General features: G+C 45.2%; 1 long non-coding RNA gene across 1 annotated transcript; it reads right to left on the reverse strand.

The window, feature by feature from the left end:
* Positions 1-24,408: 24,408 nt before the first annotated feature.
* Positions 24,409-223,341, reverse strand: LOC310697743. The gene is made up of 3 exons (XR_014521185.1): positions 223,332-223,341; positions 26,423-26,910; positions 24,409-24,895 (listed from the first exon to the last, which is right to left on the reverse strand). It is a non-coding gene; the product is annotated as an uncharacterized lncRNA (long non-coding RNA).
* Positions 223,342-288,358: the final 65,017 nt, after the last annotated feature.

Raw genomic sequence — 288,358 nt, forward strand, 5'->3', positions numbered from 1 at the left:
ACTTCCGGTCCCCCCACTGTGGTTCCTAAATTTCATTATGCTGCGCACTTAACTTTTTCTCTCCTAAATTCTTCTGTTATTTTAATTCTGTAATGATTTCTTAATTCATGCAGAAATCAATCCAGGCCTGCCAAAGAATTTATGTTATTACAATGTTTGTTTAAATATTCTATGTAGATATTCCACTCTTTATTAAATACTTGATCTGTATGGTCTCAGAATCTTGCTAGTTCTGCATATTCTAGCATTTTATTTTGCCAGTCTAATTTTGAGGGAATAGAATCTCCTTTCCATACTTTAGCAATTAGAATCCTAGCTGCTGTTACCGCATACATAAAGATTTTCCTTACCTGTTTAGGGATTTCATTGGTCATTATGTCTAGCAAGAAGGCTTCGGGCCTCTTTGGGAAGGAACATTTAAACAATTTTTAAAGTTCATTGTAGATTGTTTCCCAAAATCCCCTGATTTTTTTGCCGTTCCACCACACGTGGATCATGGTGCCTTCCGCCTCCTTGCATCTCCAACAGATGTTTGATCTAGATTTATACATTTTGGCCAGTTTTACAGGTGTTAAGCACCATCTGTAGAGCATCTTCATGAAATTCTCTTTCAAATCGTAGCACACTGTGAATTTTAGGTCCTCCTTCCACAACCTCTCCCATGATTCCATCTGGATGTTGTGCCCAAAATCTCTGGCCCATTGTACCATGACAGATTTTACTTCTTCCTCCCTGACCTCCCAGTCAAGGAGGCACCTGTACATGTTAGAGAGCGTTGTGTGTGTGTTTATTAAACAGTAATAATAAAAATTGTACCCCACCCTCCCTGGCCAGAGCCGGGCTCAGGGCAGCTAACACCAGTAAAATTACAATAAAAACATAATGGGGGGGACCGACCAATTTAAAATGCAGGTTAAAATGCAATTTAAAATGCAGCCTCATTTTAAAAGTAGCCCATAGATCAAAACCGTAAGGGGAGGGAAACGTAAGGGTCAGACTGAGACCAAACCAAAGGCCAGGCAAAACAACTCTGTCTTGCAGACCCTACGGAAAGATGTCAAGTCCCGCAGGGCCCTAGTTTCTTGTGACAGAGCGTTCCACCAAGTCGGGGCCAGTACTGAAAAGGCCCTGGCCCTAGTTGAGACCAATCTAACCACCTTGCGACTTGGGACCTCCAAAATGTTGTCATTTGTGGACCTTAAGGTCCTCCATGGTGCATACCAGGAGAGGCGGTCCCGTAGGTACGTGGAAATCTTGAAATTTCTGTGGAAAAGCCTTTCTGTTTGTCCTTTTGGAATGTTTCATTTAACTGAAAATACTGCAACCAATCAGTCAAATGTGTCCGAATTGCTTCAAATTTCTTTAATTTTAGCTTATTTTCTTTTTCTTCCAATAAGTCTTTATAAGTTGCCCAATTACTTCTCTCATGCTGTTTTTTTTAAACTGAGAACGCTTCTGCCAGGGACAGCTTTTGCCGAGTTTTCAAGAGCAGTGTGCACAGAGCAGGCACATTTTCAGGCAGGTGGGCGACAGCTTAAGAGGGATGTGCTTATCACTGCACCTTCACACCCATCTCTCTCATCCTCCTACCCCTTGTTCTTTGGCTGAGCTGCTTGAGGCACCTTGGATCATGGTTTCCATGTCAGCTGAGCCCTATTTTCACCTGGGAAGGCCAAACAGATTAAGCCCCAATCCCTCCAGCTGGTGTTTAGAGAGGAACACAACAGAGTGGCTTTGAAGTGAAGGTTTGTTTAGGGAACATCAGAAAGTAAGAAGAAGATCGCTTGTCAGATATGGTTTATTTATCTTGCATAGCCTTTACCAGCCTGATGCTCATCTGCAAAGCATAAGGCTGGCAAGGTCAGACCCTGTTCATCCAGGCAGATGGCCAGATGAATCTTATGAAGGTAGGAAGAGCCATTAGCTGGATCAGGCCAATGTGTTATCTAGTCCTGTTCTCACAGTGGCTGACTAGATGCTTGTGGGAAACCAGCAAGCAGGATCCTTGCACAAGAGCAGATCTCCCCTCCTGTGGTTTCCTGCATCTGGTATTCAGAAGCGTAGCTGCCTCTGACCATGGAGGCAGAGCGCAGTAATTGTGGCTCGTCTCCTCCTCCTCCATGGATTTGTCCAAACCTCCATCAAGGCTCTCCAAATTGGTGGCCATCATTGCCTGCTGTGGGAGGGAGTTCCATAGTTTAATGTTGCGCTGCTTGAAGAACTACTTCCTTTTCTCTGTCCTGAATCTTCCAACATTCAGCCTCATTGGATGCCCACGAGTTCTGGTGTCATCATGCGAGAGGGAGGGGGAAAACTCCGCTTTCTCCACACCACATGCAATTGTTTATGCTTCCGTCAGGTCGCCTCCGGTCCCCTTTTCTCTACACTAAAAAGCCCCGACCACTGCAGGCTCCCCTCACAGGGGAGCCTCTCCATCAACCTCAGTCGTTTTGCAGATATCAGCCAATGGCTTGTGCGAGCTTTGCAAGCGACACCTTCCATGTTTGCGGCCTGTGTGCCCAGGAGGACGTTCCTCCATTCAAGAGAGGTTACCCCATTCAATGCATCCCCCCCTTATTTCCCCTCCCCCTCCCCCCTGCTGCAGATGTGAAATTTGTGGAGAATTCAAGTGTGGTGAAGGAAGCCCAGGAAAAGGCCAACGCAGCCCTGATGGAGTACACCCTCTGCAACTACCCACACGCCACAGACAGGTTCCGCCAGCTTCTGATGCAGCTGGCCGACGTCCGGTCCCTGAGCATGCAAGTGGAGGAGTACCTGTACCACAAGCACCTGAGCGGGGACGTGCCCTGCAACAGCCTCCTGATTCAAATGCTCCACGCCAAGCGGACTTGAGAGCGCAAAGCAAGGCTCTCTGTCCCCCCTTCGTCTGGGGAAGAGACTCATGGCAGCAGAGGTGCAAGGGTGGTGGCAGATAGGTCAGGCCCCGGGATTGGGGGGGTGTAGGGTGACAGGGAAGGGTGAATGTCTTGTCATCCCCTCCCCACAGGCGACCTCTCCCAGTTCTGACTTTCATACATGCCATTGAGAAGCTCCAGGTCGCCTGGTTTCCCCACCAGGCAGCTGCGGGTGCAAACCCCAACCCTTGCCTGCATTTTGGTGTGATTCCTCCTGAGTTCCAGGCTCTCGCTCTCTAAAAGCCATGGGGCTAAGCTGTGTGGGGACTGCCCTTGGAGGCTGTTTAGGGGATGCTTTGGGTGGGGGTTGGCTTTCCTAACTGGGCGGGAGAGGAGTCTTCTCCCAGGGTGTGTGAGAGAGGAGGCATCTGCCCAAGCTCCGCACCTGCTCTCCAGGCATGGTCCTCTAGCTAGATGGCTGGGAAAAGATGGAGAGAAAAAGGCCCAGTACAGCTACCCATTGGAAGGCCCCCGCACCCCGTCTGTCCCTCTGCAGGTAGTGGCCAGGTTGGCCACAAGGATGATTTCTGTGGCCCATGGGCCACCATGAGAGCGAGTTTGTTGTGCCTCAGATACACTGAAACCACTCTCCCCCTTGGGGCTTCATTTTGGGAGACCTTTCTCTGAGCTAGGCAGCTTGCAGCTATGAGTTGAGCAAGTCCGGTGCTCCTTTTATAGTTTGTGTTGGTTATCTGTTAGTTGCATTCTCATATATATTTCCCTGTGGGTTTTGATTACACTTTGCAGCATTTTCTGCTCCACATATAATGTTTGGACTACTTTTGTGTGTCTCTTCTGGTTTGAAAGAGTTGGAGAAGACAGTTTGGAAGTGCCAGGCTCTGCCTGTACGTGTTTTTTTCCTTCTGAAATAAAAAGTGCTCTTAAGTGTCTCCCTTCTCAACATTTTACTCAGAAGGTCCTTCTGAGCATTGGTTAGTGGTGAACTATCTTACCAAATAAGACATTCCAATAAAGTTTTCAATTCAGTTATAGCTCTGTGTGTGCGTGTTTTCTTTTCCTCCCCTTCTCAAAAAAAGTCCGCATCTTTGGTTGGGTACCATTCAGTGCGGTATGGAGAAAGGCACTCTGCACCTGCTCAGAGACTCTGCTCAATTTATCACTACATTACAGGTTCAGGGCTGAGTCCTGCCATGAGAGCATGATATGGGTGGTCAACACCTTGGGTGCAAGAAGTTTCCAGCAGCAGGGCCACATCCCTGTCTCTGCACATTTCTCTCCCTCTCTGAAGGACATCTTTTTGCAGCAGATGGTAGGCAGGCTATTTACAGACCTCCCATGGCTGAAGCTGTTCGAATAGTGTCCTCACAAGTGAGCCTGGGAATAGCAGCAGTTTGGGGGAGTTTGCAATTCTTATGCATGGACAGTTGGCCGGCTCTGTACGGAAAGGCAGGGGCACACACGCATGCACACACACACCACCCTCCCCATAATCCTCAGCTAAAGACTCATTAGTCTCCTGCACTAATTGGCTTCAGTGGGCAAATGCTGGCCTTCTGCAACGGCATTTGTCTGGGCACCAGAATTAAAATACGAGCCACCATTTTTCCTTTTTTCCTTTATTCCCCAAATAATCTTTATTAGTTTTTCAATTAGATACTCCACATACACATATTGTATTACATTTTACATTTATACTTGCTCTTCAGAGCCCAGGTTTGGAAACAGCAGCAACTACCAACAGTAGAAGAATGGCGACAGAAGGTAATGGAATATGCAGAAATAGCCAAACTAACAGGGGAAATTCGACAACAGGGCGAGGAAACATTTCAAAAAGAATGGGGAAAATTTATGTTGTGTACAGGAAAGATAAGATGAAATAGTAAAACCAGTAGAATTGGAAACAGACCTCATAATAGGAAAGATTAAGAACAGTGATGGATAATGAAAATAAGAAGGGAAATGTATAAGGAAACTACCCGGTAATATAACTAACAGTAGTGGTAAATGAATACAGACAGACAACAAGAATTGTATAAACACAAGGATTTAATCTGCAAGTATTTGGTTCTTTGCTTGCAACTCTCTGAGTTCAGCAAAGCCAAACAGGATCTATTGTCTTGATACACCTGTATAGGACATTTCACAGAAGCTCTGATGTCCTGACGCAGTTGCACCAACCATTCACAATCCATGAGTGAAAATGACAGGGCATTGAGTTCTGCTTCACAGGAACTTAGGCTCACTGTTGTCTGCTTCTTGCACAACCAGTCAAACAGACAATGGTTGTACATGTAGCATACTCCAGAAGTGCTTGTACCATCCGTGGTATCACTTCCAAAGCAAGCATCTGCAAAGATTTCAAGACCTCCAGTCTTCTGACTAGTGAACCTCAGTCTGTAGTGCAAAGTCCCCTTCAAATAGTGGGCTATGCGCTTCAGAGCGTTCCAATCCTGAACAGTAGGATTGTTGGCATGTCTGCTAAGAAGGTTAGTGCTTACAGCTATGTCAGGTCTTGAACATCTAGCAATGAAATTCAGCTTGCCTAGAATGCATCTGTACAGTGTGGTGTCAGAAAATGCTTCAGCAGTACTATCTACCTGGTAACCTGTCACCATCGGTGTGTCTGCTGGGTTTGCATCAACCAAATTCAGCCTGGTCAATACATCAGCAATTTTCTGTGTCTGGTGTACCAGAAAATTACCTGTTTGGTCCTTCTCCACCTGCAAAGAAAGATAGTTGGATACCTCACCAAGATCCTTCATGTCAAAGTGCTCCTTCAGCTGAGCTAGGGTGCTTTCGTACAAAGCCTGATTCTTCCAAAACAAAAGAAGATTATCAACAAAACATAAACAATACAGTTAGTTTTGCCCCTCCTCCTTGACAAACACACATGGATCAGCTTTGCCTTGGTGAAAACCAAGAGAAAGCAATGTCTTGGTGAGTTTTGTGTTCCAACACCTGGCACTCTGCTTGAGACCATATAGGCATTTCCGTAGTTTACAGAGCATTCCCTTCTGTACCTGCACTCCATCAGGTGGAAGCATATACAGTTCCTCCCCCAAAACCCCGTACAAAAAAGCTGTGTTCACATCGTGATGAGAAACATGCAGTTTCTCTTCTGCAGCAATCTTGAGCATTAGCCTAATGCTCTCATACTTGACGGTGGGTGAGTAGGTCTCGTGGTAATCCTGTCCTGGTACCTGAGAAAAACCTCTGGCGACCAATCTGGCTTTGTGTCTGACAACCTTGCCAGTCTGGTCTGTCTTGGCCTTTTGCTGCCAACCAGCCTCATTCCTGGGACTACTGGCACTAGGTTTGGTTCCTATCCAAGGAATCAACTTCAGCCTTCATGGCATTAAGCCATGGTTCAGCATCTTTAGAGGTTAACACCCGAACCTCTTTGAAGCTTGCAGGTTCCCACACCTTCTCTGAGCTACCAAGAACCGCAGTTGCTGTCTTAGCAAACTCATCAGCAAATCTCTTTGGAGGTTTGCCTTTGGTGGCCCTTTCAGATCTGCGTACTAGACGCATGTCTTCTGCACTCATCTCCTCTTTCTTAGGAGAAAAGTGGCCAATGGTGAACAGTGGATCTTCCAGTTCAGTGTCAGATGTATCAGATGGTCTGACTGAGGCCTTTGCGCTCTTGTAGTCTGCTGTGTCATCACTGTCGCTGACATCAGCAGCAGCGCCGCCCACTGAGCTGGAATCTGAACTCTGATCATCATCCTCAGTTTCCGCTTCTTCCTCAGCCTCTTCATCCTCTTGTGAGTGACTCTGGAAAATTCCCACATTTTCAGGGGGTTCCGCTAGGGGCGCCACAGAAGATGGCCGACAATACCATTTCTCCAGCTCCCATGAGGTAATTTAGAGGCTGAGATGGGAGTAATCAGCATCCCAAATTCTTCCCGGTGGAAGGGAAGATGCAGTCTCATCCACGGTGCCCAACAAACCACCCCCAAGTTCGTAGAGAAGGAGGGGGTGGGGGCACTGGATGGAAAGCCCCCGAGGGAGTTCGGATCTCCTGGACGCTGTCTCCGCGAGCGCACCTAGTTCCATTTCTTAAGATAAAAATTTCGATTTAAGGTTTGGACATACTTCAAGCGAAGAAGGGGTAATTAATCTGTCAATTAAGCCAGCCACTGAGGTGCCAAGAGTGACAGAGAGGAAGAAAGATAACATCTAAGAATAACATCTAAGCCGGTATGTTGGAATGGAATTGTAATGTGTATGGGTTGCTCGTGCGTAAGTTGCCACCTCTCCAAGCTTTGTTGCCTTGCTAAACCTTTCAGTCTGGGCAGCCCTTCACTTCGTGGCTGCCTCAGTCGCTAGCAGAATCCGTCAGTGGGCGTTTCTTAAATCTTTTCCAACATAAAAGTTGTTTGACACCCAGTCTCCTCCTACTCTCTCTGCGCGGAAGTCTTCTGTGCAGGGTGAGCGTGGGTAGCGGAGGACCCGTGCTCTCCCCGCTGGTGTCCGGTGAAGAGTCCTGGAGCCCTCTCGCCGATTCCCCCATCAAATTTCACACAAAAGCACATTATTGCTTATTTCAACTTGCCTGTGGAAACATCTCAGAGGCCACAAAAAGAAGGAAGGATAACAACAGGAAGATTTAAAGAAGAAAATATTGGAAACTCAAGGCAGTAGAAACATAAGATGATTAGAGCCCCACTGAACTTGAAGCATGGGAAGCCCCAACAAAAATTTATAATTTGGCAGAATATTTGGACTATATGATATGTATTTGTATAATCTGGAGTACTTAATGTGGTTTGATTGGATTGGAGTGATCCTTAGCATGAATCTCACTTACATATTCTGTTGAAAAATATTGGGTATGTACCTTTTATTGTGTTTTGTATACTCTGCTTTATTTTACAATGTGTATGCAGGTAGCTCAGTTTTGTTATCATTCATCGGTTGTATGCCTTGTATCTTATTTCCAGCTGATGAAGACTATTACAAAACAGTAGTATCATTCTGGATACACTGTCCTTTTGAGGCTTTTGAGACATCTTCCGTTGAAATTTTTGAGCTCAGGGACTTGAGAGCAGGATGTTGTTTAAGTTGGGGGGGGGGGAGGGATGTACTAGAAAAACTCTTGGCCTGCAGTTGTGTTTCTGAAGTTTCATCAACTGAGACTTCTGAGGTGGCTTCCTCTCTCCGAATGCAAGAGGAAGAAATGGACCAAAGGAAGTGTCATTTCACACAACACACAGTTAATTCATTTGTATTGTATTTGTTTGAGACATCACTGAACCTCTCTTTGTTGCAAGTGCCAGCTCTAGAGCAGAAAACGCCAAATGTGCTGAGAGGAGAAAGAGGAAGGTTAGACTTCTGCATGCAGTGCCACTTTTATTTTGAAAAATGCCCAAAGGCCCTTTATTATGACCAAACAAAATGTCACAAAATAGTGAGGTAAGCTTCTGAATCCACCAGAGCTCTTCTTCTTCAGGATGTGGGCAGGGGTGGGGGGACTGAGGGAAACAAAAATTTGGCTAGGTATTGAGTCCATATTGGTCAAAAGTTAGGTTTTGCTGTACGCTGCCTTAAAAGGGGGCTGGTTTGGGGGCTCACATACACACACACTGGCATGTGACACATACCTCCAAAGTCGGAGGCAGTTTGTCTCAGTTACTAGGAATAAAAAATGGACGGGACCCTTTCTCTCACTTTGTCTACCAATCCCCACACTTTCTCTTTTCTCCCCCCCCCCCCATTTTGTCCTCCTTTCCCCCTGGATGAATTAAGCCAACGGTTGCATGAAATCAGGCCAAGGGCTGGCAATTGCCCATCTCTTTGCGAAAGGGGCAGTTCTGCCCCTTTGTTGGGAGAGAGACATCATTTGGCCTTGGTTGGGAGAGAGCCAGTGTGGTGTAGTGGTTAAGAGCGGTAGATTCGTAATCTGGGGAACCGGGTTCGCGTCTCCGCTCCTCCACATGCAGCTGCTGGGTGACCTTGGGCTAGTCACACTTCTTTGAAGTCTCTCAGCCCCACTCACCTCACAGAGTGTTTGTTGTGGGGGAGGAAGGGAAAGGAGGATGTTAGCCGCTTTGAGACTCCTTCGGGTAGTGATAAAGCGGGATATCAAATCCAAACTCCTCCTCCTCCTCTTCTTCTTCTTCTTCTTCTTCTTCTTCTTCTTCTTCTTCTTCAGGGGGCTACAAAGCAAGGATGCTGGCCCAGCGGCTGTTTCCAGGTCATTCTTTCCTCTGTCTTCCTACAGGGTCTCTACATATTCCTGGTCTATGCAATCTACAACAGCCAGGTGAGAGACAGCCACACTACGCAAGGGGGGGGGATTTGGCACCCTGTTTTCTCTGCAACAACTCTTCAGACTTTGAAAATGGGCTTGGAAGGATGTGATCAATGGCTTGTGAAACCAGCTAGGAAAGGACATCTACCCTCATGGTCACGGCCTTGGGGGTCCCTGAAATCTGCTGGATCCTCCCGTGTGTGTGTGTGTGGTGGCATTCTGACTACTTGTCATTCTGCTGGCGAGATCTCCTAGGGCAGGCTTGGCCAAACTTGGCACACCAGCTGTTTTGGGACTACAATTCCCACCATCCCTGACCACTGGTCCTGTTAGCTTGGGATGATGGGAGTTGTAGTCCCAAAACATCTGGAGAGCCAAGTTTGGCCATGCTTGTCCTAGGGTCATCCAAGTTCCCACTATATCTTGTGCAAGCAATGCTAGTTTTCTGCATATACGTGGAACCCTAGGAGTCAAACCCCCGTGTAAGACGCAGCCACACCACAGAGCAGGAGTGCGGAAACCTCCAGCCTGTGGGACAATCTCAGTCCTCCAGGCAGCCTGCAAAGCTAGCTGCAAAGTCTGTTGCATGTCAGACAACTTTGCTCCCCAACTGACTCCTCTGTGGACAGATGGCACCCAACGGAGGGTGGCAGTTGCTGCTGTTTTCCCCGCCTTTTCCTCTTCAGCTGAGGAAATAGCTACATACAACTAGCAGGTGCATTTTAAAATACCAGGATCCCTGCCCCCCACCATGGTGCCCCTCCCCCACAGGAATCAACCTGGACCCTGCAGTTGTCACCTGAGGCTTTTTTGTGTGTGCCCCCCGTGGGATATCTGGAGTGTGGCAACACAAGAACTGGCCTTTTCTGTGGTGACTCCCTGCTTGAGGAATGTTCTCCCCAGCGAGGCTTACCTGCCACCTGCTCATTGCACCTCTTTAGGCACTAGGCAAAAACCAGGCCTTTGGCTTTTAACTATCTCTACAGACTTTTAGAGTGGGTGGGATTGTTGTAAACAAAATCTGCCCTTTTCCCTTATGGGGTATCCAAGAGCCCATATAGAGTCCTTACATAGGTTCCCTATTGGTAGGAGAAAATAACAGAAGCCAACCAGAGAATATTGAGAAGCAAAGCACCTAGTAAGCCTGATCTTTATTGATCTGTTGCAGCAGGGTCCTCACTCATCACATCGCAGAAGGGAGGAGGAACCCAGAACAATGACGCGCAAGGCCTTATATAGACTTTTGAAATTGCCGCCCTGTAGATCAAGACCACCCCCAGGAACATCATACATACATCACAGAAGGGGTTAACCTAAGACCACCCCCCAGATACATCATACCTACATCACAGAAAAGGCGGTCTAAAACAGAAATTTGAATGTTGTTTTTCCTATTTGCCAGGTTATCTGATTGCCTTTCCTGATAGTGTGTCACCCATTAAAATGCTGATTACTCAATTCCTGAGACAATGGGAAGGTTCCCTGACGCCCCCTCCCTCCTTGCAGGGAAAATATTTGGTCAGTTTGGGAATCAAAATGGTTTCAGGTCGGTCTTCCTGTGCTGGTCTATGTGTGTGCTTGGTTGTTACACTTATGAACGTTACCATATATCAAGACCTCAAAATTCCTATCACAATATCCCCCCTTTGGGGCTAGAATTCTTCTTTAAAAATTTTGCCCCACAAATAATCACATGGTATGTTGTAAATGGATGCCTTTGTGTAAATATAGGATATCACATAAAAATAACACGTTGCATTGTTACTAAATTACTTGCGGCATTCTAACACTCTGGGAGAAACATTTACTCAATAGTGGTCTATGCTTTTCACTTAGCAGGAAGGTCCAGTAACAATTGAAAAATGCAGTTTGTTTTATTTATGCCTTTTGTGTGTGTGTGTGTTCTCAGGCGTCAAACTTAGCTCTCCTCCATCATACCACAGCAGCAACAATCCCTGGTGAATCCCTTTACGGCTTTCATAAAGACCATGTCACCTTGCCATAGATTTGGACAGGTTTGGACATGTCGTGAGAGAGATGTCCTTGCCTTGACCTTTCAATGGGATCTTTTTATTATAGGCTCTAGTCTTGTACTGTGGGGAAGTTGCTCACTTGCTCTTAAAGGACGAAAAAGCTAGTTGCAGCCTGGATACACTTGTCAAATACAAACTGAGTCCAATTAGAATTTAGATAGCGCCATGGTTCTCAACTTTTCAAACCAATCTGTAAATATATATATATATCTTAAAATGGGCACTTGTCCAAATTAATCAATTTAACTCTATAAGGGATCATTCCTGCTAAACCAAAGCATATACACCTTCATGCATCTGCTGTTGCATGGATCCTGAAGTTTGCTTTTTTATTTTTCGTGAAATGAATTAAAACAATTTAAAAATGGGTAGAGAAGGTTGGCACACTGCATAGAGTGCCAGGTGGAACATGATCTAATCTAAATACTGGATTACGCAATAGCCTGATCTATCAGAAGGCTCAAAATGCATGAGAATCCTCCACTGGTGTAAGCAATAAGACACCATACATTGAACATAAAAACAATTACAGTACACACAATAATTGGGTCCCCCCTTTGTGGAAATAACATACTGTCAGACCACATTTTAGCATTCCTACATAATATCACACAACAAACTAATTAAATATCAGTTGCATATCTTGAGGCAATTGTGATCTTTTACATATTTTTTCAATCCTGGAGCACAGAGTCTTGAGGTTTAAAAGTGAGAGAATGTCCTTGCAATTCAACTTTTCCCCCTTTGTCAGCCCCCCCCCCCCTGTCAGTCTATATCCTTTGGAAAGAGATTGCTGTAGCCACTTTGAAAACTCTGGTGTCTGTTGTTGTTGCAGGTAATAAATAGTCTTGTGGTCACAAGGAATTGGGCTGAGGGTTTTCCATCATTGGGTCTGCATTAACATCTGTAGAAGGGATATCCTGTAAAGGTTTTTTTTGCGGGGGGGGGGGGACGACGACAACGACTTAAAGACACAGTTAGAAAAGGGGCAAAAGCCCCTCCAAAAAATCTCCTTGAGTTATCTTGGGAAGTTGCAAATAATAACATCTTAGCTTGTTAAGCATTTTATTCATTTGAATATTATCATCACATTTCCATATAATTATTATTATCTGCTAAGTTTGTTTGCTTTCCTTCACTTAGTTACTCCACATATACAGGAAGAAAAGGGTAGAAATACAAGAAAGGTGAATATATATCTAAAAAAAGAAAATAAAAAATTAGATTACCAGTCAGATGAAAACGGACTTGACACAAAGACATCAGATTTAGAGAAGAATTATTATTATTTTTTAAAAGTTTTTTTATTGATTTTCATACATTAAACCAAACAAAAAAGACATACATAACACATTCACACTAAAAAGAATACATAAAAAATCAACATAGGACAACAACAGATTAACTACATTAACTACAAAACACATAACACTAACTGACTTCCCTTCGTCTCGGTATCGGAATGTGTTATGAAGTTTTTCTATCTGCAGTTTCTTCTCCTCAGACCATTCTCTGCATCACAAGTGTTATATCGCACCTACTGTAATTTTTAGATTTTTTACCTCTGTTTCCATGTATGCCATAAATTTATTCCAATCATTATTAAACTTTGTGTCTTTTTGATTTCTTATTTTCTGTGTCATTTTTGCCAATTCTAAATAATCAAATAGTTTGGATTGCCACTCATTTATAGTTGGGATTTTTGGTGTCTTCCAATTCTGCTCTATTAGTGTTCTGGCAGCCACTGTCGCGTACTGAAAAAGTGTTTGATCTTCCTTTTTGATTTCCTCTCCAGTTATCCCCAGCAAAAAGGCTTCGTTTTTTTTTTATAAAGGTATATTTTAAGATTTTTTTTAGTTCATTGTAAATGGATTCCCAGAATTTCTTGATAGGTTCACACAACCACCACATATGATAAAAATCACCCTCCTTGACCTTGCACTTCCAACATGATTTATCACCAATTTTATATATTTTATCCAGTTTTACGGGCGTTACATACCACCTGTACATCATTTTATACATATTTTCCCTGAGTGTTGTGCATGCCGAAAATCTCATACCTTTATTCCATAGTGCCTGCCATTTATCAAACTCTATATTATACCCAAAGTCCATTGCCCATCTCACCATTACCTCTTTTACTTCTTCATCCTTGGTGTCCCATTCAAGCAACAGGCTATACATTTTCGATAGGAGTTTTGTTTTACTTTCTAGTATTTCAATCTGGAATCTAGATTTTTTTCTCACTTATCCCATTTTTTTTGTCCTCGGTCCAGATGGAATTGATTTGGTGAAATTGGATCCAACCTGTCAATTTGTTCTTTATTTCTTCATATGGCCTAATCCTCCAACCAGTCTCTGTTTTTACTAGTAAATCTTCGTAGGTCCATCTTTCTCCTTCGATGTTTGTTTTTTTTATTGTCAAGATATCAATTGGCGATAGCCACCAAGGGGTATTCTGTTCCAGTAATTTTTTGTTCCTTTCCCACACCTCCAGCAGTGGCCCTCTAAAAATATGGTTGGAAAATCCTTTATGGATCTTTCCCTTATTACGCCATAGGTAAGCGTGCCAACCGAATCTTATATTAAATCCTTCTAAATCTAGCAGATCTTTATTTTTTATAACAATCCAATCCTTGACCCAACAAAGGCACGAGGCTTCATAATACAACTTTAAATTTGGAACTGCAAATCCTTCCCTATCTCTTTGATCTGTAAGTAATTTGAATCTAATTCTAGGCCTTTTTCCTTGCCAAATAAATTTAGAAAGTATTTTCTGCCAATCCTTGAATACTGAAGGTCCCCTAATTATTGGTATATTTTGAAATAGAAATAGCAGTTTCGGTAGTAGACTCATTTTTATTGCCGCCATTCTTCCCGACCAGGAGAGTTTTATTCTGTTCCAAGTATCTAAGTCCTTCCTTATTTCTTTCCATGTGGTTATATAATTATCTTCCATCAGATTAATGTTCTTTGTCGTTAACCAGATTCCAAGGTATTTTACTTTTTTGGTTACTTTAATTCCAGTCTGTGATTCAAGATGATTTTTAACCTCCTCTTTCACATTTTTAATCAACATTTTAGTTTTTGTTCTATTTAATTTAAAACCAGATAGTTTTCCAAATTCTTCTAACAGATCTAACACCTTACTGACACTCTCTTTTGGGTCCTCCAAAGACAACATAAGATCGTCAGCATAAGCTTTCAATTTGTATTCTTTCGCTCCAATTTTTATTCCGCGTATTTCTGAAGTTTTTCTTATCTTATTTGTAATTATCTCTAACATCATAATAAACAAAAGAGGTGACAGAGGGCACCCCTGCCTTGTACCCTTCGAGATTTCAAAGGATTCTGTTAAGTTACTATTGATAATTAATTTGGCACTTTGTTGTGAGTATATTGCTTTTATTCCTTCCAGGAATGTGCCCTCTATCCCTGTATTTTCCAAACATTTTATTAGAAAACGCCAGGATACGTTGTCGAATGCCTTTTCGGCATCAATAAATAATAAAGCTGCAGGAATTTCATTTTTGCATTCTAAATATTCAATGATATTTATTGTATGTCTTATGTTGTCTTTTATTTGCCTATTGGGTAAAAAACCAGCCTGATCGGTATGGATAAGGTTAACTAGGCATTTTTTAAGTCGAGTCGCCATTACGTCTGCAAAGATCTTATAATCATTATTCAATAATGAAATCGGTCTGTAATTCTTAATATTTAGCCTATCTGAGTCAGGTTTTGGTATCAGCGTGATATATGCCTCTCTCCAGGACGCAGGTGGTCTTCCTCCTCTTAAGATCTCATTCATTACTTCACATAGCGCTGGTGTTATAAGTTCTTCTAGGACTTTATAATATTTGGCAGACAAACCATCTGGGCCTGGGGCTTTCCCCAATTTCATCCTCTTTATCGCCTCTTGAATTTCCTCTGCTTTTATGGGTTTATTTAATAACCCTCTTTCCTCTTCCGATATACTGTTAATTCTGTTTTCTTCTAGATATTTTCCTATTTCTATTTCATCTTCTTCTTCTCTTTTATATAGGTTTTCATAGAATTTAAGAAAGCTCTTTTTTATTTCATTAGGGTCTTCCAAGATTTGTTCATCCACTTTTATTTTACTAATAAGATTTTGTTTCCTTCTTTTTCTCAGTTGCCACGCCAGAAACTTTCCAGTTTTATTTGCCGATTCGAAAATTTTTTGTTTCATTAACTTAATTCCCCATTCTACCTCTTGGTTTATTAATGTTGAATATTGTGCTTGTATCATCTTATACAATTGCTTGTTCCCTTCATCACTCGGTTTTTCTATCAAATTCTTTTCACATTCTCTCAATTGAGTGGTTAACTCTTCCTTTTTTTGTTCTCTCACCTTTCTTCTTTGACTATTTTGTTGTATCAGAAAACCTCTAAGCACTGCCTTACTGGCGTCCCAAACTATATCCATGTTAGTCTCCTTGTTGATGTTTAAATCAAAATAGTCTTTTAAGGTAGTTTTAGCCTTATCTATCACTTCTTCTTTTTCAAATAAATGATCGTTCATTCTCCATCTATACATGCCCTGAGTCTTCCAATTTAGATGTAATATTATTGGATTGTGATCGGATAGTGTTCTAGGTAGTATCTCACATTTCAACACTCTTATTGTTAATTCTCTTGATATCCATATCTGATCCAGCCTAAATAAAAATTTTTTTTCTTCCAGTAGCACCTTAAAGACCAACTAAGTTAGTTCTTGGTATGAGCTTTCGTGTGCATGCACACTTCTTCAGATAGTATCTGAAGAAGTGTGCATGCACACGAAAGCTCATACCAAGAACTAACTTAGTTGGTCTTTAAGGTGCTACTGGAAGAAAAAAATTTTTTTATTTTGACTATGGCAGACCAACACGGCTACCTATCTACTACTGATCCAGCCTACTCCAACTCTGATGCGGCTCTGAGAAGTGTGTAAATTGTTTTGTCACAGGATTTTTATATCTCCATATGTCTATTAAATCTAAATTTTCCTCGAGGTCATTAAACGATCTCGGAAGTTTCCCTTGATTTAAGTTCTTCCTTTTCGAGCTTCTATCTAATTCTGGTTTTGGCACTCCATTTAAGTCTCCAAGTAGGACCAATTTGTTATTCTCTAGATCTAATAAAACTCGTTCCAATTTTTTTTAAAACTCCATCCTATTTGTATTTGGCGCGTAGACCGTTACCACATTAAGTTTTTCTCCTTGGTAATTGATTTCTACTCCTAGAATTCTTCGTTCCACGTCCTTACATATTAATTTAGGTTCTAATTTCTCTTTCACATAGATTGCTACCCCTCTTTTTTTCTTTGAGTCTGAATTGATAAATTCTATTCCCAACTTTTTATTTATTAAAATATGTTCGTGTTTTCTGGCAACATGTGTTTCCTGGCAACAAATCACATCAATTTTTTTTTCTTTATAATTTTCTCAAATTTATTTCTCTTGGACTTTTCATTAAAGCCGTTCACATTCCACGGCAAAAACTTAAGGGTCATTTCAACTAACAACACTCTTTCCTAGTTTCTGATTTAAATTCTGGTACTTCTGTTTCCAATAATCTCCACCTCTTCCCCCTCCTCCCCTGATCCTGTATCCTCCGCCTCTTCCTCTGTCCCCTCTCCCCTCTCCCCTCTCCTCCAGTCCCTCGACCTCTTTCCCTCCTCTCCCCTCTCCCTCCCCCATTCTCCTCTCTCCTCTTCCAGATCTTTCTTCTTCCCTACCCAGATCCTTTTCATATCTTCTCAAAAACTTTCCGGCTTCTTGTGTGTCTGTCAGTTTGAACTTTTTATTCTTATAAAAAAAGGAGATCCCTTCTGGGAATTCCCATTTGTACTGTATTGTATTTCTCTTCAGGACACTTGTTAAATGTCTGTATCCTTCCCTTTTGCGAAGAATCCTGATTGGAATTTCTTTAAAGATAATAATTGGACAGACTCCAATCATTAGCTTTCTTTTATAGCTTGTTCTTAGTATAGTGTTCTTCATTTCCATTGAATTAAATATTACTAAGCAGTCACCAGGGATTTTTTTTATTTAATTTGTTGTGATTTCCCTCTTATTCTGAACACATTTTCTATCGTGTGTGCTATTTGTTCTTCTTTTATTTCCAACCATTTTGCAAGTTCTTTAACCATTTTTTCTCTTATAGCTTCATTTACTTCTTCTGCAACTCCTCTGAATTTTAAATTGTGTTGTTTCTGACGCATTTCTGTCATGGCTAAATTGTCCCAAAATTGATCTTGCATTTTATTTAAATCTTTTACTTCTTCCTTTATTTTTTCTGTTTCTTTTTTTTTTTTTGATCTCTCAAATCTTTTTGGGTTTTTTTTATTGGTTTCTTCAATTATTTTTGACTTGGCTGTCAAGTCTTGTACCTTTCTAGAGAGTTCTCCTACAACACTTTCTATTTTCTTATCTATCTGTTCCTGTATTTCTCCTAATTTGTTTTCCATATGTATTTTATTTTGCTTAAATTCCTCTTTAATCTTTAGCCATAAAATGTCTAAATCTCTAATTTCCTCTTGTCGGGATACCTTTCTCTCTCCTGGTGTCCCTCCTACTTTCCCCCCGTTTTTCCCAGCCATTTTATGGGTTAATTCTCAATAGTTGACTTTACTTTTTGCTCTCTCCCCTAGGGGGCTCACAATCTTTCCTTTACCCTTTCTGTAATTTCAACACCTTTATTTATATATTCTTATATCATTTTTGTTTCCCTTGTTGACATATCCTCTTTAATTTCCATCCAGCCTATATTCCCCAAAGGAAAAGAGAGATCTTTCAATGGCTTATTCAAAATTATCCAATCCCACTAGCTTTACCAATAACCTTTTGTTGTCATATATTTAAGTAGTGTTAGTATGTTAGTATAGCTGTTTCAACAACATAAGGGGAGAAAAACAGAACAAAAGGCAAGAATCAAAAATAATAATCTCTTTTGCAGTTCAGAAAAAATTGTTCAGTCTCTGCGCTCTTCAGCCACTTGTCGGCCTAATCCGTTTCACAGAAAATATGTCAGACTTTCATTGTTTTCTATTACCTCAAGTTTTAAGTTTGTTAGTTCACTTTACAGTCCTAAAAAAGATGTGAATATTTCAGGGAGTTCCCAGAGTCTGAAGTTATTCAACATGTCATTTACTTCTCTCAATTATTTAAGTTTAGTTGGTTATTCATCTCAAGATGTAAAAAGACGTCTTGGTTTAAATGCTAGTCCTGCTCAGGTTGGTGGAATCAGGTTAAATTTTCCTCAGGGCTGAGGGTAGGGAAGATAGGTTGTTAATTATGTTAATTAGAATGGAAAGCGAAGGAGAAAGGAGAATATAAGGCAGGGAAAGGAAACAGATAAATGGGGACTAGAAAAGAGAAAAGAGAGGGGCGAAATAACCAGATAATTCTCTAATTTAAAACAGGGTGTAAATATCATAGATAACATAAGGGGAACATGGGAGGAAAGAGAGAGAGTGGGAAGAGAAAAGAAGCCAGAGGTTTATGAGCAGGTCATAAATGCAGCCTCCGCGAGAAATTCCAGAGTTCAAAGGGTCCTAGGGTTCTTCGGATTAAAGTTCAAATAAGCAGTCGTAAAATAAATCCCAGAAACGTCAATAAGTTCCCAAAGTTAGGGGAAGTTAGAAAAAGTTCTTTTTCCAAATATTTCTTTAATTTCTTTGGGTCGTATTTCCAGCTGTCCTTTCAAGCAGCCGTCCTTTCAAGCCGTTCTAAGAGGCTCCGTTTTAAATGACTCTATGAAGTTTCCTTGCTTGTTCTTATTTTTTTTGTCTGCCTCCCCCAAAAAGAGCAGAGAGTGTTTCATAACGGTGGAATGTTACAAATTCTTTTAATTCCCCACAATAAATCCCGAGACGTTTACTTTGTGTTAACTCAGGCAAAGAGATACATTCCTTCTTCCACCTTGCGACTTTGTAGCCTGCGCCATTTATTAAATCGTCTAACATCCGACGTTCTCTTAGTGTATTTTAAAATTTTGTAGCATTAAATGAGTCTACTCACACTAAGGGTTCCGTTCTTACAGTTTTGGAGGTTCATCGCATTCTTCAGTGGGAGTCAGAGGCATCGTAATACAGGGTCATTGCTTTCCCTTTTGTGCTTGCGGTTTCGCTGCCTCAAGATCTTCCAGGAAAAAAACCCCCGAAAAAAACAGCTGACCGCTTCCACACGGCTGGGTATCTCTCCCCCAAGGGTCTCCCCCTTGCGATTTTTGGGGGGCGCAGTGCCTTTGCGACACCCCCAAGCCCCTGTATTACTCGGAAAACTCTTCCGGAGATTTTCCTCACTCCCTGTCTGTTCGCGACGGAAACCGGAAGCCGCCGAGAAGAATTATTATTAAATAATACAAAGATATAATCAAAACCACACAGATTACTACTGGACTGAAAAATGGGAAAACGTTGGGAAAAGGCTTAAAATTCACCATGTGCTATCTGATAAAAAGAACTTCATGGAAATGACTTACATATGGTACCTGATCCCATCCAAATCAGTCAGAATAAATAAATATCAGCAATAAGTTTCGGAGATGCAACAAAATCAAGGAACCTTATTCCACATATGATGGATATGTTCCCAAAGTAAAAAAACAAAACAAAACCCCCACAAAAAACAACAACAACATGACCTATGAGGAACCGAAAATAAATAAATGCTAGGACACACAATTTTTTAAGAAACCCGAAGCTTATCTATTTTGTCATTCTAACAATGAGTATCCCAAATGAAAATAAAAGAGTGTTTCTTGATGTGACAACATGGGCTAGAATGTTAATAGCTAAATACTGGGAAATGAGTTAATACCGAGAAAAAATGAATGGCAATTTAAAGTTGTGCAAGTATCGCGGTGATCATGGGCAGGAGGCGGAGTTACGCTAAGACCAGACCATGTCATTACCGAGGAGGCAGGTTTAGTCGTTGTTTGAAGACTATCCCTGCCTCCGGGTCTGGCCTTGACCAGATGGATACTGGAATCAACAGGGGAAACCCACATAACCTGAAGGTGTTGCTGTGTAATGCCAGGTCAATGGTGAATAAAACCACTGCCATCCACGACCTGATTGTGGATGGAGGATTTGACCTGGCTTGTGTGACAGAGACCTGGTTGAATGAGACAGATGGGCCCGTCCTTGCTGCCGCTTGCCCACCAGGTTTCTCTTACGCACAGCAACCCAGGTCATGTGGGCGGGGAGGGGGGGTTGCAGTGATTTTTAGGAAGTCATTAGTCTGCACCAGGCGTCCTACTGGGAAGACCCAGTTTTCTGAGTGCATGTTCTGGAAGTTGGGCAATAGGGGCAGTACAGGATTCCTTTTGGTGTACCGACCTCCCCGCTGCACCAAGGATTCCCTGTCCGAGCTGCTTCAGGTCGTGGCGGATGTTCTCCTGGAGACACCTAGTTTGGTTGTCCTAGGGGATTTTAACATCCACGCCGACACGACCTTACAAGGGGCCGCTCGTGACTTCGTGGAAAGCATGGCCTCCATGGGGCTGTCCCTGAATAAGTTGGGCCCAACTCATAGTCATGGACATGCCTTAGACCTGGTATTCACCTCTAGCGACGTGGGTGATCTGACACTAAGTAAAAATGAAACCAAAGAAGTGCCATGGTCAGATCACTTCCTGGTGCAACTGGACTTCTCCGCGACCCTTCCCCTCTGCAGGGAGGTGGGACCAATTCGGATGGTCCGCCCCCGCCACTTAATGGATCCAAATGGTTTCCAGAGAGTGGTAGGGGATGCTTTATCCCATGTTGATGGCCTTTCAGCTGATTCCCTGGTGGCCCGCTGGAATGCGGAGTTAACCAGGGCTATCGACTGTCTGGCTCCGAAGCACCCTCTCCGATTGCATGGAGCCCGGACAGCCCCGTGGTTTTCTTCGGAGCTGAGGGCGATGAAACAATCGCTGAGACGGCTAGAGCGTCAGTGGCAGAAAACTCACTCCGAATCTGACCCGACAGAGGTTAGAGCTCAACGTCGAGCCTACCAAGTGGCGATAGCGACGGCGAAGAAGACTTTCTTCGCCGCCTCTATTGCATCTGCAGAAAATAGTAGCAGGAGACTCTTTCAGGTGGTTCGCAATTTAACGGAACCACCTTTACCACCGGGGCCTTGTAAAGACCCCAAGATCTCCTGCAATGATTTTGCTAAGTTTTTTGCAGATAAAATCACTCATATTCGGAAGGAGCTAGACACCACCGTAGGAGCAGGGCCGGGGCGGGAGAGTGCTGGAGCTCTGTCTGGTCAAGTTGCATGGAATCAATTTCAATCCGTTACCCCCGAGGATGTGGACAGGCTGCTTGGACGCGTGAAACCAACCACCTGTCTCCTTGATCCTTGCCCATCCTGGCTTATAAAAGCTAGCCGGGAAGGGCTGGGCGATGGGCTCTGCGGGGTGGTGAATGCTTCCCTCTGTGAGGGAACATTCCCAGATCCGCTGAAAGAGGCGGTCATTAAACCGCTTCTTAAAAAACCATCTTTAGACCCGGCCAGTATGGCCAACTATCGCCCAGTCTCAAATCTTCCATTCTTGGGCAAGGTGATTGAGCGTGTGGTTGCTGAACAACTCCAGGCACGCCTGGAGGATGCGGACCATTTGGATCCCTTCCAATCAGGGTTCAGGCCTCATCATGGGACTGAAACTGCCTTGGTCGCACTGGTTGATGATCTCCGGCGAGCTAGGGACAAAGGTGAGAGTTGTTTCCTAGTTCTGCTGGATTTCTCAGCGGCCTTTGATACAATCGACCATAACATCCTTCTGGACCGTCTAGAGGGGTTGGGAGCTGGGGGCACTGTTATACAGTGGTTTCGCTCCTTTCTCCTGGGCCGTGTTCAGAAAGTGGTGGTGGGGGATTGTAGCACCCTGCTTGTGGTTAACGCTTAGCTGGAATGAAATATTCAACGCAGCAGCAGAGAAATTAAAAAAATAATTTATTTGTCAGACAAATAAATAAGAGGCACAGTGGTATATGATTACCAAGCTCTGGCCTGCCTCCTGCCATTATGGCCAGCACTTATATTTCCTTAATCCAGCCCCCTTTGCTCCTCCTATGGCTGCCTCTGTCCCATCAGCCTGGTTGAAATTCCTATTGGCTGATTGGTATAACCAATCACAAAAATACACTCATATCCTACTGTCCTTATATGGAACACAAAGAGCTATATATTGTTACATCTATAAATGACAAATAAGTAGTAATATATCTTACATGTGTCTCAACAAGGAATCTTAATTACCAGCTCACCTCTTGCCTTCCTTGCCCTCCAAAACAGATGGTTAATCTTAAATTTTTATCTTGAACAGATGTCAGAGACCTGGGTTCATATTCTCATGCATCATCAATGAAATATCTCCTTTTGGAGGTCTTTAAACAAAGGTCTGACAGCCATTTGTCATAAGTGCTCGATTGGCGTCTTCTTGTCTGACAGGGGGCTGGGCTGGCTGACTTAATTTCAGGATAAATCTAGCATTTCTTAAATCCTTTGCATAATTACATTTAAGCCAGCATATTTAAACTTCCTCAAAGTAAAAAGGAAGGAACAGTTTACAGCCTCAAAATAAAATAGGGAAAAAAACCTTTTCCCCTGTTTACACTTCCCCCCCTTCTCCAGCCGGTTTGTTTTCCATGTGCTCTTGGCCTTTTGACCTTAGGCTCAAGTTTAAGGCACACGGTTTTATTTTACTGTTTACCAAACTCTTAATTATGTAGGGTCTGTGTAACCTTGGTCTTCAGCCTGTAATTCCAGCTTTTACAACTTTGAGAAACTTGTCTCCTGCTACTGCTATAAATCAGGGAGGCCCTTGTTCAGGAGAGCAGGAAGATAAACAACTGCCAAAGTACTTAGCCAGCTGGTTTCTGCATGGCATGAAACTTTTGAAAGTCTAAGCCCATTTACCTGATCAAGATATAAGCCAATATATGCCTTGATTAAAAATGCAGTCTATATTCAGATGCCACAATCCCCCCTTTCAAGCTCAAGGACCTTGCTACCAAGCGTCCTTGATAGCTTGATCTTCCTGAGTTAAAGCTCTATATAGTGCCATGATATGAGGTAGAGTTTCATTTGAAACCATCTTGCTAATTGTACTCCTAAAACATGAGATGATACATGGCATCATACATAAAACCATCACTACTGTCAAGAAAAACAAGCAAGACAATAGTATCCCTTTGAGTCCTGTGACATTGGGTAACCATCCCATATCCCATCCTTCCCATGTTTGTACTGGGACATGTGCCATATTCTCCATCCTTGTGGCCAACACACGGATTGCCTCACCATTATCAGAAATGTTAAAGCAACAGGCATTCCCTGTCAAGTTCAAGACTCCACACAGGCCTCCCTGCCTGGCAAGTACATAATCCATTCCCATTTTCAGCTGCAAAATGGGGCTCTACTTTCATCCAACTGTTGTGCAATAAGTCTCAAACTCTGGGCCGTTGCATTGGTTACAAGTTCCACTACTGCTTGCAATCGAATTATTCTGTTTAGATTATAAATAGGATCCCGTGCCCCTTGTATGAGCTCACCAGGATTCCAGGAGGCAGGATCATAATAGGCTATAATGCGCTCTGGTGGCCAATCATCAGTATCGCTCCAACTTTGGGTACTTCCTCCTGCTATATGAGAAATATACTAGTGGGCAAAATCCACATTGGTGGTAATACCCATCCCAGGAAACAAGTCCCACTCCATTTGGAAGGGAGTTTCTTGTATGCCCATTCTCCACATATCCACCACAACCATCGGGTCTGAGGTTTTTGGTACGTGGAGTACAGAAGGCGAAATAGCAAAAGAGGTAGAGAGTTCACAGTGCAGTATGTTAGATTGCCTTTCTCTGTCACAGTTATGTTCCATACCACTTTCCATGCATGAATAAAAGGAGGTGCACAGGGCAAGGTATTCCGAGTTCGATAGGTAGTACCGTTTGCCCAGGTATTCTTAATATTATCCCAAGTATAGTGACAATGAGAAGAGCCTATCATGGTAGAATCAGCTGCATCTGATGATTTATGTACACAGAATTCCCCTTGTACAGGTATAACTCGTAATGGTTTAGTTGAGTTCCATCCGGGGAAATTCTGTACTTCTGTTTGGTGTAGCATTTCGCTTACCATACCAATGGCATTTAATGGTATTGGTAATAGTGATAGCATAAATATTAGTCCCAATATAATTCCCCCAGTGACAGGAATGGGGAACCACCAAGACCAAAACATATATCCCAAGGATCCCCAATGTGTAATATCTCTGATAATTGTTCCACAAGGGGGCAGTCAATCAATTGTATAAGAGAATCTTCCCTTTCACAGTCGCTGGTTCAGACGCTCCTCAAGCTTCAGGCGTGCGCAAGTCAGCCAGCTTCCAGGGTGTGGCTGCAGCAGGCCGGTCGTCTAATGTTGCCCGTGACCTAGCCCGTTCCCGGTAGGGCTAGATACAGGGGTTTTTGGAGAGAGTCAGTTTTAAAGGATTAGAGGGGTCACCTTTGCACGTCCAACTGCCTTCGGACTTCTTCAAACGGGAGTGATGAATCCAGGGGGTCACCTCAGCTACCTTCACCGCTGTTGGAGTAGAGAGCAAGACGGTGTAAGGTCCACGCCACTTAGGTGCAAGTGGATCACGTTTCCACTCTTTCACCCATATGCTATGCCAGCCTGGAGCTGATAAATCGGCTTGGCAATGCTGCACGGCGTGCGCTCGAGGGCCCACCTGTTAAGATAAAAAACAAAACAAAACAAACAAACACGGGAGAGAGACAAAAACACGGGAGAGAGATTGCACTTGTCCCTGTGTCACATGTTCTCCTATTTGTTTGAGGTCAGTTGGAATATCCTGAACAAAGGAGGGCGGCCTCCCATACAGGAGCTCAAAAGGTGACAACTTAAGTCTTTTTGTGGGTGTGCACCGAACACGAAACAGTGTTATGGGTAACACGTCTACCCTCCTGAGACTTTAGACATATTAGTGGGCTTCTGGCATGCCCTGCAGATACCTTGCACAAGCGTCTGGCGATAGGTGGTAAGCCTGGCCAGGTGAATTGCATTGTTTGGATCCCAATTAGGATCTTCCAAGGGAAAGTTTTCCTGGAGATGACGGTCAATATTATAAATATTTCCCACTCTGGCCTGCTCACGCAAATATATCTGTGCCTTTTCAATTATGTCTCTCCTTTCCTCAGTGGTGAAGAGAGTATTCAGGAGCTGGCGGCAATCTGTCCAAGTAGGACTATGAGTATTTATTATTGAAGTCACCAAGTCCATCATAGCCTGAGGTGGCTGTATTGCTTGCTGACCGATTAAGGTCTCCCTGTAACTTCTGTAATAATTCTCTAGGACTTGGATGTACAGGGGTTTGGGGTGGGCAATTAGTTGTTCCACTAAAGGAGACTGTAGATGGAGTTCTACTGGGACTCACAGGTGGAATAACCACTTCTGCTTGGGCTTCATTATAGAACTCCAATGCCTCCTGAAGATATTTATCATAATCTATCAAGGAATCAAGTTCTGTGACTCCACCCCCATTATTCATTCCACTTTCTTGCCTTGGGGTTACAACTGGTGGAGGGTTTGAATTTATTTGGCAAGATTCCTTTCCTAGCTTTGGCCTTTACAGCCAATAATTTGCATCGTTGGACTTTGCATTCCCTTATCCATGGAGGATTTTTATTTAATGTGCTCAGCCAGGAATCTATATATGAAAATTGTTCTGGGCACCCTCCAATTTCTTTGGCGATGTTAGACCAAAGTTTGCTTACTAAATTTATATCAAAGGTTCCTTGAGATGGCCATCCAATATTTTGTTTTGGCCATTCTAGTTCACATAACGTTCTCAAGCGTTCTGGCGTCATTTTGACTCCATATGCCCCTGAGAAGGCTTTCTTAAAATTATTTAACATACATTCAAAAGGTGTATTTCCCCCCTTTGAACCCCCAACTCCCATTGTATGGCCCTGTGAAGTATCCACTCAGTCACTCACACACACACCTTACTGGTAAATGAAGTAGTACTCACTCCACACTTAGGTCAGCTACACATTGTACTTTCTCACACATGCAATGCGCCAGATACTTCACCACACACTACCTCCCATTCTTCCCTTTTCCCTACACCAGATCACCATCTGATATACCCAGCCACCTAGCGTACTCAGTTCCCCTTTACTGAGACGCAGAAGTTTGATCAGGACTTCTCTTCCTCCCAATTAATTGGAGGGCCAAAACCCCTTAGTGCACTTACCCTTAGCTGGTTCCGTTTCCCCCCGGTCCGTCGCCGCCAGTGAGCAGGGTATCAGACAGACGAGACTTCTGCGTTCCCCCTGGAAAAATTTACCAGTGCGCGCTGGGAAGCAGTTTAGAGATCCTCTCTCTTGTACCCTGCTCAGTAGAGCGAAGGCGCTGCGTTCCAGCAGACCACTTATCCGAGTCGCAGGCACCATAAAATGTAGCACCCTGCTTGTGGTTAACGCTTAGCTGGAATGAAATATTCAACGCAGCAGCAGAGAAATTAAAAAAATAATTTATTTGTCAGACAAATAAATAAGAGGCACAGTGGTATATGATTACCAAGCTCTGGCCTGCCTCCTGCCATTATGGCCAGCACTTATATTTCCTTAATCCAGCCCCCTTTGCTCCTCCTATGGCTGCCTCTGTCCCATCAGCCTGGTTGAAATTCCTATTGGCTGATTGGTATAACCAATCACAAAAATACACTCATATCCTACTGTCCTTATATGGAACACAAAGAGCTATATATTGTTACATCTATAAATGACAAATAAGTAGTAATATATCTTACATGTGTCTCAACAAGGAATCTTAATTACCAGCTCACCTCTTGCCTTCCTTGCCCTCCAAAACAGATGGTTAATCTTAAATTTTTATCTTGAACAGATGTCAGAGACCTGGGTTCATATTCTCATGCATCATCAATGAAATATCTCCTTTTGGAGGTCTTTAAACAAAGGTCTGACAGCCATTTGTCATAAGTGCTCGATTGGCGTCTTCTTGTCTGACAGGGGGCTGGGCTGGCTGACTTAATTTCAGGATAAATCTAGCATTTCTTAAATCCTTTGCATAATTACATTTAAGCCAGCATATTTAAACTTCCTCAAAGTAAAAAGGAAGGAACAGTTTACAGCCTCAAAATAAAATAGGGAAAAAAACCTTTTCCCCTGTTTACACTTCCCCCCCTTCTCCAGCCGGTTTGTTTTCCATGTGCTCTTGGCCTTTTGACCTTAGGCTCAAGTTTAAGGCACACGGTTTTATTTTACTGTTTACCAAACTCTTAATTATGTAGGGTCTGTGTAACCTTGGTCTTCAGCCTGTAATTCCAGCTTTTACAACTTTGAGAAACTTGTCTCCTGCTACTGCTATAAATCAGGGAGGCCCTTGTTCAGGAGAGCAGGAAGATAAACAACTGCCAAAGTACTTAGCCAGCTGGTTTCTGCATGGCATGAAACTTTTGAAAGTCTAAGCCCATTTACCTGATCAAGATATAAGCCAATATATGCCTTGATTAAAAATGCAGTCTATATTCAGATGCCACAGGATGAGTGTTCAGACCCTTGGGCCCTCACTTGTGGGGTGCCTCAGGGTTCCGTCCTCTCCCCCATGCTTTTTAACATCTATATGAAGCCGCTGGGAGAGATCATCAGGGGGTTTGGACTGGGTGTCCATCAATATGCAGATGATACCCAGCTCTACCTTTCTTTCAAATCAGAACCAGTGAAGGCGGTGAAGGTCCTGTGTGAGTGCCTGGAGGCGGTTGGAGGATGGATGGCGGCTAATGGATTGAAGTTGAATCCTGACAAGACAGAAGTACTGTTTTTGGGGGACAGGGGGCGGGCTGGTGTGGAGGACTCCCTGGTCCTGAATGGGGTAACTGTGCCCCTGAAGGACCAGGTGCGTAGCCTGGGAGTCATTTTGGACTCACAGCTGTCCATGGAGGCACAGGTCAATTCTGTATCCAGGGCAGCTGTCTACCAACTCCACCTGGTACGCAGGCTGAGACCCTACCTGCCCGCTGACTGTCTGGCCAGAGTGGTGCATGCTCTAGTTATCTCCCGCTTGGACTACTGCAATGTGCTCTACGTGGGGCTACCTTTGAAGGTGACTCGGAAACTACAACTAATCCAGAATGCGGCAGCTAGACTGGTGACTGGGGGCGGCCGCCGAGACCACATAACACCGGTCTTGAAAGACCTACATTGGCTCCCAGTACGTTTCCGAGCACAATTCAAAGTGCTGGTGTTGACCTTTAAAGCCCTAAACGGCTTCGGCCCAGTATACCTGAAGGAGCGTCTCCACCCCCATCGTTCTGCCCGGACACTGAGGTCCAGCGCCGAGGGCCTTCTGGCGGTTCCCTCATTGCGAGAAGCGAAGCTACAGGGAACCAGGCAGAGGGCCTTTTCGGTGGTGGCGCCCGCCCTGTGGAATGCCCTCCCATCAGATGTCAAGGTGATGGACAACTACCTGACATTCAGAAAACATCTTAAGGCGGCCCTATTCAGGGAAGCTTTTAATGTATGATATTTTAGTGTTTTTTGGTTTCTGTGGAAGCCGCGCAGAGTGGCTGGGGAAACCCAGCCAGATGGGCGGGGTACAAATAATAAATTATTATTATTATTATTATTACCTTGAACTAGCCACAATGACACAATTAATAAGAAATACTCAGGCAAAAAGGTAAACAAATACCGTTCCACAAACAATGTTTGGTTGTGCTTAGATTAATAAATGAAAACAGATTATTTGTAACTTAAAAATTGTCAAAGCCACTAATACAAATGCAATTACTTTTCTGAGAACCTCGGATATAGAATATTTAAATTACTGTTTGAATCCCCTCATTATTATTTGTGCTGTTGGAGAAAAGAAGGGACAAACACTTTGTTAATGGGGTTGAGACTTCTTAGAGGTTCACGTATCCTGTTGAAAGGGGAAATTTTTTTCCCCCATGTGAAAATCTTTCAGGAAATGCTGTTCCTAAGATGCATAGGCACACAAACAAAACCGGTTATAAAATTCATTTAAATTCCTTTTGAGGGGGGGACTACTCAAGAGAGGAACTCACAGTGGCAGTGCTCTGATATTTACCTGTGAAAAGAATTTGCATGTTAAATTTGGAACTTGGCAACCTCTTGACTTTTGATGGTCCAGTACTTAACCCTTTTGTCTTAAGTAGCCCCTGGAGCAAAGGACACATAAGGGTGATTTCCCTCAATGGGTCCAAGTTTTACATAAAGAAATTTGAATAAATTTCTCCCTGCAGTCTGCTCTCTCTCCAAACCTCCTTTTTTTTCCCTTTTCCCTCTCTCCCCCTCCTCTATTTTAAGCTGACATAGCCTCTGTGCATGTGCAGAGTTCAAGTTTCAGCAAATCTTTTATACCATAGAGAGAGCCAGTGTGGTGTAGTGGTTAAGAGTGATAGACTCGTAATCTGGGGAACCGGGTTCGCGTCTCCGCTCCTCCACATGCAGCTGCTGGGTGACCTTGGGCTAGTCACACTTCTTTGAAGTCTCTCAGCCCCACTCACTTCACAGAGTGTTTGTTGTGGGGGATGAAGGGAAAGGAGAATGTTAGCCGCTTTGAGACTCCTTCGGGTAGTGATAAAGCGGGATATAAAATCCAAACTCTTCTTCTTCTACTACCATTAAAAGTGTTGCATCTTTTGGCTAAATTACCATTTGAATAAAGGAAGGGAAGGGTAAGGAATAGATTTAAAAAATAGGATTAGATTTAAAACAAAAAAGAGAAACTCAGGAATTCAAGTTTTCACCAAAACCAGCAATAGAAGTTGGTCAAATTGAATTTCTGTTAACTCAGTTCTAAGGGATCATGTCTCCTGCAGCCCAGGCAAAGGGAGTACTGTCTTCTTTATGTACAGGAAATTGGGGTGCAGGTCTCTATTAAAAAATGTGGGCTATCATTATTCTGTGTGCTCCCCCTCTGGTCATTTGTGGAACAATCACCTGCTCCCTTATGTATGGGTAAAAATGGCCAGAGAGTCAGATATTTAACATTCTCAGTCATTTCAGCCCTACCATTTGCAGACAAAATTTTCTGCCCTTTATTTACAGGGATCGGCAAGGCTCATTCTACTTGATTATAAATTTGTATGTGCTTAAACTTTGAAAACTTTGAAGTCTGATTTTTTAAAACTATAGACAAAATGGTAAAAACTGTTAATCACTCAAATGATTGATATCACTAGCTCTGCTTCAAAAACATCACGACTTTCAACTCTCACCTTTTAAAACTTTATTCTAAACTCTAAAAACCAATCTTTCCATCTTTCTGTATGAAATATACTCAGAGTCGAGAGTGGATTTCATGCTCTTTATTCAGCTCATAGTGGTGAGGAGGGAATGGATGTCCCCTCAAAGTATCTGCTTTATATACATTATTTACACAATGGGCTGCACGTGATTGGCTAATACCAGAATTCTCCTGTAGGCCAATCAGGTTGTGGATTCACTTCTATCTGGAGCCGGATTGGGTGGCTCCTGCCGACCAGTCATACTGCTGCATTGTTCTAGGACCAATCAGACTGCTGCATTCTGAATCCTATTGTTCTAGGACCAATCAGACTGCTGCATTTTGGATCCTATTGTTCTAGGACCAATCAGACTGCTGCAGTTTGGATCCTATTCAACTCAGTACATAACACTGTACCAAAAAGCAAAGCTGGGCTGAACTTCAACCCATCACCATACATCAGAATTTAAAAATTATCCTCCAATGCTTTCAGACTCATTGCCTTCCACATAGCCATAAAATTGGGAGAGTTGGAAGGGACCCTGGGGTCACCTAATCCAAGGATTTGTACTACCAGAGAGACACATACATACTTATGTACACAGACACAACTGGGGAAGGAAACACAAGCTATGCCCCTATCATGCAAGCACACACGTGTATACTAAGGAAGAGGAAAATAAAAGTACCCAACTTTATACAGAACCCTTTTAGTAGACCTTAAGATGGTTTGAGTGAGAGTTTAATTCCTTAGACTAAAGAGTGAAAGTTCCTAGAGAAATGATCTTTAAAGAAAGATATAAGTGAACAGTTTTCCTAAGAAAAAATAGGGAGAGAATCTTTTATAAAGAATAGGGTTAATTCAAGAGTTGATATAACCACTCACAAATAATAAAACAGCCATAGATTTGATTTAAAAGGAATACAAAAGTGAACATTTTTTCCTGAACTTGAATAGGAATACTAAGCCTATTTTAGGAAAGTGAGATGCGGGGTACCTTTAGTAAAGATTGCCCCCCCCCCCTTGCAGTTTCCTTGTTAAAGGAAGCTTACTCGGGAGTAAATTTACCTGGCACAGAAGTAAGGGGGGGGGGAGAAAGAGACTGAAATGAGGGGGTGGGGGCATTTTCCAAGAAAAGAGGCCAGGAAATTCTGGCTGATCTTACAGAGACTGATATCAGGAGCCTTACAATAACCCTTCTGTCCAACCGAATCAAAGTTAAAACTGGACTCAGATAGACAATTGCTGGCCATGGAAGCATCTATCTTTAATACCATTTTTCCTAGAAGGAACGCCATATTTTCATAGTCATATAGTCTGCGGGTTTATTTCTTTTGAATGAGTTGCACCCATTTTAAGAATTTAATAGTGCTAGCTTTTACTTTTATACTGCAGTCAGGGTTTTATCCCCACTTTTTCAGGAAACAGAATAAATAACCCACAGTAGACTCAATCTGGACAACTCCAAGGATTAGTACTGTGACACACCACCGTTCGTCTGGCCTGACTTACTAGGCTGGTACAGCTGCTGGCCTTCCTGGCTACTAAGCTAACAGTGCGGTCAGCGATCTCAACCCCCCACTTAGTGGTTATTAAATCAGCCGGGGAGCCCACAGCAACCTCCTGTCTCTTACAATCTAAAATCAGAGTTCCCTACTGGACGCTTGCACAGTGCAGGGCCAGATCGGGACTCAGAAATGAAAGGAAGGAAAGGAATCAGGTGCCCTTGCGTTCTCTGGCTCACAGGTCATCTCTAACAAAGATAGCCATGGCAGAGGTGTGCCTGCGCCTGGGAGTTATAGTTTGGTTCAGAAGTAAGTTCACAACCTTTTCTGGACACCCTGTGAGAGACTAGGTTGGCAAATAGAATTAAAGGGGAAGAGACTCACAAGACCCTCCTCTGGGCAACTCCGATGGATTTGGGTCTTGTGGTGAAAATTAGGTGATGGAATAAGGGAGGGAGAAAGTTTAGATTTGAAGGGAAAAGGAAGAGTTAAATAATTTTGGTTGCTGTGGTTTAGAGAACCCAACCCACTACCCGTGTTTCCTACTTATGCACACTTCTGCATGCGCTGTTCCTGGTGATCCCGGGATCTCTTGACTGATTGTTTAAGGTCAGCCTGATCAAGCTTTGCTTCCTCTGCTTGACCCCGCTGGACCTCCAGTTATTTCCAGACCCTGGGATCGTTGGAGGACTGGTTATGCCTCCTGGCAAACTGGCTGGTGCGCGCTAGATCACCAGTCCTTCCTCGCTCCCAGAATCCGGGTAACCAAACGTCCCTTCGAGCGTCGTCATCTGTTGTAAACAAAATCTGCCCTTTTCCCCTTATGGGATATCCAAGAGCCCGTATAGAGTCCTTACATAGGTTCCCTATTGGTAGGAGAAAATAACAGAGGCCAACCAGAGAATATTGAGAGGCAAAGCACCTAGTAAGCCTGAACTCTATTGATCTGTTGCAACAGGGTCCTCACTCACCACATCACAGGAGGGAGGAGGAACCCAGAACAATGGCGTGCAAGGCCTTATATAGACTTTTGAAATTGCCACCCTGTAGATCAAGACCACCCCCAGGAACATCATACATACATCACAGAAGGGGTTAACCTAAGACCACCCCCCAGATACTGTTAGGATATAGTTCTGTTCCACCTTAAGATGGAACAGGCTGTTGTGTGTCACATGCCTGTTTACTTCCAGCTTCTGCTGGGAACATCTGTTTTGTATATAGCTTTTGTTACTGCTGTTTTCGCTGAAGACGAAGGGATGCAGTCATATTTTTCTTTTATTCCTGACTACGCTGAATAAAACTGTAAATATGCTTGTACATCTCTTTCTGTCTGCATCTTCCATTGTGCATGATTCAAAACACTCTGCTGACAGGGTGTGTGTTAGGGTGTGAAACCTAAGACGCTGGCAAGTTAGCAATGTGATGTGACTTTAAGTAGTCAAGCTCGTTAAGTTGTTAAGTTGCTCAGTATATAAAGAGTGTTTGTTTTCTCTGCCTGTGGGGCGTGAAGCAAAAATGTCCGAAAGCTCCGGAGGTGTTTCTGTTATCTTTCTGCAATAAACCTGTCTTTGGAAAGACAGGCTTCCCTGTGTCGTTATTTCTTTGCTGCTGAGACTCTGAAGCTGGTACTGCAACAAGAATCTCTGCACTGGACTTAATTAATACTCTGCAAAGAGAGCTGTTCCTGGTGGCGCAGTGGAAGCGTTTACTGGACCAGTACACAAACTCTCTTAGGTTATGGATCCTTCTACGTTTCTACAGCTGTATTGTGTGCAGAGAAAGTGAAAGCAGCTTTCGGATGAGAGAAGACCGGCTTGGTCGTAAATCCAGCTCTTAAAGGAACTGAGAGGCTTCAGAGGAGGCTGGAGGCGTCTGAAAAGTGAGTAAGACAAATCCCAAGGGGAAAGAGAAGCAAGGGCACACAGAGGGAGTAGCAGCAGACCCCAAGAATGGCAAAGGAAAATTTCCAGGTTCCCTTTACAAAGTTGAACTCTGCTAATTACGTGCAGTGGTCTAAGAGGGCTCAAGTCTGGTTGGAAGCCAAAGAAGTGTGGGCTGACTATGTCCAGAGGCGAAAGCCGATTGTGGCTGTTGCAGCAGATGCCACAGCAGAGCAACAGGCTGCTGCACATGCTCAGAACAGGGAACATGATAAAATGGACACTAAAGCTAGATGCATGTTGATGGTATCGATAGACGATTCCCAATTACCTCATGTGGAAAATTTAAGGTCTGCATTTGAAATTTGGGAAGCTCTTAGGCGAATTCACCATAGAGCCACGCCCGGAGAGAAGGTGAACATTATACGTGCTTTGTATGAGTTGAAACTGAAGCCAGAGGATAGTGTGGTTGAACACACGTCACAGATGACTGAGTATTTCAACCGACTGTCATCTTTAGGTGTGAATTTTCCTGAAAATATTAAAGTTTATACTCTGCTTAGCAGCCTGCATGCAGGGTTTGAAAACTTAGTACTAACTTTACAAGTTTTGCCAGAGGACCAGCTGAATATGAATTATGTGACTGCTAGATTGTGTGAGCAAGAATATCAACATCATCGAAAACGTATTGATAATTCAAATACCCCAAGGGTTGGATGTTCAGATAATTCCCAGCATGGGGAAACTAGCAGGCAAAGCTGTAAGGAAGCCTCACAAGCGTCTGCTATGGCCAGCAAGTCATGTTTTCGATGTGGCAGCAGGTTTCATTTGATAGCAAAGTGTCCAGAAAAGCAACAGGAATTTCAACAGTCCAAGGCCAGTTCCCGGAGTTACAGGGGAAGACGATGTGAGAACTACAAGAATCAACGATCCAGAGGGGGAGCAGGTGCTGATAAGGGACTATCGGCAATGGCAGCACAAAAGAGTCCTAAAAGAAGCCAACAAACCTTGAAGTGGATAATTGACAGTGGAGCAAGTCACAGTTTAGTTCCAGTGACATCTAGTGGCCGCTTGATGAACTGCAAGACATTGCCAGTTGCAAAAACCGTGACTATAGCAGACAATAGTAAACGAGAAATGAACCTTAAAGGCACAATTTATGTTAACTGTTTGCAAACTAACCTTCCTGTTTTTGTTCTTCCAGGAATGAAGAATGGACTTTTGAGTGTGTCATGCCTGGTAAAAAGTGGTTTTAAGGTTGAGTTTGAAAAAGATGTGTGCACCATTTCGAAACAGGGGAAGGAGCTAGTTAAAATTCCCTGTGAGGATGGGCTTTTTGTTTTGGATGAAGAGCAGTTAGCAGCAGGTAGATGTTCAACAGGTGAAGCGCAAGCTAAGTGTGTAAATAAGGCTCCTCATACAGGTTGTGCACATCTACTACACAGAAGGTTAGCTCATATATGCTTTAAGTATGTAAGCAAGATGCCAGATTTAGCTGAGGAGTGTAACATTAAACCCTGTCCAAATTTTCTGGATTGTTGTGCTTGTAAACATGCTAAGGTTAAGACATGTAACTATCCTAGATCTGATAGAGTAAGCAAGAAACCCTTTGAACTTGTGCACACAGACGTGTGTGGCCCTATGCCAGTCAAATCGCTTGGAGGTGCGAGATTTATGCAAATTTTGGTGGATGACTTTTCAAGGGCTAGTTGGGTTTTCTTTCTGAAAGAAAAATCACAAGCAGCTTCCATCCTGATGGATTGGATTGAAGAAGTCGAATGTAAATTTGACACCAGGGTACGTAAAATACAATCAGATCGTGGTGGGGAATATGTGAACCACACGCTGGAGACGTGGTTAAAAAGGAAAGGTATAGTTCATAGACTTACCAATCCCTATTCACCACAGGAGAATGCAGTTGCCGAAAGAAAATTTCGAACATTACAGGAAGCCATTGCTGCTTTGCTGTTTGATTCTGGACTTCCACAGCGTTTTTGGGCTGAGGCTGCACTGTATGCGAATTATACTTTTAACAGAGTGTACAATAGCACAGTAGGCAACACTCCTTACTTCATGCTATTTGAAAAAAAACCAAAAATTGATCATCTAAGAGTTTTTGGATGTCGTGCTTATGTGCTGGTGCCTAGGGCACAACGTAGGAAAGGCGATCCTAGGTCTAAAGAAATGTTTTTCTGTGGTTACCAAGCAAACACAAAAGGTTGGAGATTTGTGAATGTAGAAGGCAATCAAACGAAAATCACAATCAGCAGAAGTGCAGAATTTTGTGAACAGGATGGTTGGAATAAAATTCATGGAAATCCTGACATACTATTTGATGTGGTGAACAGTAACAATGAAACTCAGGCCCCAGGGCAGGTATTAGTTCCAGAACAGACTGAGGAATTTGAGTCTGAGGACGAGGGTGAGAAATCGTCTAGTTCACACAAGTCTGTAAAGTCAGAATCTTCTAGCTCTAAAAGTTCACCTGTACAGCAAGAGAGACGTGTAAAGTCAGAATCAGAAAGTTCTTCAACTACTAGTGACAAACAGGTGACGACTAGTGATTCTGGGTCAGAGGGGGAAACTGAAGGAACATCTCAGGAACTGTTAAGGCGTTCTCAGCGTGCCAACAAAGGTAAACCTCCTGAAAGGTACCAAGCTATTAGTGTTTGGGCTGATTTGGCAAATTGCGAACCTGAAAGTTTTGAGGAGGTTGAACAATTACCCCAGGAGGAGGCCAATAGGTGGCGTGAGGCCATGCAAAAGGAGTTGAATTCTATGAAAGAACTGGGTGTGTTTTCCATCACCAAACTGCCAGAAGGTACCAAGGCAGTAAGTTGTAGGTGGGTGTACAGGATAAAGACAACAGCGATGGGGAAACCAGAGTACAAAGCAAGGCTTGTAGCTCGAGGTTTTACGCAAAGAAAGGGGTTACATTATTCCGAAGTCTATGCACCCACTTCAAGGAGTGAAACCCTACGGGCACTATTAGCAGTTGCTGCTCAGAAAGGGTTCAAAGTGAATCAATTTGATGTCTTTACAGCTTATCTTCATTCAGACTTGGCTGAAGAGATCTATATGGAGCTACCGCCAGGATTGAAAGTTGGTAAATCAAATCAGGTATGGAAACTACATAAATCTATTTATGGACTCAAGCAATCTGCTCATAATTGGAATGAGTGTTTGAATGACATTTTTGGTAGGCATTGGTTTTAGCAGGAGCAAGGCTGACAATTGCTTATATTTCAGAGGTTCAGGAGATGCTCAAGAATCTTTGCTTGTTTATGTAGATGACCTGATTTATACTTCAAAGACACAAGAACAAGTAAAAAAACTAGCCAAAGAGTTAAACAAACACTTCAAAGTTAAGAATCTTGGTGATGTGAAGGTCTATCTTGGTGTTCAAATAGATAGGACCAAAAATGGCAGTTTTCTACTGAATCAAAAAGGCAAGATATTGCAAATGTTGAAAAAGTTTAACATGACGGAGTGTGCAGGTGTTAGAACACCAATGGAAATGGGTTTTGTAAAAGACAATGAGTTCAAGGATAGTGCTGAATTCAAGCGTGCTGAAATATTTCAGTCAGCACTGGGAAGCTTACTTCATCTTTCGCAATGGAGTAGACCAGATATTGCTTACGCTGCTAACTTACTCAGCAGAGAAGCTTCGAAACCTAGTGTAAATGCATGGAAAGGAATTCAAAGAGTGTTAAGATATTTACAATACACCAAAGATTTTTGCCTTGAATTGTCTTCGGAAGGACAAGCACAGATTACTTGTTGGGCAGATAGTGATTGGGCAAATTTAAAGGATAGAAAATCAGTGTCTGGCTGTGTAATAAAATTTGGTAACTCTCTGATTGGATGGAGATCCAAGAAACAGAACCTGATTGCTTTGTCGTCAACAGAAGCTGAGTTCTGTGCCTTATCTGAGTTATGTAGAGATCTAGAATTTTACAAATGCTTGGCACAAGAGATGTATGAAAAGGCCATCACTCCAGTCACTGTATGGGGTGATAATCAACCGTGTCTTAAGTTAGCACAAAATGGGCAGTTTAAAGGTCGTACAAAACATTTGGATATCCGCTTTCAAAATGTTTGTCAAACGGTAAAAGCAGGAATTGTTAAATTAAATTACTGTCCCAGTCATGAAAATCAAGCTGATGGTTTTACAAAACCGCTTGGGTTTCAGCGGCATGAAAACTTTTGTGAAGAAATGGGTCTGAAGTAATTTTGTTTTTTGTATTGCCAGCGAGAGGGGGTGTTAGGGTGTGAAACCTAAGACGCTGGCAAGTTAGCAATGTGATGTGACTTTAAGTAGTCAAGCTCGTTAAGTTCTTAAGTTGCTCAGTATATAAAGAGTGTTTGTTTTCTCTGCCTGTGGGGCGTGAAGCAAAAATGTCCGAAAGCTCCGGAGGTGTTTCTGTTATCTTTCTGCAATAAACCTGTCTTTGGAAAGACAGGCTTCCCTGTGTCGTTATTTCTTTGCTGCTGAGACTCTGAAGCTGGTACTGCAACAAGAATCTCTGCACTGGACTTAATTAATACTCTGCAAAGAGAGCTGTTCCTGGTGGCGCAGTGGAAGCGTTTACTGGACCAGTACACAAACTCTCTTAGTGTGCACGGGTCTTGGAACGTATCTGAGGCTCGTGTCGCTAATTGACTGATGCTGTTCCACGAGAGACTGGTGATCGTCCGGAGCCAGCTGGGGGCCTGCCTGAAGCCCCCGTCTCCCTGGCAGTATCCCAACAACAGGGTTTCGGGCCCAGATTCACGGCGCTTACAGGAGAGTAAGACTGCTGAAGACTGCGAGATCCTGGCAGCAACAGAGGTATGTGGAAAAGTGAGGCTTTTCTGTGCCACGGCAGAGAGTCTTTGAAGTCTGAGCCAAGTAATTAGGCCAGAGTGAGAGGCAGGTCTCTTGATTTACGACTTGCCAGAGATAAGGAGCCTTTGAAGGGAATAAGGCTCATGGCGGAAGTAAAGAGCTGAAATGGAGCTTTTAAAAGCCTCAGATGGGGTTCTGTGCCCAAAGCTTAATGGCCACAATTATCAGACCTGGGCCAGATGAGAAGGCTTGGTGTGTGGCACATGGTTTATGAGGACCCCCCAGCGCCTCTGACGGATGCATGGGTGGCACAGTATTCAAAAGCCATGGGAGTAATTTTGCTCTCAGTCAACCCTGAAGAGTTAATCACCCTGGCTGGCAAGGCCAGCTCGCGTGAGATGTGGGAAGGGCTTCAGGCCTGTCACCTCTCTTTTACAAGCCTCAGATGGGGTTCCGTGTCCAAAGCTTAATGGCCGCAAGGTATTGCGAGGGTCAGGTGAGAAAGCTTGGTGTGTGGCACACTGTTTCTGAGGATCCCCCAGCTCCTATAACAGATGCATGGGTTGCAGCAGATTCGAAAGGCATGGGAATAATTCTGCTCTCGGTAGCTCCAGAAGAGTTGATTACCCTGGCTGGGAAAACCAGGTCGTGTGAGATGTGGCAGGGGCTGGAGGCCTCTCATCTCCGACAGGAAGCTGGGTCTGTGTTGCTTTACTTCAGAAAGCTGCACAAGTGTAGCCTTTTTAGACTTTACCGATTGGTAGGGTGAGCGTTGCTCCCAGAACAGGGAGGAAGGAGTTAAATGACACCAAGGTTTGGTTCAGAGAAAGAGTTTATTCTGCTCTCCAGATAGCAGAAAGTTCTGCGTGAATCGGTTCACAGCAAGCACAAAAGCAAGAGAAATTGCATACAGTCTATATATCCTCCAGGCACCCTCTCCCCCCTTCCCCAGGAATCCAGACATGTCAGCTTATACACGCAAGTTGACATCCATGACCATAAACAGATGTTCCTGTTCCTGTACTCTTGACCATGAAAGGATGTTCCTGTTCCTGTATTCCTTATCTTGGGGTAAGAAGCTCACCAACTCTAAGAGCACTCCTGGCGTCATTCCCGAGCACGGGGCTGTCTTGCAAGGTCTGTGCATCAGTGTGTCAGGATATTTACAACACACAAGATAAGATAAGCCCCAGCTCTGCCATCCTGTCTCCACTTTGGAACTGACAAGGCCATTCATTAAGCGTCACGTACTGATAAAGGAGAGAGCTTTGTTTATACAGCTGGGTTCTTGGCTCAAGTGCTCAAGTGCTCAAGTTAATGCATTTTAGCTAATGGAGAAGGAAAAATTGGGATTTGGGGGCCCATTTCAGACTGACTGCACAGTCAGATTTTAGATTTGGGAAACCCATTCCTTCACAAGAAGCGTTTGGGGCCAGAGAAAGACCTTAGAGCCCACGTTTTGCATTTGCAGCATCTCAGACAGGAATTGACTCAGAGAGGTTTTAATATGTCTGAGTCTCTGTTTGCAATCCTTATCCTGGATTCCCTAGACGATAGTTACCATGCTGTGGCAAGCCAGCTGGCAACTTTACCTGCGCAGGAGCTCACTGCTTCAAAGGATTTGGAGACCCTCCAAAATGAATATGATAGGAGGAACGCAGCGGAACCAGCTTGTGTGCTTCAGGGGGGAGCAGTGTGGGACAGCATTCCAGCCTCCAGGGGGAGCCAAGGTGTTGGCAGCTGTGAAGTGCTGGCACTGTGGAAACGAAGGCCACTTGCAGCGTCTTTGTCCAAAGGCTAAAGGGAAACAAAAGAAAAAGCCTGCAGATGGCTGGAAGCAGGGAGGGGGTGAGAAAACCAGGCCTGTGCAAAACAAGACTTTGTTTGCTAGCACTGCTGCTCCAAAGGCCAAAAGCCATTTTATTGTCAATTCTGGAGCCACGAGGCACATCTGTGGAAATTGACACCTGTTTATTTCCTTTAAGCCTCAGGATGGGGAATCCAACAGGCTGATGGTAAGACTTTGAGAATTGCAGGAGTCGGGACTTCCGGGTTGGTGCCTCCAGCAATGGCGGAGTTCCTCTGATCGGGAGGAACTTGCCCCGTGGGAATTTGAGTCTGTACCGCCACGGTGAAGGCAGAGTCCCATAAAAATCACAGGCGGGAGAAGCCTGTGAACGTGGGATTTGGCGGGCACCTTTTGCGCCTCCCCTACTCGCGGGGGAACCCGGAGCAACGTGGGGTGAGTGGCGCAGTGCTTCGAATTGTCTGCTTCTTCCACGGAGCGAAGCCGCATAGCTGTTGCCGGAGAGCACTGACTTTTTCCTGTGGACAATTTGACTCCAAAGTAATTACCCATGAGTAGAGCTGATACGGGAGAATCGGATTTTAAAAGTTTAATTTGGCATCGAAAGGGGGAGGATCAAAACAGGAAGTCCGCCTTCCCTATTTGTAAATAGACTGAGGCAAGGAGTCTGTAAGCTGAAGTCTTGGAAAGCCTTTTGTAAAAGATTAAATTTCCATCGGTAAAGAGTATCAAATTCCCCCTTGGAGGCAGGAGAAGAGGGGGGGGGGAGTTGTGGACTGAGTATGCCTGCAGGAGAGAGTAAAGAGAGTTAAAATACTGCCACTCTGACCCTGGAAATGGGCTGCTAGTAGGACTGACGTTTTGGAATGTCCATTGACAGCACTTAGAATGTTCCTTGACAGCTAGCAGAATAAGAGAGATATATTGTTTCTACTGTCTCCGGCTGCTTCTAAAAAGGAGTAATAAAGTAACTGAAAACTGAAACTAACTTTGGATTGTACGAGTTGTGCTTAAAGGTGACATTCTTGCTATTATAAATAGAAACTGTTTCCCCCTAGTGGAAGTTTCTGAAAATGGTTACTTTATAAGAGCTGGGCTAGGGGAGTTTCCAGCTGCAAATTAAAAACTGTGTGACTCTGGGATTTACCTTGAATCTCTTAAGTGTTATGGCAAATGCAAAGGAAAGAACAGTTGAAATGTCAACAGAAGAGGCCTTAGTGGTTGCATTTTTGAAAATAAATGACTTGTTGGAACAGCTTCACAAGAAAACAGAAATGATGAAAGTGAAAGCGGACGCTGCAAATAATAAAATTGATTTAATTGTAGAAAGTTTAAATAATCTGGGACAAAAGGTGAACACCAACACAGAAATCACCCAGAAATTGACACAGGAATCTACTTTAATACGGCAAACTGCAGATGAAGTCAGGGAGAAAACCTTTGCTGCTGAATGTAAAACAACACAATTACTTAAGGGCAACTGTGAAGGACGTCGGATTGAAGAGAAGGGGGATTGGGAAATATGGACAAATCTGAAGTTGTTATGGTTGGGCCGAGCTGTTGTGGTGGGGATGAGGGTTGTTGTGTTGCCGGGGATGTTGCTTTTGTGCCAAAAAGTGCAAGTTCTGGATGGGAGGGATTGTTTCAGGGGGTGGCAGAGGGGTGTTCCTGGATTGGTTTGGCAGGGCAGGAAGCCTCGAGTAAAACTTAAGATATTGACGGATGCTAAAGAAGGAGATGGACTTGCCCTGCCAGACACCTAAACTTTGTTGTGAATCATCTGCTTTTTGCTGGCTGAGAGAATGGTTGTTTTTTAAAAGCACTGAAGTGTTGGATAATGGCAGATGAAGTTGATGGACTAGACAGAATTCGCGGAAACGACTGGCAAGATCCGAGACCAGGGAGAAGAGTCGGTGGAAGAAGACTGGGAAAAGTTTAAAGACTATTTATAGAAATATTGTAAAATTAATGAATGTTAGAAGAATGTTGGAATGAAATTATATGGCTTCAGTAGAAATGTTATAAGGAATTAAGTATAAATAGATTAATAGAGTATTAAAGGAAAATAAGGTTAAAAGGTGTTAAGACAATTATAGGATAGAAAACAGGGGAAGATGGTAAGGAATTGCTGAAATAATTAATAGAAGTGAAATACAAAAAGGGAGGTGTGAGGAGGCAGTGGAAATATGGGAAAGAAAGATAAGATATTGGAAGTTTTTTCTTTTTTCTTTTTTTTCTTTTTTCTTCTTTCTTTTGATGTGATTTTAAAGTGTTTTTGTTTTGTTTTGTTAATTCTTATGTAGTGTTTTTGTATTATACTTTATTGTAGAAAACTAGCATTGCTTGCACAAGATCTAGTGGGAACTTGGATGACCCTAGGACAGGCATGGCCAAACTTGGCTCTCCAGATGTTTTGGGACTACAACTCCCATCATCCCAAGCTAACAGGACCAGTGGTCAGGGATGATGGGAATTGTAGTCCCAAAACAGCTGGTGTGCCAAGTTTGGCCAAGCCTGCCCTAGGAGATCTCGCCAGCAGAATGACAAGTAGTCAGAATGCCGCAACACACACACACGGGAGGATCCAGCAGATTTCAGGGACCCCCCAAGGCCGTGACCATGAGGGTAGATGTCCTTTCCTAGCTGGTTTCACAAGCCATTGATCACATACTTCCAAGCCCATATTTTCAAAGTCTGAAGAGTTGTTGCAGAGAAAACAGGGTGCCAAATCCCCCCCCTTGCGTAGTGTGGCTGTCTCTCACCTGGCTGTTGTAGATTGCATAGACCAGGAATATGTAGAGACCCTGTAGGAAGACAGAGGAAAGAATGAAAACTGAGCTACCTGCATACACATTGTAAAATAAAGCAGAGTATACAAAACACAATAAAAGGTACATACCCAATATTTTTCAACAGAATATGTAAGTGAGATTCATGCTAAGGATCACTCCAATCCAATCAAACCACATTAAGTACTCCAGATTATACAAATACATATCATATAGTCCAAATATTCTGCCAAATTATAAATTTTTGTTGGGGCTTCCCATGCTTCAAGTTCAGTGGGGCTCTAATCATCTTATGTTTCTACTGCCTTGAGTTTCCAATATTTTCTTCTTTAAATCTTCCTGTTGTTATCCTTCCTTCTTTTTGTGGCCTCTGAGATGTTTCCACAGGCAAGTTGAAATAAGCAATAATGTGCTTTTGTGTGAAATTTGATGGGGGAATCGGCGAGAGGGCTCCAGGACTCTTCACCGGACACCAGCGGGGAGAGCACAGGTCCTCCGCTACCCACGCTCACCCTGCACAGAAGACTTCCGCGCAGAGAGAGTAGGAGGAGACTGGGTGTCAAACAACTTTTATGTTGGAAAAGATTTAAGAAACGCCCACTGACGGATTCTGCTAGCGACTGAGGCAGCCACGAAGTGAAGGGCTGCCCAGACTGAAAGGTTTAGCAAGGCAACAAAGCTTGGAGAGGTGGCAACTTACGCACGAGCAACCCATACACATTACAATTCCATTCCAACATACCGGCTTAGATGTTATTCTTAGATGTTATCTTTCTTCCTCTCTGTCACTCTTGGCACCTCAGTGGCTGGCTTAATTGACAGATTAATTACCCCTTCTTCGCTTGAAGTATGTCCAAACCTTAAATCGAAATTTTTATCTTAAGAAATGGAACTAGGTGCGCTCGCGGAGACAGCGTCCAGGAGATCCGAACTCCCTCGGGGGCTTTCCATCCAGTGCCCCCACCCCCTCCTTCTCTACGAACTTGGGGGTGGTTTGTTGGGCACCGCGGATGAGACTGCATCTTCCCTTCCACCGGGAAGAATTTGGGATGCTGATTACTCCCATCTCAGCCTCTAAATTACCTCATGGGAGCTGGAGAAATGGTATTGTCGGCCATCTTCTGTGGCGCCCCTAGCGGAACCCCCTGAAAATGTGGGAATTTTCCAGAGTCACTCACAAGAGGATGAAGAGGCTGAGGAAGAAGCGGAAACTGAGGATGATGATCAGAGTTCAGATTCCAGCTCAGTGGGCGGCGCTGCTGCTGATGTCAGCGACAGTGATGACACAGCAGACTACAAGAGCGCAAAGGCCTCAGTCAGACCATCTGATACATCTGACACTGAACTGGAAGATCCACTGTTCACCATTGGCCACTTTTCTCCTAAGAAAGAGGAGATGAGTGCAGAAGACATGCGTCTAGTACGCAGATCTGAAAGGGCCACCAAAGGCAAACCTCCAAAGAGATTTGCTGATGAGTTTGCTAAGACAGCAACTGCGGTTCTTGGTAGCTCAGAGAAGGTGTGGGAACCTGCAAGCTTCAAAGAGGTTCGGGTGTTAACCTCTAAAGATGCTGAACCATGGCTTAATGCCATGAAGGCTGAAGTTGATTCCTTGGATAGGAACCAAACCTAGTGCCAGTAGTCCCAGGAATGAGGCTGGTTGGCAGCAAAAGGCCAAGACAGACCAGACTGGCAAGGTTGTCAGACACAAAGCCAGATTGGTCGCCAGAGGTTTTTCTCAGGTACCAGGACAGGATTACCACGAGACCTACTCACCCACCGTCAAGTATGAGAGCATTAGGCTAATGCTCAAGATTGCTGCAGAAGAGAAACTGCATGTTTCTCATCACGATGTGAACACAGCTTTTTTGTACGGGGTTTTGGGGGAGGAACTGTATATGCTTCCACCTGATGGAGTGCAGGTACAGAAGGGAATGCTCTGTAAACTACGGAAATGCCTATATGGTCTCAAGCAGAGTGCCAGGTGTTGGAACACAAAACTCACCAAGACATTGCTTTCTCTTGGTTTTCACCAAGGCAAAGCTGATCCATGTGTGTTTGTCAAGGAGGAGGGGCAAAACTAACTGTATTGTTTATGTTTTGTTGATAATCTTCTTTTGTTTTGGAAGAATCAGGCTTTGTACGAAAGCACCCTAGCTCAGCTGAAGGAGCACTTTGACATGAAGGATCTTGGTGAGGTATCCAACTATCTTTCTTTGCAGGTGGAGAAGGACCAAACAGGTAATTTTCTGGTACACCAGACACAGAAAATTGCTGATGTATTGACCAGGCTGAATTTGGTTGATGCAAACCCAGCAGACACACCGATGGTGACAGGTTACCAGGTAGATAGTACTGCTGAAGCATTTTCTGACACCACACTGTACAGATGCATTCTAGGCAAGCTGAATTTCATTGCTAGATGTTCAAGACCTGACATAGCTGTAAGCACTAACCTTCTTAGCAGACATGCCAACAATCCTACTGTTCAGGATTGGAACGCTCTGAAGCGCATAGCCCACTATTTGAAGGGGACTTTGCACTACAGACTGAGGTTCACTAGTCAGAAGACTGGAGGTCTTGAAATCTTTGCAGATGCTTGCTTTGGAAGTGATACCACGGATGGTACAAGCACTTCTGGAGTATGCTACATGTACAACCATTGTCTGTTTGACTGGTTGTGCAAGAAGCAGACAACAGTGAGCCTAAGTTCCTGTGAAGCAGAACTCAATGCCCTGTCATTTTCACTCATGGATTGTGAATGGTTGGTGCAACTGCGTCAGGACATCAGAGCTTCTGTGAAATGTCCTATACAGGTGTATCAAGACAATAGATCCTGTTTGGCTTTGCTGAACTCAGAGAGTTGCAAGCAAAGAACCAAATACTTGCAGATTAAATCCTTGTGTTTATACAATTCTTGTTGTCTGTCTGTATTCATTTACCACTACTGTTAGTTATATTACCGGGTAGTTTCCTTATACATTTCCCTTCTTATTTTCATTATCCATCACTGTTCTTAATCTTTCCTATTATGAGGTCTGTTTCCAATTCTACTGGTTTTACTATTTCATCTTATCTTTCCTGTACACAACATAAATTTTCCCCATTCTTTTTGAAATGTTTCCTCGCCCTGTTGTCGAATTTCCCCTGTTAGTTTGGCTATTTCTGCATATTCCATTACCTTCTGTCGCCATTCTTCTACTGTTGGTAGTTGCTGCTGTTTCCAAACCTGGGCTCTGAAGAGCAAGTATAAATGTAAAATGTAATACAATATGTGTATGTGGAGTATCTAATTGAAAAACTAATAAAGATTATTTGGGGAATAAAGGAAAAAAGGAAAAATGGTGGCTCGTATTTTAATTCTGGTGCCCAGACAAATGCCGTTGCAGAAGGCCAGCATTTGCCCACTGAAGCCAATTAGTGCAGGAGACTAATGAGTCTTTAGCTGAGGATTATGGGGAGGGTGGTGTGTGTGTGCATGCGTGTGTGCCCCTGCCTTTCCGTACAGAGCCGGCCAACTGTCCATGCATAAGAATTGCAAACTCCCCCAAACTGCTGCTATTCCCAGGCTCACTTGTGAGGACACTATTCGAACAGCTTCAGCCATGGGAGGTCTGTAAATAGCCTGCCTACCATCTGCTGCAAAAAGATGTCCTTCAGAGAGGGAGAGAAATGTGCAGAGACAGGGATGTGGCCCTGCTGCTGGAAACTTCTTGCACCCAAGGTGTTGACCACCCATATCATGCTCTCATGGCAGGACTCAGCCCTGAACCTGTAATGTAGTGATAAATTGAGCAGAGTCTCTGAGCAGGTGCAGAGTGCCTTTCTCCATACCGCACTGAATGGTACCCAACCAAAGATGCGGACTTTTTTTGAGAAGGGGAGGAAAAGAAAACACGCACACACAGAGCTATAACTGAATTGAAAACTTTATTGGAATGTCTTATTTGGTAAGATAGTTCACCACTAACCAATGCTCAGAAGGACCTTCTGAGTAAAATGTTGAGAAGGGAGACACTTAAGAGCACTTTTTATTTCAGAAGGAAAAAAACACGTACAGGCAGAGCCTGGCACTTCCAAACTGTCTTCTCCAACTCTTTCAAACCAGAAGAGACACACAAAAGTAGTCCAAACATTATATGTGGAGCAGAAAATGCTGCAAAGTGTAATCAAAACCCACAGGGAAATATATATGAGAATGCAACTAACAGATAACCAACACAAACTATAAAAGGAGCACCGGACTTGCTCAACTCATAGCTGCAAGCTGCCTAGCTCAGAGAAAGGTCTCCCAAAATGAAGCCCCAAGGGGGAGAGTGGTTTCAGTGTATCTGAGGCACAACAAACTCGCTCTCATGGTGGCCCATGGGCCACAGAAATCATCCTTGTGGCCAACCTGGCCACTACCTGCAGAGGGACAGACGGGGTGCGGGGGCCTTCCAATGGGTAGCTGTACTGGGCCTTTTTCTCTCCATCTTTTCCCAGCCATCTAGCTAGAGGACCATGCCTGGAGAGCAGGTGCGGAGCTTGGGCAGATGCCTCCTCTCTCACACACCCTGGGAGAAGACTCCTCTCCCGCCCAGTTAGGAAAGCCAACCCCCACCCAAAGCATCCCCTAAACAGCCTCCAAGGGCAGTCCCCACACAGCTTAGCCCCATGGCTTTTAGAGAGCAAGAGCCTGGAACTCAGGAGGAATCACACCAAAATGCAGGCAAGGGTTGGGGTTTGCACCCGCAGCTGCCTGGTGGGGAAACCAGGCGACCTGGAGCTTCTCAATGGCATGTATGAAAGTCAGAACTGGGAGAGGTCGCCTGTGGGGAGGGGATGACAAGACATTCACCCTTCCCTGTCACCCTACACCCCCCCAATCCCGGGGCCTGACCTATCTGCCACCACCCTTGCACCTCTGCTGCCATGAGTCTCTTCCCCAGACGAAGGGGGGACAGAGAGCCTTGCTTTGCGCTCTCAAGTCCGCTTGGCGTGGAGCATTTGAATCAGGAGGCTGTTGCAGGGCACGTCCCCGCTCAGGTGCTTGTGGTACAGGTACTCCTCCACTTGCATGCTCAGGGACCGGACGTCGGCCAGCTGCATCAGAAGCTGGCGGAACCTGTCTGTGGCGTGTGGGTAGTTGCAGAGGGTGTACTCCATCAGGGCTGCGTTGGCCTTTTCCTGGGCTTCCTTCACCACACTTGAATTCTCCACAAATTTCACATCTGCAGCAGGGGGGAGGGGGAGGGGAAATAAGGGGGGGATGCATTGAATGGGGTAACCTCTCTTGAATGGAGGAACGTCCTCCTGGGCACACAGGCCGCAAACATGGAAGGTGTCGCTTGCAAAGCTCGCACAAGCCATTGGCTGATATCTGCAAAACGACTGAGGTTGATGGAGAGGCTCCCCTGTGAGGGGAGCCTGCAGTGGTCGGGGCTTTTTAGTGTAGAGAAAAGGGGACCGGAGGCGACCTGACGGAAGCATAAACAATTGCATGTGGTGTGGAGAAAGCGGAGTTTTCCCCCTCCCTCTCGCATGATGACACCAGAACTCGTGGGCATCCAATGAGGCTGAATGTTGGAAGATTCAGGACAGAGAAAAGGAAGTAGTTCTTCAAGCAGCGCAACATTAAACTATGGAACTCCCTCCCACAGCAGGCAATGATGGCCACCAATTTGGAGAGCCTTGATGGAGGTTTGGACAAATCCATGGAGGAGGAGGAGACGAGCCACAATTACTGCGCTCTGCCTCCATGGTCAGAGGCAGCTACGCTTCTGAATACCAGATGCAGGAAACCACAGGAGGGGAGATCTGCTCTTGTGCAAGGATCCTGCTTGCTGGTTTCCCACAAGCATCTAGTCAGCCACTGTGAGAACAGGACTAGATAACACATTGGCCTGATCCAGCTAATGGCTCTTCCTACCTTCATAAGATTCATCTGGCCATCTGCCTGGATGAACAGGGTCTGACCTTGCCAGCCTTATGCTTTGCAGATGAGCATCAGGCTGGTAAAGGCTATGCAAGATAAATAAACCATATCTGACAAGCGATCTTCTTCTTACTTTCTGATGTTCCCTAAACAAACCTTCACTTCAAAGCCACTCTGTTGTGTTCCTCTCTAAACACCAGCTGGAGGGATTGGGGCTTAATCTGTTTGGCCTTCCCAGGTGAAAATAGGGCTCAGCTGACATGGAAACCATGATCCAAGGTGCCTCAAGCAGCTCAGCCAAAGAACAAGGGGTAGGAGGATGAGAGAGATGGGTGTGAAGGTGCAGTGATAAGCACATCCCTCTTAAGCTGTCGCCCACCTGCCTGAAAATGTGCCTGCTCTATGCACACTGCTCTTGAAAACTCGGCAAAAGCTGCCAATGCAAACTTCCTTCCTTGGGCCTGACTTCATCTGTGGGGTGTGGAGGGGGGCCACTGGGGGAGGGCAGGGGCCAAGCAACAGCAGTGGGAGGGGGCTTTAGCTCAATGGTGGGCGGCCACCTGTTCCTCCTATTCTTGCCATGCTCACAAGGGGGAGATGAGACAGGGCCTTTTCAAGGCTAACTGGGACGACACAGCGGGCCCTCTGGGGGTGCCGCCAAAATCTCTCCTCCCTCCCTCTCACTTCCAACACTCAGCCTAGAACCACAGAATTCTGGCCTCACCTCCAAAAGAGCATTGGAGGGGCTTTGAAAAAATGGCGGATCAGGTGGAGCAGCAACAAACCACAAATACTGTAGAAGAGCCCTTGGATCTCATCAAGCTTAGTCTTGATGAACGAATTGATGTAAAAATGAGAAATGACCGAAAACTTTGAGGCAGATTATTTTCTTGCTACCAGCACTTAAATAAGATTTTGGGTGATGTTGAGGAGAGTGTGACAACAATAGAAATGGATGAAGAAACCTATGAAGAGATTTATAAATCTACCAAAAGGAATACAGTGGTACCTCGGGTTAAGTACTTAATTCGTTCCGGAGGTTCGCTGTTAACCTGAAACTATTCTTAACCTGAAGCACCACTTTAGCTAATGTTGGGTGTAGTGAAGGGTTAACCTTCTGTGCCTCAAGCCTGAGAGGAGGCGCGTACAAGGGAAGTATGCCAGGACATGACGAAAGCAGCTTGGAATGCTGTGAGCTGAGTGGGAACCGAAAGCAGTTTGTTGCGTAGCTGCAAGCAGAGGGAGAAGATGCAGCTTGAATCAGATGAAAGTTGGAGTTTGTAAATACACTACTTTTGTTTCCAATAAAGAGATATTAGGATAGAAGAAACGTCTGGACTTATTTACTGCCCTTTCAACACAGACGCTGTGTAATTCTGCTAATTGCTTTACGGCCGCTCGAAAGCCACACTGCGTAAACAGAAGCTGCAGAGGCTCGCAGGGGAAGCGTGGCTGGGCACCGAACAATAAAGCAATAAATCTACCGAACAAGGTTATGGGTCAACGTGAAGCATGTGAGAAAGTGCTTGGAAGACTTTAAAAGGCTGAACATCGGCTTGATTGACTGCCAAGGCTTCAAAGAGAGCAGAGGGCAGATCGGAGGAGGCTGACGGAGTGGGAGCTGGGAGCCACATCGTCCGGAGTGCCCGGTTTGGCTGCGGAGTGAGTATTATCGGCTGCTCTTGCAAAAGGCCAACAGAAGGGCTCAGAATGGCTCAGCCCCAAGGACATGGCTTTGAGTTTAAACTGCCGTGTCAGAATCTGACTAGTCAAAATTGGCTGCAGTGGAGCTTTCAAGTGGAACTTTTGCTGGTGGGAGAGCAGCTTTGGGACGTAGTACAGCCTCCACAGAATGCAGCTGGGAAAGCAGAGGCTAAGAGGGCTGTAGAGCAAAGTGAAGTTGAGAAGCGTGTTGTCAGGGCTGCCGCAGGTCCTAGCTCACAAAGGACCAACGCCAGGTTTACTTTATATACAAAGAAGTTTATTGCAGTTCATTTTCCGCTCCACAGCCGAGGCACGCAGCCCTACGTCTGTTACGCTTAGACCGTTGAAGTCCCCTCTGAGTCAGTCCCTCCCCTGCACCAGTTTAAGAAGCTTGCGCTGCTCCACCTCTTCCTTTCTCTCCTTTTCCGCAGGGTCTTCCTGCCCGCTGCGGTTTCGCCCCTCCTGGATTCCCCTGACGCTGAATCCCCAGACTGCTCTCCCTCCCTCCTGCGGGCTTTGGGACCTGGCTCCTCCTCCGGGCTCCCTGTTCTTCCGCGCGCCTGCACATTTGAACTTGGCGCGCGCGCCCAACTTCTAACCTTCCTCTTGACAGTTACACTACTCCCTTCACTACTCCCCTCCCCTTCCGGGAGGATGGCTTGCTCTGACCTCCCCTCCTTTTCTGCTGCCGGAGCTGCTTCCCCTGTCACACTGGAACCTCCTCCCCCTTCGCTGCGCTCTGGTGGGGAAGCTGGTCCTGACTCCCAGCTGCCACTTTGGGATTCCCTGCTGGCCCCTTGCCCTCGCTGCGTCCCCCCTGGGACTCCCCTTGTCTTGACCACAGGCGCCCCCTTCTGGGAATCCTCAGATTCGCTGGAGAGGCTCATGGAATCCTCCGACCCACTGCCATCCTCTTCCTCGCTGTCCTGGGATTCTTCCCCATCGCTCTCCATCTCCTGCCTCCCCTGTGCCTCTGTCCCTGAACCCCTGACACGTGTGCTTGCTTTTTTGGCAGAAAATGTGGGTGCTCATCTAGTGTCAGTTGTCCTGGATGCAAGAAGGCCAGAGGCCACTTGGCTAGCACTCCGAGAGGCTTGTGGAGCTGGGGTGGGAAGCAAGGGCCGAGAAGTGGCTGCATCCGAAAGGGAGAGGCAAGATGGCGCTGGCCACATTCTTGAGAGCCGATACACAGCTGGGAGGAGCTGGGAGCCCCCACAGGGGGGCGAAGGGACTGTTGCTGTTGCTGGCAATGCTGCTGGTGCTTTTGCTGAGCCTGGGAGCTGTTTGGATGCTGCAACATGTCTGTGCGAGGAGCCTGGAGAGAGGCCAAGTGTTGGGAGCCCTTTACCCACCAGAGGGGGTGCAGGAAAACGTCCTGGGAGCCCCGTGAGTAGTGGGGGGGGCAGTGAGCAGTGAAAGCTCAGAGACGCCTCTTTCTCCAAAAGCTGCCAAGAGTTGTTTACGTCGTGAGTCGGAGCCTGGGAAGCTGAAAAGAGCTAGAGGCTCCAAGGCCAGCCACCTGCAGCAAAGACAGATAAGTCCGGAGCAAAGACAGATAAGAGAAGTCCGGTCTCCAAGGCAACTGAGAGAGTTGCATCTACAGAAGCTGTGAAGGTCGTGTTGGGAAACTGCCAGGGAGATAGTGTCCATCATGAGCCCCCAAGCCGGAGTTCTGGACGATCCATCGGCCTCCCGTAGACAGGCAGATCCAGCAGTTAGCGACACGAAGCCTCTGGAAATTCCTAGCCACATTCCAGGGCTGGGTGTACACTGTTTATCAGCAGAAACACAGCCAAAAGCTTGCACCGCAGAAGAGCATAATTTTCAGACTTTATTAGCGTTTAACAGAACAAAAGAAAACGTGACCGTTCTGTGTCAGCATCTTCGGCCAACTGAGAAAACGAAAGGAATATCAGAACAAAAACATCCTGTGATCAGGACATGCGCAGACTCTGTTGCTTACAAAGCCTGCTCCCTTTAAGGTGGAACGGAAATATCCTAACATCCTCCCCCTTTCCGTGTAACCTGTTGTACCTGTGGTTCACCCAATTGCAACTTTTGTACATAAACCTTTAGTTGTTCTCTGTTAACAACCTTAGACAACAGATCAGCAGGAATTTCATTTCCTGCCATGTAGGACACCTGAATCAGTCCTTTCTGAATACACTCTCTTGCACGATGTAGCTTAATCTGCAAGTACTTGGTTCTCTGCTTGCAACTCTCGGAGTTCAGCAAAGCCAAACACGATCTATTGTCTTGATACACTTGTATAGGACATTTCACAAAAACCCCGATGTCCTTAAACAGTTGCATCAACCATTCACAATCCATGAGTGAAAATGACAGAGCATTGAGTTCTGCTTCACAGGAACTTAGGCTCACTGTTGTCTGCTTCTTGCACAACCAGTCAAACAGGCAGTGGTTGTACATGTAGCATACTCCAGAAGTGCTTGTACCATCCGTGGTGTCACTTCCAAAACTAGCATCTGCAAAGATTTCAAGACCTCCAGTCTTCTGACTGGTGAACCTCAGCCTGTAGTGCATAGTCCCTTTCAAATAGCGGGCTATGCGCTTCAGAGCTTTCCAATCCTGAACCGTAGGATTGTTGGCATGTCTGCTAAGCAAATTACAGCTTACAGCTATGTCAGGTCTTGAACATCTGGCAATGAAATTCAGCTTGCCTAGAATGCATCTGTACAGCGTTGTGTCAGAAAACGCTTCAGCAGTACTGTCTACCTGGTAACCTGTCACCATCGGTGTGTCTGCTGGGTTTGCATCAACCAAATTCAACCTGGTTAATACATCAGCAATTTTCTGTGTTTGGTGTACCAGAAAATTACCTGCTTGGTCCTTCTCCACCTGCAGAGAAAGATAGTTGGATACCTCACCAAGATCCTTCATGTCAAAGTGCTCCTTCAGCTGAGCTAGGGTGCTTTGGTAAAAAGCCTGATTCTTCCAAAACATCAGAAGATCATCAACAAAACATAAACAATACAGTTTGTTTTGCCCCTCCTCCTTGACAAACACACATGGATCAGCTTTGCCCTGGTGAAAACCTAGAGAAAGCAATGTCTCAGTGAGTTTTGTGTTCCAACACCTGGCACTCTGCTTGAGACCATATAAGGATTTCCGCAGTTTACAGACCATACCCTTCTGTATCTCCATCCCATCAGGTGGAAGCATGAACAGCTGTTCATTCAAAATCCCATACAAAAAAGCTGTATTAATGTCGTGGTGGGAAACATGCAGTTTCTCCTCCGCAGCGACCTTGAGCATCAGCCGAATGCTCTCATATTTGACTGTGGGGGAGTAGGTCTCGTGGTAATCCTGTCCTGGTACCTGTGAAAAACCTCTGGCAACCAATCTGGCTTTGTGTCTGACTACCTTGCCATTCTGGTCTGTCTTGGCCTTGAAGACCCATTTGCTGCCAACCAGTCTCATTCCTGGGACTACCGGTACCAATTCCCAAGTTTGGTTCCTGTTCAAGGAATCAACTTCAGCCTTCATGGCATTAAGCCAAGGCTCAGCATCTTTAGAGGTCAACTCCTGAACCTCTTTGAAGCTTGAAGGTTCCCATACCTTCTCTGAGCTACTAAGAACAGCAGTTGCTGTCTTAGCAAACTCATCAGCATACCTCTTTGGAGGTCTGCCCTTGGTCGCCCTTTCAGATCTGCGTACTAGACGCAAGTCTTCTGGACTCATCTCCTCTTTCTTAGGAGAAAAGTGACCAATGGTGAACAGTGGTTCTTCCAGTTCATTGTCAGACGCATCAGATGGTCTGACTGAGGCTTTTGCGCTCTGGTAGTCTGCCGTGTCGTCACTGTCACTGACACCAGCAGCAGCAGCGCCGCCCACTGAACTGGAATCCGAACTCTGATCATCATCATCATCATCATCATCATCCTCATCATCATCCTCATCAGCAGCTTCCTCAGCTTTAGCTGTTTGCTTGACATCACCTTCTTCCTCCTCTGGGTAACTCTGGAAAATTCCCACATTTTCCCCCCACTTAGGATTGTACTCAACACTCCTTGTGAACTTTATGGACTTAGAGTCAGTCATCCACACCCTGTATGCACCTTTCTCGTACCCCATGAACAAACCATGTGCCCCACGCTTCCCAAGCTTGTTGGTTTGTTGTGTGCGTACCCACATGTCCGAACCAAAGATTCTCATGTGTTTGGTGTTGGGTTTCTTGCCAAACATCTTCTCATAGGGGGTACAACCAATGGGTGATGACAATCTGCGATTAAAGGAATAAACAAAATTCCCCAGAGCTTCCCCCCAAAACTTATCAGGGAGATTGGCATCATGCAACAAGGTTTTGATTCCTTGCAGCAATGTTTGATTTGCTCTCTCCGCAAGCCCATTCATCCATGGCGATCTGGGCGTTGACATGTCATGCTGGATTCCCTTCTCAGTCAGGAAAGCTTCAAACTGCTGAGAAGTAAACTCCCCGCCCCGATCAGTAAACAAACAAGAAATACGTTTACTGTGCACATTCTCCAACCAAGCACAGAATTCCTTAAACTTTGGAAACGCTTGCGATTTCTGTTCGAGCAAATACACATGAATGTACCTGGAAAAAGAATCAATCAGAATCATGAAGTACCTTGCTCCTCCTATAGAGGGCGCAAATGGACCAACCAGGTCCGCATGCACTAGCTGGTAGGGCTTGGAAGCCTGCCTGCTAGACTCCTTGCCTTTTGGAGCAACCTTCACCTTGTTCTCTGCACAAGATACACATTTCATGTGAAATTTACAAGGTTTGATGTTCAAACCTTCAACCACCTCTGGCATCTTGGCCAGTGCCTTCCAAGAGAGGTGACCAAACCTTCGATGCGCATCGTGAATGCAACCTGCATGAAGAACTTTGTTAGTTTGTGCAACACAACAAGAATCAGCATTATTCACAGCAACAGTGTCATCATAAGTTATATGGAACAAACCATCCATAAACTTTGCATGCAAATAGTCCTCTTTGCCTTTACTGATGACACAGACGCTCCTCTTGAAGGAAATCTGAAAACCACGCCCAGTAAGCTGTGGGACGCTCAACAAGTTGCTTGCAGCGCCTGGAACATATAGTACACCGCTGATGGTTGTGTGCAAACTTGCAAGTTTCACAGTCCCTTCTCCAGCAATTTGCAACGTCCTTCCATCAGCCAGGTGGATCTCACCTTCTTGGGGCTTGAAGGAGATAAAGAGATGCCTGTCCTTGGAAACGTGGCGGCTGGCACCTGAGTCCACAATAAACCTGCCTTTGGCTGTTGGAGCAGTCCTTACAGCAAGCAAACCCTTGTTTTGCACTGGTGTGGGCTTTTGCAGCTTGCCCCCCTGCTGCTCCTGGCCAGCAGACGTGCCTTTAGCCTTTGGTGAAGCTGTGCCAGCAAACATCGCTTTGTTTTTCCCTGGCGCCGCGGGCTTTCCACCCCCCTTCTGCTTCGGGCCATCTGTAGACATCTGTTTACCTTTGCCTTTCCGGCCTCTGCAAAGGCGATGACCTTGGTTCTCACGAGAACCAGAGCTCTCAGCTGCCGACTCCTTGGCTCCCCCTGGAGGCTGGAATGCTGCCTGGGATGACGTGACGGTCAGCTCCCCCTGCAGCTTGCAACCGGTGCCCTCAGCATCCCTGCACTCAATCACATTCTGGGAAACAGCTAGGACCTCCGATGCAGTCAAACTCTGGGCTGGGATTTTTGCTTTGTGAGCTTTTTTTAAAGCAGACCACATTGCACGTGCAGTGGTGTTGCCAGCCAGCGTCTTAATTTCCTCAAGAGATACAGATAGGACTATTACGTCCATCGCTCTCGAATCAGCTGATCTCCATCTCTCTGTCAGAGGAACTGGGGGGGCTTGAGAAACAACATGCCAGACCCCAAACTGACGCAGCAAAGATTCACACCATTTTGCCCAAGTTTCATAATTCTGCCCATCCAACTTAGGGCACTGAGTGGCCTCTGAAGCTTCAAAAGCGTGGAAATACTCCATTCCAGCTTTTGGCAGTAGCCGTGAGTCTATTTTAACTTGAAAGACTCCTTATCTTGGCAGCTCATTAATCACGAAGCCTTTCTGGCTCGGCTCCCAGGCCAATTAAGCCTTGCCGGAGAGGTAAACAGAAAAGCCAAAAGCCTCCCTCATTTCTTTCGCTTTTCCCACCATACCTCTTAAACGCAGTCTGTTGCAGCTTTACTCTCCTGTAGGTGCCGTGAATCTGGGCCCATAACCTTGTTGTTGGGAAACTGCCAGGGAGATAGTGTCCATCATGAGCCCCCAAGCCGGAGTTCTGGACGATCCATCGGCCTCCCGTAGACAGGCAGATCCAGCAGTTAGCGACACGAAGCCTCTGGAAATTCCTAGCCACATTCCAGGGCTGGGTGTACACTGTTTATCAGCAGAAACACAGCCAAAAGCTTGCACCGCAGAAGAGCATAATTTTCAGACTTTATTAGCGTTTAACAGAACAAAAGAAAACGTGACCGTTCTGTGTCAGCATCTTCGGCCAACTGAGAAAACGAAAGGAATATCAGAACAAAAACATCCTGTGATCAGGACATGCGCAGACTCTGTTGCTTACAAAGCCTGCTCCCTTTAAGGTGGAACGGAAATATCCTAACAGGTCGTGGGCAAGTCTTCCTGCTGGGGGGAGTTTGTTGCCGTGACAACCAGAGAGAACACCTGCAGAAGCCCCAAGGAGGGGGGTAGTGAGGAAATTGTTGCCATGGCGACCCAGGAATGTCAACAACAAGACTTTCTCACTGTAATAATCGACTCTGGTGCCACAAATACGCTAGTGCCATCTAGCAGTCTTTTAAGAAATTGCAGGACAGTAAAAACTGAAAGATTTGTGACGATCGCGGATGGAAGCAGAAAAAGACTAACAGAGACAGGCTTTTTCTTCTGTCCTTTTCTTAAGCATGAAGTCAAAGCTTATGCAGTGCCCGGTTTAACTAAAGGTTTATTTTTATTTTTTAAAAAAGAATGTATAAGGTTTGAAGATTACAGAAAAAAAAGAAAGAAACAATGAAAAGTTAAAGAAAACAAAATAATACCTTACAATACATCAGAAAGAAAAAGAAAAAAAGAAAAAGAAAAAGCAAAACAACAAGAAAAACAAAAACATTTAAAAACACATCCAATATTTCCGTATCTTTATCTTTCATTTACTTGTTTCATCGACCTCCTCACACCTCCCTTTTTTGTATTCTAGTTCAATTAGCTATTTCAGCAAATCCTTTCCATCTTTCTCAATTTTTGTTCTATAATTTATCTTAACACAATCTAACCTTAAATTTTCCACTTTGGCCCATTAACAATCTATTTTTACTTAATTCTTTATAACATTTCTGCTAAAGCCATATAGCTTCATTCCAGCATCCTTCTAACATTCATTAATTTTGCAATATTTCTGTAAATATACTTTAATTTTTTTCCAATCTTCTTCCACCGACTCTTCTCCCTGGTCTCGGATTCTGCCAGTCATTTCCACCAATTACATTTTTTTTATATAATTTTTTTTATTGGTTTTTCACAGTTTTTATAAACACAAACAATACACAATACAAACAAACAAACATACACAAAACAAACATGTATAGTTTCAAATCCCTTTTTCTTAAACCTTACTTCGCCGACTTCCCCATACCTCCCCTTTCTACATCCCAATTTCCAAAATTATTTCAGCAAATCCTAACACTTAGTTTTGTCAAATTTTCCCATTATTCTTTTCTTTTACTTAATCTTTTACAGCTGTAATCTCCTTTTTTCCCCTTAAAACCTCGACATTTTAGCATTCATTGATTTTACAATGTTTCTTAAGATAAACTTTAAATTTCTTCCAATCTTCTTCCGCCGTCTCTTTCCCCTGGTCAGGGATTCTGCCAGTCATTTCAGCCAGTCCCATATAGTCTATCACCTTCATCTACCATTCTTCCAAAGTGGGTAGATCTTGGGTCTTCCAATGCTTTGCGATGAGTACTCTTGCTGCTGTGATAGCGTACATAAAAAAAGTTCTGTCTTTCTTTGGCACCAATTGGCCGACAATGCCCAAGAGAAAGGCCTCTGGTTTCTTAGGGAAAGTACATTTAAGTACCTTTTTCATTTCATTATATATCATCTCCCAGAAAACCTTAATCCTCGGGCACGTCCACCAAAGGTGATAAAAAGTACCTTCAGTTTCCTTACATTTCCAACACTTATTGTCACATTTCCACCAATTCCATGTAGTCCATCAGCTTCATCTGCCATTCTTCCCGTGTGGGTAGATCTTGTGTCTTCCAATGCTTTGCAATAAGTGTTCTTGCTGCTGTTGTAGCATACATAAAGAAAGTTCTATCCTTCTTTGGCACCAATTGGCCGACCATGCCCAGGAGAAAGGCCTCTGGTTTCTTCAGGAAGGTATATTTAAATACCCTTTTCATTTCATTATAAATCATCTCCCAGAAATTCTTAATCCTTGGGCATGTCCACCAAAGGTGAAAGAATGTACCTTCAGTCTCATTACATTTCCAGCATTTATTTTTGGGCAAATGGTAGATTTTTGCAAGCTTGACTGGTGTTATGTACCACCTATAGATCATTTTCATTACATTCTCTTTTAAGGCATTACATGCCGTAAACTTCATACCTGTGGTCCATAACTGTTCCCAGTCAGCCATCATAATGTTATGTCCAACATCTTGTGCCCATTTAATCATAGCAGATTTCACTGTTTCTTCCTGAGTATTCCATTTCAACAGCAAGTTATACATTCTTGACAGATTCTTAACTTTGGGGTCTAACAATTCTGTTTCCAATTTTGATTTTTCCACCTGGAAGCCTAGTTTTATGTCCAAATTATATGCCTCCATTATTTGATAATAATGGAGCCAGTCTCGCACTCTGTTTTTTAATTTTTCAAAACTCTGCAGTTTTAATCTGTCTCCCTCTTGTTCCAGAATTTCCCAATACTTCGGCCATTTGGCCTCCATATTGAGTTTTTTCTGAGCCTTTGCTTCCATTGGTGACAGCCATCTTGGGGTTTTATTTTCTAGCAAGTCCTTATATCTTATCCAGACATTAAACAGTGCTTTTCTGACAATATGGTTTTTAAACGCTTTGTGTGCTTTGACCTTATCATACCACAGATATGAATGCCAACCAAATACATTGTTAAAACCTTCCAAATCCAACACATCAGTGTTTTCAAGAAGCAGCCATTCTCTCAGCCAACAAAAGGTGGCTGATTCATAATAAAGTTTAAGGTCTGGCAGGGCAAATCCACCTCTTTCTTTAGCATCAGTTAATATCTTAAATTTTATTCGAGGCTTCTTGCCCTGCCAGACAAATCTAGAGATGTCTCTCTGCCACTTCTTGAAACAGTCCATTTTGTCCAGAATTTGCAATGTTTGAAACAGAAACAACATCCTTGGCAATACGTTCATTTTTATCACAGCAATTCGGCCTAACAGTGGTAACTTCAAGTTTGACCATATTTCTAAGTCCTTTTTCACTTCAGTCCAACATTTTTCATAGTTATCCTTAAATAAATTCACGTTCTTAGCAGTCATGTTAACCCCTAAATATTTCACTTTCTTAACCAGTGTTAATCCTGTCTCCTTCTGAAACTTATCTCTCTAACTAACTAACTGTTTATTAAGTGTGCATGACCTACTAGCTGATGGTTATCATGTCTCTTTTGCAGGTGACAAATGTGAATTTTCCAAGGATGGGAAACACGTGTACACAGTGCAGTCTAAAGATAATTAGTTTGCTGTAAATGTGCCTTTTTCCACAAGAGAGGATGACACCGAAGAAACGAAGGGCCAGTGTGTGAATGTGGTGCCTCACCATGGTTGTTCACATATTTGGCACAGACGCTTCGCCCATTTGAATTGGAGATATCTTCAGAAAGCACCAGAGCTGACACAAGGGTGCAAATTTAATGTTTGTGACAAATTTTTAGATTGCAATGCATGTAAACAGGCAAAAATTGTGACATGCTCATATCCAAAGTCAGAGAGACAGACCACACAACCCTTTGAATTAATTCATGCAGATCTGTGTGGCCCCATGTCAGTTGAGTCACTGGGAGGATCAAAGTATTCTCTGCTTTTGATTGATGATTTTTTGAGGTCTGCTTGGCCCTTCTCTCTGAAAACGAAAGGGGAGGCGGCTAATATGATCAGGGATTGGATCACCGCAGTTGAGGTAACCTTTTCCACCAAAGTTCATGGTTTTCAAAGTGACAGAGGTTCTGAATTCACTGGTTCTGCTTTGCAGGATTTCTTTAGGGAGAAGGGGATTAGCCACAGACTGACCGCTCCTTACTCTCCGCAACAGAATGGGGTCGCAGAGAGAAGGAACAGGACAGTGGAGGAAGCTGTATCTGTGATCCTGTGGGACGCAGGGCTACCCCAGAAATATTGGTCTGAGGCCTGGCGCTACGTAGTTCATACGCAGAATAGAGTGTACAACTCTAGTGTAGGAAATACGCCGTATTTCTTACTGCATGGAAAGAAGCCCAAGGTACACTACCTCCGTGTGTTTGGTTGTGAGGCTTGGGTGCTTATTCCAAAGGCTCTACGCAAGAAAGGTGAGCCAAGATCTAAAAGAATGATCTTTGTAGGGTATGAGCCTGGCTCAAAGGCCTGGCGGTTTGCGTACCCAAGTGGAAACCAGTCTAGGATGGTTATCAGCAATAGCGCTGAATTCTGTCAGCAAGCCGGTTTGAAACGTCTGCACACTAATCCAGACATGATTTCACAGCAGTTCTATGACTCAGATGTTGAGGAGGAAGAGGAACTTGTTGTTGGGGACCACGGTCCAGAGCAACAGGATCCACCACAGGGACAGAGTCCAAGGCAGGGACAGCTCAGGCTCCCTCAGAGGGGGGAACCTAGAACACCTCCTCAGGCAAGTATCAAGTTTGAGCCAAAGAGTGAGCCTTCCTCACCTGCTGGACCAGCTGTAAGGCCCAAGAGGCGCAGCAGGTCAGAGGGGGAAGACACTCAAATTGAGGATGATTTAGCTGGACCCAGTGAAGCAGCAGGGTCACCAAGATTCACACTGAGGAGATCAGCGAGGACAAGGAGGCCTCCTGATCGGTACGACGCTTCAAGCGTCTGGGTAGGTTCTGCAAGATGTGAACCTGAATCCTTCGAGGATATTCAGAGTTTACCTGAGGAAGAAGCAGGCAAGTGGCACAGGGCAATGGACAAAGAGATGAAGTCCATGAAAGATCTAGGTGTGTTCTCACTCACAGAGTTGCCACTGGGCAAGCAGGCTGTGAGTTGCAGGTGGGTTTACCGCTTGAAACCCACTAACACTGGAGAGCCACAGTATAAAGCTAGGTTAGTTGCTCAAGGATTCACTCAGAGGAAGGGAATACACTTCACGGAGGTGTATTCGCCAACGTCACGAGAGGAGACTCTGAGAACGTTTTTAGCTTGTGCAGCACAGAGAGGCTGGAAGGTAAACCACTTTGAAGTGGCTGTTGCCTACCTTAACTCAGATCTCCAGGAGGAGCTGTACATGATTCCTCCTCCGGGGTTTGAGAACTTAAGGCAGGATGTTGTGTGGAGATTGCACAAATCCATCTATGGATTACGTCAATCTGCCAGAAACTGGAACATGTGCCTGAATGAAGTCTTAGAAGAGCTAGGTTTCAGAAGGAGTGTTGCTGATAGTTGCTTTTATTTGAGAGGTTCAGGAGCAACACAAGAGTATTTGCTGATTTGGGTTGATGACGTGCTGTTTTTCTCAGAGACAGATGAACAGGCAGAGAAGTTTGCCAAAGAGCTAGGTAAACGGTTCAAGCTTAAGCAGCTTGGTGCTGTCAAAACCTATCTAGGTGTCAGTGTTGAGCGTGCACAGGATGGAAGCTTCTTGCTCAGCCAGAGAGGCAAAATTGAGCAACTGCTTCAGAAGTTCAGGATGAGTGATTGTGCAGGAGTGAGAAGTCCTATGGAGACTAGTTTTGTGAAGGACAGCCAGCAAGTAGAACGCGCTGCGTTCGGAAATACTGAAGTGTTTCAGTCAGCCCTAGGGAGTTTGTTGTGCTTGTCCCAGTGGAGCAGACCTGATATAGCGTTTGCTGTCAATCTGCTCAGCAGGGAAGCTTCAAACCCTAGTGTGCAAGCCTGGAATGGCATCAAGAGAGTTCTGAGGTATTTGCAGGAAACCAAAGATTTTTGTCTTAGGTTGCCAGCACAAGGAGAAGTCAAACTGACTTGTTTTGTGGACTCAGATTGGGCTAATCTTGAGGATTGCAAGTCTGTGTCTGGACTAGTGGTGAAGTTTGGGAACTCAGTAGTTGGATGAAGGTCCAAGAAGCAAAGTCTTATAGCGCTCTCATCCACTGAGGCTGAGTTCAGTGCTCTTTCAGAGGTGTGCAGAGAAGTAGAGTTCTATGCTTGCTTAGTGCAGGAACTCTGCGAAGTGGATTGTCAACCGATACGTGTTTTCGAGGACAATCAACCATGCCTGCGTTTGGCAGAGTCAGGTCACTTCAAGGCTAGAACTAAACACCTAGACATTCGCTTTCGGAATGTGTGCCAGAGTGTTCAGGAGGGATTAGTTGTGCTGGAGTATTGTCCCTCTGCCAAGAACCTAGCTGATGGGTTCACAAAGCCACTCTCCTTCCAAAGACATGGGAAGTTTTGCGAAGGTCTGGGTTTGGGATGACCAAGGGTCGATTCTCCCCTCAGGCGCGAGGCAAGAGGGGGTGCTGGGTGTAGTGAAGGGTTAACCTTCTGTGCCTCAAGCCTGAGAGGAGGCGCGTACAAGGGAAGTACGCCAGGATGTGACGAAAGCAGCTTGGAATGCTGTGAGCTGAGTGGGAACCGAAAGCAGATTGTTGCGTAGCTGCAAGCAGAGGAAGAAGATGCAGCTTGAATCAGATGGAAGTTGGAGTTTGTAAATACACTACTTTTGTTTCCAATAAAGAGATATTAGGATAGAAGAAACATCTGGACTTATTTACTGCCCTTTCAACACAGACGCTGTGTAATTCTGCTAATTGCTTTACGACCGCTCGAAAGCCACACTGCGTAAACAGAAGCTGTAGAGGCTCGCAGGGGAAGCGTGGCTGGGCGCCGAACAATAAAGCAATAAATCTACCGAACAGTTAATGGGGCCTCCTTCTGTCGCCGCGCCGCCAGAGCATGATTCTGTTCTCATCCTGAAGCAAAGTTCTTAACCCGAGGTACTATTTCTGGGTTAGCGGAGTCTGTAACCTGAAGCGTATGTAACCTGAAGCGTATGTAACCCGAGGTACCACTGTATTCCGATGCTGTTTGTCCGAGGAGATGGAGTTGTACTTGTAGCTCCTCCACTGTGGGTTGGCTGAAACCATGAAGAAAATGGTCATTGAATGCTGGAAGATTCAGGACAGAGAAAAGGAAGTAGTTCTTCATGCAGCGCATTATTAAGTTATATCGTGCAAGAGAGTGTGTTCAGAAAGGACTCATTCAGGTGTCCTACATGCCCGGAAATGAAATTCCTGCACATCTGTTGTCTAAGGTTGTTAACAGAGAACAACTTAAGGTTTATGTACAAAGGTTGCAATTGTGTTGAACTACAGGTACCAGAGGCAACACAGAAAGGGGGAGGATGTCAGGATATTGATGTTCCGTTCCGCCTTAAGAGGAACACATATGTGTGTTGGGATACTGCCAGGGGGACAGAGGCCATCATGACTCCACGTCGCCTCCGGACGATCCATCGATCTCCCGTAGATACGCAGTATCAGTCAATTAGCGACACGAGCCTCTGAAATAACATGCCACATTCCAAGGCTGGTGCACGCTCTTTCAGCAGAGTTCGCACAGTGAAAGATGCACTCAGGAGAGCATTATTTACAACTTTATTCAGCGTTGGTCAGAACAAAGAAAAAAACATGACTGCCTGCTTCGATGTCTCAGGCACAGAGAGAGAAACAACAGCAGAAACTTCCCGTAGGCAGGAAATACGTAGGCTGTGACTCACAACAGCCTGTCCCCTTTTAAGGTGGAACGGAAATATCCTAACATCCTCCCCCTTTCCGTGTAACCTGTAGTACCTGTGGTTCAACCCAATTGCAACCTCTGTACATAAACCTTAAGTTGTTCTCTGTTGACAACCTTAGACAACAGATCAGCAGGAATTTCATTTCCTGGCATGTAGGACACCTGAATGAGTCCTTTCTGAATACACTCTCTTGAACAATGTAGCTTAATCTGCAAGTACTTGGTTCTTTGCTTGCAACTCTCTGAGTTCAGCAAAGTCAAACAGGATCTATTGTCTTGAGACACTTGTATAGGACATTTCACAGAAACTCTGATGTCCTTAAACAGTTGCATCAACCATTCACAATCCATGAGGGAAAATGACAGAGCATTGAGTTCTGCTTCACAGGAACTTAGGCTTACTGTCGTCTGCTTCTTGCACAACCAGTCAAACAGACAGTGGTTGTACATGTAGCATACTCCAGAAGTGCTTGTACCATCCGTGGTGTCACTTCCAAAACTTGCATCTGCAAAGATTTCAAGACCTCCAGTCTTCTGACTGGTGAACCTCAGCCTGTAGTGCAAAGTCCCTTTCAAATAGCGGGCTATGCGCTTCAGAGCTTTCCAATCCTGAACAGTAGGATTGTTGGCATGACTGCTAAGCAGGTTACAGCTTACAGCTATGTCAGGTCTTGAGCATCTAGCAATGAAATTCAGCTTGCCTAGAATGCATCTGTACAGCGTTGTGTCAGAAAACGCTTCAGCAGTACTGTCTACCTGGTAACCTGTCACCATCGGTGTGTCTGCTGGGTTTGCATCAACCAAATTCAGCCTGGTTAATACATCAGCAATTTTCTGTGTTTGGTGTACCAGAAAATTACCTGCTTGGTCCCTCTCCACCTGCAGAGAAAGATAGTTGGATACCTCACCAAGATCCTTCATGTCAAAGTGCTCCTTCAGCTGAGCTAGGGTGCTTTGGTACAAAGCCTGATTCTTCCAAAACATCAGAAGATCATCAACAAAACATAAACAATACAGTTTGTTTTGCCCCTCCTCCTTGACAAACACACATGGATCAGCTTTGCCCTGGTGAAAACCTAGAGAAAGCAATGTCTCAGTGAGTTTTGTGTTCCAACACCTGGCACTCTGCTTGAGACCATATAAGGATTTCCTCAGTTTACAGACCATTCCCTTCTGTATCTGCATCCCATCAGGTGGAAGCATATACAGCTCCTCCCCCAAAACCCGGTAAAAAAAAAGCTGTATTAATGTCATGATGGGAAACATGCAGTTTCTCCTCCGCAGCGATCTTGAGCATCAGCCGAATGCTCTCATATTTGACTGTGGGTGAATAGGTCTCGTGGTAATACTGTCCTGGTACCTGTGAAAAACCTCTGGCAACCAATCTGGCTTTGTGTCTGACTACCTTGCCATTCTGGTTTGTCTTGGCCTTGAAGACCCATTTGCTGCCAACCAGTCTCATCCCTGGGACTACCGGTACCAGTTCCCAAGTTTGGTTCCTGTTCAAGGAATCAACGTCAGCCTTCATGGCATTAAGCCAAGGCTCAGCATCTTTAGAGGCTAACTCCTGAACCTCTTTGAAGCTTGAAGGTTCCCACACCTTCTCTGAGCTACTAAGAACAGCAGTTGCTTTCTTAGCAAACTCATCAGCAAATCTCTTTGGAGGTTTGCCTTTCGTGGCCCTTTCAGATCTGCGAACTAGACGCAAGTCATCTTCACTCATCTCCTCCTTCTTAGGAGAAAAATGACCAATGGTGAACAGTGGTTCTTGCAGTTCATTGTCAGACGCATCAGATGGTCTGACTGAGGCCTTTGCGCTCTTGTAGTCTGCTGTGTCATCAGTGTCACTGACACCAGCATCAGTGCCGCCCTCTGCCGAACTCTGATCATCATCATCATCATCATCCTCAGCTTCCTCAGCTTCTTCTTCTACCTCAACATCACCTGCTTTTTTCACATCACCTTCATCCTCCTCTGGGTAACTCTGGAAAATTCCGACATTTCCCCCCCATGTGATGGCCTGGGATTCCGAGTCTGAGAGTGAACCGAAGGAATCCCAGCCGGCACAGGAGTCCCCGCCTCCAGGGCCGGCTGAACTGGGGCAAGGCCTAGATGCTGAGGAGCCTGCACCTGTGCCAGATCCTCAGGGGCAGGCACCAGGTGAAACCATTCTGGCCCCAGAGGTGCTGGAGGACTCAGTGTCTACAGGTGAGCCTCCCCCGGGGCCCAGTAACCCTTCGGCCTCTCCTGAACTACAGAGGCTTAGAGCAGAGAGGCGAAGGGAACTGGTCTCTCCCAGGAGGAGTGCTCGCCTTAAGGCCAGGAGAGGCGGGGCTCCTGGGGGCCAGGACCGCCCCCGGCCTTAGAAGAAGATAAAGGTCAGACAGCCCGGTCCCAGGTTGCGGGAGCAACGTCGTTGTGGAGTACCTGCTTCTACCCAGACCTAGATCTGCACTCCCGGTGTGCCTGTTCCTCGCCCGGCTTCCTGGTCCTGACTCTCCGGTGTTCCTGTTCCCCGCCTGGCTCCTGCTTCTGCTCTACCAGTGTTCCTGTTACCCGCCTGGCTTCCTGCTGCTGCCCTACCAGCGTTCCTGTTCCCCGGCCCGGCTCCCTGTTTCGGACCTCGCGTCTCATCTAGTGATCGTCTACCCTGCTAGTGACTCTGGACTGAACTTCGGCTACGGTATTAGTACCTCCCCCCCCCCCGGGACCAGCACAGTTTGCTCCCGCCACCCCCGCACTCCCTCTTTGTTGGGGTGCGTTCGGAAAGAGTCAGAGGCCATGGCCGACCAAGTGGCTACACTGTTGGCAATAGCCCAGGAGAACCAGGCCTTGACGCACACCGTGCAGCAGCTCAGTAACGCGGTTACGGCACTTCAGCAGCGGTTGGACACCCTCCCGGCTCCTGGGGCCGACGCCCCGGCTCCTGGCAAGTACCCAGTGGCCTTGCCTGAGAAATTTGATGGTGCCCCGGCCAGCTTTCCCATGTTCCTTGCCCAGGCCAAGCTGTATATTCAGGGGCGCGCCCGGAACTTCCCTGACGACCGTACCAAGGTGCACTTTTTGATTAGTTTGTTAAAGAACCAGGCGGCCAGGTGGGCGTTGCCGCTGCTCAGGCAAGACTCCCCCTTGCTGGCGGACTATGTGGGGTTTTGCAATCTGTTGGAGGCCGCGTTCGGCAACCCCCAGAAGGGGAGTCAAGCCAACCGGGCGATTCGGCGGTTGAAACTGGACAAGTCCACGGTGGCCGCATACACCACGGAATTCCGGCTGCTGGCACAGGACTTGACCTGGAATGACTCTGCTCTTCGGGACCAGTATCTCGAGGGGCTTTCAGACGAGATACTGGACCAGCTGGCCACAATGGAACGCCCCACCACGCTAGACACCCTCATTCAACGGAGTCTACAGATAGACGATCGGCTAGAGGACCGTCGTCAGGCTCGGGGCCGCCGGCACTTCCAGTTCTCGGCACCAGTTTCTACCAGCAGCCCCACAGGCACAGCTGAGTCATTGGAGGAACCTATGCAGCTTGGGGCAGTGTGGCCATGCCTCTCCCCTGCAGAGAAGTCGCGGCGTCGGGAGGGGAATCTATGTCTCTACTGTGGCGGAAGCGGACACTATGCCTGGTCCTGTCCTGAGAAACGCCAGCCACAGGGGAAACTGCCAACCCCAGTAGCTGATGGCCCTGGCTACCTGGGGTCCCAAACCGCACAGAATGGGGCCGCACCAATTGAACTACAACACCTTATGGTTCCGGTACGTCTATACCCTCCAGGTGGACCCTGGATTCTTACCCATGCTCTAGTGGATTCGGGGGCAACCTGGTCCTATATGGACGCTGCTTTTGCTGCCCATCATCGGGTGCCACTTCGGAACAAGCCAGAACCGGTACAGGTGGAGGCAATCGACGGACGGCTCCTGCGTTCGGGTGCCGTTACTCAGGAGACCCAGCCCCTGGTCCTGTGCCTCCAGCAGCACCGTGAGATGCGAACTTTGGATATTGCCTCCATGCCCTGGTTCCCCCTGGTGCTTGGGATGGACTGGCTGGAGGCTCACAATGTGCAGATTGACTGGGTCAAACGGACTGTACACTTCCCAGACCCAAGTTCTTCTGCTGAGACTGAGATGCTAGCAGCTGCGCCCACTGAGGAGGCTGCTGCAACGCTCCCCGCTGAGTACCGGGACTACCACGACGTGTTCGAGGAACGGGGGGCAGACCAGCTGCCGCCACATCGGGCCTTTGACTGCGGCATAGACCTCCAGCCCGGAGCGCCCCTACCGGTGAGTCGCTTATACTCTTTAACAGAGCCAGAGCGCGAGGCTTTGCAGGACTTCTTGCGCAAGAACCTGGAGCGTGGGTTCATTAGGCCTTCTACCTCGCCCACTGCTGCGCCAGTGCTCTTTGTTAAAAAGAAATGTGGGGAGCTCCGCCTTTGCCATGATTACCGGGCCCTGAACAAAATTACCATCCCAGACTGGTACCCCTTGCCCCTTATTTCGGAGTTACTGGAGCGGGTGTAAGGGGCGCAGGTGTTCACCAAGCTAGACCTCCGGGGTGCCTACAATTTGATTCGGATCCGAGCCAGGGATGAGTGGAAGACAGCATTCGGGACCCGGTACGGGCAGTTCGAATACCTGGTTATGCCCTTCGGTTTGTGCAACGCGCCTGCTGTGTTCCAACGGTACATCAACCACGTGTTCCAGGACTTGCTAGACAAGTACGTGGTGGTGTACTTGGATGACATTCTGGTTTACTCCCGTGACCCGGCACGCCACGAGGGTCATGTCCGGACCGTGCTGCAGCGCTTGTGCGAGCACCGTCTGTATGCAAAGCTCAGCAAGTGCGAGTTCCATCAGCGGTCAGTGGACTTCCTGGGTCACCGACTCTCACCAGGTGGGGTGCAGATGGATCCTGGGAAGGTGGCAGTGGTTCGAGAATGGGCGGCACCTCGGAACCGGAAGGACCTACAGCGTTTCCTGGGGTTCGCCAACTATTACCGGACCTTCATTGCGGATTATGCTCATCGCACCACCCCGTTGACCCGGCTACTGCGCCCCAAGACGCCGTTTTCCTGGGACAAGGAGGCAGAGGAGCCATTTCAAGGGTTGAAGGCCTGTTTCCAGAGAGCGCCAATCCTGCAACATCCGGATCCTTCTCGACCCTTTGTGGTAGAGACTGACGCCTCCAGTACGGCTCTCGGTGCCGTCTTGTCTCAGCAGTGCGGACCGGAAGCGCCACTCTAACCCTGCGCCTTCTATTCCCGCCAGCTCCTTCCAGCGGAGCGTAACTATACCGTGTGGGAGCAGGAACTACTGGCCATCAAGGTGGCCTTTGAGGTTTGGTGCCACCATCTTGAGGGGGCACGACACCCAGTGGAGGTGAGAACCGACCACCGGAACCTGGAGTACCTCCAGACCACCCGCAAGCTGAACCAAAGGCAGATCCGGTGGGCGTTGTTTTTTTCCCCGGTTCCAGTTCCGGATCCACTACATCCCTAGCTCCCAAAACCAGAAGGCGGATGCCCTGTCCCGGAAACCTGAAGACAACGCAGACACGGTACAGCAAGCAGTACCCACCACGATTCTACCACCAGCTGCATTCTTGGCCACCCAGGAGGTTGAGCCACTGCAGGCTCGGGTGTGGGAACAGCAGCGGGTCGACGCTTGGGCCCAGGAACGACTCCGGGAACTGGCCGAAGGGTCATGCCTTCAGTATCCAGGGCTGGTCTTGCATCAGGGTCTTCTGCTGCACCACGGGCGCCTGTACATCCCACCAGGGCCGCTGCGGTCTGAGGTTCTCCGGATGACCCATGATGCTCCAGCAGCGGGGCACTTTGGGCGGTATCGGACCACCCATCTGGTAAGCCGTGAGTTTTGGTGGCCCCATCTGAAGGCTGACGTGGCTCGCTACGTCGCTGGTTGTGATGTCTGCAGGCGGGCCAAGGGGCCTACCGGGCGACCCCCCGGCCTTCTTCAGCCGTTGCCGGTTCCACCACGTCCTTGGCACACAGTTTCTCTGGACTTTGTAGTGGAGCTACCCCCGTCTCGGGGCTGCACCTGCCTTCTAGTTTTCTCCGACCATTTCACGAAGATGGTGCACTGTGCCCCCTGCCCATCCGTACCCTCAGCTAAGGAAACCGCTCAGCTGTACCTTCAGCATGTCTTCCGCCTGCATGGCCTACCTGAGCGTGTGGTGTCCGTCCATGGCGTTCAGTTCACGCCCCGGTTTTGGCGTGCTTTGCACCAGGCCCTCGGAACAGAGGTCTGTCTCTCATCTGCTTACCACCCACAGACTGATGGCCAGACGGAACGGGTGAACGCGGTGCTGGAGCAGTACCTCTGGTGTTACTGCAGCTACCAGCAGGATGACTGGGTCGACCACCAAGCCTTGGCGGAGTTCGCTTATAACAACGCGGTGAATGCGTCCACCCAGCAGACCCCGTTCCAGGCCAGCTACGGTTTTCATCCACGGTTGTTTCCGGATGTGCTGCCGGCATCTGCGGTCCCTGCGGTGACAGAGTGGCTTCAGGAGCTCCAGTCCCAGCAACAGCTGTTGATGGAGCAGCTGCGCCAGGCCAAGGAGGCGTACAAGGTCCAGGCCGACCGCCACCACCAGGTGGGGCTGGAACTCCACGTCGGTGACCTGGTATGGCTCTCCACTCGCCACCTCCACCCTTCTCGACCTTCGCGGAAGCTGGATGCCCGTTTCACCGGCCCGTTCCCTATCGTGAACCAGGTCTCACCGGTGGCATTCCGTCTCCGGTTGCCAGCAACCCTGAAGGTTCACCCGGTATTCCACAGGTCCCTTCTGAGTCCGGTGGCCCCACCCGGCGAGTTCCACCCGAACCGTCCCCGACCGCAGCCAGTTTTGGTTCAGGGAGAGCCTGAGTACGAGGTGGAACGCATTCTGGACTCCCGATACCGCAGGGGAAAGCTGCAGTATCTCATAGACTGGAAGGGGTATGGGCCGGAGGACCGTTCCTGGGAACCAGCGGCCAACGTCCACGCGTCTGCCTGCCTCCGAGAGTTTCATGCGGCGTACCCCAACAAGCCGGGTCCGGACCCTCAATTGAGGGGGGGGCCTGGGAGGGGGGATGGTGTGATGGCCTGGGATTCCGAGTCTGAGAGTGAACCGGAGGAATCCCAGCCGGCACAGGAGTCCCCGCCTCCAGGACCGGCTGAACTGGGGCAAGGCCTAGATGCTGAGTAGCCTGCACCTGTGCCAGATCCTCAGGGGCAGGCACCAGGTGAAACCATTCTGGCCCCAGAGGTGCTGGAGGACTCAGTGTCTACAGGTGAGCCTCCCCCGGGGCCCAGTAACCCTTCGGCCTCTCCTGAACTGCAGAGGCTTAGAGCAGAGAGGCGAAGGGAACTGGTCTCTCCCAGGAGGAGTGCTCGCCTTAAGGCCAGGAGAGGCGGGGCTCCTGGGGGCCGGGACCGCCCCCGGCCTTAGAAGAAGATAAAGGTCAGTCCCAGGTTGCGGGAGCAACGTCGTTGTGGAGTACCTGCTTCTACCCAGACCTAGATCTGCACTCCCGGTGTGCCTGTTCCTCGCCCGGCTTCCTGGTCCTGACTCTCCGGTGTTCCTGTTTCCCGCCTGGCTCCCTGCTTCTGCTCTACCAGTGTTCCTGTTACCCGCCTGGCTTCCTGCTGCTGCCCTACCAGCGTTCCTGTTCCCCCGCCCGGCTCCCTGTTTCGGACCTCACGTCTCATCTAGTTATCGTCTACCCTGCTAGTGACTCTGGACTGAACTTCGGCTACGGTATTAGTACCTCCCCCCCCCCCCGGGACCAGCACACCCCACTTAGGATTGTACTCAACACTCTTTGTGAACTTAATGGACTTAGATGTTAGGATGTTTCCGTTCCACCTTAAAAGGGAGCAGGATGTTTGTGTCACAGCCTGCGTATTTCCTGTTCACAGGATCTTTGTTTGCTATTGCTTTCGTTTCTCTCTCTGTCGAAGACACTGACGCAGAACAGTCATGTCTTGCTTTGTTCTGATCAACGCTGAATAAAAGCTTGTAAATAATGCTCTCCTGGGTGCGACTTTTGCTGTCCATTATCTGCTGATAAGAGTGTGCATGAGCCCTGGAATGTGGCAAGGTATTTCCAGGAAACTCGTGTCGCTAATAGCTCATACTGCGTGACTACGGGACATCGATGGATCGTCCGGCAGCCGGCTTGGGGGCCATGATGGACTTTATCTCCCTGGCAGTATCCCAACAACAGGTTTCGGGCCCAGATTCACGGCACTTACAGGAGAGTAAGACTGCGACAGACTGCGTTGAAAGGTATGTGGAGGAAAAGCGAAAGCAAGGCTTTTCTGTTTGCCTTTGAACTCCGGCAGACTAATGGATCTGGGAGCAGCGCCAAAGGCTTTGTGATTAATGGGCTGCCGAGATAACAAGACTCTGAAGTGAAATAGACTCTCGGCTAAAAGGAATAGCTGGTATGGAGTTTTTCCAAGCTTCTGAGACTGCTGAGTGCCCTAAGCTAAATGGGCACAATTATAAAACCTGGGCAAAATGGTGTGAGAGTTTGCTGCGTCAGTTTGGAGTGTGGCATACTGTGTCTGAGGCCCCTCCAGTTCCTCTGACAGAGAGATGGAAAGCCGAAAATTTGAGGGCGATTGACATACTAGTCTTGTCCGTCTCTCTGGAGGAGATTGCAACGTTGGCTGGCCACGTCACTGCACGTAAGATGTGGAATGCTTTAATGTTAGCCCACCAGCCAGTCATCCCAGCCCAGAGTTTGACTGCATCGGAGGTCCTGGCTGTTTCCCAGAATGCGAGTGAATGCAGGGATGGTGAGGGCACCGGTTGCAAGCTGCAGGGGGAGCTGACGTCACGTCATCCCAGGCAGCATTCCAGCCTCCAGGGGGAGCCAAGGAGTCGGCAGCTGAGAGCTCTGTTTCTCATGGGAACCAAGGTCATCGCCTTTGCAAAGGCCGGAAGGGCAAAGGTAAACAGAGGCAGACGTCTGCAGATGGCCAGAAGCAGAGGGAGGGTGAAGAGCCCACGCCAGTGGAAAACAAGGCTTTGTTTGCTGGCACAGCTCAACCAAAGGCTAAAGGCACGTCTGATGGCCAGGAGCAGGGGGGCAAGCTGCAAAAGCCCACGCCGGTGGAAAACAAGGGTTTGCTTGCTGTAAAGACTGCTCCAAAAGCCAAAGCCAGGTTTGTTGTGGATTCAGGCTGTACGAGCCACGTCGCGAAAGATCGCCACCTATTTATCTCCTTCAAACCTCAAGAAGGTGAGGTCCACCTGGCTGACGGAAAGACGTTGCAAATCGCTGGAAAAGGGACTGTGAGACTGGCAAGTCTGCGCACAACCATCAAAGATGTACTTTATGTTCCAGGTGCTGCAGACAACTTGCTCAGTGTCCCACAGCTTACTGGGCGTGGTTTTGGGATTTCCTTCAAGAGGAGCGTCTGTGTCATCAGAAAAGGCAAAGAGGACATTTTGCATGCAAAGTTTATGGATGGTTTGTTCTGTATAACTTATGACGACACTGGTGCTGTTTTGTCCAATGTTGATTCTTGTTGTGTTGCACAAACTAACAAAGTTCTTCATGCAGGATGCATTCACGATGCACACAGAAGGTATTGTCACCTCTCTTGGAAGGCACTGGACAAGATGCCAGAGATGGTTCAGGGTTTGAACATCAAACCCTGTAAGTTTCTCATGAAATGTGTATCTTGTGCAGAGAACAAGGTGAAGGTTGCTCCAAAAGGCAAGGAGTCTAGCAGGCAGGCTTCCAAACCCTACCAGCTAGTGCATGCAGACCTGGTAGGTCCACTTGTGCCCTCTCTGGGAGGAGCAAGGTACTTCATGGTTCTGATTGATTCTTTTTCCAGGTACATTCATGTGTTTATGCTCGAGCAGAAATCGCAAGCGTTTCCGAAGTTCAAGGCATTCTGTGCTTGGTTGGAGAATGTTCACGGTAAACGTATTGGTTGTCTCTTTACTGATCGGGGCGGGGAGTTCACTTCTCAGCAGTTTGAAGCTTTCCTGACTGAGAAGGGAATCCAGCATGATTTGTCAACGCCTAGATCGCCATGGATGAATGGGCTTGCGGAGCGAGCAAATCAAATGTTGCTGCAAGGAATGAAAACCTTGTTGCATGATGCCAATCTCCCTGATAAGTTTTGGGGGGAGGCTCTGGCGAATTTTGTTTACACTTTTAATCGCAGATTGTCATCACCTATTGGTTGTACCCCCTATGAGAAGATGTTTGGTAAGAAACCCAACATCAAGCACATGAGAATATTTGGTTCTGACATGTGGGTACACACCCCACAAAGCAACAAGCTTGGGAAGCGTGGGGCACATGGTTTGTTCATGGGGTACGAAAAAGGTGCATACAGGGTATGGATGACTGACTCCAAGTCCATTAAGTTCACAAGGAGTGCTGAGTACAATCCTAAGTGGGGGGGGGGGGAATGTGGGAATTTTCCAGAGTTACCCAGAGGAGGATGAAGGTGATGTCAAGCAAGCAGCTAAGGCTGAGGAAGCTGCTGAGGATGATGATGATGATGATGATGATGAGAGTTCGGATTCCAGTTCAGTGGGCGGCACTGCTGCTGGTGTCAGTGACACTGATGACACAGCAGACTACAAGAGTGCAAAGGCCTCAGTCAGACCATCTGATGCGTCTGACAATGAACTGGAAGAACCACTGTTCACCATTGGTCACTTTTCTCCTAAGAAAGAGGAGATGAGTCCAGAAGACTTGCGTCTAGTACGCAGATCTGAGAGAGCCACGAAGGGCAGACCTCCAAAGAGATTTGCTGATGAGTTTGCTAAGAAAGCAACTGCGGTTCTTAGTAGCTCAGAGAAGGTGTGGGAACCTTCAAGCTTCAAAGAGGTTCAGGAGTTAACCTCTAAAGATGCTGAGCCTTGGCTTAATGCCATGAAGGCTGACGTTGATTCCTTGAACAGGAACCAAACTTGGGAACTGGTACCGGTAGTCCCAGGGATGAGACTGGTTGGCAGCAAATGGGTCTTCAAGGCCAAGACAAACCAGAATGGCAAGGTAGTCAGACACAAAGCCAGATTGGTTGCCAGAGGTTTTTCACAGGTACCAGGACAGGATTACCACGAGACCTATTCACCCACAGTCAAATATGAGAGCATTCGGCTGATGCTCAAGATCGCTGCGGAGGAGAAACTGCATGTTTCCCATCATGACATTAATACAGCTTTTTTTTTACCGGGTTTTGGGGGAGGAGCTGTATATGCTTCCACCTGATGGGATGCAGATACAGAAGGGAATGGTCTGTAAACTGAGGAAATCCTTATATGGTCTCAAGCAGAGTGCCAGGTGTTGGAACACAAAACTCACTGAGACATTGCTTTCTCTAGGTTTTCACCAGGGCAAAGCTGATCCATGTGTGTTTGTCAAGGAGGAGGGGCAAAACAAACTGTATTGTTTATGTTTTGTTGATGATCTTCTGATGTTTTGGAAGAATCAGGCTTTGTACCAAAGCACCCTAGCTCAGCTGAAGGAGCACTTTGACATGAAGGATCTTGGTGAGGTATCCAACTATCTTTCTCTGCAGGTGGAGAGGGACCAAGCAGGTAATTTTCTGGTACACCAAACACAGAAAATTGCTGATGTATTAACCAGGCTGAATTTGGTTGATGCAAACCCAGCAGACACACCGATGGTGACAGGTTACCAGGTAGACAGTACTGCTGAAGCGTTTTCTGACACAACGCTGTACAGATGCATTCTAGGCAAGCTGAATTTCATTGCTAGATGCTCAAGACCTGACATAGCTGTAAGCTGTAACCTGCTTAGCAGTCATGCCAACAATCCTACTGTTCAGGATTGGAAAGCTCTGAAGCGCATAGCCCGCTATTTGAAAGGGACTTTGCACTACAGGCTGAGGTTCACCAGTCAGAAGACTGGAGGTCTTGAAATCTTTGCAGATGCAAGTTTTGGAAGTGACACCACGGATGGTACAAGCACTTCTGGAGTATGCTACATGTACAACCACTGTCTGTTTGACTGGTTGTGCAAGAAGCAGACGACAGTAAGCCTAAGTTCCTGTGAAGCAGAACTCAATGCTCTGTCATTTTCCCTCATGGATTGTGAATGGTTGATGCAACTGTTTAAGGACATCAGAGTTTCTGTGAAATGTCCTATACAAGTGTCTCAAGACAATAGATCCTGTTTGACTTTGCTGAACTCAGAGAGTTGCAAGCAAAGAACCAAGTACTTGCAGATTAAGCTACATTGTTCAAGAGAGTGTATTCAGAAAGGACTCATTCAGGTGTCCTACATGCCAGGAAATGAAATTCCTGCTGATCTGTTGTCTAAGGTTGTCAACAGAGAACAACTTAAGGTTTATGTACAGAGGTTGCAATTGGGTTGAACCACAGGTACTACAGGTTACACGGAAAGGGGGAGGATGTTAGGATATTTCCGTTCCACCTTAAAAGGGGACAGGCTGTTGTGAGTCACAGCCTACGTATTTCCTGCCTACGGGAAGTTTCTGCTGTTGTTTCTCTCTCTGTGCCTGAGACATCGAAGCAGGCAGTCATGTTTTTTTCTTTGTTCTGACCAACGCTGAATAAAGTTGTAAATAATGCTCTCCTGAGTGCATCTTTCACTGTGCGAACTCTGCTGAAAGAGCGTGCACCAGCCTTGGAATGTGGCATGTTATTTCAGAGGCTCGTGTCGCTAATTGACTGATACTGCGTATCTACGGGAGATCGATGGATCGTCCGGAGGCGACGTGGAGTCATGATGGCCTCTGTCCCCCTGGCAGTATCCCAACACACATATGTGTTCCTCTTAAGGCGGAACGGAACATCAATATCCTGACATCCTCCCCCTTTCTGTGTTGCCTCTGGTACCTGTAGTTCAACACAATTGCAACCTTTGTACATAAACCTTAAGTTGTTCTCTGTTAACAACCTTAGACAACAGATGTGCAGGAATTTCATTTCCGGGCATGTAGGACACCTGAATGAGTCCTTTCTGAACACACTCTCTTGCACGATATAACTTAATAATGCGCTGCATGAAGAACTACTTCCTTTTCTCTGTCCTGAATCTTCCAGCATTCAATGACCATTTTCTTCATGGTTTCAGCCAACCCACAGTGGAGGAGCTACAAGTACAACTCCATCTCCTCGGACAAACAGCATCGGAATACAGTGGTACCTCGGGTTACATACGCTTCAGGTTACATACGCTTCAGGTTACAGACTCCGCTAACCCAGAAATAGTACCTCGGGTTAAGAACTTTGCTTCAGGATGAGAACAGAATCATGCTCTGGCGGCGCGGCGACAGAAGGAGGCCCCATTAACTGTTCGGTAGATTTATTGCTTTATTGTTCGGCGCCCAGCCACGCTTCCCCTGCGAGCCTCTACAGCTTCTGTTTACGCAGTGTGGCTTTCGAGCGGTCGTAAAGCAATTAGCAGAATTACACAGCGTCTGTGTTGAAAGGGCAGTAAATAAGTCCAGATGTTTCTTCTATCCTAATATCTCTTTATTGGAAACAAAAGTAGTGTATTTACAAACTCCAACTTCCATCTGATTCAAGCTGCATCTTCTTCCTCTGCTTGCAGCTACGCAACAATCTGCTTTCGGTTCCCACTCAGCTCACAGCATTCCAAGCTGCTTTCGTCACATCCTGGCGTACTTCCCTTGTACGCGCCTCCTCTCAGGCTTGAGGCACAGAAGGTTAACCCTTCACTACACCCAGCACCCCCTCTTGCCTCGCGCCTGAGGGGAGAATCGACCCTTGGTCATCCCAAACCCAGACCTTCGCAAAACTTCCCATGTCTTTGGAAGGAGAGTGGCTTTGTGAACCCATCAGCTAGGTTCTTGGCAGAGGGACAATACTCCAGCACAACTAATCCCTCCTGAACACTCTGGCACACATTCCGAAAGCGAATGTCTAGGTGTTTAGTTCTAGCCTTGAAGTGACCTGACTCTGCCAAACGCAGGCATGGTTGATTGTCCTCGAAAACACGTATCGGTTGACAATCCACTTCGCAGAGTTCCTGCACTAAGCAAGCATAGAACTCTACTTCTCTGCACACCTCTGAAAGAGCACTGAACTCAGCCTCAGTGGATGAGAGCGCTATAAGACTTTGCTTCTTGGACCTTCATCCAACTACTGAGTTCCCAAACTTCACCACTAGTCCAGACACAGACTTGCAATCCTCAAGATTAGCCCAATCTGAGTCCACAAAACAAGTCAGTTTGACTTCTCCTTGTGCTGGCAACCTAAGACAAAAATCTTTGGTTTCCTGCAAATACCTCAGAACTCTCTTGATGCCATTCCAGGCTTGCACACTAGGGTTTGAAGCTTCCCTGCTGAGCAGATTGACAGCAAACGCTATATCAGGTCTGCTCCACTGGGACAAGCACAACAAACTCCCTAGGGCTGACTGAAACACTTCAGTATTTCCGAACGCAGCGCGTTCTACTTGCTGGCTGTCCTTCACAAAACTAGTCTCCATAGGACTTCTCACTCCTGCACAATCACTCATCCTGAACTTCTGAAGCAGTTGCTCAATTTTGCCTCTCTGGCTGAGCAAGAAGCTTCCATCCTGTGCACGCTCAACACTGACACCTAGATAGGTTTTGACAGCACCAAGCTGCTTAAGCTTGAACCGTTTACCTAGCTCTTTGGCAAACTTCTCTGCCTGTTCATCTGTCTCTGAGAAAAACAGCACGTCATCAACCCAAATCAGCAAATACTCTTGTGTTGCTCCTGAACCTCTCAAATAAAAGCAACTATCAGCAACACTCCTTCTGAAACCTAGCTCTTCTAAGACTTCATTCAGGCACATGTTCCAGTTTCTGGCAGATTGACGTAATCCATAGATGGATTTGTGCAATCTCCACACAACATCCTGCCTTAAGTTCTCAAACCCCGGAGGAGGAATAGGAATAGGAATAACAGGTTTCTTAATAAATGTGTTTTTCAACACTTTTTTCAGTTCATTATAAATCCTTTCCCAGAAGTCTTTTACTTTGGGGCACGTCCACCACATAAATTTTTATTCATTTTCCATAAATAAAGAATAAAACAAAACAAAAACATAAATAAACACAAAAATGACTTCCCCATACCACCCCTTTTCTGCATTCTTGTTTCAAGATTTTCCAGCAACCCTTTTGTATTACACTTATTTCTATTTCGTGAATTTAACTTCCAAAAGATATTTAAAACAACTGTAGTTCTTTATCTCTTATAACCCTGATCCTCTAATTTTCCAAATTACAACAATTTTTAAGGTAAACTTTAAACTTGTTCCAGTCTTCATCCACCGCCTCTTTCCCTCGGTCTCGTATTCTGCCAGTCATCTCTGCCAGTCCCATATAATCAATCACCTTCGTCTGCCATTCTTCCAACGTGGGTAGATCTTGTGTCTTCCAATACTTTGCTAGAAGTATTCTTGCTGCTGTTGTGGCATACATAAAGAATGTCCTATCCTTCTTTGGCACCATTTGGCCCACCATACCCAGGAGAAAGGCTTCTGGCTTTTTATTAAAGGTTCTCTTCAGAACTTTTTTAATTTCATTATAGATCATTTCCCAGAAAGCCTTAATCTTCGGGCAGGTCCACCAAAGGTGATAGAAGGTTCCCTCCGTTTCATTACACTTCCAACATTTGTTATTGGGCAAATGATAAATCTTTGCTAACTTAGCCGGAGTCATGTACCACCTGTAGATCATTTTCATAATGTTTTCTCTTAAGGCATTACATGCCGTAAATTTAACACCAGTGGTCCATAACTGCTCCCAGTCAGCAAACTCAATGTCATGCCCTATATCCCGTGCCCATTTAATCATACTAGATTTCATCATTTCATCTTGAGTATTCCATTTCAACAGCAAATTGTACATTCTTGACAAGTTTTTAGTATTGGGTTCTAACAGTTTTGTTTCTAATTTCGACTTCTCCACTTGGAAGCCTTTCTTTCTGTCCTGTTTGAATACCTCATTTATCTGACGATAATGTAACCAATCTCTCACCTTAAACTTCAATTTCTCGAAGCTCTGCAATTTTACTTTTTCACCATCTTGTTCTATCATTTCAAAATATTTAGGCCAATTAGAATCCATATTCAATTTTTTCACCTCTTTTGCCTCCATTGGTGACAGCCACCTGGGGGTTCTACTTTCAAGCAAGTCTTTATACCTTATCCAGACATTATACAAAGCTTTCCTTACCATATGGTTCTTAAAGCCTTTATGCACTTTTACCTTGTCATACCATATATATGCATGCCAACCATGTCTATTATCAAACCCTTCAAGATCCAAAATGTCTGTATTCTTGAGGAGCAGCCAGTCTTTCAGCCAGCAAAATGCTGCTGATTCATAGTAAAGTCTTAAGTCCGGCAGGGCAAACCCTCCTCTATCTTTTGCATCTGTTAATGTCTTAAATTTTATTCTTGGCTTTTTGCCCTGCCAAACAAATTTCGATATGTCTTTCTGCCACCTCTTGAAACAGTCCATCTTGTCTATTATTTGCAGTGTCTGAAACAGGAATAACATTCTAGGCAATACATTCATTTTGATAACAGCAATTCTGCCTAACAAGGAAAGTTTCAGCCTTGACCATATGTCTAGATCTTTCTTAACTTCTGTCCAACATTTATCGTAATTGTCTTTAAATAAGTTCATATTTTTAGCTGTCAAGTTCACCCCCAAGTACTTCACTTTTTTTACTATCTCCAAACCTGTTTCCTTCTGAAATGTCTCTTTTTCCTCATTTGTTAAGTTTTTCTCCAGCACTTTAGTTTTTTGTTTATTCAATTTAAATCCTGCAACTTGACCAAATATCTCAATCAGTTCTAAAACTCTTTTTGTACTGGTGCTTGGCTGCTGTAGGGTCAAAACTAGGTCATCTGCAAATGCCCTCAGTTTATACTCTTTCACTCCGAGCTGAATTCCTTTAACCAACTGGTCCTTTCTAATCATATTTAACAAGACCTCCAGGACCAGTATAAAAAGTAGAGGGGAGATAGGGCATCCCTGTCGTGTTCCTTTCTCTATAGCTATCTCTTCCGTTACCACATTATTCACAATTAGCTTTGCCTTCTGCTCAAAGTATATTGCACCTATACCGTTTTCAAAACCTTGGCCTACCCCCATCCCTTGGAGATTCTTTTTCATAAAACTCCAGCAAATATTGTCAAAGGCTTTCTCCGCGTCCACAAAAATCAAAACCGCCTTTCTGTTGATGTTTATTTCCAGCAATTCCACAATGTCTATTATGTTCCTCACATTGTCAGACATATGTCTTCCCGGGAGAAAGCCAGCTTGGTCCTTATGAATCTCACCTATCAGTACTTTCTTCAGTCTTTTTGCTAAAATGTCTGCAAATATTTTGTAATCCACATTTAGTAATGATATCGGGCGGTAGTTCTTGACCTGGTTCTTTTCAGTCTCAGTTTTTGGTATAAGCGAAATAAAAGCCTCTTTCCACGTTTCAGGTGCCTTTTTCCCCTCCAGTATTTCATTGCAAACTTCTTTCAATGGTTGCACTAAACATTCTTTCAAAGCTTTATAGTATCTGGCCGTCAGACCATCTGGTCCTGGAGACTTTCCCAATTGCGCTTTTTGAATGGCCTCCTCTATTTCTTGCTCTGTTATTTTCTCATTCAAAGTCAATTTGCTTTGTTCTGAAATTTTAGGTAGTCCATGATTTTTAAGGAATTCATCTATTTCTTGTTCATTCACTGGCCCTTGTGTATATAGCTTCCTAAAAAAGCTTTGGAAACAATTACTTATCTCATTTGGCTTATGGATATTCTTTCCCTCTACCTCCAAACAAGTGACTGTATTCGATTTTTGCCTCTTTTTCAATTGCCATGCAAGAAGCTTCCCACATTTGTCTGCTGACTCGAAAGTCCTTTGTCTCATTTGTTTAATTTTCCATTCTATCTCTTGATTTGTCAATTCCATATATTGCGTCTGGTAGTACTTTATTTCTCTCAAAATTTCTTGAGACTTTGGTTTAGATCTCAATTTCTTTTCTCCTTCCTTCATTTTCTCTAAAATTCTTTCTTTCCTTTCATTTTGCTTTTTCCTCTTAATTGAATTCTGTTGTATCAGGAAGCCTCTCATCACGGCTTTACTCGCGTCCCAGATTGTTCTTTTTTCCACTTCTGTTCTGAGGTTTATCTCAAAGTAATCTTTCAATGTCTTTAGGGCCTTTTTACAGAATTGTTCGTCTCTGAATAGGGAGTCATTCATTCTCCATCTAAAGGATCCAGTTGTTGTCATTTTCATTTCCATCTTTACTGCATTGTGGTCGGAGCAGGTTTTTGGGCAGATTTCTACTTTCTTTATCTTCGTAGCCATCACACTAGATACCCAGATTTGGTCGATTCTTGTCCATGTCATTTTAGATTCTGAGAAAAAGGTTCCCTCTCTCTCAAGAGGGTTCTTTGTCCTCCAGATGTCAATCAAGTCCGTCATTTCAAAGAAAGTTTTTGGTAATCTTCCTTCTTTAGAAATTGTCTGTCTTTGTGCCTTGTCCATATTTGTGGAGACCACTCCGTTCATGTCCCCCATCAATATTATTTTGCAGTCGAGGTAGTCCAGTAGGGTTTCATGCAACTTCTTAAAGAATTCGGCCTTCCCATCATTAGGTGCATATATTCCAATTATCAAATACTTTTCTCCCTGAATCTGTACTTCGATTGCCAAGTATCTTCCTTCTTCATCCTTAAATTTCATTTTGGGGTCCAATTTTTCTTTTGCATAAATCACTACTCCTCTCTTTTTTACTTTATCGGAAGATATAAATTCTTGTCCTAATCTTTTGTTCACCAACAGTTTCCTGTGTGCTCTGGTTATATGGGTTTCTTGTAGACATATCAGGTCCAGTTGTTCCCTTTTCAAAATATGAAAAACTTGTCGTTTTTTCCTGGGATGGTTCAAACCGTTGCAGTTCCAACTAAGAAGTTGCAGCGACATTTTGTTTATTAGATGTTTGACCCTCCGACTGCTCCAAGCTTTTCTTCCTCTTCAGTTGGCGGTTGTGGTAATCCAAATGATAGATTTGCAATGTCTGTTAGCCCTCCTCCTTCTGGTGTTGATTCTTGTCCTCCTCTTGCTAGGCCCACCGTACCTTTCTGTAGGTCCTCTAGATTCCTTTCCAAGAAGTTTTCTTTTTCCTGTACTGATCTTATTCTTCTTTTCTTCCCTTTGTAGTTAAAGGACAACCCCTGTGGAAATTCCCACCTGAAAGGTATAAAGTTCTTCCTCAACAAATTGGCCAAGTCTCTATAAAAAGTCCTCACTTCCAAGATATACTTAGGGATGTCCTTAAAGATTTGGACTTGAGTGTTTCCAATTACCAAGGCTTTTTGATAGTGAAGGTCCAATATCTTGTCTCTTTCCTCTTTGGTTCTAAAGGTGATCAGGCAATCCCTTGGCTTCACACTTTGCTTCCTACCAAGTCTGAAAGCAGTTGTTATCTCTAGTTCATCCTCCTCCAGATCTCCTTGCCAATTTTCTAAAATTGCCTCTGTGAGAAATTCCTTCAGGTTGTCCTTTTCATTCTCTGGAACCTGTCTTAATTTCAAGTTCCGTTCTTTCCGTTGTAGCTCCAGTAAGGAGAGGGCCGCTTCATGCTCATTCACCTTTTTCTCTATCGGTGCAAATTTTCCCTGTGTCTCCTCGGCAATGGATCTTGCACTCTCTGCAATTTTCTTAGTTTCTGTAGATTCCTGAATCAGCCTATTTATAGATTCTGTATTAGTTGCCACTGACGTGGTGTTCAAGTCCAGTCTTGCTGTGAGTTCTGTCAATTTCTTTGAATTTTCTGTAGATTGCTTTGTTAAGGCCTCTAGGGATTGATTTATTTTAAGCAGTGCCTGTGTCATAGATTCCATTGATGCTGTTGTCACACTTTCCGGCGCAGGCACTGTACTGCCAGAGATTGAGCCTCTTTTCTTTTGTGTCACTTTAGCCTTAGATCTGGTTCTTATCTCCTCTGCCGTGCCACTCATATCCCAAGGCCGTTCTCACAGGAAAAGCTTATAATGAAAAATTCCACTGTCAGCCAGTTACTTCACAGTTTTTCCCTCTTGGTCCTCCAGAGGGAGCAATTAATAGTGTCCAGGTTAAAGGAGACAAAGAAACAGAAAGCCGGATGTAACGAATCAAGAGTCCGCCATTAAAGTTCTTTAAAACTTTTTCTCCAGGTACAATCAAAATATCTGTAACAAAGTCCCGTTCAAGTCTTAAAATTCGTTCACCATCTATATCCACTTCATACCTATTTTAAAGGACAATTTTCCCGGTGTTAATTCCTGGCAGATCGTCACCAGGGGATCAGGGCAGTGGAAAGCTTTGTTTCCTTTAAATTAAAAGTATCTTCACCAAATTGTCTTTTTCCCCCCCCCTTCTCCTCCGATCAGGGGGAAGGAGATACTTTTGACAGCTCAGGGTTGACAGTTCGCAACTAAGTATCTTGTAACTGCAGCGAGGTCTTTCGTTGCTTTAAATTTCTGCAGTCCGGGGGGGGGGGCAGACTTCCTTATTTTATTCCCTCCCGTTTTCAGCCAAATTTTCAAGTTTTAAGGGGTCCCGATTCTTTTTCTGCTCTTACTCACGGGAATTCAGTCCAGATTTTCCTTTCAGGAAGAAATCGGCGCTCTCCGCTTATGGCGACGCGGCTTCACTCCGCAGGCTGGGTAACGACTCTCAGCACCGCGCTCACTCCCGATGCCGCTCCGGAGCCTTTAAAAAGGCTCTTTCACAGTACCGGGGGGCGCAAAGGTGCCCACCGAATCTCCTTGCTCTCAGGCTTCCGCGCCTGAGATTTTAGGGGTCCCCCGCTCGCCGTAGCGGGTAAGACCCGAACTTGCGGAGCAGTCCTTCTCCGGATCTCGGAGGGAGGACCGCCATTAAGCGCTGGCACCGACCGGAAGTCCACTTGTTCATCTTTCATATGCCATTCCAGCAATAAATTTTACATCTTAGATAGGTTTTTCGTTTTTGTATCTAATAATTCCGTTTCCAGTTTTGATTTCTCTGTTTGAAAACTGATTTTCTTATCCATTTTAAACACTTCATTTATCTGGATGTACTGGAACCAATCATCTAATTTATCTTTCAACTGGTCGTAAGATTTTAATCTAAATTGGTCCCCTACTTCCGTTTCTTATTCAATTTGGAACCTGCAACTTATCCGAACTCTTGAATTATCTTCAGTGCTTTGATTGCACTGATCTCAGGGTCCTGTAAAGTCAATACCAAATCATCAGCAAAGGCTTTTAACTTATATTGTTTAGTTCCCACTACTATGCCTTTAAATTCTTCATCTTTCCTTATCATATTCAACAGCACCTCTAGGACAAAAATAAAAAGCAGGGGGGAAAGTGGGCACCCTTGCCTGGTTCCCTTCTCAATCCTAATTTCTTCTGAAACCACATTGTTAATTATAATTTTTGCTTTCTGCTCAAAGTAAATTGCATCAATACCATTTAATTTTTTTTGACCTACCCCCATATTACATACGTTCTGTTTCATAAAACTCCAAGAAACATTATCAAAGCCTTTCTCTGCATCAATAAATATTAACATTGCTTTAGTATTCTTTTTTACCTCTACTCTTTCCAACACATCCACTATGTTCCTAATATTATCTTTCATATGTGTCAGAGCCGCTTCCAGGTCCCAGCTCACAGAGGACCACGCTAGCCGGCAGTACTGTACAAAAGTCTTTATTGAGTTACAGTTTCCATTTCAAAGCCGCAGCGCGCAGCTCTACGTCTTAGAAGCTAGACCGGCGAAGCTCCGTCTGAGTCTCCGCCTCCTGTACACCAACTTAATACTCTCGCCTTGCTCCACCTCTTCCTTCTTTCCTTTCTCCTCTGGGTCCCTCTACCCCCCGTGGTCTCTTCCTTCCTGGACTCTTCTGACGCTGACCCCCCCGACTCTTCTCCCTCTTTGCGGCGGGCTTTAGGACCTGGCTCTCTATCCGGGCTGCTTACTGTGCCGCCTTCCTGTGCATTTGAACTTGGCGCGCGCGCGCGCAGCCTTCAACCTTCCTCTCGACCGTTTCCTCGCTCCCCGATGGAGGTGTGGCCAATCCTAACTCCTGTCCTCCCTCTTGCGGAGAGCCGCCAGATCCCGATACCTGGGACTCCTCCCCCCTACTGCGCTCTGGTGGGGACGCTGGTCCCGATTTCCAACTGCTGCTCTCTGAGTCCCCTCTGGTCCCTTCTTCCTGGGGTGTCCCCCTAGGCGCCCCCCTTGCTCTGACCACTGGCGCCCCTTTCTGAGAATCTTCCGACTCACTGGAAAGACTCGGAGATCTCGGTCCGCTGTCGTCGCTCATATTACCTTCGGATTCCTCCCCCTCGCTCTCTGTTTCCTCCCTTTCCTGTGCCTCTGCTCCTGAACCCCTGACATCCATCCCCCCTCTAAGCCCCCCTTCCCCCCTCCCCTCTTTCAGGCGTGGGTGCTGGGTGCTCCGGTGATATGTGGGTGAGTGCCGGATACAGTTCATCCCCCGCGGCGTACATCCAACTGGAGAAATCCGGCTCTTCCTCCTTGCACTCGTCGACGTCGATCTCCTCTGCTTCCATCTCTGTGCCGCCGTGCTCGAACCCAAGGTCCTCCCCGAACACGTCCATGTCCGTCTCTCCCTCGGTTCCTTCTGGGGACGTCGCTCGTCCTGGACCCTCCAGCCACTTCCTGCGCCACTGCTCCTCTGGTCGATCATCCCACCAATACGAGGGTTCTGAGGCAGAACCCGAGGGTGACCCCTCCTGGGAACGTGCGTTCAGTGTCGGGTCCTCGTCCGAGTCGAAACCCTGGAACGTGCTGTCTGAAAGTGTGGGCGTGAAAAGCCAGTCGTCGAAAAACTCGGCTGGCATGGGCCTGTGTGGAAAGAGGGCATGAAACTCGTCTTTTAGCAGCGGTTCGTCCAAGGCGTAACCCGGCACCCAGCTGTTGGCACTGACTGGGGTGCCTTCTCTGGCGAGAAGGTATTCTACTCCGTCTTCCCCCCACCTTGAGTCTAAAATCTCTGTGACCTCGTTGAGAGGCTCCCCCTCTGGTGACCCCCTCTGCTCTGTCCTGTCCCTGAGCGGGCTTGGTGCCGTCCCGGGCTCCTGAAATCTGTGCGGTGCCTTGTAGGGAGTGAGCACTGACCTATGGAAAACCGGATGCATCCTGGACCCCTCCGGAAGTGTCAGCCTGAAAGCCACTGGGTTGACCTGTGCCTCGACTTGGTAGGGCCCTAGCTGCTTATGGCCGAGCTTCTTTTTCGCTAACGACCTGGCCGGCACTGCCTGGGCTGCCAACCAAACCCAGTCTCCCACCTGTATGTCTTCCCCAACCCTCCTGTGTCTGTCTGCCTGCAGCTTGTATGCGTGCTTAGCTAGCTCTAACTGCCTTCGAAGCTGTTCGTGGACCTCCTGCAACTCCGACGCAAATGCGTCCGGTGCCTGTGGCTCCCCTTCCCCCACTCTCTCTAAGCCCGGGAAGGTTCTGGGATGCCTCCCATTGTTGGCGAAGAACGGCGTCACCCCTGTTGACACGTGCTTCGTGTAGTTGTAGGCGAACTCGGCGAGAGGCAGGTAGTCCACCCACGTAGCAGGCTGCTGATTTGCGTAACATCTCAGGTACTGCTGCATGATGGCATTGACCCGCTCTGCTTGGCCGTTGGTCTGCGGGTGTCTCGCCGACGCTAGGTTGATCTTGACGTTCAGGATGCCCATCAGCTTCTGCCAGAAGTTCGAGATGAACTGTCGCCCCTTGTCGGACAGTATAGACCGTGGCAGACCGTGAACTTTGAACACGTGATCTATGAACAGTTTGGCGGTCTGTTCCGCCGTGGCCACCTTCGCACACGGAATGAAATGTGCCATTTTGGTTAACAAGTCCACCACCACTAGCACTGCTGTTTTGCCCCTCGAGCTGGGCAGATCCGTGACAAAGTCCAGAGCTACTCTCTCCCACGGTTCGAGCGGCGTTTGCAGCGGTTCCAGCAGGCCCGCCGGCAGTTTGTGCACTGGTTTAGCCCTCTGGCAGGTGTCGCACCTCGCTACGTAATCCGCGACTTCCCCCCGCATCTTGGGCCACCAGAAGTCCCTGGTGACTAATTCTATTGTCTTCTCTTTGCCAAAGTGCCCAGCGGTGGGTGCGTCATGCAACTGCTGCAGTACCTTCGCGCGGAGTTCGTCTCCCGGCACGTAGAGGGCCCCTTTGCGCATGAGCAATCCTTCGCGTATCTGAAACTCGTCGCCCTTCGCTTGGCCCCTGTGCACCTCCTCCATCTTCGCTCGTGCGAAAGAGTCGTCCTGCAGCGCGCGACGTACAGCATCCAGGTCGACGGTTGCCGAAGCGCACGCCCACGCTTCTGGTGCGAAAATGTGCTTGGCCGCCACTGGTGTTGCCTCCTCGAGGTATTGCGGCTTCCTGGACAGTGCATCTGCCATGATGTTGGTGTCACCTGGGACGTACTCTATCCGGAAGTTGAAGTCCGCGAAGAACTCCGCCCAACGTAAATGCCTCTGGTTCAGGAACCTCGCCGTGCGCCAGTACTCTAGATTCTTATGGTCCGTGCGGACCTGCACTGTCTGTTTGGCTCCGATCAGGAAGTGCCGCCACGCCTTGAATGCTGCATGAATGGCCAGCAACTCCCTGTCCCAGATGGTGTAGTTCTGCTCCGACTTGCTGAGCTTCCTGGAGTAGAAGGCGCACGGTCTCCAATCCCCATGCGGGTCTTGTTGCAACAGGACGGCTCCCACGGCCCTGTCTGAGGCGTCTGTCTCAACCCTCATCGGTTTGCCAGGATTCACATGCAGTAGCTGCTCTTCGGACGAGAAGAGACGTTTGAGTTTCTGAAAGGACTGCTCCGCCTCCTCCGTCCAGATGAACTTTTGCTTCTTGGAGCTGAGCGTGTCGGTAATGGCCGCCGTCTGCATCGCGAACCCCTTGATGAACTTCCGATAGAAGTTAGCAAAGCCGATAAACCGCTGGACCTCCTTCCGGTTGCGCGGGCTCTTCCAGTCCAACACTGCGCGAACCTTGGCGCTGTCCATGGCGAGCCCCTTGTCCGACAATTTGTAGCCCAGGAAATCCACCTCCGTCACGTCGAACTGGCACTTCTCCAGCTTGGCATACAGTCTATGCTCCTGTAGCCTTCGCAGAACTTCCTTGACGTCTCTGTTGTGAACCTCCTGCGATTCTGAAAATATCAGGATGTCGTCCAGGAAGCAGACACACTTCTTGTAGAGGAGCCCAGCCAGCACGTGATGCATGAAAGCTTGAAAACAGTGGGAACCATTTTGTAATCCAAAAGGCATAACTCTGTATTCGTAGGTGCCCAGGGGCGTGAACATGGCCGTCTTCCACTCGTCGCCCTCCCGTATGCGGATCAGATTGTACGCCCCTCGCAGGTCCAACTTGGTGAAGACGCATCCTTTGCGCACCGTCGCGAGGAGGTCGTCGATCCTGGGCATGGGGAAAGCCGTGGGCTTGGTTTTAGCGTTCAAAACGTGATAGTCCACCACCAGCCTCTTTTGGGGCGTGTCCCGCTTCTTCACAAAAAATACGGGACTGCCCCCCACTGCCTGGGATTCCCGGATGAACCCGCGCTTCAAATTATGATCTATGAACTCCCTGAGTTCCTGTAGTTCATCCTCAGACATGGAATACAAGTGCCCTGTCGGTAGCGTCGCCCCTGGCAGAAGGTCAATCTTGCAGTCATAGGGCCTGTGTGGAGGTAGCTTGTCCGCCTCCTTCTCGCAGAAAACCTCCAAAAATTCTGCGTACTTGTGGGGCACTGCTTGCAGCGTGCCCAATTGCAGCTGTGCGTCCTCTTCTTCCCCCTCCAGTCTAGGCAGGATGCAGTGTTCTGCACAGTAAGAGGAGCCGAAAGTTAGTTGTCGCTGGTACCAAGCCAACGTTGGACTGTGCCTGTCCAGCCAACTCATGCCCAATACAACAGGCGTGTCCGACAGTTTGGTGACATTAAAGCTGATGACTTCCCTATGATTTCCGATCTGCATCACCATCGGCGGCGTTTGCTTCACCACTTGCCCCCCTAGCAACTCTCTGCCATCCACCGTGACAACCTTCAGGGGCAGCGTGTCTGGCAGTAGCGTTAACTTGTGCTGCTGGACGAAATCCTGCCCTATGAAGTCCGCGTTGCTGCCAGAGTCAACAGTAATTGGCACTTCTATTGTAAGTCCATTGGGTAGCTGGAGCAATGCGGTGAGCTGCACAACTGGTTTGGGCGGGAGGGGGTCTGTGGGCTGCAAAATCTCTGGGGACTGCTTCACTGACTCGTCTGGCTGGGCCCCAGTGCCTCTGTTTCCAGCCAGACTCCGTCGTTTCCCTGCAGCGGTTCTCTCTGCTGAGTTGCTTCAGTTACCGTCGCTGAGGCTGCAGTATGCTTGTGGAGCCTCTGGGGACACTCTTTCGCCATGTGTAGAGGACTGTCGCAGAGGTAGCACTTCCTATTCCCTCTAGGAGGCTTCGTCTTGACTGCTCCTGGTGCTATGGCTCTGGTTGCTGACTGAGCCCTGGCACCTCCAACCTCCATAGGTTCCCCTCCTCCTCCTGGCGGAGGCGTGGATTGCGCACGCGCTGCCTCCCTGGGAAAGAAGGAAGGCGTTCTCGCCAACTCGCGCCCTCCACGCCCTTCGTCCCTGCTCCATGGACGTTCTTCCAGCCGCACTCCAATCGTCAGCGCCCTCTGAACGATCTCCTGAGTGCTCCGGGGCCTCTCCCCCCTCGCAATTTCGTCTTTTACAGCACTGTTCAATCCTTCCCAGAACAGGTCTCTGACCGGGGCTGAATCTTTGTCCCATTCCAGGGCACTGACCAGTGCAAAAAAGCGGGAATGATACTGCCTCACACTGGCTCTCCCTTGCTTCAGCCCATGTATCTCCTTCCGGGCGATATCAACGTCTATATTTGATAGAAAACACGAATCCATCGCTTTAATGAAGGCATCCGCACTTCTGAGCGCCGGATCCTTATCCCTCCATAGATTGCGCAGCCACGCTTTGGCGTCTCCATGCAGATGGGATAAAATAAACCCCACCTTCTCCTGCTCATCTCTAAAGTCTTTATCCAGCAGTTGCAGCGCAAACTGCACATCTGCCCTGAAGTTGGGGTACTGCTGCAAATTACCATCGAAATGAGATACAAGGCTGCCACCTCTTCTCCCCAGCCCAATTCCCTCCGATTTGGGTCCCGGTTGCCCCTGCTTCGTAAGCACTTCCAACCTGACTTGGAGATCCTTGTAGGCGGCAGCCGCTTCCTCCTCCCTCTTCCTGGATGCGAGTATTTCGGTGTTTAGATGTGACACTGCATTTTGCAGGGCTGCTATCTGCTGTTCAGTAGTCATTTCGTCCGATTTTCGTGAGCTCTCGAAGCACCAATCTTCACCCCTCGCTGCGTCCACTCACGCTGCGAGGCTCTTGGTGCAAAAGAGAGACGGAGCTTACTGTCAGAGCCGCTTCCAGGTCCCAGCTCACAGAGGACCACGCTAGCCGGCAGTACTGTACAAAAGTCTTTATTGAGTTACAGTTTCCATTTCAAAGCCGCAGCGCGCAGCTCTACGTCTTAGAAGCTAGACCGGCGAAGCTCCGTCTGAGTCTCCGCCTCCTGTACACCAACTTAATACTCTCGCCTTGCTCCACCTCTTCCTTCTTTCCTTTCTCCTCTGGGTCCCTCTACCCCCCGTGGTCTCTTCCTTCCTGGACTCTTCTGACGCTGACCCCCCCGACTCTTCTCCCTCTTTGCGGCGGGCTTTAGGACCTGGCTCTCTATCCGGGCTGCTTACTGTGGCGCCTTCCTGTGCATTTGAACTTGGCGCGCGCGCGCAGCCTTCAACCTTCCTCTCGACCGTTTCCTCGCTCCCCGATGGAGGTGTGGCCAATCCTAACTCCTGTCCTCCCTCTTGCGGAGAGCCGCCAGATCCCGATACCTGGGACTCCTCCCCCCTACTGCGCTCTGGTGGGGACGCTGGTCCCGATTTCCAACTGCTGCTCTCTGAGTCCCCTCTGGTCCCTTCTTCTTAGGGTGTCCCCCTAGGCGCCCCCCTTGCTCTGACCACTGGCGCCCCTTTCTGAGAATCTTCCGACTCACTGGAAAGACTCGGAGATCTCAGTCTGCTGTCGTCGCTCATATTACCTTCGGATTCCTCCCCCTCGCTCTCTGTTTCCTCCCTTTCCTGTGCCTCTGCTCCTGAACCCCTGACAATATGCCTCTCAGGTAAAAAACCTGATTGATCTTTATGCATGTGCTTATTCAAAACCTTCTTCAGTCTTGTAGCCAAAATATTTGCAAATATTTTATAATCCACATTCAACAATGAAATTGGTCGGTAATTCTTTGTTGGGATACTGCCAGGGAGATATAGTCCATCATGGCCCCAAGCCGGCTGCCGGACGATCCATCGATCCCTGTAGTCACGCAGTTCCAGCAATTAGCGACACGAGTTTTCTGGAATACCTTGCCACATTCCAGGGCTCGTGCACACTCTTTATCAGCAGAAGCACAGCCAGAAAGTTGCACAGCAGAAGAGCATATTTACAGACTTTATTCAGCGTTGATTAGAACAAAGAGAGACCTGACTGTTCTGCGGCAGAGTCTCCGACAGACTGAGAAATCGAAAGCAATAGCAAACATAAACATCCTGTGAACAGGACATGCACAGACTCTGTGACTCACAAAGCCTGCTCCCTTTTAAGGTGGAACGGAAATATCCTAACATTCTTTACATGAGCTCTATCTGTATCTGGTTTGGGTATCAGAGTGACGAATGCCTCTTTCCAGGACTCGGGTGCTTTGTCCCCCTGTAATATTTTGTTACAAAAATGCATCCATGATTGTATCAGCCAATCCTTAAATATTTTATAATATTTGGATGTTAAACCATCAGGTCCCGGTGCTTTGCCTATTTTCATTTGGGCAATTGCCCCTTCAACTTCTTGTCTTGTAATCAGTTCATTTAGTAGGTTCCTTAAATATTTTATAATATTTGGATGTTAAACCATCAGGTCCCGGTGCTTTGCCTATTTTCATTTGGGCAATTGCCCCTTCAACTTCTTGTCTTGTAATCAGTTCATTTAGTAGGTTCCTTAAATATTTTATAATATTTGGATGTTAAACCATCAGGTCCCGGTGCTTTGCCTATTTTCATTTGGGCAATTGCCCCTTCAACTTCTTGTCTTATAATCAGTTCATTTAGTAGGTTCTTTTTGTCCACTGGAATTTTCTGCAATCCATTTTTCTCCAAAAACTATTCCATTTTTTCCTTTTCTTCTTTTTCTTTTTTGTAAAGCCGCTTGTATTACTTTTGAAAACATTTTCTAATCTCTGCTGGGTTCTCAATATTCTTACCATCCTCCATAATATTAATTATTGTACTCTCCTTCTGTCTCTTTTTCAATTGCCAAGCCAGTAATTTTCTGCATTTATTTGCCGATTCAAAAGTCTTTTGTTTCATCAATTTAATTTTCCATTCAGTTTCTCGGTTTACTATTTGTGAATCCTGAGATTGTAACGCTTTAATTTCCTTTTGAATCTGTTGATTTTTTTGGTTACATCTCAGTTTTTTCTCTTTCTCCTTTAATTGAGACAGAATTCCCCCCCCCCTTTTGTTCATTCTGTGCTTTCTTCCTGATAGAATTCTGTTGAATCAGAAAACCTCGCATTACCGCTTTACTTGCATCCCATACAACCCTTGCTTCAATTCCAGGATTCAGGTTCAACTCAAAATAGTCCTTTAGGGTCTTCTGAGCTTTATTGACAATCAAATCATTTCTCAGTAAAGCATCATTCAGCCACCATCTAAAAGAACCTTGTAGAGACAATTTTAACTCTGTCACCACAGCATTATGATCGGAACAAGTCCTTGGGCAAATATCAGATTTAGTCACTCTTGGGGTTAAGTCTTTAGTTAGCTATATATAATCCAGACGACTGCACAATAGATTTACAACTGAAAAAATGTAAAATCTTTCTCCATTGGATTCCTCAATCTCCAAATGTCCACCAGGTCAAACTGGTCCACCATCTCAAAAATGTCTTTGGTAGCATCCCATCATTAGTAAGTTTTTGCCTTTGGGTTCTATCCATCATTGTTGAGACTACACCGTTCAAATCCCCCATCAAGACAATTTTGTAATCCATAAGAGTGGCCTGTAAATTTTTAAAGAATTCCGACTTGCCCTCATTTGGTGCATAGATTCCAAGCATCAAGAGTTTTTTGCCTTGTACTGTCAATTCCACTGCAACATATCTTCCAACATCATCCTTGAAGATCATTTTGGGACTGAATTTCTCTTTAACATAAATCACAACACCTCTTTTTTTAACCTTATCTGAAGAGATAAATTCCTGGCCTAATTTTTTATTTTGCAGAATTTTCCTGTGGGTTCTTATTACACGAGTTTCTTGTAAACATATCACATCTAAATTCTGTTTTATCAGCACATGATGCACTTTTTGTCTTTTAGACTGTGAATTAAGCCTGTTAACATTTCAAGATAAAATTCTTAATGCCATATTGTCTCAGTCCGAATCTGAAGGTCTGATTCCTGCCCCAAGTTCTGATCCTGATTCCGGAGCTGCACCTGTGCCTGAACCAACTCCTGCTCCTGTGTCAAATCCAAAATCGCAAGCGTTCTTTTCCAGGAATCTTCTCTTTTCTTCAATTGATCTGATCCAATATTTCCTTTGCTGGTATTTAAATGAAAGGCCTTGTGGAAATTCCCATTGAAAGAAGGTGTTTTTTCTTCTCAAAGCACTTGTAAGATCCAAATAGTTATTCTTTTTTGCCAAGAAAAGTTTTGGGATTTCTTTAAACAAAACAATTGAATGCTGCTGTACTTCAAAATTCTTCTTGTAATGCAATCCCCAAATTTTATCTCTTTGATCCTTTTTTTGGAAGACTACCATGCAATCATTTAAAATTTTTGAGTCCTTTTTACCTCTAGGTCCAAATCTGTAGGCCTTTACAATTGTAGATTCCACCTCTCCCTTTGTTAGGTCCCAGAAGTACACAAATTCCTGGACACTTTCAAATTTCCTTGTTCAATCTCTGGTAGACCTCTCAGATGAAGATATGTCTCTCTTTCCTTAAGTTGTATAAAAGCTATTGCTGTTTGCGATTCTTCCTGTAATCTTTCTAAGTCTGAAAGTTTAACAGTTTCAATCTCTGATACTCTTTTCTGCAAACCTGCAACTTCTGTTTTGACCTCTTGGAGATCTTTGTGCAGAATTCCAAAGTCTTTTTTAAATTCCTGGAGACAGAGTGTATTAGCTCTGACCTCTGTTGCAAGACTCTGCAAACCCTGCTTATTGTCTTTCATAAACTCCAATATTTGCTCTTGGAAAGCCTGGTCTTTAGATTCTCTTCTAGTGTGTGGTTTCCCCCCCCCCTGCTCTCCCACCATAACACCGTTGGTGACTCAGATTTCCAAGGTCAAAGATGCTTTTATTTCCACAGAGTCAGGAGTAATGAGCTAGTAGTCATGCAACAGCTCCAGTTTGCGGAACAAGACAGTTAAAATACAGTCCCAATTTTTTTTCCAACCTGCCTTTCTTATTTATTTTCCTTTTTCACTCCTCAAGCAATTCAAATATGTTGCCAGTTTTCAATTTAAGGGTTAAAATTCAGTTCAGCCTGCTGCAGCACTTCAAAGTATCCCAGTAGGAAACGAAAGTAATTGACATTCCTTCATTGTTGCATCACAATGGCTGCTCTCTGCTCTGACCAGTCACCCTTCCAGAGAGTCAAGTGGCTTTTAAAAGTCCTTTTTGAAAGCTTTTGCAGGTATTTCAGTAATGTTAAATTCTCCCCCCCCCCTTCACCTGCTTTTGGGGGGATAATAGATTCAGTCTTTGGAAGTTTACAAATCTCTAAATCTTTTCTCTTGCATCGGAAAACGTCTCTGTTTTCCTATTCTACCAGCAGGTAGGGACTGGCTTCCATTTTTTAAATTCCTTTTCCCTTATCCAGATTGTTTCAAATTTTTAATCCAAATGTAAAATGTTGTACTGCTGTTTTGCTTGGACACAAAGGGAAGCAGACATGTTTTTTCCTTTGTTCCTGAACTATGCTGAATAAACGCCTGTAAATATGCTTACATATGTCTCTGTCCTCCACTTCCGTTGTGAGAAGTTATTCATTCTGCTGATTAAAGAGTGCCAAGTCTCTAAAGGTCTCTGAGGCTTGTGTCACTGATTGATGCTGTTCCGAGAACCGGAGTTTGCCCGGCTGTCAGCTGGAGCCAGCTGGGGGCCTGCCAATTGCCCCGTCTCTCCAGACGCATCCCAACACATTATCCCCCTGCTGAAATCCTGCAACTTTTCATACTATGATTAGAGTTGGAGGGCAACTGGTTGAGCCCACTTTTGCAATGCGATAGGGCAAGAATGCCCCTCAGGATGGCCATACAGTGGTACCTCGGTTTACGAACTTAATCCTTTCTGGAAGTCCGTTCTTAAACCGAGGTGTGCTTTCCAGGGCTGTCTTAAGCATATGCGGCACCGGGGTGCAAAGATCTGCCCAGTGCCCTGAGAAGATTTATTGCTCAGATAAGCCTGGTGTCCGGCCCGCTCTCGCTGCCAGGCCTCTGCATTCTAAAGTTCGCATTCCGATGCTCTGAGCAAAATAGCAGAGTTCGCAGCAGTCAGAGAAAGCTGCTGTTTTCCGTGCTTCTGTGTTCACAAAACAGAGTCTCACACAGGGTTCTAATAACTAAAAGCAGCTTTATTTACAGCAGATTCTATCCATTGTCTAACACAGCACGCAGCATCGTGAAACACGTCTGCTCTTCTCAAAAGCGAAAGCAGAGAGGACAAAGAGCTGAGACTCTCGGAAGTGACGCAGAGTCTCTCCCCACCCCACAGTAGGCAGGACGTACACTTTGAACTGTTTAACCCTGTAAGCTCAGGTTCTCCTCACATGCCCCCCCCCCGGTTACCCAGTCCCAGGTAGCCAGGAGGGTGGAGCCAGCTGGCTGCCTCAGTGTCTCGCTGGCTTGGTTGCCCCCAAACTCGCAGCGCAGAGCCGCCCACAGCAGAAGAGCCCACCGCAGCACTCTGACCGACAGGCAGGCTCTTCCCCGGACTCAACTCTTGGGCCCTGGACTCTTGGCCTGGTGCCCCTGAGAGCCCGGCGCCCAGGTGCCCCACACCCCTATTGCCTATGGGTAAGACGGCCCTGGTGCTTTCCCTAATGAGCCCTCCCGCTGCCGGTGCCCTTCCACCGTTCTGATTCCGTTCTTAGACTGAGGAAAAGTTCTCAAACCAGGACACTATTTTCGGTTTTGCGGAGTTTGTAAACCGAATCATTCTTAAGCCAGACTATTCTTAAACCAAGGTACCACTGTAATGTGGTCACACTGGGAAGCATTGCAAAACTACTAATAAAGTGGGGCAATGTGTGTCAAACAATTGCTAATGCACTGTTATGGCATCAACAGCATGTTTCAGAATATCCCCACAAAACCCCCAAAGTCTGGAGGGCCTTCGGTTCAAATAAAACTTCTTTCAGGTCAACCTGAGCACCCAATGGACAGCCACAGCTTAAAGGCCTTTTGTGTTCCACCTTTGTCCTTTCCTCTTTGAGCTATGAACAGTCACCTAGGGCTGGCCCAAAACACATAGTTGCCTGGGGCAAAAAAGGACAAGTTGCCCCCCCCATCACCCCATCACCTGATCCAAATAAAGAAGCAGTTGGATCTTATTTCACCTATGGAAATTATGTGAAAGCCATCTTCAAATATCTGAAGGGCTGTCACAAGGAAGATGCAGGGAACTTGTTTTTCGCTGCTTTGGAAGATTAGACCTGAAACAATAGATTGAAACGGCAGGAAAGAAGATTCCTTATGTTCAAAGGAAGAGCCTTCTGGCAGTAAGAGCTGTTAGGCAGTGGAATGGACTCCCTTGGAAAATGGTGGACTCTCCCTCCTTGGGGGTTTTTAAGCAGAGGTTGGGTGGCCACCTGTCAGGGATGCTTGAGCTAAGTTTCCTGCATTGCAGGGGTCCCTTCCAACTAAGATTCTATGAGAAAAGAGAAGCAGACTGGCTTAGGTGGAGCAGGAGAGGCAGAGGGGACACCTGAGGAGCTCCAGGCGAATGCCTGAGGAATTGCCCCTGCTGCCTGAGGCAGTCACCTGAGCCATTTGGGTAGCCCCTGGCAACTAATAACCCAGTGGCCACGGTCACAGATACACTTCACCATACAGTGGTTAAGATGGGAACAGGGTTTGTCTAAACTGGATCGAGCCATCTGTATGAGTACAGACTTTAAAAAGACGGAGGAGAAGGAGAATCAGAAGTCAGCTTGGCTGCCTGCCCTATCTTTCCCTCCCTGCTTCATCACCACTGGGACACAGACCCCATCCAGTCACATAGTAAAACCGCATCCGCTGGTCATCGCTCATGTTCACAGCCACCACTTTGCTCCACAGGAGAAGACCTTCCACCAGCATCCAGGCAAAGGCAGCCATGAAGAAGAGGTGCAGGAAGGCCGTGACGGCAAAGCACACTCCCTGGGGGAGAGGAATGGAAGGAAGGGCAGGAGGCTGTGGGAGGTGAGGGCAAGGGGCTAGGGATCCATTGGCAGGAAGCAGGACCAGAACAGGTCTCTGTCTGGCTGGCAAAGGTGGGTAGGTCCCCCATGAGGTCTCTCCCAGCTGCCTGCCCTTCCTACCTGGTTGGTTTTGGCCAATTCACTGAACATGAGCAAGGCCTCCGCAGCTACCAGTGCAAATATCAGGTTCTTGTGCACTGTGGTCCTCTCACTCTTGGGGACACTGCAGGGAGGGAGGGGGATGGGGTGATGGGAGTCAAGAAACAAAGCTGGGAGTGACCCCCTTTTTTACTGTTCAATTTTTTTTAAAAAAAAATCTCACTACAAGAACAGCTACGAAAGCTACAAACAGAATACGTATAATATGGAGACTTCTCCTAGAGGCAGTTCTCAACCCCCACCACCTACAGAGGGTAGCAGCCCCCTCCCAGCTCCCACCCGGGATCTCTCCTTTTTCCTCCCTGCCTCTCACCCTGGAGAACCAACACTTCTGGGAGTGCCATTCCTGATACCCAGCCCCCGTGCTGGTCAAGTCCCATCACATGCTTAGGAGATGGGATGCAGAACCTGCAGCCACCCCCCCCCCATGACCATGCACTCTGCTGGCTGGGGCTGATGAGAGTTGGAGTCCCTGCAATGCCTGATCCCTACGGTGGAGCCACAGTCAGGAACGACTCATACAAAGTACTCAAGCAAGAACAGGGAGCGCTTTGCACCCCTTCATAAGGAACATAGCATGCCTGCAGGATCAGGTCCATGATGGTCCACCTAGCCCTGATTCCTGTTCTCACAGTGGCCAAACAGTCCTCTCCCCTCCTGGTGTTTCCAGCAACTGGCATTCAGAAGCATTGTTGTCTCCAACTGTGGAGCTGCAGCAGAGCCGTCCTGGCTAGGAGCCATCAATAGCCCTCCTCCTCCTCCCCACTCCCCCTCCCCCTCCTCCATCTCCATGAATTTGTCCAGTCCTTTGGAACTCACTTCCACAGGAGGCAGGGGTGGCCTCCAACTGGGATGGCTTTGAAAGAGGATGAGACAAATCCACAGAGGAGGAGGGGGCGGACTAGGGATGGCTGCTAGCCAGGATGGCTCTGCTCTGTCTCCACAGTTGGAGGCAGGAATCTGGCAGGGACTGGCAGGGCACTGACGAGTGTGCACTGGGGGAAGGAGGCATGGAGTCGGACTCAGGAGCGGGGGGCAGTGGGTTGTGGAGGCCTGTGGCAGCCAGGAATCAGAGGTAGAGGCAGCTTCCAAGCTGGAGGAAGAGGCAGGCTGGGCAAGTGAACTGCCAGGCGCCTCCCCTGCACTATGTCTTCCAAACCAGGAAGGGACTGAAGAGGGAAGAGCAGAGGTATCTTCCATGCAGGTGTAGCCTCTGGCTACATGCACACAGCCCACTGGGGAAACGTGCATATGGGGGAGGGGGAGTGGTTCCTGGTTGCTGCAAGTGCTTCCTAGAGCACAGACCTGGGGCAGCTGCCTAGTTCTTAGACTGGTGTGTGTGGCTATCCAAGATAGCACAAGAGGGTTCTTGTGCTCGGATTTTGCTTGTGGGGTCTCCCTCTAGCATCTGGGGGGGCACTGTGAGAACAGGATACTGGACTAGATGGGCCCCCATTGGCCTGATCCAACAGAGTGTCATGATGTTCTTCTGTAAGGAAATCATCCCCATCCTACACCTGTGTTGCTTCTGGAGACGTGGCCCTGCTCAAGCCTTACCCAACTGCCAGGAAGAGGACGAAGGTGACAATCAGGGCACAGAACGAGACACCACAGCCAACAAAGGTCAAGGTCTTCAGGCTTGACTCCTCCTCTGCACTCCTCTGCTCAAACACACAGGAACAACTTGCTAAGCAGAGTCAGCTTACTGTTAGGCAAAGTGAAGCAACTGCCTCAGTTGGCAGGTGTTGGGGTAGGGGCAAACCACCTGCCACCCATCCTCAAAAAGCCCACTTGACTGAGGTGTGGTCGACTGTCCCATTATTATTATTATTACTACTACTACTACTACTACTACTACTACTACCATTTATTACCCATTCATCACCCCAAAGTCCCAGGGCAGGTTACAACAACTAAAGCACAACATTAAAATCAATTTAAAACAACTTAAAATTGTTGGGAAAAAGCAAATACATTTCCTTCTCTTGAGCTTCTATTTCATGCATGTGTTGCTTCAAACCACATGAGGACGCTGTTTGCCTAGCAATCTATCCAACACTTGCTTGTGGCCTCTATAAGTTAACTGCACCACTAAAAGCTGAACCATTTTGTGCTCTCTCTTCCAACATGTTGAGACAAGATGTCTGGTACTTCTCTCTTTTATCCCTACTCATCCTGTTAATAGCTCCTGCACGAATAAAGCCTTTGAACTCCAGAAACAGTAAGTGATTATTTCAATCTAATTTACCCGGGCTGCAAGCTCTCCTAACAAAAATTACAGAAATTAGATGGGTCCAAAAACATACACCTCAAGTGTCAAAAGCCAAGGTAAAGAGGTGTGTCTTCAGTATTCGAGTAAAGCTGTATCTGTATAATGAAGATGCCAAACACACCTCTGTGGCGAAAGAGTTATCCAGCTGCTAGTGCAAACCTGTGGCTTTTGTATGTGGGGTGGAGGAAGAGGTACCATATTGCCATTCATTGCAGGCAGAAAAAAACATTTTGGGATGGCACTAAGGCCTGTTCCCCTGCCCCCCAACCTGCCCGCCCCCTGGTTCCCTTAAGCAAAGGGTTCAGTCTCTCTCATCTGCACCTCATAGGCCTGCAGCAGCACTGCAAAGTTGGTGGTGTGGTTGCAAGAGCAGGTGGTAAATTCCAGGTGGGAGGTGATAACAGAGCAGCCTGCAGTGGACCAGCCTCCTCCTCTTCCACCTTTGGGGCTAGCATGGCATGAAAGGAGAGGTGGGGTGGGGGGGGGAGAAGCCCAACAGGGACTGAAGGACAAATCTCTAAGTCCAGCAGCACCCAATGAGGGGAGTCAGCAGCAAACAGCTGTTGAAACCAGAGAGAAGCACAGAGCTTCAGTTGCCTCAGAAAGGCTTGCTGCTAACCGGAGGCCTCTTAGCCAAACCAGAGTGCTCCTCCCACCCCCACCAACCACCCCCAAGGGTTTAAGCAGTGAGATTACTTAGAGGGGTATTAAGAGGCAAGGGGGCAGCAGAGGTGGGCATTGGGGGTGTGAAGGGCTCATCAGACATCACTGGATCTAGCTCATCAGTTTTGTTGAATTAGAATTGTAGTATTGGAAGGGATCCTGAGGGTCATCTAGCCCAACCCCCTCCAACACAGGAATGAAAGTAAATAGTTTGGATTGGATTGGATTTTGAATAAACATGCAATTATTTGCTGCTGTTTTGAATTTTATTGTGTTGTTGTCCTTCTTAGTGGGTGGAGCAAACTGCTATTCTAAATAATGGTTTTGATAGGGAATCCAGCACTAGGGATCAGTTTGTGGAACCCTGGAAAGGTATGGGTACAACTGGACTGATGATCTGCAGAGCTGGGTTTCCAGTAAGCCCAGTCCCAGCCACCATGACCGGAAGAAGGAACAAGGCACTGACAAGCACTCAGCAGCTCCCTCAACACAAGGAACATGAGAAGAAGCTGCCTTATGCTGAGTCAGACTATTGGTCCACCCAGCTCTGCACTGTCAACTCTGGCAGGCAGCAGCTCTCCAGGATTTCAGGCGCGCGGGGGGGGGGGGTGTGTCTCACCCATCCCCACCTGGAAATGCCAGGGATTGGACCAGGGACCTTCTAAATGCAGAGCAGTTGCTTTTTTGGGAAGCCATGGTGCCTCCCTTAAAAACAAAGTAAGGTGCTATTCCTCACAGCTGTGCTTGAGTTGAATTAGACAGGAACATAGGGAGCTTCCTTGTATTTCAGGCAGGATTCTATCATGTCACCCCCTACTCACCTTGAGTTGAGTCCCAAGTGCTGCCACCTTTCCGCATAGGGTTCCAAATTAGCACAAAGGTTCTAGACCTGAGAAGGATCCTGCTTGGTGAAGGCCAACCCCCCTCCCCCTGGAGTTTTCGGCAAAGCCCCAACATATGCTCCTTGATGACCCAGACAAGGAAACAACATCCCACGTCAGACCATATTTATGGTGCACTGAGCATCCTGCATTCCCCATGGGCCATAATTCTCCAAGCGACTCTACTCTGTCACAGGCTGGAGGCATAATTCAGTGGGGCCTCCAGGGAAAGGTCACTCATTTGCGAATAACTTTGCAGAAGGAAACCTCCCTCAGCAACAAAAGGCTCCTCGTAGTTCCTTTCACACTTCCACATGACTTTGCAATTTCGTTTTATTTAGAAAAAGTCCTCATGACAAATTATCAGCCATTTTAGTGCAAATTTCTCTTGACATACACATTTGTGTATGCAATTCTGGCTGACAAATCCATTTTTGCAAAACTATTTTCTCTAGTACAGCGCATGTTTGTATATTATTTCCACTAATATGTGCATTTTTATTCACACTTTTAACCCAAGTATATGTATTTATTTAATTACTTGTCTGGAGAACTGCTTTGCAAAAAAATCTGAAAGGTGTGGATTTTGAAGATGTATTTTATATAGTTGACTTCTTATTTTTATTTTTTGTATATCCTATTGTTGTATTATTGCTATGGCCGATGGCTGACGCAAATAAAGATCCGTTCATTCATTCTACTTCACTGGAGATTTTAAAGCAGAGGTTGGATGGTCATCTGTCAGGGATCCCTTACTTGTGAGTCCTGGATTTCAGGGGGTTGGACTAATGACCCGTGGGGTCCCTTCCAATTCTACAGCTCTATGCTTCTATGGCCCTCCACCCTACAGACTGCTGCCCTCCCACCCGCAATCTGAGCTTCCATGCCCACTAAGATCTTCCACTCTCCATCGCTCCCTTCGTAATGCAGCCAAGACAGAGGTTTCCTTTCCTGAGCTACCTACCTTCTGCTGAAGTTCCAGAAGGCGCACACTGGCTCCACAAACTGGTGGGACGGAAACAGTGGAAGCCTTGAGCCCTACAGAGAAGCAGCTCTGGATCAAGCCCAAAGGGGATCCACTCAAAACAACAGGGGTAACTCCACCCTCTCGATCACTGCCAATTCAAACACAACACCACGCTCAGCACCAGTTGGGACGTGGCCTGTTACACAAAGGCAGCCACCCTGCAGCTACATGGGCCACTTTGAGGAAGGGGAGCCGGGGCGTGTAGTGGTTAGAGTGCCATGGAGGAAAAGGTGGGGACATAAATGCAATAAATGCAATAAATGCAATAAATAAACAATAAAAGGGCTCACCACCACCTTGGGATGACCACCAACATGGAGAGCTTTAAAAATGAATTAGACAAATTTACAGAGGAAGATAAGGCTGCCCACGGCTACCAACCACAATGGCTGTATACTCCTGTTATGGAACCTCTACCTGTGGTCCTAATTAGGCTTTTGGAGACATCCCCATTTGGCCCCACCCACCTGGCCATCTCCCCAACATCACAGGATGCAAGAGATGTAAACACTGAAAGGGCTGCTCTGAAAATGGAGAATTGGGACTGCACTCATAATATTTCCTTTCCAGAGGAAGAACCCTGAACTTTCTTTTACAAGCTGCCAGGCTCAATCCTGCCATTCAGCCGTTCATTTATTTGTTTTACATTTACAGTATATATCATCTTTTCCTTCAGGGAGCTCAATGTGCTGCTCTTTCCCTCCTGGACTGTCTCTGACCCTCCATGTCATCCACAAACATAGGATTGGGGTATGTGCACAAAAACACATTACTCTTTTTTTTTTAAAAAAGTCATATGGTAATTGTCAGGGAACTGCCATCAGCTCAGAGGCGAGAGGTGGAAGGGCAGCTGGATTACAGAGAGCCTCCAAAGATTGTGGGAAGCAGCACTTCCTCAGCGGAGGAGGAAAGCCCCGCCTCTAGTGGGGAAGAGCTGCAGGGCTCGGAGGATGCAAGAAAGAGCCAAGACACTGTGCCTGAGCAAAGCAGGGGGGAGGGAGGTCCCCCTTTACCCAAGCCTTCCCTGCGCAGTAGGTTTTCGCGCAGAGAGGGGAGGCGTCGGCTGGGGGTCAAGAGACTACTCTGCTGGGGAAAGTTTAAGGACCGCCCACTCTGAGATTCTGCTAGTGAGTGAGCAAGACATGAAATTGAGGCGCTCTGCACTGTAAATGTTTTGCACCAATAATAAAGCCTTTGAAAAAACCAGTGAGGGATCTTGCCTGTTCGCTCTCAAGCAACCAAGCCGATAGGCATAACGGTAATTCTCGACCAGGGCCGTCCCTGTCATTAGCCAGAGTGAGGTGGCAGCCTCTTGCAGCTCCAGTGACAGCCTCCAGCCCTGTGTAGGGAAGCTTTTAATGTTTAATAGACTATTGTATTTTAATATTCTATTGAAAGCTGCCCAGAGTGGCTGGGGAAACCCAGCCAGATGGGCGGGGTATAAATTTATTATTATTATTATTATTATTATTATTATTATTATTATTATTATTATTCAGCAATTCTTCCTGAAGCCACTGGCTGTGCCTCACGGCCTGGCCTGGCATTGGCCATCCTAAGCTAGCCTGCTTCTCTGAAGTGTGAGGTCGGACTCTGTTCTCATTGTTTCACCTGCCGGTCCACTCACCTTCTGGGTGAGGAATGTGAGGAGGGCACAATCTTACCCTTTGCCTCAGGCAGCAAAACATCTTGGGCAGCCCTGGTCTGCACCAGTGTCCCTTCACAGGAACATAGCAAGTTACCAGACCTTTGCTCCATCTATCTAGCTCAAAGGTTCCCAAAGTGGGCAGTAGCACCCCGGGGGAGCAGTGGAATTACCTGAGGGGGGCACTGAGAGGTAGGGGGGCATTGGAAGTGTAAGTGACTATCAGGCTCTGAAGCGCTGGTATCACTGGATCACTTCAAGTTCATCCGTTTTGCTGAGTTAATGAAACTTACTAGTTGCAACTGCATTTTGAACAAATGGGAAATCAACACTGTTTGACGGTGTTGTGATCTTTTTTTAGTGAGTCGTGCAAATTGCTAATCTGAATAATGCATTTTATAAGGTAGAGTAAAGTCACTGGGGATGAGTTGATGAAACCAAGGGGGCAGTGGCCCCCAAAAGTGGGGGAGCCACTTCTCCACACCAACTGACAGAGTTTCAAGCAGAAATCTCTTCCAGCCGTACCTTGATCTGTGGCTGGGGATCGAACCCAGGACCTTCTGCTCTGTCAATGAGCTATGGTTCTGCCACATACTCCATGCCCTTCCACAACCACTGCCTTCTTCTCCCCTGCTCCACATGTTTATCCACAAAGATGCCCATTTGCAGCAGGATTGGACTGCAAAGTCTCACCTGGACCCGGTGCCAGAGGCGGTAATGCACGGTGGTGCTGATTTCCTCGTAGTCGCTGACCAGAGAGGAGGAGATGATGGAGGAGCCTGCCTGGGTGCTCAAGTACCTGGGGCAGAAATGGAAAAAAGTTTGTTTGTTTGTTTGTTTAGTAGACACTTCTGTTTTGTTTTTTCCCAAAGCAACTCAACCACTCACCAACAAAAAACCCCACATATATACATTAAAATATGGCAGGGATGGGCATACATTAATAGGGTTGGTAGTTTTAAATACCTGGGCATTTATATCTCGGAGGACCTCTCATGGACTGCAAATATTAATATGGTTGTGAGGAAGGTGCAGGGGAGGTTGTATTTCCTGAGAATGCTCAGGGGACTGAATCTATCCCAGCACCTACTTCTGTCCTATTATCATAGTACCATCGAGAGTGTCTTAACCTATAGTATATTATCGTGGTATGGGAGCAGCTCTGAAACGGATAAAAAAGCTTTACAGAGAACAATTAAAATTGCCCAGAATGTTATTGGGCTCCGACTACCAACCCTGGATGAGATCTTCACGTCTCGCATCTTGAAGAAGTCACATAATATTCTGAGAGATCCCACCCACCCTGCTCACAACTTCTTTGAACTATTGCCTTCGGGCAGAAGATATAGGACAATGAAAACACGAACCACACGCCTTCTGAATAGTTTCTATCCAAGAGCTCTGATTGCACTAAATAATGATCTCAGGGCCAGTTGCAAGGTTTAGTAAGCAGGGAGTAGGAAGGAATGAGATAGGTTTTAGGTTATGTTATGCCTTTAATAGGTCGTGCTATATTCTGGATTATGTTATGTTTTATAGATTATGTCTAAATAGGATGAGAGTGTCGGAGATACGTGCAAATGTATATGTGAACCCGGTCTTTGGGTAGGTGTTTGATTTTCGTTGTTGTGTATACTGTGTATATACGGACAATGACAATAAATTTATCTTATCTTATCTTATCTTACATCCCACTTACTGTAAAAGGCATAGGTAAAAGCCTTGTTTAAAAGGAATGTTTTCACCTGGCGCTGAAGATATGTAACGATGGCACCACGACACCACCTCCCCGGGGAGAGCGTTCCACAAGCAGCAGAGGTACCATGATGACCCTCACTTTTAGACTCCAGGGCCAAATTCATTCTGCTCACTTGAGCTTTAGTAGTCATTCATTTGTATTAGTAGGTGTGTTGCATCCACAGTTCTGCTTAATTCATGAATGCTCATTGCTGTCCTGAGGATTCTTGTAGCAAACTTTTGTTATTTCCTGCTGTGATTTTATACTGAATTCTGTAAAGTGTCCTGAAGATTTATTTATTTATTTTTATAAAATTTTTATTGATTTTACAAATTTTTAAAGACAAACTAACAACTAAAAAGACATACAAACACGTATAGTTTCATAGCATTTTTTCATAAACCTCTCTTATTTTATTTTATTTTTTTAAGGAACAAGCCAGGCTGCAGATTCTTAAGATAAACACTGACGAGATTTGTGGCACCTAAACAGATTTGTTATGGCATGAGCTTCCCTCTGCATTAGATACAAGAATAAACCTTTAAGGTGTTTTTGCTGCAAAACAAATTGCTAACATACAGTGGTACCTCGCAAGACGAATGCCTCGCAAGACGAAAAACGCACAAGACGAAAGAGTTTTCCGTTTTTTGAGTCGTTCCACAAGACGAATTTCCCTATGGGTTTGCTTTGCAAGACGAAACGTCTTGCGAGTTCTTGCGAGTTTGTTTCCTTTTTCTTAAAGCCGCTAAGCCGCTAAGCCGTTAATAGCCACTAAGCCGCTAATAGCCGCTAAGCCGCTAATAGCCGTGCTTCGCAAGACGAAAAAACCGCAAGACGAAGAGACTCGCGGAACGGATTAATTTCGTCTTGCGAGGCACCACTGTACGCAAATATCTTTGCCTGGGCAGACCTGAACTTCTCCGTTAGCCAGCCTAGTACTTGTTTTGATTAATACAAAGAGTGAACTAGCCACACTCACTCACACACACCTGCCTAGCATATAAACCATTTTTGCTGTTCCCATGCCCACAGAAGCTCCGCCTCCCTATCTGAAACGCAAATGGTGCCAGCGCCACCTTGTGTCCACCCCCCAAAAAACCACACAAGGGTGGTCCACAATCTATTGCTTATCACACACAAATACTGTACCTGAGCTATAATAATACAAGAAGAGTTTTTCTGGATGAGGCCAATGGCTCATCTAGCCCAGCCTCCTGTTCTCACAGTGGCTTATTATGGGAAGCCCACAAGCAGGATTCTAGCACAAGAGCCCCCCCCCCTCCTGTGGCTTCCAGCAATTGGAGTTTGCACGTGTTGCTGACTCTGACCGTGAAGTCAGAGCATAGCAATTGTGGCCAGGAGCCATTGATAGCCCTCTCCTCCTCTGTGAATTTGTCTAATCCTCTTGTACAGCCATGTAAGTTGGTGGCTCTCACTGCTTCTGCCTTCTATGGGAGCGAGTTCCATAGTTTAGTGATGCACTGCAGGAAGAAGACCTTTCCCAGAATAACCATTCGATTCTGCAGTTTTCACCTCAAGGCAACAAATTTTGTGTCCGGATTTTCACTTTTTGAAACATGGCAACCCTAATATACATCCTTCTTTCCATCATGGAAACACACATCTGGTTCCCAGGTGGTCACCCACCTATAAAGTGACCAGACCTGGACCTGCTTAGCTTCGGCTAAATGGCTAAATGGTGCCATTATTTGCTTTAGGAAGCTGCTCTATACCAAGAAAAATCATTGGTCCACCTAGCTCAGGTGAGTCTACATTGCCTTGGTCAGACCACACCTGGAATACTGTGTCCAGTCCTGGGTGCCACAAATTAAGAAGGATATTGACAAGCTGGAAGGTGTGCAAAGGAGGGCAACCAAGATGATCCAGGGTCTGCAAACCAAGTCTCATGAGGAACAGTTAAAGGAGCTGGGTATGTTTAGCCTGGAAAAGAGGAGGCTGAGAGGAGATGTTAGAGCCAACTTCAAATATCTCAAGGGCTGTCGCATGGAAGAGGGAGCAAGCTTGTTTTCTCTTACTCTGGAGGTGAAGACTCAAACCAGTGCCTTCAAGTTACAAGAAAGGAGAAATTCTGACTAAGCATCAGGAAGAACTTTCTGATGGTAAAGTGCTGTTTAACAGTGGAACGGTCTCCCTCAGGAGGTTGTGGGCTCTTCTTCCTTGGAGGTTTTAAAGCAGAGGTTGGATGGCCATCTGTCATGGATGTTTAGTCGGAATCTCCTTTCTTGTAACTTGAAGCCATTAGTTTGAGTCTTGCCCTCCAGAGCAGGAGAAAAGAAGCCATGTGACAGCCCTTAAGATATTTGAAGATAGCTATAATATCTTCTCTCAGTCTCCTCTTTTCCAGGCTAAACATACCCAGCTCCTTCGAGCACTCCTTGTAAGGCTTAGTTTCCAGACCCTTAATCATCTTGGTTGCCCTCCTCTGCACATGTTCAGAGGAGAGGAGAGATATAGTGGTCATGGAAGACTTCAACTTCTCCAATATCTGTTCAAACTCAAACTCTGCCAAGAATGTAAGGTCCAACAAATTCCTCCATTGCCTCGCTGACAATTTCATTTCCCAGAAGGTGGAAGAAGCAAGAAGGGGATCATCTATCTTGGACCTGGTCCTCACCAACAGGGAGGAGATGATTGATGAAGTGGAAGTGCTCAGAAACTTGGGAGGAAATGATCGTGTCCTCTTGGGTTTCATGATACAGAGGCAAGGGAAAGCTGAGCGTAGTCAGACATGCACTCTGAACTTTAAGGCGGCCAATTTTAAAAAGCTTAAGCAGCTACTAGGTGAGATCCCATGGTCAGAAATACTCAAAGAGAAGGGAGTCCAAGATGGATGGAAGTTTCCAAAAGGAGAAATATTGAAGACCCCCAATTGCAGACAATTCCAACAAGAAATAAAAGTGGGAGGCATCTAAGGAAACCACTGTGGCTGCATAAGGAGCTTACAGATGAGCTGAGAGTAAAGAAATGGCAAAAGGGGGAAATCACTAAGGAGGAGTATGCACGAGTAGCCAACAGTTGCAGGAGCAAAGTCAGGCTGGCTAAAGCTCAGAATGAGCTCAGCCTTGCAAGAGAGGTTAGAAATAATAAAAAAGGGGTTGGGGGCTATGTCCGAAGTAAGAGGAAGAACAAGCAAGTGGAGGGTCCTCTGCATGGAGAAGAAGGGGAAAGGCTATTGGGCGACAGAGAGAAGGCGGAACTACTCAACACCTACTTTGCCTCTGTCTTCACCCAAAAGGAAAGTGATGCCCAATCTGGTGCTAACCAAATCAATGATGAATGGAGGGAGCTGCAGTCCAAGACAGGAAAAGAGATGGTAAGGGAACACCTAGCTACTTTAAATGAATTCAAATCTCCAGGGCCTGATGAGCTGCAGCGTACTAAAGGAGCTAGGTGAAAAATAAATCAGGAGGTTGGGGCAGGTAGGAAAGGCCTGAGCAATGACCTGATTCACCTACCTCCTGCCTCTGTCTGACACTGCTGCATCCTTGAGCACAGCATTGCCACTGGTGAGATGGCGCTGGAGGGAACTGTAGCCATACCAGGTGTTGGTCATGGTGATCTGGTGCAGACCTGGGCGGGAAGTAACAGAAGCTCCGTGGCCTGGTTGTGGCAGGGACCAGGCTGTCCGTCATTTATTTGCATCATGTATATTGATTATTGGTTATTTAATTTCTACACCACTTAATATATTAAATATATCTGTGAGTGATGTACAAAAACCAGATAACTCAAACAAAATATTACTAAAATACTCAGTTGTTATATTAGTACAAAGTTACAAAGATATATAAAGCAATATCAAATCATTTCCCTTATGACATACCCTGTTTGGTGGGATTTCATCTTACATGCAACAAACACAGACACACAGGGCGCATCTCTCCATTTTACAATGTGAAATTTGGCTTTCCTGGCAGTCTTAAGTGCCTCACCAACCAAATACTGAGTCTCTCTCAGATATACTGTGCTGCCTTTTTGCACTTCTAGGATTTTTTTATTGTATTGATCTGTTTGATTTACTTCAGTAAAAACCTTTAGAGAAGAAAATCTCTAAGCAATGAACAACATCCTAAAAACAAACACCACAGATAATTATCAAGTAAAAATTCTATGCTTCAGAGCAGAACAGAAAACAATCAGATCACCAACTCTCTCAGCCATCTGTACAAGGCAGGGGTGTGGAAACTTTTTCATTCCCCCCCCCAAAAAAAATTTTTTTTATTGATTTTTATAATATTAACGACAAACAAAAACACAAAACAACAAACATAACAAACATAAATCATAACCTTACTGAAAATAACAGTTATTAACTTTGTAAAGTGACTTCCTCGTTTCCCCTTAGTTGAATTTCATTGCAAATCCTTATAACGGTTTTCCAAAACCCAATTTTTATACACTTTAAATTGAACATTAACATCTTTAAATCTTCTCCTTATAGTATTAAACACATTATTTTATCAGTTAACATAAATACAATCCTAAGCCCATTAAATATCTGAAAGCTATTTCCGATTAGTTTAGCTTAACAAATTTAGCTAAATAATCATTAAATTTATTCCATTCTTCGTGGTGTTCCTCCTCCTTCTGGTTGTGGACTCTTCCGGTTAGGTCGGCTAGCTCCAAAAAGTCCATCATCTTCATCTGCCATTCTTCTACTGTTGGTAATTCTTTTTTTTTATTTATTTAAAGATATTTATTAGAGTTTAAATATTACAAAAAGAAAAGAGAAAAAAAGAAATACATACAATGAACAGCTACAAAGCCTCAAAGACAAAAGAGAATACAATAAAACAAAACAGCAACAGTACATCAAAACATTTTTTAAAAAAGATAGAAAAAAAGAAGCAAAAAAGAAACCCCGTAATTTCATATCCATCTCTTTCATTTGCTTATTTCCTCGACTTCCTCACACCTCCCTTTTTGTATTCTAGTTCAATTAATTGTTCCAGCAAGTCCTTTCCCTCTTTCTCAAATTTAGTTCCATAATTTATCTTAACACAATTTAGCCTTAAATTTACACCTTTATCCAATGTCAATCTATTCATACTTAATTCTTTATAATATTTCTGCTAAAGTCATATAACTTCTTTCCAGCATCCTTCTAACATTCATTCATTTTACAATATTTCTGTAAATATACAGAATTTTTTTTCCAATCTTCTTCCACCGACTCTTCTCCCTGGTCTCGGATTCTGCCAGTCATTTCCGCCAATTCCATATAATCCATCAGCTTCATCTGCCATTCTTCCCTGGTAGGTAGATCTTGTGTCTTCCAGTGCTTTGCGATAAGTATTCTTGCTGCTGTTGTGGCATACATGAAAAAAACTCTGTCCTTCTTTGGCACCAATTGGCCCACCATGCCCAGGAGAAAGGTCTCTGGTTTCTTTAGAAAGGTAATTTTAAACACCTTTTTCATTTCATTATAGATCATCTCCCAGAATGCCTTAATCCTTAGGCACGTCCACCAAAGGTGAAAGAATGTACCTTCAGTTTCATTACATTTCCAACATTTATTATCGGGCAAATGATAAATTTTTGCAACCTTGCCTGGTGTTATGTACCACCTGTAAATCATTTTCATTAAATTCTCTTTTAAGGCATTACATGCCGTAAACTTCATGCCAGTGGTCCATAACTGTTCCCAGTCAGCCATCATCATCATAATAATAAATTTTATTTATATCCCGCCCGCCCCAGCCGAAGCCGGGCTCAGGGCGGCTAACAACAATAAAACAGTATAAAAGTATAGCATAAACAACACTCTAAAATCATTCATTATAAAATTACTTAATTCAGGCCACTGGCAACCATTGGGCCAGAGCTCCGCAAAGATTGCCGAGGGAGGGAGTCAGGCTGTGCCCTGGCCAAAGGCCTGGTGGAACAGCTCTGTCTTGCAGGCCCTGCGGAAAGATGTCAAGTCCCTAAGGGCCCTGGTCTCTTGTGACAGAGTGTTCCACCAGATCGGAGCCACAGCCGAAAAAGCCCTGGCTCTAGTTGAGGCCAGCCTAACTTCTCCGTGGCCTGGGACCTTCAAGATGTTTTTATTTGAAGAACGTAAGTTTCTTTGTGGGGCATACCAGGAGAGGCGGTCCCGTAGGTATGAGGGTCCTAGGCTGTATAGGGCTTTAAAGGTTAAAACCAGCACCTTAAACCTGATCCTGTACTCCACTGGGAGCCAGTGCAGCTGGTGTAGCACCGGGTGAATGTGTTCACGCAGCGAAGACCTCGTAAGGAGTCTCGCTGCAGCGTTCTGCACCCGCTGGAGTTTCTGGGTCAGTCTCAACGGCAGCCCCACGTAGAGCGAGTTACAATAATCCAGTCTGGAGGTGACCGTCGCGTGGATCACAGTGGCTAGGTCAGGGCGAGAGAGGTAAGGAGCCAACTGCTTAGCTTGGCGGAGATGGAAAAATGCCACCTTTCTTATAGCTGCAATCTGCGCCTCCATGGAAAGGGAGGTGTCAAAGATTACACCCAAACTCTTAACGGACGGTGCTGGCACTAATTGCGCCCCCGCAAGAGATGGGAGTTGCCCCCCCAATCCCATATCGCCCCGTCCTAGCCACAGGACCTCTGTCTTCGAAGGATTTAGCTTCAACCGGCTCCCACGTAACCATCCAGCCACAGCTTCCAAACATCTGTTCAGTGTGTCTGGGGCCGAGTCAGGATGGGCATCCATCAACAGATAGAGTTGGGTGTCATCGGCATACTGATGGCAACCCAGCCCAAAACTCCGGACAAGCTGGGCGAGGGGGCGCATAAAGATGTTGAAAAGCATCGGGGAGAGTATTCTACTTACAGTGGTAATTAATTCAACAAATAATACTGGAATAGATTGTAATAAATAACAATAACAATAAATAATAGAATAACAACAACAATAAATAAATAAATAAATAAAAATGAATAGATAAATAATAGAATAAAAATACTACTAATAATAAATAAAATAAGTGGATTTAATTTTTTTTAAAAAAATATTATAATAAATAAATAATGATAAATATACATTAATAATAATAAAAGAGAATAAGTGGAATGACGTCACATACCAAGATTAAATTGATTAATTAATTAAACAAATCTATAGATAAATATATAAATAAATAAACAAATAAAATAAAAAATAAAATAAAATTCATTAATAATAAATAATTTACATATATTTCTGAACCCTCAGTTGGTTAGAGTGTGGTGACAATAACGCCAAGGTGGCAGGTTTGATTCCTGTATGGAACAATTACATATTCCTGCTTTGCAAGGGGTTGGACTAAATGACCCTCGGGGTCCCACACAATTCTAGAGAGCCTGGATAACTCAACTGGTTAGAGCATGGTGCCGATAATGCTAAGGTTGCCGGTTTGATCCCTGTATGGGACCCAGGTATATTCTGCATTGCAGGGGATTGAATGAGATATTATAATATGACGTAGGAAGCATCTTATTTTTAAGAAAAATAAATAAATAAAAATAAATAAAAAATAAATGAATAAATAATAATAATAATAATAATAATAATAATAATAGATATTAATATATAGAGAGAGTAATAAATAACACACGCACGCATATACTAACGGGATAAACAATTAAACATTTAACTGAAGGCTTGGGAATCATTGTTTATTATAAGTAAAGCAATCGTTAATTAGTATATTCGTTTCAGAATCAATAACACGTCCCTATACAACCGCTTGTAAGCGGTAGCACGTGTTTGTGGCAGTAGCTTTAGCATGTTATCCATGGCGCCTAAGAGGAAGCGCTCTGTAATGGAATCAGCTCACACCTCAGGCTGCATGGGTGCCAATAGCTGTAATTCATCGGGGGGGCGGGAACAGAAGATAAGGCAGTTTCTGAATTGGCGTTTACCCCGATTAAGCTGGCCCCACTTTGCGATCTCCTATCCTACTACCCAGATAAACAGGCGGCAGCTTATCTTCGGGAGGTTTTTCCAACGGTTTTCGAATCCCAGTAACATGTCCCTTGATAGCAAAAGATTCACCCAACCAGAAGTCTGTTAGGGAGAGGCCGGAAAATGCCGAGCGGAAGATAGCTAAAGAAGCGAGCGCCGGCAGAGTAGCTGGCCCGTTCGATAGTCTCCCAATACCAAATCTACATATATCACCGTTAGGAATAGTACCCAAGAAAACCCCAGGGGAATTTAGGCTCATTCACAATCTTTCTTACCCGAAAGGGGGATCGGTGAACGATGCCATCCCAGCTGAGTTAACTTCGGTGAAATATGCCACATTTGATCAGGCAGTAAAACTAATTAGGCGCTTTGGTCAAGGGGCACTCTTAGCCAAGTGTGATATAGAATCAGCCTTTCGCCTTCTGCCAGTGCATCCCAACGACTTTTGTCTGTTGGGTTTCAAATTTCAAGAGAAGTATTATATCGACAAGGCTATGCCGATGGGCTGCTCTGTAGCTTGTTCGGCATTTGAATCATTTAGCACATTCTTGGATTGGGCCATACGCTTTTGAACTCACGCCACAGGGGTCTCACACTACCTAGTTGATTTTCTTTTCGTGGGGAAGCCAAACACTGGGGAATGCGCCTCTCTGCTTGGGGCCTTCTCAGCTCTGGCCCAGGACCTAGGTGTTCCCCTCGCAGCAGAAAAAAACGGAAGGCCCGACCACGTGCCTCACCTATTTGGGTATTGAGCTGGATACAGTTGCTCAATCATCCCGCTTACCGGGGGAGAAGATTGATACCCTTAAGGATTTAATTCATGCTACCCTTCCACTTATGAAAATCACCCTCAGACAGATACAATCCCTGTTGGGCCATTTCAATTTTGCTTGTAGAGTGGTTTCCCCCGGACGCCCTTTCTGTGCCTGCCTAGCCAGGCTTTTGGTGGGTCTCAAGCATCCACACCACAGAGTCCGTCTTCCGAAGACAGTTAAGGCCGACCTGGAGGTTTGGGCGACATTTTTGGAAAACTATAATGGAGTGTCCCTATGGCAGGATGTCCTTAACTTGTCCTCAGATTTTCAGGTCCAATCTGATGCAGCAGGCTCTCTGGGCTTTGGCTTGTATTTCAAGGGTCGATGGTGCGCTCAACATCAGCCAGCAGGTTGGCAGGGCAAGGGCATCACGCGGGATCTCACTTTTCTCGAGTTTTTTCCGATAGTAGTGGCCGTGCATATCTGGACGGAGGAGTTCCGAAATCACAGAGTGTGCTTCAGAACCAACAACCTGGCAGTGGTGAACATTCTAGCGAAGCAGTCATCCCGGTCGGAGAGGGTCTCCTCCCTTCTGCGGTTGTTCGTCCTCCGGTGCCTTAAGTACAATATAATTTTTTCGGCCAAATTCATACCGGGGGTTAATAATGATATAGCCGATGCATTATCTCGCTTTCAGATGTCTCGCTTCCGGTCGCTGGCACCTGGAGCACAGCTGTTGCCCGAACCCTTTCCGGAGCACCTGTGGAACGTTGGAGACGCAAAGTGATCAAGGGAGTATTAGCGTCTGTCGCACCCTCCACCCTCAGGTCTTACAAGAAGGCCTGGTGCGATTTCTTGGGCTTCAGGTTTGGGTCTTCGGGGGCTTTCTGCTAGCGTGCCTCCCACCCCCAATGACGTTTTGCAATACCTTTCACACCTTGATGACCTAGGACGCGCCTAAAACATTAAAAATACATGTAGCCGCCATTAGCTTCTTCGCTAAGGCCACGTTCTCCTCCGATCCATGCAGCGACTTCCTGGTCCGTAGAGCTATCGAAGGCTGGGGCAGGTTACAACCCCCTAGGGTTCAGGGCCGTAAGCCAATTTCTTACGGGTTGCTCTCTCAAATACGCAAAAAACTCCGGGCAATTTGTTGGTCCCGGTTTGAGGCCCGCCTCTTTTCTGCGGCATATGCCATCGCCTTTTTTGCCGCCCTAAGAGTGGGCGAGGTTGTAGTCGAAGGTAGTGCGGATGGTGTGATGCGGGGCCTCCTTATGGAAGATGTACAGCTGTCTGAGGCGAGCATGTTGGTACGGATACGACAATCCAAAACTGATCAGGCCGGTAGGGGTGTCCTTCTAAAACTCACAGCGTCCGGGGGGCAGGGCCCTTGTCCGGTAAAGGACACCAGGCGGTATCTTTGCCTCAGACCACCTGGTCAGGGTCCGCTTCTGATACACAAAGACGGGTCCCCCTTACTGAGACACCAATTCACCAGGGTACTCCGCAAATCTATTGATGCTTGCGGTTTAGCTTCCCGGGCTTATGCCGCCCACTCCTTTAGGATCGGTGCTGCCTCAACTGCCGCGCGCCTGGGCTTGCCTGCGGACAGGATTAAAGAGATGGGCCGATGGAAATCCAATGCTTATAAGGGTTATATACGTTAGTTTGCGCTCCGCTACACTGAATCTACTTACCCGCTTTCTACTTTCTTTCGTTCTCAGCTGTTTCTGGGGGCACCGTGTGGATTTGCGGCCACAGTATTGTTCATTGGGCCCGCGTTCGGGCGGTCAGCAGCGGCCTTACCCATCATCTTGGTTTGCCTCCTGGGATACGAGTTGCCTGGTTGTCACGACGCGGCATGCGGTGGGAAGAGCTTATGCCATTGCTGATTTACAGAGTTGCCATGTTTGGCCCTCCTGACATCCTTATCATTCACTTGGGAGAGAATGACCTGGCCAATAGGAGAAGCAGGGATTTGTTGTGGTGCATAAAAAGAGACTTGGAGTCGATTGCGGCCTTGTGCCCTGGAACAATGGTGTTCTGGTCCTCCTTCTTGAAAAGAATTGTCTGGCGCGGTGCGCAGAACTGTATGGCCATTGAAAAAACCAGGAAACTCCTGAACCAGGCAGTAGCCCGTTGGGTGCGCTTTATGAATGGCCGAGTCATTTATCATGACCGTATCCGGATCGGCGACCAAGCCATGTACCGGAATGACGGAGTTCATCTAATGGACATTGGGAATGATATATGGTTGGACAGTGTCATTAGCAGCACTAGGGATTGGTTGCAGCTGTGAGGGTATTGGCGGCGAGCCCCTTTGCGGCGCGGGTGGCGGTTAGGCATTGGATTCGTGTGTTGTGCTGTGTCAAGGGCTAGGTGTGGCCATCGCCTATGCTATCTACCGTGGGTTATTCCGTTAAAGGAATCTGGCGGTCGTGTATTCCGTCCGATGCCTGCTTGGCGGGAGGCCATGGCACGACCCTCGGTGACATCAGGGGGTGAGCCTATAGTTGGATGAGCATCAACAGGCTCCACCTACTGTTGAATAAACCCACCACCTATAGTCATCCAATGCCTAAACCAATACCTTTTCACTGCTGTAATCAATAAAGTTGTGGCCTTTTCTTGCCCATTAACCTTATATCACGTGTCCTTGTGTATTTATTTCACATAGCGGGGTCGGGCCCTCGATCCACAACCAAACACATTATCGAATCCCTCCAAGTCTAATAAGTCTGTATCTTCTAATTTTATCCAGTCTTTAATCCAACACAGTGCAGCAGCTTCAAAATAATTTTTTTTAATCTGGCAGAGAGAATCCCCCTCTTTCTTTGGAATCCGTAATTTATATTTAATTCTGGGTTTTCTCCCCTGCCAGATAAATCCAGAGAAAGCTTTTTGCCATTCTTTAAAACCTTAATAATTTTAGCTTTTTGTTCTTGATAGATCTCTTTAATACCATTTATAAAATCATGACCCATCCCCATACTCTCTAAGTTATGTAACATAAAACTCCAAGAAACATTGTCAAAGGCTTTTTCAGCGTCAATAAACATTAACATTGCTTTACAACTCTTTGTTGCTTCTAGCTTTTCCAAAATATCCACAATGTTTCTAATATTGTCTTTCATATGTCTTCCAGGCAGTAATCCTGCCTGATCTTTATGAATATATTCAGATAAAACCTTCTTTAGCCTATTAGCCAATATATTTGCAAAAATTTTATAATCCACATTGAGTGGATTTGTCTGTAGTTTTTAACATTGGATCTATCCTGACCCTGTTTAGGAACCAGAGTAATGTAGGCTTGTTTCCAGGTTTCAGGTGCTTTGCCCCCCCCCCCCCGTAAAATTGAATTAGATATTTCTACCAGAGGTTGCATAAGCCAGTCTTTCAATGTCTTATAATATTTTGCTGATAGACCATCAGGTCCTGGTGTCTTGCCAAGTTGCATTGAGTTTATTGCGTATTCCACTTCCTGACTTGTAATTAAGCCGTTTAGTAGATTCTTTATATCCTTCGGAATCTGTTGCAGTGCATTGTTCTTTATAAATTGCTCGATTTCCCCTAAATCTTCTTTTTCTTTTTTGTACAGTTGTTTATAATATTTATAAAAACATTTTCTAATGTCTGCAGGGTTCTCTACCGATTTTCCTTCTGTAACAATGTTTGTAATAGTACTTTGTTTTTGTCTCTTCTTTAATTGCCAGGCTAATAATTTCCCACATTTATTTGCAGATTCAAAATTTCTTTGTCTCATCCTTCTTATCTTCCATTCAATTTCTTGGTTAACTAACTGAATATTGAACCTGTAAAACTTTATTTATTTTTTTTTGAACCTGCAAATTCTTTGGGTTTCTCCTAAGTTTCTTCTCTTTATCTTTCAGTTGTTCCATAATTTTGTCTTTTGTCTCATTCTGTGACTTTCTCCTAATTGCATTTTGTTGTATCAGAAACCCTCTCAGTACCACTTTGCTGGCCTCCCAAATCACCCTTATTTCCGTTCCTTGATTCATATTAAGTTCAAAATAATCCTGTAGGGTTTTTTGGGCCTTAGTGACAATTGGTGAATTTCTCAACAAATCATCATTCATTCGCCATCTGAAGGAACCCTGAACAAACATTTTCAAGTCCATAGAAACTGCATTATGGTCCGAGCAAGTTTTAGGGCAAATTTCCGTTTTTATCACTTTAGGAACCAAGTCTCTGGATATCCATAGGTAGTCTATTCGCGAAAATACTTGATTTGCATCTGTAAAAAAAGTGAAGTCTCTTTCCATTGGATTTCTAATTCTCCATATATCTGACAGATCAAATTTTTCGGTTAAGTCAAAGAAAGTCTTCGGTAACCTGCCAGAGTTCGTAATCTTTGATCTCTGAGTTCTGTCCATCAAAGTAGATGCAACTCCATTCAGGTCCCCCATCAAAATAATTTTATAATCCATGTATTCCAGCAGACTTGCTTCCAGGTTCCTAAAAAATTCCGCTTTGCCATCATTCGGTGCATAGATTCCTAATAACAAATATTTCTCGCCTTGTGCTGAAATTTCAACTGCAATGTATCTTCCTTCCTCATCTTTGAAAGCAAATTTCGGATTCCATTTATCTTTAATATAGAAAACCACTCCTCTTTTTTAAACTTTGTCAGAGGAAATAAATTCTTGGCCCAATCTTTTATTTATTAAAATTTTTCTATGTAGTCTTGCAATGTGGGTTTCCTGCAGACAAGTTATGTCCAAATTTTGTTTCTCCAAAATGTGATAATTTGTTTTCCTTTTTTGTGGCATGTTCTTGCCATGCACATTCCATGAATAAATTCTCAACGCCATATTGTCTATTTACGAGGAGGCTGCCTCTGCTCCCCGCAGCTGTGGAGTTTGCAATCCAAGTTCTACCGAGTGCTTCTGCATAAATCTATCCTTCTCCTCAAGGTTCTTAATCTTTTGCTTTCTTCCTTCAAATTTGAAGGATAGGCCCTCTGGAAATTCCCACCTAAAAAAGATGTTCTTTCTCTTCAGAATATCTGTCAGGTCCTTGTACTGGGATCTCAAATTCAGAAAGTACCTAGGAATTTCCTTGAAAAGGACTACCAATCTATCAGACACTTTGAGGCCTTTTTTATAGTGATATCCCACGATGATATCTCTTTGTTCCTTGGTCTCAAAGACCACGATACAATCATAAGTTATTTTGGTCTCTTTTTTAGGTCCAAATCTATAAGCTTTCTCCACCCAATCTTCAACTTCCTCTTTTTTCAGATCCCAGAATTCAACAAAATGTCTTATCACACATTCTCTGAGTTTATCTTGATCCTGTTCCAGATTAGGAAATCCTCTCAATCTCAGATGAGATTGTTTTTTGGCCAGCTGTAAATAAGATATAGCTATTGCATTTTCCTGTTGAAAATGTTCCAAGTCCTGGACCCTGACATTCTCCAATTGTGTCAATCTTTCATCATGTGTATTAATTTGCTCTTTGACAACTCGCAGATCGGTGCTTAAATGGTCAATCCTTTCTTCCAGTTTATTTACAGCGCCTGTATTGCGGTCCAGTCCTTCTTTAATGTCGTTTAACGCTGACAATACCGACTCCTCAAATTGTGTTGGTGCTTTAGAGCCACGTCTAGGCCTTTCTTTTTCTGAAGTCATAACTAAAAAATGTCAAGGTCAATCACACAGCTGCCAGAACAATGGAGAGAAACAGTTTCTCTCCTTTCCACCAGCCAAATCTGAAACAGCTTCCTCAGTCTTTAAAACTGCTTTACTCACAACGAAAAATATGGCAGAGAGAAGTTTATCCAAAACTCTCTTTCTTGAGTGGAAGTAAGACAATTTTTTATCTATTTAAAACATTATTAGTCAGTGCAGGACAATTTATAAGCTGTTCAGTGAAGGAAGAGATTAAATTCTTTCACTTCCATTAAAAAATCGCCATGGAAACAGGCCTTCCCTCTCGGATGATCCGCTGCCAGAAGAGGATATCTCAGTCTTATTTGGCAAGTTTCCAATTGAAATAAATCATTCACACACCCCTATGTTCCCAAAGGAGGGAGAGGGGCAAACTTGCTTCCAGTTTTAAAGGATTTCCTTTGCTTTTTAGGCTTCGGTCTTTGCACGCCAATATAATTTGTTCAACAAAAGGGGAGCGACCTCTGTTTTCAGTGTCTCCCTTATCTTCCCAGATGGTTCTAAGAATGATTTAGGAGTACTTACAGTTCCGTATTGCTTATTCTTTTTATGGAGGAATTGGTCACTGATGGTTGCCAGTCTCGGAGCTTCGCGGCTTTGAAGAGAGCAGTGTCGCTGTGCCGCGCCTCCACCCCACTCACTCTCGGGGCTCTTACGAGCTTACCGGGGAATGGGGGAGTCGCAGAAAAGGCATCTGCCAGATAACCAAGTCCTCAGAACGCCCGATCTGAGGTTTTTAATGGGAAACTGTCGCTCTCACAGTCTCTCCCTTCTTCAAAGTGCTGGAGTTCTTTCAGCCGAAAAAACTCTCGACTGCCATAACCACGTGACCAACCAGGAAGTCAGGGGTGGAAACTTTTTCAATCCCTTCTGGATAACCTTCAGGTACGGTTGCTGGATGAGGCCAGAGGCAAAAGTAGGCAGAGCAATTGCGCATACAATAAAAACCACATGAAACCATATTTAAAAAGTTAAAACCAGATAGCTACTGTGGGAAGGCATATTCTTAGCTGCCTGCATAAGCAATAGAAGATAGAAAAGCTTTCAGCAGGTGTTCAAAAGGTTGGCACAGAAGACGCCCGCTGAATCTCTAGTGGCAGAGTGTTCCACAGGACCAGCCCTTGACACTAAATGGCTGGTTTCTTGTTGTCAAATGAGCCTCCCCATCTTATGAAATGACCAGCAATGTGCCTGCAGATTATCTTAATGGCTGAGCTGGAATATAAGAGTTCAGGCGATCCCTGAGGTTCGCTGAACCAAAGTTGATCAGGACTTTGTAAATTTTTTCAAGGACATTGAACCTGGCTTGGTAGAAGATGGGCAGCCAGTGCAGCTGTTTTAACAAGGGTGTCGCATATTGTTGGCCAGGTCACCCCACCAGCAATCTGGACGTCACATCCTGCACCATCTGCAGCTTCCACACTGGGCCCAAGGGCAGCCCCACACAGAGTGCATGGCAGTAGCCCAGCCCCAAGGTTACCAGCACATGGACTGTCAGTATATGAGAACATCGCAGCTGCAGACAGCCAGCTTGTTGACATCACAAGATGTGGCTAGCTGTGGGAAAGAAGATTCCCGGAAGTTCACAGGCTTCTCAGAGCTCTGTGAAGAGTGTAATTTGAAACCTTCCGTTTGCGTATGTACAGGAAGTTTGTCAGATTTGCTAGAAGAACTTAATTGATCGGACATGTTTTTCTGTAGTGCTGTAAAGTCAGAAATAAAAGAATGTAAGTAGACTTTCTGACTGTCTCCTTTCCCTGCTAGGGACGCAGGAGGAGGGGGTGTGCATTTACCCACGCTGGGAAAATGTCGCCTATCAAAATCTCCCTGGTCTGTCCGGGATGTCAGCCAGAGGAGGTTACCGGTAAACAAGCTCCAAGGACAGTGTGAGGGGCCAGCCTCTCTGGAGGGGGCTTGTAAACCAACAAGTGGTAGCAGAGGATGGTTGCTACTAAGAGAGTTTGTGTACTGGTCCAGTAAACGCTTCCGCTGCGCCACCAGCAACAGCTCTCTTTGCAGAGCATTAATTAAGTCCAGTGCAGAGATTCTTGTTGCAGTACAAGCTTCAGAGTCTCAGCAGCAAAGAAATAACGACACAGGGAAGCCTGTCTTTCCAAAGACAGGTTTATTGCAGAAAGATAACAGAAACACCTCCGGAGCTTTCAGACATTTTTGCTTCACGCCCCACAGGCAGAGAAAACAAACACTCTTTATATACTGAGCATCTTAACAACTTAACGAGCTTGACTACTTAAAGTCACATGACATTGCTAACTTGCCAGCGTCTTAGGTTTCACACCCTAACACCCCCTCTCGCTGGCAATACAAAAAAACAAAAATTACTTCAGACCCATTTCTTCACAAAAGTTTTCATGCCGCTGAAACCCAAGCGGTTTTGTAAAACCATCAGCTTGATTTTCATGACTGGGACAGTAATTTAATTTAACAATTCCTGCTTTTACCGTTTGACAAACATTTTGAAAGCGGATATCCAAATGTTTCGTACGACCTTTAAACTGCCCATTTTGTGCTAACTTAAGACACGGTTGATTATCACCCCATACAGTGATTGGAGTGATGGCCTTTTCATACATCTCTTGTGCCAAGCATTTGTAAAATTCTAGATCTCTACATAACTCAGATAAGGCACAGAACTCAGCTTCTGTTGACGACAAAGCAATCAGGTTCTGTTTCTTGGATCTCCACCCAATCAGAGAGTTACCAAATTTTATTACACAGCCAGACACTGATTTTCTATCCTTTAAATTTGCCCAATCACTATCTGCCCAACAAGTAATCTGTGCTTGTCCTTCCGAAGATAATTCAAGGCAAAAATCTTTGGTGTATTGTAAATATCTTAACACTCTTTGAATTCCTTTCCATGCATTTACACTAGGTTTCGAAGCTTCTCTGCTGAGTAAGTTAACAGCGTAAGCAATATCTGGTCTACTCCATTGCGAAAGATGAAGTAAGCTTCCCAGTGCTGACTGAAAGATTTCAGCACGCTTGAATTCAGCACTATCCTTGAACTCATTGTCTTTTACAAAACCCATTTCCATTGGTGTTCTAACACCTGCACACTCCGTCATGTTAAACTTTTTCAACATTTGCAATATCTTGCCTTTTTGATTCAGTAGAAAACTGCCATTTTTGGTCCTATCTATCTGAACACCAAGATAGACCTTCACATCACCAAGATTCTTAACTTTGAAGTGTTTATTTAACTCTTTGGCTAGTTTTTTTACTTGTTCTTGTGTCTTTGAAGTATAAATCAGGTCATCTACATAAACAAGCAAAGATTCTTGAGCATCTCCTGAACCTCTGAAATATAAGCAATTGTCAGCCTTGCTCCTGCTGAAACCAATGCCTACCAAAATGTCATTCAAACACTCATTCCAATTATGAGCAGATTGCTTGAGTCCATAAATAGATTTATGTAGTTTCCATACCTGATTTGATTTACCAACTTTCAATCCTGGCGGTAGCTCCATATAGAGCTCTTCAGCCAAGTCTGAATGAAGATAAGCTGTAGAGACATCAAATTGATTCACTTTGAACCCTTTCTGAGCAGCAACTGCTAATAGTGCCCGTAGGGTCTCACTCCTTGAAGTGGGTGCATAGACTTCGGAATAATGTAACCCCTTTCTTTGCGTAAAACCTCGAGCTACAAGCCTTGCTTTGTACTCTGGTTTCCCCATCGCTGTTGTCTTTATCCTGTACACCCACCTACAACTTACTGCCTTGGTACCTTCTGGCAGTTTGGTGATGGAAAACACACCCAGTTTTTTCATAGAATTCAACTCCTTTTGCATGGCCTCACGCCACCTACTGGCCTCCTCCTGGGGTAATTGCTCAACCTCTTCAAAACTTTCAGGTTCGCAATTTGCCAAACCAGCCCAAACACTAATAGCTTGGTACCTTTCAGGAGGTTTACCTTTGTTGGCACGCTTAGAACGCCTTAACAGTTCCTGCGATGTTCCTTCAGTTTCCCCCTCTGACCCAGAATCACTAGTCGTCACCTGTTTGTCACTAGTAGTTGAAGAACTTTCTGATTCTGACTTTACACGTCTCTCTTGCTGTACAGGTGAACTTTTAGAGCTAGAAGATTCTGACTTTACAGACTTGGGTGAACTAGGCGATTTCTCACCCTTGTCCTCAGACTCAAATTCCTCAGTCTGTTCTGGAACTAACACCTGCCCTGGGGCCTGAGTTTCATTGTTACTGTTCACCACATCAAATAGTATGTCAGGATTTCCATGAATTTTATTCCAACCATCCTGTTCACAAAATTCCGCACTTCTGCTGATTGTAACTTTCGTTTGATTGCCTTCTATATTCACAAATCTCCAACCTTTTGTGTTTGCTTGATAACCACAGAAAAACATTTCTTTAGACCTAGGATCGCCTTTCCTACGTTGTGCCCTAGGCACCAGCACATAAGCACGACATCCAAAAACTCTTAGATGATCAATTTTTGGTTTTTTCCCAAATAGCATGAAGTAAGGAGTGTTGCCTACTGTGCTATTGTACACTCTGTTAAAAGTATAATTCGCATACAGTGCAGCCTCAGCCCAAAAACGCTGTGGAAGTCCAGAATCAAACAGCAAAGCAGCAATGGCTTCCTGTAATGTTCGAAATTTTCTTTCGGCAACTGCATTCTCCTGTGGTGAATAGGGATTGGTAAGTCTATGAACTATACCTTTCCTTTTTAACCACGTCTCCAGCGTGTGGTTCACAAATTCCCCACCACGATCTGATTGTATTTTACGTACCCTGGTGTCAAATTTACATTCGACTTCTTCAATCCAATCCATCAGGATGGAAGCTGCTTGTGATTTTTCTTTCAGAAAGAAAACCCAACTAGCCCTTGAAAAGTCATCCACCAAAATTTGCATAAATCTCGCACCTCCAAGCGATTTGACTGGCATAGGGCCACACACGTCTGTGTGCACAAGTTCAAAGGGTTTCTTGCTTACTCTATCAGATCTAGGATAGTTACATGTCTTAACCTTAGTATGTTTACAAGCACAACAATCCAGAAAATTTGGACAGGGTTTAATGTTACACTCCTCAGCTAAATCTGGCATCTTGCTTACATACTTAAAGCATATATGAGCTAACCTTCTGTGTAGTAGATGTGCACAACCTGTATGAGGAGCCTTATTTACACACTTAGCTTGCGCTTCACCTGTTGAACATCTACCTGCTGCTAGCTGCTCTTCAACCAAAACAAAAAGCCCATCCTCACAGGGAATTTTAACTAGCTCCTTTCCCTGTTTTGAAATGGTGCACACATCATTTTCAAACTCAACCTTAAAACCACTTTTTACCAGGCATGACACACTCAAAAGTCCATTCTTCATTCCTGGAAGAACAAAAACAGGAAGGTTAGTTTGCAAACAGTTAACATAAATTGTGCCTTTAAGGTTCATTTCTCGTTTACTATTGTCTGCTATAGTCACAGTTTTTGCAACTGGCAATGTCTTGCAGTTCATCAAGCGGCCACTAGATGTCGCTGGAACTAAACTGTGACTTGCTCCACTGTCAATTATCCACTTCAAGGTTTGTTGGCTCCTTTTAGGACTCTGTTGTGCTGCCATTACAGATAGTCCCTTATCAGCACCTGCTCCCCCTCTGGATCGTTGATTCTTGTAGTTCTCACGTCGTCTTCCCCTGTAGCTCCGGAAACTGGCCTTGGACTGTTGAAATTCCTGTTGCTTTTCTGGACACTTTGCTATCAAATGAAACCTGCTGCCACATCGAAAACATGACTTGCTGGCCATAGCAGACACTTGTGAGGCTTCCTTACAGCTCTGCCTGCTAGTTTCCCCACGCTGGGAATTATCTGAACATCCAGCCCTTGGGGTATTTGAATTATCAATACGTTTTCGATGATGTTGATATTCTTGCTCACACAATCTACCAGTCACATAATTCATATTCAGCTGGTCCTCTGGCAAAACTTGTAAAGTTAGTACTAAGTTTTCAAACCCTGCATGCAGGCTGCTAAGCAGAGTATAAACTTTAATATTTTCAGGAAAATTCACACCTAAAGATGACAGTTGGTTGAAATACTCAGTCATTTGTGACGTGTGTTCAACCACACTATCCCCGGGCTTCAGTTTCAACTCATACAAAGCACGTATAATGTTCACCTTCTCTCCGGGCGTGGCTCTATGGTGAATTCGCCTAAGAGCTTCCCAAATTTCAAATGCAGACCTTAAATTTTCCACATGAGGTAATTGGGAATCGTCTATCGATACCATCAACATGCATCTAGCTTTAGTGTCCATTTTATCATGTTCCCTGTTCTGAGCATGTGCAGCAGCCTGTTGCTCTGCTGTGGCATCTGCTGCAACAGCCACAAACGGCTTTCGCCTCTGGACATAGTCAGCCCACACTTCTTTGGCTTCCAACCAGACTTGAGCCCTCTTAGACCACTGCACGTAATTAGCAGAGTTCAACTTTGTAAAGGGAACCTGGAAATTTTCCACTGCCATTCTTGGGGTCTGCTGCTACTCCCTCTGTGTGCCCTTTCTTCTCTTTCCCCTTGGGATTTGTTTTACTCACTTTTCAGACGCCTCCAGCCTCCTCTGAAGCCTTTTAAACTTTCACTTACGCACCTCTCTCAATTTTCTGCAGCCTCTCAGTTCCTTTAAGAGCTGGACTTACGACCAAGCCGGTCTTCTCTCATCCGAAAGCAGCTTTCACTTTCTCTGCACACAATACAGCTGTAGAAACGTAGAAGGATCCATAACCTAAGAGAGTTTGTGTACTGGTCCAGTAAACGCTTCCGCTGCGCCACCAGCAACAGCTCTCTTTGCAGAGCATTAATTAAGTCCAGTGCAGAGATTCTTGTTGCAGTACAAGCTTCAGAGTCTCAGCAGCAAAGAAATAACGACACAGGGAAGCCTGTCTTTCCAAAGACAGGTTTATTGCAGAAAGATAACAGAAACACCTCCAGAGCTTTCAGACATTTTTGCTTCACGCCCCACAGGCAGAGAAAACAAACACTCTTTATATACTGAGCATCTTAACAACTTAACGAGCTTGACTACTTAAAGTCACATGACATTGCTAACTTGCCAGCGTCTTAGGTTTCACACCCTAACAGCTACAACAAGTGGTAACACAGCGAATTGCTGAGACTTTGAAGCACTGCTAATGACGGCTGAAGCACCAGGTGGGAGACTTTTTTTTGCTGATAAGCAACGATCCACGGACCTCTGCGATTGCTGATTTATGGCTGGATGGTGAACGCGAATTGAAATCTTCTTCGGTTCACTGAGAAAAGGCTCCTGTTTTGGATAAAACAGAGCGGAAAGAAACCACATACTTCGCATTCCAGAGAAACTGATAAAGTTCTGCTGTTGCCTGCCAAGTTCCGTTGCTAAGCGACAAGACGTGAGTACTTCTTGAGAACAAGTAAGCTTCCAAGACATGAGACAAAAGCTTCCAAAGCGAAAGCTAAGCTGATTGCTGTTGGAATTGCAGCGAGGGCTTGTTGTTTACAGATTCTTGGAAGGGAATTTCCAAGCAGCTGGGCTGACTGCCAAGTGCAAGCAGCTAGTAAACAGCCCAATAGACTTTTGGATTTTCCAGCTTGTAGCTGAAAGCTGCAGCTTGGGATTAAAGATGGCTCTGTTCTCTCAAAAACTGAATAGCCAAAATTGGCTAGAATGGTGTTTTGCAATGGAATACCTGCTGGTGGGAGAGCAGTTATGGGACTTAGTCCAAACCCCACAGCCTGTTGCTGTACAAGCACAGGGGGAGAAGGCTGCAGTCCAAAGTGAATTGAAGCAGCGTGTGCTCAGAATTTTGGCTGAAAATGTGGAAGATTATCTTGTGCCAGTCCTAAAGGGTGCCGAAGAACCAAGGGTCGCTTGGGAGTCACTCCGGAAAGCTTGTGAAGCTGGGGTGGGAAGCAAGGACCGAGAGTTGGTTGCACCAAAGGGGGAGAGCCAAGTTGAAGCTGGCCAGATTCTTGAAAGCTCATCGAAAGCTGGGAGGAGCTTTGAGCCACAACAAGGAAGTGAATAATAATAATAATAATAATTTATTATTTGTACCCCGCCCATCTGGCTGGGTTTCCCCAGCCACTCTGGGCGGCTTCCACAGAAACCAAAAAACACTAAAATATCATACATTAAAAGCTTCCCTGAATAGGGCCGCCTTAAGATGTTTTCTGAATGTCAGGTAGTTGTCCATCATCTTGACATCCGATGGGAGGGCATTCCACAGGGCGGGCGCCACCACCGAAAAGGCCCTCTGCCTGGTTCCCTGTAGCTTCGCTTCTCGCAATGAGGGAACCGCCAGAAGGCCCTCGGCGCTGGACCTCAGTGTCCGGGCAGAACGATGGGGGTGGAGACGCTCCTTCAGGTATACTGGGCCGAAGCCGTTTAGGGCTTTAAAGGTCAACACCAACACTTTGAATTGTGCTCGGAAACGTACTGGGAGCCAATGTAGGTCTTTCAAGACCGGTGTTATGTGGTCTCGGCGGCCGCCCCCAGTCACCAGTCTAGCTGCCGCATTCTGGATTAGTTGTAGTTTCCGAGTCACCTTCAAAGGTAGCCCCACGTAGAGCGCATTGCAGTAGTCCAAGCGGGAGATAACTAGAGCATGCACCACTCTGGCCAGACAGTCAGCGGGCAGGTAGGGTCTCAGCCTGCGTACCAGGTGGAGTTGGTAGACAGCTGCCCTGGATACAGAATTGACCTGTGCCTCCATGGACAGCTGTGAGTCCAAAATGACTCCCAGGCTACGCACCTGGTCCTTCAGGGGCACAGTTACCCCATTCAGGACCAGGGAGTCCTCCACACCAGCCCGCCCCCTGTCCCCCAAAAACAGTACTTCTGTCTTGTCAGGATTCAACCTCAATCCATTAGCCGCCATCCATCCTCCAACCGCCTCCAGGCACTCACACAGGACCTTCACCGCCTTCACTGGTTCTGATTTGAAAGAAAGGTAGAGCTGGGTATCATCTGCATATTGATGGACACCCAGTCCAAACCCCCTGATGATCTCTCCCAGCGGCTTCATATAGATGTTAAAAAGCATGGGGGAGAGGACGGAACCCTGAGGCACCCCACAAGTGAGGGCCCAAGGGTCTGAACACTCATCCCCCACCACCACTTTCTGAACACGTCCCAGGAGAAAGGAGCGAAACCACTGTATAACAGTGCCCCCAGCTCCCAACCCCTCTAGACGGTCCAGAAGGATGTTATGGTCGATTGTATCAAAGGCCGCTGAGAGATCCAGCAGAACTAGGAAACAACTCTCACCTTTGTCCTTAGCTCGCCGGAGATCATCAACCAGTGCGACCAAGGCAGTTTCAGTCCCATGATGAGGCCTGAACCCTGACTGGAAGGGATCCAAATGGTCCGCATCCTCCAGGCGTGCCTGGAGTTGTTCAGCAACCACACGCTCAATCACCTTGCCCAAGAATGGAAGATTTGAGACTGGGCGATAGTTGGCCATACTGGCCGGGTCTAAAGATGGTTTTTTAAGAAGCGGTTTAATGACCGCCTCTTTCAGCGGATCTGGGAATGTTCCCTCACAGAGGGAAGCATTCACCACCCCGCAGAGCCCATCGCCCAGCCCTTCCCGGCTAGCTTTTATAAGCCAGGATGGGCAAGGATCAAGGAGACAGGTGGTTGGTTTCACTCGTCCAAGCAGCCTGTCCACATCCTCGGGGGTAACGGATTGAAATTGATTCCATGCAACTTGACCAGACAGGGCTCTAGCACTCTCCCGCCCCAGCCCTGCTCCCACGGTGGTGTCTAGCTCCTTCCGAATATGAGTGATTTTATCTGCAAAAAACTTTGCAAAATCGTTGCAGGAGATCTTGGGGTCTTTACAAGGCCCCGATGGTAAAGGTGGTTCCGTTAAATTGCGGACCACCTGAAAGAGTCTCCTGCTACTATTTTCTGCAGATGCAATAGAGGCGGTGAAGAAAGTCTTCTTCGCCGTCGCTATCGCCACTTGGTAGGCTCGACGTTGAGCTCTAACCTGTGTCCGGTCAGATTCGGAGTGAGTTTTCTGCCACCGACGCTCTAGCCGTCTCAGCGATTGTTTCATCGCCCTCAGCTCCGAAGAAAACCACGGGGCTGTCCGGGCTCCATGCAATCGGAGAGGGCGCTTCGGAGCCAGACAGTCGATAGCCCTGGTTAACTCCGCATTCCAGCGGGCCACCAGGGAATCAGCTGAAAGGCCATCAACTTGGGATAAAGCATCCCCTACCACTCTCTGGAAACCATTTGGATCCATTAAGTGGCGGGGGCGGACCATCCGAATTGGTCCCACCTCCCTGCAGAGGGGAAGGGTCGCGGAGAAGTCCAGTTGCACCAGGAAGTGATCTGACCATGGCACTTCTTTGGTTTCATTTTTACTTAGTGTCAGATCACCCACGTCGCTAGAGGTGAATACCAGGTCTAAGGCATGTCCATGACTATGAGTTGGGCCCAACTTATTCAGGGACAGCCCCATGGAGGCCATGCTTTCCACGAAGTCCCGAGCGGCCCCTTGTAAGGTCGTGTCGGCGTGGATGTTAAAATCCCCTAGGACAACCAAACTAGGTGTCTCCAGGAGAACATCCGCCACGACCTGAAGCAGCTCGGACAGGGAATCCTTGGTGCAGCGGGGAGGTCGGTACACCAAAAGGAATCCTGTACTGCCCCTATTGCCCAACTTCCAGAACATGCACTCAGAAAACTGGGTCTTCCCAGTAGGACGCCTGGTGCAGACTAATGACTTCCTAAAAATCACTGCAACCCCCCCTCCCCGCCCACATGACCTGGGTTGCTGTGCGTAAGAGAAACCTGGCGGGCAAGCGGCAGCAAGGACGGGCCCATCTGTCTCATTCAACCAGGTCTCTGTCACACAAGCCAGGTCAACTCCTCCATCCACAATCAGGTCGTGGATGGCAGTGGTTTTATTCACCATTGACCTGGCATTACACAGCAACACCTTCAGGTTATGTGGGTTTCCCCTGTTGATTCCAGTATCCATCTGGTCAAGGCCAGACCCGGAGGCAGGGATAGTCTTCAAACAACGACTAAACCTGCCTCCTCGGTAATGACATGGTCTGGTCTTAGCGTAACTCCGCCTCCTGCCCATGATCACCGAGATCGGATGTCCCAGTGCTTCCCCCCCTGTGGAACTTGTCCCAGCCATCGTGTTGGCTGGGGCCTCACTCCCAGGCAGCCCTGATCCCACCCCTTAAAAACAAAACACAAACTATACAGAACCAATAAAACAACAGAAAACAAAAACAGAACAATTACACTAAAATTAATCCCCAACCAAATATCAATTACACCCACCCACCCCCAGCAAGAGAAAAAAGGAAAAAAAGAAATACAAATTTAAATTGCCACCGACTGCTTGAGGACATTTTAAAACACATTGGAACAGGGAAGCAATTGCAGAACACTTCCCAGCTTCCCCAAAAGTTTGTTCCAAATAAGGGCCTGGGCCACGCCCCCTGGGCAGTTGGAGAAGGCCCTGGAAGGGAGCAGGCCCTGCAGTCCTCACCCAGCCGATGGTCCGAGGCTTCCCTGCAGCAGGAGTCCCTTTATAGCCGGGAGAAAGGGCCTGGGCCACGCCCCCTGGGCCAGTTGGAGAAGGCCCTGGAAGGGAGCAGGCCCTGCAGTCCTCACCCAGCCGATGGTCCAAGGCTTCCCTGCAGCAGGAGTCCCTTTATAGCCGGGAGAAAGGGCCTGGGCCACGCCCCCTGGGCCAGTTGGAGAAGGCCCTGGAAGGGAGCAGGCCCTGCAGTCCTCACCCAGCCGATGGTCCGAGGCTTCCCTGCAGCAGGAGTCCCTTTATAGCCGGGAGAAAGGGCCTGGGCCACGCCCCCTGGGCCAGTTGGAAAAGGCCCTGGAAGGGAGCAGGCCCTGCAGTCCTCACCCAGCCGATGGTCCAAGGCTTCCCTGCAGCAGGAGTCCCTTTATAGCCGGGAGAAAGGGCCTGGGCCACGCCCCCTGGGCCAGTTGGAGAAGGCCCTGGAAGGGAGCAGGCCCTGCAGTGCTCACCCAGCCGATGGTCCGAGGCTTCCCTGCAGCAGGAGTCCCTTTATAGCCGGGAGAAAGGGCCTGGGCCACGCCCCCTGGGCCAGTTGGAGAAGGCCCTGGAAGGGAGCAGGCCCTGCAGTCCTCACCCGGCCGATGGTCCGAGGCTTCCCTGCAGCAGGAGTCCCTTTATAGCCGGGAGAAAGGGCCTGGGCCACGCCCCCTGGGCCAGTTGGAGAAGGCCCTGGAAGGGAGCAGGCCCTGCAGTCCTCACCCAGCCGATGGTCTGGTGAAGTGACTGTTGCTGCTGTTACTGTTGATGATCCTGTTACTGCTGCAATGGCTGTAGCTGATGGGGGGAGTGAAGCTTGGAAATCAAGCACCCCCACTACAATTGCTACAGAGGAAAAAGTTGTAGCTCTGAACGCTGTTCGTCAGGACACACCACATCAGGAGAAAGAAGCTAGAGGGAGCTCTGTAAAGCCTGAGGCTTCAAACAAAGGTCGTACCCAGTCCCAGGCAAAACCAGCTATGCCTTTGATGTCGCTAAAAGCCACATCATCCGTGGAGAACGCATTTATTGTAGACACAGGTTGCACGCAACACATGGCATCATGCCGGGAACTGTTTTCTACGTTTGAGAAGCAACGCTTCACTGTGAAACTGGCCCACGGTCAGGAAATGGAAGCAACCGGGATTGGAACTGTTTACCTAGAAAGCCTGAACTTGACTATAAACAATGTTTATTTTGTTCCTGATTTAAAATACAATCTGTTGAGTGTATCTCAAATCACTAAAAAGAAACTAGTGTTGTCCTATGATGAGGAAAGTTGCAAAATCTACAAAGATGGAGAGCTGTATCTTTCTGCCAGAGAGAAAGACGTTCTGTATCTGTTGACTTTTGATGAAAATGATTATAAAATGTGTACAGCATGTGAATCTAAAATGCTTTCTCTTGCAAGTATCTCGAAAGAAGACACGAGAGGAAAGGCAACAAAGATTAACAGTGTTTTTCAGCGAGTGTATGCTGATGTAATTGGTCCTCTAGCACCATCTAGAGGCAATGCAAAGTACTACCTTGTATTTATTGATCATTTCTCTCATTATGTATGGATTTACATTTTGCAGAGTCCCAGAGAAACATTAGAAAGGTTTAAGGAGTTTTGTGATAAGGTTAAGAATGTTCCTGATGCTAATATTGATTTTCTTTTCACTGATAAGAAGCCAATTTTTCTTTCACAGGATTTTCAGGATTTCCTTGAGAAGCAAGGGATAGAGCACAAGGTTGCTGTTTCAGAAGCTGCATGGAACAGAACTGTGTGTGTAAAAGTGAACAAAGAGTTGCAGAATGGCATGAAGGCACAATTGCTGAGTTCACAGTTGCCACATGAGTTTTGGGCTGAATCTTTATCTTGTTTTTGTTACACTTGGGTGAGAAAGGTTTCAAAAGGTATGGAATGTTCTCCTTTTGAGAAGCTGTTCCACAGAAAACCTTCTGTCTCACATTTTAGGGTTTTTGGATCTCAAATCAGGACGGAAACTCCAGATGGGGTGAAGAATGCCAGAGGCATTTTTGTGGGTTATGAAAAGGGTTTCTACAGAGTAATTTTGTCTGAATCTGGTCAGGTGGTTCTCACAAAATTTCTAGAGAGTGTTCCTGGACAGGAGAGAGTAATTTTTCGCACATTTCCCAGTGATGACAATTCAGATGATGATTCTGATTTTTCAGATTATAGTGGTACTGAGAGTGACACAGAAAGCTCAGGAAGCTCTGTTGACACAGTCATTGAGAGAGGTTCACACACGATGGCTAGACCTTCACAGGTTAAGTATGAACCACTGTTTACTATTGGAACTGGTTCTCCAAAAAGTCCATAAGACTGAACCAGTCAGCAGAGAGGATCAGCACCTCATACGCAGGTCTGAGAGAATCACAAAGGGCGTACCACCCAAGAGGTATTCTCAAGAGTTTGCTAGTTCAGCTGTTGCATGTATTACTATTGTTGACAACTCAAGTCAGGTTAAGGGTATGTCTAAGTCAGAGACAAAGACACAACAGGGAGTTGCTAAGCATAACACTACAATCCCTAGCCAAGGTAATGCAGAAGCACTCATTCCTTGGAAAACAGACAACCAGAGAGTTACATTGGTGAAACCAGTGGCAGGTAGTTCCAAGGGTGGAACTGAAACAACAGGGGATTGTTACATGTATAACAACTGTTTGTTTTCTTCTCTGGACCAAGCTTTGTCCGCAGCTAACGATGATTCATATGGGGGAGGATGTCAGTATATGAGAACATCGAAGCTGCAGACAGACAGTTTGTTGACATCACAAGATGCGGCTAGCTGTGGGAAAGAAGATTCCCGGAAGTTCACAGGATTCTCAGAGCTCTGTTAAGAGTGTAATTTGAAACCTTCCATTTGTGTATGTACAGGAAGTTTGTCAGACTTGCTAGAAGAACTGAATTGATCGGACATGTTTTTCTGTAGTGCTGTAAAGTCAGAAATAAAAGAATGTAAATAGACGTTTCTGACTGTCTCCTTTCGCTTCTAGGGACGCAGGAGGAGGGGGTGTGCATTTACCCACGCTGGGAAAATGTCGCCTATCAAAATCTCCCTGGTCTGTCCGGGATGTCAGCCAGAGGAGGTTACCGGTAAACAAGCTGCGGAAGAGAGTCCCCGCGCCACACTGCGCCGGTTTAGCACAGCACGCGGGGACTCACTGAGTGGGCGGCTTGGTTTGGGGGTGGCTTATGGGCTGGTTAAACGGCCTTCGTGGGCCACTTCCGGCCCATGGACCTTAGGTTGTCGACATTGGGTGCAGGGGTTAGAGTGTTGGACTAGGATCTGGAAGAGACCAGGGTTCGGATTCCCGCTCAGCCATGAAGCTCTCTGGGTGACCTTGGGGGCCAGTCACTGCCTCTCAGCTTAACCTACCTCACAGGGTTGTTGTGGGGACCAAATGAGGAGAGGGAGAATCAAGAAAAGTGGCATATAAATGCAATTAAAATGCATTAAAAATAAATAAATCCCCTCTCCACCTCTCACTCTCTCCACTTCTTCCGTTGGGACTTCAGTCTGGTCTGGAGTGTCTTGGTTCAGTCATCAGCTCTTACTCGGTCAAGAGACACACAACGCACTTCTACTGCTGGGGAGCAAAGGGTCAAGGGTAGTGTCATCTTAGAAAATACTGGGCTTCCTGCAAGGAAATGTCTAACCTGTTCATCAGCCAAACAGTCCACCCATTTAAAAGACAGTTGGAGAGGCTCACCTTCAAAGCTCATGGGAAAGGAAAGATCACGTGTGGAAATGCAGGAGAAGAGAGTGTGATAGGAAAACTGATGTGGAAGCCTGTGAGTTTCCCCTCAAAGGAATTCCTCTGGCATTTGGACCCAGAAGAAGTGGAGCCTAAGAGCATATATCTAACCGTCAAGTCGGACTCAGTTGGCAGCAGTTGCGGCAAGGAAGGGGAGGCGAGAGGCTCTCCTGAATACAACCCCTTCCCCACACAAGAGCGCCACTCTTTTCTCTCTTATAAACATCCCTGCACATGAGCAGGAAAAGAGCTTCTACATGTGTGGGCCCAATAACGCTTAACCCCATAACAAATTTAGAAATTAAGTAATACCACATGACATAAGTTTTTTCCCAATTCATGCATTGTTAGTCTTTTAGTCTAACAGTGGGGGGGGGGGGGGACAGAATTCTGCTCAACATTTCACTTGGTAGGTCTGGCCTAACAGAGTAGCCTGACTGTCGGCATCAGGTGCAAGAGGACTTTCAGGAACAGACTCTGCATCACCTCAGCAATGCTCACCCTGTTTTGTACTCGAGATCTCTTCTTCCCACTGACCACCCCCCATCCACTTTATAAGTAATTGGGGCAACAACAATATGTTCTTGCTGTGGCTTAGCCTCAGAAAAATGCTCGCTTGGCGGGGGGACGGGACTTTCCTCTTTTTGTGAAGATAAGTAAGTTATGCGCTGTGCCCTTGAGTATAATCTGTGCATTTTTTTATCTGCAATCAGTGTTATTTTCTTATCATAGCTCAAGATAAATTTGCAAAACCAAAGAACTCAGTATCTCCTCTTCCACACGGCGCCCTCTTGTGGCACCTGTGTCAAACGTCACCATCCTGGCTGATCTTCAAAACGTTGTTGGACTACAACTCTCATTGGCCTTGCTGGCTGGAGCTGATGGGACTTGTAGTCTAAAACACTTAAGAGTGTGTTAAATAGGAGGCCATTTGTGGCTGCAGACCATTGCTGTCACCCAGCTCTAACCTGCAGGCTGAAAATGGCCTGTTACAATAGCCTGAAATCCTGAGGCTTAAGAAAGCACAGCCTACTTGAGAACAGGCTGAGAAGAGCTGTTCTTTGGCTGCTGGGTCAGGCCAAAGGCACAGGGGCCTACTCCTAGGGGCCATGGGGGTTTCGGCCCCCACAATAAAATATTTGAGGGGCCAGGCCTCCACAAAGTGGATGGACATTCCCATTCAAATGGTGTGCGCACACTGCATCATGTGATCAGTTATGCAAGGTGGGGCTTACCTGGCCCCCCACAATATTTTATTTAAGTTGGCACCCCTGGCCAATGGTCCATCTAGCCCAGCCTCCTGTTCCCACAGTGGCCAATCAGATGCCCCAGTGGGGAACTCTCGAGCAGGATCTGAGCACCAGAGCAGTGTGTGTGAGAGTGTGTAGGAACTAACCTACCGCACAAAGGCAATTATTTATAGTAGTTGCTCCACCTACTTCTGCCTCTGGCCTCGCACGCTACTGGCATGTGGCCCTCAGAAGGCTAACCAGAAGGAAAGTTGGCCCCCGGGCTGAAAAAGCTTCTTCACTCCTGCAGCGATAGGACAATGTGGCTTACATGCTTTCATGTAGGCACAGGCAGGGCCGGATTTAGGTTTGATGAGGCCCTAAGCTCCTGAAGGTAATGGGGCCCTTTATATGTCCAGCTGTCCTTTGTCAACAACAAATTGTCACTATTTTTCGTGTTGAATATTGTTATGTACTGACGTTCTCACCCTGGGCCAGCAGGGGGGTACTGTAGATAGTTTTCACTCAGGTCCACATATGCAAATAAGGAATTGAAAGTGACGTTCAGTGATTGGATAGTTACAGAAAGTTGTTACTGTTGCCTTGTAGTTGAGCTCTATATAAGCAGGTTGGCTGAACCCTTCAGCCCAGTTCTGTTATGGCCTGTGAATAAACAAGAGCTGTTTGAAGAATCGCTGTGTCGTCTGATATGTTCACCCACAACTTAACAAATATATGCTATATGGTACTTTATGGACCTAATAGGTATCTCAAGCCATTTGCACATAACAAAATATGTATTTTATCAAAGTAATTGTTGAACTGAAATACAATTAAGAAGAAGTATATTAATAGTGAAATAATTATTAAGCTCTAACTGTACATAGGTTTTATTTTATTTGTTTTTTATCTCATATTTTGGAAATGTACATCCAGTTTTTTTCTCCTTTATTTTTTTTTGGGGCCCCCAAGAGAGTGGGGCCCTAAGCTATAGCTTGTTTAGCTTATATGTAAATCTGGCACTGGGCACAAGGCTGGCTGCAAACTAATTCAGACATAAGAACATATTAAGAGTCTGCTGGATGAAGCCAATGGCTCCTCTGTCCACTTCTGACAGGGGCCAACCAGATGCCCCAGAGGGAAACCCAGAAGCAGGATCCAAGCTTGAGAGCAACTCTTTCCTCCTGCGATTTCCATCAGGTGGTCTTCAGAAGCATTACTGCCTCCGATTGCGGAGGCAGAACATGGCCATTGTGGTTAGCAGCCATTGCGAGCTTTGCCTTCCAAGCGTTTCTCCAGTCCTCTGTTAAATCCATCCCAGTTGGTGGACATCACTGCCCCCTGTGTGGGTGAGCTCCGCAGTTTAACTATGTGGTATGTGAAGAAGGACTTTCTTTTGCCTGACTCTTCCAACTTTCGGCTTCATTGGATATCCCATGTTTGGGTGCCATGAGAAAGGGAGAAAATGATTTCTCTGCCCACTTTCTCCATGGGATGCACATTTTATAGATTTTAATCGTGTCATCTCTTACTCACTAGTTCTCTGTGGGATGTAACATAAGCAGCCAAATACAACACTTCCTGTTTGCCCAGCGTGGACACACACAGAGGAGGACTCACCTGTGTGAGTGCCTGAGGGCCCTGCTCCTGCCACTCACCACCTGGCCCAGGACGGGGCCTGGCAGGCCTCACAAGGATGGTTGCTGTTACTGCTTCTGCTGCCCAGGAGGACCCGGAGGAGGCGCGGAGTTCTTTTTAAAATGTTTTAAAATTTTCCTTTCGCTTTTGACTTTTTTGTATGTGGGGGGTGGGGGTGGAATGGATGTTTGGTTGGGCTTGGGAATTTAATAATAATAATAATAATAATAATAATAATAATAATAATAATAATAATAATGAAAATAATGAAAATAATGAAAATAAATAAAGCCGGGCTCAGGGTGGCTAACAACAATAAAACAGTACAAAAGTACAACACAAGACAACACTCTAAAATCATTCATTAAAAAATTAATTCAAATCAAGCCACTGGCAACCATTGGGCCAGAGCTCTGCGAAGATTGCCGAGGGAGGGGGTCAGGCTGTGCCCTGGCCAAAGGCCTGGTGGAACAGCTCTGTCTTACGGCCCTGCGGAAAGATGTCAAGTTAAAAAAAAAATGGTTTGATTTTTATGGATTTGTAATTTTTACAGTTTTTTGTTTGTATTGTTTTATTATTTTCTGGGGGTTTTTTTGTTTTGTTTTTGTTTTAAGGTTTTATTTTGTTCTTAAGGGGAGGGGTCAGGGATGCCGAGGAGTGGGTCCCAGCCAACAAAATGGCTGGGGCATGTTCCACAGAGGGGGATGCGCTGGGACAACCGTTCTCAGTGATCACGTGTAGGAGGAGGAGTTACGCTAAGACCAGACCATGTCATTACAGAGGAGGCAGGTTTAGTCGTTGTCTGAGGACTATCCCTGCCTCCGGGTCTGGTCCTGATCGGATGGATACTAGTATCAGCAAGGGATACCCACATGACGTGAAGGTGCTGCTGTGCAATGCCAGGTCAATGATTCATAAGACCACTGCCATCCATGACTTGATCATGGATGGAGGACTTGACCTGGCATGTGTAACAGAGACTTGGTTGGATGAAGCAGATGGGCCTGTCCTTGCCGCTGCTTATCCACCAGGTTTCTCTTATGCACAGCAACCCAGGCCTTGTGGGCGGGGAGGGGGGGTTGCAATGATTTTTAGGAAGTCATTAGTTTGCACCAGGCGTCCTATTGGGAAGACCCAGTTCTCTGAGTGCATGTTCTGGAAGTTGGGCAATAGGGGCAGTACAGGATTCCTTTTGGTGTACCGACCTCCCCGCTGCACCAAGGATTCCCTGCCCGAGCTGCTTCAGGTTGTGGCGGATGTTCTCCTGGAGACACCTAGTTTGGTTGTCCTAGGGGGTTTTAACATCCATGCCGACACGACCTTACAAGGGGCCGCTCGGCACTTCGTGGAAAGCATGGCCTCCATGGGGCTGTCCCTGAATAAGTCTGGCCCAACCCATAGCCGCGGACATGCCTTGGATCTGGTGTTTACCTCTATGGATGTTGGTGATCTGACACTAAGTAAAAGCGAAACGAAAGAAGTGCCATGGTCAGATCACTTCTTGGTGCAACTGGACTTCTCCGTGACCCTTCCCCTCTGCAAGGAGGTGGGACCGATTTGGATGGTCTGCCCCCGCCACTTAATGGATTCAAATGGTTTCCAGAGAGTGGTAGGGGATGCTTTATCCCATGTTGATGGCCTTTCAGCTGATTCCCTGGTGGCCCGCTGGAATGTGGAGTTAACCAGAGCTATTGACTGTTTGGCTCTGAAGCGCCCTCTCCGATTGCATGGAGCCCAAACAGCCCCATGGTTTTCCATGGATCTGAGGGCAATGAAACAATCGTTGAGACGGCTAGAGCGCCAGTGGCGGATGACCCATTCTGAAGCTGACCGGACACGGGTTAGAGCTCAATGTCGAGCCTACCAAGTGGCGGTAGCGACGGCGAAGACGACTTTCTTCACCGCCTCTATTGCAACTGCAGAAAATAGCAGCAGGAGACTTTTTCAGGTGGTTCGCAATTTAGCGGAACCACCTGCTACATCGGGGCCCAGTACGGGCCACATTATCTCCTGCAATGATTTTGCAAAGTTTTTTGCAGATAAAGTCGCTTAGATTCGGGAAGAGGTAGACGCCACCGTGGGAGCAGAGCCGGAGCGGGAGAGTGTTAGAGCCATGTCTAGTCAAATTGCGTGGGATCAATTCCAATCTGTTACCTCCCAGGATGTGGACAGGCTGCTTGGACAAGTGAAACCAACCCCCTGTCTCCTTGATCCTTGCCCATCCTGGCTTATAAAAGCTAGCCGGGAAGGGCTGGACGATGGGCTACGTGGGGTGGTGAATGCTTCCCTCTGTGAGGGAGCCTTCCCAGACCCGCTGAAAGAGGCGGTTATTAAACCGCTTCTTAAAAAAACATCTTTAGATGCGGCCACAATGGCCAACTATCGCCCAGTCTCAAATCTTCCATTCTTGGGCAAGGTGATTGAGCGAGTGGTTGCTGAACAACTCCAGGCACGCCTGGAAGAAAAGAACCATTTGGATCCCTTCCAGTCAGGATTCAAGCCTCTTCATGGGACTGAAACTGCCTTGATGGCACTGGTTGATGATCTCCGGTGGGCTAGGGACAAAGGTGAGAGCTGTTTCCTAGTTCTGCTGGATCTCTCAGCGGTGTTTGATACCATTGACCATAACATCCTTCTGGACCGTCTTGAGGGGCTGGGAGCTGGGGGCACTGTCATACAGTGGTTCCGCTCCTTCCTCCTGGGCCGTGTTCAGAAAGTGGTGGTGGGGGATGAGTGTTCATAGAATCATAGAATCATAGAGTTGGAAGAGACCACAAGGGCCATCGAGTCCAACCCCCTGCCAAGCAGGAAAAACCATCAGAGCACTCCTGACATATGGTTGTCAAGCCTCTGTTTAAAGACCTCCAAAGAAGGAGACTCCACCACACTCCTTGGCAGCAAATTCCACTGTCGAACAGCACTTACTGTCAGGAAGTTCTTCCTAATGTTTAGGTGGAATCTTCTTTCTTGTAGTTTGAATCCATTGCTCCGTGTCCGCTTCTCTGGAGCAGCAGAAAACAACCTTTCTCCCTCCTCTATGTGACATCCTTTTATATATTTGAACATGGCTATCATATCACCCCTTAACCTACTCTTCTCCAGGCTAAACATGCCCAGCTCCCTTAGCCGTTCCTCATAAGGCATCGTTTCCAGGCCTTTGACCATTTTGGTTGCCCTCCTCTGGACACGTTCCAGTTTGTCAGTGTCCTTCTTGAACTGTGGTGCCCAGATGAGGTCTGACCAGAGCAGAATACAGTGGCACTATTACTTCCCTTGATCTAGATGCTATACTCCTATTGATGCAGCCCAGAATTGCATTGGCTTTTTTAACTGCCGCGTCACACTGTTGGCTCATGTCAAGTTTGTGGTCAACCAAGACTCCTAGATCCTTTTCACATGTACTGCTCTCAAGCCAGGTGTCCCCCATCTTGTATTTGTGCCTCTCATTTTTTTTGCCCAAGTGCAATACTTTACATTTCTCCCTGTTAAAATTCATCTTGTTTGTTTTTGCCCAGTTCTCTAATCTGTCAAGGTCGTTTTGAAGTGTGATCCTGTCCTCTGGGGTGTTAGCCACCCCTCCCAGTTTGGTGTCATCTGCAAATTTGATCAGGATGCCCTTGAGTCCATCATCCAAGTCGTTGATAAAGATGTTGAATAAGACCGGGCCCAAGACAGAACCCTGTGGCACCCCACTAGTCACTCTTCTCCAGGATGAAGAGGAACCATTGATGAGCACCCTTTGGGTTCGGTCAGTCAGCCAGTTACAAATCCACTGAGTGGTAGCATAGTCAAGACCGCATTTTACCAGCTTCTTTACAAGAATATCATGGGGCACCTTGTCAAATGCCTTGCTGTAATCAAGGTAGGCTACATCCACTGCGTTCCCTTCATCTACCAGGCTTGTAATTCTGTCAAAAAACGAGATCAGGTTAGTCTGACATGACTTATTTTTCAGAAATCCATGCTGACTATTGGTGATCACAGCATTCCTTTCTAGGTGCTCACAGACTGTTTGCTTAATGATCTGCTCCAGAATCTTCCCTGGTATTGATGTCAGACTGACTGGGCGGTAATTATTTGGGTCCTCTCTTTTCCCCTTTTTGAAAATAGGGACAACATTTGCCCTCCTCCAGTCTGCCGGGACTTCGCCTGTTCTCCAGGAATTCTCAAAGATGACTGCCAGTGGTTCTGAGATCACATCTGCCAGTTCTTTTAACACTCTTGGATGCAGTTCATCTGGCCCTGGAGACTTGAATACATCTAAACTAGCCAAGTTTTCTTGTACTATCTCCTTAGTTATTCTGGGCTGTGTTTCCTCTGCTGAATCATTTGCTCCAAATTCTTCAGGTCGGGCATTGTTTTCTTGATCGGAGAAGACTGAGGCAAAGAAGGCATTGAGGAGTTCAGCCCTTTCTGTGTCCCCTGTTTGCATTTCACCATCTTCTCCTCTGAGTGACCCCACTGTTTCTTTGTTCTTCCTTTTGCTACAAACATACCCATAAAAGCCTTTTTTGTTGCTTTTAACCTCTCTGGCAAGCCTGAGTTCATTCTGTGCTTTAGCTTTTCTGACTTTGTGTCTACACGTGCTGGCTATTTGTTTGAATTCCTCTTTGGTGGTTTCCCCCCTTTTCCATTTTTTGTACACATCCTTTTTTAATCTTAACTCAGTTAAAAGTTCTTTAGAGAGCCACCCTGGCTTCTTTAGGCACCTTCCATGTTTCCGTCTCATTGGTATTGCCTGACATTGTGCTTTTACTATCTCCCTCTTAACAAACTCCCAGCCATCATGAACTCCCTTTCCTTTTAGTATTACTGTCCATGGGATCTCACCCAGCACTTCCCTAAGTTTTGTGAAGTTGGCTTTCTTAAAGTCAAGAAATTGAGTCCTAGTATGCTTGGCTGCTCCTTTCCGCTGTATAGTAAACTTCAGAAGAGCATGATCACTCGCGCCTAATGATCCTTCCACTTCTACCCCACTAACCAGGTCATCAACATTGGTTAGGACCAGATCTAAAATGGCTGTTCCTCTTGTTGCTTCTCCCACTTTCTGGACAATGAAGTTGTCTGCAAGGCCAGTGAGGAATCTGTTTGACCTTATGCTCTTGGCTGAGTTTGACATCCAACAAATATCCGGGTAATTGAAGTCCCCCATTACTACTATCTCCCTTCCTTTTGCATGCTTGGCCATCTGTTCCAGGAAGGCATCATCTATGTCCTCCGTTTGGCTTGGGGATCTATAGTAAACTCCCACAATGAGGTCACTGTTATTCTTCTCTCCCTTAATTTTGACCCAAATGCTCTCACTTTGGCTTTGAGGTTCTAAATCTTGGATCTCTTCACAGGTATACACATCCTTGACATATAGCGCCACTCCTCCTCCTTTCTTGTCTGGTCTGTTTCTCTGAAATAGATTGTATCCCCCATTATTACATTCCAATCGTGGGACTTATCCCACCAGGTTTCAGTGATGCCTATTATGTCATATTTAGTTTGCTGTACCAAGAGCTCAAGCTCATCTTGTTTATTTCCCATGCTTTGCACATTAGTGTACAGACATTGAAGTCCATTAATCATTCCCCCGTGTCTCTTATTTAAGAATTTTTTCCTCCCACCACTAGGTCTGCGTGCTGTTTGCTCCATTTGGTCTATGACATTTGGATGATCATCTTCATCAATTGATAGACTCCTACCTTCAGGAGCACTGTCTCCCTCCCCCACATTAGTCAGTTTAAAGCTCTCCTGATGAGGTTTCTGAGATTTTTGGCAAAAACATTTCTCCCAACCGTTGTGAGGTGCAGCCCATCGCTTGTGTCAGGGGTTCAGGAGCAGAGACGCAGAGAAGGGAGGAGACAGAGAGCGAGGGGGAGGAATACGAAGGAAGGATGAGTGGGGATGACGACCCGAGATCACCGAGCCTGTCTAGCGAGTCCGAGGATTCCCAGAAGGGAGCGCCAGCAGCCAGGGCAAGGGGGGAGAGCAGGGGGACACCCCAGGAAGAAGGGTCCAGAGAGGGATCAGAGAGCAGCAGTTGGAGATCGGGACCCACGTGCCCAGCCGGGAGCAGCGGGGAGAAAGGGGACCAGATATCGGGTTCCGGAGACTTTCAGAAGGAGGGAGGGCATGAGTCAGGAGTAGTCACGCCCACCTCGGGGAGCGATGAAACTATCAAGAGGAAAGTGGAGAGTTGGGCGCGCGCGCCAAGTTCAAATGTAGCGGAAGCTGGCGCAGTCAGCAGCCCAGAGAGTGAGCCGGGTCCCAAAGCCCGCCGCAAGGAGGCGGAAGGGTCAGGGGGGTCCGCGTCAGAAGAGAGTAGGAAGGGAGAGACCCAAGGGGGCAGAAGGACCCAGAGACGGAAGGAAAGGCGCAGGAGGTGGAGCAAGGCTAGGGTATTAAGCTGGTGCGCTAGAGGCGGAGACTCAGACGGGTCTTTGTCGTTCTGACCTAGAAGAAGTAGGGCTGCACATTGCAGTTTGGAAATGGAACCTGTAATCCAATAAAGACTCTTTGAAACTGAACGCTGGCTGACTTGGTCCTATGTGAGCTGGGACTGGGTGGCAGCCCTGACAGTAAGACCCGTCTCTTAAGCTTCTGACACCTGATACTTCGCAGCGGAGACAGCAGCAGCTGGAGGAGGGGATCGGTGTTTGGGAGCAAGCTCACGACAGTTGGCAAAGATGACGGAAGCAGAGAAAGTTTCAGCGCTGCAACAGGCAGTTACCCAATTGAATGCGGAGGTACTGGCATCCAAGAAAAGGGAGGAGGATGCGGCAGCCGCCTACCGGGATCTCCACGCCAGGTTTGAAGCATGGGTTAAGCACGGGCAGCCAGGACCCAGACCGGAGGGGGTCGGGTTGGCACGGAGAGCAGGAGGGCTTGTGGCTCACTTCGATGGGAATTTACAACAGTACCCCAATTTTCGAGCAGATGTAATGTGTGCACTGCAACTGCTGGCAAAAGACTTTAGAGATGAGGAAGAGAAAGTGGGGTTTATACTATCCCATTTGCATGGGGATGCTAAAGCGTGGCTACGCAATTTGTGGAGGGATAAAGATCCGGCGCTTCAGAGTGCAGATGCCTTTATCAAAGCGATGGATGCGTGTTTTTTGTCTACCATTGATGTGGATCTTGCCCGACGGGAGATTCATGGACTGAAACAAGGGAGGGCGAGCGTACGGCAGTACCACGCCCGCTTTTTTGCGCTTGTCAGTGCCTTGGAATGGGACCGGGATTCGCCCCCAGTCAGGGACCTGTTCTGGGAGGGTCTAAGCCCTGCTGTGAAGGATGAAATTGCGAGGGGGGAGAGGCCCCGAAGCACACAAGAAGTGGTCCAAAGGGCGCTGACTGTGGGGGTGAGGCTGGAAGAACGTCCATGGTGCAGAGATGAAGGACGTGGAGGGCGCGAAGCAGCGAGAAGTTTCTCTTTCGTTCCAAGGGAAGCAGCGCGTGCGCAATCCACACCTCCGCCAGGAGGGGGGGTGGAACCTATGGAGGTGGGAGGCGCCAGGGCTCAGTCAGCTACCAGAGCCTCTGCACCGACGGCAGTCAAGACTAAACCTCCTAGAGGGACCCGGAAGTGTTACATATGCGACAGCTCTCAACACTTGGCGAAAGAGTGTCCCCAGAGGAGCTCCAAGCACACTGCAGCCTCCGCAACGGTGAAAGCGGCCACGCAATACAGCGAAACTCAGCAGGGAAACGACGATGTCTGGCTGGAGACAGAGGCACTGGGGCCCAGCCAGACGCATCAGTGAAGCAGTCCCCAGCGATATTGCAACCCACGGACCCCCTCCCACCCAAACCAGTGGTGCAGCTCACAGCGTCTCTCCAGCTACCAAATGGCGTCACTATCGAAGTGCCGCTTTCTGTGGATTCTGGAAGCAACGCAGACTTTATAGCACAGGATTTTGTGGAGCAGCACGCTATACCGCTACTGCCTGCCACTCTGCCCCTGCAAGTCGTCACAGTGGATGGCAGAGAGTTGCTAGGGGGGCAGGTGGTGAAGCAGACGCCACCAATGGTGATGCAACTTGGTAACCACAGGGAAGTCATCAGTTTTAATGTCACCCGACTGTCGGACACGCCCATTGTGTTGGGCATGAGTTGGCTGGACAGGCACAGTCCAACGCTGGCTTGGTACCAGAGACAGCTGATCTTCGGCTCCTCTTACTGCGCAGAACACTGCATCATGCCCAGGCAGGAGGGAGAGGAGGAGGACTCACAACTGCAGTTGGGAACGTTGCAAGCAGTCCCCCACAAATACGCGGACTTTCTGGAGGTCTTCTGCGAAAAAGAGGCAGACAAGCTACCACCGCACAGGCAATATGACTGCAAGATTGACCTCCTGCCAGGGGCGACGCTGCCGAAGGGGAAGCTATATTCCATGTCTGAGGACGAACTACAGGAACTCAAACAGTTCATAGATCACAATTTGCAGCGCGGTTTCATCCGGGAGTCCAGAGCAGTAGGGGGCAGTCCTGTTTTCTTCGTGAAGAAGAAGGACACGCCCCAAAAAAGATTGGTGGTGGATTACCGCCTCTTAAACAGGATGACCAAGCCCTCCGATTTCCCCATGCCCAGGATTGACGACCTGCTGGCGACGGTGCGCAAGGGACGCGTGTTCACCAAGTTGGATCTGCGAGGAGCGTACAATCTCATTCGCATGAGGGAGGGCGATGAGTGGAAGACAGCCATGTTCACGCCTCTAGGCACCTACGAATACAGAGTGATGCCGTTTGGTTTGCAAAACGGTTCTCACTGTTTTCAAGCTTTCATGCATCACGTGTTGGCAGGACTCCTCTACAAGAAGTGCGTCTGTTTTCTGGATGACATCCTGATATTCTCTGACTCACAGCAGGCACACGACCAGGACGTTCGGGAGGTGCTGAAGAGGCTGCAGCAGCATAGACTGTACGCCAAACTGGAGAAGTGCCAGTTCGACACGACGGAGGTGGATTTCTTGGGTTACAAGCTGTCGGACAAGGGGCTAGCCATGGACAGCGCCAAGGTTCGTGCGGTGTTGGATTGGAAGAGCCCGCGCAACCGGAAGGAGGTCCAGAGGTTTGTCGGATTCGCCAACTTCTATCGCAAGTTTATCAAGGGGTTCGTGATGCAGACGGCGGCTATTACGGACACGCTAAGCTCCAAGAAAAAGAAATTCGTCTGGACGGAGCAGGCGGAGCGGTCCTTTCAGACACTCAAGCGTCTCTTCGCGTCGGAAGAGCAACTGCTGCATATCGACCCCAGCAGACCGCTGCGGGTAGAGACAGACGCGTCCGATAGAGCAGTGGGAGCGGTCCTGCTGCAGAGGGACCCACAGGGGGTCTGGCGGCCGGGGGCGTTCTACTCCAGAAAGCTCAGCAAGTCGGAGCAGAACTACACCATCTGGGATAGGGAGTTGCTTGCCATTCATGCAGCTTTCAAGGCGTGGAGGCACTTCCTGGTCGGCGCCAAGCACACGGTGCAGGTCTGCACGGACCACAAGAATCTGGAGCACTGGCGCACGGCTCGGTTCCTGAACCAGAGGCAGATACGTTGGGCGGAGTTCTTTGCTGATTTCGATTTCCGAATTGAGTACGTCCCGGGCGACACCAACATCATGGCGGATGCACTGTCCCGAAAACCGCAATACCTCGAAGAGGCGACGCCAGCGGCAGCCATGCACATCTTTGCGCCAACAGCGTGGGCGTGCGCTTCAGCCACAGTAGACCTGGATGCAGTGCGACAGGCGTTGCAGGACGACTCCTTCGCGCAGGCGAAGATGGCAGAGGTGCACAAGGGCACGGCGAAGGGCGACGAGTTCCAGATACGAGACGGCTTGCTCTTACGTAAAGGGGCCATCTACGTGCCGGGAGACGAACTTCGCGCCAGGGTACTGCAGCAGCTGCACGACGCACCCACGGCCGGGCACTTTGGCACAGAAAAAACGGTGGAATTGGTCGCAAGAGACTTTTGGTGGCCCAAACTGAGGGGGGAAGTCGCGGACTACGTCGCGAGGTGCGACACCTGCCAGAGGGCCAAGACGGTGCACAAACCACCGGCGGGACTGCTGGAACCGCTGCAAACGCCGTTTGAACCGTGGGAGAGAGTGGCCCTGGACTTTGTCACGGATCTACCCAGCTCGAGAGGCAAGACAGCTGTACTAGTGGTGGTGGACTTGTTCACCAAGATGGCACACTTCATACCGTGTGCGAAGGTGGCCACGGCGGAACAAACGGCCAAACTGTTCATAGATCACGTGTTCAAAGTGCACGGGCTGCCGCGGTCTATACTGTCCGACCGCGGACGCCAGTTCATCTCGAATTTCTGGCAAAAGCTGATGGGCTTCCTGAACGTCAAGATCAATCTGACATCAGCAAGACACCCGCAGACCAACGGGCAAGCGGAGAGGGTCAATGCCATCATGCAGCAGTACCTGAGATGCTATGCCAATCAACAGCCTGCGACGTGGGTGGATTACCTGCCGCTCGCCGAATTCGCCTACAACAACACGAAGCACGTGTCCACAGGGGTGACGCCGTTCTTCGCCAACAATGGGAGGAATCCCAGAACCTTCCCGGGACTGGACAGGATGGGGGAAGGGGAACCGCAGACGGCGGACGCTTTCGCATCTGAGTTGCAAGAGGTCCACGATCAACTCAGACGGCAGCTGGAGCTAGCGAAGCACGCATACAAAGTACAAGCTGACAAGCACAGGCGAGTGGGCGAAGAGATCCGAGTGGGAGACTGGGTCTGGTTGGCAGCCCACGCGGTGCCGACACGATCATTAGCCAAGAGAAAGCTGGGGCACAAGCAACTCGGTCCATACCGAGTCGAAGGGCAGATCAACCCGGTGGCTTTCCGGCTGGTGCTACCGGAGGGTTCCAGGATGCATCCGGTGTTCCACAGGTCGGTGCTCACTCCCTACAGGGCGCCGCACAGGTTCCAGGAACCAGGAACGGCACCGAGTCAGTCTCCGGAACGGACGGAGGCGGGAAGGTTGCCACAGCAGGACCCCATCAACGAAGTCACGGAGATTCTGGACTCCAGATGGGGGGAAGACGGAGTAGAATATCTACTAGCAAGGGAAGGCACCCGGGCCAGTGCTAATAGCTGGGTGCCGGACTACGCCTTGGAGGAACCCCTGCTAAAGGATGAGTTTCATGCCCTTTTCCCACACAGACCGATGCCAGCGGGCTTCTTCGACGACTGGTTGTTCACGCCCACGCTTTCCTCCAGCACTTTCCATGGTTTCGACTCGGACGGGGAACCAGCACCGCGCACACGTTCCCCAGAGGGGTCACCGGAGGGTTCGGCGTCCGAGAACTCGTATTGGTGGGATGATCGGCCAGAGGAGGAGTGGCGCCGGAAGTGGCAGGAGATACCAGGTCCGGCGACAGACGCAGAGACTGACATGGACATTTGCGGGGAGGATCTTGGTTTCGAGCACGGCGGCACCGAAATGGAGGCGGAGGAGATCACAGTTGCCGAAAGCGGGGAGGAAGACTCGGAGGTCTTCAGTTGGCGGCCAGCAACGGGGAGCGAACTGTATCCGACATTCACTCCCGTGATGACGGAGCACCCACCAACCACCCTTGAAAGCGGGGAGGGGGGAAGGGGGGGCTTCGAGGGGGGGATGGATGTCAGGGGTTCAGGAGCAGAGACGCAGAGAAGGGAGGAGACAGAGAGCGAGGGGGAGGAATACGAAGGAAGGATGAGTGGGGATGACGACCCGAGATCACCGAGCCTGTCTAGCGAGTCCGAGGATTCCCAGAAGGGAGCGCCAGCAGCCAGGGCAAGGGGGGAGAGCAGGGGGACACCCCAGGAAGAAGGGTCCAGAGAGGGATCAGAGAGCAGCAGTTGGAGATCGGGACCCACGTGCCCAGCCGGGAGCAGCGGGGAGAAAGGGGACCAGATATCGGGTTCCGGAGACTTTCAGAAGGAGGGAGGGCATGAGTCAGGAGTAGTCACGCCCACCTCGGGGAGCGATGAAACTATCAAGAGGAAAGTGGAGAGTTGGGCGCGTGCGCCAAGTTCAAATGTAGCGGAAGCTGGCGCAGTCAGCAGCCCAGAGAGTGAGCCGGGTCCCAAAGCCCGCCGCAAGGAGGCGGAAGGGTCAGGGGGGTCCGCGTCAGAAGAGAGTAGGAAGGGAGAGACCCAGGGGGGCAGAAGGACCCAGAGACGGAAGGAAAGGCGCAGGAGGTGGAGCAAGGCTAGGGTATTAAGCTGGTGCGCTAGAGGCGGAGACTCAGACGGGTCTTCGTCGTTCTGACCTAGAAGAAGTAGGGCTGCACATTGCAGTTTGGAAATGGAACCTGTAATCCAATAAAGACTCTTTGAAACTGAACGCTGGCTGACTTGGTCCTATGTGAGCTGGGACTGGGTGGCAGCCCTGACAGCTTGCCAGAAGTCCATTTTCAAGAAACTGCAGTCCGTGATCTAAGAATCCAAACCGTTCCTGTTTACACCATTTACGAAGCCAGCTGTTCACTTCCACTATTTTTCCCTCTCTCCCTGGGCCACATCGTTCAACTGGGAGGACAAATGAGATGACAATTTGTGCATTTAATTGCTTCAATTTCCTGCCCAGAGCCTCGTAGTCTCTTTTGATCTTCTGGAGGCTATTGCTTGCAGTGTCATTGGTTCCCACATGAACCAAGAGGAAGGGGTATTTGTCAGTGGGTTTTATGATTCCTTGCAGTCGTTCAGTTACATCTTGGATCTTAGCCCCGGGGAGACAGCACACTTCCCGAGACATCTTGTCAGGCCCACAGATCACTGCTTCTGTTCCCCTCAGTAGGGAATCCCCTATCACCACTACACGCCTCCTCTTAGGTTTGGTCGGGGTTCTTCCGTGAGCTGTCCGTTCCAAGGTCGCCTGCACATTCCCTGAGGACTGACTTTGCTGCTCGTACCTGATCGACTGTAATGAGGGAGAGATCCTCAACTGGAGTCTGCTCTTCGTCTTCCATGCTAGGGAAGAGGACCTCAAAGCGATTGTGTATTTCTAAACAATCAGAGCGAACCCTGGGCCTCCTACTTCTTTGAGTCACGTTTCTCCATATATCTGGCTCCTGTGTTGGTGAACTAGCCTCCTTCTCAGGGGAGTCCCCTGTCACCTCCTTGGTGGAGACGGTGTGCTCTGTTGCTTCCAAGAAGATCTCCAGCTCTCTAATTCTTTGGAGTGTAGCTACACGTTCCTCCAGCTGCTGGACTTTGTCTTTTAAGAGGGCAATCAACATGCAATTGCTGCAGGTAAAGCTGCCTGCAACCTTTGGCAAGATGGCAAACATTGCGCAGGAACCGCAGGCGACTGCAGCTGTTCCCTCCCCCTCCATCTTGAGAACGTGTCGTTGGGGGTGGCTACAGTGGTCCTCCATCATAAAAAGCGTGAAGACAGGACAAATAACTCCCCCCACAATAAAAACCTAGGTCTCCCCCAACAAACGTTTGAGACTAGCTCCCCTAAATCTAAAAGTTGGATCTAACTGCGCGCGCCGCTAGCGCCGCTGCCCTGCAAGCTCTGATAAGCTCCTCCCACAGCTAATCACCTGCCTCAACAGAAACCCTGCCCCTTTGACCTTTGCACAGGGAGAACAGCTACTCAGCCACAAAGAAACACACACACACCAGAAAAAAAAACCATCTTCTCCTCTGAGTGACCCCACTGTTTATTTGTTCTTCCTTTTGCTACGAACATACCCATAAAAGCCTTTTTTGTTGCTTTTAACCTCTCTAGCAAGCCTGAGTTCATTCTGTGCTTTAGCTTTTCTGACTTTGTGTCTACACGTGCTGGCTATTTGTTTGAATTCCTCTTTGGTGGTTTCCCCCCTTTTCCATTTTTTGTACACATCCTTTTTTAATCTTAACTCAGTTAAAAGTTCTTTAGATAGCCACCCTGGCTTCTTTAGGCACCTTCCATGTTTCCATCTCATTGGTATTGCCTGACGTTGTGCTTTTACTATCTCCCTCTTAACGAACTCCCAGCCATCATGAACTCCCTTTCCTTTTAGTGTTACTGTCCATGGGATCTAACCCAGCACTTCCCTAAGTTTTATGAAGTCGGCTTTCTTAAAGTCAAGAAATTGAGTCCTAGTATGCTTGGCTGCTCCTTTCCGCTGTATAGTAAACTTCAGAAGAGCATGATCACTCGTGCCTAATGATCCTTCCACTTCTACCCCACTAACCAGGTCATCAACATTGGTTAGGACCAGATCTAAAATGGCTGTTCCTCTTGTTGCTTCTCCCACTTTCTGGACAATGAAGTTGTCTGCAAGGCCAGTGAGGAATCTGTTTGACCTTATGCTCTTGGCTGAGTTTGACATCCAACAAATATCCGGGTAATTGAAGTCCCCCATTGCTACTATCTCCCTTCTTTTTGCATGCTTGGCCATCTCTTCCAGGAAGGCATCATCTATGTCCTCCGTCTGGCTTGGGGATCTATAGTAAACTCCCACAATGAGGTCACTGTTATTCTTCTCTCCCTTAATTTTGACCCAAATGCTCTCACTTTGGCTTTGAGGTTCTAAATCTTGGATCTCTTCACAGGTATACACATCCCTGACATATAACACCACTCCTCCTCCTTTCTTGTCTGGTCTGTTCCTCTGAAATAGATTGTATCCCCCCATTATTACATAATACCCCTGGGCTCTCACTTTTGGGGTGCCTCAGGGTTCTGTCCTCTCCCCCATGCTTATCAACATCTACATGAAGCCGCTGGGAGAGATCATCAGGGGGGTTGGGCGGATGATACCCAGCTCTACCTCTCTTTCAAATCAGAACCAGTGAAGGCGGTGAACGTCCTGTGTGACTGTCTGGAGGCGGTTGGAGGATGGATGGCGGCTAACAGATTGAGATTGAATCCTGACAAGACAGAAGTACTGTTTTTTGGGGAGCAGGAAGCGGGCAAGTGTGGAGGATTCCCTGGTCCTGAATGGGGTAACTGTGCCCCTGAAGGACCAGGTGCACAGCCTTGGAGTCATTTTGGACTCACAGCTGTCCATGGAGACACAGGTCAAATCCGTGCCCAGGGCAGCTGTTTACCAGCTCCATCTGGTACGCAGGCTGAGACCCTATCTACGCAGGCTGAGACCCCTTGCCAGAGTGGTGTATGCTCTGGTTATCTCCCGCTTGGACTACTGCAATGCGCTGTACGTGGGGCTACCTTTGAAGGTGACCCGGAAACTACAACTTGAAAGACCTACATTGGCTCCCAGTACGTTTCCGAGTACAATTCAAAGTGTTGGTGCTGACCTTGAAAGCCCTAAACGGCCTCGGTCCAGTATATCTGAAGGAGCGTCTCTACCCCCATTGTTCTGCCTGGACGCTGAGGTCCAGCGCCGAAGGCCTTCTGGCGGTTCCCTCACTGTGAGAAGCCAAGTTACAGGGAACCAGGCAGAGGGCCTTCTCGGTAGTGGCGCCCTTCCTGTGGAACGCCCTCCCACCAGATGTCAAAGAGAACAACAACTACCAAACTTTCTGAAGACATCTGAAGGCAGCCCTGTTTAGGGAAGCTTTTAATGTTTGATGCATTACTGTATTTTAATATTTTGTTGGAAGCCGCCCAGAGTGGCTGGGGAAGCCCAGCCAGATGGGCGGGGTATAAATAATGAATAATAAATTATTATTATTATTATTATTATTATTATTATTATTATTATTATTATTATTATTATTATGTTACTCCAGCCAGGAGGACTTCCTGTCACACCTGGTCTGAAGCATCCTCCCCCTGCGTGTGACCAGGTAGATGGGTGTGACCCTGACAAACCCTGTAAAAGGGTCACACAGCCATATCTCTCTCTTGACCATTTTCTCTTTTTTATTTTATTTTAAATATTTTTTATTAGGAATTTCAACAAGACATTTTATCAAGAAACATATTTTAATGGGATTTGGGGTTGCTTGTGCGTAAACTGCAAACTGCTCCAAGCTAGCCGTATAGCTAAAACTTTCCCTGGTTTGACAGCCCTTGAAATGCGACTGTCTTAGTCACTGGCAGAATCCGTCAGTGGGCGGGACCTAAATTTATTCCAACATAAAATTTGCTTGACTCCAAGTCTCCTCCTAGATTCTCTGCGTGGAAGCCTTCTGCGCAGCGTGGGCGTGCCAAGCGGAGGTCCTGTGCTCTCTCCGCTGATTTCACTGGAAGAGTCTCTGAGCCTCCCCTCCGCCTTACTCTCAGCTTCCCCTTTCTCCCTGGTGTCCCCTGGATTTCTTTCCCCCGTGGAAGCTCTCTCTCTCTCCTTGCTAGTTCCCTCCCCTGCATCACTGGAGCGACTTTCTTCTCCTCTTCCCTCCGATGGCAGTTCCCTGACATCCACCTCCCTCCCAGGGCCCTCCCCCTCTCCCCTCCGTTCCTCGGACGGCGACGCGGGAAACCCCTGGAAGGAGCTCTCCCCTTCCTCAGAGGATTCAAACACCGCTCTCCATCTGTTGCTATCTCTTTCCGCTGCCCAATCTCCCCAGTCGGATTCCTCTCCCTCGGCTTCCCCTCCTTCCTCCTCTGCTGAGGCTGGCCACCCCTCAAACTCTTCTTCATCCTCCGTGGTGCCAAATTGCTCTCCCCAGAACCTGCCAAGGGGTTTGGGCTTCCTTGGGAACCTGCTATGAAACTCCTCCTGCAGATACTCATCCCTGATCTCTTCCGCAGGAACCCAAGCGTTTTCCGACTCTGGTTCCCCTTCCCAGGCCACCAAATATTCCACCCTTCTCCCTCTCCACCTTGAATCGAGGATTTCCGCTCCCTGCCCACTGAATTCCCTTTCCTCCACCCGTGGATGCCTGGGGATTTCTCTTTCTCCTCCCTGCCATTCCCACCCTTCCCGGTACGGTGAGAGCAAGGACCTGTGGAACACCGGGTGTAGCTTCATGTTGGTGGGCAATCTTAGTCTAAAGGTCACCGGATTTACCTGCTGTGTTACTTCAAAGGGTCCCAGTCGTCTCGGCTGTAATTTCTTACACCCCCCTTTGAACGGTAACCCTTTGGTTGACAACCACACCTGATCTCCAACCCTTATAGTCTCCCCTTCTCTTCAGTGCTTGTCTGCCTGCCTCTTGTATACTTCCTTAGCCCTCTCCAGGTTAACCTTAAGTTGTTGGTGTAAAGCTTCCATTACTTCCACAAATTGTTCGGCCGCCGGCACACTCCACCTCCCCTCCCCCTCCCCTGGGAAGGCCCTGGGGTGACACCCGTAATTGGCCATGAAGGGACTCATCCCCGTGGACACATGTTCAGCGTTATTGTATGCAAATTCGGCCAGCGCTAGCTTTTCCACCCAATCGTTTCCCCTTTCGTTGACGTAGCACCGAAGGTACTGCTGAAGTACGCTATTAGCTCTTTCTGCTTGTCCGTTGGTCTCCGGGTGTCTGGCCGTCGAGAAGCTCACTTCGATGTCCAGCAGGCCCATGACCTTCTTCCAGAATCTGGAAGTAAATTGTCTGCCTCTGTCGGACAAAACCCTCAAGGGGGCGCCATGCAACCTGAAAACGTGATCTATAAACAGTCTAGCTGTCTCCTCTGCTGTCACTGCATGCGAGCAAGCAATAAAATGGCACATTTTGGTCATCAAGTCCACTACCACCATGACTGCTGTTTTTCCCCTGGACTTGGGTAAATCGGTCATAAAATCTATGGATACCACCTCCCATGGCCTTTCCGGGGTGGGTAAGGGCTCCAGTAACCCCACGGGTGGTGCCCTCTCCCCTTTAGCCCTCTGGCAGCGCTCGCACCCCCTTACGTATTCTCGAACATCTTCCCTCACTCTTGGCCACCAGAACTGCCTGGTGACTAGCAACATGGTCTTGTGTTGACCAAAATGTCCCGCCGTGGGGTTATCATGTAGTTGTTTGAGTACTTTTCTCCTCAAGTCCCCTTCTGGTATGTACAATGCTCCCTTATAGTACAGCGCCCCCTCCTTTTCCTCAAAACACCCCTGATTTTCTTCTGCGTCTCGTATCTCCCTGATTTTAGTTTGTGCGTACTCGTCATTCCTCGTCAACCCGGTTAGTTCTTGTCTCCCTATCAACACTCCCCCACACACCCATCGGTCCTCGGGTATCACATGTCATGCTTCTGGCTCTCCCTCTCCTTCCACGTACTCTGGTTTACGGGAGAGGGCATCTGCCCTGACGTTTTCTTTTCCGGGCACATACTGAATTTCAAAGAAGAACTTGGAAAACTCCTGTGCCCATCGCACCTGTCTTTGGTTGAGAACTCGAGCAGTCCTCCAATATTCCAGGTTTTTGTGGTCCGTGCACACCTGGATCTTGTGCTTCGCGCCTATCAGGAAATGTCTCCAACATCGAAAGGCTTCATGAATTGCCAGTAATTCCCGGTCATACACTGTGTAGTTCTGCTCTGACTTGTTCAGCTTCCTAGAAAAAAAGGCACACGGCTTCCACTCTGATCGATTTCCTGGCTGGAGCAGCACGGCTCCGACCGCTCTGTCTGACGCGTCTGTTTCCACCCTCATAGGCTTCCGCAGATCCACATGTAAGAGTTGCTCCTCCGAAGCGAACACCCTCTTTAGCTTTTCAAAAGACTCCTGAGCTGCTGCTGTCCATTCAAACTTCTTCTTGCTGCTGAGACAATCAGTTATGGGTGCCGTTAGGTGGGCGAAGTTCTTGATGAACTTTCTATAGAAGTTTCCAAACCCCAGGAACCTCTGCACGTCCTTCCGGGTCTTGGGAGCCTTCCATTCTAGTACTGCCTGCACCTTGCCTGGGTCCATTGCCAGGCCTTTGTCCGACAACCTGTAACCCAGGAACTCCACCTCTCGGGCGTGGAATTGGCATTTCTCCAGTTTGACCCGGGGGTAAGGTACCGTGAGTGTAGCAGAGTCCACACGAAGAGGGGCGAGGTCCGATGCAGAGAGCCAGGCGGGGAACAGGAACGCTGGAACAGAAGGCGGAGCAGGTAACAGGAACGCCGGATGGTCGGGAACAGGAGGCCGAGCAGGGAACAGGAGTACTGGATAGTCAGGAACAGAGAGCCGAGCAGGGATCAAGAACACAGGAAGGTCCGTAGCCAACAACGACGTTGCTCCCGCAACCTGGGGCCGGCCTGACTGGGCTTTTATCCTCTTCTAAGGTCAGGGGCGGTCCCGACCCCCAGGAGCCCCGCCTCCTCTGGCCTTAAGGCGAGCACTCCTCCTGGGGGCAACCAGTTCCCTTCGCCTCTCTGCCCTAAGCCTCTGCAGATCAGGAGAGGCCGAAGGGTTACTGGGCCCTGGAGGAGGCTCACCTGTGGCCACTGAGTCATCCAGCACCTCTGGGGCCAGAATGGTTTCACCTGGTGCCTGCTCTTGAGTTTCCTCAGCATCTAGGCCTTGCCCCAGTTCAGCCGGCCCTGGAGGCGGGGACTCCTGTGCCGGCTGGGATTCCTCCGGATCGCTCTCAGACTCGGAATCCCAGGCCATCACACTTATCAAATTGTACACCCCTCGAAGGTCCAACTTGGTAAAAACCTTCCCTTTCCTTACCCTGGCCAAAATGTCATCAATCCTGGGCATTGGGAAGGTCACTGGTTCCGATACCCGGTTGACGGACCGGTAATCTACGACCAAGCGGGGCTCCTTGGAGTCTCTTTTGTCCACAAAGAACACTGGACTGCCCCCCACCACCCTTGATTCTCATATAAAGCCCCTCTTCAGGTTCTTTTCAATGAACTTCCGCAACTCCTGCATCTCCCTGTCCGACATGGCGTACAGCTTACCCACTGGTAACTGAGCCCCTGGGAGTAGGTTGATCTGACAGTCAAAGGGCCTGTGAGAGGGTAGTCTATCCGCCTCTTTCTCGCTGAAGACTTCTTCCAGGTCTGCATACTGAGGTGGTACTCTCACTGTGATGGCCTGGGATTCCGAGTCTGAGAGTGAACCGGAGGAATCCCAGCCGGCACAGGAGTCCCCGCCTCCAGGGCCGGCTGAACTGGGGCAAGGCCTAGATGCTGAGGAGCCTGCACCTGTGCCAGATCCTCAGGGGCAGGCACCAGGTGAGACCATTCTGGCCCCAGAGGTGCTGGAGGACTCAGTGGCTACAGGTGAGCCTCCCCCGGGGCCCAGTAACCCTTCGGCCTCTCCTGAACTGCAGAGGCTTAGGGCAGAGAGGCGAAGGGAACTGGTCTCTCCCAGGAGGAGTGCTCGCCTTAAGGCCAGGAGAGGCGGGGCTCCTGGGGGCCGGGACCGCCCCCGGCCTTAGAAGAAGATAAAGGTCAGGCAGCCCGGTCCCAGGTTGCGGGAGCAATGTCGTTGTGGAGTACCTGCTTTACCCAGACCTAGATCTGCACTCCCAGTGTGCCTGTTCCTCACCCGGCTTCCTGCTCCTGACTCTCCGGTGTGCCTGTTCCTCGCCCGGCTTCCTGCTCCTGACTCTCCGGTGTTCCTGTTCCTCGCCCGGCTGCCCGCTGCTGACCCACCAGTGTTCCTGTTCCCCGCCTGGCTTCCTGCTGCTGCCCTACCAGCGTTCCTGCTCCCAGGCCCGGCTCCCTGTTTCGGACCTTGCATCTCATCTAGTGATCGTCTACCCTGCTAGTGACTCTGGACTGAACTTCGGCTACGGTATTAGTACCTTCCCCCCCCCCCCGGGACCAGCACAGTTTGTTCCCGCCACACCCGCACTCCCTCTTTGTTGGGGTGCGTTCGGGAAGAGTCAGAGGCCATGGCCGACCAAGCGGCTAGACTGTTGGCAATAGCCCAGGAGAACCAGGCCTTGACGCACACCGTGCAGCAGCTCAGTAACGCGGTTACGGCACTTCAGCAGCGGTTGGACGCCCTACCGGCTCCTGGGGCCAACGCCCCGGTTCCTGGCAAGTACCCAGTGGCCTTGCCTGAGAAATTTGATGGGGCCCCGGCCAGCTTTCCCATGTTTCTTGCCCAGGCCAAGCTGTACATTCAGGGGCGTGCCCGGAACTTCCCTGACGACCGCACCAAGGTGCACTTTTTGATTAGTTTGTTAAAGGACCAGGCGGCCAAGTGGGCGTTGCCGCTGCTCAGGCAAGACTCCCCCTTGCTGGCGGACTATGTGGGGTTTTGCAATCTGTTGGAGGCCGCGTTCGGCAACCCCCAGAAGGGGAGTCAAGCCAACCGGGCGATTCGGCGGTTGAAACTGGACAAGTCCACGGTGGCCGCATACACCACGGAATTCCGGCTGCTGGCACAGGACTTGACCTGGAATGACTCTGCTCTTCGGGACCAGTATCTCGAGGGGCTTTCAGACGAGATACTGGACCAGCTGGCCACTATGGAACGCCCCACCACGCTAGACACCCTCATTCAACGGAGTCTACAGATAGATGATCGGCTAGAGGACCGTCGTCAGGCTCGGGGCCGCCGGCACTTCCAGTTCTCAGCAGCAGTTTCTACCAGCAGCCCCACAGGCACAGCTGAGTCATTGGAGGAACCTATGCAGCTTGGGGCAGTGTGGCCATGCCTCTCCCCTGCAGAGAAGTCGCGGCGTCGGGAGGGGAATCTATGTCTCTATTGTGGCGGAAGCGGACACTATGCCCGGTCCTGTCCTGAGAAACGCCAGCCACAGGGAAACCGCCAACCCCAGTAGCTGATGGCCCTGGCTACCTGGGGTCCCAAACCGCACAGAATGGGGCCGCACCAATTGAACTACAACACCTCATGGTTCCGGTACGTCTATACCCTCCAGGTGGGCCCTGGATCCTTACCCATGCTCTAGTGGATTCGGGGCCACCCGCTCTTATATGGACGCTGCTTTTGCTGCCCATCAGCAGCGTGGGCGTGCCAAGCGGAGGTCCTGTGCTCTCTCCGCTGATTTCTTTTTTTTCTCTCCATAAAATATTTATTAAAGGTTTTAAACAATATAACCAACTTCACATTCACAACAAAAGAAAAGAAAACACCATCACAGTCAATACAAGGAAAACATACAAAACATACAAAAAAGCAAAGAAAAAGCATAAAAAGGCATAAAAAAGAAAAAAAGGATTCAATTTCTTAAGTATTATTTCCATAACCCTCTTTCTTGACTCCCTCACATCTCCCTTTTCTGTGTTCTCATTTGCAAGATCTTATTCAGCAAAACTTCACCTTATTTCAAATCTTATTTTATATTGTACATTTCAACTATTATGTCTCCAACTTTATCCCCTTTATATTATTTGAGCTTGACATAATATTGTTCAAATTTCAACTTTGTTCTTATAAACCAATTTTGCATACTCCTCTCAAATATGTCACTAATGCCATGTTATCTTCATATCCTGCATCATTCTAACATTCATACAGTTTACAATATTTTTGCAAATAGTCTTTAAATTTCTTCCAGTCCTCTTCCACTATCTCTTCTCCCAGGTCTCGGATTCTGCCAGTCATTTCTGCCAATTCCATGTAGTCTATCAGTTGCATCTGCCATTCTTCCAGAGTGGGCAAATCTTCTGTCTTCCAGTACTTTGCGATGAGTATTCTTGCAGCTGTTGTCGCATACATAAAGAAAGTTCTGTCCTTCTTTGGCACCATTTGGCCGACAATGCCCAAGAGGAAGGCCTCTGGTTTCTTAAGGAAGGTATATTTAAATAACTTTTTTAGTTCATTATAGATCATTTCCCAGAAGGCCTTAACCTTTGGGCACGTCCACCAAAGGTGAAAGAATGTTCCTTCAGTTTCTTTACATTTCCAACACTTATTGTCTGGCAAATGATATATTTTTGCAAACTTGACTGGGGTCATGTACCACCTGTAAATCATTTTCATAATATTTTCTTTCAAGGCATTACATGCCGTGAATTTCACACCGGTGGTCCATAACCGTTCCCAGTCAGCAAACATAATGTTGTAGCCAATGTCTTGCGCCCATTTTATCATAGCTGATTTAACCGTTTCATCCTGAGTGTTCCATTTTAACAGCAAGTTATACATTCTTGAAAGTACCTTAGTTTTTGGTTCTAACAGTTCTGTTTCTAGTTTCGATTTTTCCACCTGGAAGCCTGTTTTTTTGTCCTTATTAAAAACCTCCCTAATCTGACCATAGTGTAACCAATCCCGCACTTTATCCTTCAGTTTCTCAAAACTCTGCAATCTCCATGTGTCTCCATCCTTTTCTACTATCTCCCAATATTTTGGCCAGTTGGCCTCCATATTGAGTCTTTTCTGAGCCTTAGCTTCCGTAGGTGACAACCACCTTGGGGTCTTACTTTCTAATAAATCTTTGTATCTTGTCCAGACATTAAACACTGCCTTCCTGACAATATGGTTCTTAAAAGCTTTGTGAGCTTTAACCTTGTCGTACCACAAATATGCATGCCACCCAAATACATTGTTGAACCCTTCCAAATCCAAAATATCAGTGTTCTCTAGAAGTAGCCAATCTTTCAACCAGCAGAAAGCTGCTGATTCATAATACAGTTTCATGTCTGGCAGGGCAAACCCCCCTCTTTCTTTAGCATCAGTTAATATTTTAAATTTTATTCTGGGCTTTTTGCCCTGCCAGACAAACCTAGAGATATCTCTCTGCCACCTCTTGAAACATTCCATCTTGTCCACAATCTGCAAGGTCTGAAACAAAAACAACATTTTTGGCAATACATTCATCTTTATAGCAGCAATTCGACCCAACAAGGAAAGCTTCAGTTTTGACCAAATTTCTAAATCCTTTTTGATTTCTGACCAACATTTTTCATAGTTATCTTTAAATAAATTCAGATTTTTAGCCGTCATATTAACCCCTAAATATTTCACCTTTTTAACCACATTTAACCTTCTGAAACCTTTCTTTTTCCAAAATTGTCAAGTTTTTTTCCAAAACCTTAGTTTTCTGCTTATTTAATTTAAATCCTGCCACCCGACCAAATTCTTGAATCAATTCTAACACCCTTTTCGTACTAGATTCTGGCTCCTGTAATGTCAAAACCAAGTCATCTGCAAAACCCTTAAGTTTATACTGTTTGGCTCCAACCTGGATTCCTTCAACCAACCGGTCCCCTCTGATCATGTTCAGGAGCACCTCCAGGACCGAAATAAATAGCAGTGGGGAAATAGGGCAGCCCTGTCGTGTTCCTTTCTCAATTTTAAACTCTTCTGTCACCACATTATTGACTATCAATTTTGCCTTTTGTTCTGAATAAATTGCATCTATGCCATTTTCAAACCCCCGTCCCACTCCCATCCCTTTAAGGTTTTTCTTCATAAAATTCCATGAGATATTGTCAAAGGCCTTCTCCGCATCAATAAAGATCAGCACTGCTTTTGTACTAGTATTCATTTGCAAAAGTTCCAAAATGTCAATAATGTTCCTTGTATTATCAGACAAATGTCTACCTGGGAGAAAGCCTGCCTGGTCTTTGTGAATCACTTCATTTAACACTCTTTTTAATCTATTTGCTAAAATATCTGCAAAAATTTTGTGATCCACATTTAGAAGGGAGATGGGACGATAGTTCTTAAATTGTGTCTTTTCAGTTTCAGATTTAGGTATAAGTGTGATGAAAGCTTCTTTCCACGATTCCGGTGCCTTCTTCCCCTCCATAATCTCATTACAGACCTCCTTCAATGGATGAATCAGATAGTCTTTCAAGATCTTATAATACTTGGAGGTAAGCCCATCCGGCCCTGGAGATTTGCCCAATTGCATATTCTGAATGGCACCTTCAATCTCTTGTTCTGTTATTTTATAGTTCAGTATTGTCTTATTTTCTTGAGATAGTTTTGGTAATCCGTTGTTTCTTAAAAATTGGTCTATCTCAGTCTCTTTTTGCGGCCCTTGGGTATAAAGTTGTTTAAAGTATCTCTGGAAACATTTTCTTTTTTTTTTATAAATATTTTATTAAGTTTTCAAACACAAAATATAAAGTAAAACATACAAAATCCCTTCACCAAAAAAATAACAGACATAAAAAACAAATACAAATACACCAACAAACAATATAGAAAAGAAAAAGTAAGAAAAACCCAACTGTTCAAAACATTTTTTATATAACTAACTGGACTTCCTCACATCTCCCTAACCCTGCATTCTTTATAATAAAAAATACCAGCAAATTATTACCTTGTTTCATACCTTATTTTGTACTTTTCAAATATTATATTTCTAAATTTAAAGTAGTTTTTGTCAACTCGTTTGTACCTTAAATTAACCATAATATTACTTTAAATTTCAACCTTTTCTTACTTATAACTTAATTTTCTGTATCTCAAATTCAAGTTACTGGAGCCACATTTTTCTGAATCGTGCAATTTCTTAACATTCATACAACTTATAATGTTTTTGTAAATAGTCCTTAAATTTTTTTCAGTCCTCTTCCATTGTTTCTTCTCCCAAATCTCGGATTCTGCCAGTCATTTCAGCCAGTTCCATATAGTCCATCAATTGCGTCTGCCACTCTTCCAGTGTGGGCAAATCTTGTGTCTTCCAATGTTTTGCAATAAGTATTCTTGCTGCTGTAGTCACATACATAAAAAAGGTTCTGTCCTTTTTTAACACTTTCTGGCCGACAATGCCCAAGAGGAAGGCTTCTGGTTTCTTTACAAAGGTATATTTAAATACCTTTTTTAGCTCATTATAAATCATTTCCCAGAAGGCCTTCACTTTTGGACAGGTCCACCAGAGGTGAAAAAATGTCCCTTCAGCCTCCTTACATTTCCAGCATTTATTATCAGACAGGTGATATATTTTTGCGAGCTTGACTGGAGTCATGTACCACCTATATATCATTTTCATAATATTTTCCTTCAAGGCATTACATGCCGTGAATTTCATTCCGGTGGTCCATAACCTTTCCCAGTCTTCAAACATAATGTTATACCCAATATCCTGGGCCCATTTTATCATGGCTGATTTAACTGTCTCATCCTGAGTGTTCCATTTAAGCAGCAAGTTATACATTCTTGAAAGTACCTTAGTCTTTGGTTCTAACAATTCTGTCTCTAACTTCGATTTTTCCACCTGGAATCTTATCTTTTTGTCCAATTTAAAAACCTCTTGAATTTGAGCGTAATGTAACCAATCTCGCACCTTATTCTTTAATTTCTCCAAGCTCTGCAACCTCCAATTGTCTCCAATTTTTTCTATTATTTCCCAATATTTCGGCCAGCCGGCCTCCATATTGAGTCTTTTTCGGGCCTTAGCCTCCATTGGTGATAACCATCTCGGGGTCTTGTTTTCTAGTAAGTCTTTGTATTTTGTCCAGACAGTAAATATTGCTTTTCTGACAATATGGTTTTTGAACCCTTTATGAACCTTAACCTTGTCGTACCACAAATATGCATGCCATCCAAAAGCATTATTAAACCCTTCCAGATCTAGGACATCAGTGTTCTCTAAAAGTAACCAATCCTTCATCCAGCAGAAAGCTGCAGCTTCATAATACAACCTTAAGTCCGGCAGGGCAAATCCCCCTCTTTCCTTTGCATCAGTTAGAATTTTAAATTTTATTCTGGGCTTTTTGCCCTGCCAGACAAACTTAGAAATATCTTTCTGCCATTTTCCGAAACATTCCACTCTGTCCACAATCTGTAGGGTTTGAAACAAAAACAACATCTTTGGCAATACATTCATCTTTATAGCTGCAATTCGACCCAACAAGGAAAGTTTCAATCTTGACCAAGTTTCTAGATCCCTTTTAATTTCTAACCAACATTTTTCATAATTGTCTTTAAATAAGTTCAGGTTTTTAGCAGTCAAATTAACCCCTAGGTATTTCACTTTTTTAACCACATTTAACTCTATCTCTTTCTGAAACCTTTCTGATTCCTCAGTTGTGAAATTTTTTCCCAAAACCTTAGTTTTTTGCTTGTTCAGTTTGAACCCCGCCACCCGACCAAACTCATGAATTAATTCTAAAACTCTCTTCGTACTAGATTCTGGCTCCTGTAATGTTAATACCAAATCATCTGCGAAAGCTTTCAATTTATATTGTTTCTCTCCGACCTGTATTCCTTGCACCAACCGGTCCTCCCTAATCATATTCAAAAGCACCTCCAGGACTGAAATAAATAACAGAGGGGATATGGGGCAACCTTGTCGTGTTCCTTTTTCAATTTTGAACTCTTCTGTCACCACATTGTTAACTATCAATTTAGCTTTTTGCTCTGAATAGATTGCCTCTAATCCATTTTCAAACCCCCGTCCCACTCCCATCCCTTCCAAGTTTTTCTTCATAAACTTCCAAGAGATGTTGTCAAAGGCCTTCTCCGCATCAATAAAAATTAACACTGCTTTTGTATTAATATTAGTTTGCAAAAGTTCCAGAATGTCAATAATGTTCCTAGTGTTATCAAACAAATGTCTACCTGGGAGAAAGCCTGCCTGATCTTTATGAATTACTTCATTTAGCACTTTTTTAAGTCTACTTGCCAAGATATCTGCAAAAATTTTGTAATCCACATTTAGGAGAGAGATGAGACGGTCTCTGGAAACATTTTCTGATCTCCACAGGGTTCTGAATATTTCTCCCTTCAATCTCTAAGTTGGTGACCGTATTCAATTTTTGTCTCTTTTTCAACTGCCATGCTAGCAGTTTTCCTTTGTTTCATTTGTTTGATTTTCCATTCAACTTCCTGGTTTATCAATTTTGTATATTGTGCTTGATAAAGTTTAATTTCTCTCAGAATCTCCTGTGACTTTGGTTTCAATCTTAATTTTTTCTCTCCTTCTTTTATTTTCTCCAAGATCTTATCTTTTTTTCTCATTCTGAGCTCTTTTCTTTATCACATTCTGTTGTATCAGAAACCCCCTCATAACCGCTTTACTTGCATCCCAGATTACTCTTTTTTCAACTGTAGTTTTCAAATTTATTTCAAAATAATCACTCAAAGTCTTTTGGGCCTTCTTAACGATCTCCTGATCTCTTAGTAAGGTGTCATTCATCTTCCATCTAAAGGAACCAGTTGGAGTTAGTTTCATTTCCATCTTTACTGCATTATGGTCGGAGCAAGTTTTTGGGCAGATTTCCACCTTTCTAGTCTTAGGTGCCAGTCCTCTAGTTATCCATATTTGGTCGATTCTTGTCCATGTCATTTTGGCTTCAGAGAAGAATGTCCCCTCTCTTCCCAAGGGGTTCTTCGTCCTCCAGATGTCAATCAAGTCCATATTGTCAGTTAGTTCAAAAAAGGTTTTTGGCAGTCTGCCGTCTTTTGTCAAACTTTGACTTTGCGCTTTGTCCATATTTGTAGATACCACCCCATTCATATCACCCATCATAATGATGTTATTGTAGTTCATATAGTCCAACATTGTCTCATGCAGCTTCTTATAAAATTCCGATTTCCCCTCATTTGGTGCATAAATCCCCCAAATCAGGAATTTTTCCCCTTGTGTTTGAATTTCAATTGCCAAAATTCTTCCTTGCTCATCTTTAAAAAGAAATTTTGGTGACAGGCTCTCTTTTGTATACAGTGGTGCCCCGCAAGACGAAATTAATTCGTTCCGCAATTTTTGTTGTCTAACGAATTTTTCGTCTTGCGAAGCACGAAATCCCATAGGAATGCATTGAAAATCAATTAATGCGTTCCTATGGTCAAAAAAAGTCCAAACAAAGCCAAATTTGGTACAACAACAGTTTATTAACTGCTCTTTAAAGTCACTCATACTGTAAAGAGCAGTTCGAAAATTTAAGGGAAAATAAATTAACTTTATAAACAAAACATGTCTTTGTTTTTAGTCAAAGAAAAAAAGTCGCGAGACGTTTTCGTCTTGCGAAGCAAGCCCATAGGGGAAATTCGTCTTGCGAGGCAAATCGCGAACGGAAAAACCTTTCGTCTAGCGAGTTTTTTGTCTTGCGAGGCATTCTTCTTGCGGGGCACCACTGTATATCACAACTCCTCTCTTCTTCACTCGGTCCGATGAAATAAATTCTTGGCCTAATCTCTTATTAATTAGCACTTTTCTGTGGAGCCTGGTCACATGTGTTTCCTGCAAACAAATGATATCTAATTGTTCTTTTTTTAGTAAATGAAAAATCCTCCTCCTTTTTTCCGGAGAATTACAGCCATTAATATTCCAACTTAAAAGCTGCAGAGACATCCTGAACAAACTATTCTTCCTTTGTTAATGGTGGTGTCTCTCTCTCCTGGTCTTCAGGCCCCAGAGGTGTAGGTATAGGTCTTAATGGCCCGGATCCCGAGGCTCCTAGTTCTTCTACAATCCCTTTCTGAAGGTCTTCGCCGTAGTCACTCAAAAACTTTTCCTTGTCTTCAGCTGTTTTGATTTTCACTTTCTTCCCTTTGAAGATAAAAGATAGTCCCTGGGGGAATTCCCACCTAAAGGCAATTGTGTTACTTCTCAACAGTTTCACCAGATCCCCGTAACAGGATCTAAGTTCCAATAAATGTTTCAGGATATCTTTGTAAATTTCCACTCTCAAATCCTGAATTTCAAGTGTCTTTTGAAAATGTGCACTCAGAATCTTGTCTCTTTCTTCCTTTGTTCTCAGAGAAATCAAGCAGTCTCTCGACTTGCCCTTTCTCACTACTTTTCCAAGTCTGAATGCACTTACAATTTTAAAGTTTTTATCTTCTTCCAAAGGCCAAAATTTTGTAAATTCTCTTGTCAAATATTCAATTAACTCCCCTTTTTCAAGTTCTGGAACTGACCTCAATCTCAAATTATTTTCCTTACTTCTTAATTCTATCATAGACAGATAAGCCTGATGTTCATCAATCTGCTTACGCATAGGTTTTACTTCCTCTTGCACAGCCTCTGCTTTCTGTTTGGCCTCCTCAGCTATTTTACAGTTTTCTGTGGTGGCTTCAAATAGTTTCCCAATTGATTGTGCATTTAAAGCAACTTGTTGGGTCAGATTGTTAACGCTGGCTGTATTTTGGTCGATTTTAGATGATTGTTCAGCCACTTGCTTACTCAGGCCTTCCAATTTTTCAAAAATTTTATCTAATACTGAAGGAGATTCCCCTCCTGCAGCCATTCCTTCCGGCCTGGCTTGCTCAATTTCTTCCTCTTGTGCCACAGAAAGAATAGGGACAGATGATCTATGCAGCTGTGAGATTATGGTCGTTTGTTGTGTTTTAGCTTTGGCTGATCTTGTTCTCCCAGTTCCACTCATCCCACTTCTGTCTACGTGTCAAGGTCAGTCAGTATACAATTCCCATGGGAATCCACAAGTCCACAAATAAGAAGAGAAAAAGGAAAAACAAATCCCCAGTAGTTATAATCCAAAGTCCCTCTAGAGGGAGTTTAAATGTGTCTTAAGGGAAGAAACAAAGTTATTGTTCATGGAAAGTTTCTAAAATTGCTCCAGATCCCTTAAGCATTTGTAACAATGTCAAACAGCCTCAGAATCCCAAAAGACCTTCAGATCTTTTATGTTTAGCAGAGTTAGTCTTTAAGGTACTTACGTCTCTAAAAAGTGCCAGAAACAATGTATCAATGTAGCAGTTCAGGTAGCAGTCCAATGTAACAATCCAATATGACAAAGTCCACAATCTGACAGTTCTAACAGTCTGGCAGCCCGACTACCCGGGTATCTTGATAAATTTGTAAATCCACTGAGAAAGAGGTAAAGAAGCATCCACAAATGAAAAGATAAAATCCACTGGTATCAAGGCGAAATCAATTCAATTGATGCACGGATTAGTTCCTTTTAAGCACAGCTTCAAAGGCATTAGAGAATTTAAAGTCTTTGCTTTGGATCTTTAAACAGTACAGGGAGACGGACTTCCTGGTTGTGTCTCCCGCTTTGGCCGAATTTCAATTTAAATTTAATCCCAAATTTGATCAGTTCCCCTACTCACGGGTTGTTGCTTTTAGCCGAATGTTCCCAGGAAAAGGGTCAGCGCTCACCGACAGCAGCTTTGCGGCTTCACTCCACAGAAAGAGCAATCGACTCACAGCACCGTGCCAGCCCTTTCGCGCTCCGGAGCTCCTTACGGGGTTCCTTCAACGTTTCAGGGGGCGCTGATGGTGCCCGCTGAGTCCCACGGCCACAGGCTATCGCTGCCTGTGGTTTTTCAGCAAGGGTCTCCGCTTCGCCATAGCGGATGACCCATTTCTGCGGAGCTTCCCCTTTACAAAGCAAAGAGGACCGCCATTGTCGTTCGCGCCGCCCCCGGAAGTGAAATCTCTCCGCTGATTTCACTGGAAGAGTCTCTGAGCCTCCCCTCCGCCTTACTCTCAGCTTCCCCTTTCTCCCTGGTGTCCCCTGGATTTCTTTCCCCCGTGGAAGCTCTCTCTCTCTCCTTGCTAGTTCCCTCCCCTGCATCACTGGAGCGACTTTCCTCTCCTCTTCCCTCTGATGGCAGTTCCCTGACACATATCATCCTTAATCCCCCCTAATAATAATAATAATAATAATAAATTTTATTTATATCCTGCCCTCCCCAGCCGAAGCCGGGCTCAGGGCGGCTAACAACAATAAAACAGTACAACACAATACTCTAAAATCATTCATTATAAAATTAATTCAAAACAAACCATTGGCAACCATTGGCCCAGAGCTCCGCGAAGATTGCCGAAGGAGGGAGTCAGGCTGTGCCCTGGCCAAAGGCCTGGTGGAACAGCTCTGTCTTGCAGGCCCTGCGGAAAGATGTCAAGTCCCACAGGGCCCTAGTCTCTTGTGACAGAGTGTTCCACCAGATCGGAGCCACAGCCGAAAAAGCCCTGGCTCTAGTTGAGGCCAGCCTAACCTCTCTGTGGCCTGGGACCTTCAAGATGTTTTTATTTGAAGACCGTAAGTTTCTCTGTGGGACATACCAGGAGAGGCGGTCCTGTAGGTACGAGGGTCCTAGGCCGTATAGGGCTTTAAAGGTTAAAACCAGCACCTTAAACCTGATCCTGTACTCCACCGGGAGCCAGTGCAGCTGGTATAGCACCGGGTGAATGTGATCTCGCAGCGAAGACCCCGTAAGGAGTCTCGCTGCAGCATTCTGCACCCGCTGGAGTTTCTGGGTCAGTCTCAAGGGCAGCCCCACGTAGAGCGAGTTACAATAATCCAGTCTGGAGGTGACTGTCGCGTGGATAACAGTGGCTAGGTCAGGGCGAGAGAGGTAAGGAGCCAACTGCTTAGCTTGGCGGAGATGGAAAAATGCCGCCTCTGTTATAGCTGCAATCTGCACCTCCTTGGAAAGGGAGGTGTCGAAGATTACACCCAAACTCTTAACGGACGGTGCTGGCACTAATTGCGCCCCCGCAAGAGATGGGAGTTGCCCCCCCAATCCCATATCATCCCTTCCGAGCCACAGGACCTCTGTCTTCGAAGGATTTAGCTTCAACCAGCTCCCACGTAACCATCCAGCCACAGCTTCCAAACATCTGTTCAGTGTGTCTGGGGCCGAGTCAGGATGGCCACCCATCAACAGATAGAGTTGGGTGTCATCAGCATACTGATGGCAACCCAGCCCAAAACTCCGGACAAGCTGGGCAAGGGGGCGCATAAAGATGTTGAAAAGCATCGGGGAGAGTATCGCACCCTGAGGTACTCCACACACCAAGGAGTGGCGCGATGACAATTCCCCCCCAAGTGCCACCCTCTGTCCCCGACCAGAGAGAAACGAGCGCAGCCATTGAAGGACTGTGCCCTGGATCCCCACGTCAGCAAGGCGGTGGTCCAGGAGTTCGTGATTGACCATGTTGAAAGCTGCTGACAGATCTAGAAGAATAAGCAGCCCCGACCCGCCTCGATCCAGCTGTCTACGAAGATCATCTGTTAGGGCAACCAGAGCCATCTCGGTCCCATGACCAGTGCGGAAGCCGGACTGGAATGGATCCAGAGCCGATGTTTCATCCAGAAACCCACCAAGCTGTTCAGCAACCGCTCTCTCAATCACCTTACCCAGGAACGGAAGATTCGAAACTGGGCGGTAATTGGATAGATCTAAAGGATCTAATGATGTTTTCTTTAAGAGCGGGCGCACCACTGCCTCCTTCAGTTCCCCTGGGAATGTCCCCGTGCCAAGGGACAAATTGATGATATCCCCCAGGGGGGCCCGCACCTCATCTGGACACGCTCTAATCAGCCAAGACGGGCACGGGTCGAGAGGACAGGTGGTGGGCTTTCCAGCTCGGAGGAGTCTGTCCACATCGGCTGGGGATATCCGGTTGAAGTGGTCCAATACTGGACCTGAGGACAGTCGAGGGGCCTCCAGTTCCTTTATTGTATCCAAAATGGCAGGGAGGTCATGGCAGAGCAACAAGACCTTCTCCGCAAAAAAGCTCGCAAATGCCTCACAGCTGTGTGTCAAATTGTTATTTAAATTTGGCTGTCCCTCAAGGGACGTTAAAGACCTGATTATACTAAATAATTGCGCCGGACAAGAGCTAGCGGATGCAATGGAGGCCAAGAAGTAAGACTTCTTAGCAGCCTTCACCGCCATCTCGTAGGTTTTCATAAAAGCCCTATAAGATGTTCTTGAGGCTCTGTCACAGGCACCCCGCCATACTCTAGCCGTCTGAGGTCCCGCTTCATTTTCCGGAGCTCCTCGGTAAACCAGGGAGCCCGGTTTCTGCGGGGTCGCAGAGGGCGCTTAGGTGCGATCTCATCGATGGCTGCCAGGAGCTGGATATTCCAGCCCTCAACAAGCTCAGTCAATGAGTCACCAGGGGGAGCAAGGTCCCGCAAGGCTTGGCGGAATCTATCAGGGTCCATCAGCCTCTGCAGGCGAGCCCAAATCGGCTCGTCACCTAAGCAGGGTGGGGGTGGAAAGTCAATCCTGGCTTTCAGAGCGTAGTGATCAGACCATGGCACCAAGGAGACATGATCACATCTATACCTACGCCAAAGATCAAATCCAGCGTGTGGCCTGCTTGATGTGTGGGGCACGAAACAAACTGTGAGAGCCCTAGTGTCGCCATGGAAGACACCAGGTCCAGAGCCTTTGAGGAGGGAGTGGCATCAGCATGGATGTTGAAGTCCCCCAATACCAATAGGTTAGGGAACTCCAAGGCCCAGCCGGCCACCGCCTCCAGCAGGCCTGACAGGGTGGCTGCTGGTGCGCTAGGTGGCCGGTACACCAGCCAGACAGCCAAGCTCTCCTCGGAGCCCCACACTAGGCCAACACATTCAATGTCGGGGATCGATGGCGATGGTAGAGCCCTGAAAGGACAATCTTCCCGGATTAATAATGCCAACCCTCCCCCCTCCGGCCCACAGTCCGCGACTGGTGGAGGACGGAGAAACCCGGGGGCGCCATCTCTCGTAAGGTAACTGTTTCCCCTTCGCGCACCCAGGTCTCCGTCACACAAGCCAGGTTGACCCCCTGCGAGGTAAAGAAATCTCGCAGGGTGGCAGTTTTATTGCCTATAGACCTGGCATTGCACAGCACCAGTGACGGAGGTGAGTAATCCTTGCTCACCCTACCCTCGTCCCTCGGGATGAGGCGCAGATTGGAAGGGGTACGAGCATATCCATATCTCGATCCCCTTCGCCTATAACATCCCCTATTCCCCCCCTCCCCATAAAGTAAACCCCCCCCAGACTTCCCTCAGCTCCTCTCTCTGGTTTATCAACAAATGTTATTCTCTGCATGTTACAAAATTGTGTTGATCCTTAATTTATCTAACTAACTATTGTCAATAAAAAGTTTGTGAGTGTTTATTCAAAACCTGCCAAGGAGTCCAGTTCACTTTGTTGTTTCTTTAAGTACTTTTTAAAAGGTTCCCATTCATCTTTCAAGTCACAGTTATCCTTGTCCTGTAGTTTATGTGTCAATTTTGCCAATTCTGCGTAGTCCATCAGTTTCTCTTGCCATAATTCTTTAATCGGGATTTCCTCGTGCTTCCATCCTTGTGCTGTTAAGACTCTTGCTGCCGTTGTCGCATAGGTAAAGATATTTTTCAATTTCCTTCGTCTCCCATTCTAGCAGGATGCTATATGCACCCTTCAATAATTTGACTTTCCCTTCCATCACTTCCCTTTGAAACCTGGATATTGTGTAACTGAATCCTTTCTTAATGTCTTCTTTGTATGTTTCATGTAATTGTTGATAGTGCAACCAACTCTGAAAATGATCTTTTATCGCATCATAATTTCTTAATTTCCATTTTCCATCTTGATTCTTTAACAGGTCAGCACATGCAAGCCATTTTCCTTTCTTTCCAAGTGGTTTGAGCAGTAACGCTTCACGTGGTGAAAGCCACCAAGGAGTCTTTTGTTCTAACAAGTCTTTGTATCTCTCCCATACTCTCATTAATGATTTCCTAATTATATGGTTGTAGAAACTTCTGTGTACCTTTCCTTTCCCATACCATAGATATGCATGCCAGCCAAATCTGTTATCATGTCCTTCCAGTTCTAATGCTTCTTGCTTTTCCAACCTCATCCAGTCCCTGATCCATACCAAACAAGCAGATTCATAATACAATTTAAAATCTGGGAGGGCAAACCTGCCTCTATCTTTTACGTCTGTAAGTATTTTATATTTTATCCTTGGCCTTTTGCCCCCCCCCCCGATAAATTTTGAAATCTCTTTCTGCCATTTTTTAAAACATTCATCTTTCAGGATGACTGGAGTTGATTGAAAAAGAAATAGCATTTTTGGCAACACGTTCATTTTGATCACTGCTATTTTACCTAACAATGAGAGATTCATTCTGCTCCATATTTCTAAATTTCTTTTTACCTCAAGCCAGATTTTTTCATAATTATTTTTAAATAGATTTATATTTCTTGATGTTAACCATATCCCTAAACACTTAACCTTTTTATGGACTTCATTCTCAGTATTTTGTTCTAGCTCCATTTTTTCCTCTTCCTTCAGGTTTTTAACTAATAATTTGGTTTTGTTCCTATTTAACTTAAATCCTGCCACTTCCCCAAATTTCTAAATCTTTTCTATTACTTTAGGGAGTGAAATTTTGGGCTCTTCCACTGTTATCACTAAATCATCTGCATATGCTTTTAGTTTAAACTCACTTTCCCCAGTTTTTACACCTGTAATCTCTTTGTCTGCTCTTATATTTCTGGCAAGTACTTCCAGTACCAGGATGAACAATAATGGTGATAATGGACATCCTTGTCTAGTTCCTTTTTGAATCTTACAGTCATCCGTTATCACCTGGTTAATAATTAATTTTGCTTTTTGTTTTGAATAAATTGCTGCTATTCCTTTTAGAAATTTAGAGCCACGTTTAATTTGTTCTAACAACGTTGTCATGAATTTCCAAGAAACATTGTCAAAGGCTTTTTCAGTCTCTTTCATCATTGCCGCTTTCTTTTCATTTTTGTTTTTTAATATTTTATTACGTTTTATCAATAAAGAGATTCAAAAGAATACAAAAACAGAAAAATACAAAATTACAAAATACAAAAATACAAACATTAAACACAAAAAAGGCAGGAAAAAAGGAGGGGGGGAAACACATAAAAAAGAAAACAAAACTCCCTCTTTTTAAATTTCTCTTTAGTTAACTTATTTTCCTGACTTCCTCACGCCTCCCTTTTTTGTATCCCTTTTCTTAAAATTTAGTTCAGCAAATTCATATCCAGTTTAACTTATCTATTATCAATCCCATCTTACATTTTACCTTGGTGCTAGAACCCCATCAGTTCATTTCAACGTCATCAGCATTCAAAAATTTTACAATGTTTCTGTAAATAATTTTTAAATTTCCTCCAATCTTCCTCCACGAGCTCTTCTCCCTGATCTCGAATTCTGCCAGTCATTTCCGCCATTTCCATATAGTCTATTAGTTGCATTTGCCATTCTTCCAGGGTGGGTAGATCTTGTGTCTTCCAATGCTTTGCAATGAGAATTCTTGCTGCTGCTGTAGCGTACATAAAGAAAGTTCTATCCTTCTTTAACACCGATTGGCCAACTATCCCCAGGAGAAAGGCCTCTGGTTTCTTCAGAAAGGTATATTTAAATACCTTTTTCATTTCATTATAGATCATTTCCCAGAAAGCCTTAATCCTGGGGCACGTCCACCAAAGGTGAAAGAATGTACCTTCAGTTTCTTTACATTTCCAACATTTCTTATCGGGTAAATGATATATTTTTGCAAGCTTGACTGGGGTCATGTACCACCTGTACATCATTTTCATAATATTCTCTCTTAAGGCATTACATGCCGTGAATTTAATCCCGGTGGTCCACAACTTCTCCCAGTCAGCAAACATAATATTGTATCCTACATCCTGTGCCCAGTTTATCATTGCAGATTTTACCGTTTCTTCCTCAGTATTCCATTTCAACAGCAGATTGTACATTCTTGACAGTATCTTAGCATTGGGTTCTAACAATTCTGTTTCTAACTTTGATTTTTCCACCTGGAAACCAATTTTTTTATCCAAGTTATAAACCTCTCTCTTTTTTTTTTAATAAAATTTTTATTAGGGTTTTCTCATTTTTTAAGACAAACACACAAAAACATAAACATCAACATTACACACAAAAAACACGTATAATTTCAAAATCTTATTTTCCTAACAACTTTCCCAGACTTCCCCCACCTCCCCTTCTTGCATCCCCATTCAAAATTTAGCCCAGCAAGTTCTTTATACCCAAATTAATCCCTTATTAATATTTTATTTAAATCATCTTAATTAACCATTTTCAATTTTCTATACCTTATTTTAATACCCATATCAACCTCTTTTTCTAAGATCGATCCACCCTCCCTTTCACGAAATTCCCAATTTTATATATTTGCAGAAAATCTTAACAAATAAGAGCATATACTTGTAACCCTTTGGATTCTAAAGTTCCTCCCCCCCTCCCCCGGTTTTGATCCCCCAAAAATTGTCTTTCTATCTGACAGTTCTCAGCCTGGATCTATCACGTCCGAGGCCTTTAAATCTCTTTCAGTCCCTTTCAGCCGGTTTTGTTGACAGTCCTTTATGTTGAACATCCAGTCTCGGAGCATCTTCGACCCAAAAGGTTCCAAATTTTTTCCAACCAGTCCTCCGTGTTCAAAAGAAGAGATCAGATCTTGCTTCTTGTTCTTTCCAAGTCTAAATATCCCAAATGCCTCAAACGATCCAATTTTCACCTTCGCCAAATTTGTAATCCATAAGTCTTTCTGACTCCCCATGGGGAAAAATCCCGACTCTTCATTTTCAATTTCAATTTCAAACCAAATTTTTGACATCCGAACTTTATCTTCCATATATCCTGACCTTGGAGGCCTCTGGTTGTCCTTTTTCAGTTGCATCATTTCTGCTCCTTCTTCACATTCCTCCAAAACAGCACATATATCTTCCTTCCCAGCTGTAGATTCTTCTTGAGTCAAGTCCACCACTTCAGCAGAGTTGTTTATTTTAAAATTCAAGGTTGTCAGATTCATAGCCATAACAGAACTCTGCTCTTGCAGCTTTCCCAGAAGTTCAAAGACCCTACTCAACTCTGCTTGTAACTTTCCATCTGCAGCCATTGTAATGTTCCAAATCCCCTCTAGAGGGATTTTAGTTACTAAGTGTTCTTTTTCCAACAATCCGTATATTTTGTTATTGTTGCCACTCTAATTTTAAAAGCTTACAGTCCAAATGTAACTAAAATAACCGACACAAATGACAAAAAACAGAATTTCTTGACTTTGACAGCTCAGTTGACAGCTGTCAAACTCTGTAAATATCTTCACAGGCTCCCTCGCGGGTCACTCCCGGATCCGGGGGGGGGGGGGGTTGCACTTCAACTCTAAAGACCAGTTCAAATCCTCCAGCAGTTAACTTATAGGTCCAAATCATGAAATTAAGAATTTTATCTCAAAAAAAGAAAAACAGTCTCTCAATCTTAGTTGTTTAATTCTTGCTTTAGATTGCCTGCAAGGGGGGGGGGGGAGGCGGACTTCCTTTTGGCACCTCCCCTGGTCGTACCGAATTCAATTTTAGTTCCAAACTCCAAATTCCGTATTACTCACGGGATGTTGCATTTTAAGTCCAAATATTCAAGGAAAGAAGTCAGCGCTCTCCAGCCATGGCATGCGGCTTCACTCCGTGGAAGAAGCGGTCTACTCACAGCACCACGCCGCTCCCCCGTATCCTCTCCAAAGCCTTTAAAAAGGCTTCTTTGTGGGTCGGGGGGTGCAAATGGTGCCCGCCGAGTCACCAGGTCCACAGGCATCCGCGCCTGTGGTTTCTAAGGGTCCCCGCATCGCCGCCGCGGCAGGACCCCTCCTCCACCGAGCCGATTCCCTCCGGAGCTCGGAGGGAATCCGCCATTAGCTGGTCGCACCAACCCGGAAGTCGCTCTTAAATGAAAATTATGTAACCAGTCTCGCACCTTCTCTTTAAGTTTGTCATAACTCTGCAATTTCAATTTGTCACCTTCCTGTTCTAAGATTTCCCAATATTTTGGCCATTTGGCCTCCATGTTGAGTTTTTTCAAAGCTTTCGCTTCCATAGGTGATAGCCACCTTGGGGTTTTACTCTCCAGAAAATCTTTGTACCTTATCCAGACATTGAACAATGCTTTCCTGACAATATGGTTTTTAAATGCCCTATGTGCTTTAACCTTGCCATACCACAAATATGCATGCCACCCAAATATGTTGTCAAACCCTTCGAGATCCAAAACATCTGTGTTCTCAAGAAGTAGCCATTCCTTCAGCCAGCAAAAGGCTGCTGCCTCATAATAAAGTTTAAGGTCTGGCAGGGCAACCCCCCCTCTGTCTTTAGCATCAGTAAGTATCTTAAATTTTATTCTGGGCTTTTTGCCCTGCCAGACAAATCTAGATATATCTCTTTGCCACTTCTTGAAACAATCCATCTTGTCAATAATTTGCAATGATTGAAATAAAAATAACATTCTCGGCAGTACATTCATCTTAATAACAGCAATTCGACCCAGCAAGGAAAGCTTCAAATTCGACCAAATTTCTAGATCTTTTTTCACTTCTGACCAGCATTTCTCATAATTGTCTTTAAATAAGTTCACATTCTTAGATGTCATATTCACCCCCAGGTATTTTACCTTCTTTACTAATGTTAAATCTGTCTCTTTCTGAAACCTCTCTTTCTCTATCGGCATCAATTTTTTCCCCAAGACCTTAGTTTTCAATTTGTTCAATTTAAAGCCTGCCACTTGACCAAAATCCTGGATTACTTCTAAAGCCCTCTTACTACTGGATATCGGTTCCTGTAATGTCAAAACAAGGTCATCTGCAAAAGCTTTAAGTTTGTATTGTTTAACTCCGACCTGAATACCTTGAATCAGATGGTCCCTTCTAATCATGTTTAGCAAAACCTCCAGGACCGAAATAAAGAGCAATGGGGAAATTGGACAGCCTTGTCGTGTCCCTTTCTCTATTTTAAACTCTTCGGTAACCACATTATTTACTATCAATTTAGCTTTTTGTTCAGAATAAATCACACCTGTACCGTTTTCAAAGTTTTGTCCAACCCCCATCCCCTGAAGATTTTTCTTCATAAAACTCCAGGAAATGTTGTCAAAGGCTTTCTCCGCATCTACAAAAATCAAGACTGCTTTTGTGTTAATGTTCACCTGCGGCTTTTCTAAAATGTTAATTACCGTATTTTTCGCTCTATAAGACGCACCAGACCATAAGACGCACCTAGTTTTTGGAGGAGGAAAACAAGAAAAAAAATATTCTGAATCCCAGAAGCCAGAACAGCAAGAGGGATTGCTGCGCAGCGAAAGCAGCAATCCCTCTTGCTGTTCTGGCTTCTGGGATAGCTGCGCAGCCTGCACTCGCTCCATAAGACGCACACACATTTCCCCTTACTTTTTAGGAGGGAAAAAGTGAGTCTTATAGAGCAAAAAATACGGTATATTCCTCGTATCGTCTGATAGATGTCTTCCAGGGAGAAAGCCGGCCTGGTCTTTATGTATCACCTCTGCCAAAACTTTTTTCAGTCTTCTAGCCAAAATGTCCGCTTTCTTTTCATTTTTGGCCTCTAGGTATTCTATTATATTCAGAATATTCCTTATATTCTCCTTCATTTGTCTACCTGGTAGAAACCATGGCTGATCTTGATGTATATACTCATTTAGTATATTTTTTAATCTATTGGCTAATATATTTGCAAACATTTTGTAATCATTATTTAACAAAGAAATAAGTCTGTAATTTTTAATTTGCAGCAAATCTGCGTCTTGTTTTGGAATTACTGTAATATAGGCCTCTTTCCATGTGTCTGGAATTTCACCTGTATTCAGTATTTCATTCATGACATCTTTCAATGGGTTCACTAACTGTTCGCTTAGTTTTTATAATATTTTGCTGTAAGACCATCCGGTCCTGGTGACTTGCCATTTTTGGAGCCTTTTATTACCTCTAAAAATTATTGCACTGTTATCTGGGAGTTAAGAATGTTCCTTTGTTCCTCTTTTATATATGGCATATTACTACTTCTGATGTCAGCATCGTCCTAGAGCCAGTGCACCAACTGGACTCATGCACCTCAACCCCGACCGGGCTAGGCGAGCTGGGAAGCACCGCCAGAGACCTTCTTTCTCACAGGAACAGGTCACAGTGCTGTGGACTCACAGCTTAGAGCTGAGAGCACCGGATTCACTGTCTCAATAATACAGTCGTTGCGCAGCAGAGTTTTGCAGAGTCTTGCAGAGTATAAACCACTCGGAGAGCAGCTCTGTAGAATATCTTCCTTTTATTCTGTAACTACAACTATGATACAAAACTATATACAGAGCTGAATATTCTAAGCATAAATCAATGCTATACTGAGAGTCTGCAGCTGCACTTAGCAGCAATCTTATCTCTAGAATCTCTAACACTCTCACTTTCTCCGATACACTGACTGACTGTCTCTCACTCACACACACACACACACACACACACAGTGATATGTTGCTGGGCAGAATAAGTAGATAGGCAGGACACGCCTCCTCCTCTCTGGAGAGTCAGCAGAGACCATCAGGAGATCATCAGGAGATTCTTGGGTATGGGAGGGGTGAAATCTCCTCACTCTTCTATCTTGAATGTTTTTTCTTTCCCTTGTCTATACAACTCTGAAAAATATTTAACAAATCCTTCTCTTATTTCCTTCAACTTATCTGTGATCTTTCCATTTAAATTAATTTTATTTATGGAGTTCCTTTGTTCACTTTTTTTTTTTTTAGCTGCCAGGCTACCAGGCTAACAATTTTCCCGGTTTGTTTGCATGCTCAAAGTATTTTTGTTTTACTCTTTATTTTCCAACTAATTTCCTCATTAATTATCATTGAATATTGGGTTTGTAAAGTTTTTATTATCTGCTTCACAGCTTCTTTGTTTACCTTATTTGACAGCTGTTTCTCCTTTTCAGTGATTTCCTCTAAAATTTCTTTTTTCCTTTTCTCTCTCAGTTTCCTTTTATATGAATTTTGTTGTATAAAGAGTCCTCTCATTACCGCCTTATTTGCGTCCCAGACCGTCTGTAATTTTGTTTGTCCTTGATTGTTTATTTCAAAATAATCAGTCAGGACCTTTTTTGTTTTTTCTATAAAATTTTGATCATCTAATAAATCATCATTTAATCTCCATCTGAAAGAGATTTGACTTTCTTTTTCCATAATCAAGGAATTATGATCTGAAAAGTTTCTGGGATTAATTTCGATTTTTTTTACTCTTATCCACAAAGAATCTGTTCTCGAGCTGCTATCATGTACATGGCTGTAATAAGTGAACTCTTTGTCAAACATATGTCTTATTCTCCATATTTTGAGTCATATCAAAAAAAGTCTTTGGTAACACTGGGCAACAATTTTTTACTTTTTGAATGTTGTCTAGATTTCTACAATTGATTTAGGGTATTTTTGAACTGCTGAATCAGGAAATGGCATCCGTTTCTCTCCATCAGGTCAGGTTTTTGTGCTATGTTGATTTGAAAAAAATCAGATCTTGTGACAAAATCAATTACATTTTTGTGGCATTATCAGCTGATTTTTGTCAACACATATTGTCAGGGAACTGACATCGGAGCGAGAGGCGAAGGGGAGGCTCCCAGATGATGCTAGCGAAGGACCCAGCAGCAGGGGGGAGAAACAGCTCAGTAGAGGGGGAAGCCAATCAGCGCAACACCAGGGATAAAGGGGGGCAGACGGGGGAATTGGAGAGAGGGCTCCAGGACTCTTCACTGGACATCAGTGAGGAGAGCCCAGGTCCTCCGCTACCCACGCCTTCCCTGCGCAGAAGACTCCCGCGCAGTGAGAGGAGGAGGAGACTGGGTGTCAAACAACTTTTATGCTGGAAGAGGTTCAAGAAACGCCCACTGACGGATTCTGCCAGTGACTGAGGCAGCCACGATGAGAAGGGGCTGTGCAGTCAGAAAGGTTTAATAAGGCAAATCAACCGAGAAAGGCACCAGTTTACGCATTAGTAACTCATACCTATTACACATATCATCCTAAATATGTTTTTAAGAGAAAAAAATGTTTTTCCAACAACATATATTGATTACCTGATAGAAACATTGATTACTGTAAACTGAATGGTGGGCATTGATAAAGGTAAATTGCTAAAGGTAAAACACGTAAACTGCATGTTGCTTCACCATTTTTCATACTTCAGGGCTTGAACTTCCATTTCTTGGAACTCCTGGAATGCTCAGCAGCAGGGAGGTCTCTCTTCAGAGTCCAACAGTAGTCAGCCATCATGACTGCGTCCCAGTGACCCTGATACCTGGTCTCCATCTCTTTCATGTCCTGATGGAATCTCTCCCCCTGCTCATCACTCATTGAACCGAGGTTCTCAGGAAACCGGTCCATATGTGAAAATAGGTAGTGCATATGGGAGTCGGCACTTAAGAGGTTAAGTTGTTCCCATGATGCCTCAACATTCTGACGTCAGCTTTGGAAGCTGGGAGGAGTTTTTCTGTCTGTTCCTCTCGGTTTCAGAGAGAGAAGGACGCAGTTTGTCATGGCTGCGAGAAGTCCTGGAGTTTTCTGAGAAATGATGAAATAAAGAGCTGTAAATGGACATTACTGTGCTCTGTGTATTTGTCTGAAGCTACGTGAAGCTACGTGACAGCTTTCCCGCTGTGTGTTTACTCTGCAAGGCGTGCCTGGAAGAAGCAGATTGCGCGGCTGACTGGAAGCGCGCTGGACCGCTGTAAATCAATTAGCAGGACACGTCCTTATCAATAAATCACAGGTTATGGAGCCTTAATTACCGCTTGTAAAGCTGTCACTGGAGGCTGTCGGAATGCCTGGATGTCTGCGTTCTGGGGCAGTGGAGCTGACGGAAGCAGAGGCCTGTATCTGAGGCAAGCAAGCAAGCTGAAAGACGCTGTGCTGAATGCTGAAGTGCTGAGAGCAGCAGGAAACCGTTTCTCCATGGACAGGAGCCAGGGGAGCTGGTGATTTGTGAGTACAGCTTGGGGCTTCTGGGGAGAACGGGAGAACATGGCAGATGGCCAGGAGGTGTTTCAAGCTCCGTTTGAACAGCTTGAGGAACTCACCGCCCAAGCGTGGAATACCTGGGCAAGAAGGGTGAGAGCGTGGTTTTTAGCCACGGAAATTTGGGACATTTCCCAGAGAGAACCAGTGGAACTGGTGGACAGAGATGACAGAGATGCAGAGACGCTGCAATCTGTTTCTCTGGAGGAGAAAATGCAGAGAGAGAAAGCTGTGAGAGCTGAGATCTGCATGTTGAGGGCAGGTGTTCATGCTAAATTGCAGCATCACCTGGAAAGCGTTGAATCTGCGTGTGAGGCCTGGCGAGTGCTGAAATGTCTGTGTGAAGACTCAGCAGGAGGCCAAGGGCAGATGAAAGCTGAAAGCCTAGAGATGGCTGGAGCCCCTGTTCCTGATGATTTAGCCTCAAGGAGTGCTAGCGAGCAAGTCGGGGGGGCGAAGAATTCCAAAGGCAAGTTTAAAAAGTTTTCCACTGTGCGTGCTGGAGTGGAGTTCAGAGGGGGCGGATCTGGCAAGGAGTGTTTTTCCGGAAGAAGGAGGGCCAGGCCAGCTGAAAGGAGCCCCGGGCAGTGTTTTTCCACTGAAGGTCGTTGTTGCTACATTTGCAAGTCAGCTGACCACGTACGTCGAAATTGCCCCCACCGGAGCAGAGAGGCAAGGCAGGATGTTGTCAAGGTCAACTCTCATGGGAACCAGTCGGGTTTCCATGGCAACCAGTCTGGAAAAACAGCCAGGCGTGGGACTGAGTCAGGTGGACGTGACAAATACCATGAGGAGACTTATCAAATAACAGCCAGTCTGGCATTGTTTCAGAACAGCTGTGAGAAAGATGCTGAGTTTTGTTTTGTGATAGACTCTGCAGCTAATCGCAATTTGATTCCAGAGACCCCTGCTGTCGAGATGTGGAATTGCAGAGCAGTTCCAGTCGGAAAAACTGTACTTTTTGCAAATGGACAGAAAAGAAATGTGACTAACGTTGCAAATGTTTCTTTTTCTATTCTGCAGGAGAAGTTGGAGTGTTGTACCGTTCCAGGGATACACCACTGTCTTTTGTCTGTGCCTTATTTGTTAAAAAAGGGGTTTAAGGTTTGTTTTGAGGATGATGTCTGCACAATCTCCAAAGGAGGGAGGATGCTTGCCAAGGTTAAAAAGGGGCAGAATGATCTCTTCATTCTTAAAACGTCTCTGGAGGGTGAGGGGAAGGTTGAGAAAGCACAAGCCCTGCGTGCTATAATTCCCACTCATGTGTCATGTGCCCATGTTTGGCATGCTAGGACAGCTCATGGTTCTTTAGAAGAACTACAGACGCTACCTGAGGTCGCCAAAGGTTGTCACATTACAGAATGTGGATGTGCCATAAGTTGTGAAGCATGCAGACATGCAAAGGTAAAAGGGTGCAGTTACCCAAAGGTGGAGAGGGTAACCACAAAATCTTTTGAACTGGTTCACATAGATCTGTTGGGTCCCGTAAAGGAACCAAGTCTGGGAGGGGCCAGGTTTCTGCCGACGATGCAGAATAACTTTACGCAGAATACCTGGACGCATGGTCTCAAATCCAAGGAAGATGCAGCTCAGCTGATCAAAGGTTGGATTGAGGAGGTGGAACTAAGGTTCTCCACTAAAGTGCAAACTGTCACAAGTGACAGAGGAGCTCAGTTCACAGGTTCTGCTTTGCAGAAGTTCTTTCGCAAGAAAGGGATACGTCACACAGTGACTTCACCCAATCAGAGGGGGGCGGCAGAGCTCAGGTGTGAGGTTCTGGTCAGAACTGCAAAGGTGTTGCTGGAAGATTCTGGATTGCCACCAAAGTTTTGGCTGGAGGCAATCAGGTATGTGAGCTTCACCTGGAATCGTACCTACAATTCAATGGTAGGTGACACACCGTTTGGTTTGTTGCATGGCAGGAAACCCCAGATTCATTTTCTGCGCAGGTTTGGTTCGCATGCATCTGTGCCGGTGCCTGAAGTTTTGCAAGGGCCAGATGGTTCCAAGTTCCGGAAAATGATCTTCTGTGGGTATGAGCCAGCAGCGCGTGCATGGAGGTTTGCGTTCCCATCAGGTGATCAGAGTAAGTTGCTGATCAGCAAACACGCTGAGTTCTACGAACAGGATGAAAAGTCAAAGACTCCTGTCAAGCGTGATGTTCTCTCAGAATGTCTCTCTGATTCAGAACAGGAAGGTTCTGGGGAGGAGTAAGGAGAGGCTGAGTCTGCTGATGACAATCAGGTCACTGACCAAGGTCTGAAGCAGGGTGGGGCATCTCCACAAGTTGTAAAAAGAGAGGTCAAGAGTGAGTCTAGTTCTCCAGTGAGTGTAATGGAGAGGATTCGAAGTCGTTTTAAGTCAGAGGGGGAATCCAGAGATGCTGAGGACACACCTGCTGGTGATGGTGAGTCAGGGGAAGCATCTGAGTTTGTGCCCAGGCGATCCAGTCGCACAACGAAGGGTATTCCACCTGAAAGATATCAGGCTACAGGTGCGTGGGTAAGTTTCGCACAGTGTGAGTCTGAGAGGTATGTGGATGTTCCACAGGTAATGTCAGAATGTGATGCAGAGGGGGTATGGGAGTCGGAACTTAAGAGGTTAAGTTGTTCCCATGATGCCTCAACATTCTGACGTCAGCTTTGGAAGCTGGGAGGAGTTTTTCTGTCTGTTCCTCTCGGTTTCAGAGAGAGAAGGACGCAGTTTGTCATGGCTGCGAGAAGTCCTGGAGTTTTCTGAGAAATGATGAAATAAAGAGCTGTAAATGGACATTACTGTGCTCTGTGTATTTGTCTGAAGCTACGTGAAGCTACGTGACAGCTTTCCCGCTGTGTGTTTACTCTGCAAGGCGTGCCTGGAAGAAGCAGATTGCGCGGCTGACTGGAAGCGCGCCGGACCGCTGTAAATCAATTAGCAGGACACGTCCTTATCAATAAATCACAGTGCATCTTGACGCTCATGTTGCAGCCCAGGTTTCTGAAAAGCAGTCAGCATGTTCTTGACAAGTTCTGCGTAGTTTCTGGCCTTATTGTTGCCAAGAAAGTTATTCACTACCAGAACAAATGCCTTCCACGCTTCCAGTTCCACTTCGTTCACTGAGTTTCCGAACTCTAGATCTCTGATGAGCTGACGGATCTGAGGACCATCAAAGACGCCAGCTTTCAACTTCTCCATGGCCAATCCTGGAAAAGCTTGGCACAAGTAAGTGAAGCAGTCACCATCCTTGTCCAGAGCCTTGGTGAACTGCTTGATTAAGCCGAGCTTGATGTGCAGCAGTGGGAAGAGTATTCTGTCTCTGTCTACCAGAGGGTCGTTGATGACGTTCCTTTTTCTGCAAGGCACCAATTCCTCCCGCGCAGGCCAGTCCTTCTTCGTGTAATGCTGAGCACGGTCCCTACTATCCCACATACACAGAAAACATGGGTACTTGGTGAAGCCAGACTGTTGTCCCAACAAAAAGTTCACCATCTTCAGGTCAACACAAATAAACCACTTATGCTGAGCATAACCAATTTTCTCCAGAACATACTTCACCGCTTCATAGTTCTCCTTCAGTGTACTCAAGTGAGCCAGGGGTATAGAGGCAAACTGGTTGCCATTGTGTAGCAGAACACATTTCAGTGATCGCTTGCTGCTGTCAATGAACAGTCTCCAATCTTTGGGTTTGTACTGTGGCACTCCAAGCTTCAGCAGAAGCTGCGCAATATCTGCACAGTACACCAAGTCCTTCTCTTCCGAGAAAAAACGGAGGTACTCTTGATGCCTGTTGCGGAAGAAGCTGATGCGAGCACTGTCAGAGAGGAGTTTTTTTCCCTTCAATCTGGATGCCAACAGTTCGGCAGAGTCCTTTGACAAGCTGAGGTTGTGAACTAGATCATTCAACTCCTTTTGGGAAAATGTCCTTCAACACTGGAGGCATCTTCATCACTAATGTTAGGAAGTTCTCCGAAGATGGGCACTGGAATTTCATCACAATGAGCTACAGGACGATGTGCTGATTGAAGATCAGGATGCTTGAGGCTGCTCCGGTTCTTTCTGTTGATCCCAGTCACATCAACAGCACAGAAGTAGCAGTCAGTGACATGGTTTGTCGGCTCCCTCCAAACCATGGGAATTCCAAAGTTCAGACTCCTCTTGCCATTGGTCCACCCACGTAGAGTCTCGGTGCATGCCTTGCACACCATGTGTGGCGCCCAAGCTTTATCCTGGTCACCAAGTTTAATACCAAAATAAGCATGGTAAGCACGCCTTATGAAACTTGTGCACCAATTTATGGAAGATTTCGAGGTTTTATGACTTCAAACTGATCCCTTTTCGACATAATCACCCAGAACTATCGGACCTGAATACTTCTTGTCATTAAAATAATCATTTCCAATCAAAACAATTTTTCAACATGGCATTTTACCCCCACCAACTTCTTCTAAAATGCTCCTGACTAATGTGGGGGAGGGAGACAGTGCTCCTGAAGGTAGGAGTCTATCAATTGATGAAGGTGATCATCCAAATGTCATAGACCAAATGGAGCAAACAGCACGCAGACCTAGTGGTGGGAGGAAAAAATCCTTAAATAAGAGACACGGGGGAATGATTAATGGACTTCAATGTCTGTACACTAATGCGCAAAGCATGGGAAATAAACAAGATGAGCTTGAGCTCTTGGTACAGCAAACTAAATATGACATAATAGGCATCACTGAAACCTGGTGGGATAAGTCCCACGATTGGAATGTAATAAAGGGGGGGGGGTAAAATCTATTTCAGAGAAACAGACCAGACAAGAAAGGAGGAGGAGTGGCGTTATATGTCAGGGATGTGTATACCTGTGAAGAGATCCAAGATTTAGAACCTCAAAGCCAAAGTGAGAGCATTTGGGTCAAAATTAAGGGAGAGAAGAATAACAGAGACCTCATTGTGGGAGTTTACTATAGATCCCCAAGCCAAACGGAGGACATAGACGATGCCTTCCTGGAACAGATGGCCAAGCATGCAAAAGGAAGGGAGATAGTAGTAATGGGGGACTTCAATTACCCGGATATTTGTTGGATGTCAAACTCAGCCAAGAGCATAAGGTCAAACAGATTCCTCACTGGCCTTGCAGACAACTTCATTGTCCAGAAAGTGGGAGAAGCAACAAGAGGAACAGCCATTTTAGTGTTAGAGGACATTCGGCACAGAAACATGTGTGTATACCTTTAAGAAGTTTCTGGGATTAATTGGCTGCAGGTGACCGTTGCTATAAAGGAAAAAAGCTGAGTTTTGTTGCTTGCCTGCAGGAATAACATCCACCAGAGTTTGAGTTTATTTGCTTAGTAATAAAGCTTTCGTTTTTACTTGGGTTTTTACACCTATGTCTCCTGGAGTCCATCTGTCCTCTGCCACCGGCTGGAAATTCCCCTCCAATAGGTTATGGGCCCAGTCCCCAGTCCTGAGTGGGCAGAGACAGAGCGTGAAAAGAACTCAGAGACTGGAAGCAACTCAGCGTTTCTCAAGCAGCTGGCTGTGTGAAGGCATCGGCAGGGAGTGTCTGTTTGGGACCAGGAGCCGAACTTTTTTCTTCAAGCCACGTGTGAGTAAGAACTGAGTGGAAAGCTGAAAGCTGGGTGGTGCCATGGCTGGACTTGGAGCTGGAGCTCAAGGGGGAGCTTCCTATTTTCCAGTAGAGAAACTGGGAGAGTCCAATTATATGTCATGGAGTTTACAGATGCAGGCGTTTTTAAAGAAAGAACAATGTTGGACTGTTATTGTTAACCCTCCTGTAAAAGGGGAGGATGAAGAAGTAGATGAAGCAGACCAAAGGCTGGAGGACAAAGTCTATGCCAATTTAATTTTGAGTTTAGAGAAGTCTCAGTTATCTCATGTGCGAGACCTTGAAACAGCAAGTGAGATTTGGCAAGCACTGAGAGCGATACATATTAGAGACACTGCTGGCAGCAAAATTACTCTAATGAGAGCTCTGTACCGAGCCAGACTAAGTGAGGGTGAATGTGTTTCAACACACCTTCAAAGAATGCGTGATTTGTTTTCACAGTTAAATGAACTTGGGGAACATTTTTCTGAACAGAGAAAAGTTTATATTGTGCTGTCTTCACTTCCTGAGTCATGGGACAATTTAGTGATGACTCTGGAAGCAATCCCAGAAAGCCAATTAACAATGCATTTCTTAACTGGCCGTTTGCTTGATGAGGAGGAAAGACGCCATGAGAGGAAGGCCACAACCCCTCACCGTAACTCCAGAAATGGGAGGCAGTCCAGTAAAAGATATGCAACTGATGAGGAGCGGCATCCTAAAGAGGTTGTAGACCACAGAGAGGAAGCAGCGTTCACAGTTAGAAGATGCTATCGTTGTGGGTCAACTAAGCATTTAGTACGACAGTGCACTGTGTCTGTGGGAGAAAATACAAGACAAGGGTGGCCTGCGTTTGCTGGGAAGCGAGGAGACAGGAAGAATCGAATCCAGTATGTTTCTGCAGCAGTTCGAGGCACCAGTCACGACGTTGGACAAGACTGGATTTTAGGCTCAGCAGCGACAAACATTTTTGTCAAGTCTGCACAAACCCTTGTAGAAAAGCAGCCTTGTAAATCTGTAAATGTGGAACAGTGCATGAGTCAGCTGGAAAGGGTAGTGTGAATATCAACTGTTTAAGTACCAAGTTTACCAATGTTTTATGTGTACCAAGTTTAGAAAATAATTTGCTTTCAGTTACAAGTCTTGTTAAGCAGGGATTTAAAGTAACCTTTTCTGGTTCAGGCTGTAGAATAGAGAAAGCTGGAAAAGTGGTTACAGCGTTGCTACAAAATGGTTTGTTTGTTTTGAAAGACCAGCTAGTAAGTGAGTCTGGGGCATGTGTTAAAGCCTATAATAGAGCCTTGCATGATGAGTGTCAGCATCTGTGGCATCGTCGTTTGGGGCATGCCAATTTCCGCAGTATTGCGAAAATGCCTGAATTAAGCAAGGGAATTAAAATGAAAAAAATGTTCAGTTTTTCTAGACTGCAATACCTGCAAGGAGTCTAAAAGTAAGCGAGGGTCTTATCCTGAAAGTACTAGAATAAGCAAGAGGCCATTTGCTTTAGTACATTCAGACCTTTGTGGGCCATTTGCAGAGTCTGAAGGAGGAGCAAAGTTTTTTTTGATTCTTGTGGATGATTATAGCCGATATACTTGGGTATATCTGTTAAAACATAAAAGTGAAACTGGTCCTCTGCGCAGAGTCCATTTGAGAGTAGCTGCCGGGACTGCGCTTTTACACTTTCAGCAGCTTACAAATATGCGACTGAAAGAGGGTGGTAATCTGAGAGAGCATTTGACGACGATGCTGCAATTGCACCACCAACTGGCGGAAAGAAATTTTCCTCTGAATGAAGCTGTTTTTTTGTTTTATGGTTATCAACAGTCTAGACAGGGTTGAGTCGTAAAACCCAGAGCGGAAGAGAGAGGAGAAACTCCTCCCAACACACACTGAGAACAGCCTGAGAATAGAGGCTGACTTCCTTTCCCACGCTGTGAGGCACCTGACGTAAACAGCTCCTGCTGTTTCCTGCCAGCGTGGCAACTGGTGGGGGCTGAAATCCCAACACCCTCTACCTTCTCCAGCCCAGACTACTTCAACACCTTCTGCATAACATTTGGGACATAATTGTTCCAGCCTTCTACAAATAAAATTATACACATTTCAAAAATATATCAGAAGAAAGGTAGTGCGAAAATCAATTTTGGTATCAAATAGTGTGCTAATCCTTATTCTAAACTGAGCTGAGATTTATAATAAATCTAATTTGCACACCCCTTTAAGTTTTAAAAGGTACAAATTATAATTAAAGCACATAATGTCCCGTGTTTCACGGGGGTCTTTGGAAACAGATTCATCATACAATCACAGTTAGTGAGATGCAATCTTGAAAAGACTCATGAGGTACGCACACAACACAGGTCTGCAAATATTGCAAACTCCCTTTGCTGCTACCTGTAAAAGTATGTCAAATTTACAGAACCACCTCTATGATAACAAAAAGAGGTCATATGTTTAAATGACCCAGGTACTCTTGCTCTTGCTCTGAGGGTTGGCATGCTATGTAAAATTTGGTAATTTGTAATTTGTGTTCTTGTTATGCATTTGCCTTTCCTTCAGCATCACTATCAGAAGCTGCTCTAGCCATCTTATAATTCAAAAATTTGAAAAATATTCTAAAATCAAAATCTCAAAAATCTCAAAATACAAAACAAATCTTCACTACCTTGGGTCACTGTGAACTCTGAGGGAGGGGAGGGGTTGCTTATCCCCATTGCACAATAGAATAAAGGACCATGTGCTTACCAGTAAGTTCTCTCAGAGTGTGGTTCAACCCAATTGCAACCTCTGTACATAAACCTTAAGTTGTTCTCTATTAACAACCTTAGACAACAGATCGGCAGGAATTTCATTTCCTGGCATGTAGAACACCTGAATAAGTCCTTTCTGAATACACTCCCTTGCACGATGTAACTTAATCCGCAAGTATTTGGTTCTTTGCTTCCAACTCTCTGGGTATTCTTGGCCCCATTTTCTGTGTTTAACATACACACACTGCAAGGGGGACGATTTACTGCCTTGTCCCCCATAACCCGGGACACTCCGAATACCTAGTATTATTTTTCACTCAGTCACCTTTCTCTGCGTCCTGTTAGTGTTGGGATACTGCCAGGGAGACAAAGGCCATCGTGCCTCCACGTCGTTTCCTGGTCTTCCGTGGAACAGTATCAGTCAATTAGCGACACAAGCCTCAGAGATAGCTGTCCACATTCCAGGACTCGTGCACGCCCTTTTCGCAGAGTTTCCACAACGAAAGATGCACCCAGGAGAGCATATTATACAGATTTATTCAGCGTAGGTCAGAACAGGGAATCAAGAGATAAAAGGAACAACTGGCAAGTTTGGCCTTGGAGATCAAAACGAAGCAGGGCAAAGGCTAATAGAGTTCTGTCAAGAGAACAAGCTGGTCATCACAAACACGCTTTTCCAACAACACAAGAGACGACTCTACACATGGACATCCCCAGATGGGCAACATCGAAATCAGATTGATTATATTCTCTGCAGCCAAAGATGGAGAAGCTCTATACAGTCAGCAAAAACAAGACCTGGAGCTGACTGTGGCTCAGATCATCAGCTCCTTATAGCAAAATTCAAGCTTAAACTGAAGAAAGTAGGAAAAACCACTGGGCCGGTAAGATACAATCTAAACCAAATCCCTTATGAATACACAGTGGAAGTGAGGAACAGGTTTAAGGATTTAGATTTGCTGGACAGAGTGCCTGAAGAACTATGGGTGGAGGCTCGCAACATTATACAGGAGGCAGCAACTAAAACCATCCCAATGAAAAAGAAATGCAAGAAAGCAAAGTGGCTGTCCAACGAGGCCTTACAAATAGCGGGGGAGAGAAGGCAAGCAAAATGCGAGGGAGATAGTGAAAGATACAGGAAATTGAATGCAGATTTCCAAAGAATAGCAAGGAGAGACAAGAAGGCCTTCTTAAACGAGCAATGCAAAGAAATAGAGGAAAGCAACAGAATGGGAAGAACCAGAGATCTGTTCAAGAAAATCGGAAATATGAAAGGAACATTTCGTACAAAGATTACCATAATAAAGGACAAAAGTGGTAAAGATCTAACTGAAGCAGAAGACATCAAGAAGAGGTGGCAAGAATACACAGAGGAATTATACCAGAAAGATATGGATGTCTCGTACACCCCAGGTAGTGTGGTTGCTGACCTTGAGCCAGACATCCTGGAGAGTGAAGTCAAATGGGCCTTAGAAAGCACTGCTAATAACAAGGCCAGTGGAAGTGATGATATTCCAGCTGAACTGTTTAAAATTTTAAAAGATGATGCTGTTAAGGTGCTACACTCAATATGCCAGCAAGTTTGGAAAACTCAGCAGTGGCCAGAGGATTGGAGAAGATCAGTCTACATCCCAATCCCAAAGAAAGGCAGTGCCAAAGAATGCTCCAACTACCGCACAATTTCACTCATTTCACATGCTAGCAAGGTTATGCTTAAAATTCTACAAGGAAGGCTCAAGCAGTATGTGGACCGAGAACTCCCAGAAGTGCAAGCTGGATTTAGAAGAGGCAGAGGAACCAGAGACCAAATTGCAAACATGCGCTGGATTATGGAGAAAGCTAGAGAGTTCCAGAAAGACATCTACTTCTGCTTCATTGACTATGCAAAAGCCTTTGACTGTGTTGACCACAGCAAACTATGGCAAGTTCTTAAAGAAATGGGAGTGCCTGATCACCTCATCTGTCTCCTGCGAAATCTCTATGTGGGACAAGAAGCTACAGTTAGAACTGGATATGGAACAACTGATTGGTTCCAAATTGGGAAAGGAGTACGGCAAGGCTGTATATTGTCTCCCTGCTTATTTAACTTATATGCAGAATTCATCATGCGAAAGGCTGGGCTGGATGAATCCCAAGCCGGAATTAAGATTGCCGGAAGAAATATCAACAACCTCAGATATGCGGATGACACAACCTTGATGGCAGAAAGTGAAGAGGAATTAAAGAACCTTTTAATGAGGGTGAAAGAGGAGAGCGCAAAATATGGTCTGAAGCTCAACATCAAAAAAACGAAGATCATGGCCACTGGGCCCATCACCTCCTGGCAAATAGATGGGGAAGAAATGGAGGCAGTGAGAGATTTTACTTTCTTGGGCTCCATGATCAGTGCAGATGGTGACAGCAGTCACGAAATTAAAAGACGCCTGCTCCTTGGGAGAAAGGCGATGGCAAACCTAGACAACATCTTAAAAAGCAGAGACATCACCTTGCCAACAAAGGTCCGTATAGTAAAAGCCATGGTTTTCCCAGTAGTGATGTATGGAAGTGAGAGCTGGACCATAAAGAAGGCTGATCGCCGAAGAATTGATGCTTTCGAATTATGGTGCTGGAGGAGACTCTTAAGAGTCCCATGGACTGCAAGAAGATCAAACCTCTCCATTTTGAAGGAAATCAGCCCTGAGTGCTCACTGGAAGGACAGATCGTGAAGCTGAGGCTCCAATACTTTGGCCACCTCATGAGAAGAGAAGACTCCCTGGAAAAGACCCTGATGTTGGGAAAGACGGAGGGCACAAGGAGAAGGGGACGACAGAGAATGAGATGGTTGGATGGTGTTCTTGAAGCTACTAGCATGAGTTTGATCAAACTGCGGGAGGCAGTGGAGGACAGAAGTGCCTGGCGTGCTCTGGTCCATGGGGTCACGAAGAGTCGGACACGACTAAACGACTAAACAACAACAACAGGTCAGAACAAAGGAAAAACATGACTGCCTGCCTGCGTGTCGAGGCAACAGAGAGAAACAAAAGCTATGTACTAAACAGAAACTTCCTGTGAGCCGGAAGTATGCATGCCTGTGACACACAACAGCCTGCTCCCTGTTTAAGGTGGAACGGAAATATCCTAACATCTAGTGGTCTAAGATGGACTCGCGTCTAGAAACCGCACTTCAAGGACCACACCTCGCTTCGTCAGTGGCTCTGAGCCCCTAACGTCTCATCCACTCAAAACATTCACTGGAGTGTCCCCATACACACACAAATACACATACATACAAACCCCATGCATCTCCCCCATCTCCAAAATTCCCTTTTACCAAAACCCTTCTCCAAACCGACGGCACTCTACTGCTCCTACTGGGCGGGGCTGATCAGACCCCTGGCTCCTACAAAACAAGCTGTGGAGCTTACCTTTCCCCTGGGCACCTGTCCCATGCGGCCGCTATCTCTTTCTCCCGTCTCTGCAGCGTCTCCACTCAGGGATGGGGTGGGGGCTCCCCCTAGAAATGGTAAGGTGCGCGCTTGGAGCCACCAACACCGAACAGAGCTGTTTGCTTTGCAGTGACGCCTCGGTCCTTCGTCCCTCATCCTCAGGGAACACATTTCCCGTCCAATGCACCAAAAAATGTAGCCTTTTTAGACTTTACCGATTGGTGGGCTCTGCGTTGCTCCCGGACGGGAGGAAGGAAGTCAAATGACACCAAGGGTTGGTTCAGAGAAAGAGTTCTTTATTTCTGCTCTCCGGAGCAGCAGAAAGGCACTTGCATGGTCAGTCCACAGCAAGTCCAAAGAAATGAGAAATTTCATGTAGTATATATATCCTCCAGGCACCCTCTCCCCCCTTCCCCAGGAATCCAGCCACGTCAGCTTGTACACGCAGGCTGACATCACAGATGTTCCTGCTCCGGTACTCTTAAGCATAAAAGGGTTTTCCTTCCTGTACTTCTGACCATAAAAGGGTATTCCTGTTCCTATACTCTTATCTTGGAGCAAAAGGTCACCAACTCCAAGAACACACTCTGGCGCTTTTCCCGGACCAGGTCTGTGCGTCAGAGTGTGGTAAGATAAGACCCAGACATGTCATCCCTACTCCACTGGAACAGCCAAGGTCGTCTATTGCCGTGACTGATAAAGGAGAGAGCTTTGTTTATACAGCTGTGTTCTTGTTATGCATTTGCCTTTCCTTCAGCATCACTATCAGAAGCTGCTCTAGCCATCTTATAATTCAAAAATTTGAAAAATATTCTAAAATCAAAATCTCAAAAATCTCAAAATACAAAACAAATCTTCACTACCTTGGGTCACTGTGAACTCTGAGGGAGGGGAGGGGTTGCTTATCCCCATTGCACAATAGAATAAAGGACCATGTGCTTACCAGTAAGTTCTCTCAGAGTGTGGTTCAACCCAATTGCAACCTCTGTACATAAACCTTAAGTTGTTCTCTATTAACAACCTTAGACAACAGATCGGCAGGAATTTCATTTCCTGGCATGTAGAACACCTGAATAAGTCCTTTCTGAATACACTCCCTTGCACGATGTAACTTAATCCGCAAGTACTTGGTTCTTTGCTTCCAACTCTCTGGGTTCAGCAAAGCCAAACACGATCTATTATCTTGATACACCTGTATAGGACATTTCACAGAAACTCTGATGTCCTTAAACAGTTGCATCAACCATTCACAATCCATGAGCGAAAATGACAGGGCATTGAGTTCTGCTTCACAGGAACTTAGGCTTACTGTCGTCTGCTTTTTGCACAACCAGTCAAACAGACAGTGGTTGTACATGTAGCATACTCCAGAAGTGCTCGTGCCGTCTTTGGTGTCACTGCCAAAACTCGCATCTGCAAAGATTTTAAGACCTCCAGACTTCTGACCAGTGAATCTGAGTCTGTAGTGCATAGTACCTTTGAGATAACATGCTATACACTTGAGAGCTTTCCAATTCTGAACAGCAGGATTGTTAGCATGTCTGCTAAGCAGATTAGTCCTTACAGCTATATCAGGTCTTGAACATCTGACAATGAAGTTCAACTTGCCTAGAATGCATCTGTACAGTGTAGTGTCAGAAAATGCTTCAGCAGTGATTGAAAAACCACAAAAGGACCCTACAGAGGTGGGGTCATACAGACCAATTAGCCTATTAAATCAAGACTATAAGATATTTACAAAGATCCTGGCAAGGCGACTGGAAAAGGTACTACCTAAAATAATTAAGGAAGATCAATATGGATTTGTTAAGGGAAGATATATAGGCCATCCTATAAGAAATGTGTTAAACGTATTAACAAGCAGGGTAAAAGGAAAATTGGTGGTCTTAAAATTGGATGTGTATAAGGCCTTCGACACAATTAGACATAAGTTCTTATGGAATATTATGTGGGACATAGGATTAGGAGAGAACTTTGTGGAAGCAATCCAGGAATTGTATAGAGAAGGGAAGGCTGTGGTCAGAGTGAATGAGGGGGTTTCAGATCAATTCAATATACAAAGAGGAGTTAAACAAGGATGTTCACTCTCACCACTACTATTTGTATTGGGTATGGAGTACTTGGCAGACAGAATACAAAACTCAGTAAGGATAAAAGGATATAAGAAAGGAAAGGAAGAAATCAAGTTAAACATGTATGCAGATGCTATCCTATTATTATTTACAAACCCCTTAGAGGGTGTAAGAGAACTTATGATAATCCTGAAGGACTTTAAAGAGGAGTCGGGATTGGGAGTAAATTTGGAGAAGTCTGAAATTTTATTTTGGGTTGTAAATAAAGAGGAGAAGAATGAAATTGCAAAAATGACAAAGATGGATATCAATAGGAAAAAAGTTAAATACTTGGGGGTAAATATTATTAAAAATATTACTAGGATTCCAGATGTAAATTACAAAGAAGCATGGAGGAAGATCAAGAAGGACATAAAATCATGGAAAAATAAGAATTTATCTATTCTAGGTAGGATTAGAGCACTTAAAATGTTTCTGGTACCAAAATTATTATATTTCAAGTAATTACACTACCCATTAGGAAAATATGGTTCAAAACATGGAATAAGGTATTTAAAAAATGGATTTTTGGAAGTAAAAGAGTTAGAACCCCAGACATAGTAAATTATTCATCTCAAGAAGAGATGGGATGGGAAATACCGAACTTAGAATTTTACTACGAAACATTCCAATTGAAAAATCTAATAGATATTGGATATAAGGATGGGATTAAATGGATAAGGCTGGAGAATGAAATAAATGAAGGAATAGGAAGAGAAGGGATATTTAATAGAGATATTAATACGGCTTTTAAGAAGACAATAGGACCAAGGAAAACTGTGTTAGGAATCTGGAAGAATTGGAATACGAAATGGATGCCAACATACTCAAGGTGGACGCCGTTAAAATATATGCAGGAGGGTCAAAGGGAACCGGGTTGGTGGAAGAAATTAGAAGATATGGGATTTTATAAATTAAAAGATATGTTCAATGAAGAAGGGAATTTAATTACAAAAAAGGGTTTTTTTAAGGAAAAAATAGGAAAACAATATTGGCTGAAAGTGCAAGGACTTTATGATTTAATAAAAACGGAAAGAGCAGAGGAAACGATGAGGACAGAAATGAAAATAGATATGGTGCTGAACAAAAGACAAATAACGGAGAAAGGGATAGCAGGGATGTTATATAAACTGATGATAAGCGACAAAGAAAGAATGATAAGGATAATTCAGATTGAATGGGAGCAGGAAGGTATGATTCATCCAAACACGGCTCAAGAACTGATGAAGAATATAAACAATATTAAAATAGAAAAGTATAAAGAATTAAGTAGAAATTTTTTATTAAAATGGTATAGAACTCCGGCACAAATGGCGTATATAGTGAAAGGGTTTAGTCCCAAATGCTGGCATTGTGGTCAGGAAAAAGGACTATATTCACACATGTGGTGGGAATGTAATCTGGTTAAGGAATATTGGCAAAAGATTATAAAGGTAATTTCTGGATTATTTCAAATAAACATAGAAGTTAATAGGGATTTGTTATTTTCGGGAATACTGGGAAATAACCAAGTAAAAAGTAATAAGTAAGAGTTGCACAAGATTATGATTTTATGATTTTAGCTGGAATGGCAGTTATTGCTTTGGGATGGAAAGAAAAGGCCAAATGGAATATGGAAAAATGGAATGATGATGTTTTTGAATATGTACAATCAGAAATAAATGCACAGATAGTGGCAGAGGATAGATGGGAAAATAAATGCCAAAGAATCACAAATAATTGGGCATTTTACAGGAACTGGATAGAAAGAGGGGAAGCCAACCCTAACATACAAGCTCGAATGAACAGACTGATTGATTGATTTTGATTGCTTGCTTGCTTGCTTGCTTGCTTGATTGATTGGATAAAGATATGAAGAAGGAAGGCCTGACCGGGGGGGGGGGCTGGAGTGGGGAGGGGGGGAAGTAAACTGGATGGTATTTTGAATTGATTTTGTTATGTAAGCCCTTTTTTTAGAAACCATATATATTAATGTTATGCACTGAAGTATGAATGAATTTTGTTTTGTATTCTTTGTTTTATAGAATACATATAATAATGTTATGTTACTAAGCAAATTTAATAAAACAGTAAACGGGGGGGGGAGAAAAGAAAATGCTTCAGCATTTGTGTCTGCTGGGTGTATCCTCTTTTTCAACAACAGGCGGTGCTGCTACTGATAGTCTTCTTTGTTGTATTTGTTGTAATTTAGTTTTACTTCTTGTTGACTGTAGCTGGGGCTTATCCTGATCCATTGCTTTGTTATTTCAACAATTCAAGGTCGCTTGCACAGTTCAAATTCCTTTCCGATGGGAAGAATTTCAGACCTTGTAATGGAAAGTCCCCAGCTATATTCCAAACCTCCTCTAGGGGAGTACTTCTGCAACAATGTTACTTTCAAAGCAATTTTCCAAAGGCAGTCCTGTCCTACTTTCACTTTTCAATTAAAGGCAACAATTACAAAAAGTTCTTCCAGTTCCAACTCCAACTGTTACAAAAAGTCCCTTCCAGTTCAAAAGCAGAGTAACCTCAAACAGTTACAAATCTTTGTAAACGGTGCAACACTTTCTTATTGTCTCTGGCAGTCCAAAATCAGGGGTTAGGCAGTGGTTTCTCTCCCCCCCTTCTTTTCAATCTCAATCTCAGATTCACAAAATTCCCCTCTCCCCCTCACTCCGGGGGGGGGGGGGGTTCTTGCATCAGACATTGAAATCCGAAGCTTTTCAATTTGGTTTCTATAGCTCCAGCTTTAAAAGTCTTTGTGTTATTTCTATCTACAGGAGCGGAAGACGGACTTCCTTTTTGCGTCTTTCCTGCTTCAGTGCCAATTTTAAAGTCTTTTTTCCCCGATCAAAGGTACTCCAATCCTTTGATCACTTAATTTCAAAGTCTTACTCACGGGTTGCAGTTTGTAATCCGAATTTCAAAGGAAAGAGAACAGCGCTCTCCGGCAACAGCTGCGCGGCTTCACTCCACGGAAGTAGCGATCGTCCCTCAGCGCCGCGCTACCCCCACTGGGCTCCGGAGCCCCTTGCGGGGTTCCCTTGCTAAATGGGGAAGCGCTTCTGGCGCCCGCCGGGTCCCACGGCTGCAGGCTTCTCCCACCTGCAGTTTTTTCGGGTCTCCGCTGCGCCGTAGCGACGAGACCCCCAAAATTCCGCGGAGCTTCTCCTCCTACTCAGAAGGAGACCGCCATTGCCGTTGGCGCTGCCTCCGGAAGGGAAGAGGGGGGAAATTTTAGACCGCGTAAGCCTGCAGGAGAGAGTGAAGAAAGTCAAATTACCACCGCTCTGAACCTGGAAACGGGCTGCTAGTAAGACTGAAGTTTTGGATATGCTCATTGACTGTGAATAGATCGTTTGTTGACAGTAAGTTAAAGAAGAGAAATACATTGTTTCCATTGTCTCCTTCTGCATTTAAAAAGGAGTAAAAGTAATTGAAAATTGAAACTAACTTTATTGCTTGAAATGTGCTTAAAAGGATTGATACAAATAGAAATTGTTTCCCCCTAGAGGAAGCCTATGAAATTGTTACATGAGCTGAGCTGGGGGAATTTCCAGCTGCAAGATAAGACTGTGAGAATCTGGGATTGACCTTGGACCATTAAGAATGTTGACAGAAGAAGCCTTAGTGGTTGCATTATGTAAGATTAATGACTCACTGGAACAGCTCCATAAGAAGACGGATTTGATGATTATAAAAATTGATAACTTGGAACAAAAAGTGACTAATTTGGGACAAAAGGTGAATATTAATACAGAAGCTATTCAGGAATCGATACAGGGACCTACTTTGACATGGCAAATTGAGGAGAAGGCGGGGGAGAAAGCTGTTGTTGTGGAACCTAAAGTAGTACAAGTGGAGAGGGAGAGAGCCCCAGCCTCACAGATGCAATTTGATGACTATAAGTTGATGCCTTTTATGACTGAATTTAGAGAAAGTCAGACTTTGAGGATTGGAGCCCCGCTTGGACTGGAGAAGGAAAATTGGATAGATCCCTTCATGCAGGGATTTATTGACCTTTGGGACCTGGACTTGGGTCAGGAGGAGACTGGAGTTGTGGGGACCGCCAGACTTGGAGGAACTTGGAAATACGACTGGAAATATCTTTTGAATTTTAGTTTTAACTATGGAGATTTGGCTGACTTGTCGAGAAAGAATTAAAACATTGCTAGGTGGGAATTTCCCCGAGATCTACTTTTCAGCATCAAAGGAAGGAAAATAAGAACAAGATCAGGAGAAGACAAAGTAAAGTGCATGTATAAATATGAAGAAGACCTGCAGAAGGGACTTGGAAAAGAGTTAAGAGCCTCGGACAGAAGATCACCAGGTTGATGGACTATATGGAATTGACGGAAATGACTGGCAGAATCTGAGACCAGGGAGAAGAGACGGTGGAAGAATATTGGAAAAAGTTTAAAATCTATATATGGAAATAATGTAAAATTAATGAGTGTTAGAAAAATGTTGGAAGGGAATTATACGGCTTTAGTAGAAATGTTTTAAGGAATTAAGCATAAATAAGTATTATAGTATTAATGGAAAATAAGGTTAAAATATGTTAAGATAATCATATGACAGAAAATAGAGAAAGATGGAAAGGATTTGCTGAAATAATTAATAGAAATGGAATACAAAAAGGGAGGTGAGAGGAGGTCGATGAAACAAGGGAATGAAAGAGAGGATATTGAGATGGTATGATGTGTGTTTTTTGAACTGTTTTTGCTTTTGTTTTGTTTAATGTGTTAATGTTGTGTTGTGTATTGTTTATATATTGTACTGTATTGTTTTTTCTTTTGCTTTTTCTTCTTTTTTTCTTCTTTTTTGTTTTTTCTTTTCTTTTCTCCTTTTTGAAAGGTTTAAAAGTAATAAATATTATTTTTTTAAAAAAGAGAGAGAGAGAGATGGGCATCTTCGGCCAGTCAGGGGTGAAGAGCTGGCAAGATCCCCTGTACTGAGCAGAAAAGCAAACTCTTTGGCCTCCGAGATCTCTCCCAACTCTCAGCAGCCCTCACTGTGAGCCATACTAGAGGAATTTTGTCCTGCTTTTGCTGAGCTACAACACAGGAGCGCACCCCCAGGGGGCCATGATGTGGTAACCCTGGCGAAGCATTGCAGAGCAACTGAGAAAGCAGAATGATGTTTGCGTGAACAGTCCATTAGAAAGCTGCACTATTATTGCATTGATAGCACATTGCAGAATACGGCCCCCCTCCAGGCAAAAACATCCGTCTGGCGGGACAGTAGCTTTCATTTTGGAGGTTGTGGTTTTACATCTTCCTATTTATTTATTTATTTATTTATTTATTTATTCAAAATTATTTATTTATTTCATAAAATTTATACACACCAGATGGTAAGAAACATCAAAGCCGTTTACAGAAAGATAAAACCATAAAATCAGGAAAAACCTAAAGTACATTAAACGCTGAAGAAGTGAATACCGGAATAGATCAGAACTCACTCCCAAGGTAAGGGGAAGAGACAGCTTACTCTATGATGTTAACCCTTGATGCACTAATTAGACTGAAGCATGTTGGTTATATGAGACTGGTTATCCCACACAACATGCTCTCACACAACCCATGCCCTCCAACTGAAAACCCATTTCCTGTGGTTGGAAAACCTTCCCATTGGAAAAGAGGCTTCAACTGTGTGAATGACCTTGAGTTTTTAAAAACAAAGTAATGGAACAGGAAAAACCCCAGCCTACAAGGCCAAAAACTAGATATCAGCAACGAAGACATTCTGTAGTGGGACCCCCTGAAAAGGAAGATACTGGGCAGCCTGGTGTAAAAAAATTAGGCCCTGAAGAGACACTGAATGCATCTTTAGATAAAATATTTGGAGCTTTGGAAAAATTGTCGACAAAAATTGACTTAAACACTACAACTATTGACTTTCCGGAGGCGGCGCGATCGGCAATGGCTGCCTTCTCCGAGTAAGGAGAAGGAAGCTCCGCTGTAAACGGGTCGTCCGCTACGGCGAAGCGGAGACCCACTCAGGAAAACCACAGGTAGCAGAAGCCTGTGATCTTGGGACCCGGCGGGCGCCAGAAGCAGCCCTCGAAACGTTGAAGGGACCCCGTAAGGGGTCGCGGATCGCGGAGGGGGTAGCGGCGCTGTGGGTCGATGCGCAAACAGCGGAGTGAAGCCGCGTCGCTGTTGCCGGCCAGCGCTGTCCTTTCTTCCTGCAAATTTCTGAACTTGGAAAAACTACAACCCGTGAGTAAATTAGACTTTGAGAACTTTATTAAAACTTTTGAGAACGTCTTGAAACTTTTGGAGAACTTATTGAAACTTTTAAAACTTTTTTAAAAAAAGTTAAAACTTGGCTGAAAACGGAGTGGAGACAAGCAGGAAGTCCGTCTCCCGTTACACTGAATCTTAAAGCAAAGTGCAGGAGGAGTGGAGACAAAGAGCGAGGCTTTAATTAACTGATTTGACTCCCGTTTAAACTGCTTTTTGGACTTGGAAAAATCTTTAAGTTGGTGATCTTTGGATTTCTGGATTTAAAGATACCTTTCTTCTGTTGAATTAGTGGATTACAAATTAAATGAAAACCCCAGGTGCTGGAGCTGCCTGACTGAGCACCAGTCTGCAACTTTGGATACATTGAATCTAAACTTTGAAACATCCTGAGCAGGGACTTGATATTTGGAAACAGTTGCAGCCTGGCACTGCCAGAGACACTGTTTTGCTTTAAGTATACTCTGCTTAAAAAATACTACTTTAAGGAGGCTTTCGGATGTGGAATTTGACTTATTAATTTGAATCGGACTAAACTTTCTCTCCAAAGACATACCAAGCTCCCTCTAGAGGATCCCGGTTTTACAGCAGTGACTTGGCTTTACTTTCCTTTTCCTGGTTTTCGCCTGACCATAGCATCTGGGCTTTTATTTTCCCATGGGAACAACTTGGTCTGACCTTGGATTACAGATAACTTTGGAATGAGTGGCACAAGGAAAAGAGGAAGAGCTAAACAGACAACTTTAACTTTATCTGCAGCCTCACAGCGTAGATCATCTGTGCCTGCTTTGCCTTCTACTCTGCCTCCTGAGATAGAGGTGCCTTCCCTGACGCAGCCAGGGGAGGGAGAGACAGAGGAACTGCACTTGGAGGATATGGCTTCAGGAATAAGTGGCTCTGTCTTAGAGAAAATTTTTGAAAAATTGGAGGCTTTGGATAAAAAGGCCGACTTGCAAACGGCTAAAATTGAACAGAACACTGAAAGTCTGAATAAATTGACTGGACAAGTTGCACAGAATGCCCAAACTATTGGAGAACTAAAGGAGGCTGTAGGTGAAAATCGGAAATTGGCCGAAGACACTAGCCAAAGAGTGGGAGAACTGGAGAAAGAAGTAAGACCACTCAGCAAGCAAGTTGGAGAACACCAGATTTACTTTTCGATGACAGAGCTGCGGAATAAGGAGGCCAACTTGAGGATACGGTCAGTACCAGAAGAGGAAGAAGATAATTTAATTGAATTTTTGACCAAGGAATTTTCCAAATTCTGGAAGTTAGAGGAAAAAGACTTTAAAATAGTATCTGCTTTCAGGCTTGGAAGACTCAGGAGGAGAGAGAAGCCCAGAGATTGTTTGATAATATTGAGATCCAAGGAGGAAAGGGATAAGATTTTGGGCCTGCACTACGAAAAGTCACTGGACATTTTGGGTATCAGAATTGAGATCTACAAGGATATTCCTAAACAGCTGCTGGACCTTAGATCTGACTACAAGGAACTTGCAAGATTGTTAAGAAGTAACGCAATTTTCTTCAGGTGGGAGTTTCCTCAAGGATTATCTTTTACCTACAGAGAGAGAAAGATTAAAATCAAAACAGTGGAAGACAGAGACAAGTTTCTTGAAGCATACGGAGAAGACCTCCATAAAGGATTAGGACTTCCAGCGCCCGAACCTCCAGGGGAACCTGCCCTCTCGGACCCTAAAGGACCAAAGAATAAGATACCACCCCAGCAAGAATAACCAGACTTATCCAGGATGGCTCTGCAGCTTCTGAGCTGGAACATAAATGGCTGTAACAGTCCGGAAAAAAGGGCAAAAATTTTTCATATTTTAAAAAAGGAACAATTGGACATTATATGTTTACAAGAAACACATGTGATTAGGCTCCACAGAAAAGTGCTAATAAATAAAAGACTCGGTCAAGAATTTATATCCTCGGACATAGTTAAAAAGAGAGGCGTAGTGATCTATGCAAAAGAGAGCCTTTCACCAAAATTTCTTTTTAAAGATGAAAATGGAAGAGTTTTGGCAATAGAAATACAGTACCAAGGAGAAAAAATTTTGATACTAGGAATCTATGCTCCAAATGAAGGAAAATCGGATTTCTACAAGAAGCTGCATGAGACTATGCTGGATTATCTGGACTACAACAACATCATCATGATGGGAGATATGAATGGGGTCGTATCAACGAATATGGATAAGTCACAGAATCAAAACATCACTAAAGAAGGAAGACTACCTAAGACTTTTTTTGAAATGACTGACAATATGGATTGGATTGACATCTGGAGAGTGAGAAACCCCTTGGGAAGAGAAGGAACATTCTTTTCTGAAGCCCAACTGACCTGGACACGAATCGATCAAATATGGATAACTAGAAGTCTGGCACCTAAGATCAGAAAGGTGGAAATCTGCCCAAAGACATGCTCCGACCATAATGCACTGAGAATGGACATGACACTGATCCCAACCGGCTCCTTTAGATGGAAGATGAATGATGGCCTGTTTAGAGACCAAAAGATTGTAAAGAAGGCCCAAAAAACTTTAAAGGACTATTTCGAGGTCAACATGAGCACTACGGTGGAAAAAAGAACTATCTGGGACGCAAGTAAGGCTGTGATGAGAGGGTTCTTGATACAACAGAATTCTATAAAGAAAAGATCACAAAATGAAAAGAAGGACAAAATTTTGGAAAGAATTAAAGAATTGGAGAAGAAGTTAAGATCCAATCCGAAGTCTCAGCCGATTCTGCGAGAAATTAAACTTTATCAAGCCCAATATTCTAAGCTGATAAATCAGGAAATAGAATGGAAGATTAAAACAATGAAACAAAAAACTTTTGAATCGGCCAATAAATGTGGAAAACTGCTAGCTTGGCAGTTGAAGAGGAGACAAAGACTAAACACGGTAACAAATTTAGAGATTGAAGGAAGGAGTATCCAGAACCCTGGAGAGATCAGAAAGTGCTTCCAGAGATATTTCAAAAAGTTATACACTCAAGGGCCACAAGATGAAAGAGAGATTAAACAATTTTTGGAGAAAAATGGACTAGCAAAGCTGTCAGAAGAAAACAGAACAATTTTGAATGGTAAAATAACACAACAAGAGATTGAGCAGGCCATACAGAGTTTGAAACAGGGCAAATCGCCAGGGCCAGATGGACTGACCTCCAACTATTATAAGACACTGAAAGACTACTTAATACAGCCACTGTTGGAGGTCAGTAATGAAATAATGGAGGGAAAGAAGGCGCCAGAATCGTGGAAAGAAGCATTTATCACATTGATACCAAAGTCGGAAACTGAAAAGACACAACTTAGGAACTACCGTCCCATTTCCCTTTTAAATGTGGATTACAAAATTTTTGCAGATGTTTTGGCACGTAGATTCAAGAAAGTCTTAAGTGAGATAATTCATAAAGACCAAGCAGGCTTTCTCCCGGGTAGACACATGTTTGCGAATACAAGGAACATCATAGACATATTGGAACTTTTGCAAACAAACATAAATACTAGAGCAGTTTTAATTTTTATAGACGCGGAGAAAGCCTTTGACAATATATCTTGGAAATTTATGAAGGGGAACTTAAAAGAAATGGGAGTGGGACGGGGGTTTGAGAATGGGATTGAGGCAATATACTCTGAGCAAAAGGCTAAATTGATAGTCAACAATGTGGTTACAGAAGAGCTTAAAATTGAAAAAGGTACACGACAAGGCTGCCCGATTTCCCCATTACTATTTATTTCGGTTCTGGAAGTGCTGTTGAACATGATCAGGGGGGACCGGTTGGTAGAAGGAATCCAGGTCGGAGCGAAACAATATAAACTTAAGGCATTTGCAGACGACCTAGTTTTGACATTACAGGAGCCAGAATCTAGTATGAAAAGAGTATTACAACTGATTCAAAACTTTGGTCGAGTGGCGGGATTCAAATTAAATAAGCAAAAAACTAAGGTTTTGGGGAAAAATTTGTCAGATATCGAGTTGGAACGGTTTCAGAAAGAGACAGAATTAACTGTGGTTAAAAAAGTCAAATACCTAGGGGTGAACATAACAGCAAAAAATCTGAGTTTATTTAAAGATAATTATGAAAAATGCTGGTCAGAAATCAAGAGAGACTTGGATAGTTGGTCAAGATTAAAACTTTCCTTGTTAGGCCGAATAGCTGTCATTAAAATGAATGTATTGCCAAAAATGTTATTTCTATTTCAGACACTACAGATTGTAGATAAGACAGAATGTTTTCGGAAGTGGCAGAAAGATATTTCAAAATTTGTCTGGCAGGGCAAAAAGCCCAGAATTAAACTCAAAATATTAACAGATGCGAAAGAAAGAGGGGGCTTTGCCCTGCCAGACTTAAAGTTGTACTATGAAGCCGCAGCTTTCTGCTGGTTGAAAGATTGGTTACTTCTCGAAGATACGGATCTATTGGATTTGGAAGGTTTTAATAATGCATTTGGATGGCATGCATATTTATGGTATGATAAGGCTAAGACAAACAAGGCTTTTAAGAACCATATTGTCAGAAAATCAGTTTTTAATGTCTGGTCAAAATATAAAGACTTATTGGAGAATAAAACTCCGAGGTGGTTGTCACCCCTAGAGGCTAAGGCCCGAAAAGGAGCCAATATGGAGGCCAATTGGCCAAAATATTGGGAGATATTGGAAAGAGATGGTGACAATTGGAAATTGCAGAGTTTAGAGAAAATGAGAGACAAAGTGCGAGACTGGTTACACTATGCTCAGATTAAAGAAGTGTTTAAAAATGACAAAAAGGTAGGATTCCAGGTGGAGAAGTCAAAGTTGGAAACTGAACTGTTAGAACCTAAGACTAAAGTACTCTCAAAGATGTATAATTTGCTGCTGAAATGGAACACACAAGACGAAATGGTTAAATCGGCAATGATAAAATGGGCCCAGGATATTGGGCATAATATTATGTTTGAAGATTGGGAAAGGTTGTGGACCTCTGGGTTGAACTTCACTGCATGTAATGCTTTGAAGGAAAATGTAATGAAAATGATATACAGATGGTACATGACCCCAGTCAAATTGGCCAAAATATACCATTCGTCAGATAATAAATGTTGGAAATGTAAGGAAGATGAAGGAACATTTTTTCACCTCTGGTGGTCTTGTCCTAGAGTGAAGGCCTTCTGGGAGATGATATATAATGAGTTAAAAAAGGTGTTTAAGTACACCTTTACTAAGCAACCAGAGGCCTTCCTCTTGGGCATTGTCGGCCAGAGTGTGTCAAAAAAAGACAGAACATTTTTTATGTACGCAACAGCGGCAGCAAGAATACTGATTGCTAAGAATTGGAAGACTCAAAATCTACCCACTCTGGAAGAATGGCAGATGCAGCTGATGGACTATATGCAACTAGCTGAGATGACCGGCAGAATTCGAGACCTGGGAGAAGAAAGGACGGAAGAAGACTGGAAGAAATTTAAGATTTATTTACAAAAGTATTGTAACTTGGCTGAATGTTGATCGGGATGTCAGAATAGAAATGATTGTCTACCACTAAATTAGATTTAAGATTAAATTATATGTTAAGGAACAAAATTATGATTTGGATAAAATGATAATTTGTTTGGAAACAATTGTATAATGATGTAAGTGTTTGCGGGAGGCGTGGGGGAGTCCAAAGCAATAATGGAAAGATGTTAAACAATTAATGTTGTTTTTGTAATATGCTTTTGTATTGAAAAAAACTTTAATAAATATATATTTAAAAAAAAAATAAACACTACAACTATTAGCTCCAATACTCAAGCGATTGACCGCCTATTGCAGGAATCTAAATTGACAAGGAAAATTGCCGATGAGGCTAAAGAAAAGGTGCTGGTGGTAGAAAGAAAATTACAACCTATAAATAAACAACTAGAAGATCATAAGGCACAACTGGCCTTATTTGAATTGAGAGACAAACAGGCAAATTTAAGAATCAGGGCGGTACCGGAACTCGAAGAAGGTAAACTGTGTGAACTCCTCACCCAGGAATTTGAAGAATTTTGGGGCCTGGACCCAGAAAAGGATTTTAAGATATTGACAGCCTTCAGACTTGGCAAAGGAAATAAAGAAGGCAGGAAGAATAAGGTAAGGGATTGTCTGATTACACTTAGATCAAAGGAGGAGAGAGACAGAATATTAGGCCTACATTACCAGAAATCGCTGGAAATTCGAGACTCAAGAATAGAAATTTTTTAAGACATCCCAAAACACCTATTGGACCTTAGAGCTAACTACACAGACCTGATGGACGTATTAAGAAGAAACAGCATTATTTTCAGGTGGGAATTTCCCCAGGGGCTGTCGTTCACGTATAGAGGGAAAAAGGTGAAGATAAGATCTGAGGAGGATTAGGAGAGATTCCTGAAGGACCACGAGGAGAACTTAAAAAAAGAGGCAGAGGGAAGAGAACCAAAACCAAAACCAGGAGTTTTGGATTTGACAAAGCTACCATTGGAATTGGACAAACGAGAAGCGTTACCACCAACAGACCAAGAACAAGAATTGGGTGCAGTTGGAGGAGACGCATAACAATCCCACAATGTCTCTGCAGGTGCTAAGTTGGATTATTAGAGGTTTGAACTCCCCTGATAAGAGGGAAAAAATCTTTCATCTATTAAAAAAGGAAAAATTGGATCTGATATGTCTGCAAGAAACCCATGTGATTAGAACACATAGGAAAGTTTTAATTAACAAAAGACTAGGACAAGAATTTATCTCATCAGACAAAGTTAAAAAGAGAGAAGTGGTGATCTATGCAAAAGAAAATCTATCACCTAAATTTATTTTTAAGGATGACCAAGGAAGATATGTGGCTATTGAAATACAATATCAAGGTGAGAAATTTTTGATAGTAGGAATATATGAACCAAAAGAGGGGAAGTCAGAATTTTATAAGAAACTGCATGAGACATTGTTGGACTTTATGGACTTTAACATCATCATGTTGGGCGATATGAATGGAGTGGTATCGACAAATATGGATAAATCAGAAAGACAAGTGGTGACAAAAGATGGAAGACTACCGAAAACCTTCTTTGAATTGACAGACAATATGGACTTAATTGACATTTGGAGAACTAAGAACCCCCTAGGTAAAGAGGGGACATTCTTTTCTGAAGCCCAAAAGACCTGGACAAGGATTGACCAAATCTGGATAACTACAGAAATGGCTCCCAAGATTCGAAAAGTGGAAATCTGCCCAAAAACTTGCTCCGACCATAACCCTGTGAAGATGGAAATGAAACCAACATTGACTGGTTCCTTCAGATGGAGGATGAACGACGCCTTGTTTAGAGATACAGAAATTACCAAGAAGGCCCAAAAAACTATAAAAGACTATTTTGAGATAAATTTGAAGACCACAGTGGAAAAAAGAACAATCTGGGATGCAAGCAAAGCCGTAATGCGAGGGTTTTTGATACAACAAAATGCAATAAAAAGGAAAACTCAAAATGAGAAAAAGGAGAAGATCCTGGAGAAAATAAGGGAAGGAGAGAAAAAATTGAGACTTAAACCAAAATCTCAAGAGATTTTGAGAGAAATTAAGTTATATCAAGTACAATATATGAAAATGATAAATCAGGACATTGAATGGAAAATTAAACAGATGAGACAAAAGACTTTCGAATCAGCCAATAAATGTGGAAAGTTATTAGCATGGCAGTTGAAGAAGAGACAAAAACTAAATACGGTCACTAATCTTGAAGTCGATGGAAAGAATATACAGAAACCACAGGAGATTAGAAGCTGCTTCCAGAGATATTTTAAACAACTCTACACACAAGGGCCGCAGACTGAGTCGGAAATTGACCAATTTCTGAAATCAAATGGATTACAAAAAAATTCACAGGAAAATAAAGTTTTATTGAACTCTAAAATATCTGAACAAGAGGTGGAAGGCGCGATTCAAAATATGCAATTGGGCAAATCTCCAGGGCCTGATGGATTAACCTCCAAGTACTACAGAACTTTAAAAGACTATCTAATCCAACCTTTGAAGGAGGTTTGTAATGAAATTATGGAAGGGAAAAAGGCACCGGAAACGTGGAAAGAAGCCTACATCACACTTATACCGAAAACTGAGATGGAAAAGACACAACTAAAGAACTACCGCCCCATATCCCTACTTAATGTGGATTACAAAATATTTGCAGATATTTTGGCTAGAAGATTGAAAAAAGTTTTGGCAGAAGTGATACATAAAGACCAGGCCGGCTTTCTTCCTGGAAGACACTTATCGGACACTACGAGGAATATAATTGACATTTTAGAAAAGCTGCAGGTGAATATTAACACAAAAGCAGTTTTGATTTTTGTAGACGCGGAGAAAGCCTTTGACAACATTTCCTGGAGTTTTATGAAGAAAAATCTTCATGGGATGGGGGTTGGGCAGAATTTTGAAAACGGTATAGGTGCGATATACTCTGAACAAAATGCTAAATTGATAGCAAATAATATGGTTACAGAAGAGTTTAAAATTGAGAAAGGGACACGACAAGGTTGCCCAATTTCCCCATTGCTTTTTATTTTGGTCCTGGAGGTTTTGCTGAATATGATTAGAAGGGACCAAATGATTCAAGGTATTCAGGTCGGAGTCAAACAATATAAGCTTAAAGCCTTTGCAGATGATCTAGTGATGACATTACAGGAGCCGATATCTAGCACCAAGAGGGCATTAGAAGTAATCCAGGATTTTGGTCAAGTGGCAGGTTTTAAGTTGAACAAAATGAAAACTAAGGTTTTGGAGAAAAAATTTGACATTGACACAGAGAGAGAGGTTTCAGAAAGAGACAGAATTAATATTGGTAAAGAAGGTTAAATATTTGGGGGTGAATATGACATCCAAGAATGTGAATTTGTTTAAAGATAATTATGAGAAATGTTGGTCAGAGGTGAAAAAGGATTTAGAAATTTGGACAAATTTGAAGCTTTCCTTGCTGGGTCGAATTGCTGTCATTAAGATGAATGTATTGCCGAGGATGTTATTTTTATTCCAATCACTGCAAATCATTGATAAGATGAATTGTTTCAAGAAGTGGCAAAGAGACATATCCAGATTTGTCTGGCAGGGCAAAAAACCCAGAATAAAATTTAAAATTCTAACAGATGCTAAAGACAGAGGGGGGTTTGCCCTGCCAGACTTAAAACTTTACTATGAGTCAGCAGCTTTTTGCTGGCTGAAGGAATGGCTGCTTCTTGAGAACACGGATGTGTTGGACCTTGAAGGGTATGACAATGTATTTGGGTGGCATGCATATCTTTGGTATGGCAAGGTTAAAGCACATAAGGCATTTAGAAACCATATTGTCAGGAAATCACTGTTTAATGTCTGGATAAGGTATAAAGATTTTCTAGAGAGTAAAACACCAAGGTGGCTATCACCTATGGAAGCGAAAGCTTTGAAAAAACTGAACATGGAGGCTAAATGGCCAAAATACTGGGAAATTCTAGAACAGGAAGGTGACAAACTGAAATTGCAGTTATGACAAGCTTAAGGAGAAGGTGCGAGACTGGCTACATTATTTTCAAATAAGAGAGGTTTATAACGTAGACAAAAAAAATTGGTTTCCAGGTGGAAAAATCAAAGCTAGAAACAGAATTGTTAGAACCCAATGTAAAGACCCTTTCGAGAATGTATAATCTGCTGTTGAAATGGAATACTGAGGAAGAAACAGTAAAATCGGCAATGATAAAATGGGCACAAGACATAGGCCATAACATTATGTTCGCTGACTGGGAGAAGTTGTGGACCACCGGGATTAAATTCACGGCATGTAATGCCTTAAGAGAGAATATTATGAAAATGATGTATAGGTGGTACATGACTCCAGTCAAGCTTGCAAAGATATATCATTTGCCCGATAACAAATGTTGGAAGTGTAAAGAAATTGAAGGTACTTTTTTTCACCTTTGGTGGACGTGCCCAAGGATTAAGGCTTTCTGGGAAATGATATATAATGAACTGAAAATGGTATTTAAATATACCTTCCTGAAGAAACCAGAGGCCTTCCTCCTGGGCATAGTTGACCAATCAGTGTTAAAGAAGGGTAGAACTTTCTTTATGTACGCTACAGCAGCAGCAAGAATTCTTATAGCAAAACATTGGAAGACAGAAGATCTACCCACCGTGGAAGACTGGCAGATGCAACTAATTGACTACATGGAGATGGCGGAGATGACTGGCAGAATTCGAGACCAGGGAGAAGAGCAAGTGGAAGAAGATTGGGGGAAATTTAAAATCTATTTGCAGAAACATTGTAAAATTTTTGAATGTTGATGACATTGAAATGAACTGTGGGGGTTCTAGCAACAAGATAAAATTTAAGATTAAACCAACAATAGATAAACTAAAGGGCTATGAATTTGCTGAACCAACCTTTAAAAGGGATACAAGAACGGGGGATGTGAGGAAGTCAGGAAAATATGTGAATTTAAGATATAAAATTAAGAAAGAGGGAATTTTTGTGGTTTTTTATATATGTGCTTTTTCTTTTTTATTATTAGTTTTTTAATGTATGCATTTTTGTATTTTTGTGTGTAATGTTTGTATTGTTGTATTTTGTAGTATGTATTTTGTGTTTTTATATTTCTCTTGTTCTTGTCTTTGTATTTTTTCTTTTATATTGTGCATTGTTAAAACTTAATAAAAAAATTTACAAAAAAAGAAAAAGAAAAAGAAAACCCATTTCCTGGACAATATCAACATTGTGTTTTGTGCCTGTGAACTGCACAGTGAATATTTTTATTAGAAAAGAAAACAGCCTGGTGTTTCAGCTTCTCAGAGTTGTTTTATTCAGTGCGCTGCTACAGCTTGTCACACCCAAATCCTCCAAAGGAATCTGCCAAAGTGCTTTTCCAGGCAACAGGGGGCAGAGGGAGAGAAACCAAGAACCTCAAATTCACTAGACCAGGGATGGGGAATTGTGTGGCCCTCTAGATGTTGTTGGATTCCATCACCCCTGACTGTCGGCCATGCTGGCTGAGGCAGAAGGCCATTGGCTCTGGCAATATCTGGGAGCCCACAAGATTCCCAGCCTCCGCCCTACACAAACAACCAGGCACTCAGCTGTGAGGCATACCTCTTACCGGAGGGAGGGTCACTCCAGAGGCAGCTGTGGCATGAGGGTGCTGGTTCATGCCTTTGTGGGCACATCAGAGGATTAAAGAGGACCCCCTAGGAAGCATGCTTGGAGATCTTCCTTACCACGTGGCTCTCTGGCAAAAACACAACAGTACCAACGGCCATATGGAACCACACCTCAAAGCTGGATCAGACTTCCCAGATCCTGTAGCCTACATCAGGTGGAAGACTGGGGCAGAGGGGCCTAGAGTGGGAGTCAGAGCTGCTCTTAGGGCTGCATGTCTGAAGCATGGGCAGAAATCTTTGGGTGTGAGGTTGCATGGGGCTGTCTCTTTGTGTTTTGCTGGTGCCAAGCCGCCAGCCAGCCACAGGCAGGCAACTAACTAACTGGCTTCAGGGGCAAGCTCCTTTGCAAAGCCAGTCTGACTTCACCAAATGCAATGGCAGAGTGACCATTCAGCCCGTGTTCTGCTTCGCTGTGAAATGGCGTGTATTCCTCAACGCAGAGAACCTCTTTTTCAACGTCAAGCTGGTCTAAGGAAGAAAAACATAAGAGTTAGTCTTGAATCCCCACACACATGTGCTGGGAGATGCCTGCACACCGCACATGTAAAGCACATCTCCTCCCACCCACACCCAAAAAGTCCTGGGAACAATGGTTTGTTAAGGGTGCTGGGAATCGTAGCACTGTGAAAGGAAAACTAAGGTTCTTAGGATTCTTTGGAGCGGGTGGGATGTTGAATACACAGCGGCCACAGGGACGGACGGACACACACACACACACACACACCCCAGCATAGGTTCAACTTTTAGCACAAAAAGTCTTCAGCCAGATGTCATGCAACCCTTTGGCAGGGGCAACTTATCATTTTATTGATTTTCCATAACAAAGAATTAAAAAGGCGGCCAATCTTGCAAAGGAGTGTTGCCATTTAAACTGCTGGTGTGACGTAGGAACCCGAACAAAGAGAAGGAACCAACTACCCAGAGTCTGCTTCCGATTGCCCTTGTTCTCCACCTCCCTCTATGCTAATCAGCCGCAAACAAGAGTTCAGATTTGAAAGCCTTGTTATCACCTCATTCCCTTCAATTAGCCAGCAACAGCAGAAGACCCAGACTCTGGCAAGATGAGCATTTGCCCAGTGGATTCTGGCCGGTCCAGGAGGGAAGACAAGGGATGGTTGCGGTGGCCGCCAGTCCCTTCCCACTCCATCTCAGATACAGAACGCATTTGCTCGGCCACTCCTTGGCTCTGGCGCCACCTACTGTTGGCCTCCTTGCCTTCCACCCTCCCATCCACCCCTGGTCCAGAGGCGCAGAGTAGTAGTTAGGTGATCTTGCGCCCCGGCAGAACCGTCCAGATTGCGCCCCCAGTGACGGACAAGTTAGCTCTTCTTATTGCCTCTCCTCCAACCCCCCCTCCACCCATTCAATTCACCCTGGAAATACAAGTATCGAAAAGTAAAATGTTAGAGATTTTCCCCCACCCCATAGCAATATAATTTGATTCAGCTAGCTGGTCAGTCTACTTTCGGTTTCACTCCTGGCTCCTTGTTAAATTAATACTGCATCAGAAACTTCCCAAGCAGATATCCAAAGTTCTTTGGCATTTCTTTTTTTTAATAAATATTTATTAGAAGTTTTCCATTTTCAAAAGCCAAAAAAGAAAAAAGAAAAATAAAAATTAAAAACACATAAAATTTGAAATCCTTATTTTCTATAACATCTTTCCCTGACTTCCCCACACCTCCCCTTCTTATATTCCCATTTAGATTGTAAATTCAACAAGTTATTATCCCAATTTTTTAACCTTTGCACTATATCTATACTGATACAGAAAATACAGTAGTTAACCTTTTCATGCTTGATTCATTTTTGAAAAAAACAACACCAATTTTACCTTATATACCTCAAAATTTTTACCTTAGTACTCATTCTTAAATCCTTTTTTTCTAAAGTAGACCCGAATTCCTTTCCACGAATTCCCCACTTTTCATACTGATATCAAAACAAATTAAATAAAAAGACAGATTATATTTATACACCCTTTGGATCCCCAAACCCCACCCCATCCCCTTTCCCGGTTTCAATCCCCAACAAATGTCCAACAGTCTTAGTCTGCTATCAGCCTGGAGATCTCACATCCGAGGCCCTTAATTGTCTCTCAGTTCCTCTCTGCCGGATTTTTTGATAGTCCTTAATATTAAACACCAGATCTCGGAGATGCTCTAATCCAGTGAGGACAATGATTCCTCCAGCCAGACAACCATACTTAAAAGTGGAGCCCAAATCTTGTTTCTTACTCCTTTCAAATCCAAATGTCTCCAAAGCTCCAGCTTTCACCTTGATCAAATTTATAGTGCTTGAATCTTCAGATCTCCACATATAGAGATCTTTCCATTCTTCAGCCTCCAATTTGGACCAAGTTTCCATCATCCAATTCTTATTTTCCTTTGTAGCCATCATGTCAGGACTCTGGCTCTCCTTTGTCATCTGCAGCACCACATCTCCTCCTTCCCTTTCCTCAGAAACAACATATGTCTCTTTCTCCACACTCTCAAAGTTAACTTTCTCCTCTTGTCCAGCTGCATGAACTTCCTGGATCAAATCCTTATCAAATTCAATGCACTTTTTTACTGTTAAGTCCAGGGTTGCAACGTTAGTAGCCAAAACATCAATTTGGCGTTGTAACTTTCCCAAGAGAAAGAAAATTCTGTCCAATTTAGCTTGAGTTTTCCCTCCTTCAGCCATTCTTGTAATGTCCCAAAACCCCCTCTAGAGGGATTTTGGTTACTTAGTATTCCATCCAGTTCAAATCCAAAAAGCAAGTTAGTTTGTATCGGTTCTTCCTTATTTTCAACAAGATGTAGGCAAATTGTAACAAATATATCCAGCAGAGACAGAAAACAAAGATCGCTTTTTCCGTCTTGACAGCTAGTTTGACAGCTGTCAAGCTCTTCAATATCTCTCCAACAGGCTTTCTCGCGGATCACTCCCGGGTCCGGGGGGGGGGGGTGACACTTCAGCTCCAAAAATTAACTCTTATCCTCCAGTAAAGATTACTTAAACTGCCGAATCGTGGAATTAATATCTTTTGCCCAACAAGAGGGGAAAATTCCTCTCGACCTTAGTTAGTTAGTCTTTGCTTTAGATTATTTATAAGACGGGGAGACTGACTTCCTGTTTACGCCTTCCCCGATTGTGCCTAATTGAACAAAAAATTTTCCTTTAAATGTCCAATTTCCGTATTACTCACGGGTTGCTGCTTTAGAGTCCAATTGTTCACAAGAAGAAGTCAGCGCTCTCCGACCATGGCATGCGGCTTCACTCCGTAGGAGAAGCAGTCGACTCACAGCACCGCGCCACTCACCCCATCCCCCGTTCCGAAGCCTTTAAAAAGGCTCCTTCACGGGTCGGGGGGCGCAAATGGTGCCCGCCGAGTCACCAGGTTCACAGGCTTCCCCGCCTGTGATTTTTAAGGGTCCCGGCGTCGCCGCAGCGGCAAGACCCGATCCTACGGAGCCGATTCCCTCCAGAGCTCAGAGGGAATCCACCATTAGTCGATCGCGCTAACCCGGATGTGCTCCAAAGTTCTTTGGCATTTCTCCAGTTGTTAATGAGATGTCTCTTCTAGTCCAGGGGAGTCTTTTGATCTTCTTCCAGGAAACCAAGAGTCGAAAGCCTTGATTTTCCTTTTTTTCTTTTTCCAGTCATTTCCACAGAGTTAGTCATTGTTAGAGTTATTAAAACCTTATTATATTAACAAATGCAATTTTTTTAGTCTCCCTTGCTTTCCTGGTGACCTTCAGCTTAAACACAAACTGCTCTGGAGTGAGAAAAACCCACCACACTCAAAAAGCCCAGCTGGAGGGACCTGGAAGTGTGCGGGGAAGAGCAGTTTTGTAGTGGCTTTGCTGCACAGGAGCACCAAGTTTACTAACTGGCTGATTCAGATTGAATCCCATTCAAAAAGAGTGCAATGGTGTGTGTTTCAGCCAGCCATCCGGCTGCTGCAACTATTCCCTGGGTGGCACCACACTGTGCTGTCTGTGTGTTTGGAAGGGAATGGGAGCTATGCTCCCCCCGGAGACACTCCACTCCTTCTTCCTTAGCTGTGTTGCTCAACAGTTGAGGCAACCTTCACAGTTCTGGGATGCCGAGGAAGCGAACCAATACTCACGTTCATCTGTACTGGCTCAGTATGACCTATTCTGACAGGTGCGGCCTTTCATATTCACGCCCAAGAGCCTTTCCGCCCCAGAGATCTGGGGCTGAACCCGGGATCTGCACGCCAAGGCTGGAGTAAGAAAGAGCCCCAGTTGACGCGCCAGGCATCCCTGGTTCCCCCTCGGCAGCGGCAGCGGTAGCGGCAGTCTCAGCAGCCCGGAGCCAGCCTGGTAGTGCACTTGGCTCTGGCTGGCTTCAGGAGCTGCTCATTGCCGTGGCACCCACCATTTTGCCTCTCCGGAAGTCCCCATATGATGTGTTTTGTGCCGTTGAACTAATCATGCAACATTCCTTCCCTACTAATAAATCTACAACACTTAAAATATAAATCTGGGGGCCTTATATGAAATCCGGGGACATTCCAGGGACGGATTTTGTTGGGGATAGATTTGTAAATCCGGGGACTGTCCCCGGGAGACGGGGACATCTGGAAATCATTCCGTAATAGGGCTTCTCCTGCCTTTGCCAGTATGTCAGCCTACTCAGCCTCCTTAAAGAGGGCGTTCAGAAGTACTTGTACGTCTGGCCATATGGGATTGTGAGTGGAGAAGGTGGTGCAGTCTGGATGGGTCCCTCTGTCTTGCTCTTTGGTCACTGTGACTGAGCACCAGGGCAGGGCAGGAAGGCAGCATTGCCCAGCGGGAAGGCATTCGGAGACAAATCATCAGCAAGGAGCAGAAAATCCCCTCCCCTTCCATCAAGAGGACTGAAGAATCTCTAGTCGGCCTTCAGGTGAGTTCAGCATCCCAGGTCTCTGGGGTGTTCCTGTCCATTACAAAGCTGACTCGAGGCTCCGTCAACTGAGCCCCTACACTCCTTGCGTACATGAAAGGGGCACAGAAAGGATGGGAGGCAGCCTTTTCCTGGAGCCGTCTTACCTGCAGCAGTTCACTCGCTGGCTGCTGACCCTTTTCCTCCATCACCTGGATGATCCTCTCAAGAGAGGAGAGTTTCCTGCAGAGTCTGGCCAGCTGCTCATCCCTTCTCCCTGCAATCTCCTTCTCCACCTCTTCCACATGATTCAGCAGACGCTTTTCTTCTTCTTCCAGGAACTGGCGCAGTTGTCTCAACTTCTCCACAGTCTTCAGCCTCTCCGGCTCTGAGGAGGTCGGAGTGAGGAAGATGGTCAGCCTTCAAAACATCAGCAAGAGAATTAGGATTTGAATTGAACTGCTTCCACCCTCTCAGCTCACAAGTCCTCAGGCTTCTCCTTGACTGCTTTTCACATAATAAACAACAATGGCAAAGAAACTCCATTTAGCTGCATTCAAAGGTGAACTTACCTAATTCACAATTCTTGGAAAAAATATGGAGACCAAAACAGCAATCTTTTGAAATTCACACCTCTGACTTTTTCAAGGTTGACCCAGCCAGGTAATGGTCACAAAAAATGTATTTATGAGGGCAAAGCACGTATCAAAATATTTATACGAGAAGGTAGCCACCCTAGCATTTGATTCATTTTCAGAATAATAAATAAATAGCAAACCGATATGGGAAAAGGAGAAATGGGGAGAAGTTGAAATGGGCAGATTTCCCCATCCCTCCTCAGTCCGGACTTGCTTCTTGAAGTGCTTGTTCCCTCACTAGTAACAATAGTGACACTTCCAAGGAGGTCTTTGCTTTCCTTGTCCAGGTCTGCTTGATAGGCTTGAATTTCCCCTCCCTCTTTCCTCCGAATCTCCAGGCGGCGACAGATCTCTCCATGACAAGAAAAGGGAAAACTCAGCTTTGATTGAGACACAAAGAGAGGAGATGAATATTCTACTGGCTTCTTGGGTCCAGTGGCCTTGCTATAATAGCAAAGTAATTGACTGGAGGAAAGAAAAGTACAGAACACATACATAAATACCGTAAGTAGTTATCATCACAAAAGAATATGCAGGTAAACCCATGAACAGCCAGGTAAACCCATCAACAGGTTTCCTGCAAGACAGGAGTCTGTTGTAGGCCGCCCCTTCTGTGATGTATGTATGATGTATGGAGGGGTGGTCTTGGGTTCCAGGGTGGGCAATTTCAAATGTCTATATAAGGACTTGGTTCGGGGTCCCTCCTCCCTCCTGCGTGGGGGTGGGGGTGAGCACCCTGTTGCAACAGTTAATAAAGATCTGGCTTACTAGCTGCTTTGCTTCTCAATATTCTCTGGTTGGCCTCTGTTATTTTTTCCTACCGATAGAGAAGCTACAAAAGGACTCTATATGGGCTCTGAGGTACCCCAGAAGGGAAAAGGAGCCCCCAGTCCCCACCCCCTTGCAGCTGACCCCTTGCTGCTCTCTGCTTGGCAGGGTATTGAGGAGGCATCCTGCTAGCCAAAGGAGACATGTGCAATTCACATTTGTAGTGTTCTAAATATGTACAAAGCAACCTTGCTGGGGGATGTGGATGAGGTTAACCCTTTCTCTCCCTGCCATGGTCCCAACCCAAATCTTTGAAGCTGCTGTATTTCAAGGGAAGATCCCTTGGCCCCCCTGGCAGAGAGAAAGACTTCGACTCCCTCCTCCCAGCCATCCCAGCAGCCCTCAGGCTTCCCCTTGGCTGCTTCTAAGGTAATAAACAACCACCAATGAATACCATGCCTACTTTGGATTTGAGAATTAAGAAGATAACCTGCCAAGAAGAATACACAGCTATTTCTCCCCCTCATGGCACCTTGTATTCCTCGACAGCCTCTTCCAGAGGAATTACCTCGTGGTGTTGGTGCTTCTTGGATCTGCCCCAAACCACACAGATGGGGGCTTCATCCTCCTTGCAAAAGAGTTTCAGGGGCTCCTGGTGCTTCTCACAGACTCCTCCTTTTCCTCCTTCCTCCTTTCCCTCTTGAAGACTGAGAGTCTTGGCTACTTCGACAAAGGTAGCCAATTGCCGGTTGCGGACGAGGCTCCTTCTCTGGACTCCAACTTGGCTTTGAGGACAGGAAGCCAGCCTCCTTTTTGCCCCGCTGCACTGGATCAGGCCGGACCGGCAGAAGTTGTGCCCACACTCTGGGATGGTCTCTGTGTCGTAAGAGAGTCAGTGTCAGAGAGGGGAATAAAGGAGAAGGACCCTACCAATATCAAATAGATCGTATTCTGCCTTCACACCCTACAAGAAGGTCAACGGTGCCTTGGGGAATGGATCGTTTTTCGCTGTATCCAATTGTATCCTTTTTGCTGTATCTTTCTCATTGACTTTAAGAATGGATCTGAATGTATTTTTCGACTCAAATGTATTTTTCCTCAAAATGCTGTACTTTTCTAAATGTATCCAAATGTATCCGAATGGGTTTTTGTATTTCCCCCCAATCTCATCGCCTAGAGAATGTTCCTTAAATGTAACAATCACTTGTTCCAAATATATTTGATTCAAATGTATTCGAGCGTATACTTTTATGGGAAAACGTAGCTAGGAAAATGTGGAGATATATATATATATACTGCTTATAGTGCCTTTGAACGGTCAGTGTTCCATCCTCTATCCTTTCACGAGCTGCCAAAAACACTCTCCACACCACACTGCCATCTACTGGGTCTACAAATAATACCACGAATACACACAAATACAAGTTCTAAAATAAATTAGTTTTATTTTCCCATAAGTATGCAAACATAAGACTATCACACCCGAATTGACAGCTATGCAGAACAGGATTCCCCCCCCCCTCCATCGGATAGCTGCCTGCGCGGCTGTCTTTGAGGGGGGTGGAGGGAGGAACGGGCGGGATCGACATCCGATAGCTGCCTGCCTGCCTGCGTGCCTGAACATGCCGTGCACCTGGGGGGCGCTGTGACCGGCGCCCATTGGGAAGGAACAAGACAGGAAAAGGAAGGAAATGGGAGGGGTTTTTGTAAGGCCCCACTTTTCACATGGTGTCCTGTTGTGTGGTCGGAAAGTACTCTTTATTGTTTGATTTGGGTTAATGTCAGAATAAAAGCGAGTTCCTTCAAAATAACACATTCCTTTTTATCTTACCAATTTCTCATATTGTAAGAAGCGGAAGAAGAAACCATAGAGAGCATTCATATTTTCCTTCTGATCAATGAAGTCAAACGTTACAATTATCCATTTTAGAATGAGCACCTATAGGGAGAAGACAGATCTCAGTAAGCCAAAGCAAGGCCAAGACAACAAACCCCTTCTGGAATATGGTCAGCGTGTACAACATCTAGCTGAATCATCACCAGGATAACTAAGTCAGACTGGGGGAAATATCATTCTTCAGAACCAAGACATCATTACCATGCTTTCCAAGTTACCTGAAAGTCACTAGAACACTTGCGAGCACAGAGTCAAGACACAGCTGAAAGAAGAGAATCCTCTGTTATCACGGAAATGGGAATCAGAGTCTTCAGTAGCCTAGTGCTTATCACTGTGCCTGCAAGACACTGAAAGACACTGCTTAACATTCTGAACATCTTCACTCTTGATAATTTCTCACAAGCTCGAAGCAGCCCCGGTTCTTGTTAAGGGAGAAGGCAGGGCAATGCAGCTCCGTTGACATACTTTGCTGCCAAGGGGAAAGAGAAGAAGCCAAAACATGTTTTCTTTCCCAAGCTTGGCACTGAGTGCGATGTTCAGCAAGTTCTGAATTTCTTCTGGTGCCAAGCCTCTCTCTTGCGCAATCTTTTCCACAGTCTCCAAAGGACTCTGCAAAGCTCCCTGCTTCCGTGAGGCACTATCTTGAATTAGGAAAAAGTCCAAGTGTGATTCAAATCCATTCGAAAAACCGTCCTCATGCATGATGGCCTGTCCAATGGCTTGCTTTACCATCAATTGGCAAGGGAGCCCCATTGAGATGCCATGGCATTTGGAAAACTCTGGAATGCTGAACTTGCCTTTTGCTTTCTTGCTCCTTCCTTCAGTGGGTAGGTAGGTGTAGGTCGGGGCAAGTCGAAAGCTTCCTTGGAATTCCTCAGCCCCAGCCAGCATTGCCAAAGGGCAGGATGATGAGACTTGTAGTTCAGCAACGTCTGGAGGGCCAGAGGTTACCCTCACCTGTTTCATCGGTTAGTGTGCTAAGATCTGGGCACAAGCCCAATTCAGCTGACGGTACTTAACAAGGGCTTGCTTTACACAAAACATGAGAGCTAATACACTATTCTGCTCCAATATACAAAACAGCCCCTTCTCTAGAGAAAGCTCAAGAAAATACAAACTTCGGGGTTTGTAGATGGTTGTAAAGGTTGCTGAAAGGTTTCTAGTTCACTAGTTGGAAACAGCTTCCAGGCTAGGCAGGACCAAGGTTGCTTTGTAACTGTTCCTGTCTGCCTGCTTGCCATTGTGCATATTTGTAAACCATTTCTGCCAAAATATATACATCTGCAATAGTAGTTTCTGGAAGCAGACCCTGCGAGAGTGCACACTCCATGAAGTCCATATGAAGAGTGTTACGGAATGGAGGGGGGAGGGCATATGAACGAAGTCTTACTCCCGAGTAAGAGACGTAGAGCCCGAGGCGGATGTCGGAAATCAAGCCTATATCGGGAGAAACTGGCAACTCTCCCAGGCACCCGGCTTGGTCTCCTGTTGACCTCCCTGGCTGCATTCCCCAGCAAGATCCAGGCTAGGTCTCGATAGGCGATTCTTCTCAGCGTGGGAAGAACACACCCCCTCCCTCCTGCACTCCCGGCAGGGAAAAGGAGATAGACAGAAACGTATTTACATGCTTTTATTTCTGTCTTTGCAGCATTACAGAAAACATGACTGCTCTCTTCAAACTCCAGCAGTCAAGTGACAAACACCTCCTGTACTTCCTTTACAAGAGCAAGAGGAAGAGCTCATATTACACTCTGAGCTAATTCCAGTGAATTGCTCTGTGAATTGACTGTCCCTCTGTTTCCCACGGAGCAGTCCCAACATTCCATCATGTGATGTTTTCAAGCTAGCAGTTTGCAGTTGCATTGCACCCATATCGTAACATACTCCCCCATATGAATCAATTTGCGCTGCGAACAAAGCTTGATCCAGAGAAGAAAACAAACAGTTGTTATACATATAACAATCCCCTGTTGTTACAGTTCCACCCTTGGAACTACCCGCCAGTGTATCTCTCTGGTTGTCTGACTTCCAAGGAATGAGTGCATCCGCATTACCTTGGCTAGGGAATGTAGTGTTACACTTAGCAACTCCCTGTTGTGTCTTTGTCTCTGACTTGGACACACCTTTAACCTGTCTTGAGTTGTCATCAATAGTAACACATGAAACAGCTGAGTTAGCAAACTCTTTAGAATACCTCTTGGGTGGTACGCCCTTTGTAACTCTCTCAGACCTGCGTATGAGGTGCTGATCCTCTCTGCTCACTGGTTCAGTCTCAGGACTCTTTGGAGAACCAGTTCCAATGGTAAATAGTAGTTCATCCTTCACTTGTGAAGGTCTAGCCATTGTGTGAGATTTCCTCTCAATGACTGTGTCAACTGAGCTCTCCGATCTATCTGTGTCACTATCAGTACCACTGTAATCAGTAAAATCATCATCATCATCTGAATTGTCCTCAATGGGAAATGTGTGAACAATTACTCTCTCCTGTTCAGGAGCACTCTCTAGACATTTTGTGAGAATCACCTGACCAGATTCAGACAAAATTACTCTTTAGAGACCCTTTTCATAACCCACAAAAATGCCTCTAGCATTCTTTACTCCACCTACAGCATCAGACTTCACATGAGAGCCAAAAACCTTAAAATGGGCAACAGCAGGTTTTCTATGAAATAGCTTTTCAAAAGGAGAACTTCCCAAACCTTTTGAAACCTTTCTCAACCAAGTGTAACAATAACACAATAAAGATTCAGCCCAATACTCATGTGGCAAATGTGAACTCAGCAATTGTGCCTTCATGCCATTTTGCAATTCTTTGTTCAGTTGCACACAGACACTTTTTTACCATGCTCCTGCAGAAACAGCAGTCTTGTGCCTTATGCCTTGCTTATCCAGGAAATCCTGAAAATCCTGTAATAGAAAAACTGGCTTTTCATCTGTGAAAAGACAATCAATGTTAGCATCATGAATACTTTTAACCTTGTCACAAAACTCCTTAAACCTTTCTATTATTTTTTTAAAAAGATATTTATTGAGAATTTTTAAACAAAAAAATCACCAAACATATAAAATACCATCACCAAGATATAACAAACAAAGAAGAACAGAAAAAAAAACAAAAAGATAAGCATAGAATAGAAAAAATACAATAAAGACAACTGTCCATAAATCATATTTCCGTAACCTTTTGGACTTCCTCACATCTCCCTTTCCTGCGTTCCCAATTATAAAATTATAAGCAGCAATTTATTACCTTATTTCAATTCTTACTTTGTAATATTCAAATATTATGTCTCCGACTTTAAATATTTTTATCAAATACTTAATTACTTACTTTAAACATAATATTGCACCAAATTTCATCTTTTTCTTAAACATCACTTATTCTCATGTATCTTTCAACTAAATTGCTGATGCCGTGTTGTTTTCTATCCTGCATCTTCTTAGCATTCATACAGTTTATAATGTTTTTGTAAATAGTCCTTAATCTTTTTCCAATCCTCTTCCACTGTCTCTTCTCCCAGGTCTCGAATTCTGCCAGTCATTTCTGCCAATTCCATGTAATCTATCAGTTGCGTCTGCCATTCTTCCAGCGTGGGCAAGTCTTGGGTCTTCCAATGTTTTGCAATAAGTATTCTTGCTGCTGTTGTTGCATACATAAAAAAAGTTCGATCCTTCTTTAACACCCTCTGGCCAACAATGCCCAAAAGGAAGGCCTCTGGTTTCTTAGGAAAGGTATACTTAAATACCTTTTTTAACTCATTATAAATCATTTCCCAGAAGGCCTTAACCCTCGGGCAAGTCCACCAAAGGTGAAAGAATGTTCCTTCAGTCTCCTTACATTTCCAACATTTATTGTCAGGCAAATGGTATATTTTTGCAAGCTTGACTGGGGTCATGTACCACCTGTATATCATTTTCATAATATTTTCTTTCAAGGCATTACATGCCGTGAACCTCACACCGGTGGTCCATAACTTTTCCCAGTCAGCAAACATAATATTGTATCCAATGTCCTGTGCCCATTTTATCATAGCTGTTTTAACCGTTTCATCTTGAGTGTTCCATTTTAACAGCAAGTTGTACATTTTTGAAAGTACCTTAGTCTTAGGTTCTAACAATTCTGTTTCTAGTTTCGATTTTTTCACCTGGAAACCTGTTTTTTTATCCAAGTTAAAAACCTCCCTGATCTGAGCATAGTGTAACCAATCTTGCACTTTATCCTTTAGTTTCTCAAAACTCTGCAATCTCCAAGTATCTCCAACTTTTTCTAATATTTCCCAATATTTCGGCCATTTGGCCTCCATATTGAGTCTTTTCTGAGCCTTAGCTTCCATTGGTGACAACCACCTTGCGGTCTTGTTTTCTAATAAGTCTTTGTATTTTATCCAGACATTAAATATTGCTTTCCTGACAATATGGTTCTTGAAAACCTTATGAATTTTTACCTTGTCGTACCACAAAAATGCATGCCATCCAACGGCATTATTAAACCCTTCCAGATCCAAAACATCAGTGTTCTCAAGAAGCAGCCAATCTTTCAGCCAGCAGAAAGCTGCTGATTCATAGTACAACCTTAAGTCTGGCAGGGCAAACCCCCTCTTTCCTTAGCATCGGTTAATATTTTAAATTTTATTCTGGGCTTTTTGCCCTGCCAGACAAATTTAGAAATGTCTTTTTGCCACCTCTTGAAACAGTCCATTTTGTCCACAATCTGTAGGGTCTGGAACAAAAACAACATTTTTGGCAATACATTCATCTTTATAGCAGCAATACGGCCCAACAAGGAAAGCTTCAATCTTGACCAGCTTTCTAAATCCTTTTTAATTTCTGACCAACACTTTTCATAATTGTCCTTAAATAAATTCAGATTTTTGGCAGTCATATTTACCCCTAGGTATTTCACCTTTTTAACCACATTTAAATCTGTCTCTTTCTGAAACCTTTCTGATTCCACAGTTGTCAGATTTTTTTTCCAAAACCTTAGTTTTTTGCTTGTTTAATTTAAATCCCGCCACCTGACCAAACTCATGAATCAATTCCAAAACCCTTTTCGTACTAGATTCTGGCTCCTGTAATGTCAAAACCAAGTCATCTGCAAAAGCTTTAAGTTTGTACTGTTTGGCTCCGACCTGAATTCCTTCAACCAGCCGGTCCCCTCTAATCATATTCAAGAGCACCTCCAAGACCGAAATAAATAACAAAGGGGAAATAGGACAACCTTGTCGTGTTCCTTTCTCAATCTTAAACTCTTCTGTCACCACATTGTTAACTATCAATTTAGCTTTTTGTTCTGAGTAAATTGCCTCTATACCATTCTCAAACCCCCGTCCCACTCCCATCCCTTCAAGATTTTTCTTCATAAACTTCCATGAGATGTTGTCAAAGGCCTTCTCCGCATCTATAAAAATCAACACTGCTTTTGTATTAATGTTCGTCTGCAAAAGTTCCAGAATATCAATAATATTCCTTGCATTGTCAAACAAATGTCTACCTGGGAGAAAACCTGCCTGGTCTTTATGAATCACTTGATTTAACACTCTTTTAAATCTATTTGCCAAAATGTCTGCAAACGTTTTGTAATCCACATTTAAGAGAGAGATGGGATGGTAGTTCTTGAGTTGTGTCTTTTCAGTTTCCAATTTAGGTATCAATGTGATGAAAGCTTCTTTCCACGATTCCGCTGCCTTCTTCCCCTCCATAATCTCATTGCAAACCTCCATTAATGGTTGTGTCAGATAATCTTTCAGTGTCTTATAATACTTGGAGGTAAGCCCATCTGGCCCTGGAGACTTGCCCAACAGCATATTCTGAATGGCACCTTCAATTTCTTGTTGTGTTATTTTGTAATTCAAAATTGTCCTATTTTCTTGAGAGAGTTTTGGTAGTCCATTTCTTCTTAAAAATTGGTCTATCTCAGTATCTTTTTGCGGCCCTTGCGTATAAAGTTGTTTGAAGTATCTCTGGAAGCACTTTCTAATTTCCACAGCGTTCTGAATGTTTCTCCCTTCAATCTCTAGGTTAGTAACCGTGTTCAGTTTTTGTCTCTTTTTCAACTGCCATGCTAGCAGTTTCCCACATTTGTTTGCAACTCGAGGACCACAAGTTGACGATTTCTATGATTGAGCTCAAGGAAAAACAGACGAATTTGAGAATCAGAGCTGTACCTGAACTGGAGAAGGATAGTTTGATAGACTTTCTCACGCAGGAATTTGCAGATTTTTGGGACTTGAACTTGGAACAAGAGGAATTTAGAATTGTGAGGGCCTTTAGACTTGTAAGAGGAGGGAAGAAAGAGAAGAACAGAATAAGAGACTGTCTGATTACCCTCCGAACTAAAGAAGAGAGAGACAGAATTTTGGGTTGGCACTACCAGATGACTTTGGTAATACAACAGTCAAGAGTGGAAATATTTAAGGATATCCCGAAACATCTTTTGGACCTTAGGTCCAATTATGGAGATTTGGTTGCCCTGCTGAGAAGGAATAAAATCATCTTCAGGTGGGAATTTCCTCAAGGTCTATCTTTCAGTTTCAAAGGAAAGAAAATTAAAATAAGATCAGTAGAAGATAAAGTTTTTGCATAACTACGAACAGGACCTACAGAAGGAACTTGGAAAAGAGCCAATAGCATCGGATAGAGGATCACCGGATAGAGGACTAGAGCAAAGAGCATTGGACAGAAGATCACCAAAAAGAGGAATAGTGGATATAGCAGCATTATCCTTTGGACTGGACCGCACAGTGAAGGTGACACCACCACCACCATCAGAAGAAGGGCAAGCATTAGGTGCAGTTGGAGGAACATCAGCGTAACTACATGATGGGGTTGCAGGTTTTGAGTTGGAATGTTAATGGACTGAACTCCCCGGGAAAAAGGCGGAGTGCCTTTCATTTATTGAAAAAAGAACAATTGGACTTGATTTGTCTACAAGAAACACATGTGATAAGGCTACATAGGAAGATATTGAGCAATAAAAGATTGGGCCATGAATTTATCTCATCAGATAAAGTTTAAAAAAAGAGGAGTAGTCATTTATGCAAAGGAGAGCCTATCACCGAAATTTATATTTAAAGATGACCAAGGAAGATTTGTTGGAATTGAAATTCAATCACAAGGAGAGAAATTTTTGATAGTAGGCATCTACGCACCAAATAAAGGAAAATCGGATTTTTTTAAGAAGCTACATGAGACTCTGATGGAATATATGGATTACAATATGATTTTGATGGGAGATATGAATGGAGTGGTGTCTACAAATATGGACAAGGCACAGAGACAGGTAGTCACTAAAGATGGTAGACTACCAAAAACCTTTTTTGACATGACTGAAAATAGGGATTTAGTTGATATTTGGAGAACGAAGAATCCTCTGGGCAGAGAGAGAACCTTCTTTTCTGAGGCCAAAATGACATGGACAAGAATTGAGCAAATTTGGGTAACTAGAGGACTGGCTCCGAAGACGAGTAAAGTGGAAATTTGTCCTAAAACTTGCTCTGACCATAATGCTGTGAAGATGGAAATCCATGCCACACCGCACTGAGGCAGTAATTGATGCAAAAAGGGCCCAAGCCAAGTAGTGAGTACATATGCATGCTTCTACTTCTCAGAGGTCAAATATTGCTCTATTTGCAATCCTTGTTTTGCTGATTTCATTTCATATTCTAATTTTCTGAGATTGTTAATTTGGGGTTTTCATCAGCTGTGCGCCATAATATCACAATCATAACAAATAAAGGCTTGACATATCTCGCTTTGCATGTCATGAGTCTATCTCATATATTAGTTTCACCTTTTAAGTTGAATTACTGAAATAAATGAACTTTTCCACGATATTCTAATTTTCCGAGTTTCCCCTGTACACTAAGTAGAAGAGAAGCATTGCCACCCGACCCCACCCTCCCCCTCTTTCCCCCTCTGTTCTTCCTAACCCAACACTGCATGCAACACTAATGTCTCACAACAAATGAAACTGATCTGTAGAAAACACAACTTGACAAAAGAGACAAGGCACGCTTTTTTTGTAAACTAAGAAATCTTCAATCATTTGTTTATTTATTTATTTATTATTTAAAACACCAACAAGGAAAGGAGCAGGAAGGAGTTATCCAAGATGATCGTGGCCTTGGAGAGAAAGCAGATGGAGGGAGACCTTTGAATCAACTTATTTGAGAATGCTGGTGGGAACTTCTTCACATCATATTTACTCTGTTTCTGAAATTTGCAGGCAGCCAATGCTACAAGGACAAGTAGCCTGCAGGGCTGGGAAGCAGATTACACCAATTGTTGGAGGAGAACAACAGCATCTCTTACTATCACTCAACATAGCAATATAGAGCTTCCAGGAACAGAGGCACTCTACCTCTGAAGCCCACAGCTAGAGGAGAAGCAGCAGGAGTGGGCTTGTGAGTTTGGACTAGATGGGCTTTTCCTCTGATCCAGCAAAGCCACTTCCACCTACAAAGGAGGTGGAGTTGCGGGTGACTGAGGGAATCCCCGGCCGTGTCAGCCCCTGGACAGCCAATCGGTTGGCTCAGGGGGCGTGACCAGCCCTATTTATCGCTGGCGCAGCCGGGGATCTCCCTCTTTTGCCGGACTTGGTTTTTCGCCTACCTGGGGTGGGGGTGCGAGTTGATGTGCATCAGCAGGACTCCCCCTACTGGTGGTTAACCCTTCCCGGACTTCAAGCGGATGGGCTGAAGCCGGATAGTCGGTTAGGACCAATGCCTAGGCCAATACCACTCATCACCTGTAACCACTCAAGTTGTGGCCATATTTAACCCATTAACCTGAAATAATTGTGTCATGTGTCTTTATTTCCACTTGGGGGGGGGGAACTCGCCACGCAGTAGGGCTCTTTTTGTTTTTTTATGCACCCACAGACCCCAAACGGCTCTCCACAGGAACACAGTGGTGCATCTCATGTATGTGGGGGGGGGGGATTCCAACACTACCCCCACCTCCAACAAAGGAAAGATAAGGGAAGCATTTCCAGCATTTAAAAGAGCCCTCAGCATAATGCTCTTAGGACAGCAGCCCTGTCTGGAGAGCGAAGGGGGCTGCTAGGAAGGTCGTCAAAGCATCAAGGCATAGATGAGCCAAAGAATGCAATGAAAACTCTCTTAGAGCCAGAGTGACCCACTCAGTCATGAAGTGCACTGTTTGATGTTGGGTCCAGTCACTCTCATCCTAGCCTGCCTAACAGGTTTGTTGTGAGGGGAAAAACAGGGGGAAAGGCAAGCCATAAATGCCACCTTGAACTGCTTGGATGAAAAGTGGGCTACGAATGTAATAAAAAGCATCCCAAAATAATGATCATGGAAGGTACCCCGGGGGTCATCTAGTCCAACCCCCTGCAATGCAGGAATATGCAGCTGTACCTTATGGGAATCGGACCTGCAACCTTGGTGCTATCTGCAGCTCCCTCTAACCAGCTGAGCTGCAATGAGATTTGAGGGAGAATGGGAAGGCGGGTGGGAAGAGAAGTTAAGCTGTTCAGGAAGGGGTTGAATTCCATGGGGATGCTGGCCGTGTGGGGGACCCCAAGCCCTCGCCCCAGAAGATTACAAAAAAGAAGCAAACAAAATCCTACTTACAGATTCACAATGCTGGCCATCTCTTCAGGTGAAATCCCCTCCTGTTTAAACTCAACTGCTTTAAAATTCTCACACAACACTAACTCTGAACCTTGCCTCTAACCCTATTGCTACTCCTCTCTGTCTAAAATATACAGGAAAATATGTGCACAAAATATACAGATGAAAATGAAATGATAAAGTGAAAGCATTTGTTGAAATACAGTAGAGAACTCACGCCTCCTGAGTTGAGGGAGGCCTTGCTTTGCATGCAGGAGATCCCAGGTTCAGTCCAGGATCTCCACCAGACAGGGTTGGGACTGTCCCCTGTTTGAAAACCCTGCAGCGCTGCTGCCAGTCAGTGTAGGCAGTGCTGGACTAGATTGACTCTGTCAAGTGCAACTTCCTATGAATGCTCCTCTTATACGATTTCTCAAAACACAAGCAAGCTACCTTATCAACGAGTTGTGAGAGTTCATTCATGACTTTTAACAAACAGCAGAAACCATTTTATTATTTCTATGTGAGTACAGAAATCCTGAATATGAAAGGAAAGAAACTTCCTGCCTCTGCAATAAAGGCAGCTGCACTGCTAGGTGAGCTGTCCCGATGCCAACTGAAACAGACCCTCCAAAGATTCAAAGGTGAAAAGGGAATTTTGAGCATCTGAGCACAACTGGGCCGTCTTCTGCGTTAACGTGAAGTGCAGAAAGTGATTGCCTTGAGCAGGGGTAGGCAACCGAAGGCCCGGGGGCCGGATGCGGCCCAATCGTCTTCTCAATCCGGCCCACGGACAGTCCGGGAATCAATGTGTTTTTCCATGAGCAGAATGTGTCCTTTCATTTAAAATGCATCTCTGGGTTCTTGGTGGGGCATAGGAATTCGTTCATTTTCTCTCTCCAAAATATAGTCCTGCCCCCCACATGCTGTGAGGGACGGTGGACCAGCCCACGGCTGAAAAAGGTTGCTGACCCCTGGCCTTGAGCCTCCTCAGGACTGACGCAGGGGCCGTGCATTGCAGGGTGCCAGCCAAGGCCCCTGCCCCAGTACTGATTGCTGATTCTACTGAGTCCATCAGTATATTGTTGTGAAGTGACCTGGCATTTTTAATGAAGTGCAATATAGGCTTGTCTTACATCTTTAACAGCAACAACACAGTAAATTGCACAGAAGAATTCCATGTTGCCTGTGGGAGCAGCTGGGTAGACCTCTTTGCAGCTGCATGATCCATGCATTTGATCTATAAGCAACTGGTCAATCTTCATAATTGGCTCTGGCTTCGTGTAGGAGATTGAACGCATTCTTCTATTTCTCAGCCCTGTATTCCACCCCCACCCCCCTCCTCCTATACTCAGAGTGAAATGTTTATGAGTCCTGCAGATCTAGTCTCAGAAGTCAAACCTCTACCCCAAAGACGGGGGAGTCTGTGACCTTCTAGAGCATACATTTCTTTGGACTGCTATATGCTGAAGTGAACAAATGTTTTGTCTGAAACCCTTGAGAGCTTCTGTGGGCCGCCCTAGAGAACACTGGGCTAGAGGGATCATGGGGATGACTTGTTCCACAACAGCAGATGGCATGCAGAAATTTAAACTCTAGCAAAGGGAGGTAAACTGTCTAGCTAGCTAGCTATGTCTTGCTGAAAGTGCATGCACTCCTCTTAGCCAAAGCCCCAATAATTGCAAGCGTGGAGCCACACAAACAGGCCTGATCTCGACACTGTCTTGGGGGAAACTCCCGATGCTGGAAAATTCATGTGCTCAATTTCTGCACATTGAGACAGGAGCCAAAGAAAGCAGTTAGCCTAAAGCACACGCAGAGTAGGGGGGTTCATAAAAAAGGTTTCTTTGGGAGGGGGTGGGTTGAGGTTTGCTCCGATGTGAAAGCTAAAGAGCAGGCTTTCACGGAGAAAGGAGCAGAGTAAGGCGGTGAGGAGATTTCACCCCTCCCATACCCAAGAATCTCCTGATGATCTCCTGATGATCTCTGCTGACTCTCCACAGAGAGAAGGAGGCGTGTCCTGCCTATCTACTTATTCTGCCCAGCAACATATCTGTGTGTGAGAGAGAGAGTCAGTCAGTCAGTGTATCGGAGAGAGTGAGAGTGTTAGAGATCCTAGAGATAAGATTGCTGCTAAGAGCAGCTGCAGACTCTCAGTGTAGCATTGATTTATGCTTAGAACATTCAGCTCTGTTTATAGTTTTGTGTCATAGTTGTAGTTATAGAATAAAAGGAAGATATTCTACAGAGCTGCTCTCCGAGTGGTTTATACTCTGCAAGACTCTGCAAAACTCTGCTGCGCAACGACTGTATTATTGAGACAGTGAATCCGGTGCTCTCAGCTCTAAGCTGTGAGTCCACAGTGCTGTGACCTGTTCCTGTGAGAAAGGAGGTCTCTGGCGGTGCTACCCAGCTCGCCTAGCCCAGTCGGGGTTGAGGTTCATGAGTCCAGTTGGTGCACTGGCTCAAGGGCGATGCTGACAGGCGGAAACTACTGGGACGCGTGCTTTCCAGGCACGCTGACGGGAGGGATGAGTCCAGCATTGCATTGTTGGGTCGTATTTTCAGTGACAACTATTTATGACAGAGGTTTACAGAAAATTGATCTAAAACCTCTGCTTGTAAGAGGCTATGGGCATGTGAAGAAGCCCATCATAATCTTTACATGAAATGTATCTTTAGAACACCGGTGGCGTCATGTCCCCATTTGTTGCCTTAGTTTCTCCATCAATGCACCACCCACAATTTGCCATCATATTGGCATCAGGTGTTTTCCAGGCCAGTGAATGTCAGCAACCCCTTCTTCTAAAGCTGCTTCCCCAGTTTCATCCCAAATAGAAAGAAATGCCATTTGGTAGCCCATTGAGAAGCTTTGGGAAGTAATGAAATACATTTCTGAAAGTTATTTATGGATGCACAAGGTCACCACATCTTTGCTTAAGGTGAATGGAAAGGAACATTTCCCCAGGCGGCACACCACTGTCCCCGAATCTCGTCCGCTGCTTGGTCATTTCAACAGATTGTGTGTCTTAGTAAGATTTTGTACATTTCAGAAAGCTTTCCCTTGCCTACAAATGAAGTGCATGATTTTTCAAAAACTTATTAATGCCCCGTGCTTTTACTTCTGGTGTGGTAAAAAATTGCAGAACCTGGCTATCATTTAAAGCAGTGTAAGATGCTGGTTTACGTTTCCCCTCACATTTGGTGACTAGGTAGGGATATGCAGTTTTGTGTTTTGTTTTTTGAAGAGTTCCTAAGGAGTCCTGCTGCTTCCGAGTTTTATTTTGGGGGTTGTTGTTGTTTTTGTTTACAAAAAGGTAATCCAGTTGTAACCTTTTTCTAGGTACAATTCTGTACATTCTGGTACTACCTGTTCACTCATGGTCCCTCCAAATCCCTTTGTTTCTTTTAGCAATGTGTCCTTGTGTATCTGCTACCTTTGCTTACAGAATTTCTCCTGGGGGCGCTTTGAACATGTCCCGTAATACATGTGGATAAAAGGAATTGCCTTTGTTAATTTCAAAAGGCATTTTATTTCTTCCATGATTTTCCTCTGTTGTTAATTTATTTTGTAAAAGCAAGTGGGGTTTAGTCACCAGAGAGGTGGATTCTGTGGTTTTGCTCAATAGGTCATGGTCATTTCAAGAGCCATAGGGCCTGAGATGGTTCCAGCTCTAATTTACGTGTAAGATTAGGAGTCCAAGAATGTGGAATCAATACTGCAGAAGGTCAGTTCTGACATACTTCCCCCCTAATTTTTTTTTTTTTTTTGCAGATAATTTTTTATTAGTAATTATACATGTTATACATAAATACAAATAAACGTATACAAAATTCAACACTTAAGTTGCACAAAATCTAATCAATCCGTAAGTCAAGAATACATTCATTTTAGGCTCTGCCGAGCCTTGGACTTCCTTCTACATCTTTGGTAAGTATCAAATAAACTTTATACTCACGTATTTTATTTCTTTCACATACTAGCCATTTACTGTTAGAGTTGTTTCCAATCCCGCTAGTGTCATTTAAGATTTAATTCCAATATATGTCCAATACTTAACCCAATTGTCATGTAGTTTCTGTTCATCTTGGTCTCTTATTCTCACAGTTAATCTAGCGAGCTCGGCATAATTTGTTAATTTAATCTGCCAGTCGTATATATTGGGAATGACATCCATTTTCCAATTTTGCGCTAACATGATTCTTGCGGCTGTTGTGGCATATAGAAATAGTACCCTATCTTCCTTTTTAATTTCTTTACCTGTCATTCCTAGCAGAAAAGCTTCGGGTTTTTTGGAGAACGTATACTTGAAATTTTTTTTTAAGCTCATTATAAATTAATTCCCAAAAGCCTTTCACTTTGCTGCATGACCACCACATATGGTAGAAGTCACCATCTGCTTCTCCACATTTCCAGCATCTTTTATTTTTTAACCTGTACATCTTAGCCAATTTCACTGATGTAAGGTACCACCTATATATCATCTTCCATATATTTTCTTTTAGTGCCATACAAGCCATAAATTTCATGTTAGTATTCCATAATTCTAACCATCTCTCTAAATCAATATTATAGCCGAAGTCTATTGCCCACTTAATCATGACCTCCTTCACCTCTTCGTCTTTTGTATACCACTCTAATAATATATCATATGTTCTGGACAATACTTTGTTCTTTCCTTCAACAACTTCCACATTAAATTTAGATTTTTTTATCTTCAAATCCTGTTTTCTTTTTATCTTCTTTTAACAAGTCATTTACTTGGTGGAATTGCAGCCACCCAGTAAATGAATTTTTAATCTCTTCATATGGTCTAAGCTTTATACCTTGACCCGTTTTTCTTGTAAGTTCTTCATAAGTAGCATTCTTCCCCTCCATATTCACTTTTTTAACTGTTAACACCTCTACTGGAGAAATCCACCAGGGTGTCTTCCTTTCCAATATGTTTTTATTTCTTTCCCATACTTGAAGTAATGGACCTCTAAAGATATGGTTCCGAAAGCCTCTATGTAGTTTCACCTTTTCGTACCATAGGTACGCATGCCATCCGTACCTATTGTCAAAGCCTTCAAGGTCTAACAGATCTCTATTTTCTAGCGTTATCCAGTCTTTCAACCACGTTAAACATGCCGCCTCATAGTATATACATAAATCCGGAAGGGCAAAACCCCCTCTTTCTTTTCTGTCTACCAATATTTTCATTTTAATTCGCGGTCTTTTTTTCTGCCAGATGAATCTCCCTAAGGCTTTTTGCCATTCTTTACATTGCTTTAGACCTTTAATTACCGGGATGGTTTGAAATAGAAATATCATTCTGGGCAGTACGTTCATTTTAATAACCGCAATCCTCCCCCAAAAAGATAATCTCATTCTTTCCCAAATTTCTAAATCTTTCTTGATATTCTTCCAGGTAACCTCATAATTATCTTTGTATAGATTGATATTCTTGGCCGTCATCCAAACTCCCAGGTATTTCAGCTTTTTTGCCGTCATAATTCCAGTCTTTTGTTCTAGTTCTACAAAATCTTCCTTAGATAAATTTTTGGTCAGTATTTTAGTCTTATTCTTATTGACTTTGAATCCTGCTACCGCTCCAAACTCTTCAATTTTTTGTAAGGCTTCTTTTACACTATGTATTGGGTTTTCTAATGTTAACACAATATCATCCGCAAAGGCTTTAATTTTGTGTTCCTTAATTCCTACCCTAACTCCTTTAACCTCTGCCGTTTCCCTCAGTTTCTTAGTAAGTACTTCCAATACTAGAATAAAAAGTAAGGGAGACAAGGGACACCCTTGTCTAGTCCCTTTCAAAATATCAAAAAATTCTGATGTGGAATTATTTATTATAAGTTTTGCCTTTTGCTCATAATAAATGGCCTCTATGCCCTTTCTGAATCTTTCTCCCATCCCCATCCTCTTCAGGTTTTCCATCATAAAGTGTCATGAGACATTATCAAATGCCTTTTTTGCATCTATGAATACCAAGGCTGCCTGTTTATCTATTCTAGTTTCCAGATATTCAATAATGTCTATCACATTTCTGACGTTATCTTTTAGTTGTCTTCCTGGTAGGAAGCCCGTTTGGTCTTTATGGATCCTATTTTTTAATACCCTTTTTAATCTTTCTGCCATTATATCCGCAAACAGTTTGTAGTCGTTATTTAATAACGAAATCGGCCTATAGTTCTTCACCTCTAAGGCATCCACATCTTTTTTAGGTATTAAAGTAATATATGCTTCCTTCCAGGTGTTCGGTATCCTTCCATATTTTAAGATATTATTCATCACTTCACATAAAATTGGGCATAATTGTTCGCCTAATATTTTATAATATTTAGCTGGTAACCCATCCGGCCCCGGCGCTTTCCCTATTTTCATCTTTTTTATTGCCTTCTTTATCTCATCTTCTGTAATCATCTGGTCTAATAGCTCTTTCTCTTCTTTGGTAATCTGTTGTAGGTGGTGTTCATCCAAATATCTGTCTATTTCATGTTTTGTTTCGTTTCCTCTTTTATATAATTCCTTATAGTACTTCTGAAATATCCTTTTTATTTCTTTTGGCTCTTCCACTAACTTTTCTCCCTCCCTTATCTTACAGATCGTGTTTTGTTTTTTCCTTTCTCTTATTTGCCACGCCAAAAGTTTTCCTACCTTATTAGCTGATTCAAAGCTCTTTTGTTTCAGCATTTTTTTTTCCCACTCAATTTCCTGATTAACCATCGTAGAGAATTGGGCTTGTAATATTTTTATGTTTTGCTTTATTGTCTCCTCGTCTGGTTTAATAATTAATTGCCTTTCGTTCTCCATAAGCTGCATTAGAATTTCTTCTTTCTTTTTCTCTTTTCCTTTTCTTAAATGGCTGTTTTTCTGAATCAGAAAGCCCCTCATAACGGCTTTCCCAGCATCCCAGACCGTTTCTGTAGCTGTTTCTTTATGTAAATTCCACTTTTAAAATTCTTTGATTGTTTCTTTTGCCTCACTTACTATCTTTTGGTTATTAAATATTCCTTCATTCATTCTCCATCTGACTGCTCTGTTGTCCTTACCCTTTATTTCCATAAATACTGGATTATGGTCAGACAAAGTTTGTGGGAGTATTTCAGATTTAACTAAGTTTGGTGTTAACTCTTTCGAGATCCAAATGCTATCTATTCTCCCCCAACTTTGATTTGGGTTTGAGAAAAAAGTATATTGTTTTATAGTAGGGTTTTTAAGTCTCCAAGCATCAATTAATCCCATATTATCCACCAGATCAAAGAACGGTCGAGGTAACTTGCCCTCTTTTATCTCTTGCTTTTTTGTTGACCTGTCTAAATTTGGTGTCACCACTCTGTTAAAGTCACCCAAGTCACCCATCAATATCATTTTTTGGTCAATCCATTCTAATAACTTATTGCCTAATTCTAAGAAGAAAGCCGATTTTTTGTTGTTAGGGGCGTATATTCCGACAATGATTATTTTAATTCCTTGAAATACAATCTGTACTACTATCGTTCTCCCCTGTTCATCTTTGTACAATAATTTTGGGTCGAGTTTTTCCTTTATATATAATACCACACCTCTCTTTTTAACCTTATCTGATGTCACAAAGTCCACCCCCAGTTTCTTATTATTAAGAATTCTCTTATGTTTCGTTATTACATGAGTCTCTTGTAGACAGATTATGTCCAGATTCTTTTTTAATAATACGTGTGTAATTTGATTCCTTTTATTTTTATTGTCAATCCATTCACGTTCCAAGATAATGTTTTTAAGGCCATCCAGTATTAAAACTTAGTAAATTATCCGATCTGGTTTAAACTACTGTTCTTTGTCTTCCTTCTCTTCCCTTTCCCTTACTTCTGTTAAATTTGTCTCTCTCTCCTCCTCTTCACTTTCTTCACCCCGCCCCCTCCCCCCCGCTCCCCCCTCCCCCCGCCATCCTTCCAAGTTCCTTCTCGTATCTTCTTGCTAATTTTTCAAGTTCTGCCAAGCTGGACAGCTTGAATCTTTTATCTTTGAAATAAAAAGAAATTCCTTCTGGAAATTCCCATCTATATAGGATCCCATTTTTCTTCAATTGGTTGGTTAATTTTTTATACACATCCCTCCTTCGAAGAAATCTCGAAGGAATCTCTTTAAATACAATAATTGGAGTTCCTTCAATATATAACCTTTTGCTATAATTCTGTTTCAATATTTCATTCCTCACCTCCAACGAGTTGAACATGGCTATTACATCCCCTGGTAGTTTTTCACCCTAGCTCTTGCTGATTTTGATTTTATCTGAAAAATGTTTGCTAGGGAAGAGTTTATCTCTTCTTCCTTCCTATCTAGCCAAATTGCCAACTCCTTCACCATTTTGAATCTTATGTTCTCATTTGGCACCTCTGGAATTCCTCTAAATTTCAGATTTGGTTGATTCTGTCTCAGATGAGTCATAGCTATGCTGTCCAACAATTCCTCCTGCACCTTACCCATCTCCTTAACTTCTGTTTTGATTCTGTCCAAGTCCTTCTTACTATCTTTCGTATCCTTTTGGACCCTTTTCACAGAGTCTTCAAGCACTTTGGTTCTTACCGATAAATCTTTAACTTTTCCTGTCAATTCACCCACCACCCCCTCCAATCTCTTATCCAATGTGTCATGTACTTCCAATAGCTTTTTCTCTATGTATTGCTCATTATTTTTAAATTCTTTTCTTATTTCGGCCATCAAACTGTCGTAATCCTTGATCTCTTTTCCCTCCCTCCCCTCCTCCTGTCTAGAAGACCTCCTTTCTACTGGTGTTCCCCCCGCCTTTTTCATTTTGTAAACCCACTTTAATTGCTAAGTTATTGAAAACTCTTCCCCCCGTTAGCCACTAGGATAAGCCCCTGGCCTGTTCCTCTTGTTGATTTCTTCCGAGACAGTTCTCTTTAATCCCACACAGTGAGGCCTTAATTACCCTTTTCAGTCTTGGTTTTCTTTTCTTCAATAAAGTTCAATAAAGTTCGTCGACCAGTTATCTCCTTCTATACCAAGCCAGGTAGCTGATGTCATGCAGTATAACAGTCATGCAATATAATATCATGCAATATAACAGCCTCACAATTTGGGGAATCCAAATACACAGAGGCACATTAAGGTGCTAACCAGTACTAAAACACCTACCAAAATTAGGGGGGGGGGTGGCTAAGAAAACCTGAAAAAGGCTAAATAAACAAAAGGAAGCAAAAGAAAATATCGAAAAGGAAAGTGGGAGGAAGCTATTATAAATTGGAAAGGCCGACGTTTTCAAAAGTTGTGTTATAGACCAACTCTAGAGAAGGTAGTGGAAGAACAGGAAAAGAGTGAGAGGGCGGGAAAAAGCTGACCACAGAAAATACAGAGACGGGTGGCAAAAATCATACAGTCACACAATAGCTTTCTAGAACTCTGGGAGGGCAGCGTGGTGGGTCACGATCCGGAAGCGAGCCTGGGAGAGCAAGACGGGGCCGCATGTAGCCACACTCCGCAATGGGAAAAGATTCCTTAGATAGCGAAACAGTCTTTAACACAATGCCTTGATAAGCTTCTTTTCTTGTCAGAGAATCTTAGTCTCTTTCCGCTGCGATATAGGTTTAACCTTCTCTTGTTTAAATATTAGATGTGTCTCTTTAAAGCGGGAAAGGACCGGAAGGGAAAAGGACACTTGCAAAAAACCCAGAAAGTTCTTACTTTACTTTACTTTAGTTTAGTTTGCTTCACTCTTTCACTAAAGTCTCACCGGGAGGGCTCCTCCTCTCCGCGTCTCCCCTCCTTCTATTCTCAGTCTGTTTTTGAGTCGTTTCACTGGGTTAAATATAAATCAGCTTCTCCCCAATGTATCTCAAGCCGGTCGCTGGCACATCACTCTCCAACCAGATAGAACAAATAACCCTTTCACTTCTCTTTAGTCCGTAAAAATGTTTTCCGTGTTACCTTGCCTCAGACTCCTTGTGAGTTACTTTGTATCTGAGGTCTCTCCTCTACACTCACTTAGCGGCAATTACTCATGCTTTCTCTCTCTCTCGCAGTCTTCTGCTATACTCCCTTTTGTTCTTACCGCCTGTGGTAGACTCCTTCTCCTTCACCCCCACACAGTTTTTTTCCGCTGGGTTCTTTAGCTAAGTTTTTATCTGTTATCAGCTTGTTAGCTTTGGCTGTTTCCCAGCTTTTTTACTGCTGTTGGAGGTTCGCCGCTTTCACGCGGAGCTTGAGGCTTCACAACGCAGTGTCTGTTGCTTCCCCTTTCATGCTGCAGCTCCAAACCTGTATAACACCGACAATACAGGCAAACACAGACAGCGTCGCAGGGTACTCTGTCCCCCAGAATAATCCTCCTGAGGTTGTGGGGTTCACGGAGCTTTCGTGACCCCTCTAAAACACCGTGTTGTTCGAGACCCCCCCCCCGAAGGGCAGCCTCGCGCTCCTTCCCGAGGCCACAGCGTCCCGGAAGTCTACTTCCCCCCTAAATAGTGGAAAGGACTCAAAGGTTTTGTCAGGGAACTGACATCGGAGCTAGAGGCGGAGGGAAGGCTCTCAAATGATGCTGGAGAAGGGCCCAGCAGGGATAGAAGCAGCTCAGCAGATGGGGAAGCTAATCAGCGCAACACCAGGGATAAAGGGGGGCACATGGGGGAATCGGAGAGAAGGCTCCAGGACTCTTCACCGGACACCACTGGGGAGAGCACGGGTCCTCTGCTACCCACGCCCTCCCTGCGCAGAAGACTTCCGCGCAGGGAGAGTAGGAGGAGACTTGGTGTCAAACAACTTTTATGTTGGAAAAGGTTTAAGAAACGCCCACTGACGGATTCTGCTAGCGACTGAGGCAGCCACGAAGTGAAGGGGTGTCCAGACAGAAAGGTTTAACAAGGCAACACAGCCAGGAGTGGCGGTAACTTACGCACGAGCAACCCCACACTCATTACAGGTTTCAAAGTGTCAAGTTTTGCTGTACTGAAGGACTGTCCATATCTAATCTACTAGAACATTGAACCCTCCTCCCCACTCCAGGAATTTTGCTATCCAAAGTGGGTTTGAATTTGGATAATAAAAGTTTCCAGTCGAGTAGATTTATATATTTTAGTGAAGGTAAGCAACTTAAAATGACCACAGACCCAGTAAAACTCATTACAAAGAGAAGAGAAACAACATTTAAAAGCAGATACAAATAATGAGGCATTATTCTTTTCTCAAGAAGCCAGCAAAATTTCATTTTTCCTGTTTTATTTTAAGCATGCTTTTTATTCAAGTTTTTAACAAACAACAAGGTGGTAAGCTGCTGAATATAGGCAGACCATCATTTCTCAAGGGCCATTCCAAATGTGTACAATTGATGACTCCCAAGTAAGCTGCACCCTGTGAGTTCAGAGGGCAACTGGTGCCATTGTCCCTGTTAGCATTTTGTAAGAAAGGGCACCAAGATTTCATCAAGCTGTCTGCCTTGATGAGACTTGCAGTGAGGATCCCTTTGATAAGCCATCAGCAATGCATAAAGGAGGGCAGGTGGCTTGGTGAGCAGGGAACTTCTTTCAAAGATTTGGACCAGCGATGTGCCTTTGCTTCGGGCAAAGGGTGATGGTGGATGGATCCTAGCTACCTAACTCAGCACTGTCTGTACTGATTGGCAGTGGCTCTACAAGGTTCCAGGTAGGTGATGTTTTCAGTTTCACCTGGAGATGCTGGAGACTGTTCTGGGACCTGCATCACCAGCGAGCTCTGGTCCTCCCTTAAGGAGTTAGGCGGCTCAATGGTCTGACTCTGTGGAAGGCACCATGCTATTCCCCTTTAAATTAGTCATGTATACAGAAAGCATGAGAACTGGAATTTTGCTCTTGAATGGATTTTTGGATCGCCTGCATGCCAAGCACATACTTCTCCCACTGGGCCAGCACCCTTCCTCAGTGACTGAGCTCTCATTGCACACAGCCATCCAGCAAGCAAAAAAATGTTCTTGTTAGAAGGGCAGAGTGGGGAGCAAGAGATTCAGGGGCCGGTTTTAGACCCACAGTGCTCGGGTTTATTCTGTTGCCTGCTTGACATTGTGCCTCCTTCCCCCCTACCTTTTATTCCTATGAAAGTTTCACAATGTCGCTGCTTGGGATTCTGGATAATCTATGGTGGTTTCTTTTCAGTTTTAAAAATTAATTTTCCAAAAAAAAAAAATTAAGACAAACAAACATACATCCTAATTGTAATTAAACCAATCTTGATAACATTGTTAAGTGACTTCCTCAAATCCCCCTGGTTGAATTTCATTGTATTTCATTTTAACAGTTTTCCAAAATCAATCTTCTCAAAAAAAAAAAAAACTTGATCACATCTTTCATTCTTTCTAATCTAGCTTGAAACATCTTAATTCCTATACTTACATATTTAAATCCTAAACCTATCTCATATTTGCAAGCTTTTCCAGTTAGGTTATCTTGACATATTCAGCTAAAGAATCTTTGAATTTTGTCCATTCTTCCTGGTACTCCTCCTCCTTCTGGTCGCGGACTCTTCCCGTCAGGTGGGCTAGCCCCGGGATTCTGGAGAATCTATGTGACTAGATGCTTGTAATGTATGCCAGGCAATCTGGCACAAGTGGGTAGGGTTGCCATCCGCCGGGATTTGGCCGTTGGAAACAAGTGTCCATGCGGGAAACGCTTGAATGTCCAGGAAAACCTAAAGGTATAGCAATTCTACACATGGGGAGTAGGGACGCAAGCACAAATCAGAATAAAGCAAAGGCTGGGAAAGTTCAAACAGAAACACACACACACACTATGCCTCAAGATTTGTCTTTAAGACACAGGATCATAGAATTGTGGAGTTGGAAGGGACACTGAGGACCATCTAGTTCCCTTATTCCCAATCAGGGGTCCGTGGCCCCATCCCTTGCCTCCCTCCAACTAATTTTCTCTCATATTGGCATGGCAATAGCATACATTTTATGGGCGGTCTTGTTGTTTTTAGTATACAGTGGTGCCCCGCAAGACGAAATTAATTCGTTCCGCAAGTTTTGTCGTCTAGCGAATTTTTCGTCTTGCGAATCACGAAATCCCATAGGAATGCATTGAAAATCAATTAATGCGTTCCTATGGTCAAAAAAAGTCCAAACAAAGCCAAATTTGGTACAACAAGAGTTTATTAACTGCTCTTTAAAGTCACACATACTGTAAAGAGCAGTTCAAAAATTGAAGGGAAAATAAATTAACTTTATAAACAAAACATGTCTTTGTTTTTAGACAAAGGAAACAAAGTCGCGAGACGTTTTCGTCTTGCGAAACAAGCCCATAGGGAAATTCGTCTTGCGAGGCAAATCGAAAACGGAAAAACCTTTCGTCTAGCGAGTTTTTTGTCTTGCGAGGCATTCGTATTGCGAGGTACCACTGTACCTAAAATCCTTTGCTTATTATCCCACATCTTGAACCCGCAGCCCTGAGATTAAGAGTGTCACGCTCTACCAACTGAGCCACCCCACTGTAATTATCCCACACCTCCCCTCTTGATGAAGCAGCCTGCAAAGCTGATCTGCCGAGGAAATGTCCTTCTGCAGGCATGGTTACAATCCAAACAACAAATACTAGTGGTCAACTCCAAAAGTGTGGTCAACAAACCCTGCTTGCCAAAGAACAGTTGAACGCACCCTTGAAGCTCCTTTGCAGCCATGTCTTTACCTGTCTCCACACCTGACACCACGTATGATGCTAGATGTGGGGCCTGGGGGCCTGTCAAGATTCCCCACCTCTGCTCTATCTAGCCCGGCTGATGTTTTCAAATGGGGGTTAAAGCTGTGAAGCTGTTTGGATGCATGACTGGACTTTACTGTGGGCATTTCATTGTGCTGTGCCCCAGAGCCTTAAGGATGGGGTGGCCTAGGAACCTAAGCCACCAGGTATATAAAAGTGAGGTCCACTCCAGCCAAGAGCGAAAGAAAACCACTTCCGGTCGGCGCCAGCGCTAATGGCGGTCCTCTTTCCGAGCTCCGGAGGAGGACTGCACTGCGAGTTCGGGTCTGACCCGCTACGGCAAGCGGGGGACCCCTAAAATCATAGGCGCGGAAGCCTGTGAACAAGGAGATTCGGTGGGCACCAGGAGCGCCCCCCTTTACCGCAGAAAGAGCCTTTTTAAAGGCTCCGGAACGACATCGGGGGAGCGCGGTGCTGAGAATCGCTACCCAGCCCGCAGGGTGAAGCCGCGTCGCCATTAGCGGAGAGCGCCGATTCCTTCCTGCAAATTTTGGACTGAAAAAACCCGTGAGTAAGATTGAACGTCTATTTGAAACTAAAGCCTATATTTGAAATTTGGTTGAAAACGGGGAAGGTGAAAATTAAGGAAGTCTGCCTTCCCCTGCCTGCATGACAGTTAAAGCAACGAAACTTTAAAGCTGCATCCGCAAGAGACATTGTTTTTGATTGTTTAAACCTGACATTTGGACTTCAGACCTCCCCTCTAGCTAGCAGGGCAGAGGGGAGGAAAAAGAGACATTAAGAACTGCATGATTTATTTAAAAGAAAAAGCCCTCTGCTGTCTCAAGAACCTGAAACGGACTGCTAAATAAGACAATAGGGCACTGAACTGACTTTAAACTTTTGTGAAAGTTACATGGTGGAAGTTTTATTTGATACAAAGTTCTTGGACCTCCCTGCTACAGTATATTAGAGTAGGCTGAGACAGTATCTATTGGAAAAGTGTTGCAATTCATATTCACAAGCCTCCTGACATACTTGCCTTAAACTTTCTTTGTCTCCGTACTTGGACATTTTGATTTGCTCCCCCTAGAGGGTAAAGTAAAGGCTGCTGCAGCTCAGGACAGTGGAATTTTTCCATAAAGAGACGGTTCCCATGGGAAACGACCTTGGGACATGAGTGGTCCACCAGAAGAGATAACCACAAGAGCCAAGGCTAAACAACAACAACAACACCAGCAACAGCAACAGCAACAAAAGAAGAGAGGCTCGATTACAGGTGCAACCCCTACAGGAACAACAGGACAAGAAAAAGTGACAGCCGCTTCCATGGATGCAGTGACACAAGCTCTACTTAAGATAAACCAATCCCTGGAGACTCTAACAAAGCAGAGCTCAGAAAATACACAGAAATTAACAGAATTAACAGCAAGACTGGATCTGAACACAGAATCTATAAACAAGCTGGTTCAGGAAAATTCTGCAACACGTAAAATTGCAGAAGAAGCTAGAACCATTGCTGGAGAGACTCAAGAGAACTTAGAACCGATTGCTAAAAAGGTGCATGAACATGATGCAACTCTGGCTTTGTGGGAATTACAGAGAAAAGAGAGAAATTTGAAATTGAGATTAATTCCAGAGAACGAAGGAGACAATCTCGTGGAGTTCCTAACACAAGAGTTCGCTGACTGCTGGGAAGATTTGGAGGAGGACGAATTTAAAATTACAACAGCGTTCAGACTGGGTAAAAGACAGAACAGAAAGACTCCGAGGGATTGTCTGATTACCCTTAGATCCAAGGAAGAAAGAGATAAAATATTAAGACTACATTTTGAAAAGGCCTTGCAAATTGAAAACTCATCTATACAGATTTTTAAAGATATCCCTAAATATATCTTGGATCTGAGAGCTTTCTACAAGGATTTGGTTTATCTGCTAAAGAAGAATACCATCCTCTTCAGGTGGGAATTCCCACAGGGACTGTCCTTTGACTACAAGGGAAAGAAGGTGAAAATAAAGACGATACAAGACAAAGAGAGATTATTGGAAAGAAACCGAGAGGACTTACAGAAGGGAACTGTGGACCCAATTGTAGAACAGAGGAAAGCAATAGACATTTTGAACCTATCGTTTGGACACAACCTACCACCATCAGAGGAAGAGCAACAACTTGGAGCTGTTGGAGGAGTACTAGAAAAATAACAAGATGGCCCTGCAATTCCTTAGCTGGAATTGTAATGGGCTCAACATGCCTTTGAGGAGACGACAAGTTTTTCATATTCTGAACAGAGAACACCTGGATTTGATATGTTTACAAGAAACCCATATAACCAGAGCTCACAGAAGATTACTCATAAACAAAAGACTAGGACAAGAATTTATCTCATCAGACAAAGTCAAAAAAAGAGGAGTTGTGATTTATGTAAAAGAGAAGTGGGCTCCAAAAATGATGTTTAAAGATGAACAAGGAAGATATTTGGCAGTTGAGATACAAGTACAAGGAGAAAAATTTTTGATAGTTGGAATTTATGCACCAAATGAAGGCAAGGCAGAATTCTTCAAGAAACTCCATGAAACTCTGATGGACTATCTGGATTACAATATGATAATTATGGGAGACATGAATGGTGTGGTCTCCACAAACATGGACAAGGCACAAAGATTGAGTCACCAAAGAAGGGAGACTCCCTAAGACTTTCTTTGAAATGACGGAAAATATGGACTTAATAGACATATGGAGAACAAGGAACCCTCTTGAGAGAGAGGGAACCTTTTTCTCCCAAGCAATGATGACCTGGACCAGAATTGATCAAATTTGGATTACTAGTGGGATGGCTCCAAAGATTAAGAAGGTAGAAATCTGCTCAAAAACTTGCTCCGACCATAACGGCGTGAAGATGGAAATGAAACTTACAACAACTGGTCAATTTAGATGGAGGATGAATGACACCCTTTTTCGAGATAAGGAGATCCTCATGAAGGCCCAAAAAACTTTAAAGGACTATTTTGAAATAAATTTAAGGGCCGATGTGGAAAAAAGAGTGATCTGGGACGCAAGCAAAGCTGTGATACGAGGTTTTTTGATACAACAAAACTCAATAAAGAGGAGGAAACAGAATGAGAAAAAGGAAAAGATTTTGGAAAAGATAAAGGAAGGAGAGAAAAAATTAAGAGTAAAGCCAAAGTCCCAGGAGATTTTGAGAGAGATTAAGTTATATCAAACACAATATATGGAATTGATGAACCAAGAGATTGAATGGAAGATAAAGCAAATGAAACAAAAGACATTTGAATCGGCAGATAAATGTGGCAAACTTCTGGCATGGCAATTGAAGAAAAGGCAGAAACTAAATACAGTTACAAGCCTAGAAGTGGATGGAAAGAACATATCTAAACCTAATGAGATTAGAAATTGCTTTTTGAGTTATTTTAAAAAACTTTATGCTCAAGGACCACAAAATGAAGAAGATATAGATAAATTCCTTGATAAATATGGATTACAAAAAATCTCTCAGCAGAGTAAGATGGATCTGAACCAGAGAATAACAGAACAAGAGATAGAGGCTGCCATTCAGAATATGCAACTGGGCAAATCTCCAGGGCCAGATGGTCTGACTTCCAGATACTACAAATCTTTGAAGGAGTGGTTGACCCAACCATTAAAGGAAGTCTGCAACGAGATCCTAGAGGGAAAAAAGGCACCTGAATCGTGGAAAGAAGCGTATATTTCACTCATACCAAAGACAGAGACTGAAAAGACTCAATTGAAGAACTACCGCCCAATATCATTACTTAATGTGGATTACAAAATTTTTGCAGACATTTTGGCAAAAAGACTTAAAAGAGTGTTGATGGAGAAGATTCATAAGGACCAAGCAGGCTTTCTCCCAAAAAGGCACCTATCAGACAATGTAAGGAATATAATAGATATTTTGGAAAAGTTAGAGGTGAATATAAACACTAAAGCAGTACTGATTTTTGTGGATGCGGAGAAAGCCTTTGACAATATTTCTTGGAGTTTTTTGAAAAAGAATCTTCATGGGATGGGGGTAGGGCAAGGATTTGAGAATGGTATGGGTGCAATATACTCTGAACAAAAAGCTAAGCTGATTGTAAATAACGTAATAACTGAGGAACTTAAGATAGAAAAAGGAACACGACAGGGGTGCCCAATTTCCCCATTGCTTTTTATTTCGGTTCTGGAGGTGTTGCTGAATATGATTAGAAATGACCAGCAGGTTAAAGGTGTACAGGTCGGAGCTAAACATTACAAGTTAAGGGCATTTGCAGATGATTTAGTATTGACCTTGCAAGAGCCAAACACTAGTACGAAAAAGGTGTTAGAAATAATTCAACAATTTGGCCAGGTAGCTGGATTTAAGCTGAATAAACAAAAAACTAAAGTTCTAGGAAAAAATTTAACAGATATGGAGAAGGAGAAATTCCAAGAGGAGACAGGATTGACGGTGGTTAAGAAGGTGAAATACCTAGGGGTTTATTTGACATCTAAAAATTTGAACTTGTATAAGGACAACTATGAAAAATGCTGGTCAGAAATTAAAAAAGATCTAGAAACATGGTCAAATTTGAAATTGTCAATGTTGGGCCGAATTGCAGTGATTAAGATGAATGTATTGCCTAGAATGTTATTTTTGTTTCAAACTTTGCAGATTCTTGACAAGATGGACTGTTTCAAGAGGTGGCAGAAAGATATTTCAAAATTTGTCTGGCAGGGCAAAAAGCCCAGAATTAAATTTAAAATATTGACAGATGCTAAGGAAAGAGGGGGATTTGCCCTGCCGGACTTAAAATTGTATTATGAAGCAGCAGCGTTTTGCTGGCTGAAAGAGTGGATGCTCCTCGAGAACACAGACATTTTGGATTTGGAAGGTTTTAATAATGCATTTGGTTGGCATGCATATCTATGGTATGATAAAATCAAGGTGCATAGGGCCTTTAAAAACCATATTGTCAGAAAAGCATTGTTCAATGTTTGGATAAGATATAAAGATCTGTTGGAAAACAAAACCCCTAGATGGGTGTCTCCTGTGGAGGCTAAGGCATTGAAGAAACTCAATATGGAGGTCGGATGGCCGAAGTATTGGGAAATTTTGGAACAGGAGGGAGATAAACTGAAATTACAAAGTCATGAGAAAATGAAACCTAAAGTACAAGATTGGTTTCAATATCACCAAATAATGGAGATTTTTAAACAGGACAGGAAAATTGGTTTTCAGGTGGAAAAATCAAAATTAGAGACTGAATTGCTAGAACCCAATACTAAAAATTTGTCAAGAATGTATAACTTGCTGCTGAAATGGAATACACAAGATGAAACAGTTAAATCAGCTATGATTAAGTGGGCACAGGACATTGGTCATAACATTATGTTTGCTGACTGGGAGTGGTTGTGGAACACCGGTATTAAATTCACGGCATGTAATGCCTTAAAGGAAAATATTATGAAAATGATTTACAGGTGGTACATGACCCCAGTCAAGCTAGCAAAAATCTACCATTTGCCTGATAACAAGTGTTGGAAATGTAAAGAGACTGAAGGTACTTTCTATCACCTTTGGTGGACATGCCCGAAGATTAAGGCTTTCTGGGAAATGATATACAATGAAATGAAAAAGGTACTTAAATGTACTTACCCTAAAAAACCAGAGGCCTTCCTCTTGGGCATCGTCGGCCAATTGGTGTCAAAGAAGGACAGAACTTTCTTTATGTATGCTACAACAGAAGCAAGAATACTTGTCGCAAAGTATTGGAAGACACAAGATCTACCCACTCTGGAAGAATGGCAGATGAAAGTGATGGACTATATGACACTGGCTGAGATGACTGGCAGAATCCGTGATCAGGGAAAAGAGACGGCGGAAGAAGAATGGAAGAAATTTAAAATTTATCTTAAGAGTTTGGATTTTGGATTTTTGATATCCCGCCTTTCACTCCCCTTCAGGAGTCTCAAAGCGGCTAACATTCTCCTTTCCCTTCCTCCCCCACAACAAACACTCTGTGAGGTGAGTGGGGCTGAGAGACTTCACAGAAGTGTGACTGGCCCAAGGTCACCCAGCAGCTGCAGGTGGAGGAGCGGAGACACGAACCCGGTTTCCCAGATTACGTGACTACCGCTCTTAACCACTACACCACACTGGCTTAAGGACTACTATAAACTTGATGAATGTTAGAATGTCGAGGTTTTCAGAAAGAAAGGGTTACAGTGATATAAGATTAGATTAAAGGAAAGATTAAGACGAAAGAGGTTGGAAAGAAATATTTAGAAGTTGCTAAAAAATTATGGACATTGGGATGCAGAAAGGGGGGGTACGGGGGAGTCCCGGAAAAGAGGTTTATGAAAAAATGTTATGAAACTATACGTGTTTGTATGTCTTTTTATGTGTTTGTTTGTTTTAAAAAACTTTGTAAAACCAATAAAAAATTTTATTTTAAAAAAAAAGAGCGAAAGAAAACCACCAAGCAGCCCTGCTCCCCAACAATGTCCCCCAAAGAGGATACGGATCGTCTCGGGAATGCTGGTGTCCAGGCACTCAATTCTCTCCTGCAGCTCGTCCTGCGTGCCCGGGGTCTAGAAGAGGTCCTCCTGAAGCAGAGTATCACCCATGTGTTAGGAAGGGATGAGGTACATCCTGGATAGCATGAAGAACAATCCAGCCCTGGGGTGCATAATGTGAGGTCGAGGAATGCCACAATGGAGAGAAGCCCACCACCAAGAGAGCTGGCACAGGGGCTGAGAATTGTATCCCACCTGCTTTCCACAGTAGCATTCCTACTACCCTTCTCATGATTTGGGGCAATGGGAGAGTGAACTCATTCCCCGCTTCTTCTAGTGGCCAGTCTCAGAGAGCTGCTTTGCTAGGGATAGACAGACAATGGTTGGGAACACTTGGGTTCTTCTGAGCCGTTCTAAGGAAGACCGTATGCTGGATGTCCCACCCGCTGCCGCTCCACTATACTCACAGCAGGAGCTTGTAAGAGCGAGTCGGTAGCTAAGATATAAATCAATTGTGACGTTTGGAACCTGCACACCCCAAAACTGGTACTGGATTCCAGCCCACACCCATCCTTTCAGTGGTACCGTCCCCCTCAGCTCACCTGGTGGCAGGCATTCTTGAAGAGGTGGTCCACCAAAAGCCAGATCTCCTTGGCCGCTCAGTGGAGTCATCACCATCCTGGGGTACTATATCCAGAAACTGCTTCTCCTGGAGGTCCAATGACAAGGGGGACTGGCATGAGAGCCTGACAGAATGTGTGCGTGTATGCATTCTTTCCTTGCTCCAGCTGGGTGGACAAGTCTTGCCCTCTGAGGCCACAACTAGGGCTGGGCGATAGCTGGCTTTCAACACGGTGATATATCACTAGCTAAACATTGCAATACACCAATATATCATGATGTCTGAAATAAGATGGAGCTATGTAGAGGCATTGGCTGGCTTCACGGTTTCCCCCGCATTGTGATTTTTGCTGCCCCCTGCAGGAGGGCAGGGGAAAGCTGAACCGGCAGAGTCCACAGGGGCTGCAGGAATCTAGAGAAGCATTGTCTGGCTTCACAGTTTCCCCCCACATGGTGTTTTTTGCATAGTACACACACACATCATGATTCGCAATATATTGCCAGGTCAGAAATTATGAAACCAGTCTCACTATCTAGACTTCAAGCTGATTTGAAAATATATCTATATTGACATATCGCCTGGCCCTAGCCACAGCAAGCATCTCAAGGGGGAAAACAAAAAACAAATTGCTCGCACCCCAAATCCAAGCTCCCCCTCCCCTATTAATATGCAGCTAGTAATCCTCCCACTCCGGATGTGCAGTTCACCCAAAAGCTTACTAAATATGCAGCTGTGGACATGGGGTTTGGCTAGAGAGCCAGTGTGGTGTAGTGGTTAAGAGCGGTAGTCTCGTAATCTGGGGAACCGGGTTTGCGTCTCCGCTCCTCCACATGCAGCTGCTGGGTGACCTTGGGCCAGTCACACTTCTCTGAAGTCTCTCAGCCCCACTCGCCTCACAGAGTGTTTGTTGGGGAGGAAGGTAAAGGAGAATGTTAGGCGCTTTGAGACTCCTTCGGGTAGTGATAAAGCGGGATATCAAATCCAAACTTCTCTTCATCTAACATTTTATTTAAATTGCTGGAACCTGCCCTGGGACCTTAGGGTGAAGGGCAGGAAATAAGTAAGAAAAACAGCAACAGAACATGGATGGGCCTTCATAGGTTGATGGGCTGCAGCCCCAGCCAGCATGATGAGATGATGGGGTCACATGTTCACCACCCCTTGTCTAGAGCACGTTGCAGAGGCAGTGGTAGAAACTGAGCAACAGCTGGAGCCCCAGCCCACAACTTTGTATGGGCAATGCAGCACACAGCAGCTGGTGAACAATGCCTCCGGCCTCCTTCCCATCTTCCTCTCCAGAAATGTTCAGGGTAGTTAGTTCTATCTCAAGTTACCACATTCAAGAGAAAGAGAAAGAGAGGAGGGGGGAGCAAGAGAGCTTTAGGAGCACAGTAATGGCAAGCAGCCCATCACTAAAAGGAGTTGGCAAGGATGGAGAATTTGATCCCCTCATCCCCAGGGCAGCTGTTGATTAGGACCCAGTTCATCCCCCCTCCCCCCCGCCAATACTTCCTGCCCCTGGAGAGAGAGAGAGAGAGAGAGAGAGAGAGAGAGAGAGAGAGAGAGAGAGTATTGGTGTGGGGAATGACACATGCTGCATAAGAGTCTTAGTGCAAGAGTAGCTGGTGCATGCTAAAGAACACAGGAGCCTAGCTGGGTTACATCAGCATTTTGTTCCCACATTGGCCAACCACATGCCCTTGGGAGTCCATAGGGACACGGGGACAAGAGCACTCTGTCCATCATGTTCCCCAGAAACTGGTAATCAAAAGCATGTGGTTTGTGATAATAGTGGCAAGAAGTAGCCACTGATAAACATATCCTCCATGGTTCTAAATGTCTACAGCAGTCCAAATTGACAGTCACCACTGTCTCCTTGTGGCTAGGATAATACACCCAAGTAGATCTGATTTCGAGAGGAGTGACATTTCCCTGAGCCACCCCAAAGCAGCCACTACCGCTTCCCAAATGCCAGTGCTCAGGTGGTAAGAGTAAGCCAGAGTGGCATAGCCTGTGCAGCAGTGGCTGCGCACAGAGACAAGGAGAAAACTGGCTCTTGGGGCCAGAGGGGGCTGGCGCCTGCATCATGAGACTGGGCTTTCTGCCTCCCGTGCTGCCAATCGCAAGCGGACCCAGAGTCAAGCAGCGCAAAATCACTTACAAGCAGTGATGGCAAATTCTGGTTTCGTCTCCGTTCTCCTCTGCCGAGTTCTACAAGGGCCACGTTGAGACTAGGGAAGAGACCAAAGCAGAGAGCTAGAGCCACCACCTGGACTGGATTGGAGTCAGAAGGCAGGCAGGTGTGGGTTGCCTGAGAGGAAAGTCAGGTTGGTGGGGTAGTGCCTGGTTTGCCCTAAGGGACCAGCTGCCACTGCATGGAGCAGCTGCTGATCGTTGACAAGGGCAACTCCATTTACGTGCCTTCGAGGCACATGCACACTGCCGCAAAGCTGGAAGGGGCACTTGAAGGGGCAAAAATGTCCCCCCCCCAGACTTCCGGGTTGGCGCGAACAGCTAATGGCGGATTCCCTCCGAGCTCCGGAGGGAATCGGCTCCACTGGGGACGGGTCTTGCCGCGACGGCGACGCGGAGACCCTTAAAAACCGCAGGCACGGATGCCTGCGGACCTGGTGACTCGGTGGGCACCTTAAGCGCCCCCCCGACCCACGAAGAGCCTTTTTAAAGGCTACGGAGAGGGTACAGAGAGCGGCGTGGTGCTGGGAGTAGACCGCTATCCCAGCGGAGCGAAGCCGTGTGCCATTTTAAGGACTTTCTTCCTTAAATTCGGACCCGAAAAAAAAGAAGCAACCCGTGAGTAGATTGGAATTCGGACTCTAAAATTTATACCTGCGAATTTGGTACGACCGGGGGATGTGTTAAAGGGAAGTCCGCACCCCCCCCTCCTGCAGACGATCTAAAGCAATAGCAGGAGAACTAAGTTGGAGAGCCTACCCTTTTGGGGTGAGTTAAAAAGACATTAACTTTCACGATTTGATAAAAGAAGTGTGGAGCTGGAGTGCAAGAGTGGATTTTTAGAAGTTTCTCTCTTGTTGTGCGCAAACCCCCCTCCCGGGCCCGGGAGCGCCCTGTCTTTGAGCCTGTTGAAGAGGAAAGGAGTTTGACAGCTGTCAAAAGCTGTCAAACGGGCAACTTAAAGTGAAAAAAGCTTGTTTTTTAAGATCTCTCTGGACTAAAGGTGATACAATTGAACTAAAGTGGTTGGAAACAAAGAAACAAATAATGAGGTAAAGGACTGTTGGGAAAAGACTACTAAGTAACTAGATTCCCCCTAGGGGGAACTCTGGGACATTACAATGGCTGCGGATGGAAATTTACTAGCTGAGATAGAAAGAACATTTTACCTTGTGGGAATCCTACAAGAGCAGAGTCTGGCAATGAATAAACAACTTATGACCTTGACTTCTGGAATAAGCAGCTCTGCTGAATGTACTGAGGAACTGAATGAGAAAAAATCTGCAGCCGAACTGGAAGAGATATCGCAAGAAGTGAAGGAGACAAAACAAGCAAAGGAAAGAGCACAGATGGAAAGTTCCAACCAGAAGCCTACACAAGTGGATTATAAACAAGAAGACCCTTGGATTACATGGATTATAAATCTGCAAAAGAAACGAAAGATGAAGGAGGAGATCCCTGGAATACTTGGAATTCAAGAATTTAAAAGAAAGAAGAAATATGATTGGGGCCTCCATTCTGACTTCGAATATGAAGGATTGGTGGAACTTTTGCAGCAGCTGTTTTTAAGTTCTCTTGTGGGAAGAAAATTTGGCTTGATTGGGACAGAACTCCTTCGAGATCCGAAGACCAACATGAAGGACTACCAACAAAACCGGCGGAGAGAGACTGAAAGAGACTTGAAGGCCTCGGATGTGAGGAATCCAGGCTAAGAACTGTTATTTTGGACATATATTTGGAAGGGACGGAAACCGGGGATGGGATGGGGGGGGAAACAGATTTTTTTTTAAAAAAACACTTATGTCTTTTGGGTTTAGTTAATATGTTTATGTTTCATAAAAATTGGGAAATCGATGGAAGGGAATCTGAGTCCAACTTAGGAAAAGAATTTAATTTTTTATAAAAGATGTAATATTAATATGGTAAGAAGGGAAAAAAATAACTTGCTGACACAATTATGGGAATTGGGATGTATGAAGGGGGGGTGGGGGGAGGTCAAGGACCAAGGTTAAGAAAGTAAGATTTTTGAAATTATACATGTTTTTGTTTTTTATGTGTGTGTTATGTCTTTATAAAATGTGAAAAACCAATAAAAATTTTATAAAAAACAACAACAAAAATGTCCCCCCCAAGAGCACAAAAGCGGCAAAGTGGCATGGAAACAGCATCTCGACTCTGTTACCGGAAAAATCCGAGGGCTCCCTTGGACAAAAACAAAGACACCAACCAGGATAACGTGGAGCAAAACAGCAGCCTGTAGGCTTGGCCTTTATTGAACTGTTGCAACAGGGTGTTCCCCTCACTTGCAGGAGAGAGGAAAGACCCAGAAAGATGGTGTGCCAGACCTTATAAAGACTTTTGAAATTCCCATCCTGTAGGTCAAGCCCACCCCCAGAAACATCATGCATACATTACAGAAGGGGTTGACATCATGCATACATTACAGAAAGGAGGGGTTGAGGGAGGAGTTGTGGTGGTAACCTGAGTGTCCTGTCACCTGGCTTTCCCCCTCCCCATGAGTCACTTCCAGGAGACAAAGGGGAGTTTGCAGTTTCCTGCCCCCAGAGGGAAGATCTGATCATTGTCCTTTGTTTCAGTCCATGCTGAATCCACTCCCATATGCAAGTTCTTTGTGATCTTGATTGTCTTCTGCCTGGGATCATCAGGGTTGGCATAGCAGCTGGGCAGGGCTCCTGTGGATGTGCTGGGATGGTGAAGGGATTATGGTTGACCAGAACCAAGCGACCCCCCTTTGATAGTCCTTGTCATATGGAGTAAAATAAAAATGGAACAGTGCAATCCAATGTATGGTTGATTTTTCTATGAATTTATAACAGAAATGTGCCGTATGTAATGTGTGAGTGTGAGTGTGTGTGAAGTTTGTACAAACAGAATGATTGGGGTGGGGGGTTCCTGCTACAACTCCCTCCCAGGAGCTTTGGCACCGACCTTTCAGGCCTGCGGAGAGTTGGAGCAAGGAGTTTTGCAGGGAGGCTGCTGGTTTTCAAAAGGCCTTTCAAAAGGGCTTCCGGAAGTTTAGAGGGTGTTTGCAGGCTTTTCCAATGCTGTCCCCAATATACGCAATTTCATTTAAACGCACGGTACCTCGGAACGCAACCCCCGTGTAAACGGGGCGTTGCCTGTATCTGATTTGAGCCTGCTACAAGAACATCTAGAGGATAGCAAACCAACTGTTACCTTTTCTAGGAAGCTGTCTTCTCCCTGAGATCAGAGGAGGAAGGCAAGAGCAAAAGACAACCAAGGGTGTTAATGGCACAGGCCCTGAGAAGAGAAAGAAACAGCCCGTTGGCTGAACAGTATCTGGGCAGATGGCAGGGAAATGCACACGGTTCAGTGGCCCTGCGAAAGGGCAGGTGGGAGGACCAGAACCTGGGATGACTCAGTCAAGGCAAACAAAGGGCATGAACAGCACACAGGAAGCGGATGCACAGCTACAGAAGCTGAAGCTGAATGCAGCGGAGGACCCCCAGCCCCCACATTTCTGAGTGGAAGAGCAGCTGTTTTTCAAGCAGGCAAGCAGAGTGGGAAGGGTAGACATCCAGCACATGAACCTGCCAGGTAAATCAACCCCTTTCCCTACCAGGTCAATAAGTCTGGTGACGGGAACTTCGCCAAGCGGCTGCCTCATCCAGCACAAGGCTTCCAAGGAGGTCCCGAAGCAGCTTGGTAGGTAGCTCCCACTGATGGTGAGGAAATAGTCCTTGCCACGGTCAAGGTGAAGGACAAAGCTAGCCTCAATCTTCTCTTCCTTGCGGACGTACACATCCAGGGAAATGTCCCCCGTCTCACCTAAAACGGGAGGAGGTCAGGTAGATACACTCTTTGGCACAGCCAAGTTGGCTTGTCTGTAAATTAAAAGTGAAGACAGTGAAGAATTGAACAGAAGGACACAATAGGAGCCTGCTGGATCAGGCCAATGGCCCATCTAGTACAGCATCCTGTTCTCATAGGTGTATGGGGGAAACCTTAACTTCAAGAATTAGGAGAAGAAGCGACTCAGTTCCCACCCCCACCCCACTTTCCTCTCTAGTCCTCCAAAGCAGCAGCTGCACAGAAGATGGTGACAGGATACTGGGGGGTGAGAGAAAGTGATCCTAACAAAAGAATATAAAAAGGGAAAGGATTTTTGCGCCCCCAATGTAACTTTCTTTTTTAGTTTACATTTCATTGAGTTTTTAAAAGTTTGGCTAGTTCTATATGTTCTCCAAGATATTTTTGTGCCTCCACAACATAAAAATACGCATTTATTTTTTTTAAAAGTAATTTTTGGACGGAATGCTCTCACTGGTTAACTGCGATGCCAAAAGGTGTTTTGGGACCCTCCAGCATTGTTTGGCTTCAATTCATTTGTGTGTGTGTGTTTAAAGCTGGTCACACACACTTTTACACTTTGGGCTCAGCTGCTTTGACGTGTGGCCCTTGGAGGCTTGAGCATGGGGCAATGCAGCCCACAAATGTTAAGCCTCCCCTGCTCTACCAAACTCCCAAGGTTTGAGGGAGGAGGGTTGGGAAGAGGAGGAGAAAAGGAAGGCCTTCCCTAGATGAGCCTTGGGGTCCCTTTCCAACTCTACACTTCTCTGATTCCAGAGAGAGACGCGCTGGGCTCCAAGTATCCCTCGCAGGGCTCAGCGCGAAGCCATGGCTTCCAATCCTGGCTGTCACTGAGCTTGGGGATAAAGGAGAAGTGGAGGGTGACCTGCCCGTTGTTTGTGATCTGGAACTTCTCCTTCTGCAGCTGCCGGAACTTCACATTCTCAAACGGAAACTGGAGAGCAAAAGGGGGGGGGGAGGAAAGAGAGTGCTTGCCTTCAGCAGAGGCAAGGAAACGTGCTCCAGGGGGAAGTTTGTCCTTGGCCCCGGGCTCTCGTTTAGGGGACTGCACATGCAACAGGTCCATGTGGGGCTCTCCATATATTGCTGCACTTGCCACTGGCCATGTTGGCTGGGGATGATGGGAGTTGTAGTCCAGCATCTGGAGGGCACCACGCTGGCTACCCCTGGAGTCTTTGCCTGCGAGGAAGAGGAAGAGGCTGCCGCTCAGTGGAAGGGCATCTGCCTTCCCTGCAAAGGTCCCAGGTTCTATCCCCAGCATCTCCAGGTAGGGCTGCGAGAGATCCCCCGGAAATCAAGACTGAGCTAGATGGGCCAAGGGCTTCTTTCCCCCCTGGTCTTTTTGCAGCAAACCCTCTTTAAGGGGTTGGAGAGGATCCTATTCGTCTTTACCTCCCTCCAGGGTGGGAAGGAATTCGTTCTCCATCCTGTCCATCAACTGAACAATATCCTCAAACACTTTCCGGTACCGTCGGTCAGCCACAACCTTCACCTATTGGGGGGGGGAGACAGAGCACATTTGTTGGGGCTATGGACTAAAAAGGGGGGGGCATGAGTTAGGAGCAGAAAGGCCTGATGCACCCCCCTGTTCCCAGCCCTGAAAGAGGCAAGAACTGTAACTCTGAGAGCTTCCCCAGGATGGCAGCGGCTGTGACTTCCAGAGCCAATGGGCTGAAGCCAAATGCTCCAAGCCAAATACCACAGAAGCTCCATTGCATGAATGGAGCCAACGGTTAAGGTATACAGTTCAGCCCATGTGGTTTGCCATGCCTGCAGGAGCAGCGTGTACTCAGAACAGTGGAAAATGGAAGCCTAGGGATTTAGCAGAGCCAAAACCTGCCCACTCCTTGCACCGGAAGTCATTGGCCAAGGAGGAGCTCTGTGGAAAGGGGCCTGGTTGTTGGTCAGGGCCTGCCCAGATTCGAGGAGGTGCCACATAGCAGGCAACTAAAAACCCTGAATAGACGATAGCCCTGGCCAGGGCAGGTGTTACCCCTGTGAGGAAGAGGGAGCTGACGGGCTTGTGGTCGCTCCTTTTCAATTCCATGTGGCTTCGGTAGCTGAGCTGATTCACGCTGCCTCCTCTCCAGAGGATTGGCTCACACCATGCTGGCACACGGCACTTCCCACTGCAAGGAGACAGGAGAGACACCAGGAATGTTGGACTGGCTGAGGCAACACACAAGGCTCACACAGTCAAACTTTGGCTCCATACATGGCCTGTGATCTTGACCACGGTCAACAGCTGGAGATGATGGAGCTTGGGAGTCCAACTTCTGAAGGGGCGGACTTTGCAGGTGTGCAGGCATTTTGCCTCATGGAGAGAGTTGTTAGGAAATCAAAAGCTGCCTTCTACCAGGTCAGAATGAATTTCTGACCTCCCCCAGTTTGGATTCCAACATTGCAGGGGGTTGGACTAGATGACCCTCATGATCCCTTCCAACCCCACAATTCATTAATTAAGTCTCCTCTGGCTGGCAGCAGCTCTCTGTGGCCCAATCCTTTTTCAGGTGGAGGTGCCTTTCAACTTGAGACTCTGCATACAAAGCATATGGCACACCACCAAATGATGATCCTTCCCCAAAGCAAGGGGCCCTGTTATTCTTGTTCAGACACTATTTTTTTCAGTGACCCAAAAGACCCTTTCTGGCACATGAAATGCTGCCTAAAGGAGCCTGCCGTTTTCCGGCTTTGTCACTACATGTTCCGCCTGTCCTTTTGATTTCCCCATTACCACAGCAAGAGCAATGAAACTAGCAGGCCTAGGTGGCTTCTGACAGTTGTCAAGAACCACAAGAATATGCCAAATCCTGGATGGTGAGGCTCAGTGGCTACTAGCCATAATGGCCACAGAACATACTCCACCAAGAGAAGCAGTATGGCTTGGAGGAGGGGAGCGTGCTGTTGCACTCAGGTCCTGTTTGTGGGCTCCCTGAGAGGCATCTCATTGGCCAATGTGAGAACAGGATGCTGGGCCAGATGGACCAATGGCCTGATCCAGCAGGGCTGCTCTCATGCTCTTATGCCCTGGCAGACTCATCTTGAGAGAGCACCAAGTCTCATTCCCAGACTTCCTTGACACAAAGAGGATTCTCATTCAGCCTGCTGCACCTTTCAAGGAACTGCAACACCGCTTATACACACCACGAAACAGAGGATGCTTGTTATCAGGACAAATGTGGGGGAAAGGAGCCAAAACATTTCCAGAGCAGGGATGGCTTGAGGAAGACAACATACCACAGCCTTGCATTTCACAACTCGCCTAGCAGCCTTTTGTGGGAATGTTCAGGGGTGCAGGAGAGGATATATTGTGAGAGTATATCCTAATCCAACTTGTGCTAACAAGTTCCCAAAATATCAGCAGAGTTTATGACATTCCCCTTTTAGTTCGCAACGCTAACGTCTGCACAGGTTCGCTAGAACCACTATAATAATTACTCTGGTAATTTCCCCTTTTGTTCCCTCTTAAAATACAAGACACGACACAGTCTTTATAAAAGTATAAAAGAGTTTACTCACGTTCTGTTCACAATATGATCCCAGAAGGCAGACAGCTTAAAAAAGGTAAAATACACTCAGAATCTATCTTATAGGAAGATAGTACTGTCCTCTCTTGGCTGAGAGCCAAGAGGGCATGTTGCTCCTTCAAAAGATTGTAGCAGGAACCCCCCACCCCGATCATTCAGTTTGTACAAACTTCACACACTCACACTCACACACTACATATGCCACACTTCTGTTATAAATTCATAGAAAAATCAACCATACATCGGATTTGCACTGTTCCATTTTTATTTTACTCCATATGACAAGGACTATCAAAGGGGGGTGGCTTGGTTCTGGTCAGCCATAATCCCTTCACCATCCCAGCACATCCACAGGAGCCCTGCCCAGTTGCTATGCCAACCCTGATGGTCCTAGACAGAAGACCATCAAGATCACAAAGAACGTGCATATGGGAGTGGATTCAGCATGGACTGAAACAAAGGACAATGATCAGATCTTCCCTCTGGGGGCAGGAAACTGCCAACTCCCCTCTGTCTCCTGGAAGTGACTCATGGGGAGGGGGAAAGGAGGAACCAGCCAGGTGACAGGACACTCAGGTTACCACCACAACTCCTCCCTCAACCTCTCCTTTCTGTAATGTATGCATGATGTTTCTGGGGGTGGGCTTGACCTAGAGGATGGGAATTTCAAAAGTTTTTATAAGGTCTTGCACACCATCTTTCTGGGTCTTTCCTCTCTCTTGCAAGTGAGGGGAACACCCTGTTGCAACAGTTCAATAAAGGCCAAGCCTACAGGCTGCTGTTTTGCTCCAAGTTATCCTGGTTGGTGTCTTTATTTTGTCCAAGGGAGCCCTCGGATTTTTCCGGTAACAAGATGAAGATGAGAGAGAGAGATATGGTTGCCTGCCCTGTGCTTTTATCATTTACCTGCACAGGTGAGGCCACACCCACCTCTGGTCACATGCGGAGGAAGTCCGTCCCCAGGAAGTTTACCTGCTTGCTAGACAGACATCCCTCCCCATGTTCTAACATGTACACTCTAGGAATGTTGTCATTGACTGCTCCTGTGTTTACATCCCACACCTTTGGCAACCAGGAGTTCCATGCAAGTAAAGTGAGCAGGTGAAGGAGAGCTGGATCTCTCTCTTCCTCCGTGGCTTGGTGTCCATTCTGGGCTGCAGAGGAAAGGAAGTCCATCCAGCCCTCAACTCTAGCCCTCCTCCAACAGCTTGCTTAGCAGAAAGCCATTTTTAAAATATATGTTTTACTAGCCTGCTCAGGAGGATGGAAAGGCAGGACACTACTGGCATCTCAGCAGACTAGGAAAAACAAACAAGCCTTGCAGAAGAATGATTGAGAGGACTTACTTACAAAGGCTCAACTATCAAGCAGGCGCTTACCTGGAGTCCCAGCGATCTGTTTTAGAGTCAAATTTGTACGTCAGGATGAACTTGATCTCTCCCTCTGTGAAATCAGCAAAAGCTGTCTTTTGGGTACGCTGAGTGTTTAGCTAAAGCCAAAAAGAAATCACTTATCAGCAGAGAAGCAGAAGATCCCCTGTTGCCCGACAATGGAGTCTATTAACAGCCACTGTTGTGCTGGAAGACCAAGGTGAAGTACTAGTAGGGTAAAGGTAAAGGTAAAGGGACCCCTGACCATTAGGTCCAGTCGTGACCAACTCTGGGGTTGCGGCGCTCATCTCGCGTTATTGGCCGAGGGAGCCGGCGTACAGCTTCCGGGTCATGTGGCCAGCATGACTAAGCCGCTTCTGGTGAACCAGAGCAGCACACAGAAACGGCGTTTACCTTCCCGCTGGAGCGGTACCTATTGATCTACTTACACTTAGACGTGCTTTCGAACTGCTAGGTTGGCAGGAGCAGGGACCGAGCAAGGGAAGCTCACCCCGTCGCGGGGATTCGAACTGCCGACCTTCTGATCATCAAGCCCTAGGCTCTGTGGTTTAACCCACAGCACCACCCGCGTCCCTACTAGTAGGTTAGCCAGGTGTAAAAAAAGGGGTATACCTGCTGCAATCTTATCTCATACACAATTATTAAAGGTACAGGATGCTTGTGCATTTTTGCCCCATGTCATCTTAAATTACTTTGCTGCATCACACGACAGGAAAATCCTCTAACTCAGGAGCAGCAGACACATGGCCCTCACAATGCTGCAGAACTACAATTCCCATCATCCCTGATTACTGGTATTGCTGACAACGTACTCCAAAACTCTGGATGACCCCATTCCAACAATGACAAGTGTTGCCTAGACCAGTGTTTCCCAACCACTGTTCCGCGGCACACTAGTGTGCCGCGAGATGTTGCCTGGTGTGCCGCGGGAAAAATTAAAAAATTCGAAAGATAGCTTCATATCCGGAGAGGCGGCCTTCAGGCGAGTTTTAATTTTAATTTTCCTTCTCCCACTTAATGCCCCACGCTCGCCCAGGGTGGGAGTCACGACCGTGAGGCAGGGCTGCCAAGTGTGGCAGAAGAGGACACGGCCGTCGCACCTGTCCTTAGGTAGGAGCTTCTTCCGTGTTGACCTGCTGCCCTAAAGTCTTGGCTTTTTTCTTGGCTTTTTTGGCGGTTGGCACAGAAGGAAGGCAAGGGGGAGGGGAAAAAATTGAAACTTACACTTTCGTGCGTCCCTCCCGGCGTGACGCTGCGCGCTGACATCACGGGGCTGTAATGGTGGTGTGCCTCGAGATTTTTTTCATGAAACAAGTGTGCCTTTGCCCAAAAAAGGTTGGGAAACACTGGCCTAGACTCACACGTGTGTGTGTAACATAGAAGTTTGGGGGACAAAGTGTGTGCAGTATGCTACTTGTGAGGTGCTCAGAAGGAAGAATATGCAGAAAGATCATTCCAGGCGACCTGTTTCTTGAGCATTCATCCTGATTTGTTTGTGGGGTGGTGATACTACATGCAGTCAAGCTTTCCAGGGCACTTACCTATCACTTTTCTTCTTGCAAAAAGCCCAGCTGGGGGGACCTGGAAGTGTGCGGGGAAGAGCAATTTTGTAGTGGGTTTGTTGCACAGGAGCACCAAGTTCACTAACTGGCTGAATCAGATTGAATCCCATTCAAAAAGAGTGCAATGGTGTGTGTTTCAGCCAGCCATCCGGCTGCTGCAACTATTCCCTGGGTGCCACCACACTGTCTTGTCTGTGTGTTTGGAAGGGAATGGGAGCTATGCTCCCCCCGGAGACACTCCACTCCTTCTTCCTTAGCTGTGTTGCTCAACAGTTGAGGCAACCTTCACAGTTCTGGGATGCCGATGCCAAAGACCTATAAGTGTGCTGTCAATATATTTACAGTGCAGGGGTTCCTCCAGAGGACGACCACTTGTTTGTTTTGTGTTCATGTCTTGCTTGCCCAAACTTACAACAGTTGTTAGATTCTACTAAGGAAATGGTCAAAGTGCTTTAATCCATTGTCATTGGAAAAGCTGAAGTTCTGGGCTGGACCTGAATCCCTCCCACAAAATACTGACAGTCTGGAAACACTCTGGGTGCAAACATGTTTTACTGGGGAAAGGATCTTTGCCTCTTCCTCCTTCCTAACCTGCAAATCACAAAGTGCAGGCTCCCTTCATGGTACTCACAGCCACACCGCTTCAAAGATTATACAGATTTAATATATCAACAACAAATAAACACAATAAGGCTATAATGATACAATCTGAATCATTAGGGGTGCATTGCAGCAGTCACTGCAAATCTCCATGAGTCGCCTTTCAGCCAGAAGCTCTGCAGCACAGGTGGTTCTGATGATTCCCCTGTAAGGAAGGCTTACAATGTAGGAGGCTTTAGGGCTTTGCGAGAGGGGGGAAAGTGGGGACATCATAGAAGTATGCATGATGTGGGAAAGGTGCAGAGTGATGTTTCCTTCTCATAATATCAGAACCTGGATCTCTATAAGAAAGAGGAATGATGGCAGATTCAGGCCAGACACAGAGTGCCTAGTGACACTGAAATTTCCGCCTTCCAGAGGCACTGACGGGGATGGCTTTAAGAGAGGATTTGTCAGATTCATGGAGGGTTAGACCATGTTGCACCTCCAGCCGCAGAGGCAGTCTACCTCTGCATACCAGTTGCGGACGTCCCCAGTGGGGAGAGTGGGGCTGCATTTGGAGTCTGCTTGGGGCTTCCCTTGGACATCTGCTGAGAGCTGGACTAGATGGGCCTTGGTCTGATCCTGCAGGGCTGTGACAATAAGAGCCTGGAGTATGGCTGCTTCGCGAGCAATTCAGAGAACAGTAGTGCAGAGTTGCATCTCCCTGGGAAGGGGCACATGCTCAGCAAAGCTGTCTCTTGCTTCTGGTCCTAAGAGTTGGGGTGGGGACATGGAGGAAAGGGGTCCAGCCTTCTGTAGAGGCTGGAGTCTCTCCCCTTCCTCTCTCTGCCACCTCTGAGGTGCCAGAAAAGGCAGATAGCAGAGGAAGCGAACCAATAGTCACGTTCATCTGTACTGCCTCAGTATGCCCTATTCTGACAGATGCTGCCTTTCATATTCACGCCCAAGAGCCTTTCCGCTCCAGAGATCTGGGGCTGGATCCGGGATCTGCACGCCAAGGCTGGAGTAAGAAAGAGCCCTTGCCAGCTGGCCACGTTGGGCGCCTGCCTGGAGAGTGGAAGCCGGGGGTTCGAGGGACATCGCACCGCTCCTGGCAACCCCCACCCAACCCGACGCCCTCCTCCGCCTGAATCCCGCTTCCCCTGGGACGCACTTCCCATCCTGGAGCGGCTGGGGTGGGAGCGCTCCCCACCCCCTTTCCTGACTCTCCTCGTTCTTCTTCTTCATGGCTCGGGTGTTTTCCTGAGTGTATCTTCAGAACAACCCTCTGTGAGGGAGGCTAAGCTGGCCCAAGAACTGGCCCAAGGTAGCTCAGCCAAGTTGCCAAGGCTAGCATTTAAGACCGCGCACCCTTACCCCTCAGATGATAAAGCCGGGATGAGTCATGCTAGCAGCCCGTGGCCTTAATGGGCTTTGAGGCAGCCCACCCCCTTCTCTACAAGCAGGCTGCCTCCTGGGAGGAGCAGCACTTTTCTGACGGGACAGAAGCACACGACTTCCCCCTCCCACTTGCCGCCCACCCCAGTCTTTCTCCGGCGGCTCAGTTTAGTGTGCCAAGCGGCTCATCCCAGGTGGGAATTCGGGTGGCGCTGCTTGCAGAAGGAGAAGTGGCTGGCGCTAGCGGACACTCCTATTGTTCTTCTCAGGCAGGACTTCCGGGATCCAGACGAACGTTTTACCAAAAAGTATGGCTCGACTACTGATTTCCCATTTAAAGGATGGCAAAAAGCCCTAAGTTTGGAGGACAGGTGAAAAAACCCACGAATTACATTTAAAGTTCTGCGAGATGCAAAGGAAAGCTTGCGTTTTAAACTTGCATTTTACAGCTTGTTGCTTGTTGCGGTTAATGGAATGGGGATACTGAGAAAGAAGAGACTTGGAATTAGAAGAAATAAAAAAATTCCTTCCAGTAGCACCTTAAAGACCTCTGCAATCTTTCGAGTTGTGGCCGATTCTTCTAAAAGTTTTTCAATAGACTGTGTGTTTGAATTCACCTTCTTGCCCAATTCATTGATGCTTTTCGTGTTCAAATCAAGTTTTGCTGAGATCTCAGCCACTTCTTTACTAGTTTCCGCACCTTGTTTAATTGTTTCAGCCCCCTGTTTTGTCAAAAATTCCAAAGACTCATTTATTTTACAAAGAGCTTGTGCCACTGCTTCAGATGACATAGCTTTTGATTTTGACTGCCCAGCTGCAGCTGTTACTGTGCCTGAAACCGAAGCCCTTCGCTGGTGTGAGGCGTCAGTCTTGTAATGTTTACCAGATCTAGTGGTTCTCTCATCTGCCATAACACTCTCACACTCTGCCAAGGTCGTTCCCACGCCTGTAGATTGTTTTTAAGTGGAAGTTTCCAGTGGCTTAGCTATTAAAGTCCAATTTGCTACTATTACAACAAAGTCCTCTAGGGGGAGAAATCTCCAAAATTTTAGCAACAAGAAAGTGGTTTCAGAACAGAGTCCATATAACCATATGCCATCAGTGCTCCCAGCTATGTACGTGACACCACAGATTTTCTGAGGAAAATACAATCTTTAAATAATCTTCCCAACAATACTATACTAGCTACTATGGACGTGGAATCTCTGTATACCAACATCCCACACAACGATGGTTTACAAGCTATAAGGAACACAATTTCAGATAAAACCACAGCGGACCTTGCCACCAAACTCTGCCAATTTGTCCTTACCCACAACAACTTCAAATTCGGTGATGACCTGTTCCTTCAGATCAGCGGCACAGCAATGGGCACCCGCATGGCCCCACAGTATGCCAACATCTTCATGGCAGATTTAGAACAACGTTTCCTAAACTCCTACCCACTCAAACCTCTCTTGTACCTGCGATACATTGACGATATTTTTATCATCTGGACACATGGTCAACAGACCCTGGACACCTTTCACCAGCAATTCAATGATTTTCACCCCACAATCAACCTTACAATGAATCAATCTATGCAAGAAATACATTTTTTGGACACTACTATAAAAATACAGGATGGGCGCATAGACACCACCTTATACCGTAAACCAACTGACCGACAAACATATCTGAAAATAGATATAAAGTTAGTTTATACACAAAGACTCTATTTTGGGTTTCACCAGAAGACACTTTTTATAGACAAAAGGGTGACGGATAAAGAGAAATGGTTAATATAATGAGAGTTCTTAAAGTGGAAACGGGGAGATTGTAAAATTTAAACAAGGGGTTTCTCTTTTACACTTAATAAAAGAGGGTTGGGGTGTTGTTTATGGGTTCTTTTTCCGGGGGGGGGGGGTCAAGAAAAGGCAACCTTTGTCCTGTTTTATGTCAGGAGTTGGGAATTCTAGAAGTAGTACTCCTTTTTGCACGTTCTTACTTCCTGTACTGCTTGAATGGAAGAGGAAAAATTCACTTACTAATTAATTATGTTAAGCGAGGCAAATGTTAGGTCAGGAAGCTCAGCACAGTATACCTGAAGGAGCATCTCCACCCCCATCCTTCAGCCCGGAGGTCCTCCTCCGAGGGTCTTCTGGTGGTTCCCTCCCCGCGAGAAGCGAGGTTGCAGGGAACCAGGCAGAGGGAGGGCCTTCTCGGTGGTGGCAGCCTCTCTGTGGAACGCCCTCCCTACAGGTGACAAGGAGATGAGCAACTATCAAACCTCTGGAAGGCAGCCCTTTATAGGGAGGCTTTGAATGTTTGTTGTTGTAATATGTGTTGGAAGCCGCCCAGAGAGGCTGGGGAAACCCAGTGAGGTGGGTGGGGTACAAATGACACAATTACATTTATAGCCCCCATTTCCTGCAAGGAGGTCCAGTTGGTGTGCAGAATTCTCTCCCCCCCCCCATTTTATCCTCACAACAACCCTTTGAGGTAGGTTAGGCTGAGCGTGAGTGCCTGGCCCAGGGTCACCCAGTGAGCTTCAGGGCTGAGTTTGAATGCCTGCCCCCAGCATTCCTCCTCTGCAAGGCCTGCCTCCTCCCATGACAAAGTCTGCTCACACACTCTCAAGCCCCCATGGATGGCTGAGGCAGGTAAGGTTGTGTGTGTTGGAGGAGGGCAGGAGCAGGCAAGGTGAGCCATGCCCCCAAAGGAGGCAGCTGCAGCAGCCCCCTCCTCCTGCTGCCCTCCAGGAACAGGACGGGGACGGACCAGCCCCCAGGAAGGACATGTTTGCCTCCCTCTGCAGTGCTCAGAACAAGAGGGGAATGAGGCCACCCAGGCCCTCTGGAGCACAGAAGGGCTCACCATCCTTGACTTTCCCCCTTCAACTGCCTTTTTACCCAATCCCTCATTTTGAGGAAGTCTCCTCTTTTGAAGTCAAATGTGACTGTTCTGGATTTCCTTAGCAATTGCTGGTGATTGCTGGTGATTTCCCCAGGAGTAAAAAGGCCTACCTACTCTGGGCTTATTCTTGGGAATTACTTTGCAACAAAGAACAAAGCTTTTCGTCTTCTGTTTTTTTTCATTTTTGCTTTGTTTTTTATTTTTTATAATATTTTATTAAGGATTTTCTTGTTTTACAGAAGTAAGTGTAATGCCTCGTATTTTTTTTCCATGTAACATTTTTACAAATCCATTTCATTTGTTGAGGCATTAGGGGGAGAAGAAAAAAAAAGGAAGAAAGGAAAAAGAAAAGGGGGGTGGAGGGAGGGAAGATGGATGGGGGTGGGGTCGGGTGGCGATGTTTCTATTATGCTTAATGTATGTAGAGTTTGGTGTCAGCGTTACTTGTGTTCCTTTGGTGGTGAGAGAGGTTGGGGTTGGCCTAGGGTGTGATTGGCTGTGGTGATCTTTGTTTTCGTGTGTGAGTGAAGTGGGTGGGTGTTTTGGATCAGGTTAGCCATATTGATTTGTATGCTGTTGGTGGATTATTGTCATTGTCTTGTTGGGCTGTGTATGTGATAAAGGGGAGCCATACCGGGGTGAAGGCGTCTTCTTCTGTTTGTCCCCGTGTCAGTTTCAGTTTATTAGTTAATTTTTCTAGTAGGGCTGTTTCCCATACAGTGGTGCCTCGCAAGACGAAATTAATTCGTTCCGCGAGTTTTTTCGTCTAGCGAATTTTTCGTCTTGCGAAGCACGAAATCCATTGGAATGCATTGAAATTCAATTAATGCGTTCCTATGGTCAAAAAAAGTCCAAACAAAGCCAAAATTGGTACAACAAGAGTTTATTAAGTGCTCTTTAAAGTCACACATACTGTAAAGAGCATTTCAAAAATTGAAGGAACAATAAATTAAGTTTCTAAACATGACAGAAAAACATTTAAAAATCAACAAAGTGCTTGACTTCCGGTCAGCGCCGGCGATTAATGGCGGATTTCCCTCCGAGCTCCGGAGGGAGTCTGCTCCACAGGTTCGGGTCTGGCCGCTACGGCGAAGCGGGGACCCTCAAAAATCACAGGCGCGGAAGCCTGTGAGCAGGAGACTCGGCGGGTACCCTTGCACCCCCCAAAAACCGAGGAGGAGCCTTTTTAAAGGCTCCGGAACGGCAGCGGGTGTATGGCGCGGTGCTGAGAGTCGTCACCCAAGTCCATGGAGCGAAGCCGCGTCGCCATTGTCGGAGAGCGCTGATTCCTTCCTGAAATTTGGACTTAAAGTATCTACCCGTGAGTAGGACTAAAGATTTACTTGAATTAGGAGATAATATTAAAGCAATTTGGCCGGAAACGGGAAAGGCATAAAAAAGGAAGTCTGCCTTTCCGGACTGCAGAAAGATCAAAAGCAAAGAGACTACAAAGCTGTAACTGAGAAGGATAAATTCTGAAACGAATAAATTGAACATCAGAATTGAAACCCCCCTCTTGCATGCAGGAGCAGAGGGGGAGGAAGGTGTATTTTATAAACCTGCATGAAAGGAACTTTGAAAAATTTATCTGCTGCCTTAAACCCTGGGAACGGACTGCCTTGACAGGGAAGCCGAATAGAGATCTGTCACTTTGTGAAAGGAAATCTCTTTGAACTGATACTTAATTTAACTCTGTGAAAGATACAGAATTACTGGACTGTTATAAGTTTGGAATAAATTTGGGAATCGTTACAGTAGCCTTCTTTGAGGCATTGGATTTTTAAAAAGAGACATCTTGTTGCTAAAATTTTGGAGATTTCTCCCCCTAGAGGACTTTGTTGTAATAGTAGCAAATTGGACTTTAATAGCTAAGCCACTGGAAACTTCCACTTAAAAACAATCTACAGGCGTGGGAACGACCTTGGCAGAGTGTGAGAGTGTTATGGCAGATGAGAGAACCACTAGATCTGGTAAACATTACAAGACTGACGCCTCACACCAGCGAAGGGCTTCGGTTTCAGGCACAGTAACAGCTGCAGCTGGGCAGTCAAAATCAAAAGCTATGTCATCTGAAGCAGTGGCACAAGCTCTTTGTAAAATAAATGAGTCTTTGGAATTTTTGACAAAACAGGGGGCTGAAACAATTAAACAAGGTGCGGAAACTAGTAAAGAAGTGGCTGAGATCTCAGCAAAACTTGATTTGAACATGAAAAGCATCAATGAATTGGGCAAGAAGGTGAATTCAAACACACAGTCTATTGAAAAACTTTTAGAAGAATCGGCCACAACTCGAAAGATTGCAGAGGAAGCTAAGGATATTGCAACTGCTACTCAGGAAAAGATACCACCAGTCTATAAAAAATTAGAAGATCATGAGCTGACTTTGTCTATGCTTGAATTGCAAAGAAAAGAGAGAAACTTGAGAATTAGAGCGGTTCCTGAAAGTGAGAAGGACAACTTGGTGGATTTTCTTACAAAAGAATTTTCAGACTTTTGGCAACAGGAGCTGGAGAAGGAAGAATTCAAGATAGTGGCTGCTTTTAGACTTGGCATAAGACAAAACAGAAAGAAGCCAAGGGACTGTTTGATAACCTTAAGATCAAAAGAAGAAAGAGATAAAATACTGAATCTGCATTATCAAAGAACCTTGGAAATTGAAAATTCCTTTGTGGAGATCTTCAAAGATATACCGAAGTATATTTTGGACGTAAGATCCAATTACAAAGATCTGGTGGATCTACTGAGAAGGAATAAAATACCTTTCAGGTGGGAATTCCCTCAAGGTTTATCCTTCAAGTATGAAAGAAGGAAAATAAGAATAAAATCAGTGAGTGACAAGGACAAATTTTTGCGAGATAACGAAGAAGATCTTTTGAAAGAAGTGGCTGGAGTGGAACTAACCCCATCAGTAAAAGAAATACCAGACATAGCCAACTTGTCATTTGGACTGAACCTACCGACGGAAGAAGAACAACTACTCGGAGCAGTAAGGGGGGAAAGTAAGTAACTTTATGATGTCTGCAACTTCTAAGCTGGAATTGTAACGGTTTGAACCTTCCCCGGAAGAGGAAAAATGTCTTTCATATATTGAAAAGAGAACAACTGGACTTGATCTGTTTACAAGAAACACACGTGACGAGGTTACACAGAAAATTACTTATTAACAAAAGATTAGGACAAGAATTCATCTCATCTGATAAAGTCAAGAAAAGAGGAGTGGTGATATATGCAAAGGAAAAATTACTTCCGAAATTGATGTTTAAAGATGAACAAGGAAGATTTCTGGCAATTGAAATTCAAGTTCAAGGAGAAAAATTTTTGATTCTAGGAATTTATGCACCAAATGAGGGGAAATCTGAATTCTTTAAGAAGCTGCATGAGACTTTACTAGACTATTTGGACTACAACTTGATTTTGATGGGAGATATGAATGGAGTAGTATCTACAAATATGGATAAGGCACAAAGACAGGTAGTTTCTAAAGATGGAAGATTACCAAAGACTTTCTTTGAAATGACTGAAAATATGGACTTGATTGACATTTGGAGAACAAAGAACCCTCTCGAGAGAGAGGGAACTTTCTTTTCTGAAGCTAAAATGACATGGACTAGAATTGACCAAATATGGGTTACTAGTGGAATGGCACCGAAAATTAAGAAAGTGGAAATCTGCCCAAAAACGTGCTCCGTCCATAATGCGGTAAAGATGGAGATGAAGCTAGCAACAGCTGGTTCCTTCAGATGGAGGATGAATGACACCTTATTTAGAGATGAAGAGGTCTACAAAAAGGCCCAAAAAACATTGAGAGACTATTTTGAAATAAACTTAAAGACTGACGTTGAAAAAAGAGTAATCTGGGACGCAAGTAAAGCCGTTACGCGAGGATTTTTGATACAACAAAATACGATAAAGAAGAGAAGCCAAAATGAGAAAAAGGATAAGATCTTGGAAAAGATAAAAGAAGGAGAAAAGAAACTAAGATCTAAACCAAAGTCTCAAGAGATTTTGAGAGAAATCAAGTTACATCAGACACAATACATGGAATTAATGAATCAAGAAATAGAATGGAAAATTAAACAAATGAAACGACATTTGAATCAGCAGATAAATGTGGTAAACTTTTGGCTTGGCAATTGTTTATCTTAAGAGATATTGTAAAATTAATGAGTGTTAAAATGTTATGATTTTAGAAAGTAAATGGATTACAGCTGTAAAGATTAAGTTAAAAGAAAAGAAAAGAATATAACTAGATAAAATTAAGGGTGAGGATTTGCTGAATTAAATTTGAAATTGGAATGCAGAAAGGGGAGGTATGAGGAGGTCGGTGAGGTAAGGTTTAGGAAAATAAGGTTTTGAAATTATACTTGTTTGTTTTTGTGTTTGTTTGTTTGTAGTATGTTTATATAATTTGTGGAAATTTAATAAATATTATTATAAAAAAAAATCAACAAAGTGTACAGTATATTTTCTAAGACTCTGGGGGACAACTCGAAGAAGGTTCCTCTTCCACTCTTTGCTTCTTGCTGAAGAACCCCCTCCCCAACTGTTCCCCCAGCCGCCCACCACACAGAAATTCAAATCCAGATTTTTTTTTAAAAAAAAAAACAGCAGAGTGGCCCAATGGTCACATAAAATCATAAAAATGCAGAAAAAAACCACACAAGCTTCCAGATTCTTGCAAACCCCTCCCCAACACCAAGTCCTTGAATTCCAAACACCCCAACCCAAAATCCAAACCCCCCCAAAAAAGTTTTAAAAGTTTAAAAGAAGTTTTGGAAAAGCTTCAAAAATCACCAAAGTCTTCAAAAACCTCAAAAAAGGCTACCACACCGTGTTCTATGAGTTGCTCCTCGAAGTCAAGTCGCAACTGTATTAACGGTGTTAAGAAAAAGGAAACAAACTTGCAAGACGTTTTCGTTTTTCGTCTTGCGAAGCAAGCCCATAGGGAAATTCATCTTGCGAAGCAGCTCAAAAAACGGAAAACCCTTTCGTCTAGCGAGTTTTCCGTCTTGCGAGGCATTCGTCTTGCGGGGCACCACTGTACTATTTGGTATCATTGGTCCATGCTTACTCCTGACAGGTCTCTCCAGTGTCTGGTTATGGTGTTTCTGGCTGCTGAAAGTAGGTGGGTTATGAGTTCTTTGTGGTGTAAATGGGCATTGTTGTCTTGGAAGATGTTTAGTAGGGCCAATTCTGGGGTGATATCTAATACTTGCTTAGTTATTTTACATATTTCTCGTATGGCTGTTGTCCAGAATAGTTGGATTTTGGGACACTCCCACATGTGGAGGTATGTGCCTGTGGAGGTGCACCCTCTCCAGCATTTTGGTGAGGTTCCTAGGAGTATTAGTGCTAGTTTCCTTGGTGTTAGGTACCACCTGTAGGTGAGTTTCAGTGTGAGTTCTTTTCTTTTCGTTGATATGGATTTAAAGGGGGGTTTAGACCACATTCTGGTCCATTGAGTGGGGTTAATCTCATAGCCTATGTCATTCTCCCATTGTTTTTTGATTGCATGTAGGGGGTTTGTGGGATTTTGGAGTATTTTGTATATTGCGGATACCGTCCCTTTACCGTTTCCCTTTGTTGTTAGGAGGAGGTTTTCTAAGGTTGTCAGGGGCCTATTTGCTGCTAATTTTACTGTTGGGTTGTTTAAGAGGGCATGTAGTTGGTGTTGTGTTAACCAGGGCATTTGGGTGTCTTCTAGTTTGTCTTGTATTTCTTGTGTTGACAAAGGTTTGTTATTTTTATAAAAGTCTATTAGGCGATATAAGCCTTTGGTTTGCCAGGTTTTTATCTGGAGGTTTTGTGCTGCATGGTGGAATAATGGGTGGTACGCCAGGGGGGTTAGTGGGGATGGGGTTGGGGATAGTTTGCCTATTTGTGTTTTCCATGCTTTGAGCATGGTCTGTGTGTACCTGTTGAGTGTTGTGGGAATTTTCTTTAGTTTGTTTGGGAGGAGTGGGTATGTTGTGGTGCAGGTATTTTCAATTGTGTCCCCCTCTAGGTGTACCCATTGTTTTGTCTCATCTTCGAGTATATATGGGATTATATGGCGTATTTGGTTGGCAATGTAATATGCTTCTGTGTTGGGGATTCCCCATCCTCCTTCTGAGGTGGGGAGGTGGGTTGAGGGGATCCAGATTGGGAGGGTTTGGAATAGGTAGGTTAGTTTTGGGAGTGTGATCATTTTGATCATGGCTATTTTGTCTGAGAGAGTGAAATTCATGTTATTCCATCTCTTTAGGTCTTTGTTAATTTGTCGCCACAGGGGCTTATAGTTGTGGAGGTGCAATTTATTGAGGTTTCTGGTTATTTGTACCCCTAGGTATCTGAACTTGGTGTGGCAAAGTTTTATTTTGGTGACCTTCGTGAGTTCTTTTTGGGTGTGAGGAGGGGTGTTGAAGCACATAGCTTCTGACTTTGTAAAATTTACCTGTAGGCCCGACACCATTGCAAATGTGTTGAGTTCTCTGATTAGGGAGGTTGCTGTGCTTATGGGATCTGATGTTGTGACCATTAGGTCATCTGCAAAGAGCCCTAATTTATAGGTTCTGCCTTTTATTTCCACTCCCTTGATGTCTGTGGCTGCTCGGATGCGGATTGCTAAGGGTTCCAGAGCCAGGATAAATAAGAAGGGAGAAGTGGGCATCCTTGTTTCGTGCCTCTTTGGATAGCTATAGTATTAGAATCCATATTGTTAGTTCTGCATTTTGCTGAGGCTTGGGAGTATATTTGTTTGAGGATTTGTAGGAAGTTGGGGCCAAATTTCATGTTAGTTAGTACTGCTAATATGTATTTCCACTCTAAGCAATCAAAGGCTTTGAGGATGTCTAGGGACATAATTGTCAATGGGAGTTTAGTTGCCTTGCTATGTTCGATCAGGTTCAGTAGTTTCCTGATGGGGTCTGTTATATTGCGGCCAGGGACAAAGCCAGTCTGGTCTGGGGCTATTAATTTGTGTAGGAAGATTTTTAGGCGGTTGGCCAAGATTGATGTGAATATCTTGTAGTCTTGGTTTATTAATGAGATTGGGCGGTATGATTCTACTTTGAGGCTGTCTTTTAGTGGTTTTGGGATGGAGACTATTTTGGAGTGGGTCCAGGTTTTGGGGATGGGGCCCCCTTTTATGATGTCGTTGAATAGGCGGGTCATGTAAGGCATCAAGGGTTCTTTGAATTTCCTATAGAATTCTGCTGTGAAGCCGTCTGGGCCTGGGGCTTTGTGTGGTTTCAGGTTTTTGAGGACAGCATCTATTTCCTCTGGGGTAGTAGGGCTGTTCATGAATTCCTGTTCCTCATCAGTTAGGGTAGGCATGGTCAGTCCTGCTAGAAATTTTCTGGTTTCCTTCTCTGGTGGGTTATGGGAGGTGTATAGGTTGGAGTAGAATTCTGCAAATTCTGAGATTATTTCTTTCGGGGAGAATGTTATGTTGCCGTCTTTTTTGGTGATGCAGTGTATTCTTGTTTTGAGTGCTTTTTTCCTACATCTATTTGCTAGTAATCTGGAGTTTTTCCCTCCATATTCATAGAAACGTTGTTTAGAGTATAGAATGTTGATCATTGTTTTGTTGATTTCTAGGGAGTCTAGTTCTCTCCTTTTTTGTTCTATAAGTTTTAGGAGTTTTTTAGATCCTGTTTGTTTGTAGCATGATGAGAGGGCTGTGATGTCTTGTTCTATTTTGCTAATTTTTGAGGAGGTTTGTTTTTTAAGGAATGTTTTCTCTTTTATGCAAGCTGCTCTGGTGACCTCTTTCATTGCGTCCCATAGGAGGGGGGTTGTTATATTGTCTACATCGTTTCCCTTGAAGTAGTTTTGGAGGGTTTTTGTGAGACTCTCTCTAATTTGCTTGTTTGTAGTTAGGATGGGACTGAAGGACCATGATGGGGTGGTTTGTGTTCCTTCTCCTATTTTAACGATGACTTCTACTGGGGCGTGATCTGTGATTTTAATGTTACCTATGTTTGTTGATTCCACTGAGGGGATCAGACCCTGTGTGAGTAGAATGCTGTCCAGTCCGGACACTGTATCATGGCGTCCCGATTGGAATGTGTGGCTGATGTCTCCCGGGTTTTGCTCACCCCAAACTGTTTCTTTTCATTTTCATGTTTTCAAAATGCTTGATATCTGACACTGATTTCTGTATATTGTGTTTTCTTTGTTTTTCAAGCTTTCATAAAAAATAGCCTTTGAAACCAGCTGGTACAGTGGTCAGAAGACTTGCCTTCGTGTCCACAGAATGGAGAAGAAAAGTTCGCCCAACGAATCCCTGGGTGCGACCCCAGAGACCTCCGGCTCCCACCTGGCTGATCATTTTTATCGCCTGCTTAGTTCGATGCCCTCTGTTTCCAGAGATACCACTGGAAGAGCTGCTTCCCTTAGCCAGGAAGAGTCGGGGTCCCAGCAGCCTTCCCAGCAGGCCTCCCACATTTCCTCCTCCTTGGGCAGTGCTCCATTGCAGGTCCCCGAGCAGCTTTCCGAAGAAAGGCCCCATGGCACTGGCCAAAGTGCTTCCCTCCCATCTCTGGACGAGGTTTCTTCTTCCCAGTGCACCACCCAGGGAATGGGTCACCAGTTTGCAGCGACATTCTCTAGCCTGCTATCTGGGAGTAGGAAAAGTGTGATCACCTTTGCGGGGACCCAGGCTGTTTCCTCTACCTCTTAAGTCTCCAGAGGGGTCTGTCCCAGCTCCGAGCACAGCTGATCTGATCTGACTAAAGGCGGCCAGGGGCAAGGCCAGGTAAGTCCAGATAGAGAGTAGGGAAAGGGCTTTGAGGCTGTAATGCCCTCCTTGAGTCTCTCCAGCTGGTTTGGACAACTGCCCCCATCCCTGACCCCTGGCCATACTGCCTGGGCCTGGTGAGAGATGGAGCCCCAGAACACCTGGAGTGCACCAGGGTGGGGAAGACTGTCGTGAGGTGGAAGGCAAAAGGAAGGCATTTCCGAAGGGCAGCTTCTAGCTTAATGGCTCACCTGAGCCGCCATCCTTTAAACTGGGGAAGCAGCAGTGGCTCATCAGAACTCACAAGTTAGGAAGTCCTATGTTATGGTGCCCATCTTCTTGTTATGTCCTGTTGGTGGGGAGAATCGTGCCGTTTTCCTGTGGGTGGGCAGCCAGCCAGCAGCAGGCTGGCAGGTGGGCCCAGGGAAATGGCTTTGTTGGGGGAGCCTCAGAACTCATGTGTCTCATAGAACACTTTGTGGGAGAGCTTGCTTGCAGATAGGGATAGCGCGCGGTTGGAGATCCTTTTATTTGTAATTCCTCTGGTTGCTTAGAAGGGTAGTTGGCGGATGAAGTTAATCAAGTCAACTTTAATCGTTTAACCTGCCAGAAAAAGGGCCAGTTTAAAACAGCGGCTGTCTAGTTCACAGAGTTCCTGAACAAGCATGCATGGAAACAGCGGTTTCTATAATAACTGAAATGTGCTTCATTTGCAACTAAGTAGAGCCTCTCTGCTAATGCAGAGCACAATCCACAGCTTCAGGCAAGACCATTTACCGTATTTTTCGCCCTATAGGACACACTTTTTCCCCTCCAAAAATGAAGGGGAAATCTGGGTGCGTCCTATGGGGCGAATGCAGGCTTTTGCTGAAGCATGGAGAGCGAGAGGGGTTGGTGTGCACCGACCCCTCTCGCTCTCCAGGCTTCAGGAACACATCCGCAGCCTAGGCAGCCCTACGGGAGGTCCGGCAGGGATGTCTAGGCTGCGGATAGCAGCCTGCTGCCCGGCGGGCGGGGCGCCCTGAAGCAGAGCGCCCCCCTCGCCAGGCAGACATCCGCAGCGTGGGGAGCCTTGCCGGACTTCCCAGCAAGGCTCCCCACGCTGCGGATAGCAGCCTGCCGCCCGGCGGGCGGGGCGCCCTGAAGCAGAGCGCCCCCCTCGCCAGGCAGACATCCGCAGCGTGGGGAGCCTTGCCGGACTTCCCGGCAAGGCTCCCCATCCTGCGGATAGCAGCCTGCCGCCCGGCAGGCGGGGCGCCCTGAAGCAGAGCGCCCCCCTCGCCAGGCAGACATCCGCAGCGTGGGGAGCCTTGCCGGACTTCCCGGCAAGGCTCCCCACGCTGAGGATAGCAGCCCGCCGCCCGGCGGGCGGGGCGCCCTGAAGCAGAGCGCCCCCCTCGCCAGGCAGACATCCGCAGCGTGGGGAGCCTTGCCGGACTTCCCGGCAAGGCTCCCCACGCTGCGGATAGCAGCCTGACGCCCGGCGGGCGGGGCGCCCTGAAGCAGAGTGCCCCCCTCGCCAGGCAGACATCCGCAGCGTGGGGAGCCTTGCCGGACTTCCCGGCAAGGCTCCCCACGCTGCGGATAGCAGCCTGCCGGCCCCGCAGGGGGGCGCCCTGATGCAGAGCGCCCCTCGCGCGGGGCAGACATCGGCCAGCCCCACAAGCTCGGGGGACAGCAGGGAGGCACAGCGCCCCCATCCCGCTGTTCCTCGACCTGGTTCTGTTTCCCCGACCTGCTTTTGTTTTTTTGTTTTTTTTATAATAATTTTTTATTGCTTTTTTTTCCAAGGTCAGAATACATCGTCAATAACACAACAAAAGCGGTTTTACAAAAAGAAAGAAGAAATTAAATAAAAAAGAATTCACTTTTCCAGATCTTTTTCATAATCAACTGGACTTCCCCACGTCTTCCATCCCCTGCTTTCTTTACAATAAAGATAAACAGCAAATTAATACCTTGTTTCATGTGTTTTTGTACTTTCATCTAATTATAAATTCTAAGAATTTAAACTTTTCACAGTCATAACTTAATTTCCATCGTCTTCAAATCTCAATACTGAAGCATGTTTTTCCGTAAACTTAGCAAATTCTCAACATTCATATAACTTATAATGTTTTTGTAGATAGTCCTTAAATTTTTTTCCAGTCCTCTTCCACTGCCTCTTCTCCCAGGTCTCGGATTCTGCCAGTCATTTCGGCTAGTTCCATGTAGTCCATCAGTTGCGTATGCCACTCTTCCAGGGTGGGTAGCTCCTGTGCCTTCCAATATTTGGCTATAAGGATTCTTGCTGCTGTGGTTGCATATAAAAAGAAAGTTCTATCTTTCTTTGACACTCTCTGGCCTACAATGCCCAGGAGGAAGGCCTCTGGTTTCTTATGGAAGGTATACTTAAATACCTTTTTCAACTCGTTATAAATCATTTCCCAGAAGGCCTTCACCCTCGGGCATGTCCACCAGAGGTGGAAGAATGTTCCTTCAGCCTCCTTACATTTCCATCATTTATTATCAGACAAATGATATATCTTTGCAAGTTTGACTGGGGTCATGTACCACCTGTACATCATTTTCATAATGTTTTCTTTTAAGGCACTACATGCCGTAAATTTCATACCGGTGGTCCATAACCTTTCCCAGTCTTCAAACATAATGTTGTACCCAATGTCTTGTGCCCATTTTATCATGGCTGATTTAACTGTCTCATCTTGAGTATTCCATTTAAGCAACAAGTTATACATTCTTGAAAGCACTTTCGTCTTAGGTTCAAGTAATTCTGACTCTAATTTTGATTTTTCCACCTGGAAACCAATTTTTTTGTCCTTTTTAAAAACCTCTTGGATTTGGGCATAATGTAACCAATCTCGCACCTTGTTTTTTAGTTTTTCTAAACTCAGCAGTCTCCAATTATCTCCGCATTTTTCTATTATCTCACAGTATTTTGCCCAGCCAACCTCCATATTAAGTCTTTTTGGGGCCTTTGCCTCCATTGGTGAAAGCCACCTCGGAGTTTTATTTTCAAGTAAGTCCTTATATTTAGTCCAGACAATGAATAAAGCTTTCCTGACAATATGGTTTTTAAACAATCTGTGAGACTTTACCTTGTCGTACCACAAGTATGCATGCCACCCAAAAGCATTGTTAAACCCTTCCAGATCTAAGACATCAGTGTTTTCTAACAAAAACCAAGCTTTCATCCAGCAGAAGGATGCAGCTTCATAGTACAACCTTAAGTCCGGCAGGGCAAATCCCCCTCTTTCCTTTGAGTCTGTTAGTATTTTAAATTTTATTCGGGGCTTTTTGCCCTGCCAGACAAACTTCATAATGTCCCTCTGCCACTTTCCAAAACACTCCACTCTGTCCACGATCTGAAGGGTTTGAAACAGAAACAACATTCTTGGCAATACATTCATCTTAACTGCTGTAATTCTTCCCAACAAGGAAAGTTTCAATCTTGACCAAGTTTCTAAGTCCTTTTTAATTTCAGACCAACATTTTTCATAATTATCTTTAAACAAATTCAAATTTTTCCCAGTCAAGTTAACCCCCAGGTATTTCACTTTTGTAACCACATTTAATTCTGTTTCCTTCTGGAACCCATCTATTTCTGAAGGTGTCAAGTTTTTGCCAAGACCTTAGTTTTTTGTTTGTTCAACTTGAATCCCGCCACCCGACCAAACTCGGAGATTAGTTCTAAAGCTCTTTTTGTACTAGTTTCTGGCTCCTGTACTGTCAAAACCAAATCGTCTGCAAAAGCCTTCAGTTTATATTGTTTTTCTCCGACCTGTATTCCTTCCACCAGCTGGTCCTTCCTAATCAGGTTCAGCAGCACCTCCAGGACAGAAATAAATAACAAGGGTGATAAGGGGCACCCCTGTCGTGTCCCTTTTTCAATTTTAAACTCCTCTGTTACCACATTATTTACTATCAATTTGGCTTTTTGTTCTGAATAAATTGCTTCGATACCATTTTGGAACGCCCTTCCCACTCCCATCCCTTCCAAATTTTTCTTCATAAATTTCCAAGATATATTATCAAAGGCTTTCTCAGCGTCTATGAAAATCAAAGCTGCTTTCGTGTTCAAGTTTGTCTGTAATAACTCCAAAACATCAATAATATTCCTGGTGTTGTCAGACAAATGCCTACCAGGGAGAAAGCCTGCTTGGTCTTTATGAATTACTTCGTTTAAAACTTTTTTCAGTCTGTTTGCCAAAATATCAGCAAAAATTTTGTAATCCACGTTTAGGAGTGAGATGGGACGGTAGTTCCTAAGTTGAGTCTTTTCAGATTCCAATTTTGGTATCAAAGTGATGAATGCCTCTTTCCACGATTCTGGTGCCCCCTTCCCTTCCATAATTTGGTTACATACCTCCATTAGTGGCTGGGCCAAATATTCCTTCAATGTCTTATAATATTTGGAGGTAAGTCCATCTGGGCCTGGGGATTTGCCTAATTGCATGTTCTGAATGGCACTTTCAATTTCCTGTTGTGTTATTTTGTAGTTCAGGGCTGTTTGTTTGTCTTGTGTTAGTTTTTGCAGGCCATAGCTTTTTAGAAATTTGTTTATCTCGGTCTCTACTTGGGGTTCTTGAGTGAACAGTTTTTTGAAATATCTCTGGAAACACTTTCTAATTTCTTCTGGTTTCTGAATACATTCTCCTTCAACCTCCAGATTGGTAACAAAGTTCAATTTTTGTCTCTTTTTCAGCTGCCATGCCAGCAGCTTCCCACATTTATTTGCCGATTCGAATGATATTTGTTTCATCTGTTTAATTTTCCATTCAACTTCTTGATTTATCAATTTCGCATATTGTGCTTGATGGAATTTTATTTCTCTTAAAACTTCTTTTGATTTTGGGTTTAGTCTCAACTTTTTCTCTCCGTCTCTTATCTTCTCCAAGATCTTATCCTTTTTACCATTCCAGAGTTTTTTCTTAATAGTATTCTGTTGTATCAGGAACCCTCTCATAACAGCTTTACTCGCGTCCCAGATTATTTTCTTTTCCACCGAAGTATTCAAATTTATTTCAAAGTAATCTTTCAACGTTTTTTGGGCCTTCTTCACAATCTCCTGATCTCTAAACAAGTAGTCATTCATTCTCCATCTGAAGGAGCCAGCTGGTGTAAGTCTCAAGTCTATTTTCAAGGCGTTATGGTCGGAGCAAGTTTTAGGACAAATCTCTACTTTTTTAGTCTTAGGTGCCAGTCCTCTAGATATCCAGATTTGGTCGATTCTTGTCCAAGATAGGTGGGCCTCAGAAAAGAATGTTCCCTCTTTACCTAGAGGGTTCTTTGTCCTCCAAATATCAATCAAGTCCATATTGTCTGTAAGTTCGAAAAAAGTCTTTGGAAGTCTGCCATCTTTGGTCAAATTCTGATTTTGTGACTTATCCATGTAAGTGGAGACAACCCCATTCATGTCTCCCATCAAAATGATGTTAGCATAGTCAATATGGTCCAACATTATCTCATGCAGCTTCTTATAAAATTCCGATTTCCCATCGTTTGGTGCATAAATTCCTACTATCAAGAATTTTTCTCCTTGTGATTGTATTTCAATCGCCAAAATTCTTCCTTGTTCATCTTTAAACACCAACTTTGGTGCTAGGCTCTCCTTTGCATATATCACTACTCCTCTTTTTTTAACCTTGTCTGATGAAATAAATTCTTGGCCTAGTCTCTTGTTAATTAACACTCTCCTGTGGAGCCTAGTCACATGTGTTTCTTGAAGGCAAATGACGTCTAATTGTTCTTTTCTCAATATGTGAAAAATCCTTTTCCTTTTTTCGGGAGAATTTGCGCCATGAATGTTCCAACTAAGAAGCTGCAGAGACATCCCGGATCAACTTGTTAACCAGTAGGGGTGTCTCCTTTGTCGTCTTTGTCTGGAGGTGGAACCGGATTGAGACCAAACGAAGGAGGTGGCCAAGCTCCTGCTACTCCTTTCCGAAGGTCTTCCCCGTGATCGTTTAGGAACTTTTCTTGCTCCTCTGCTGTTCTGATTCTTACCTTCTTCCCTTTCCAAGTAAAAGATAGTCCTTGAGGAAATTCCCACCTGTAGGGAATTGTGTTGTTTCTCAATAAGCTTGCCAGGTCTTTATATGTAGCTCTTAGATCCAGTAGCTGTTTTGGTATGTCTCTGAAGATTTCTGCTGTCTTTCCCTGAATCACCAATGAATTTTTAAAATGCAGGCCGAGTATATTATCTTTTTCTTGCTTAGATCTCAAAATGATCAAGCAGTCTCTTGGTTTGTCCTTCTTGGCCACTCTTCCCAATCTAAAGGCGGTGACAATTTTAAAGTCTTTCTCTTCTGTTAGACCCCAGAACTTGGATATTTCTGCAGTCAGGAAGCCAATCAAATCTTCTTTTTCTAATTCTGGGATATTTCTAAGCCTGAGATTGCTTTCCCTGTTTTTCAGTTCCGCCATGGACAGGTACGCTTGCTGTTCAGTGACCTGTCTGCTCAGTGGTCTTACTTCTCCTCTTAATTCCTCTATCCTCTTTTTGTTTTGGTCTGCTTTTGTATTCGCTTCCTCGGCTAATTTCCGGTTTTCTGTTACAGTCTTTTCAGTGTTGCCTATTGCCTGTGTATTTAAAGCGACTTGGTCTGTCAGTCTGTTAATTGTAGCTGTCACCTGATCAAATTTAGCCGCTTGTTCCTCAAATTTAGCCGCTTGTTCATCAGCTTTCTTATTTAATACAGCCAGCTGATCCAATATTTCTTTAGAGACAGGGTCTAACCCTCCTGCAGCCATATCCCCAAAAGCTGGCTGTTTGAGTTGTCCTTCTTGCAGACCTGTCACAATTGGGACAGATGATCTACGTGGCTGCACAGGCAGCGTTGATTGCAACAGTTCGGTTTGTTTTGCTTTTTTGGCAGCCCTTGTTTTTGCTGTACCACTCATTCCACAGCTGTCCAAGTGTCAAGGTCAAATTGTAAATCCCATGGGAAAAGCAATTCAAAAGATAAACATCCAAACGTAAAAGTTCCAAAACAACCAGCAGTTCCCAGAGACTAATAATTCCACAAATCCAGCAGGGGGAGCTCCCCAAAAATTAAGGAGAAGGATACAAAATTTCCGCCATTAAATTCCCAGAGAGAAAAGTTAGTTAAAATCCAGAACAGGGGGGGAACCCTCTAAATTCCCTTTTTGACTGCAGAGAGTAGAAGTTCTTTCCAAAGGTGCATGCAACAGTTCCTTTTTTATAAGTTACAAAGTAGCCTGATGTGACTTTACGTTTTATATACAGTTTCCGCAATCTGATGTTACTTTATATCCTGACAGCCCGGGAGCTGGGTTTCGTAACTTTGTAATCCACAAAAAGTAGAAAGAGAAATCTCAGTCTCTGACCACTTATAATACAGTTTTAACTTTTCTTTCACCTTTAAACAATTAAATCCGAATTTGCAAGGTAAATTCCAACTTCTTTCAGACTCCTTTCAACGCTTCCGCTTTAATAAGTCTTTGCTCAATACTTTAAACAGAGCCGGAAGACTGACTTCCTTTTTAGCGTCTCCCGCTTTCAGCCGAAATTTAGAAAATTTAAGTTCCAATAGGGTCTCAGATTTCTTACTCACGAGTATGTTGTTTCAGATCAAATGTTCAAAGAAGAAAGGTCAGCGCTCATCAGCAGCAGCCGCGCGGCTTCACTTCCGCGGAAAGAGCGATGGATTCACAGCACCGCTACCCCCTCCACGTTCCGGAGCCCCTTACGGGGTCCCTTCTTCGTTTCCGAGGTCGCTCCTGGTGCCCGCCGAACCCCACGGCCACGGGCTCACTCTACCCGTGGTTTTTCTGGATGGGTCGTCGCTGTGCCGCAGCGCACGACCCTTTTCCGCGGAGCCCCTCTTCAGCAGCTGAAGAGGACCGCCATTGCCGTTTCGCGCCGCCTCC

Source organism: Podarcis liolepis (genome assembly GCF_965112155.1).
Source record: "Podarcis liolepis genome assembly, chromosome: W".
Lineage (NCBI taxonomy): Eukaryota > Metazoa > Chordata > Lepidosauria > Squamata > Lacertidae > Podarcis > Podarcis liolepis.